This window comes from Neomonachus schauinslandi, chromosome 8 (genome assembly GCF_002201575.2).
Source record: "Neomonachus schauinslandi chromosome 8, ASM220157v2, whole genome shotgun sequence".
In the NCBI taxonomy this organism is placed as follows: Eukaryota; Metazoa; Chordata; class Mammalia; order Carnivora; family Phocidae; genus Neomonachus; species Neomonachus schauinslandi.
The window spans coordinates 79,364,259-79,636,252 of NC_058410.1; the positions used below are offsets into that span (position 1 = coordinate 79,364,259).

At 37.0% G+C, this 271,994-nt stretch overlaps 2 protein-coding genes and 1 pseudogene across 2 annotated transcripts; 1 reads left to right on the forward strand and 2 right to left on the reverse strand.

The window, feature by feature from the left end:
* Positions 1–16,659: 16,659 nt before the first annotated feature.
* Positions 16,660–17,340, reverse strand: LOC110583580 (S-adenosylmethionine decarboxylase proenzyme 1-like). The gene has a single exon (XM_021693600.1). The coding sequence runs from the start codon at positions 17,338–17,340 to the stop codon at positions 16,660–16,662; it is 681 nt and encodes a 226-aa protein (XP_021549275.1).
* Positions 17,341–19,496: 2,156 nt separating this feature from the next.
* On the reverse strand, positions 19,497–214,824 carry MEI4 (meiotic double-stranded break formation protein 4). The gene is made up of 4 exons (XM_021693619.1): positions 214,593–214,824; positions 185,943–186,478; positions 99,122–99,253; positions 19,497–19,757 (listed from the first exon to the last, which is right to left on the reverse strand). The coding sequence occupies exons 1-4, from the start codon at positions 214,822–214,824 to the stop codon at positions 19,497–19,499; spliced, it is 1,161 nt and encodes a 386-aa protein (XP_021549294.1).
* A 15,934-nt stretch (positions 214,825–230,758) lies between these two features.
* On the forward strand, positions 230,759–234,222 carry LOC110583581 (annotated as a pseudogene).
* Positions 234,223–271,994: the final 37,772 nt, after the last annotated feature.

Here is a 271,994-nt window from a genome sequence, read left to right on the forward strand (position 1 = left end):
TTTAGTTATTGCCCCTTTATCAGATATATGATTTGCAAATATTTCCTCCCATTCAGTAGGTTGCCTTTTCATTTTGTTGATAGTTTTGGCTGTGTGAAAGTTTTTTAGTTTGATGTAGTCCCACTTGTTCATTTTTGCTTTTGTTGCTTTTGCTCTAGGTGTCACATTAAAAAAAATCATTGCCAAGACCTATGTCAGGGTACTTACTGCATATTTTTTCTTCTAGGAGTTTTATGGTTTAGGTCTTATGTTCAAGTCTTTAATTCATTTAGAGTTAATTTTTGTGTATGGTATAAAATAGAAATCCAGTTTCATTCTTTTGCATGTGGCTGTCCAGTTTTCCCAACACCATTATTGAAGAGACTGCCCTTTCCTCATTGTTCTTTTATTTTCTTTTTATTTATTTATTTATTTGAGAGAGAGAGAATGAGAGATAGAGAGCACAAGAGGGAAGAGGGTCAGAGGGAGAAGCAGACTCCCTGCTGAGCAGGGAGCCCAATGTGGGACTCGATCCCAGGACTCCAGGATCATGACCTGAGCCGACGGCAGTCGCTTAACCAACTGAGCCACCCAGGCGCCCCCCTCATTGTTCTTTTCTATTGATATATATCTATTTTTATGCCAATACTATGCTCTTTTAATTGCTAAAGTTTTGTGATGTAGTTTGAAATCAGGGAGCATGATACCTCCAGCTTTGTTCTTCTTTCTCAAGATTACTTTGGCTAGTCTGTCTTTTACGATTCCATGCAAGTTTTAGGATCGTTTGTTCTAGTTCTGTGAAAAATGCCTTTGGAATTTTGATAGAGATTGTAGTGAATCTATAGATTGCTTGGTGTAATACAGACATTTTAATAATATTAATTCTGACCCATGAAAATGGGATATCTTTTATTTGTGTCTTCTTCCATTTCTTTTATCAAAGTTTTGAATTTTTCAATATACAGGTCTCTTACTTCCTTGGTTTAATTTGTTTAGGTATTTTATTCTTTATAATGTAATTGTAAATGAGATTGTTTTCTTAATTTCTCTTTCTGATAATCATTATTAGTATATAAGAGCACAACATGTTTTTGTGTATTGATTTTGTTACTTGCAATTTAATTTTTTATTTTAACAGTTTTTTATTTGCTCTTTAGGACTTACTATATATAATATTATGCCATCTGCAAATGGTTACAGTTTTACTTCTTCCTTTCAAATTTGGATACCTTTTTATTTATCTTTCTTGCCTAATAGCTCTGGCTAGATCCTCTAATACTATTGAATAAGAGTGACGTAGTAGAAGGAAGGAAATAACAAAAATCATAGCTAAAATAAATGAAATAAAGATTAAAAAGACAATTGAAAAGAATCAATGAAACTAAGAGCTGATTCTTTGAAAAGATAAAGAAAATTCTCATACATTTATCTAGATTCACCAAAAAAGTCTCAAATACAATCATAAATGAAAGGGGATATTACAATTATACCAAATAAATACAAAGGATCATAAGAGACTACTATGAATAGTTATGCACTAACAAATTGGACAACCTAGAAGAAATGGATAAATTCCTAGAAACATACAATCTAACAAGACTGAATTATGATGAAAGAGAAAATCTGAATAGATCAATTACTATAAAAAGATTGAATTACTAATCTAAAACCTCCCAACAATCAAGACTTCAGGACCAGATGTCTGCACTGCTGAATTCTATGAAACATTCAAAGAATAATTAATACCAATTCCTTTCAAACTCTTCCCCCCCCAAAAAAAACAACAAAAAAACCCAAACAAAACAAAAAACTAGAAGATGAGGGAACTCTTCCAAACTCATTTTACAAGGCTACTACTACCATGATACCAAAACCAGTAAAATATGCACAAAGAAAGAAAATTACAGCTCAGTATCCCTAATGAACATAGATGCAAAAATCCTCAAAATATTAGCAAATCAGATTCAACAATACATTAAAAAACATAAATTATGATCAAGTGGGATTTATTTCAGAGACACAAATAATTTCTAGTTTCATATTATTGTTGGAAAGATGCTTGATATGATTTCAGTCCTTTCAAATTTATTAAGACATGTGTTGTGGCCTAACATATGATCTATCTTGGGAGTATTCCATGTGCACTTGAGAAAAATGTGTATTGTTGCTTTAAGATGGAATGTTCTATAAATATCTGTTAAGTCCATTTTGTGTAATGTGTTGTTTAAGGCCAATGTTTCCTTATTGATTTTCTGTCTAGATGATCTATCCATTGATGTAAGTGGGGCATTAAAGTCTTCTATTATTTTATTGCTGTCATTTTCCCCCTTTAGGTCTATTAATATTTGCTTTACATATATAGGTGATCCCATGTTGGGTACATAAATATATACAATTGTTATATCTTTTTGTTGGGTTGACACCTTTATCACTATGTAATGCCCTTCTTTTTCTTTTAGTACAGTTTTTATTTTGAAGTCTTTTTTTAATCTAATATAAGTATAGGTACTATAGCTTTCTTTTGGTTTCCATTTGCATGGAATATCTTTTTCCATCCCTTCATTTTCAGTCTGTGTGTGTACTAACATCTAAAGTGAGTGTCTTGTAGGTCTTATAAAGATGAGTCTTGCGTTTTTATTCATTCAGCCACTCTATGTCTTTTACAAAGAGTATGAATTTTGAAGTGAGACAGATCAGATACTAAATTCTAGCTCTACCACCGTTTATGACTCTGGTCTCTTTGAGCTTCAGTTTTATTATCTGAGAATTCGATGAAATATCTATGTCATTGAATTGCTATGAAGATAAAATGAGAACATTTGTAGGATACCTAGTATAATATTGTAGCAAGCACTCAATACATGCTAGTTTCTCTTCCTCCTTAAAGGTAGACAGTTCAAAAAGCAAATAGAATTGGTTGTCTTCATGGGTAACATGTTGGGACATCAAATTGTACCCATATCACCACCAGTCATAAAAAAAAGTTCCAAAAATTTGGGAGTGTCACATTTTCTTTTCCCTACTTCCAAAAAGTGAATTGTTTATAGAACATTTTAATCTCCTTTAAAATTCTCTTTCTGATGTCCTGGAGGAAGGAGAGTGTAATTCAATAGAAAACTATGAGTATTTCTACAACTTTGAGGTAAAGTGGCAGAGACTAATGAATGGAGAATCTTTTACATTGTGAATCTATAACAAAGATGGCAGTAGATAATCTCTAAAGTAGTTTTTCATGCTACAATTTCATGAACTATGAATATATACATATATATCTATATATCTATAAAGAGAGAATATATTACAGAGCCCTCATTAATTTTGTAATAAATATAAAGTCAGATCATACCAAGCAGAAGCTATTTTCACTGATTACTTTAATGTGATAATGGCTATTTCAGTTAATCCGTTGACTGTCAATTTAAATAGAGAGTATTCATCACCCAGAATTGTCATCTTTAAATGCTAATAGTATCATTTATTCACTCATTGAATGATGAATTAGTGATATCCAACCTATTTTGCAATCAGAGATACATCCTTGAAGAAGAGATGGGTGCTACTGTAATTGTGCTTTCCATCCCTCTATTTCAAAATGTCAGGCTCTATAGAACTTTATTTAAATCTTTTATTGAAGTATAATTAACATACAGTATTATATGAGTTTCAGTTGTACAATATAATGATTCAGTAATTCTATACATTACTCAGTACTCATCACAATAAGTGTACTCTTAATCTCATTTATCTATTTTACCCATCCCCTCACCCAACCTCCTCTGGCAACCACCAGCTTGTTCTCTGTACTTAATACCGTTTTTTTGTTTGTCTTTTTTTCTTTCTTTCTTTCTTTGTTTTGTTTCTGAAATTCTACATATGAGTAAAATCATATGGTACTTGTTTTTCTCTGTCTGACTTAAATCACTTAGCATTACACCCTCTAGCCCTGTCCATGTTGCTGCAAAGGACAAAATCTCATTCTTTTTTTTTTCTTTTTTAATTTCATTTATTTACTTGGGAGACATAGACAGTGAGAGAGAGCATGAGTGGGGCGGAGACAGAGAAACAGGCTCCCCACTGAGTAGGGAACCCCACGTGGGGCTCCATCCCAGAACCCTGGGATCATGACCTGAGCTGAAGGTAGACACTTAACCAACTGAGCCACCCAGGCATCCCCTCATTCCTTTTCAAAGCTGAGTAATATACCATTGTGTGTTTGTGTATGTGTGTGTATACACATACCACTTCTTTATTCATCTGTGGATGGACACCGGGTTGTGTCCATCTTGTAAATAATGCTGCTATTGTAAATAATGCTGCAATAAACATAGGGGTGTGTATATCTTTTCAAATTAGTTTTTCTTTTCTTTGGGTAAATAACTGAGTAGTGGAATTACTGCATCATACGGTAACTCTATTTTTAATTTTTCAGGAACATTCATACTGTTTTCCACAGTGGCTACACCAGCTTGCATTCCCCCAACAGTGCGTGAGGGTTCCTTTTTCTCTACATCCTTGCCAACACTTGTTAACTCCTGTCTTTTTGATGAAAGCTGTTCTGACAGGTGTGAGGTGATAACATAATGTATAATTTGCACTTCCCTGATAATTTGTAATGTTGAGCATCTTTTCTGTTGACCCTGTATGTGTATGTGTATGTGTATTCAGGTCTCCTGCCCATTTTTATTCAGATTATTGAGGTGTTGAGTTGTATAAACTCTTTATATTTTTTTTGAATATAAACCCCCTTATAGGATATATCATTTGCAAATATCTTCTTCCATTCAGTAGGTTCCATATCATTTTATTGATGGTTTCCTTCACTGTGCAAAACTTTTTGTTTTGATGTAGTCCCAATAGTTTAATTTTGCTTTGTTTCGCTTACCTGAGGAGACCTCTAAAAAAGAGTGTTTCTATAGCCAATGTCAAAGAAATCACCATCTATGTTTTCTTCTAGGGGTTTTATGGTTTCGGGTCTCACATTTAAGTCTTTTATATATTTTGGGTTTTTGTGTATAGTGTAAGAAAGTGGTTTGATTTCTTTTTTTGCATGTACTTGTCCAGTTTCCCAGCACCATTTGTTGAAGAGACTCTTTTTCTCATTGGATATTCTTGCCTACTTTGTCATAGATTAATTGATCATAGTAGCATGGGTTTATTTCTGGGCTCTCTATTCTGTTCCACTGATCTTTGTGTCTTTTTTTTGTGCCAGTACCATACTGTTTTGACTGCAGTAGATTTATAGTATATTTGGAATCTGGAATTGTGATACTTTCACCTTTATTCTCCTTTCTCAAGATTGCTTCGGTTATTTGGGACCTTTTGTGGTTCTGTATAATTTTAGTATTATTTGTTCTAGTTCTGTGAAAAATGTTGTTGGGGGGCACCTGGGTGGCTCAGTCGGTTTGGTGGCTGCCTTTGGCTCGGGTCATGATCCCAGGGTCCTGGGATCGAGTCCCGCATTGGGCTCCCTGCTCAGCGGAGAGCCTGCTTCTCCCTCTCCCTCTGCCTGCCTCTCTGCCTACTTGTACTCTCTATCTCTATGTCAAATAAATAAATAAAATCTTTTAAAAAAATGTTGTTTGTATTTTGATTGGGATTGCATTCAATGTGTAGATTGCTTTGGGTGTGGACATTTTATCAGTATTTCTTCTTCTAATCTACCAGCATAGAATATCTTTCCATTTGTGTCATCTTTAATTTCTTTTATCAGTGTTTTATAGTTTTTCAAATACAAATTTTTCACCACCTTTGTTGTGTTTATTCCCAGGTATTTTTATTCTTTTTGGCACTTTTGTAAATGGGAGTATTTTCTTAATTTCTCTTTCTGCTACTTTGTTATTAGTGTATAGAACTGCAACCAATGTCTGTATGCTAATTTTGTATCCTGTGACTTTACTGAATCCTTTATCAGTTATTATAGTTTTGGTAGGGTCTTTATGATTTTCTATATATAGTATCATGTCATCTACAAATAGTGAAAACTTTACTTCTTCCCTACTAATTTGGATGTCTTTTATTCTTTTTACTTGTCTGATTGCTGTGGCTAGGACTTCCAGTACAATGTTGAATAAAAGCAGTGAGCATAGACATCCTTGGCTTGTTCTTGATCTTAGAGGGAAAGTTCTCAGTTTTTCATCATTGAGAATAATGGTAGCTGCAGGTTTTTCATAGATAGCCTTTATTATGTTAAGGTGTGTTCCCTCTAAACCTATTTTGTTGAGGGTTTTTATTATGAATGTACGTTGTACTTTATCAGATGCTTTTTCTGCATCTTTTGAGATGATCATATGGTTTTTATCTTTTCGCTTGTTAATGTGATGTATCACATTGATTGATTTACAAATATTGAACAACTTGTGCATCCCTGGAATAAATCCCACTTGATCATAGTGAATGATTTTTTATATGTATTATTAGATTCAATTTGTTAATATTTTTGTTAGAATTTTTGCATCTTTGTTCATCAGAGATAGGACTGTAGTTTGTTGTTGTTGTTGTTGTTTTAGTGTTCTTATCTGGTTTTGCTGTCAGAGTAATGCTGATGTCACAGAATGATTTTGGAAGCTTTTCTTCCTCTTCTATTTTTTGAAATAGTTTGAGAAGGTAGGTATTACCTGTTCTTTAAGTGTTTGATAGAATTTACCAGTGAAGCCATCTGGTCCTGGATTTTTTTTGTTAGGAGGTTTTTTTAATTGCTGATGTAATTTCATTGCTGGTAATTGGTCTGTTCAAATTTTCCATTTCTCTGGATTCACTTTTGGAAGATTGTATGTTTCTAGAAGTTTACTTATTTCTTCTAGCTTGTCCAATGTGTTGACATATCGATTTTCATAGTATTCTCTTATAATCCTTTGTAGTATGTGGTGTCAGTTGTTTTTTCTTCTTTCATCTCCAATTTTATATATTTGAGTCCTCTCACTTTTTTTCCTTGGTGAGTCTCCTTAAAGGTCTGTCAATTTTTTCAATCTTCCTTCACTTCTGAATGATAACCTTGCCAGGTAGAGTATTCCTGGTTAGAAGTTGTTTTCTTTCAGTATTTTGAATATATTGATCTACTCCTGTTTGACCTGCAATTTTTCTACTAAAAAAATCTGCTTTTAGTCTTAAGGGGGTTCCTTTATATATAAAAACTTTTTTATTGCTGCTTTTAGGATTCTCTCCTTGTCTTTCACTTTTGACATTTCAATGATAGCATATCTTGTTGTCGCTCTTTTTTGGAACTCTGTGGACTTCCAGGATCTGGATGTTTGTTTCCTTCCCCAAGTTATGGAAGTTTTCAGCCTTTAGCCGTTATTTCTTCAAATATGATTTCTGCCCCTTTTTTCTCTCCCCTCTTCTACTGGGACCCCTATTATGCAAATGTTAGAGTCTGTTTGATGTTGTTCAATAAGCACCTTAAGCTGTTTACTTTTTTTCATTCTTCTTAAATTTTTGCTGCTCTGATTGGATGAGTTCCACTGCCCTGTCTTCAAGTTGACTGATCCTTGTTTTGCTTTATCTGTTCTGCTACTGAACCCCTCTACTGTGTTTTTCAGTTCAGTTAAGGTATTCTTCAGCTTTGTAACTTTGATTTGGTACTTATCTTTTTACTTTTATCTAAGTTCTTACTGTGTTCATCCATTCTTCTCCCCAGTTGGGTGAGCATCTTTATGACCACTCCTTTGAACTTTTTATCAGGTAAATTATTTACTCTGTTTCACTGAGATTTTTGTTCTGAGGTTTTGTCTTGTTCTTCCAGTTGGAACGTATTCCTGTTCATTTTGCTTGACTCCCTGTGTTGGTTTCTATACAGTAGATGAAACAACCACCTTTTCCAGTCTTGAAGAAGTGACCACATATAGGAGATGAAACTTTTCATTCAACCCTGCCTCAGTTCTTTGTTGTGTCTCAAACCTGTGTGCTTGTCCAAGCAACCTGTTATGTTTTTTATAGCTCCCAGTAGTTTAGGATGTGCCAATACCTGTCAGTGTCCCCAAGGGGAGGATTTCAGCACTTAGAGTCAGGCTGACTAATTTGGCTAAACCTTTAGACATCTCCTTTTAAAAATATGCAAATATATACATCCCCATGGGACCACAACTATACACCCTGCTGTCGACCTGAGTCAGGTGATCTGAAGGTGTCTCCTCGGTGGCAGTCACAGAAATCAACTCCAAATGAGTGTATGAGCTCTTTTCTGTGTGATACTGGCAAGCTGGAGCAAGGAGGAGGGAGAGCATCAAGATGAGTGTCCACAGCCTACATTCCTGAGAGTAGCTCCACAGGTCACTAAAGGTGTTCCAAATCTGAAGCCTGCTTTTCAGGCCAAAGCTCTAGGACAAGCAGAGAGGTTTTTATAGAAAGACTGAGGAGTTTTCTCAACAAACTTTCCATTTATGCCATATTACTGAAGGGTATATTTATTTATCACCAATTATCTCCCACTTGAGATTCTGATGGAACTTAATTTTACCTTCTTGCATGCCCACATAAATCCCTTGCTCACTAATCTAGGATAATAAAGAGTTAGAGTGACTCTGGCTACTTCATAGGTCAGCTAGGGGCCCTGAACTGTGGTCAAACTATCTGAGCTGCCTATTACTTAATATGAATAATTAAATGAGACTTAATAAGCTTAGTATAAAGCAGGCTTCACCCAACGTGCTTTATACAAAATTTGAAATTATTCCTTAAATACCTTTTATATCTAGTTAAACAGACATGATAGTATACACTTAGATTTATTTATTGGTCTTTTCAATTTGTAAAAGGTGAAGAATTTTTTTTTTAAAGATTTTATTTATTTGACAGAGAGGGAACAAAAGCAGGGGGAGTGGGAGAGGGAGAAGCAGGCTTCCCATTGAGCAGGGAGCCCAGTGCGGGGCTCAATCCCAGGACCCTGGGATCATGACCTGAGCCGAAGGCAGACGCTTAATGACTGAGCCACCCAGTCTTCCTAAAAGGTGAAGAATTAAGTCCAGTGTCTTATACCAAAAAACAGCTTTATATATATAGATAATTTGCATTTTAGTTCTATTGTGTTTTTGTATGTTTGTTTGATTGCTTTTGTTCTGCAGATGCACAGTCATGATTCTGGGGTTATGATACACTGTCCTTGTTGGCCCATTCATAGCCTGCTTGATTTCTTTCCTTCCTAATTCCTTCCCTTATTTCATTAGTTATCTTTTTTTTAATAATAGAATAACCATTCACAAATCTAAAACAAAACCTAAGAATTATTTTACAATAGCCTGTATTTAACCATTTGGTTTACTTTGTCTAATGCCTTTCTTTGCCTTCTGCTAACTTGAATTTAGCATTGTTCTGAATCCTATTTAATTATTTACTAAATTTCCTTTTTATATAGTTTACTGTATCTATATGCATTCATAAAAGTATGTATTTTTAGTTTTAATTCTAAAAAAAAAGACTTCATGTTATATGTAATCATTGGCATTGATTGATGAATCTGTTGACTTTGCTTTCATGCGTATCAGTGCATATTAATGTATTTCTCTTGTTTTAACTACTGGATAATATTCCATTGAATGAAGGTAACACTATTTACCCACTTTCTAATTTAGGAGCATTTGGGGTTTTGCTATTTATTACAAGCAGTGATAATATGAACATTCTTGAATTAATAGATGTTCCCTCTTGCCCAAATACAATGGTTTCTTTTGGGTATATACTTAGAAGTACAATTAGTACATTATAGGATACTTATACTTATTTATATTTATTATGAATATTTGTCAGGTTTTAGTTTTATGATTTAAAACTACTAAAATAAAAGAAATAGATGGTTTCTTCTTCAAGGGTGTTTTGAAAATAATATGATCTATATTTAGATTGGAAAAAGTTCAGGTGTAGATGAATGTAGAAAAGTTACTTATAAATGGGGCTTCTTGTACTTTGAGAAGCTCATTGTCATGATACTCTTTGTGTCTTTGTAGTCACTAAGAAGTAAATCATCTTAATTGTAAATCAATTACATTGATACAGTTATAAACCAACATTTGGCAGGTAAATGATGCTATAAGGAGATAAACAAAGATCAATTTTATCTAGAAATATTCAAAACGTTTACTCCATCATAAAGAAAAACTTTCAGAGAAGACCTCTATATTCTTAACTATACTGCTTCTTTCTTTATTAACATTTATTTTAGCATTTTAGATTTTCAATATTTTCTAAAATGTTTTATGTTAAATGATTTTATATTATTTCTACCCATTTAATCACTTTCACAATTCCTAGGATGCCAGTAATTTTATTTTCAAAAATGAAGTTCTTGAAATTCAAATTATGTTGAATATTCTGGCAGCAGGGTTCAAATCATCAAATCTAGTTCTTGTTACGTAATTGCCTATCCAGAAGTGTACCCTGCTTGTAAACATGGCCTCGACAATATATACTTTTTGACATTCCAATGGATTTTCCATATTACCTCTAAGTAGGAACTAGACTTGATGATAGTCCTTCAGACTATTAATAAATTCTGCCATCATTCTGCCATAAATGATCACATTTACTACTATGCTTTCCTTGCCCCATTTTGAGGAGAAAATATAGATAAAATATTTTTGCATATAATCCCTTTGAGTGCACATTAACATTTGTTATGAATTTTCCTTTGTACTATCGGCAGAAGTTTCCATGAGCCAAAAAGGGCTTATCTGTTCTTTGAATGATTAAAGGGTTGAAGCAGCCACAGTGAAGAGTGATTGGAGAAAGTGAAGCAAAAGTAAACTAAGCCCTACTTCTTACTCCTGATTTTCATATACTGATGCTCTTCCCCATTTTGGTAACCCCCTTTTCATTCTCTTGAGCTGGTAAGGGCCCTGATAAACTTTCACATGTGTAAAATAATGTAGCAATCAGTATTAGTCTGCGTTGTCTTACTGGTTCTTTTTTCTTACCACCAGAATTACCTCATAGGAAATAATAAATGAAATCTCACCACTTTTTTCATTCATCTATTCAGTAGTCAATCAAAATTACATGAGCCCAATATGTAAGTCCTACTATATCCTATCCTACTTTTTATTTTTACTATGTCTGAGCAATACATATAACTTCCATTAAGACATTCTTTTCTCTAAACAGCATTTTCTTTTAGAAAAAGAAATACATGATACTTTTGTCACTGATAGCTGTACAATCCTTGATGCAGAAGTGTTCTTTAGGAACCTAGTTAAAAACTGTAATAACTGATGTTTGTCAAGGGTGGAAAGGTTTGAAGTTTCTATTGACAGTCTATACAACAGAAATGAGTTGGAATACAAAATTTTACTTATAAAGTGGAATGTGGAATATATTTTGCACAAAAATTATGTACATGGAGATAAGATTTTTCATCAGGACAAAAAGTCATGTTAATCCAAAATGAATCCAATGTACCATGCACTGTTATTTGACATACACCTACTTGCAATTGGTAACTTTCTTTTTTCCCTAAGGAATTCAGCTCATTCTCTACCTAAGCAATAGCATTTGAAAATAAGATAGCTACATAAGCGAATACACCCACCTACATAATTAGATTGCAGATCTGTATTAGGTCATTGATTCTGTGAAATAAAGGAAAGGACTTTCCTGGACTGAAAGTGATATTGGGTGCTTCAGACTTTTATTCACTCACCTACTTGAGTGTAGATCATTCACAGTTTGGGACACTGATGGCCATTGAAGAATATTCTCTGAGGCTTCTAACTCCAACGTGTGGGAGAGAATGAGGAAATCAGTAGCTTTCATCAATTAATGCAGCAATGTAGTCAGTAATTACTGATCACTTACTACTTGCCAGAAATATAGTATTTAACTGTGCTACACATCAGAGTCTGTTTTGAAAGACTCTTCCAAAGTGTTCAAAGTGTAGTGGCCAAATATCAAGCCCACCTACATTAATTTAGATTGAAAAAAAAAGTAGTTCTAGCTCAGCCAGTCAACTATGTGTGACTTGGGCTTATTGCTTAATTTTTCTGGTATCTGTTTTGTCATCTATAAAATGAGGGCAATAACTAGATAGTATCAAGATTCTTTTAAGTTCAACAATTTTTGGACATTTTTAAATACACAAACTAGAAAGTATGAATGATGGCTCAGTGAAGTCAATAGTGCATTTCTGTAATAAGCTCTTTTATTGCAAGATTGCAAGATTCATGGGTAAAAGTCAGTGCAACTGATGTCTGTCCAGAGGAGGAGAGTGGACTGCCAATGAAATCATCAGCATTTGGAATCACAAGGTCCAAGAGACATGCAGAATTAGAGTTCAGTCCAGGCAGGTTAGATTGGAAGATGATGGGTACAGGGTAGCTTATGTTTCAAGGAGTAGTGTTCTTTAGTGCAAGGTGACTAACAAAGTTATAGTTCACAAGAACTCTTGTGATTGATGCAGATATCAGCTAGTAGTTGGAATGTCATTAGACGCTAGGGGAACTGTAAGAGAAAAATACTGGAAGAATGGTCCAGGCTTGTTATGGAGGGCACTAAGAGGAACAAACAAGGGTAACAGGACCACAAGTCAATGGGCATATTAGTTAGGCGTCAGCAGTTCTAAGCTACAGAAATCATCTCTGATTAACATAAATAGAAAAGCAATGTCATTTAAGAAAATCTGTTAACTGACAGATTGAACTGAAAAGCTGAAAAATCAGGTTTAGAAAAAGGCAGAAAGCAGGTAGTTTTGGGAGGCTAGCAGCAAAAATTGCTCAACAATCTCATTAGTGTTGCTGCCATAGTGAATAAGCTACAGCTGATTTCAGTGATTCTGCACAGGATTCAGACTTGAGAGAGGGAATTTCCAATTGGCTTAACTGGTGTGATGCGAATACCTTTCAGCTAGGAAAGAAGGCATCTTGATTTTTTTAGTATTAAAAAAGACTGTGCACAATGGGGCAAGGACATAGGACACAAAAGGAAATTAAGAGGTTATTTCCAAATGGAGAACTATTATTCACTGTCCTGGTAGCATTCAGGATGAGAATCCAGATTCAATGGGGAACCAGAATGACAATCAAGAGCAAGGGCAAAAAGTCTGGCAGGTGAACGGTGTACAAAGCATTTGTTTGCCTTGGGTGCAGTGATATGAAATCCATTCCTGAGCTCTCTGGTTGGTAGGAAAGAGTCCTCTTAAATATACCACTATGTCTTACTGAATCAAGACCTCTGAAGGACTGATTGGTTTATAGCAGGTCAGCAAATTAAATTTTCTAATAAAGCATGTTGCACAGTTTCTAGCATGTAGAAATTATGGTTAACATTTATTGATTATCAATCAGCTCCGTTTTTTGTTTGTTTTGTTTTATAATTGGAGTAAACATATTCTCTCAGTCTAGTCTCTGGTGTGTTCTTTCTTAGATGTTATCGAGTTGTGAGATAAGGTGCTTGATCAGCTGTGGTGAACTCTACTTCTTGGTCATGGGCCACTGTGGAAGGGAATGAGCCACACATTTTAAAGGCCCGTGGTTACTCCTCTCAGAAGAATTTCCTGACTGGAGTTCTCCAAGAGAGGACGGACATGACAGGGCCATTCTGGGGCCTGCTTCATATCCTTGATGCAAGTTAGGGCAAAAAGGCACCAAAGGTGTAGCCAATACTTGTGGAAGGACCCCTTAAAGACCACAAGGTAAAGTAAGGGAGACTTTTCCTCCCCCCAAACTTTAAAAAATTAGTTTCAAAAGATTTGGATCTCTTTTTATAAAATGAATGTTGAATTTCAGTGTATGTGAGAGAGAAATAAGAACAAATACATCCTTTTCCTTGCTGGTTGACTGTCTGGGCATTTCTAATGCTCCTGAAATCATTCATCATTCATGAAAATGTCTTAGTAGTTATGTCGTTAAAGTTAAAGCAGTGATAGCTCTGTTCATTCATTATGTTGGGGTGCTGTCCTTAGGCAACTTGGAGCTCACAGTAACATGGTGAAGACACAACATGGTGGAAATAAATTAAACAGAAGAGTTGAGAAGAAACCATCATTTATTAATTATTTATTATCACACCATATTCCAGAAGGATTTAAAGAAGGTAGAATTTCATCTCTAGGTCTGAGAAATAGAACAATATATTTATAACTAAGCTATATTTGCCTTATCTATAAAAACAGATCTCTGGGAAAAAGATGAACATTCTGATATTATTCGGGGGTGCCCACTTAAGAGTAAAGTAACATCATATCTGCATCTCTCTGCATTTTCATCATTCTATACCAGGACTGAACAGAAAGCTATAATTAATTTATAGCTCATAAAGTTGGATTATAATAACTTTTTTAAAAATGCCACCAATAGGGAGTAATTTTAGTGAAGCAACTAAAAAATGAATGTAAAGATGCTAATTATTTAAAGTGTTATTAAGGTTGACAGATACGTTTTAACTTTGTTACTCATTTATTTTTTTAAAAGCTTTATTTTTAAAGAGAGGGGGGAGGGGTGGAGGGAGAGGGAAAGAATCTCAAGCAGACTCTCTGCTGAGAGTGGAGCCCCACATGGGGCTCGATCCCATGACCCTGAGATCATGACTTGAGCTAAAACCAAGAGTGGGACACTTAACCGACTAAGCCACCCAGGTGTCCCAAATTTGTTACTCCTTTTAAATGAATCAGGAATAACTAAATATCCCCAAATCCTACTTTGGAATTTTAAGGCACATTGAGAGAAAGCTAAAAAAAATTCAGTTAAGTAATGTGGGATGATTGAATTTCTACTTTCTCAATGCTTTTATATGTATTAAGCCCTTCTGTTCAATAAAAACCATGATTATAGCAGTGGTTCCCAAACATTAGTGGGTATCAGAATCACTAAAAGAACTTGATAAAACAGATTTCTGGGCTCCACCTGACCCTTTCTGATTCTGAAGTAGATCTGGAATGGGGCCCAAGAATTTGTATTTCTAACGGATTTGAGTTTTGCTGATGATGCTGGCCTGGGGACAGTGTTTGAGAACCACTGCTTTACATTATATATCAGAGACAAACGAAGTTAATGTTATCTGTAAATCTTGATGCCCCTGTGGATTGGCTATGGAACATTTAGTACTACTGACTGAGAAACAGCAAAAGTTCCCTAACCTGTAAGCAGCTACAACAAAAATTAGATTAAAATATAAAAGAAAATTATAAATTCAGAGTATATATCCATGAATTATGAAACTATTTCAATGTCTTGAATAGTTAAAGGACTTTCATATTAAAGGAAAAACAAAAAAGAGGCTGAGGTCATTTCCTATGTGTCAATCAGACCCCATAATATTTAGGCAGTTTTTAAAAGAACAGCCTGTTCATTAACCAGATGAATTTAGTGCTGTCCAATTCTATAAATAATTTAAGAAGAATGAATTGGCTTTCAATAATAAAAATCCTTTCTTTTTTTTCAAAATTAGGTAAATGTTATCACTCTAATTATCCCCTTCAGCAAATACAAGCTATTGATGTTGTTGGGTCATTATAGTGACCACAAAAACAAAGTTCTGCTTTATACATTTGATAAAAGCTAAAACTTACTATGTTTATTTTTCATATATGCAAATAACTGGTTTGTGCACAGTTGGTGCTTAATATTTGATGAATAAACAAAACCAAGTTATCATAAGCCAGAGCCCTCAATATTTTTAAAAAATCTACAAATTCACATAAAAATCTGGAAACATAGTGCCTTTTTTTCCATGCCACCCTCGGATAACTGCCCTTATCTATAGGACGTGCACAAGTACGATGGAAAAGTACAAGTTTGTAAAAGAATTGCATTAAGTACCACCAATATCTATTTATAGATCCAAGGATAAAACAGATTTGTTTTCTCTTCCCACCGGGCTGAGCACTGCAGCCTGATAGTTCACGTACCCCCTCTTTAAAGAGAGCTTTGTACTTTTTAGAACTTAATTGTTCAAAGAGGATCTGTCATTTACCTAAAGAGTCTTTACTACTGTAAAATGCTACAGTGTAGAAAAGAACAAATATGCTGTTGTTCTGAGATGGTGGTAGATAGGACAGCTACTCTGCAGGGGCTGAAGAATCCAAAATAAGCTAATAGCTGCTATGGTATAAGATTTGTAGTCGAGGGCATATAAAGCTTTGGTGATAATTCCCAAGAAGTGGTAATTATGAAACTTTCACGAAGTGCTAGCAATGTTTTAATGAAGACGGAGTGTAGCAGATTAATGACGAGTGTGGACTTCGAAGATAGAATTCCTGGGGGTGAAACCTAAGTCTTCCACTTCTTGGTGGTGTGATACTGGGCGAGCTGTTGAACATTCCTTTGCCTGAGTTCCTCATCTCTAAAATGGACGTAATAATGTTACTTACCACATAGGGTTGTTGGGAGAATTAAATGAGTAAATACATGTAAAGGCTTAGCCTGGCGTCTATTATACCTACTATATGAATGTTAGCACTTACTATCATTTTTATCATTTATCATTTCTTCCATTTTTAGTATTGCCTCGTGGTCCTCTTTATTTCCCATCCTATTCTAAAATCAATTTCAGCACTGCCTAATTTCTACTGTCTCCATTAGTCTTACACCCTGAATTTTAATTGCGAAGTTAGACATTAATCAAATCTTAATTGCTACATTTTTAAATCATCTTAATTCTAGTTTAAATCATTCATTCATTCACTATCTTATACCACTTTTTTGAAACAGAGATATAAATGTCTCATTTTATCTCCTTATTCACCAGCAGTTTTAGACCTCAATACTAAATGTACTGCACAATTAACACTGTTAGAGACTGAAACACTGAAACAAATTTTCCTGGCTTGAAGACTTCCACAACTTTCCTGATCAGGTCATCATAGGAGGTCTGACTTAAGTTCGTTTCAAAGCTAACATAAGAAAATTCTGGTTCTGGAGTGATGTGAATAGTCCAGTAAGTTCCATCCGATTTCATTCCATTCATCCAATACCCACAAGGATTGAAAAGTGTGGCATCAATGACAGAACCTGGTATCAGGTCACGAATTCCACTCTCACGAGTGACATCCTTTGCAGTAACACCATCTTTCATGTAGAACTGGTCCGTAACTGCTGGGTCAAGCTCACTCATCAGAACTTCCAGGGTTTGATCTGGCTGACTGATTACCCGAGTCTCTGGGAAATCCAAAGTATACAAGTACCAACAGTCAGAATTCATACGTCCCATACAATATGCTGCTCCATTTGGGAAAATTGCATTAAGAAACTCTATTTCTTCCTGGAAATTTCGGTGTGGGTACCCTTGGTGAGAAGGCTTCATGAAATTCTTACGAGAATAAAAGAAGCTTTGAATCGAATCAAACCCACTGTAATCCCTAGCAAGTTTCAACAGGGGAACCAGTGCTTTCAGCAAGAGGGTGGTACCACATGTCTTCAAAATGAAACGTCTCTTGGAGACAAACATGAAGGGTTAAGCATCCTATAATTGATTAAATTTAAGTGTTTACAAAAAATAATATCAGGGGCGCCTGGGTGGCTCAGTTGGTTGAGCGACTGCCTTCGGCTCAGGTCATGATCCTGGAGTCCCTGGATCGAGTCCCGCATCGGGCTCCCTGCTCGGCAGGGAGTCTGCTTCTCCCTCTGACCCTCCTCCCTCTAATGCTCTCTGTATCTCATTCTCTCTGTCTCAAATAAATAAATAAAAATCTTTAAAAAAAAAAATAATAATATCAAATGAAAATATGTATCTCCATTTTGTACATTAATGATGATCCCACCATCTTGTCTGTTCCTCTAAAATAAATACATTTTCTAGGCTAATTTTCAGACCATGAAGCTTTAAAGACTATTAGAATTAAGAAATCTGTTCTAGTTACAAAAGTCTTCTTAGGATCATTATGTTGGCTGGCTGCAATGGGAAAGGGGCCACTGCTGTGTCTTATGTATTTACCAACCTTGTCTAATCATTAAGAGTGAGGATGGGGAGATGTCATGGGTAGTGGATTTTGTGTGGTGTCATCAACTATACAAATCCCGGGAATCAAATACTAGAAAAATTCTTCCTAATTCAGGAACTGGAATACCCTTCTTGTGTTCAACTGGTGTGTATGGTAAAGTAAATTATTTGCCCCAATTCTCCATCCTCTCCTGTATCCATGCCCTTTGCCATGGAACTTTGCAGGTTCTCCCGCTCTGGGTAGAGGGTATTTCCCTGCCTCTTTTCTCTGTGCTTGACCATTTGATGTACTTCGGCTAATGCACGTGGACAGACAATTACAGTGTAATGCTTCTCAGCCTAGCCCTTTTCCTCTTGCCAATCTGCCATTGCCACAGAAGAGCTTGAGTAGCTGCTCTGAGCAGCTGCTTCCCTCTGAACCTGGGCCCCAGAATAAGCACAAGTGGAAGAGACCAAAGCCAATTTGTAATAAAGAGCCTAGCTCAGTGGGATCTGCAACCTGAGCAGAGCTTTCCAACAGAATCCAGTTCAAATGAGCCAATCCCGCAAGTGACTGACCCACAGGCATTCGAGAAATATTTATTGTTGTATGCCACTGAGATTTTGTAGTAGTTTGTTACATAACAATAGGTGACTGATACATACATTGAGTTTTATAAAAAAGGCTTTCTTTTCTACAAAGCAGAAATAATTCCAAAAATAATTGTGGCAGATGATGATATGATTTTATATACATTTTTTTAAAATACCAATGGCATTTAGGAATGGTAATTAACTTATGAAACAATATCACACATAAATAATAAAGTAAATTTGTATTTGTTGTGTCCTAAATTGCACTATAGGAAAGTACATAATGTGTACTCATTAAGCTACTTGGTTATGAATTTAATAATTGAAATAAAGTCAATGAAACTGTGTAACTGGAAAATTCAACTAATACGTTTAATAAGTATAAATATATTTTCAATAAGTATATTTCTGGGCAGATGTTAGATTTGCAAAAATATCCTTAATGATATAATTATACATGACTTAACTACATTTTAACAATAACTGGAATATTATACATAATAAACAGAATCAAAACAAACACTTGAAAAACAAACATTTTAAACAATGAATTATTACTTTCAAAGGACTTAACAAATAATTTGATTTTATGAAATTGAGGGCCATTTGGTTTATAAATGTTAAAGAATCATCCTCTAAGATGATATACAATGATGTAAATGAAACTATGTAAGAACAAAGTTTTAAAAATCTCATTTATAACCACTTAAAGACTGTTTTGATAAAACAACAAAACTTTTAAGATCTCTTCTGTTGCCTTTTACTATCTATTACATGTAAATCTTTTAAAATGTAAGTACTGTTTATGAGATAGACAATTAATGGTCCGTTATAGAGAATAATAGAGCTAGACTATACTGAGTAACATATTGTAAAATACAGTTACACGGAAATAAGAAGGACATTCTCAAGTGAAACTGGCTGATTTTAGTATAGAAATATGACTCATAATCTTTTATATACAATTTAAAACTACTGAATTAATGATTATATTGAGATCTATTTAAAATGCTCATTTAAAAAATATTCTTGAAAATCTTTTAAGCAGAAGATCTTCATACTTCAGTATGCTTCTGACATTTAGTAAATCGCTAAGGACGTGAGTTACTTTCAACAGTTTCTACTGAGTTCAAGAGAATGCCCAGTCTCCATAAATAAAAAGTGAATAAAGGAAACGCATCAGAGAGTTGGAAAATAGTTTCATCATGCTTTTGAAGAAATTTCTTGATTTCTTGATCATCATGCCCTACGCTTGAAGTGTTGCCTTCTTTGGTTTCCTTTTGAAGAAGCTGCTCCAGAACCCAGAACAGGGAGAAAATATTTTCATACTGTGTCACATAACCGGCTTGAACCTACAAATAAAAAACAAACTTCTTTAAAACACATATTGGTTGTAGCTCAGCTTAGAAAAAGCCAAATAAAGATATTAAATTTTCAGACAAAAAGTAAATTCTTGATATATTTAACACTTTCTATCTTCCTGTTCCTTTAATTGGGTTGGAGGGAGAACAAAGGAGAACATTTCCTTTCTTTCAAAAACTTTACAGTTTTGGTGAATGACTTTTTCCTCTTGATGGTTTATAAAGCTCAAAATCCTTTCTCTGTACTACTGCTAAAATTCATTACTCAGATGAATCTGAGAATACTTGACAATGTCTTTTGTGTTGAATTCAGTGTTGTGGTAAAGACTTTCAGTGCATGACACTGCCAATGATAACATAAAGATCTTGGGGGTAGGGTTTTAAGAATGTTTCTTTTTTTTTTTTTAAGATCTTATTAATTTGAGAGAGAGAGCACACACAAGCAGGGGGAGAGGCAGAGGGAGAAGCAGGCTTCCCACCAAGCAGGGAGCCGGATGTGGGACTCGATCCCAGGACCCCAGGATCATGACCTGAGCTGAAGGCAGACGCTTAACGACTGAGCCACCCAGGCGGCCTAAGAATGTGTTATGACTTTAGTATAGAGTAACTCAGTATAACTCAGTCTCAGAACAGTTATGATCTCTAAGAGACCAGACATGATCTCATTCTGAGTCTACACAAATCAAGGAGGAACAGGATAGATTATGTGGAATCACATACATGGTCATGAGGAAAAATACAGATGTGTCTTGAGAAGTTATTGTTTGGCCCTAGATGACTGAAAGTGAGATGAATCAAGTAAGGCCTAAAAAGTGGACAATGGAAAGCATAATCTGAGGGGATACAGGAATCAGTTTAAAAATATAAACTGGGGGCACCTGGGTGGCTCAGATGGTTGGGCGTCTGCCTTCGGCTCAGGTCATGATCTTGGGGTCCTGGGATCGAGCCCTGCATTGGGCTCCCAGCTCGGCAGAGAGTCTGCTTCTCCCTCTCTCTCTGCCTCTCCCTCTGCTTGTGCTCTCTCTGTCTCTCTCTCTCTCAAATGAATAAATAAAATCTTTAAAAAAAAATAAAGATATAAACTGGCTTTATCATTTGCTTATTAAGACATGTGTTGGAAACAGTCCCCAAATCTATCCACTCTAATAATACATAAATAAAAAGAAACATTCTTTTAGAGCGCAGAGGAATGTACTCCATAACAAGGTGGTCTTATAAACAGTTAAATATATACTTTCTTCTTACTGAGATATAATTGACATAACATATTAGCTTCAGGTATCACATAATGATTGGATATTTATATACATTACAAAATGATCACCATAGTAAGTCCAGTTAACATCTATCACTATATAGTTACCAAATTCTTTTTTTTTTGTGACGAGGACTTTCAAGATTCACTCTCCTAGCTACTTCCAAATATTCAATACAGTGTTTAGTTAATATAGTTATTAACTATAATCTCCATGCTGTACACTAGATCCCTGTGACTTAAATTCATTTTATAACTAGAAATTTGTACCTTTCCATTCCCTTCACCCATTTCAGCACCCCCTAACCCCCACCTCAGGCAACTAGCAGTCTGCTCTCTATATTCATGAGCTTGGTTTTGTTTTTGTTTTTTTAATTTTATTTTATTATGTTATGTTAATCACCATACATGACATCATTAGTTTTTGATGTAGTGTTCCATGATTCATTGTTTGTGTATAACACCCAGTGCTCCATTCAATATCCCATATATAACTGCATTATATGGTATTTATTTATTTTTTTCTGTCTGGCTTGTATCATTTACCATATTGCCCTCAAGGTCCATACATGTTACAAATGGCAAGATTTAATTCTTCTTTTATGGCTAAATAATAATCCATTGTATGTATGTGTATGTGCACACACACATATATAAATATGTATGCATTTATGTATATACATACACACACACACACACACAAACACACACACCATACCTTCTTTATCCATTCATCCATCAGTGAACATTTAGCTTCCTTCCATGTCTTGGCAAGTATAAATAATGCTGCAATGAACATGGATAATACATATATACTTTTGAATTAGTGTTTTCTTTTTCTTTGCATAAATACCCCAAAGTGGAATTTCTGGATCATATGGTAATTCTATTTTTAATTTTTTGATGAATCTCCATAGTATTTTCCATAATGGCTACACCAATTGACATCCCCACTGACAGTGGGAACACAAGGGTTCCCTCTTTTCCACATTCTGACCAACATTTATTCTCTCTTTTCGATAATAGCATTCTGACAGGTGTGAGGAGATACCTCATTGTGGATTTGATTTGCATTTCCTTGATGATTAGTTATGTTGAGCATCTTTCTATGTACCTGTTAGCCATGTCTTCCTTGGAAAAAATGTCTATTCAGATCCTCTGCCCATTTTGTAATTGGACTGTGTTTTTGCTGTTGAGTTGTAGAAGTTCTTTATATATTTTGGATATTAAGCTTTTATTTAGTATTTGATTTGCAAGTATTTTCTCCCATTCAGTGGGCTGCCTTTTATTTTGTTGATGGTTTCCTTTGTTGTGCAGAGGTTTTTTAGTTTGATGTAGTGCCAATTGTTTCTTTTTACTTTTTTTTTTTCCCTTTGCTTTAGGTGTCAAATCCAAAAACTAATTTCCAAGACCAATGTCAAGGAGCTTGCTACCTATGTTTTCTTCTAGGAGTTTTATGGTTTCAGATATTAAATTTAAGTCTTTAATCCATTTTTATTTTTTTGTATGATATTAAATAGTGGTTCAGTTTCATTCTTTTGCATGTGGCTGTTGAGTTTTCCCAGCACCATTTATTGGAGAGGCTACTTTCCCATTGTACATTCTTGGCTTTTTTGCCATAAATTAATTGACCATATATGTGTGGGTTGATTTCTGGGCTCTGTGTTCTGCTCCATTGATCCATGTGTATGTTTTTATGCCTATTCCATACTGTTTTGATTACTAGAGCTTTGTAATATAGTTTGAAATCAGGAAGCATGATGCCTCCAGCTTTGTACTTCTTTCTCAAGATTGCTTTGGCTATTCAGGTTCTTTTGTGTTTTCATACAAATTTTAGGATTGCTTGTTCTGTTTGAGACTTTCCTGAGAAACAAACTGAGGGTTCTAGAGGGGAGGGGGGTGGAGGGATGGGTTAGCCTGGTGATGGGTATTAAAGAGGGCATGTACTGAATGGAGCACTGGGTGTTATATGCAAACAATGCATCATGGAACACTACATCAAAAACTAATGATGTAATGTATGGTGATTAACATAACATAATAAAAAAAAAGTGCTTGTAATAAGAACTACTTCTCTAACTGCCTGTATATCACACTCCTACAAACTGGACTCTACATTCTTAAGTGAATATTCCTAATATCTATGTGCCAATTCTCTTGATCTAGAATGGCCTCTCTCATCAATATCTCATTACTAGCACCCTGAGCACCCTTCAGCACCTATCATAGATGCCACCTATCCACTGAGCCTTTCCCAAGCCCCTCAATTTTATAGATTTGTACTATTTCCCTTATATTCTGGTTGGTTATATTTATTTCATCACCCACTTAGATTCTAAACATGTTGAGAGAAGCAAATGTGTTCCTGTCACTACAGTTTCTACAATTCCTAAAACAATGTCTGTCTTGCTCATAGTAGATCTCAATATACATTTGTTGTTTTGAATTGAACAGGAATTAGAGCAATGTAAAAGGAACTACTATAGATACATACTGGTTACTATCTGAAGGAGAATCACAGAGCCATTTTTCAATATTAAAAATACTTTTCAAATACTTATTCCAAACTAAAAAAATTCACAGTATGTGTTTAACCTGATCTTATCAGCAATACTTAAATATTTGTCAACCTGCTCACTAATGACCATAGATAGTACAAATCCTGTATGAGTTAACAGATAATTCTTTCTTGGAACTATGTTATAAACATAGCTGCTTAACCTATTTAGACATTAACATAAATTAGGTAGCGCTGAAATACAAATTCTGTAGCAAAAGGGTACATTTATTTAATTCACTTTGAAGCTTTAACTACAACAGGGTATGATATTTTATCATGATAATCTAGGCAGGAGTGTTGCAATGATTTTAGGGTTCACCTCTACTGATAATATTAGCTATATATTTCAGCATTTATCTTACTGGGCTCTTAAAATACATTAGGATTTTGTGAACTCAATGACTATTCTTTTTTGAAATTATTTAGATTTATTTTTAGTTAACCCTGGTTTTCATGTATAACAATTCTATGAATAAAAAGTTGTCAAATGGTGCTTATCACAAATAAGGGAGTTTCTCCCTTCTGATAAAGGCCATAGCATCCCAGGAAATTTCAGGGCAAGAGTGTGAAGCAGACAGTGTGTCTTGGTACCTTTCCATTGGCTTTGAGATTCTTACTTTGGGCATGTTTAGCTCTACTTCCAGGTGGGCTGGGGTCCTTGCCCTAGTGCCCCATCTCTATGTTGTTTTGGACTTTGCCTTTACACTTACTAGAATTTATCTGTCTTGGGTTCCACCTCGATCCTAAATGCCTGTACCAAATCATTTGACACATTCTTTTACTCTAAGATATTAGCAGTTACAGAACAGTAATTTGAAACTAACTCCTCTCTTTAGGGACAGTATACGCTTAGCTAACATGCCTTCACAGCCTTCCTTTCAACACAACTGAAACGGCATGTCTGTGGGGGTGGTCTTTCCTGTAGTTCCCAGATTTCATCACACTGGCAGCTGCCTGCTCTGCTTAATCATATGCTCAGACACTTTCTGAATTAGTGTGTAAACTGAATAAAACAAAAATAAATGCCTCAAAGTGACAGTCCACCGGATTTGGTGTTATTTTTACACTCTCAGCATCGAACTAGACTGAATCGCATCAGTGTTTGAAAATACCCAACACGGGGCGCCTGGGTGGCTCAGTCGGTTAAGCGTCTGCCTTCGGCTCAGGTCATGATCCCGGGGTCCTGGGATCGAGCCCTGAGTCAGGCTCCCTGCTCTTCGGGGTGTCTGCTTCTCCCTCTCCCTTGACCCTCAACTCTCCTGCTTGTGCTCCCTCTCCCTATCTCTCTTGCTCGTGCTCTCTTTCTCTCAAATAAATAAATAAAATCTTAAAAAAAAATAAAATTGGAACCTTGAGACTTCAACTAGGCAGGAAGGGGGCTCTGAAGGTTTCTTTGCCTTGAGAAGGTGCTGCCTTCTGCTGTCTCTGACATAGGAAGGACAGAGATGCCTAAAGGGGCAATAACAAAGTCACGTTTCTTGACAGCAGATGATGTAACAAAGTGTACCATACATTTGAGTGTGGCTCGCAGTGTGGATGCTTATATTTAATACTGAAAAATATAAAGATGTAATAGTTCATTAAATTCAGTGGTTTGATAATTTACGTGTGCTGGCCAAAGGCATGCAGTGGTGAACTCTTGACACTTTCAGAAATAAGCATGCTGTTACGGAAGGGGTAAAAACACAACATGACATTTTTCTTATTGCTACAAGCGCAAGAGGTGGAGAAAATTGGATCATTACAGGGCAGAAAATCAAGTCAGAGAGTATAGGCAAATAATCTAAATGTTAAATTAAATGTTCACTGAATATAAATATAACATTGGCTCAGTATCCTCCATGCCAGAATTTATTAGATAGAAGCAATAAGTAAGATACAACTAAAATTAGTAGTCTCTAAAAGAATGAATTAAACATAATACTTTAAAGGAAAAGGTCAGTTGTCACTATGATAATTAAGTGGGAAACTTATCCCTGAGTTTTAATAACTTAGCCTTTTTTATCTACTAGAAAGCAAAGAAGGCAGTAGATTTCAGTGGAGGGGTTGAGGAGGGTGAAGTTAACCCTCTATCAGCAGTTCACTAGCTTGCCGCTTCTGAAGCACAGGAGAAAGCACTGAAAGAGCTGATAAGTAAGCAGGGGCTTAGCTCTGGGGCCAGCAGAATCTTGAGCATGACCATGGTAGCAACAGTGCTTGAGAACAGAGTAGGAGAACTGTATGCACGTTATATAAATGTATGTTTATTTATTTACTTTTTTAAAAAATATTTTAAAACTAATGATGTATGGTGACTAACATAACATAATAATATAAAATTTAAAAACATTTATTTGAGAGGGAGAATAAGAGAGAGAGAGAGAGAAAGTGAGCACGAGTGGGGGGCGGGGCAGAGGGAGAGGGAAAGGGAGAAGCTGAGCGCCAAGCCCAACGCGATCCCAGAATGCTGAGATTGTGGCTGGATCCCAGGGCCATGAGATTGTGACCTGAGCCGAAGTCAGATGCTTAACTGACTGAGCCACCCAGGTGCCCCATATATGTATATTTAAAATCAATGCATTTATGATTGCAATAGAAGCACACATTCATTTAAAACTATGTCTTGCAAAAATGGTGTTCTATCCTTTTTTGTTCCCCACAACCTGGGTGCCAAACCATACTGAAGCTGTATAAAGCAAAAGGCTGATCAGAGCAGAATATAGTTAATTAGGAAAGATTTCCTAGAGATGAATTGTGAGCCAGGGCTCAAAGGGTGTGAGGGGTACAGATTGGTGAGTCATCTTTTGATCAGATTGCCAGGTAAAGAAGAATAAAAAGGATCCAATGGGTATTAATCCTTTTTGCTTTATACAGATAATGGTATGATTATCTGCCTAAAATACTGAATCCTGGACTGGTTCTAAGGGCTTATGTCTAATTTTGAGGGTAACTTAGATGAAAAGTTCTAAACTACTGAAAGTACTAACATTGCAATCTTGGTATTTTGCCATGTTTTCTATGGGAAATAGTTTGAGTATGCAAGATTTAAAGCTGCTCATGAAAGGAATATACATAACAAAAAATTTAAATCTGTCATTATGAGCCTTGTTTAAAAATAATGATTTTTTCATTAACCAATTTTACCTACTTTTCTCAAATCTGTTTCTTAGGGCTGAGATTATATAATAAAGTAATAGCAAAATGAACAGACTGAAAAAGAAAATGGCCTACAGAGGGCAAGGAGTTTGGACAAGAATCACAGAAAGGAGAAGGATGATTTGTATTTGTTTGACAAAAATATCTAGGCTGAGACTCCAAATAAGAACAGATGTGGCAGAGGCCCTGTTGGTTGAGATCTTTGAGAAAATAGAATCTTACTAAGCAAGACTTTTTTTTTTCCCTCAAAGGCCATCAATTGAACACATATACATTGCTTATTAAACCCCACCTCTGCCATTTACTAGCTATGTGAGTTGGGCAAGTTATTTAACCTCACTAAACCTACCTTTCCTCATCCAAAATTTGGAAATAACAAGGGTAACTCCTCCTTGGGGTTGCTGAGAGAGTAGATTAAATTACATGTTCAAAACCAGGATACACACACATATTTACATATTTAAAACATGCACATTTTCAAATAAGTATTATCTATTATCTGTTATTATCACCATCACTATTGTTATATTTTCTTTAAGATTTATTTATTTTAGAAAGAGGGAGAGCATGAGCAGGAGGGTCAGAGGGAGACAGAGAGAGAGAATCTCAAGCAGACTCCATGCTGAGTGTGGAGCCTGATGCAGGGCTGACTCTCATGACTCTGAGATCATGACCTGGCTGAAACCAAGAGTCGGTTGCTTGACTGTGCCCCATTATCATTATGTGTTTACCTAAAGTGAAAAAGATATAGTCCCATCCATAAGGCACTTTTCACCTGGAGGAAGGCTACTGCTATTACTCAAGTACTGTATTGTGGTCAATTTTTAGAAGCATTTCAAACTTACTGCAAATTGTTCATCTAGAGCTGTGTAAAGAACCTAAGGATGTATCTTCCATCTACTTTCCTCTACCAAGGAAGTCCTTCATAGACAAAAGTAGCAGAGCATTCTTTTTTGCATAGAAGGATGATGCTAAAGAAACAAAATGTGAGATATTTACTTTAAAGCCTTTCTGATATTAGAAGGCCCTGAAGATGGTATCAGTATGGGTTAAATGCAGTCTTATGTGATATGAACAACTGTAAAAATGTCCATCAGCCCCATCCCTACCTCTAACTCCCTAACAAGACATGATAAATAGCCAGCTTGACTATCTTTTTTTTTTAAGTGTTATATTCTCCAATTATCTGACTAGTGTGAAAGAGATCAACTTGTTCAGGTTTATCCTAGAGGCAAGTTGGTAAAAATGAGTTTCTGATTCCTAGTAATTTTGCCCTTCTCATGACTAACCCAATAATGTCACAGATTAAATCCCAAGTACTTGAAAATTTTATACTTACACTTTTCTCTGGGGAAATATCCTGTGCTTTGACTCCTATTTATCATTTTCTTGGTCATCAGAATAAGCAGAATGGTGGATATGATAAGATAGATTCACCTAGACTCTTATTCTCAGATTTCCTCACATACATGATAGAGAATTTCTAATACGGGGACATGGCATTTTTCTGTTCTAACAGATTTCCTGAGTCAACTTTAAACAGCTTTACACTGAATCCTCACTCCTGTCTTAGGATCTGTACCCTTCATTATGTGGTCATCAATCCCACTCACAGGACAATTTTCACCATTTTATACCATTATATGAAACTTAATCTAAGGCTAGAAATTCCTTTCAAGTACATTTGAGAAGCAAATAGATCATTCACTAGTTTGGACTTTCATCACATAGTTCTTGGCAAAGCAGTACAAACCAGATAATCTGGTTATTAATATAAGAGTCTATTAAGTGAAAGAACAGGGTTCAGAGACTGGAATAAAAGCAGCTAAATTCCTTAAGGACTAATTCAGCTGGGAGTACTTAGCACTTTAAAATTTTGTTTCTGCTTGCTTTGCACTCATCTCTCTTCTGTCAGTCCTGCATGCGTTGGGTGCTCTCGTGTGTCACACCCGATGATAAGTGCTGCAGATACAGAGCCGGATAGGACAAGATTCCTACCTCTATAAGAATTCCTAGTATGCTTCTAGGGAGGCAAGGAAGTAAATAAATAATGGCAATGCAGAGTGCATGCTGTAAGGGTGAGAGAAGAACTCTCAAGAGAACTGAGTCATGTGGTGTGAGAAGATGCTAAATGTCAGGAAATGAGTTTAGTCGTGAATGGGGATATTGCAGGCTCACTTCCTCCTGGGGGGTATGGCAGGATTCTTTTGGAGAGATGACTTGGAAGCTATTATCAGCATAGATAAAACACTTGTTTGGCTACTACCACAGGGGCCTCTGTCTCTGGCTGGTGAATACGCACTGAAGCAAGGGAGAGGCAGAGAGCTTATAGGGGTGTGGGGAAAGATGTCACCAATCTCTACAGAATCCCTACACCTCTGCCTTCTCTAAGGCAGTGGAACCAGACTGGACTGTCTGGTGTGTGCAGTCAAGGGCCAAATCAATTCTGTATGTTAACACAGTCTTAAAGAATGTGTTTGGTTCCTTGAGCTCTATTGCCACTTAAATGTTTTATACTTACCTTCCTGAAGGAAGGCCCAGATCATGATGCACAAAAGTAGTATTCTTGGGAGAGAAAATGCACTGTTTCACCAAGTTAAGCCATTTCCATCATGTCATTAAGACAGAGCTTGAGAAAAAGTGGTGAAATACTTGATACATACTGAAAAACAGATCCAGATGGCCATTACTGATGGAAAACAAATGTTCAAATAGCCAGTGGGGGTAAAATCAACATGAAACATTCTTCTTTAGGACTCTAAATAAAGATTATCCAAGGCAGCATCAGATCCTGCCCAACTAGGCAGAAGGCAGGAACCAGATTTGTTGGAGTAGCATCAGTGACTGCCCAGCCAGGCAAAAGCCAGAGGCTAAAATAATTTCCTAGAGGCTGCATATCTAGGCTTTGATAAATTTGCCAAAGTAGTCGTGTGTGTGTGTGTGTGTGTGTGTGTGTGTGTGTGTGTGAAGGTTTATATATTTAAGAGCACTGGATCCAAAGCCCAAGATCAAGGACAAGAGGATGGGCTCATAGTGACCAGACCCTTTGCAATAATTTTGTTTGGAAACTGAAAGCCAAATCTGATTGGCCTCAGATAATCTACTAATTATCTCCCAAAGGCCAGCGGAACAGGGTTTGGAAACACAATGGAGTAAAAACTCTGTGTTCTTATGAACATTTTGTATTATTGTTGTAGTAGAGACTGGGCCGAGAGCAAGGTACGTGATACATTCTTGTCCTTCTTTTAAAAATCAACCAACCACTATCTCTCCTTTTTTAAAAATAAGGCTTTTTGAGATATAATTGGCCTACAGTAAAATGGTGTTTAGTTTTATGAATTTGATAAATTACTTTTAAGAACAGAGAAATGTCATAATAGAAATAATCTCTGAATAAACAGCAGTCATGCTACAACTATGTGATATTGTTTAATGACATTTTAAATGTTACCTTTTATCTAGATGATTTTCTAATTAAAATGTATATACAACATTTAGTTGTTTTCACAACTATATGAAATACTATTTCAAACAACTATAATTTTGTTATCTGAAGGTACTCTAGAGAAATTTTTGAAAAGACAAGATCCATATGTAATACAGAAAGCTTAGGAGAAGGAAGTAGACTTCAAACTATGAGATAGCTTTTCTGGCTTAACTATTTTCATTATCTTCACAGTGAGATGCTGCTGGGGAACTTTATTTGTCACAAAAATGCTAAGTGACCCTAGAGAAAGCTTTCTTAGGTGGTGGTGACAGTCACTACCTGACGACAAATAGAAAAAAAAGGAGGAGGGGGAGTATAGAACCAGAGAACTGAGGCTTCCATTAGCTCTCTTGTTCAAATAACATGTCCTCAGTAGCTACTGCCAACCATGATGTTGAGGTGGAAATTACACAAAATGACAGAAGTATGGCTTCATATCCTTTAGGCATCATAATTTAAGGTGGAGTTAAATATGTAAACAATCACAATATAATGTGATATATATCATAAGAGTCATGTCCATAGTGTTATAGTGGCATTGCTGCTAAGTGGGTTACAGTCAAAAAAATATGAAGAATGCACTCAGCAAATAATCTCAATGGAGAATTCTAAATGCTACTGTTTTAGAAAATTAAACTAGCAATGGCTTACAAGGGAAATGAAGTACATGATGGGAAATTCACATGGTAACTGAAATGCAGTGAAAACAAAACAAGTAGGAGAACAATTTAGTATGCATATAATACACAGGTGTCAAAAGTGTTTGTCTTTTTCAGATACATATTACAAAATTAAAATCAAGTATTCTTGGGAGATACTTGCATTTATAAGACATATCAAGTAGTTTACTTAATCAACAGTGTTTGGACTTGGATATATGCTTTATAAGCAATTATTTTCAGAAAAAAATAATGTGCCCAATAAGTTGACTATCACTGGTTAATTTCGAAGACATGTTTAAAAAACATTGACAACATTTTAAATGTAATTAGATTTGTTTCTTAATCTGAGTCTGAAATTCCAATAAATTTTACCTTTTTTGGAAACTATGCTGCTAACTTTAGAAGACTGATCTATTCTTTATTCAAATTCAATCCTAAATATAATATCTGGATCTGACACAATGACATTAAAGTTTTAAGTAAGACGGTATATTTACTAATACAACAAAAACCCTCCAAATACTTGAAGAACGTGGCTTCAGTAAGAAGAAAAATGAATCCTTTATTCAAAAGCTTTTTAGTACTCTAATTCATAATGTTTCATTTGTAAGGGAATACAGTAGTTCCTTGTAAAATGTTCCACTTTTTGGGAATAAAGCCGCACTTATCTGGATGTCCAGTTTCCAAATGTCAAACATCCTAGAATTTGCAGCCCCTGAGCCAGTGAAACAGCCACCAGGAAACAATTCCTGGTAGACTGTGCATGTGACTCTAGAGAGAGGGTCACTGGGTCCTCACATTTCCTCAACTCATTATCATGGGCTAATTCTGAAGGTAATAAGAGCAGGGCAGGAAATACTGCCACAGGAAATTGAAAGAAGCAAGAATTGATAGCAAAGGAGAAATTACTTTTTTTTTTTTTAATTTTACTTATTTGACACAGAGAGAGACAGCGAGAGAGGGAACACAAGCAGGGGGAGTGGGAGAGGGAGAGGCAGGCTTCCCGCGGAGCAGGGAGCCCGATGCGGGGCACGATCCCAGGACCCTGAGATCATGACCTGAGCCGAAGGCAGACGCTTAACGACTGAGCCAACCAGGCGCCCAGCAAAGGAGAAATTAGAAAAAAAAACTGTAAAATTCAGACCTGATAATTTCTGGATCTCTTAGAATGGGAAAAGAGCTCAATATGCTTAAATTGAATGTGTTGCCAAGGATATAACAGTACAATTCAAAAACAGATGATGATTCTGGAAAATGATTAAGTGATGCTTGATTTGCTCTATTTAGTAAATAGTCAAAATATACCATAGAGTTCCATTAAAATGTTAAAATAAAATTTAAGAAGAATCTTGTGTGGAAAATTCTCTTATGCAGAAATTTTTCTAATGATCTTAGATGATATGACATACCATCAAATAACATTACCTCTTTGAGCCTAACTAATATGTTTCCAGGGATTATCCACAGAAAATTACTACAAAAGAGTTACTCTTAGCAAGTATACTAGAAAGTTTACTGCTATTATCCTTTCAAAGATACAGTTTTTAGAAAATTTGTTTAGAGAAAAAGAGTACCCAAACTATATATACAACTATTTTAGGAAAATGTATGTGTATACACATATCCACATGCATAAATATATTTATGTGTGTATACAATTGCATATAATTAATATGGACATACTCATTTTAATGATCCATGAGAGTGTATATCTTGGCAACAGTAACATTTTATATACATAGTTTTGAAGCAATTATGGGAAAACCTGCATAGGCTCTCATTAAAAAAAAGAACTTTGGCTTAAAGGTATATTATTTTTCATAAAAATATAGTACAACAATTTAGAAAGCATGTATTGTATAGAGAAGAATTTGGTCTTTGTACCTCATTCCTGGGAGACAACCTGTAAATCCTTGGAATTTCCTTAATGATAGAGGAGTGCCTTTGTTATTCATAGTGGGCCCATGGCTCACACTTGAGATTATGCTAACGAGAAGAGTAAAGACAGGGGCTATCACCTGAAACACCAACCATGTATTTAGAGAATTGGGCATTAAACCAGCCTGACCTCGAGGGAAGGGCGGGGATGGAGACTGAGTTCAGTCATGTGTCCACGGAGTGAATCACTTCTACATAATGATTCTCCAGTAAAAACTCTGGAAAATGATGGTAGGTGGATCTTCCGATAAACCAAAAGGGTGCTGTACCTGGATTCCATGAAAAGAGAGCACATAAAGCTCTGTGTTTAGGGTTCTTCTAGACCTTGTCCTATGGGTCTCTACATTTGACTGACCTGATTTGTATCCTTTCTAATAAGGACAGAAATTTCCTGAGTTCTGTGAGTTATTCTAGTAATTTATCAAACCTAAAGGAGGTAGGAGGAATTCCCCCTCATTTGTTCCAAGTTGGTCAGAAGTGTAGATAGCCTGGAGGCCCATGAACTTGGGGCTGGCATCTGAAGTGAGGACAGTCTTGATGGGGACTATACTGTTAACACATGGGGTTTGTAGTAATTCCAGGCAATAAGCATCGGAATTAAATGAATTGGAATATACTAGTGTGTCTTGAAGTTAAGGCAAATTATGTGAAGGTATGCAGATGATCTAAGGAAGTCACAAAAATATAAAAATAAATTTCGTAAGATTTTCCCCTCATATTTCATACTTTTATAGATTGAAGTATAATTAACATATTATATTTGTTTCTGGTGTACAACATGATACAATTTATACATGTGTGAAAAATCATAGTAAGTCTAATTAACATCCATCACCATACACAATTACAAAAAATCTTTTTCTTGTGATGAGAGCTTCTAGGATTTGCTGTCTTAGCAACTTTCAAATATGCAATATAGTGTTATTAACTACAGCCAATATGCTGTACATTACATCGCCATGACTTACTTATTTTATAACTGGAAGTTTGTACCTTTGGACCCCCTTTTCCCATTTTCCCAACTCACCACCTCATGCCTCTGTCAAGCACTTATTTGTCCTCTGTATCTACGAGCTTATTTTTTTGTTTTGTTTTTTAAATTCCACATATAAGTGAGATCATATAGTATTTGTCTTTCTTTGTCTGAAATACTTCACTTGTCATAATGCCCTTAAGGGGCATTTGTTATTACAAATGGTAAGATTTATTTTAGGGCCGAATTGTATTCCGTTTTATATATAGAGATCACATCTTTTTTTTATCCATTTATCCACTGATGGACACTTAGGTTGTTTCCATATCTTGGCTATTGTAAATAATTCTGCAATGAACCTGAAGCTGCATATATCTTCTCAAATTAATGTTTTCATTTTCTCTAGATAAATACCCAGAAGTGGAATTGCTGGGTCAGATGGTAATTCTACAGTTTACATTTCCTGCAAGACTGCACTAGGATTCCCTTTTCTCCACATTCTTTCTAACACTTGTTATATTTGTCTTTTTGATAATAGCCATTCTGAAGGTATGAAGAGATACCTCGTTGAGATTTTGTTTTGCATTTCCCTGATGATTAGTGATATTGAGCATCTTTTCATGTACCTATAGGCCATGTGTCTATTTTCTTTGGAAAAACATCTATTCAGATCCTCTGCCCATTTTTAATTGGACTATTTGGGGGATTTTGCTATTGAGTTGTATGAGTTCTTTATATATTTTTTTATACATTAACCCTTTATCAGGTATATGTTTGCAAATATTTTATCCCATTCACTAGGTGGCCTTTTCATTTTGTTGATGGTTTCCTTTGCTGTGCAGAGGCTTTTTAGTTTCATGTAGTCCCACTTGTTTATTTTTGCTTTTGTTGCTTTTGTTTTAGGTGTCAGATTCAAAAAATCATTGCTAAGACCTGTGTCAGGGAGCTTAATGCAAATTTTTTCTTCTGGGATTTCAATGGTTCAGGTCTGATGTTCAAGTTTTTATTCCGTATTTTTTGTGTTATTGTTTAAAAATAGTGGTCCAGTTTCATTCTTCTGCCTGTAGTTGTCCAGTTTTCCCAAAGTGCTTACTGAACAGACTGTCCTTTCCCCAATGTATATTCTTGACCCCTCTTTCATAAGCAAAATAAGTCAATCAGAGAAAGACAAATACCATATGATTTCACTCAGATTTGGAATTTAATAAATAAAACAAATGAACAAAGGGGAAGAAAGAGAGAGAGAGAGAGTCAAACCAAGAAACAGATTCTTAACTGTAGAGAACAAACTGATGGTTACTAGAGGGATGTGGGGGTGGGGAAATGGGTGAATAGGGGATGGGAATTAAAGAGTACACTTATGGTGAGCACTGTGTAATGTATTGAATTGCTGAATCATTATATTATTAAAAAACGAAAAGAAAAGAAAAAGAAAAAAAATGAGTCTGGAAGAGTTCCCTCCTCTTCTATTTCTTGGAATAGTTTGAGAAGGATTGGTATTAATTATTCCTTGAAAATTTTGTAGAACTTACCAGTGAAGCTGTCTAGTCCTGAACTTTTGTTTGTTGGGAGGTTTTGATTACTGATTCAATCCTCTTACTAGTAATTAGTCTTTTCAGATTTTTCTGTTTCTTCGTGATTCAGTCTTAGAAGATTGTATGTTTCTAGAAATTTATCCATTTCTTCTAGATTGTCCAGTTTGTTGCTGTGTGTAATTGTTCACAATAGTCTCTTACTATCCCCTGTATTTCTGTAGTATCAGGTGTGTAACTCCTCTTTCATTTCCAGTATTATTTATTTGAACCCTCTCTCTTTTTTCTTGGTGAGTCTAGATAAAGGTTTGTCAATTTGTTTATCTTTTCAAAGAACCAGCTCTTAGTTTCACTGATCTTTCCTATTGTTTTATTTTGTCTCTATTTCATTTCTTTTCCTTCTGATCTTTATTATTTCCTTCATATTACTAACTTTGGGCTTCATTCTTCTTTTTCTAGCTCTTTTAGTTATAAAGTTAGATTGTTATTTTAGAGTTTTCTTATTTTATGAGGTAGACCTATATTAGTATGACTATCTCTCTGAGAACTACTTCTGCTGCATTTCATGGATTTTGAATTGTATTTCCATTTTCATTTATCTTACAGTATTTTTAGATTTCTCCTTTGATTTCTTCATTGACCCAGTGGTTGTTCAGTAGCATCTTGTTTAATCTCCAATTATTTATGATATTTCCTGTTTTCTTCTCATAATTGGTTTCTAGTTTCATACCACTGAAGTCAGAAAAGATCCTTGCTATGATTTCAGTCTTCTTAAATCTGAGACTTGTTTTGTGACCAAACATGTGACCTATTCCAAATAATGTTCCATGTGTACACAAGAAGAATGTGTATTCCACTTATTTTGGATGGAATGTTCTATATACATCTTTAAGTCCACCTGGTCTAATGTGTTGTTTAAAGCCAAAGTTTCCTTACTGATTTTCTTCTGGATGACTTATCCATGAATGTAAATTGGGTATTAATATTCTTACTTTAGTTGCATCACTGTCAATTCTTTTAGGTCTATTTATATTTGCTTTATATATTTAGGTATTCCTATTTTGGGTGCAGAAATGTTTACAAATGTTATAACCTCTTGTTGGATTGGCCTCTTTATATTTATAAAATACCCTTCTTTGTTTTTTATTACAGTCTTTGCTTTCAAGTTTACTTTTTTCTGATATCAGTTTAGCTATATCAGCTTTCCTTTGGTTTCCGTTTGCATAAAATACCTTTTTCCATCCTTTAGTTTCAGTCTATGTGTGTCCTTAGATCTGAAGTGAGTCTCTTATAGAAAATTACATAAATGAATCATGTTTTTTAATCCATTCACCCACTTTGTGTCTTTTGATTGGAAAATTTAGTCCATTTAACATTCAAAGTAATCATTGATAAATATGTATTTATTGCCATTTTGTTAATTGTTTTTTTGTGTGTTTTGTAGTTCTTCTCTGTTCCTTTCTTGTTCTCTTGTTCTCTTCCTTGTGGTTTGATGACTTTCTTTAGAATTATGTTTATATTTATCTCATTTTTTGTGTGTATCTACTTTTTTGCTTTGTTTTTACCATGAGGTTCACATATGATAGCCTATATGTACATATAAGTCTATTTTTAGTTGGTAGCAACTTAAATTTGAACACATTTTAAAAACTGTTTTGACTATCCCCTTTCATTTTTTTATGTCATATTTTACATCTTTATTTTGTGTATCCTCTGACCAATAATTAGTCACTTCTACTATTTTTGTTTTTTAACCTGCATATTAGCTTTATATGTGTTTAACCCACTATCTTTACTTTATAGTCACCTTTACCAGTGAGATCTTTACTTTCATATTTTTTTTTGTTATTAGTGCCTTTTCTTTTCAGCTTGAAGTCTTTTTAACTTTTATTTATTTATTTTTTGGTAAGACTGGTTTAGTGGTAAATGAGCTCTTAGCTTTTGTTTGTCTGGAAATCTCTTTAATCTCTCCTTCAATTCTGACTGATAACCTTGCCAGGTAGAGCCTTCTTGGTTGGAAGTTTTTTCCTTTCACACTTTGAAGATATCATGCCACTCCCTTCTCGTCTGCACAACGTCTGCTGAAAAATCAGCAGATGATCTTATGGGGCTTCCCTTGTATATAACAAGTTGTTTTCTCTTGCTGCTTTTATGATTCTCCTTTTATCTTTAACTTTTGACATTTAATTATAATGTGTCTTGGTGTGGATCTCATTAGGTTCATTTTATTTGGAACTCTATGCTCCTGGACATGGATATCTGTTTCCTTCCTCAGGTAAGGAAGTTTTCAGCCACTATTTCTTCAAGTAAGTTTTCTGCCCCTTTCCCTTTCTCTTCTCCTTCTGGACCACTACAACGTGAGTGTTATTCCACTTGATGTTGTCCCATAGGTATCTTAAGATATTTTCATTTTTTTAAATTCTTTTATTCTTCTTACTTCTCTGTTCGGGTGAATTCCATTGCTTTGTCTTCCAGGTCACTGGAAACTTCTGTTTCAGTCTGCTGTTGAACACATTCTATTGGGTTTTTCAGTTTATTTATTTTTAAAGATTTTATTTATTTATTTGAGAGAGACAGAGATAGTGACAGAGAGCACGAGTAGGGAGGAGAGGGAGAAGCAGGCTCCCCAGTGAGCAGGGAGCCCAATGCAGGACTCAATCTCAGGACCCCAGGATCATGACCCGAGCCGAAGGCAGACGCTTAACTGACTGAGCCACCCAGGCACCCACAGTTCAGTTATTTATTCTTTAAGTATGTGACTCCTGTTTAGTACTTTCTTATATTTTCCGTCTCTTTGTTGAAGATGTCACTCTTTCCCATGTTCAGTGAGCATCTTTATGACCATTACTTGGAACTCTTCAACAGGTCACTTGTCTCCAAGGTCTTACTTACTTACTAAGGTCTTTTTCTGATTTTTTGTCTTGTACTTTGGTTTGGAACATATTCTTGTTTTCTCATTTTGCTTGACTCTCTGTATTTGTTTTTATGTGTTAGGTAAATAGCTACCTCTCCTAGTCTTGGAGAAGTGGTCTTGTATGAGAAATAAACCTTACTGTTGAGCCTTACCCTAGCTCTTTGTTGATTCTCAAACCTTTGTGACTGAATAGCCTGATTTACTCTTGATAGCTCTTAGTTGTTTAGGGTGTGCCAATGCCTGTCATTGTTCCCAAACATGTGATCTCATTTAGCACCTAGTTTCAGGCTGATTGGAAGCCATATTCTCAGGCAGCAGCTTTTTAAACTATGCAAATATACATAGTCCTGTGGAACAGCAATCATAAACCCTGCTGGCCTCCATATGAGATCTGGAGGCATCACCTGGATGACAGTTGCAGGAATAAGGGCTTCAGTTGAGTGTATAAGTTCCTTTCTGGAGGACAGTGGCAGTGTATAAGCTTTCTGGAGGACTGTGGAGTGTAAAAGCTCCTTTCACAGTGAACTGTGGCAAAGACAATGGGGGTGTACAAAGATGACATCTCTCTACCCACATTCCCTGAGAGTGCCTCTGTAGCCTCTAAATATGGGGCAAGCTAAAGCCAATCTCTCAGGTTGAAACTCCAGGACAAGTAAATGGGTCTTTTTCAAAGACAGACTGGGGATGTTTCTGTTGCTGTCTGTGCAGTGCCCTGGGTGTGATATCTTGCCCAGAATTGTCTTTACAATTGTTAGTCTCATGGGGCCCAGGAACACAAGCCCCTCTGGCCACCAGAGCCAGGTAATTGAGGGGAATCTCATGTATGGACTGTGCTTTCCTACCAGCTTTAGCAATGCTGCAGGAGAGTGTTGAGGGCAGGGCATGTCTGCAGCTTTTGTGATGCAGGGGAAGTGCACTGGGGTAGACACTAGGGGTTTTAGCAAGGCTAGGAAAGAGTTCTGGGAGTGGGGTACACCCACAGCTTTAGTGAAGCCAAGAAAACACAGGGGACTGACATGCCTGTAGCTTTAGCAACATAGGGAAAGAATGTTGGGGCAGGGCCACACCCTTGGCTTTAGCAAAGCTGTGTCCATGCATAGCTGCCAGCACTAGCATGGTAGAGGGAGAGAACAAAAATGGTGCTCACCAGCACCTCTTTCCCCAAAGAAAGTCCCACTTGGTCCTTGCCCCCCTGGCAGATGCTTTAAAATCAGCAAATGAATCTCCTTCACATATATTCCAGTCACCTCTCAAATTGCTGCCTTTGTGCTGGGTCCTAGGAAATTGAGTCTAGGCATAAGCCCCTCGAAATGGGTATCTGAGATCCCCCCCTGAGGCCCCTGGATATAAGCTCAGGTTATTTCCAAAGGCAGACATTTTTTTGGTCCTCCTTTTTCCGGTTGCAGGTCCCAAGGGTTGTGGTGTTCAATGTAGGGATACCCTTCACTCCTCAGGGAGAAGCTCTGGACCCATGAGATCCCTTCCTATTGTGGTTTGCATGTCCATGGTGTGGTTTTTGGTGAGACTGTGCTTCTGCCTCTCCCACTCATCTGTGTGGCCCTTTATCCCTTGTTGTGGAAAGAGCTATTCAGCTAGTTTTCAGTTCTTTTTCTGTGGGAATTATTCCATATGTAGCTGTAGATCTGGTTTGTCAATGGGAGGAGGTTCTTCCTGAGACACCATCTTGGACTACCTTCATAATGCAGTTTTCAGAAAAGTCACACCATGGATTATCTTTTCCAAGAAATCTTTTTGTTCTTACTTAAATCATTAAATTTGTGTGTGTGTGTGTGTGTGTGTGTGTGTGTGTGTGTCTCAAGAAGAATGCAAGATTTTTGAGAGGAGAGAGAATCATTCTCACAACTTCGAGTGCCTTTTCCAGTGCTCTATACTCGGAGTTTTCCAAAAAAGATGGCTGACTACTTGGTTCCTGGAGCACAGCATTTTTTACCCTCTCTAAAATAAAACCATTAGGAAAACAGACTTAATCAATGCTTCTTTCAGTCACAACACCTGATATTTTAAAAACACTCAGTTTTCAAATAGGCAGAGTTGACATTTCTGGTTAATCAATATTTAAGATAGTTATTCAAGTTTGAACTATGAGCCATCTATTTGGGTATGAATGTGAACTAAAAAGGTTGGAAACTCTAAGTGGGTGAGGAAGAAATCTTCCCTTGTCAGTCACCATCAATTGGATGACACGGAAAATGGCATACTTTCTCTTCCTTCTGAATACTGGCATTTCAACTGTCAAAATATTATCTTCTGAAATATTTGACCATGGAAATCTGAGCAAAGCCATCTATTAATGGGCTCATATCAATACAACTTGGAAGGACCATAAGAAACCTAGAAGGAGATATATACTGCCAAACCTTGAACAGTGCTGGGGTTAGGGATGCTGATCCCCTGCACAGTCTAAAATCCAAGTATAACTTTTGACTCCCCCCACATTTAACTACTAATAGTCTACTATTTATGGGAAGCCTTACTGATAAATAAACATTTGATTAACACATATTTTATATGTTGTATACATTAAACACTGCATATAAGTGGACCCATCCAGTCAAACCTGTGTTGTTCAAGGGTCAACTATATATAATATATACACAAGCTCTTGTTTGTGGCTAGTAACATTAAGAATTAGGTGTGATTATATTTTATGCTAACATTTGAAATTTTCAGTCTGCATTTTCCTTTTTCTTTTCCTTCTTTCTCTACCTCTCCATTTTACACTTTTTCTATTTCTCTAATTTGAGAAGCATTCCGATACATTTTGTCACTTGAGTTGTTATAGTATTTTGTCTTATATTTTTCTAAGTCATGATAATTGACATTTTGATAGCTTTAATTGATCAATAAACAGATTGTCTTATAGCAACACTGAGGATTTCCTATTATATTAGACATTATATCAAGAGAGGGGACATTTAAGAAAAGGTAGAGGACACTAATATTTATTGAATACCAATTGTGGTTCAAACACTATCCTAGGTACTTGACATAGGAATTCTTACTTAAATGACAATGGATTAGGTGGTAGTACTATCACTATTTTATAAAGAAACCGTCAAGATGACCCGGATCATGATGGAGCTGTGATTTCCTCCAGGTCTCTATGGCCCTGAAGCCTGTGTTCTGTTATCCTAAATTCCGTATCTTGTGGTTTGAGAGAAGTCAGTTATGTATTGATTTATATCATAACATTCCAGAAAAAGGATGTGAAATTGATAAATCAGCTAATCTTTCTAGATTGCAGTTTGTCAAAAACGAGGATCTCAATTCTATTATCCCTTTAATAGTCTGGTTTGATAAATTCCATATGGACTAGAACTCCCCCAATGCACAGATTGTTATATGCATCTCTCTTGCTGTATGATGTGCATTTTATTGCAAAATATGTATTTCAATGCAATTCTCAATTCTCTACACATTCATAAAATCTGTTAAATTCTGTTGCCACAAAACTTTATTAAGACGTTGATGTAGCATAAAACAATATGAAGCAGTATTAATTCAGTGTTTGTTATTAAAGAAAATTCCTTCCCAAAATTCAGAATTTCTAATCTTCTGAAGCACCACAAATCACTGACAATGGCTGAAACTACTCTTCATTTAGTTGACAGACCTTTTCAAGGTTTGTTTTAGAATTTCAGGGAATTATAATGTGCCTTGAAGAGTTCTACGTCTTTTACAGTTGTGTCAAATACGGCTGAAAGCTAAAGCCATTGTTAAACTATACTTTGATCACAACTCCTTCACCCTTAATCCCATAGTCATTTCATTTATTCACAGAGTCATTTATTCATATAACATTTCCTAGGTGCTTCCTATATGTTCCCTGAACCATCGACCCTCTATGTAGTAGTGAACCAAAAAGATATAGAAAATGCCTTGTTGGAGTTTACAGTCTAGTAAATATGAAAGAAAATAAACAACTAAACACACACATGCACACACACAGAGGTGAATATTATGAAGAAAATAAATGCAATAAAATCAGGAAATGGGGAGACACCCTTGACTGTCATCAGGGGAATAGAGAGCCTATGGAGGAGCCAACTTTGTGAAGGGAAGTGGGCAGAGTACTCTAGGCAGAGAGAATAACATGAATTGGCCTGGATGACTGAGTCTTATGTGTACATGTGTAAGCAAACTGAAAATAAGCAAGACATCTACCTCCCTGCCTTCTTCAGGGCTCACAAAAGACAATTTTGCTTTCCAACATAAACATTTCTACTGAAAGTAACTTTTAATAGTATGTTGGGGGATCTGTATTGAAATCTACCAAATTAAATTAAATTCAAAATGAACATATTCTATAGGATTATTATAATTTCTCAAGTACCTTTTTTTAAAAGGTCTTATGGCTCTTTTATTTTTTTTAAAGTAGGATGAAAGAACACCAGAACACTTGCTCTATGATCCTGAAGAAGTCTTTGCTCTCCCTTGAGTCTGTCTCTTTATTTGTAAAAGAAAGACTGGCAGAGGGGTAAGTAAATCCTGTAAACCATCTCCAGCTATAAAATTCTGTGATGATCAGAAAACAAGGTAAGGCTCTATTTGAATGTTAAGGAATCCAACTCATGGTACTAAGTATACAATATAAAAATACACATAGGAGATGTGTTATTACTATAGAAGTTCTCTTTAAACATAATTTATAAATATTTGTCAAAAAATGCTAAATTAACTGATGAAACCTCAAACCAAACCTAAAGTTCAAAAGTTAATCTAAAACAATGCAGTCATTATTTTAAAAGGAAGAACTAGTTTCAATAATTTATTATCAGAATGCAATATGATAAGCAGATATTCATTACAAATTCAAGATATAAGCTTCTTTTAGAAACTATACTTCTTTGCTGTAAAAAAAAACTTTTAATAATGCAACCACTTGATTGCATTATTATGGCTTCACTCAGTGTAATTACAGTTCTGCTAGCTCTGTAACATTCATGTTTGTAAATAGTTTGAATGGCATGTAATTATGTTTTCTCCTAATACTCTTCCTGAACCTCTCTGTTAAATGCCTAAAAAGTTACTCCAGAATTAAAGAAAGTCAAAGCTATATCCATTTAACTTTATAGTTTGGACATACCGCTCTATGAAGTAAAGTGACATTTAGCAGTATTGTGTAACTATTCAAAACTTAATTGATGGTTCTTTTGTTCACTCTCCTTGGCATTCAAAATGTGGATTTCAAATGCATCGCTAATATGTTTATGTTTGAAGCAGACCAGTTTACCCATATCCTTTCTGTCTCTCAACACCCCACCTGTTCTTATCCCTGTGATTAGGTACATAATGTAGCACTTCCTCCACTTCTTGTCCAGTGAATGATGGGATTGCCCTGGGAAGCCTCCCCATAACTCCAGAGGCTTGAAAAGATGGAGTGTCCAGGAGTGCTGGAGAATTGGTGGGCAGTCCATTCATCCCTATGCCTCCCAATTCAGTAGATACTGCCTATGTATCTACTCCCACCCTTCTAATCAGTCATTTATGCATTTACCAAATATTTATTCCAAACACTCTGCAGCCTCAAGACCTCTGTGTTTGCTGCCTCTTTTCCCTGATATCTTCTTCACCAACTATTCAGAGTCTATTTCCTTACTTTGTCCAGGCTAGTATTCAAATGTCACCTCTGCAGAGAGGTCCACCCCGACCACCCTACCTAATGACATAGCTCTGTAATGTTCCGTCTCCTCACTGCAACTTATTTTTCTTCATAGCACTTATTATTTGACAGCATTTATATGTATCTGTTTTTTTTCTCTGGCTCCCTCCACTGGAATGTAAAGTCTAGGAAGTACTTTGTTTTGCTCACTGCAGTATTTCCACCATGTAAACCAGTCTCTGACACAGGGTTGCCATTCAGTATATGAATGCCGAATGAGTGGATAACTTTTCTGAGGACCTCTTCTGCATAAGGCACTGGGATGGGCCAAGCAGGAGATGCATCCAAGAGCAAGACACATTCCAAGAGTAAGGAAGCAGACCCCACACAAGGGCAGGGGCTGCATGAAGCACGGGTGCTGTTCTTCCAATTGCCAATCCCTTCTTTTCCACTGCAGTGGCCATGCTGTACTTCATTTGGACATTGCTGGTTGGAATCTTGGGGATGATCACAGGATCAGGTACATATAGCTACTCCGTAGCTAGACTAGATTATTAATCCAGTCTTAGATTCATTCTCTGGAGACTTTTGCTCAATAGCTTTGTCTGCTTTTGACTTAATGATAGAGAACAACAACTCTACAGGTGCGTTCTTATCTTCCTTTCTCATTATCCTCAACATGTACAGAGGTTAGGAATATGAGGTTGGAATCAGACAGACCTGGGTTTTAATTCTCATTTGACACTTGTAACTGTTTACTCTTGGAGAAGTTATTTGTTTTCATTAAGGCTCCGCTGTAATACCTGTAAAGTGCGGATGATAAGATAAATGAGATGGTGCTTAAGAATCATTTAGTCTAATGCCTGATACAGAGTGAAAACTCATTAAGTGTTCATGGAAAAAGCCTTACAACTGATATGCACTTTCTGGAAATTAGGGATTTCTTCCATTTCTGCATATGTACGTTCACCACACACCTCAACTGGAAAGAGAAGCTTCACCTACAAAGCACAGTTGTTAGCATACCATAGGCTCAGTCTTCCTTAAAGTAAACATCTTGGGATGCCAATCTGGCAACACAAATCATGTACAGAGCTCATTAATTCTCCCAAACTTCATTTCTAGGTGAATAGTGAGTGACGACTATCCTCATTAATTAGCATGATAAAGAGGGCTTGTGGAAGGCTTGGAGAGTTCCAGCTGGTAGATGGTGAGGCAAGCTACAGGACAGGGTATTGAAGGATTCAAACCAAAGAAAACTGTAGAGAAGGTGAATATCACAAAATTTTATGGCTGTTTTAATAATTATAAAATGTCAACCTTATAAAATATAGTATTTATTGAATTGTCTATCAAATATTTATAAAAGCTGATCCAACATACTAGGTATGACTTGATATATTAAGTAAACATTAAAAGAAATATGTAGACACCACGATCTAAGTAGAATGCAATAGAAATAGTAATTAATAATAAAAATATAAATAACCAAAATACAATAGTTAAGATTAACTGAAAACCACAAACACCACTTTATATGTTTTACTTGTATTTGTTAATTTAATGCTGCCAACCACCCCTTGAAGTACTTATTATTATTGTCTGCGTATTACAGATGAAGAGCACAAGTGGAGCCCAGTTAGTTAGAAGTGATACCAGCACTGAAAATCAGGAAGTCTTATGTCAAAACTTTTAGCTTAACCACTATCCTGAACATTGCCTCCTAAACTCTTGGAAATGAAAATTTTTTTTTCTCAGAAAGAAACTTTAAATTAAAATATAAGTTTTTTTTTAATAACAAAAGAAATGTAATTCAAGCAAGAAGAAAAAATAAAGTCAGAAGTAGAAATTAATGAATTAAAACCAATATACTTACTAAAGATTTAACATAACTTCTTTTTGAAGTGTGCACAATAATAACAAGCAGCTGTATAGTTTAATTTTAAAATAATGGTCATTATTTTAATAAATATTCTAGTAAGAATAGTAACAATGCAAGAGCTAACTGTCATGCAAATTTACTATGTGTTAGACTCTTGACTCAACAGTTCATATGTACATCACCAATTAATCTTCAAAATAAACTTTTATGATAAGTAATCAAGTACCTATTTCACAGATGAAGAAATGGAATCTTAGAGAATTTAATTAACTTGCTTATGTTCACCCACTTACTAAGTGCCTCCATCAGGTTTTGAATTCATGTCTGCCTGACTCCAGAACCCAAATTTGTGTGATTATACATGCAGATGCTCAGAGAAAATGAGTATCTAAAACCAAAAATGAAAAAGCACATGTAACAAAGTAAATGAAGAGTATTAAAATTTGCAAGAGACCATTAAAATTTTTTTGGCACAAAAGTTAAAATTTCTATTAAATGACTGATTTTCACAGGAAGATGTAATTGACACAAATTGACATAACAAGTAGTTCAAAAACTCAACAGCCATGGAAAAAGTTGCTGTTGAAAAACAAAATGAAAACAAAGCCTTTAATGAAAGAACCAGGCCTAGACAGTTTTATAGGCAAATTTTATGGAGCTTTAAGAGGCAGATAATTCTGTTACCATGTAAACCTTTGCAACCAATCAAAAGGGCACTATGGAATGAGACAGACAAATGGAGATAGCATTATGGAAGAGCAAGGCCATTCCCATAAAGTAACAATTACTATATATAAAGATGCCTTCAGATAAGTTCTATAGGGGTAATGGGGTGGAGAGGAATTCTATTTCAGATGCTACTGCCATGACAGCCCTCTCTAAGAAGGTGATACTGTTATTGGAGTAATAATATGAAAGACAAGAAGCAGCTGGACATGATAAGATATGAAGAAAGAGCATGCAAGGCACAGGGAATAACAAGGAAAAATGCTGAGGCATGAATGCAAACAACATGAACAAGAAATAGAACAGAAAAAATATTCACAGTGAAATGCAAAGAACATGTACAAGAAAATAGAAGGGACAGAAAAAAAAATATTTGCAGTGAAAAGGGAGACAGTAAGATCATTCTGGAGAGGAAATTTCAGGAATCCATGTGACGCATGCTGTCATGTGTTACAATGGCAAAAAAGAAGATGGTGAGATGTGGAAAGTTTTGAACTATATTTTGGATACTCATATTCAATACAGATGTATATAATATGTATACTGTATATATGTGTCTATATGTACATCTATTTTACTCTTAATATGGTCAAGGAGGCATCATTAAATGCAAAATAAAAATTCTCATTCTATAAGAGATTTGATATAATGCTATGAAATGTAATAAAAGGTACTGTTGGAAACTCAGAGTCTGGGATGAGAGATACAGTTTATTATTAATGAAAAGATGATTCTTTATGAAGAAAAATCATTTTATAGCATTTCAGTCCATCTTGATGATCCCCATTAGCACTTATCTGAGTGTGAACAGAAGGCTTTTTGTTTTTGTTTTTTTAAAAAACACACCCAGTGTGGAGCCCAATGTGGGGCTTGAACTCACAACCCTGAGACCAAGACCTGAGCTGAGATCAAGACTTGGACGCTTTGAGGCACCTGGGTGGCTCAGTCATTAAGCGTCTGCCTTCAGCTCAGGTCATGATCCCAGGGTCCTGGGATCGAGCCCCACCTCAGGCTCCCTGCTCCGCAGGAAGCCTGCTTCTCCCTCTCCCACACCCCCTGCTTGTGTTCCCTCTCTCGCTGTGTCTCTCTCTGTCAAATAAATAAATAAAATATTTAATTAAAAAAAAAGAGTTGGATGCTTAAATGACAGAGCCACCCAGGCACCCCTTTGAAAGGTTTTTTAATAAAGTACACTGACCAAAATGCTTGCTGAATCTTTCTAAACATTATGGCTCCATATTTCACTGGAATCATAAACCAGCTAAGTAATAGATTTAGGTACACACAGCAGCTGCTATCAACTCTCCCCTTCTGACTTCATTCAAATTTCATTTCACAGATTTTTCACAATCACTTTTAGAGAGGCATGTGTTATAGTAGAGAGAGCAGTGGAATGAAAAGGATCAGAAAATCCAGAAACACGTTATCTCTGCTGCTAACTAATAAGGAATGCAGAGTCTTAGTTTCTCTGCAAAGTGAAAATCACATTGCCTGTTCTGTGATTGCATTATGTGAGAAGCAAATTAGTGGTTGCATTTTTGTGAGAAGCAAATTAGTTAAGTGATGTGAAAGGAATTCTGGAAATTTTAAGATGTAAGATTTGGTTATTCTGTAGTAAGTTATTCTTGGAAGTACATGAGTTTAATAATGCACTGATTTCAAATGGAATAGAAGTCAGTAGAGTCAATTCATGTTTATAGGATCTGTACTGGCTTCTGAGCAAGTGCAGGTTTTTGATGTGATGATCAGCCTGGATCACAAGTAAACTACTAGCATACAGTGATGGGCCCAAGGGCTTCATCTCTAAAATGTGGGTGGGGGATCTCTAAGTCTTGTATTTCAAATGGATTTTTGAGTACATGAGATCAGTAACTCAGCTGGAATCAAGAGACTGCTTTCTCCATGATTCATTCTTTTATGTGGGTAGCCTTGATAAAAATTCTTTGGTCACCAAAGTCCACTAAAATTCTACTTATTTCCCATTAGAGTTGTTTAAGAATTCAGAATACCAGATTAAAAGGGATTACAAAACACTTAAAATTCATCCTTCTTAAACTGTATCCAATTATATAAATCATAGGCTTTCCCTTCCAGTAGGCAAGAAGAAAGACACTGTTAGAAACCCAAAAATAACTTGTGATGGAAATAAAGAGAAAGAATTAAAAAGAAACATTCCATAGACCAAATCTTACCGTCAAGCCAAAGATGTTACTTGTTTCTTAGATCTAAATTAGACTTTTTAAAAGATTCTTACATTGAGTAAACATTTCTTCCTAAATACAGACCTTTAAGGCCTTTCTCAAATTTCTTTAAAAAGGTAATTGATGTTTCTGAACACTATAGGCAGTCAATAAATGTTCATGGAAATCTGATCTAGAAAGATCATTAAGTATAATAATTAAATGAATAAGAAAAAATTCCCAATTACTACATGCATATATAAATTTATTGCTTTAAAATAGGTTTATGGGGCACCTGGGTGGCTCAGTCGGTTAAGTGGTTAATGTCTGACTTTTGATTTTGGCTCAGGTCATGATCTCAGGATGGTGAGAACAAGCCCCGTGCAGGGCTCCATGCTGAGTGTGGAGCCTGCTTAAGATTCTCTCTCTCTCTCTCCCTCTGCCCCTCTTCCCCCAACCCCTGTTTCTGTGTATGCTAGTGCACATGCTCTCAAAAACTAAGGTAAGAAAAATAAGTAAAAAATTAAAAAATAAAAAATATATCAGTTTAAACTGCTATACCAAATAAGTTAAATTGACTGTTAATATATGATCATCTTTGGCATTATAGTTATTCTTCAGATATTATTAAATGCTGACTAATTTTATATGTTCTGGAGAATTATATATGCTTCTGACCATTAGTAAATATATTCATTTGTGGGAAGGTTTTGAGTGTTATCTAACACCAGGAGCATTTATCAGGTGACATATTTATTTTTATTATGCCTTGATGGTAAAGGCATAATAAAATTTAAATTCCAGTTTAACTGCATTATGGGCAAGCATGGCTTTTACATGATATGTTGTTCCAAAACAACATATCAAAGGAAACCAAAGTCATATTATTTCTTATCCAATGACACTTCTTTACAGTTGATAAGATAAAGATTCCTAAACAAATTGCTTTCTGTTAGATAACTGAAGTAACTTTATAATTTTAGGTAAAAACATTCATGCAGTGTATATATTGCAATTAAAATATACTTAAAAGTGATTCCTCTTCTAACTGTAGTCATTATTTACACACATAAAAATATGGCATTATTGCATTGCTAAAAAATACATATACAAAGGCAGATGTTTCTCATGTAATTTACTTAGTAGTAACTGTGATGCTGACTATGTCTGATCGATCAGCAGCAGTCTGATTAGAATGTCACTTGGCACAGAGTGTTTCTTCAATAAATATGGCTAAATACATGGTTACATTGGATGGAATTTTGCATTTCATAAATGAAAAAATGTATTCACCAATTGTTGGATTTTGAAATTATTTTAAAAAGTAACCTCTTTTGACAACATTATTTTATGGAGAGTATAAGACTGATTCTACAAACTGTTAAAAAGGAACTTGAGGGGGCGCCTGGGTGGTTCAGTTGTTAAGTGTCTGCCTTCGGCTCAGGTCATGATCCCGGGGTCCTGGGATCGAGCCCCGCATCGGCTCCCTGCTCCGCGGGAAGCCCGCTTCTCCCTCTCCCACTCCGCCTGCTTGTGTTCCCTCTCACGCTGTCTCTCTGTGCCAAATAAATAAAATCTTTAAAGAAAAAAAAAGTAACTTGGGGCAATTTAGATATAAACTTTGCAGCTGGCATGAGCCTTCTGTGTAATGTGGTCACAGTGGCCCCAATGACCAAAAGTGACAAGACCAGATGGATCAGGTGGATAGATACAAACAGGCAACCCATGTGGAAATCTAATTCCATCACAACTCATATACCTGTGGCTTTGCTTTAGTAAGGAAAAAATAGGTGATAAACTATGGCATGGAATCTTTGAAATTGCTAATCTTAGGGAGTCATCAGGAATACCTTCAAAGTATTGACTGCGTAACTGGAGAATTTGTATCAAAGCAACAATCATTCCTATATGATGAAATCAATGTCCCACTCCTTTGAACTCTTTCTACAATCAATTAATCAGTGACAACTTCCTACTCCTTCCAACTATTTGCTGAATAGCAACCAAAAATAAACTATATCCATACTTAAAAAATATTCTCCTCTGTAGGTCTTCTAAAAAGTTGGTAATTACCAAAAGGAGAAATTTTGTCCAGAAAATATGACTCAATGAAATAAAACCTCCTAGAGTATTTAAAATATATAGATGTTTCAACTTGTCACAACATAATCTGAAATTTCTGCTCATAAACCCTCTCTGAAAGAACTGCTTGAGGATATACTCCAGTAAATAAAAAAGAGATTCTAAAAAGAAAAATATGTAGACATAAAATTGGAATACATACATACACAGACACACAACCAATAAAACCAAAACTGAGTACAATGTGATTAGTCCAAACAATTATTAATATATAATGCAAAAAGTACTAAATATATGAAAATAAAATCTCAGGGGGACACAAATAGATGGTAATATTCATGTGCTCAGGGTAAAATCAGGTGGGAAGGATGAGAGTGCTTAGGTCCTTTTCCTGCTTGGGGTAAATACTGATTAACTCTAGGCACTAACTCAAAAATTATACATTTAAATATATGTATAAATAAGATGTGTAACAGGGTGCCTGGGTGGCTCAGTTGGTTCAGTGGTTGACTCTTGGTTTCTGCTCAGGTCATGACCTCTAGGTCCTGGGACTGAGCCCCTTGTTGGGCTCTGGGCTCAGCAGGGAGTCTGCTTCAGTGTTCTCTCCCTCTCTCTCTCTGTCTCTCCCTCTGCCCCTGCTCCCATTCACTCATGCTCTCTCTCTCTCTCTCTGAAAGAAACAATTAAATCTTTAAAAAATTTAAGATGTGTAACCTCAAATTAATAGAAGGGAAAATACCCTCTATCAGTAATAAAAAACAAGAAAAAGAAAAGAAAACTAAACAATAAATTATGCTTAAACAGAAAAAATAAAAAGATGGCAGGAATAAGGACCTAAAGGTACAATAAAAGACAACACATCACTGATTACCTTATTTAACTTGACCTCCAAATGGGTCCCCTTTGTTTTCTTCAAAAAGCTTATCAAAGTATGTAATTAATCTATTCTTTCTTGTTCAGGGTGTCTCTGCCACCCTGCTCCTGGTAGAATGTATTACAGGGAAGGGATTATTACCTTTTAATTCAGTAATATATTCTTAGTGACTTGCACAGTGCTATATGCTATTTACATCAGACAAATATGAAATAACAAAGAAAAGTACAAAATGGCTGAAACAGATAAAGTAGACAAATGCTAATGAAAAATCAAACAGGCATGGACATATAATAGACAAAAATAGAAATCAAGGTGAAAAGTACTGAATAAGATAAAAAAGTTTATATCATGTTGAGAAAAGTCATAATCTACTGCAAAGTTATATTGGCCATTTATCAACATGGCTGTAAAAAATGAACAAATTTTAAAAAACTGTCAAAAATGGAAGAAGCAGCATATGTGTCTATAATCATATTAGAATAATTTAACATTTCTGAAATTATGATAGATGAAAACAAAAATACAAGCCTATTAATAATATAACTAGATAATTATCACATACAGAACTTGTTACCCAAAGAGAATATATTCTTTTGAAACATTCATGAAGCAGTTAAAAAAAAAGTCATATATTATGTTACAAAGAAAATTTCAAAACACACAAGAAATCTAAGTTATAAAGGCCATGCTTGCCCATAATGCAGTTAAACTGGAATTTAAAAACAAAAGGATAGTAACAATAAATTCAAACCACTTGGAAACAATTACATAGCATGTTCCTGGAAGAAACGAATCAATATTGTAAGATGTAAATTTTGATGACATTAAGCAAAAGAATCATTGTAATCCTAGGGAAAATCTTGAGAATACTTTAATAATCTCACCAGGTTGGTTGTAAACCTGCACTAGGAAGAGAAAAAATTAAACTTATCAATACATGGGTAAATGAAATATTAAAAAAAACCCAGAACTTGATTCACATAACTTCAGAGTACTAGAAATCCTTATGCTGCCCATCAGATGCATGACAAATCAGCTGTACTCAAAAAGGCAGCACAGCACTTAGAATTCAGTTTGAGACACCTGTTATTTTCTCTGTAAAAGCAACAATAGTTATCTAATCTATTGTAAAATATTAATTTTTTAGATATTCTAAAAACATCAAAACTGTTTTAGTAGTTTCTTTGAATTCTTCATACCCTGAATAAGTAACACATCTATTCATTTACTGAATTTTCACTATTTGCCATATATTTTCTCCTTTATTTCTAATAATCTTTATTTGAATCGTACTGTAGGGTTTCCAATGTTCTTTTTCATATCTGACTTTAATAGATACATTAATATCATCACCTACTTCATACAGAGCCTCAACGTTTGGTTTGCCCAAATCTCTCTGACTGTGAGTGACAGTGCCAGGCCTTAACCATGCTCCTGCACTCTACATTCTGTAGCCATGAAGGGGTCAACACTAGGGGGCCTTGATTCACAGCTGGAGATCAAAGGGCATTCCTCAAACAATGCAACATGCTTATGGGCTCATGACACTAAATGGATTCTCATTAGTCTGTTTCCCTTCTGCATTTCTCCATTTATCAAGAAGGTAACAATGCTAATTTCATGAAGCCTGTCCTTCCAATAAATTTAGGTAATCTATCATGTGTACAATGGCATATATACATGAGATTTTATGGGAACATAGCACAGGAATACCCCCTAGAGTGTGGGGAGGGTCAGGAAAGCACCTGAGTTGAATTTGAAGGATGGGAAGGAGTCAGCAAAGCCAAGGAAAGCTGAGGTTAAGGAATGGCACTCAAGGCAGGCGGTACGGGGATCAACCAAGGCCAGGATCTAAGAAAGAGAATACCGCTTTTCAGTGCACACTGTGAGAGGCCAGGCTGGAAAGGTAGAGATGGGGCCTGTTTATAGATTGTCCTGTCTACCATGAGAGGGAACTTGTGTTTTACCCCATAACTAATGAGGTGCCAGGGAATGGATGTAAGTGGAAGAGAAACATTTTTGATAGAGTCCTGTGGGAGGTGGGTAAAGTCATTAGAAGAATGAAAACCTACTGGGAGAAAAATAGACAGCAAATTCTACTCATAAGAATGCACAGTACATATTTTGAATTTTAATTTTTTGTTAAAGAACTTTGTTAAAGTCTTAGTTAATCGAACTGTCTCAATTACATTACCTGATTCTACTGAGATGAAGAAACCAACCCAGTTGTGTTTCCTTAATAGTGTAATTTGTTTCCAAAGGGGAAGTGGGAGACTCCTTTCATTAACAGAAAGGGTTTCCTCCATTTAATCTTTACTCTGTAAATCCAACCACTGTAGCAAAGCATAAGTCTTTTTAATTTACCTGTTTTGTTCCCCTTCCAAGAATAAAGTATACCAGATAAGAAACTAGAGTTTGGAGTCACATAGACCTGAGCTTTACTAACCATGTGACCTGGAGTCGTTTATCTACCCCTTCTGAACCTCTATTCCTGAGCTGTAGTATAAAAAAAAATATATCTCTTTCAGAGAGTTTTGTAATGTTCAAATGCAATAATTTTCTTAAGTATCTAGCACAAAACCCACACATAGGAAGGGCTCAAAAAATAGATGCTGTTATTATTATTATTTTCTTATTATACTCTTATTATTGAGGTAGCACAGGTTGATACTTAAAATCCATGGGGCTTTGAAACCGTAAGGTTTGGATTCCAGCTCAGATACCAGTTCCTAATCTCAGAAGTTATTTATCATCTCACCTATAAAATGACAAAAAGTGATACCTACACCAGAGGGTTGTTTTGAGGATTAAATGGTACAACATAAGTCAAGTCAGCTCAGGGCTGGCACACAGCAAGCAGTCAGGGCGTATTTATATTACCATGGCCATCACCACTATCACCTTCCCCTGTCATGATTAGTAACCCTCTTCTGTGCTTGGTCATGAGTATAACAAGCCAGACAAATATGTCAGTCTAAATAAAGCTCTTCACATAAGCTACTGGAAATTGGCTATTACTAGTGCAAACATATGTTGGCCAAAATTATTTCTTTTCTTTCTTTCTTATCTTTGTTTCCAACAATTTTTCTTCTTTATAGAAAAAATTACTTTTTTTCTTATTGAAAAAGACACACAGCATGATCCATGAAAGAAAGAATTGGTAAGGTAGACTTCATTAAAATTAAAAACTCCTGCAGAAGACAATGTCAAGAAAAGAAGAAGACAAGCTACAGAGTAGGAGAAAATATTTGCAAAAGACACAGCTGATAAAGGACTGCTTATGTTCACACAAAAACCTGTATACAGATGTTTATAGCAGCTTTATTTATAATTGCCCAAACTCAGAAGCAACCAAGACTTCCTTCAGGAGGTTAATGGATAAATAAACTATGGAACATCCAAACCACGGAATATTATTCAGTGCTAAAAAGAAATGAGATATCAAGCCATGAAAAGATATGGAAGAAACTTAAGTGAAAGAAGCCAATCTAAAAAGGCTGCATATTGTATGATTCCAACTCTTACAACATTCTGGAAGAGGCAAAACTATAGAGAGAGGAAAAAGATCAGTGGTTGCCAGGGATTAATGGAGGGGAGAGGGATGAAGAAGCAAAGCACAGATTTTTAGGGCATGAAACTATACTGTATGATACTACAATGGTGGACAAATGTCATTACACATTTGTTGTCTAAACTCATAGAATGTACAATAACAAGAGTGAATCCTAATGTGAACTACAGACTCTGGGTACTAATGATGTGTCAGTGCAGTTTATCAGTTGTAATAAATTTACTACTCTGATGGGGGATGTTGATAAATGGGGTAGGCTACACTAAGTGGCAACAAGGGTGTATATGGGAAATCTCTGTACCTTCCTCTCAATTTTGCAGTGAACTTACAACTGCCCTAAAACATAGTCTATTTAAAAAAAAAAAAAAGACATAGTATAATGGAAATTTAGAGAATTTAGATTAACAACCACAAAAAATCATCCATAGTCCACCACTCTACAATTACTGCTGACATTAACTTTGCATTACACATTAATATTGGTCATTTTTATATTAATTTCTGTTTATTTTTTAAAGAAGAATATTTCCAGACCAAAGTCTTATACTGAAAACACTAGCCAACTCTTTAACCTGAAAAGTTGAAGCAAAAAATTTTTGAGTGATACCATCTCTTCTTTAAAGGGTAAATTTAATAGCATGTCTTTAATAGAGCAAATTCTCAAATAAAAACCTTAACCAGAATTCAAATGATTTCGAATCCTCAATTAACTTAATCTTCCCACCCCTGATATTATGCTTTTGGGAAAAATGTGAAAATAAGAATTGGAAAAAAGTAGGATTTTTTTTTAAATTTTATTTATTTATTTATTTATTTTAAAGATTTTATTTATTTATTTGAGAGAAAGAGAGAGAGACAGAGAAACATCATGAGAGGGGAGAGGGTCAGAGGGAGAAGCAGGCTCCCCGCTAAGCAGAGAGCCCGATGCGGGACTCGATCCCAGGAGTCCGGGATCATGACCTGAGCCGAAGGCAGTTGCTTAACCAACTGAGCCACCCAGGTGCCCCAGGATTTATTTTTTAAAAAGGAGTTTATGGTCACACAGAATCACTTAATGCAGTCTTTTTAGTTCGGCTGAAGTCCAGTGAGAACTGACATTCACAAGGATCGCACTCTCCAAGATTATCTAGAAAATATTTAATTATGTTAAACTAACTCTTAAAGAGAAAATCCAATTAACAATCAACCAGGATAGCCTGTTACTTGGATATTCCAACCAAATGTTGCATAGTCTTTGAAGAATGGAAGTCATCAAAAACAGATCTTCTCTAACATAGTTATCTTTTAGATTATACTCTCTAAGCCTCTCATTATTTCATTCTGTCATCTTCTAACAGAACCTAATTTATGTTCTGATACAGAAAATTTATACGACACATACTAGGATTCAGGTCATGTTTTGGACTTAACTCTTCTGAAAGACACTGAACGTTAGTATTTTCCCAGAGAGTAAGAATTCTCCTGACCTTGACCTGTCATAGAGTTTCAGTATAGTTTTCAAAGCCTCCTGATGTACACTGTTTCATATGCTTTTCATAGCCCTCTAAGTTATGTAGTGTAGATATGTTATCTTTGACTTACAACAAAGAATCGAATCAGATGGCTTTTTTCCTAAGGCCACAAAACTCTGAAACTGCAGAGCTAGCTCAGCACTCTTATTTTTTGCTATTGTTAAAATAAGCAACCTCAGGCTAGTCACAGAACCTCCCTGGAGTTATTCTATCTTTCACTAGTAAAAATGCAGGGATCAGTCAAGATGATCTTTCCCTTCCCTTGCAGCTCTAAAATTCTATGAGCTATAACCCTCTAGAGCACAATGCTCTAGGTCCCTAATACTTAGGTATTAGGAAACCTTGCTTTGTTAGGTTTTCCTAACCTTTCTTATTGGCTTTACTGAACCCTATTTTCCATGAGCAGTTCTCAAAGTGTGGTTCACAAACATAGACCTCTTCAGAGGGGCTACGAAGTCAAAACTATCAAAATAAAGTTTTAAAATTATTCATCTATTCACTATGTTTGTGAAAAAGACAAATAATTTGTACTGGTTGTACAAAAGCAATAATGGATCAGTCATGGGCACCTTAGCACCAAATCAAAGCAGTGGTACCAAACTATGTAAGTAGGCATTGTTTTCTTCATTACCTAGCATGAGTGTACAAACAAAAGTTAAAAAAACCAAACAAAATAACAACAAAATGCCAGTTTCAAAAATGTCCTTGATGGAGCAGCAAAAAAATATTAATTTTATTAAATAGCAATTCCTGAGTGCACATTTTCTTAATAGTCTGTGACAAAATTGGAACTATGTATAAAGCACTCTGCTGCATGCTTAAGTATGATGGTTTTCATAAGAAAAATGACTTGGGTGACTGAATTCCGAGCCAAGTTAATTTCTTTTTACATGGAACACCGTTTCTACTTGGAAGAATAGCTAACAGAAAACTATGAAGTGAAACTGTCATTTCAAAGAAAACAAATTACAGTATTTGTTACCGATGATAAATTGAAGCTTTCAAGTAAAAATTGGAAGTCTGAAAAATTTGTATCCAGCACAGTGGGCTGGAAAGTTTCCTAATATTTAAAGACTTTTCTGATGATATCAGTGGTGATATTGAGAGATGTAATAGTCTTTTTAAATATTGTGCAATAGAATGTGTCAACATTTAGTATATTTACGTAACTCAATGAACCAACCAAGTGACTAATGCATGGGTAAAAGGTCCATTCTAAGTGCAAGCTACACCAATGGATTTTAAGATAGCAGAGTATGAAAAGTTCATTATTATGGTTTCAAATAAACTTACACCCAGAATAATTTCTCATCCACTTTGCTCATGTTCTTCCCTACTTCTACAATTCTCTCCCATCTGTTTTGTGTCTATATTGTTCTCATTCTTTAAGGTCTATCAAATCTTGGATATAGGAGGTACAAAGAAATATGTATTCATTTGTGTTAGAAGCCAAATCTTTCAAACTTAACTCAAGAAAAAACAAGTATTTGTTGCTCATTTCCTATAAGGTATTGAGGATTCAGAGGTGCATGGAATATACTTTCTCCCTGGAGAACACAAATGCCTCCTGCACACTCTCCACCTGGCAAGGCCCCCCGACAGCCCAATGCCTTGTGTCTTCTCACTTCACACTGTGGGCAGCATTTACTTGATACCTAATCAATTCTATGCTGTCAGTATATACTGCACTGCTCAGGAAGACTGAAAAGCCCTTTGAACACCTGCTAGATAGGTTCTAGCATAATGAAGAATTCACTTGCTTCGCTGTCCATAGTTTAAACATGAATATTTTAAAATTACTTAGTTGTCTTTTTATAATTTTTTTTGTGTTTATTTGTATTCCATCTTGATTCAAATAGGAATCAAAACATACAAAAATTGTCAGGACAATGTATATGCTTTACACATTATACTTATGAATGAATTAGTTGGCTCCTACTGAATGAGTAGGGCTTGCTCCTCTTTTCTAGATCAACATTAAAAAGATAGCAACTTGAATAATTCATAAGCATCTTCAAAATGCACTAATGACACGTATTAGAAATACAAATAGCAAAGAACTTTTTGATTCCTTGACCACAGTGAGTGGGTCTTTTTCTGCTTTGTGAATTGCAGACATCTGATGTAGATCATTGCATACAGGATGCACTAAAAAAATACCTGCTGATTCGGGTTAAAATTCTAAGACACATATACTGTAAGCCAAATCTAAACTTGTTGCTACCTGGAGCTATTCATATTAGTTTATTTTCAAAAAAAGAGAAAGCACTGTGCCAGCTTTTTCTGAATAAAAATATATCTTAAAAGCTTTCTTTCTGCAGTATAGCATGAATATTTTAAATAATGAAGTTGTCCTTAGGATGATTATAGCACCACCTGAAGAACGATATAAGATTAAAGTAAGATTTAATTTATGTATTTCTATTTTCAAAGCCTTTAAAAAAAAATAAACACTTGCCACATCCCATGAACCTCTGAGGTTTTGATACAGGGCAGCTGAGGTTCAGCTTCCTAACAGAGGAATTCCTAACAGAGGAATATTTCCACAGAGCAACCAAGCTCAGAAGGCATTTTTATTTCTACAGAAAGGAAACAAAACAGTTAAGACTCAAGTTAAAATTTCTAAAAATGAAGTTCATTACATATTTGAATCCCTAATCTAGCCCACTTACGTATAGAACTTAGATGTTCAATTCTTTTTAAAAAATATCCTAGGCCCATTTGCAAATAAGCAAGTTAAGTAATATTTGAATTGGATTGTATGTTTAGGCCATTAAAGGATTAACCAGATACTATTTAATAATCATAATAAAAGCTCACTGTTTTACAGGCTATCAGCATTTTCTCCTTTCCCAAATCCCTGCTTTCAACTTCTGTAGGTGCTTTTCAGTATACTAGACCTTTAAAGGCTAAATGAAATAGAATATATAATATAGTTATCTCCTCAGATGCTTAACCATTTTGTTCATGTTTAAGATGAAAATGGAAAAGTTGCTATGACATTTTAGTAAATTCTCTCACTGCTTTCACATTTTAACATTAGATGTGCTCATCGGTGAAGGGTTTAAAATCAATCTGCCACATGGGATGAATGTTTATGGAAACACCGCCTCAAATGTTACTGTAATATTTTGTAAAAGAGCAATTCCACAAAAAAGTCAGATTCTTAGGCATAAACACACACTGAGAGTCAGAGGTTTTCCTGTACTGCTACAGAGAGTCACACGAAGATCTCACTTCGGCCTGCCAACCACCACCGAATCCCTAGTCTACTCTACATTATGCACTATCGATCTGTAATCACCAAGACTGTACAAGAGACGTCTTTCTTCATAAATTTCTTTGGAGTCCTCATTTTTTCCTATTTGCATTCTTTGAACATCTGAGCACTTCCAAGAAAATATTTATAAAAAGCCATAAACCATGGGTTATGGTTAAAATTATAATTTCCAAGGAAAGCATCAGCAAAAACATCGAGTATGATCTTTTTCTCCCGAGTGAATAAGAATGTAGTTCTCATTTCGCCAATCCATCCTTCTGACATACCCAGGCCTCATGCTGTGCCGTCAGTACCCTCAGCTGACCTGAAATGTTCTCCTTCAGTCCCTTCCTCACTTCAGTGCCTTAAATCCTTTCTCTCCTATGAGGCTGTCAGGGGACTGCCCAGCCACCATATTTTTCTTTTCTTAAATCTTTTCAGACTTGCTTTCTATATTAAAATATTAATATCATCTCTCTATATAATCTAAATATATTAAATAAGATGCAGACCTGTTCCTTTAACAATTACTTTATTTATGTGCTCATTCAAAATACTTATTCATGACCTACTTTGGTTTGGATGCTGCAGCAAGCATTTCTCTTCACAATTACACTGTAAGTGTCCCACATGCCTTACCCCCCAGGACATTCAGTACCAAGACTTGCCTCATGGTAAGAGCTAAATAAATATTAGATTAATAATAATGACAAGAATATAGTTTTGAGAGAAGCTACGGTTCATATTCAAAATAATTTGCTTAATAAATGAGAGAAGTAGTATTTTAATTAGTATTGCAAATCATGATTACAGGTGAGACTGTCTCTGTGGCCTCACAAAAACCTGGCTCTGCACTTAACTGTGGCAACTCTAGAGTTTCCTTGACAGAGGAGCTTAGACAGTGGCAATCTAGTTGGGAAGGGCATTGGACAACATGGCAGAAGATCTGAGTGTGCTGTATCACAACCACCAAGCTCAGCTTCCCAGGAATTATGGCAGAGTTGAGCCCATTGCCCACAGCAGGAACCTTAATAGTAAACCTTCATACCAGTGTTTCCTCTCTTCCTCTCATCCAAAGAATTTTCATTCTTTCACTCATCTGTCAATATTATATATACCCAGTACTCTTGGAGGTAGTGATCACATCTCTCAGGCCCCTTTCCTTCTGCTTTACATGCTGCTATCATCTTAACTGATTCCTATGCCCATTGGATGAATCATCCAGGGCCCCTGACAAACAATGTCTTTGCCTAGTCAACTTGCAGTGAACTTGACACCTACTACATAACCAACAATTAGAAGTGCCTCAATTCTAAAACCTTAAATTCCAAACTTCCACAGGTGGAATACAGCTTTCCTTCTTTCTGTTTTTCTTTTATTCACTGGACTTGTCATTTGACACCTCTAGGCCATACAGAACACCTCTATCTCTATACCTTTTAGTAGCTTCCATTTTCCTCCTGTTATTGCAATATAATTGACATAAAACTTTGTATTAGTTTAAGGCATTTAGCATAATGATTTGATATACATACGTATCATGAAATTACCACAATAAGTTTAGTTAACATCCATCACCTCACATAGTTACAAAGCTTTTTTTTTTATAAGAACTTTTAAAGTCTACTCTCTCAGCAATTTTCAAATATACAATACAGTATTGTTAACTATAGTCACCACGCTGTAAATTATATCCCCAGAATATATCTTATTTATCTTATAACTGAAAGTTTGTACCTTTTGACAACGTCACTCATTTCCCCCATCCCCCACCCCCATCTCTGGCAATCTGTTCAGTTTTCTCAGATTTCACATATGACTTGTTTCACATAGAATAAACACCTTCAAGGCCCAACCACGTTGTTGGAAATGGCAAGATTTCATTCTTTTTTATGGCCGAATAATATTCCATTATGTGTGTTGATGTGAATGTATTTATGTGTGTGTGTATGTATGTGTGTATCACATTTTCTTTATTCATCCATTGATGGGCACTTAGGTTGTTTCCATGTCTTGGCTGTTGTGAATAATGTTGCAATAAACATGAGAGTGTAGGGGCGCCTGGGTGGCTCAGTCATTAAGCGTCTGCCTTCGGCTCAGGTCATGATCTCAGGGTCCTGGGATCAGGCCCCGCATCGGGCTCCCTGCTCCACAGGAAGCCGGCTTCTCCCTCTCCCACTCCCCCTGCTTGTGTTCCCTCTCTCGCTGTGTCTCTCTCTGTCAAATATATAAATAAAATCTTTTAAAAAAAAATGCTTAAAAAAAAAAAACAACATGAGAGTGTAGATAATTCTTTGAGATCCTGATTTCATTTCCTTTAGACATATACCCAGAAGTGGTATTGCTGAATCATATGGAAGTTCTATTTTTTATTTTTTGAGGAACCTCCATACTGTTTTCCATAGTAGCTACACCAATTTGATTCCCACTAACAGTGCTCAAGAATTCTTTTTTCTCTAAGTCCTTACCAACACTTGTTATCTCTAGTCTTTTTTATGATAAGACATTCTAACAGGTCTGAGGTGATCTCTCTTTGTGGTGTTGATTTACATTTCCCTGATGATTAGTGATGTTGAGCACTTTTTCATGTACCCATTGTTTATCTATAGATCTTCTTTGGAAAAATGTCTATTCAGTTCCTCAACCCATTTTTTAGTTCGATTGTTTGTATTTTTGCTATTAAGTTGTATGAGTTTCTTATATGTTTTGGATATGAACCCCTTATCAGATATGATTTGCAAATATTTCTCCCATTTCATAGTTTGCCATTTCATTTTGTTGATGGTTTCCTTTGCTGTGCAGAAGCTTTTGAATTTGACATAGTTGCACTTATTTATTTTTGCTTTTGTTGTTAAATTGTTGCTTTCCATTCCTCCAGTAAGTACTTTTTAATGTACTCAATATGTGCCATGCATATCCTACCTTCTCTGAAAAATATTGAGAGCCACACTTTAGTCTTCTTCCTGAAATCATTCTTTTGAGGCACTCAAAGGATTTCTGCATAAAGTAGACATGGTGAGGAGATGTAAATTCTAATGTTCTTTCCTTTTCAATTCTGAGCGAACTACAGCTTACAAAACAAGTGATTTGGGTTTCAGAGTCAGTGACAACTGCTGATTGTGGGTTGCTTCCTTTCCATTTAAAGTGAAAAATTCTCATTTAGTCAACACATTTTTTTCCAGTAAGTGAGTTCTAGAAGTAAAACTATGGATAAGACATTTGCACTAACCTCAGTCCAAAGAGAAAACATGAAAACAATACACTATAATTACTGCCAATAAAATTGTGAATATCTACCAAAGTTAGGAGGAGGAAGGAGATTTGTGCTCCTGCCATGATGATTAGGTGACAGAAGGAATTAGGTCTTAATTGTGTCAGAAAATTGTTCAGAACAAATATAATTTTACTTGCCACAGTGAGCAAAGGAAAAACAATCAGGAAAAGATATTTTACTGAAATACATTTGGAATTTCCTGTCACTACAGTAACTCTGATGATTTCTTTCAGTACTAGTAGACCTCATCATGACAGCCGTTAAAACTGCAGCAACACATTCTCATGCTTACTGAAAAAAAGTAAAAATTAATCATACTTAATCGACATTTTGTTTTTACCACAGCCAAATACAGAGGAAATAACTGGCTTTATTTTCTGTACTTACTCAAAACTTCTCGTGAATTAATTATAATCTAAGGCACAGGACTGTGACAGCAACTGCACCTGGTTCCTCCACCACTGTTTGCTCCTATTTTATAATGATTCTGTGCACCATTTCAGAACTCAGAGAGAGAATGCCACTGATTCTTTTATTGAAGCACATTTTTCATTAACTTACTAAAATAAATAAATAAGGAAATGTTCCCTAATTCTTTTCAACTTCTAGTAAGAGCACAGAAGGCTTAAAGGTGATAGGAATTCTTGTAAAAAAATGATTTCCCTAAGAGTCCGCCAGTTTTTCACTAAAGAAACTCTATGCCAGAAGCTGACAGTTGGATAGAGAAACATAATTCATAGCCCTCCAAAAATTCTCCTGGACTTGCCAAACAACAGGATGGGGGATCAAGGGGCACTGATACTATGTATACAGCAAGATGCAGCAAGAGCTTTGGAAATTGTCAATGTTCAGCCCTCTGGTCTTACTGTTATCTCATAAGCTCACCAAAACACTATGGTCAGGGGCACAGGATTCCATGTCGGAGTAAGAGAAAAGCACTGAACACAGGTGTCACAATCTCTCTAGCAGAAGAATGGAATGGGGGGTTTCCTGTTACCTGAGTGCACAAGGACCAGGACCAAAGACAGGGACAAATGACGTGGGCATTTGTGAGGAAATCTCAGTCAGATCCAATAATAAGTTTCTCAGAAGATAAAGACAAAGGAAAAAGGCAATTAAACAAAAACATAGATAACATGAGAAATGATGCAAGAAAATGAGTAGTATCCTAAGTACGAGGAAGAAGAGACTGAATATGACTTACCTAGAAACCAGAATAAATGGAGGGAAGATGGTTTGGCAAGTTCTGCCCCATGTCCATTATGAAAAGGTGAGAGCCAATAAAAGATAAAAAGACATGCATACTGAATGATAAAAAGCACATAGTGAAATAAGAGCGGAATGTGGTCAAATGAAGAAAAATCATAAGATAACTAAAATTCCAAAGGAAAGCTGAAGTCCACACTGAAGATAAACTCAAGAAGCAGCGTTACAAAACACTGAATGAATGAAGGGAGAGCTTGAGAAGTTTGCCTGATATATAATGGGTAAGGACAAAGGGATGATGAAAATGATGAGAAAATATTGTAAGTCCAGTGAATATGAGCTATAAACCACAATGACTGGTCTTTTTGGAAGATATAATTTTAAAAAATGTTTCCTCAGGAAAAAAATGCTGTTTTAAAGGCTCCCAGCATTCAACAAAAATTATGAAAATCTATTCAGTTTTATTTTTAAACTTGAAAAGATTATTCTTAAAGCCATTCAGATGCATGAACAAGAATAACACCTAATAAAAGGCAGTTACTACAACTAGGTATTAAAATATATAATAAAGCTAAAGTAACTAAATTGGTGTGGCAACAGTGTGAGAGCTGAGGGAGGTTAATGAACAAACAATATACATGTGAAAACTAAATAATAAAGGAAGCATCACAAACCCAAGGAAAAGAGTGAGAGATACTCAACAAACAACTGGGAAGTTGAATTTTTTCCCACTTAGAGACTCACCTCACTCCATGCACCAATATACTTCCCAAATATATTAAATAAATGTAGAAAATTAAGATATAAAATGATAATGATTTCCAGCAATATGATGAACTGGGTGATCAAATTAACCTTCATGCTACAGAATACCTAAAACTATTAAGTAAACACACATTCCCCCTCACAGATTCATGAAGACACAAAGACATACAATTAACAAGAGGAGAAGAAAGGCTGAACTGTCTGGAAAAGAAGGTTCATCTTTGAGAGTCAGAAATAAGAAAGACTGAATACAAAGAGATGATCTGTCTGACCATGCTGAAGTTGTCCCATCAGGAGAATTTGCTAGTCCTTGCTGAGCAAGATTTTGGGTTTCACCTGGCTACCTCTACACAGGGTAGAAGATGAAGGCTGAGGCTGGACAAGGTGGGATTTTGGAACAGAGGCACCCATGTAAGCTGAAGCCCTCAAAAGTCACCGTGAATAGGTAAACTGCGAGAAAAATCCCACAAACTCAAAGAGTGAAGTGTGAATTCCCACCTGCTTCACCTGGTTCCCAGTGGATAGGAAAAAAGGGCAAGGGCTTTCTAAGCATTTGGAGTCATAAACCTACCCTTACACAGGTTGGAGATGCAACTCACACCTATTTTAAATTGTATGATGGTCTTATTTCTTGTGTGCTAAGTAGTCACAGGTAATAAAGCCATTTATATGTAATGCTTTTTTCTGAAAAGCTAGGGAAAGTGTTTGGAGATCTTGGACTTCCTTTCCTTTTCAATATCCATATAAATATTTAAATTATACTAAATTCATAGTATAATTAGTATTCAATTATACTAAATTCATTTTAATATATAAATATATTAAAATAGAAAACCATTGCCTTTAACTTCTCTCCTAAAATGTGGCAAGGACTGGGGGATGCCTTCAGGCATGGTCACTGATATAAATATAATAATAAATATACTCCGATATATTCACTGCATAATTTAAATTTTGGAATCAAAACATTTACCAAGTTACTGATTTGTGTATTTATTTAGCGTTTTGTATTCACCCCATCATTCTTGAACATAAAGATTTTAATTTGCAATACAAACTTCCGAATTAATAAGCAGAAATGCAGAGAGCTGAGAAAGTTTAAACAATTCATGGGGAACTGACTACTCTAGAGATCTTCAAGATGAAGAAAATTAACCCCAACGCATTCACTCATTGCTAGAAGGCTTCTGTTATGTTTTTAAGGCTTTGGAAGATGTTTCACTGTTACCTTTCAATGTAGCAGAGAACCTTTGTTTGCAGGTGTAAAATTAATCAGGAATTCCAAATCTAAATTTTAGGATATGATTTGTGATTACAAACTCTACTCTTAAAGAGTTATTAATATCATGATTCAAAAAGCTATGGATAATGACTGTGTCAAGAGAGAGACAAACACAGAATCATGAGCCACTCATTCAAGCATTACTAATGTCGCTATGCTTTGTGTGGGCATCTGCTCTATATAGCCCTTGAGATATTCTCCAAACTAATATGGTAAAATGGCCCAAAAAGCGGGTTGATCATGATGCAGTATGTTTAAAGAGTACCCATAAACCACATGTTGGGTTGGCTGCCACCCTAAGTCTTTGATTCAACTGCCTGGGATAAAAAAATATACCTACCACCAAACAGCAACTGCATTTGATTTTAGAATTAGGCTCAGAGTAGTGGATTTTCCAAAGCTGCTAAACTAGTAAATAATGGAGCTAGCATGGAACCCAAGGTTCCCAACTGGCACTCCATTCTCTTTCCACCCATGTTGCCAATTCTATTATATCTCTGTCTTCACCCATGATCAAATCACAAATAAATTAATAATTAACTTTAAAATTTCAGCTTATCATTTTTAAGAAATCATAATATAATTCATTTTCGTATTTTAAGTTGTACTGTTACAGCCTCTTCAGATATGGCTTCTGAAATTAGGGAACAGAGGCCATTTAATATTCACAAGTATACAGTACATGGCCTTGAGTGCTAAATCATCCTGGTCTTTATCTCTGACTGATTACGCCCTCTAGCATGAACTAGCTATTCGAATGGTTAGTTTGAACCACTTGTTCTTTAATAGGTTTTAAAAAGAAACTTCTGCCTACATCTTTATAGATTTCTCCTTTTTTTTCCCCAACAGGCCTGTAGCTTTGAACTGAAACAGAAAGAAGGGTAATTAAAATTACCAAACATTTAATGAGGATATTATGGTAATTGAGAAGATTTTGCAAAGTAAGGCATCTTTAATTGATCTAAAGACACTTTACTTTCAGACAAAAATAAAACAAAACTTCCTGTGTTAACTTCTCAGCAAAATCATCTAAGTGGAAGTCATACTCCACAAAAATACTGTGATGGTGTTTCACTTTTTTTTTTTTAAGTTTTTATTTAAATTACAGTTAGTTACCTTACAATGTAATATTAATTTCAGGTGTGCAATATAGTGATTCAAAACTTCTGTACAACACCAGTGCTCATCACAAGTGCCCTTCTTAATCCCCATCACCTATTTCACCCATCCCCCCACCCACCTCCCCTCTAGTAACCATCAGTTTGTTCTCTACAGTTAAGAGTCTGTTTCTTGGTCTGCCTCTGTCTCTTTTTCTTTCCCCCTTTGCTCATTTGCTTTGTTTCTTATATTCCACATAGGAGTGAAATCATATGGTATTTGTCTTTCTCTGAGTGACTTATTTCACTTAGCATAATACTCTCTAGCTCCATGCATGTTGTTGCAAATGGCAAGATTTCGTTCTTTTTGATGGCTGAGTAATATTCCATCCATCTATCTTTCTATCTCACATCTTCTTTATCCATTCATCAGTCAATGGACACTTGGGCTCTCTCCATAATTTGGGATTGCAGATAATGCTGCTAGAAACATCAGGGGCATGTGTTCCTTTGCATTTGTATTTTTCTATTCTTCAGGTAAATAATAAAGCGATTGCTGGGTTACTTTCAATAGTCACTATTTAAATGCCATTCAACCTTAAAGCATTAATCTAAAGTAAGCATAGTGTCTAAAACATCAAGAGGTTTCTAAAAGGCTAAGTAATTTTTTTTAATTTTTTTTTTATTTTTTAAAGATTTTATTTATTTATTTGGCAGAGAGAGACACAGCGAGAGAGGGAACACAAGCAGGGGGAGTGGGAGAGGGAGAAGCAGGCCTCCTGTGGAGCAGGGAGCCCGATGTGGGGCTCGATCCCAGGACCCCGGGATCACGACCCAAGCTGAAGGCAGTCGCTTAACCGACTGAGCCACCCAGGCACCCCGGCTAAGTAATTTTTTTAATCAACATCCCACCACCCCACAAACTCGTGATAGTCAATTCTGTGAAAATCGGCCTCAAAACAAAACAACAACAACAAAAAAATGATGCCTAATGTCTCTCGAAGATAATCAGAATTTATATCCCCACCCCCATCCTCTCCTCTTTTTCCTCACTTCTTGCCAGAAAGGCTTGGGTTTCTCTCAGAGTTTTAAGCCTTCCTGCCATTTGTGCACAGTTAAATGACTATGACCACTATTGAAGGGAATGGAGAGAAAACAAAAGCAAAAATGAACATCTCAAGGATTCCTGCCATACTTTCCAGCTCATAAAGGCCCTGTTCCCTGTCTGCTTGCCAGAAAGACCTGTTTCTGTCCAAGCTCTTGTGACTCTCAAGCACTGGATACTTCCTTGAGTGAGGATGCTCTTGGATCATGTCTGGGAGATAAGAGAGAAAAAAAAGGGAAACAGATTCCGTACTTTTTTTTCTTCCTTAACAATTGTCCTCCTTAACAATTCACATTTTAGAGTCCTCAGGTAGTTGTTTATTTTATATTTCTTTTCAAAATTTTAAGTTTGAATCAGTAGGAGAGAGACTGTGATGACATACCCCGTGTCATCCAGCCACATTTTGGAAGGTAGCTGTGCTCACACTATACCACCAATGCAAAGTAAGTCACATTTTGGATTTTGAACTTTAAGAATTTAAAGTATTACTCACTCTGCAAAAGCAAAATTATAAAGCATGAAAAATGTATTTTCTGGCTTCGTGGGAAAAATCTTTCAGCCCTCTTCAGATGCTCAGTGCCACAGTCAACACAAGGGAATTCAGACATTACCACCAGACCAATTTGGCACCTCTTCGATTGTTTCTTAAATATTTGTTCAATGTTTGTGTTGAGGGGAACAAGTAAAACAACAATCTTTGTGGTTACCCATGTCTGTCTTCCACAGAAGACGGTTTAGAGACCATGAGCTGTCAAACAAAACACCTGAAAAACTGCTCTTGAAGATGGTTCTAGCATCATTCATTTTTATAAGTGCATATTAATGTCAGAGCAGTTTTGTATTTTAAGCTTTATATCTTGTTAAATAGTAACAATAACAGCAGGCAACAGCATTGGGCACTTAGGATGTTGTTTGCTAAAGGCAAATATGGATCATTAATGAGACCCACAAAAACTGTATGCGATAGATACTATTGCTGTCACTATTTTAAGAGAAAAAAAATTCAGGTTTAAAAGCATTATTATATGTAAACAATGAAGCATGGATCACTACATCAAAAACTAATGATGTATGGTGACTAACATAACATAATAAAATAAAAATAAAATAAAAGCATTATTATTTTTATTTTATTTAATCCTTAAATATTTATTTCTAAAAAATAAGGACCTTCTAAAAACATTACCACAATAATACTATCACATCTAAAAAATTTAACAATTCCCTAATATCATCATATACAGTGTTCAACTTTCTCCAACTGTCTTATAATTTATTATATTTTCTAGTTTGTTCAAGTCAGTATACAAGTAAGATTCATATGTAGCAGGTATTGGCAAACCCTTTTTGTACAGAGCCAGATAGTAAATATTTGATGTTTTACTGGCCATATGGTCTCTGCTGCAACTACTCAATTCTGCTGTTTTGGTGCAAAAGCAGCCATAGACTAGACATAAATGAATAAACATGGCTGTGTTCCAATAAAACTTTATTTACAAAAGCAGGTAGCAGTCCATATTTGGCCCACGGACCACAGCTCATCAATCTCTGATAACAGCAACAGGTTAATATGTCTCTTTACTCTCTTAAAATATAGGCTCCCTCTTCCTCTTTTTCTCCCCAACCTTCTCATTATAATGCAGTCTATCTGTTGAAGATAATGAGTTACTTTTCCTGTGCAGTCTGAATTTACCAACTACATCTTCATGGTTAATTTAACATGTTCCTCTCTTCTGTATTGCCTGTAAGTTTGTAATTCATTCTAGAGCCTTCAGGTTTGATTTGTTTACAAAAGAGACTACTTCAGAGATCACATGCCATTTTAACCAGGCATTTGATTCCCTAAAGCTCATGCTCTTAGACACAATGATTTAGCTTACCCTTGGAGAACTTCTTTTAAAAAGATCTAGCTTATGTGTGGCAAATGCCCTAGCTAACTTTCAACTCTGTTGCCAGTTGAGCTCACAGACAAGTTTTTCTTCATAAGCAGCAGCTTCAAAAAGGCATTCAGCAATGTAGAAATATTTAGGCCAAGAGTGTATTTTGGAGAATTTTACGCCTTGCTCCATCCTTACCTACTATTTAATTATTTGCACTAAAAACACTGGTAAAGGAGAAACAGCACTAATCTAAAATAGAGCTCATTATCAGGAATTTCTCCTAAGTTCTTGTAAAATGATCCAAAATAAGAAAAGAAAATCCAGTGCTGAGAACCCCTAACCTCTATATTGTCCACTTGAGCACAGTTTGATGCAAACTATTCTCCCTAATGGATTGACTGCTGACTGAGCCAGGCTTTCTAGTTGTTAGATATGATCAAAATATGCATAATTTCAGAAAATGTGCTTCCTCTATCAACGGAAATAGGTCAGCTGTTTGTTGCTCAGAGCTATGATTACTTTTCTCTTTATCTTGTTAAAAAATGCTTATTTAGTTGTTACATTTTGCCCTGATATAGAAAATTAGTTTACTTTGGAGAAAGTATATATAAACTCATTCCAGATTCAGAACATTTAATTTGCATGTTCCATTTTTATAAATGAATTGCTTAGCTTTTATTTTATTTAACAAGTCAGTTAAACAGATATTTGAATAGTAAAAATGCTCCCTGATGTAGGCAGCAAAGTTTTTGAGTTTTCTTCTGCTATAATATGCTTTCCTTCCAATTAAAAGAAAAATCTATTTCATGTAGAAATTTCATCTACTTTGTAAGCATTAGGTTTCTGAAGTATTTAATATGAGTATGCATAGGATACTCTAAATTCAGATTTCACCCCATTCTTATCAATATTCCAAAAGCATTATTCATTTTTAATAGCTTGGCTACTATACCCAACAATATGCTGATTAGAAGTATGAACTGTATTTAAAGAGAGACATATTTCTGTAAAAAAGCCATTAAAAACTAAGGTTTCATTTTAAATCAAAATAGTTCTGATATCCAGGGAGACTTTCTATTTTAGAATGTTTTATATTTTTAATTCTGAAATATTTTTCATCATAAAAATATTTCACAGGTGAAAACAGCATGACTCTTGAGTCCACTATATATTTTCAATGCTTGTTAATGGTTTCTCACATTTGTCTTTTGGGTGTTGAGTTTTGTAAGTTCTTTATAGATTTTGGATACCAACCCTTTATGTGATATGTCCTTTGCAAATATCTTCCCCCATTCCATAGGCTGCCTATTCCATAGTTTTGTTGATTGTTTCCTTCGCTGTCCAGAAGCTTTTTATCTTGATAAGGTCCCAAGAGTTCATTTTTGCTTTTGTTTCCCTTGCCTCCAGAGACAGGTCTAGTAAGAAGTTGCTGCGTCTGAAGTCAAAAAGGTTGCTGCCTGTGTTCTCCTCTAGGATTTTGATGGTTTCCTGTCTGACATCTAGGTCGTTCATCCATTTTGAATTTATTTTTGTGTATGGTGTAGGAAATTGGTCCAGTTTCATTCTTCTGCTTGTCACTGTCCCGTTTTCCCAACACCATTTGTTGAAGAGACTGTCTTTTTTCCATTGGATATTCTTTCCTGCTTTGTCAAAGATTAATCGACCATAGAGTTGTGGGTCCATTACTGGGTTCTCTATTCTTTTTTTTTTTTTTTTTTAAAGATTTTATTTATTTATTTGACAGAGAGAGAGATAACGAGAGCAGGAACACAAGCAGGGGGAGTGGGAGAGGGAGAAGCAGGCTTCCTGCCCAGCAGGGAGCCCGATGCGGGACTCGATCCCAGGACCCTGGGATCATGACCTGAGCCGAAGGCAGACGCTTAACGACTAAGCCACCCAGGCGCCCACTGGGTTCTCTATTCTGTTCCATTTATCTATGTGTCTGTTTTTGTGCCAGTACCATACTGTCTTGATGATTACAGCTTTGTAATACAGCTTGAAGTCTGGAACTGTGATGCCTCCAGCTTTGGTTTTCTTTTTCAACATTACTTTGGCTATTTGGGGTCTTTTCTTGTTCCATACAAACTTTAGAATTGTTTGTTCTAGCTCTGTGAAAAATGCTGGTGTTATTTTGATTGGGGATTGCACTGAATGTGTAGATTGCTTTGGGTAGTATAGACATTTTAACAATATTTGTTCTTCCAGTCCATGAGCATGGAATGTTTTTCCACTTCTTTGTGTCTTCTTCAATTTCTTTCATAAGTGTTCTATAGTTTTCAGTGTACAGATCTTTTACCTCTTTGGTTAGGTTTATTCCTACGTATCTTGTGGTTTTAGGTGCAATTGTAAATGGGATTGATTCCTTAATTTCTCATTTTTTGCTGTTTCATTATTGGTGTATAGAAATGCAACAGATTTCTGTACACTGATTTTACATACTGAAACTTTGCTGAATTTGTGTATCAGTTCTAACAAATTTTTGGTGGAGTCTTTCAGGTTTTCTACATAGAGTATCATGTTGTCTGCAAATAGTGAATGTTTGACTTCTTCCTTGCTGATTTGGATGCCTACCTTTTAATTACTCATTTTGTTGTTGTCTGATTGCTGAGGCTAGGACTTCCAGTACTATGTTGAACAACAGTGGTGACAGTGGACATCCCTGTTGTGTTCCTGACCTTAGGGGAAAAGCTCTCAATTTTTCCCCATTGAGGATGATATTACCTGTGAGTCTTTTGTATATGGCCTTTATGATGTTGAGATATGTTTCTTCAGTCCCTACTTTCTTGAGGGTTTTTATCAAGAAAGGTTGCTATATTTTGTCAAATAATTTTTCTGCATCTATTGAGAAGATCATATGGTTCTTATCCTTTCTTTTATTAATGTGGTGACCCAAAAAACAATCCAGTTAAGAAATGGGCAGAAGACATGAATAGACACTTTTCTAAAGAAGACATCCAGATGGCTATCAGACACATGAAAATTTGCTCAACATCACCCATCAGCAGGGAAATACAAATCAAAACAACCATAAGATACCACCTCACACCTATCAGAATGGCTAAAATTAACAACTCAAGGAACAACAGCTGTTATTGGCGTGGATGGGGAAAAAGGAGAACACTTTTACAATGTTGGTGGGAATACAAATTGGTACAGCCACTCTGGAGAACAGTATGGAGGTTCCTCAAAAAGTTAAAAATAGAACTAACCTATGACCCAGCAATTGCACTACTGGGTTTTTATCCAAATGATACAAAAATGCTGATTCGATGGGGGCACATGCACCCCAATGTTTATAGCAGTACTATCAACAGCAGCCAAATTATGGAAAAAACCCAAATGTCCATCAACTGATGAATGGATGAAGGAGATGTGTGTGTGTACACACACACACACACACAGGAATACTACTCAGTGATCAAAAAGAATGAAATCTTGCCATTTGCAACAACGTGGATGGGACTAGAGTGTATTATGCTAAGCAAAATAAGTCAACCAGAGAAAGACAAGTATCTAGTGATTTCAGTCATATGTAGAATTTAAGAAACAAAACAGATGAACATATGGGAAGGGAAGGAAAAATAAAATAAGATAAAAAGAGAGAGGAAGGCAAACCATAAGAGACTCTTAAATATACAGAACAAACAGGATTGCTGGAGGGGAGGTTAATGGGGGGATGGGCTAAACAGATGATGGGTATTAAAGAGGGTACTTGTTGGGATGAACACTGAATGTTGTATGTGGGTGATGAATCAATCACTGGATTCTGCTCCTGAAACCAGTGCTGCACTGTATGTTAACTAACTTGAATTAAAAAAATAATTTCTCACATTTACTTCAGATTCTGTATTTTTAAAAGACTCTTTAAAAAGTATGGATATACTGGGGTGCCTTGGTGGCTCAGATGGTTAAGCGTCTGCCTTTGGCTCAGGTCATGATCCCAGGGTTCTGGGATCGAGCCCCGCATCGGGCTCCCTGCTTGGTGGGGAGCCTGCTTCTGCCTCTCCCTCTACTGTTGCCCCTGCTTGCGCTCTCTCGCTCTAGAATAAACAAATAAATAAATAAAATCTTTAAGAAAAAGTATGGATATACTGAAGGAGTGTCTTATGTGGGTTGTGTGTGTGCAAAATTTTTTGAATATAATTTTCAAAACGGTATATTTGGGTAGCTCTATTCCTTCAATACTTTGTTCTTCCTTATAACTTGACATTACAGTTTTCAAAATTTATCACTGTTAATACATGAAGACCTGATTTATTCATTTTAACTGCTACAGAATATTCATTTTTGATATACCACATCCAGCCATCTTTTACAAATGGGCACTGTTATTTCCGATTTTTAGTTATTACAAAAATGTTAAAATGAGCACAGATCTCCTTTGTCCAGTAGCCCTGCTCTATCTTAGAAAACACACATCTTCAGCTTTACTCAGTGACAAATTCCATTTATCCACATAGTCACTAACACCTGATATTGTTGTTGTTTTTTGTTTATGTCAATATATTCAGTGTGAAACATCCTATTGCTTTTTAAATTTTCATTTCCCTGTCATTGCTGAAGTTGAACATCATTCATATCAATTTTCCTTTCATGTTTCCTCTTCTTTTAATCTGACTTTTCATGTTGTTAGCCCAATTTTCTATTGGATTGTTTATCTCCTTTTCTTATTGATGTGTAGTTCATTATGTAATCTTAGTATTCATCTTTTATTTATTATAAATTATATAGATTTATTGGGGGAGTATTATAAACCTGTTTACCATGTCAACAACTGAAATATACCTTTATAAAGAAATTTTCTTTCTTAGCTGACTCGGTTTCATAAACAATTCTCCTAGCACACTGAAGCCTCAGGAACTTGACAGTGAGTTAGGAGGAAAAAATAAAGCTGCTGGTACTTGCTGGGAATATGCCACAGGGAAAGAAAAGGAGGCTGATGACTAGGTCTATCTCCTCAAGTGGGCCTCCTGGCATTTGCTATTAAGAGGAAATTTTATGCTATTTAATGTCCTTAGTAGAAAATTCCTAATTAATTAATTAGGAATTAATTAATTAATCCTAATTTAGTATAATTACTTATACTAAAAAGACTCAGAATCTAGAAGACATGGCTCCTTGAAGATCATCATATTACCTGTAAAATTCTCTGGGTTATGAAATGGAGATGTTTACCAACTTAAAGCTCCCACTGTGTGAAAAACCCTGTAGAATCTCACTGGGGGACCTCATCCATCATTCAAATACAGAGAGACGTGTCTCAAACAAGGACCCTGTGAACCACACAGGATGTCCCACATCCCTTTCTACATCATCTGTGCCCTTTGATTGTCTATCTCTTTAAAATTATTTGTAAAGCTTGTGTTGAATAAATATATCTCCCTGACTCATAGAATTCAATTTGACAATTCAGTCATGAGTTTGCTCACAAGTGTCAGCAAGTATTTTGCCAGGGTTAAGACTGACCCCCCTGAACCTTTACACTGTCTACTTTCTGTCTTGCTTTGGCATTCTCTCTCTGCCTATCTGATTTTACTTGACACTCCACAGAAACTCTTTTGATTGATTTCAGCTTCTTTATAAAATGCTATCCTTGCTACCTTCCTACTTACCCTCATATCAAGGTGAGTGGTTGGTTAATAGGGCCCAGATTGGAGCTAGACTGGAGTTAGGATTCTTTAACATTAATATAAAGTATAAACTAAGCATTTATGCCTCTTTTTCTTTTTTAAAAAGTTTTTAAAACAGATTTACTTATTTATTTTAGAGAGAGATTGAGAGAGAGAGCAAGAGAGAGTGCAGGGCCTTGGGGCAGAGGGAGAGGAGTGAGAGAATCTCAAGCAGACTCCCTGCTGAGCATGGAGGCCATTTTGGGGCTCAATCTCTCGACCCTGAGATCATGACCTGAGCTGAACTCAAGAGTCATATGCTTAACCAACTGAGCCACTCGGGTGCTTCCCCCTTTTTAGTTTTTATTTAAATTCCAGTTAGTTAACATACAGTGTACACAGTGTAATACTAGTTTCAGGTGTAGAATTTAGTGATGCAACACTTACATATAACACCCGGTGCTCATCACAATAAATGTACTCTTTATCCCCATCACCTATTAACCCATTTCCGCCCCGCCCCCACCTCCCCTCTGGTAATCATCAGTTTGTTCTGTAGGGTTGAGAATCTGTTTCTTGGTTTTCTTCTCTCCTTTTTTTCCCCTATATTCATTTGTTTTGCTTCTTAAATTCCACATATGAGTGAAATCATATGGTATTTGTCTTTCTCTGACTTACTTCACTTAGCATAATACCCTCTAGCTCCATCCATATCATTGCACATGGCAAGATTTCATTCTTTTTTATGGCTGAGTAATATTTCATTATACACACACACACACCACATCTTCCTCATCCATTCATCAGTTGATGGACATTTGGGCTCCTTCTACAAAAAAGTATACACATAGGTCAATGGCACAGAGTGGAAAACCCAGAAATGAACCCACAACTATATGGTCAATTAATCTTGCTTTGACAAAGCAGGAAAAAAAATCTAATGGAAAAAAGACAGTCTCTTAACAAGTGGTGTTGGGAAAACTGGATAGCAACACATAAAAGAGTGAAACTGAACCACTTTTTCACACCATACACAAAAATAAGTTCAAAATGGATGAAAGACCTAAATGTGAGACAGGAAACCATCCAAATCCCAGAGGAGAACACAGGCAGTAACCTCTTTGATATCGGCTGTAGCAACTTCCTACTAGATATGTCTCCTGAGGCAAGGGAAACAAAGCAAAAATAAACTATTGGGACTTCATTGAAATAAAAAGCCTCTGCACAACAAAGAAAACAATCAACAAAACTAAAATCCTATGGAATTATATATGTGCAAATGACATATCCGATAAAGGATTAGTATCCAAAATATATAAAGAACTTGTGAAACTCAACACCCAAAAACCAAATAATCCAGTTAAAAAATGGGCAGAAGACATGAATAGACATTTTGCCAAAGATGTACATCAGATGGCCACCAGACACATGAAAGGTTGCTCAACATCACTCATCTTCAGGGAAACACAAATCAAAACTATAATGAGATATCACCTCACAAGAATTAACACCACAAGAAACAAAAGGTGTTGGTGAGGATGTGGAGAAAGGGAAGCCCTTGTACGCTGTCAGAAGGAACATAAACTGGTGCGGCCACTCTGGAAAACAGTATGGAGGTTCCTCAAAAAGCTAAAAATAGAACTACCCTATGACCCAGCAATTGTGCTACTAGGTATTTACCCAAATACAAAAATGCTAATTCAAAGGGATACATGCATCCCGATGTTTATAGCAGCATTATCATGCCTCTTTTTCCATGACACCTTTCCACATAAACAGAACACTACTTTTGTTAAAGTTTAAAAATAAAATATATTGATAAGCTAGATTTCAGTAGCATAAAATTTTATTTTATTTTATTTATTTATTTTTTAAGATTTTATTTATTTATTTGAGACAGAATGAGAGAGAGAGAGAGAGCTCATGAGAGGGGGAAGGGTCAGAGGGAGAAGCAGACTCCCTGCCGAGCAGGGAGCCCGATGCGGGACTCGATCCCGGGACTCCAGGATCATGACCTGAGCCGAAGGCAGTTGCTTAACCGACTGAGCCACCCAGGCGCCCCAGTAGCATAAAATTTTAGTTAGTTCCTGATCAGAAGGCTGATTCTATGAAAATCACATACCATCTAGTTATCCAGAGAAATATGTAAATTTATTAACAAAATTCTTATAAACAAAACAGAAAACTTGTCCATTGCCTTTGATAAACATATTCATCCCACGGATGCTTTGTAACTATTTGTTTACTGACAGGCTTTTCCTAAATGACAGCTGCTTGAAGAGGAAGAAAGCCATTGAAAGGAGCTACTCACAAAGCTTTCCAACACAAGGTCCCAATGGCATAATGATTGAGAAATTAAAATCAATATCTTGATTTTGTTCTCAGTTTTGCACAGCCAAACAATGCAGGCCCTTATTAAATCAATATGTCAGCAGTTTATGGAATCCCACAGAAGCCACTTTTTCAAAGTCATTTTCAAAATAAATAGAAGACCAAAGTGATTATGTCACAGATGGTAAATATACAATAATCATGATGAGAAAATTCTGTCACTCCAAATAAATAAAAACTCTTAATTTTAATCAGTTGATAAAGAAAAGATTCCAAATAGGTGTACACAAAATACATGCTTGTCAAGATACTATGAAAGTGTTATCCTTAGCATCATATAAACAATTTTTTCAAGACCCAAGAGAACTGCATTTAAGTAAGTACAGCTATAGAAAAGATGGCAAGATCAGGATACAAACCCACCTTCTCAAAAATCTGGTTCACAGATTACGGAAGCAGATATTAAAATTGATACAAATATATTACCTACAGTAATTTTACTTATATAAAAAATAAGTGGGAAAATATACATATGAGTTGTAGATGACAAGTTAAAATATAAAACAATGTCAGTGAAATGCAGAGAACTACGGTGATCAGACAGTAACAGGAAATATTGCATAGTTGATCTTCCAGACTCTGGAGTCAGACTTCCTGAGTTCAGTAATTGGTACTGTGCTGACTGTGCCTGCAGGCTGGTTACTCTAATCTTCTAATCCCACTTACCCTCTTTTGTAAAATGGAAACAATACTACTTCATCATGTAGTTGGGAGAATTAAATGACATAACCAGAAAATTAAAATTAGTAGCTATCTATTTTAAACAGAAAATATATGTAGAAGCCTTAGAGAAGTATAAAATGTTCAGAATCATGTTGACCACATAATAAGGCTCTGTAAATATCTATCATAATAGTTATTATATTTCCCACCAATTTTTAAAAGATAGGATCTCTCCTGCATCTGGTATACTAGTACATTAGAAATTGAATCAGAGTCATATATATTATATTATTTTATCATACTATATGTTCATTTTGACTTCGTGATTATTTAGATTTAGATTATTTAGAAAGCTTTCCAACTAAAATTGTTTTTCATACAGTTCTTGGTGACATCTTAGCATTCATTATGATAGGAATAAAGAAACAGTCTTCAAAGTGAACTAAAAAACTGAGTATAAAATTGAGAAAAATTATATTATTATATTTACTTTGGGTTCAGATAAAAAAGTTAGATTTCAAAAAATATATTTTAAATGAGGTATAGTTCACACACAGTGGAATGCCCAGATCTTCAGTGCACATTTTGATGAACAGTGAGTGACAACTGCACACACCCATATACCCACACCCCAGTCCTGCATGCCCCTTTCCAGTCAATCCCAGGACCACTCCCTAAGTCAACCACTGCTGCAATATCTTTCACCATACATTAGTTCTGCCTAATTTTAGAACTTCATAGAAATTTAATCATACCATATATGTTCTTTTGTGTCTAGCTTATTTTACTTAGCCTAGTATTTTTTTAGGTCCATCTATGCTGTTGTGTGTATCACTGATTCAACACTGAATTCAGTATTCCACTGAACATGTTTAAGATAACTTGTTCATTGATTCTGTCATGGAAATATGAGTTATTTCCAGATACTCAAAATTAAAATGCTATGTACACTCCTGAACAATTGTTTATGTCAGCATAGCTATTGAATTGTTCAGCCATATGGTAAGTATATAATTAACTTTCTGAGAAACTGCCATTCTGCTTTACATTCCCAGTAGCAATTTATGAGTTCCCACACCCTACCAAAATTTAGTATTGTTAGTCTTTTCAATTTTAGCCATTCTGGCCACTGTTCAACATATTTCTCTGATGACTGATGATATTGTGCACTATTCATGTATTTATTGGCCATTAGTATATCTTCTTTTTTGTGTTCAAATTTTTTGCTTGTTTTTATATTGAATTGTTGGTCTGTTCTTTTTCAGTTGGATTACCTTTGCTATGTCTAAAATCAATTAGCCGTATGTGGGTGGGTCTATTTCAAGATTTGGTAGCTTTTTGGTAAAGTCTCTAAGATTTTCTACATTCCTGATCATGTTGGCCCTAAATATAGTTTTACTTCTTCCTTTCTTTTTCTTTCTTTTTTTTTTTAAAGATTTTATTTATTTATTTGACAGAGAGAGACAGAGAGAGAGAGAGAGACAGCTAGAGAGGGAACACAAGCCGGGGGAGCAGGAGAGGGAGAAGCAGGCTCCTGGCTGAGCAGGGAGCCTGATGCGGGGATCCATCCCAGGACCTTGGGATCATGACCTGAGCCAAACGCAGACGCTTAACAACTGAGCCACCCAGGAGCCCCTTTACTTCTTCCTTTCTAAAAGTACAGTAGCTTGAAATGGCTGGGATCTCTAGTACAATGCTAAACAGAAGAGATGAGAGATAACATCCATCCCTAATTTATAGTCTTGGGGAAAAACATTCAGTCTTTCACCACTGGTTATATCTAGAGGTTTTTCATAGAAAGAACTTTTATCAGGTTGAGAAACTTTGCTTCTATTCCTATGTTGATATATATATTTTTTAATTCATGAAAGGGTGGTAAATTTTGCCAAGTGCATTTTCTGCATGTACTGAGATCATATGAATTTCTTGATAAGTCTGTTAATATTGTGATTTATATCCATTGTCTTATGAATGTGAAAATAACACTGCATTCCTGTGATAAATCCCACTTGATCATTATGTATTATTCTTTTTATATGTTGCTGGATTCTATTTACTAATATGCAGTAAGGATTTTACTTCTACGTTCATCAGAAATATTGGTCTGAATTTGTTTTTGTTTTACTTGTGATGTGTTTGGTTTTGATATTGAGATAATGCTGATCTCATAAAACGAGTTATGAAATATTCCCTACTGTCTCTTCTAAAAAGTTTAAGAGTGCTGTTATTTCTTCAAATGTATGTATGGCAGAATTCATTTGGAACTGGAGCGATCTTTGTGGAGAGGTTTATAATTTTAAATATAATTTATTTAATCAGAATAGGGTAATTTATGTTTTCTACTACCAGTTTTGGTAATTTTAATCTTTCAAGGAATGTGTATGTTTAATCTAAATTGTTGATTATGGGCAAAGATACTTTCATATTTATACTTACCTATTCTGTTTTTAACAGTTTTATCACATATATTACTCTTATTTTTGTACTGAAATTCCCAATTTTCCCCTTAGTACTCAGGTTTTCTTTTAACATATTTATAATAGCTGTTGGAACTTGTATGCTAATTCCATTATTTCTGTCATTTCTGGTTATATTTCTATTAATTGATTTTTTCTAATGGTTATGGATCATACATCTTTGCTTCTTCTCATGTTTCAATTTCTGAAAGGATGCTAGACATTAATGATACCATGTTGCTGACTTTCTGTATTATACTGTTCCAGTGGGCAGTAAATCTAGCTCTGAATCAGCAAGATCCTTTCAAGGCCTGTTTCTAAATTTTGTTAGAATCATTCTACCATAGCTTTTATCCTAGGACTATAAGTTACCATACAGCTAAGTGTAACCTTTTAGGGTCTCTACTCTATGCCTGGTGCATTAAATAAGGTCTTGCCATTATGGCTGGATGGAATTTGAATAGTCCCAAGCACTCATGTGTCGTTCAACGCACAGCTTCTTTGTAGTAGTTCCTTTCTGAGAAGATTTTCTTTGCTTGGCCTTGTGAAGGGTCCTCCTACACATGCACAGCTTAGTATTCAATAAATAAAGAAAGGCTCTGTGTAAATTTCTTGGGCTCTTCTTCACAATTTCCTTCCCTCCCTGACCCTGATCCAGAAACACTGCCTATATCAGCACTCCTGAACTTCACTTTCTGCCCCTTCAGTTTAGTGAGACTATTGTGATTTGGCTGGGTTCCACCTATGCCACAGTCCAGAAAGGTCCTCTAGACCAAAAGTCAAGGGATCATGGGGCTCATATCATTTGTTCCCCTCATCTCAGGAATCACCTATTTTTTTAAAGATTGTATTTATTTATTTGAGAGAGAGAGCACGAGTGGGGAGGAGGGGCAGAAGCAGACACCCTGCTGAGCAGGGAGCCTGATGCAGGGGCTGGATCCTAGGACCTGGAGATCATGACCTGAGCCTAACGCAGATGCTTAACTGACGTAGCTACCCAGGCGCTCCCACACTACCTATTTTCTGAAGTTCACTATTTATCTAGATTTTTAGCTTATACTGGAGAGGCTAATTATGTTAACAGTAAACTTACATGACTTTTTAAATTATTTTTTAGAAGTTCTAAGAAATAGTTGTTTTAAATAATTAGTTTGATATCCATGTTTTTCAAAAAAATATCTATGCTTTTTCAGGAAAATCATCTTAATATGTAAGTTTGGGATACAAATCGCTAATATGAGTTGAATGCAGTTAATGCAATAAGGTCAACTTCTGAAATGTATCTCCATGAATCAGTTTCAGAAAATGATTCATATTATCAGTGGTTAATGCATACAGCAATATCCTATATGTTCAACAAAGACTAAATAAATCAAGACCGTGGATATCATAAGATACTATTGAGTCACTAAAAATCCCATTTCCTTAGGAATGCAAAAATCATGAAAAGTGCTAATGATATACTGTGTTTCACAAGAAAGCAGAATACAAAACTATATGCTGTATGATACAAATGTTTTGGGGAGCAAAAACCTCTAAGTTAAAAAGAAAACTGGAAAGACATAAAATATGGAGTATGATATTAATATTAGTATTTTTATAGATATCTTGCATAATCCATATTATATGTAATAAATATATATTACTGTATATCTGACAAAAATTTTAAACCATTTAAGCCTGACATTTATAATAGTCATCTAACAAACTTACTGAAATAAAGCTTGTCTTCTTTTCTTTGTTTGTACATCCTTTCCTATTCCACCTTACTTTTCTCTGAGTCCCTGTTTTCTTTCTGATTTCATGATTGCCATATATTAGTGATTATTTTCCAAATTTTTAGATATGTCCCTTTCCTTTCTTACAAATTTTATTTTCATATTTCCCTATGCCTACATTTAGATTACTTCAATGTTTCCTCAAATTCAATATATCTAAACTAAACTAAACAAGCATTCCTTCCTACTTACCTAACTCTCCTTAATGACATCATTTTTCTTATCTCTTAGTTTTACAGTATTAATTTTTCCACTGATTCTCCTCTCTCCTCACATTAAATCTCTCCTGGAGTCCTTTGGATAACACCCCTTATATATTAGTGGTTATCTCTATTGCTGCTTGTGGAAGGTTTATTGCACTGACAGTCCCAAATAAATAGCCTCCCTCTATTCACGCTCTTTGCCCTGTGTTCCCTCCTACTCTGATTCCATCTCTTACCAGCATATGACTGAATCTCTGAGCCTTAGATGTAATGGACACTTTGGACTGACTATATCAATAGCCATTCTATCACCTTTTCAGAGTAACAAAGCTGAAAAAGCATAAAACTACATTATCTTGTTTTGTTGAATTATAATTGACATACAATAGTATATTAGTTTCAGATAAACAAGATAGTGATTTGATATTTTTATACATTAGGAATGATCACCACGACAGGTCTAGTGACCATCTATCACCATACAAAATTATATAATATTATTGGCTATATTTCCTATGATGTACATTACATTCCCATGACTTATTTATTTTACAACTGGAAGTTTGTACCTCTTAATCTCCTTCACCTATTTTGCTTGTTCTCTCACCCCACTTCATTCTGGTAACCACTCGTTTGTTCTTTGCATCTATGAGTTTGTTTCTGTTTTGTTTGTTAATTTGCTTTGTTTTTCTAGAGTCCATTTTTAAGTTAAATCATACTTAATGTCTTTCTCTGTCTCATTTATTTCACTTAGCTTGATACCCTCTAGGACCCTCCCTGTTATAAATGGCAAGATTTCATTCTTTTCTTTATGCTGAGTAATATTCCATTGTGTGTGTATATGTGTGTATACCATATCTTCTTTATCAATTCATTTATCAGTAGACACCTAGGCTGCTTTCATATTTGGGGTATTGTAAATAATGCTGCAATGAACATAGGGGTACATATATCTCTTCAAATGAGTGTTTTCATTTTCTTCAAATAAATACCCAGAAGTGACATTGCTGGATCATATAGTAGTTCTATTTTTAATTTTCTGAGGAAGCTTTGTACTGTGATCCATAGTGGTTGGACCAATTTATATTCTCACCATCAGTACAAGAGGGTTTCCTCTTCACATCCTCAGCAACACCTGTTATTTCTTATCTTTTTGATACCAGCCATTCTGATAGGTGTGAGGTGTTATCTCACGGCGGTTCTGATTGGCATTTTCCCAATGATTAGTAATGCTGAGTATCTTTCCATGTGCCCATTGGCCATCTGTATGTCTTCTTTGGAGAAATGTCTATTCAGATCCTCTGCCCATTTTTTAATTGAGTGTTTTGTTGTTGCTGTTGTTGTTGAGTTGTATGACTTCTTTATGTATTTTGGATATTAAGTCCTTAGCCAATATGTCATTTGTAAGTATCTTCTCCCCTCAGTAGGTTGCTTTTTCATTTTGTTGATGGTTTCCTTCACTGTGCACAAGCTTTGTAGTTTGATGTGGTCTCACTGTTTTGTTTTGTTTTTTTTCTTTTGTTGACCTTGCATGAGGAGATATATCCAAAAGAAAATTACTCAGACTGATATCAAAGCATTTCTGCCTATATTTTCTTCTAGAAGTCTTACTGTTTCAGGTCTTTGTTTATGTCTTTAAAGCATTTTGAGCTTATTTTTTGTGTATGGTGTAAGAAAGTGGTCTAGTTTCATTATTTTGCATGTAGCTGTCCATTTTTCTCAGCACCACTTATTAAAAAGACTATCTTTTCCCCATTGTATATTCTTGTTTCCTTTGTGGTAGATTAACTGATCTAAACTGGGTTTATTTCTGGGCTCTTTATCTTATTCCATTGATTTACGTGTCACTTTTTAGACAAGTGCTGTAACTAGTTTGATTATTATAGCTTTGTTGGTACAGTTTGAAATTTGGGAGTGTGATACTTTTCTCAAGTACTTTCTCAAGACTGCTTTGGTTATTTGGGGTCTTTTGTGGTTCCATACAAATTTTATGATGATTTATTCTAGTTCTGTGAAAATTTTCATTGGAATTCTGACAGGGATTCCACTGAATCTATAAATTGCTTTGAGTAGTATGGATATGTTAACAATATTAGTTCTTTTAATCTATGAACACAATATATCTTTCCATTTATTTGTGTCATGTTCAATTTCTTTCATCAGTGTCTTGCAGTTTTCAGAATACAGGTCTTTTGGTTAAATTTACACCTAGATATTTTAATCATTTTGATGCAATTTTAAGTGGGTTTTTTTGATTAATTTCTCTGATAGTTCATTATTATAATTATTATTATATAGAAACACAACAGATTTTTGTTTATTGATTTTGTATCCTACAATTTTACGGAATTCATTTATTACGTCTAATAGTTTTTTGGTGGAGTCTTTAGGGTTTTCTCTGCACAGTATGTCATCTGCAAATAGTGACAGTTTTACTTCTTCATCTCTAGTCTGGATGTCTTTTATTTCTATTCTTGCCTAATTGCTATAGCTACAACTTTATACTATGTTGAATAAAAGTGGAGAATAGGCATCCTTGTCTTGTTCCTGATCTTAAAAAAATAGCTCTCAGCTTTTGACCATGGAGTATGCTAACTGTGGGTTTGTCAAATATGGCCTCTATTATGTTGCAATGCATTCCTTCTGTACCCACTTCATTGAAAGTTTTTAATCAGAAATGATGATGAATTTTGCCTTTTGTGCATTGAGATGACAGAATTTTTATACATTGTTTTGCTAATGTGGTGTATCACATTGATTGATTTGTGAATGTTAAACCAATCTTGTATCCCTGGAATGAATTCCAGTTGGCATGAAGTATGACACTTTTAATGTATTGTTGAGTTTGGTTTGCTAACATTTTGTTGAGGATTTTGCATCTATGCTCATTAGTGATACGGCCTATAATTTTCATTTCTGTAATGTCTTTGTGGTTTTGGTATCAGGGTAATGCTGGCCGCATAAAATGAGTTTAGAAGTGTTTCATCTTCCTCAATTTTTATAATAATGTGAGAATATCTATAAACTCTTCTTTTTAAGACTTTATTTTTGTGAGAGAGAGAAAGAGAGATAGCATGAGTGGGGGGGGGGGCTCAGAGGGAGAAGCAGACTCCCCATACCACAGGGAGCCCAATGTAGGACTTGACCCCAGGGCCCCGGGATCATGACCTGAGCCAAAGGCAGACGCTTAACCAAATGAGCCACCCAGGTGCTCAGCTATTCTTTAAATCTTTGGTAGAATTCACCTGAGAGACATCTCTTCTTGGACTTCTGTTCATTGGGATTTTTTTTCCTGAATCAGTTTCATTACTAGTAATTGGTCTGTTCAGATAGTCTATTTCTTCATGATTTACTTTTGGAAGATTATATGTTTCTAGGAATTTAGTAATTTCTTCCAGTTTGTATAAATTGTTGGTGTATAATTGTTCATAGTATTATCTTATGACCATTTGTATTTCTGTGGTATTGGTTATAATTTCTTTTATTTGATTTTGTTTAGTTGACCTCTCTCTCTCTTTTTTCTTGATGAACCTGAGTTAAGGTTTGTCAGTTTTATCTTTTAAAAAACCCAGCTCTTAGTTTCATTGATCTTTTCTCGTATGGTTTTGTTATTTTTTGGTCTCTATTTCACTTATTTCAACTTTTATCTTTATTATTTCCCTCCTTCTACTATGGGCATTTTGTTCTTTTCCTAGTTCCTTTAACTATAAAGTTAGATTTTTATTTGAGACGTTTTTTGTTTCTTGAGGTGGGCCTGTATCCTTAGGCCTGTATGCCTCCTAAAACTGCTTTTCCTGTATCCCAGATATTGTAGAATATTGTGTTACCATTTTTTGTCTCTATGTATTTTTTAAATTTTCTCTTAAATTCTTCATACACACATTGTTTAGTAGCATGTTGTTTAGCCTCCACATGTGTGTTTTTTTCCACTTTTTTTCTTATAATTGATTTCTAGTTTCATAATGCAGTAAAAAAAGATGTTTGATACGATTTCAGTCTTCTTAGATTTATTAAGACTTGTTTTGTGGCCTAACATGTGACCTGTCCTAGAGAATGTTCCATGAACACTTGAAAAGAATGTGTTTTGGATAGAATGTTCTGTATACGTCTGTTAAGTCCAACCGTCCTAATCTATGATTTAAAGCTACTGTTTCCTTATTGATTTTCTGTCTGGATGATCTATCCATCGAAGTAAGTGGGGTCTTAAACTCCCCTATTATTTTCTTACTAAGAATTTCTCCCTTTACATTTCTTAATACTTAGTTTATATATTTAGTGCTCCTATATTGAGAGCATGGATATTCACAATTATTATATTCCCTTTTTGGATTGACCCTTCCATCATTATGCAATGACCTTGTTTGTCATTTGTTAAAATCTTTGTTTTAAACTCTATTTTATCTAAGTATTGCTGTCCCACATTTTTTTTCCTTTGCATATTATTGCTTACATGCATTTTATTTGAATTTTTCAGAGTTGCTATTGTGCTGGGTTATATCTCCAAACAAAAAAATGGATCAAAGGTCCAAAAATTTTGGTTGAAGCATAAAAATTAAGATAAAAAAAGTAAATTGTTGCAACTTAAAATGTCATCAAAGTCAATACTGAATGAGACTCCAGTGCACATTTATTTATTTTTAAATTTATACAGATGGAGTTTATTATGTCTAGTTTTCTTTTTTTTTATTATGTTATGTTAGTCACCATACAGTACATCATTACTTTTTGATGTAGTATTCCATGATTCACTGTTTGCATAAAACACCCAGTGGTCTATGCAATACATGCCCTCCTTAATACCCACCACTGGGCTAACCTATCCCCCCACCTCCTCCCATCTAAAAGCCTCAGTTTGTTTCTTGGAGTCCGTAGTCTCTTATGCTTTGTCTCCCCCTCCAACTGCCGCTTGTCTTCATTTTTTCCTTCCTTCTCCTAATGTCCTCCATGCTCCTCTTTATGTTCCACAAATAAGTGAAACCATATGATAATTGACTTTCTCTGCTTGACTTATTGCACTTAGCATAATCTCCTCCAGTCCCATCCATGTTGATGTAAAAGTTGGGTATTCATCCTTTCTGATGGCTGAGTAATATTCCATTGTATATATGGACCACATCTTCTTTATCCATTCATCTGTTGAAGGGCATCTTGGCTCTTTCCACAGTTTGGCTATTGTGAACACTGCTGCTGTGAACATTGGGGTACATATGGCACTTCTTTTCACTACATCTGTATCTTTGGGGTAAGTACCCAGTAGTGCAATTGCTGGGTCGTAGGGTAGCTCTATTTTTAAATTTTTGAGGAACCTCCACACTGTTTTCCAAACTGGCTGTCCCAACTTGCATTCCCACCAACAGCGTAAGAGGGTTCCCCTTTCTCCACAACCTCTCCAACATTTGTTGTTTCTTGCCTTGTCAATTTTTGCCATTTTAACTGGTATAAGGTGGTATCTCAGTGTGGTTTTCATTTGAATTTCCCTGATGGCTAATGATGATGAACACTTTTTCATGTGTCTGTTAGCCATTTTTATGTCTTCTTTGGAGAAGTGTCTGCTCATGTCTTCTGTCCATTTTTTGACTTGATTATTTTTTTGGGTGTTGAGTTTGAGAAGTTCTTTATAGATCTTGGAAATCAGCCCTTTGTCTGTAGTGTCATTTGCAAATATCTTCTCATTCTGTGGGTTGCCTCTTTGTTTTGTTGACTGTTTCCTTTGCTGTGCAGAAGCTTTTTATCTTGACGAAGTCCCAAAAGTTCATTTTACTTTTGTTTCACTAGCCTTTGGAGATGTATCTTGAAAGAAGTTGCTGTGGCCGATGTCAAAGAGGTTACTGCCTATGTTCTCCTCTAGGATTTGGATGGATTCCTGTCTCACATTGAGGTCTTTCATCCATTCTGAGTTTATCTTTGTGTGTGGTGTAAGAGAATGGTCGAGTTTCATTCTTCTGTATATAGCTGTCCAATTTTCCCAGCACCATTTATTGAAGAGACTGTCTTTTTTCCATTGCATATTTTTTCCTGCTTTGTCGAAGATTATTTGGCTGTAGAGTTGAGGGTCCATTTCTGGGCTCTCTATTCTGTTCCATTGGTTTATGTGTTTGGTTTTTTTTGCCAGTACCAGGCTGTCTTGGTGATCACAGCTTTGTAATATAGCTTGAAATCGGGCAACATGATGCCCACAACTTTTTTTTTTCTTTTTCAACATTTCCTTGGCGATTCAGGGTCTTTTCTGATTCCATACAAATTTTAGGATTGTTTGTTCCAGCACTTTGAAAAATGCCATTGTATTTTGATCAGGATGCTGTTAAAGGTATAGATTGCTCTGGGCAGCATAGACATTTTAACAATGTTTATTCTTCCAATCCATGAGCATGGAATGTTTTTCCATCTTTTTGTGTCTTCTTCAATTTCTTTCATGAGGGTTCTGTAGTTCCTAGAGTATAGATCCTTTACCTCTTTGGTTAGGTTTATTCCGAGGTATTTTATGGTTTTTGGTGCTATTGTAAATGGAACTGATTCTCTAATTTCTCTTTCTACAGTTACATTGTTAGTGTATAAGAAAACAACTGATTTTTGTGCATTGATATAGTATCCTGCCACATTACTGAATTGCTGTATGAGTTCTAGTAATTTGGGGGTGGAGTCTTTTGGGTTTTACACATAAAGTATCATGTCCTCTGTGAAGAGAAAGAATGTGACTTCTTCTTTGCTAATTTGAATAACTTTTATTTCTTTCAGTTCTCTGATTGCTGTTGCTAGGACTTTTAGTACTATGTTGAACAATAGTGGTGAGAGTGGGCATCCTTGTTATGTTCCTGATCTTAAGGGAAAGGTTCTCAGCTTTTCCCCATTGAGAATGATATTCGCTCTGGGTTTTTCATAGATGGATTTTATAAAATTGAGGAATGTTCCCTCTATCCCTATACTCTGAAGAGTTTTAATCAGGAAAGGATGCTGTATTTTGTCAAATACTTTTCCTGCATCAACTGAGAGGACCATATGGTTCTTCTCTCTCCTCTTATTAATGTGTTCTGTCACACTGATTGATTTGCAAATGTTGAACCACCCTTGCATCCCAGGGATAAATCCCACTTGGTCATGGTGGATGATCCTTTTAATGTACTGTTGGATCCTATTAGCTAAAATTTTGTTGAGAATTTTGGCATCCATATTTATCAGGGATAGTGGTCTGAAATTCTCCTTTTTGATGGGGTCTTTGCCTGGTTTGGGGATCAAGGTAATGCTGGCCTCATAGAATGAGTCTGGGAGCTTTCCTTCTGGTCTATTTTTTGAAACAGCTTCAGGAGAATAGGTATTATTTCTTCTTTGAATGTTTGGTAGAATTCCCCAGGGAATCCATCAGGCCCTGCACTCTTGTTTTTTGGTAGGTTTTTGATCACTGCTTCAATCTCATTATTGGTTATTGGTCTATTCAGGTTGTTAATTTCTTCCTGTTTCAGTCTTAGTAGTTTATAGGTTTCCAGGAAGGCATCCATTTCTTCCAGGTTGCTCAATTTATTGGCATATAGTTTTGATAATAAATCTAATAATTGTTTCTAGTTCCTTGGTGTTAGTCATGATCTCTCCCCTTTCATTCATAATTTTATTAATTTGGGTCCTTTCTCTTTTCTTTTGGATAAGTCTGGCCAGTGGTTTATCGATCTTACTAATTCTTTCAAAGAACCAGCTTCTAGTTTCGTTGATCTGATCTACTGTGTTTCTGGTTTCTAATTCATTGATCTCTGCTCTAATCTTAACTATTTCTCTTCTAATGCGTGGCTTATGCATTGTTTGTTGTTTTTTCTCTAGTTCTTTGTGGTGTAAAGTTAGTTGGTGAATTAGGGATTTTTCTATTTTTTTGAGTGAGGCTTTGATGGCTATGTATTTCCCCCTTAGGACTGCCTTTGTGGTATCCCATATGTTTTGGACTGATGTGTTTTCATTCTCACTGGTTTCCATGAATTGTTTAGGTTCTTCTTTGATTTCCTGGTTGACCTAAACATTCTTGAGCAGACTGGTCTTTAGCTTCCAAGTGTTTGAATTTCTTCCAAATTTATTCTTGTGATTGAGTTCCAGTTTTAAAGCATTATAGTCTGAGAATATGCAGAGAATAATCTCAATCTTTTGGTATCGGTTGAGACCTGATTTGTGACCCAGTATGTGGTCTATTCTGGAGAAAGTTCCATGTGTGCTCGAGAAGAATGAGTATTCTGTTGTTTTAGGGTGGAATGTTCTGTATATATTTATGAGGTTCATCTGGTCCAGTGTGTCATTCAAAGCTCTGGTTTCTTTGTTGATTTTCTGGTGAGATGATCTGTCTATTGCTGAGAGTAGAGTATTGAGGTCTCCTACAATTAGCGTATTGTTATCAACATGACTCCTTATTTTGGTTAACAGTTGGCTTATGTAGATGGCTGCTCCCATGTTGAGGGTGTAGATATTTACAATTGTTAAATCTTCTTGTTGGATAGACCCTTTAAGAATGATATAATGTCCTTCTATGTCTTTAACTACAGTCTTTAGCTTAAAATTTAATTTGTCTGATACGAGAATTGCTACCCCAGCTTTCTTTTGAGGTCCGTTGGCATGAAAGATGGATCCCCATCCCTTCACTTTCAGTCTGGATGTATCTTTAGGTTCAAAATGAGTCTCTTGTATACAGCATATGGATGGGACCTGTCTTTTTATCCAATCTGCAACCCTGTGCTGTTTTATGGGAGTGTTTAGGCTGTTCACGTTGAGAGTGATTATTGAAAGTTGATTTTATTATCATCATGTTGCCTGTGCAGTCCTTGTTTCTATAGATTGTCTCTGTAAATTTCTGTTCTATATCACTCTTGGGGTCTTTCACATTTTATAGAACCCCCCTTAATATTTCTTGCAGGACCCGCTTAGGGGTCACATATTCTTTCAGTTTATGCCAGTCCTGGAAGCTCTGCATCTCTCCATCCATTCTAAACGACAGCCTTGCTGTATAAAGTATTCTCAGCTGCATGTTCTTCTCATTTAGTACCCTGAATATGTCTTGCCAGCGCTTTGTGGCTTGCGAGTTCTCTGTGGATAACTCTGACATTATTCTGATGTTCCTCCCTCTGTACATAAGGAATCTCTTCCCCCTAACTGCCCTTAAGATGGTTTTCTTGGTTCTAAGACTTGCGAGTTTTACTATTACATGCTGGGGCATTTGTCTGTTCTGCTTGATATTGGAAGGGGTCCTCTCTGCCTCTAGGACATGAATGCTTGTTTCATTCCCCAGAAGTTCTCAGCTACAATTTGCTCAAATATTTCTTCTAGTCCTCTCTCTCTCTCTCTCTCTCCACCCTCTTAGGGATCCCAATAATTCTGACATTGGACCGTTTCATGGTGGCACTTATTTCTCTAATTCTGTTTTCATGGATTTTAAGCTGTTTCTTTTAGGCTTCCTCCTGTTCCTTCTTTTCTATCAGTTTGTCTTCTAGATCACTAATTTGTTCTTCTGCCTCATTTACCCTAGCTGTTAAAGTATCTAGATTAGATTGGATCTCATTGACAGCATTTTTAAATTCTGCCAGATCAGCTCTCATTTCTGCCCTTAGAGACTCTATGTTGCCATTAATTGTTTTCTCCATTCTAGCTATTGTCTTCATAACTGTTACCGTGAAGTCTATTTCTGACATCTTGCTTATATCTATATCCATTTGTTAATCTGTGTCAGAAGTCACAGTCTCTTGATTCTTTCCTCTTTTTGGGGTTCCTCCTCTTAGTCATTCTGTTGAGGGGTGGTTTAGAGAATGTACAGAGTCCATATTATTGACCACAACCCAAGCAAAATGCATCTGTTTTATAAGGACCTTAGGGTTGTTGGCCTCTTGTTCTTCCCGCCTGCATTCTGGGGGAGGGGCCTGCCGCACTGTTACTCAGGCAACACTGTTTTGGCAGAGTTTCCCTGCCCCCTGTGGGGGGGGATGGGCTCAGTGAAAACAGTTTTTTGGGGGCTTTTTCTCTCTGGCGGCTTTCCATGTCTCTTCCAAGAGTCAGAGCCGAAGCGACCGTTTCCAAACCTCTGCCTCAGAACAGAGATCTCAGTCTGTTCTTCAGTGAGCTCTCTAGGCCACACTGTCTCCATTTCTGTCTGTGCTGCTAAAACCACAGCGTCCTGGGTTGTGCACCCCTCAGCAGCGCTCCCACCCCGCACTTCCAGGTCTAGGCACGCTTCTGCCCTTTGTGCTTCTAAAACCGCCAGCTACCCCCAGTTCACGCAGGCGCCCCTGCAGCTTCAGGTTTCAGTCTGGGGGCTGCCCTAAAGTGCTTTCCCCGTTGCTACCAGTCTTCAAGTCTGTGCCCGGTCCCCAGCATGGGGGGCTTTTGCGCTGTGTTATTTCACCTTCCCAGCTCAAGCGCTTATGGCAGCTCCCTCACCCTTCCGTTTATCTTCTGATATCTGCCTGCGGAATCACAGCTCCCCGCTTCATACCTGGAAACCAACCGCCCAAGATATTCTGTTTGTAGAGATCCAGATATATCTTCTTACATTTCAGGCTGATTTAGTGGGTTTTCAGAGTGGTCTGGTAGATAACCAGCTCAATTCTGGGGACTGGTTGAAATAAGGTCCCCAACTCCTCTGCCATCATTTTTTTCCTGCCCCAGATTTTTTTTAATGTCCATTTGCATGGAATATCTTTTCTGTTCCTACACTTTTAGTCTATATGTGTCTTTGTCTCTGAGGTTAGTCTTTTTTAGGAAGCATATAGATGGATCTTTTTTTTTTTTTCTTTATCCGTTCAGTCATCTTATGTCGTTTTATTGGAGCATGTAGTTCATTTACATTTAACCTAATTATTAATAGGTATATACTTATTGCCATTCTCTTAATTGTTTTCTAGGTGTTTTTGTAGTTCTGTTTCTTCTCTTGTTCTCTTTCCTTGTGATTTGATGGTTATTTTTTAGTGTTATGTTGGGATTCCTTTCTCTTTATTTTTTGTGTATCTATTACAGGTTTTTGGTTTGTGGTTACCATAAGGTTCATATAGAACATCCTAAGTATTCTGCAGTGTATTTTAAGTTTATGGTAACTTAACTTTGAACACACTTTGTAAAAGCACTACATTTTTTACTCCCTCCCCATATTTTATACATTTGACATGATATTTTACATCTTTTTATTTTGTGTATCCCTTACCTAATTATTATAGATATACCTAACTTAACTATCTTTTAACATTCATACTAGCTTTATAAGTGTTTGGTTTACTACCTTTACCATATGTTTGCTTTTAGCAGTGAATATTTTTATTTCATAATTTTCTTCCTTCTTCTTATGGCCTCTTTTCCACTTAAAGAAGTCCCTTTAACATTTATTATAAGGTTGGTTTACTGAAAATGAACTCCTTTAACTTTTGTTTGAGAAACTATTTGTTTCCTTCAATTCTGAATGATAGCCTTGCTGGGTGAAGTATTCTTGATTGTAGTGTATTTCCTTTCAGCACTTTGAATATATCACGCCACTGTCGTCTGTAAAATTTCTCCTGAAAAATCAGCTGACAGTCTTATGGTATTTCCTTGTATGTAACTAGTTGCTTTTCTCTTGCTACATTTAATGTTTTATCTTTAATTTTTGACATTTTAATTATTTATGTCTTAGTGTAGACCTCTTTGACTTCATCTTTATTGGGGCTCTCTGCTTCCTCGATCTGGTTATCTGTTTCCTTCCACAGATTTGGGAAGTTTTCAGCTATTATTTCTTCAAATAATTTTCTTGGCCCCTTCTTTCTCTTTTCTTCTGAAATCCCTATAATGTGAGTGTTATACATTTGATGATGTTCCAGAAGTCCCTTAACCTATCCTCATATTTAAAATTCTCTTTGGATGGCTTCCACTACCCTTTCAGATTGTTCATCCATTCTTTTGCATCATCTAATCTGCTGTTGATTCTCTCTAGTGCATTTTTCATTTCAGTTATTGCATTTTTTCAGCTCTGATTGGTTCCTTTTTATACTATCTCTTTTTTGAAGCTCTCACTGTGTTTATCCCTTCTTCTCCTGAGTTCAGTGAGTACCCTTATGACCATTACTTTGAACTCTTTATCATGTAGATTGCTTATCTCCATTTTACTTAGTTCTTTTGCTGAGGTTTTATCTTGTTCTTTCATTTGGAACATATTCTTCTGTTTCCTCATTTTGCCTGACTCTCTACACTTGTTTCTGTGTTTTAGGTAGGTCAGCTACATTTCATGGTTTTGAAGGTAATGGGCTGATGTTGAAGGCATTTTGTGGGGTACAGGAATGCAATACCTCCTTCTCATCAGACCCAGGCACTCCAGGGTTGTCCCTTGTGTAAACTGTGTGCGGCCCCCAGTTGTTGGCTGAGAGTACTAGCTGCAGCTGCTGTGGGTATGCTGGTGGGTGGGTTTAATCCCCGGTGTGGTTGGCTGGGAGGCCTGGTGGCAACTGTTGTTGATGTGCTGCTGGGTAGGGCTCTTCCCTCTGTATCTGGGGCAGAAGTTGCTTTGGAGGAGTCCTGGACCTAGCCAGACTGCCCACCATGTATGGCAGGGTGGGAGCCACTTTGGAAGGGCACCTGGCAAGGTAGGTGGGTTTGCACAGGGCAGCCACAGAACACCTGAGTGGATCACCCAGTGCTGTCAAGGTAGATGAAGAGTGTTCAGAACTAGCATGAGCTAACTAGGCTGAAGGAGGATAAGAAAAATGGTGCCTGTCAGCACTTTTGTTCCCAGAGAAAGTTCCTATAGATCCCTGCCCTTCCAGCACTTGCCCTAAAAGTAGTCAGTAAATCTCCTTCACGTATGGCCCAGGTGTTTTCAAACTGCTGCCTCTATGCTGGATCCCAGAGTGAGTGAGATTGTGCTCAGGCCATGAAGAACAATGTCAGTTTCCTATAGCTCTCTTGCTCTCCTGAAGCTAAGCCCTACTGATTTTCAAAGATCTTGGAGTTAAGCCCTACTTTCAAAGCCAGATATTATGGGGCCTTACCTTCTTGGTGCATATCCTTGAAGGGAGGAGGTGGTCAATGTGGGCTTGAACCTCTCACCTTCAGGGAAGACCTCCACACCCGTGATATCTCTTTCATTTGTGGGTTGCCATGCTGGAGGTTTTAGGTCCCAACCAAAATACCCCTTTTGATGTGGCTTTTTCTTTATATCTTTAGCTGTGTTAAAGTTGTTTTGATAGTCTTCATGTTCTTCTCAGAGAGAGATGCTCTATATGTAGTTGTAGTCTTGGTGTGTCCATGGGAGGAGGTAAACTCAGGATCTTCCTATCCTGCCATCTTGATCCCGTTCCTCTGCATTTGTTAAACTACATTTCCTATACTCTCTTGCTGCTAGGGTTATGAATAGAAAGTTGGTTTAGAAACAAATGCACTCACACAAACTTTGTAGTTCAAACTGAATCACATAGTGAGACAGGTACAGCACAGGGCACACCTTTGTCTGTTGTACATTGTGGCAGGACTGTTTTCTGGAACTGGTGATTCAGCAGAAAGCTTCCTATTCATGATGATAAAGGCAGCAAATCCTCTGGTAGCCAAATTCTGCTGTATGATTATGGGAGTCGTTCATGAAAGTACAGCCTGAGCCCTCTCAACAATCCATAGCTACTTATGCATCCTTTCTGCTTAAAATGGCTGGAGTGAATGTTGTTGTCTACTATAAGAATGCCAAGTAGTAGTTTCCATATCTTTGTCTTTAAACAACTATATTAATATCTCGATTGGGAAAATTCATGTAAAGCATATTAATGCATTATTACCTGCCAAAAAGTAGTTACTGTTGTGTTCTTCTTATTCTTATTCTCAAGTGATTTTACAATCAAAATACCTCTGTTTGAATTATGGCTTTAAAATATGTTCTTTCTGCAATTTTGGTCAAGTTGCTTAACCACTCTAAGGTTTGATTTCTTTATCTATATACTGGGTAAAAAGTACAACTACTTCATGGAGATTTGTGAAGATTAAATGAGAACATGTAAATAAAAATTTCTTGTCTGTACTTTGCTATTTTCCACACAAATAATCTGATTTGATCAAAGTCATTTCCCACATTGCATTCTGTTTTTAAATTCCATGACCTTACCTTGCTTTTTAGAATGCTGGGCACACATTTTATTTATTTTTTTTTAAGATTTATTTCTTTATTTTAGAAAGAGAGAATGCACACAAGTGGGGGCAGGGCAGAGGGAGAGAATCTTCAAGCAGACCCCCCCGCTGAGCACAGAGTCCCATGTAGGGCTCCATCTCATGACCCATGAGATCATGACCTGAGCTGACACCAGGAGTCGCATGCTTAACCGACTGAGCTACCCAGGTGCCCCTGGGCACACATTTTAAAAATTACACTCAATGCCTCTATATTCTGTTATCTTCTGTTTTTCAAATACATTTTTCAAGTTGTTTCTTATCCATGAAGTCCTTTCAGGGACCTGCAACCTACCTTGATCACTTCTTGATGTTGGAGCTCCTACAAACACCAAGTATTTTAGCACTTCACTGTTTCCCAAATGAATTTTTAGCTCCTTAACATCAGTAACAATTACTTTAAAAAAATCTCACAGAGCACTTAAGAGAGTTTACCATTTAGTAGTCCCTTGAAAAATTGCTGCCTAGATGATTTTTCATGTCATTCAGTGAATTCAATTAGATTATACATATTTTTGGAATATATTGTCAAATGTAGGCAACTTAGATATAAGTAATAGTTAAAAAGTATTTAAAATTATATACATAGTATTTTTTCTACTTAAATTTGTTCTTCTTTACCAAAACATATCTTCCTATCTCTGATTTCCTTTAATTGTGCTTAATTCTACCACAGAGACAGTAATAATATTACAACGGTTGACAAAGTGAACACATAATATACCAGGGTCAACATTAAAATAGGTTAATGACTTCAGTTTCTTAGACACGTTTATCAGCACTGATGTAAGAATCTGCACAGAGGAGAGGGCCTAGAGCATGAGTTTTCAACCTTGGCTGCACATTGGGATACCTGAAGAGCTTTAAAAGAATACCAATACCTGCATCTTAAACCCGGAGACCTCCATTTAATTGAACTAGCATATGGCTTCACAGCGGGATATTTAGAAGTTAACCAGATGATTCTCATGAGCAATTAGAAATGAAAACCACTGGTGAGAGGTTTTTTTTACATTTAGCATTGTCTCCCATTCACTTTTCTCTCACCATTTTGCTTTAGGAACACGCTGCCCAATTAGATTTAAGGCCATTCATCTAAGCATTCCTTGTCACCATTGGCACCTTTGGCATACACATATACATGTAAGCATGATAAGATGGTATTATTTTGGAAACTATTTTCTAAAAGTATCTTTATAATTTTAGTAGACAGTAACAGTATTCACATACTCTAGGGGATAAAAAGGTAATAACTAAAATATCAACCTGGCAAGAAGTGGAGAGAGGACAAAAAGAAAAGTCTGTAGCTGTATTAACTATAAATAAGAGTTACAGTTTCAGGCTATATGTACCTGATCGATGGTACCCAGAACATCACTGAAGCTGTTTACTTCTGATAAAAGCAGAGATATTATAGATTTTCTCAACAAGCTGCAACTTCCCAGGGTTACCAGACTCTGAGAAACATAATGCTGCACCTGAAACTAAAGATAAAAATGAATAGGTTTCCATTTTCTATCAAGTCAGGTCAAAATATATTTAGTGGGCAATTTCTAAGACTTTATTACTAAATCCATACTGTTAGAGGAGTACAAAAGGTGTCAGCATAATTCTGGATCATTCTTAAGCAAAATTATGAAATAGACAAATTATAACTATATAAGTTTTTAAAATTTTGTACAGGAGTTAATATTTTGAAATGTATGACAAAGTGCTGAAATGGAAGTTTTAGTTGAAGTATCAAAATAAATATATTTAGATTATAGACCATACATAGACTGAATAAAGAAGATAAGACTCTTAAGCCCTTACCCACTAGATATAAGTATAGGTATAGATATAGATAAATATAAAAGGTGAAAGAATGTAGTTTGAAGATGTCTTTTGGGATAGATATTGGTGCACTATGAATCCCACTTCCACATTGGAGACAGGTGGGAAGGACTTCTTTGTTCTCTATAAGTCAAAAGAGAGGCACTTTAGAGAGAGGAGAAAAAAATGTAGGACCCTAAATTTTCATCTAGAGGCAGGAAAAAGTACTCACCACTAAATAAATGTAAACGGACAATGGGAGACAATAAACTATATCCCATATAATTATTAGGAAAAAGGCCATTTCATTATTAATCACATTAAGGTGTGTATAACTCAAAGCTGGAACTTCATTAAACATGTCCCTTAATATATTTTGAAGAAAGGAGGCTTCAGAAGTATCCTGAAACAAAGAAATAGCACCTACCTTGTCATGTTCTATAGATTAAAATCGTATTGCGGAGACATTGCTTTTGTATATAAAATGTCTAAATGACAATGCTAAATAATGCCACATGAAAGTAGGAAATGTCACCTGTGTCCTTTAAGATAAAGACTTGACATAGGTATTTCTCAAATTGATATTTTAGTAATATACTTTAAAAGTTAATCAATGACAATAAAATAGTTAACAGATTATAGAGTTCAAAAGAAATTTCTATTATAAATCTGGATATGCATAACTAGTTCTTAATAATAGTTTTCTAAGTCAACTTGTCAACTCAGTTCTAAAACCACATCAATTTATTACCATAGGAAATCATAGTTATTTATCATTGTTGTTTCTCAATCATGTAACTGGCTAAGACTCACACTCTCTGTAATTCTAATACTCACACCCTCTGTATTTCTCCAGTGCCATTTTTTTTGCAGATTGTTTACATTTTTGTTTGTACCTTATCTAAGCTCTAAAAAAATTCCATTGGGTATTTCACTGATGTTCTTGTTGTTTCCCTCCTTTCTTAATATGTAAGTCTTTATGAGATAAAGAAAAAAATTCAAAGTGAAACAAAAGGTACTTTAGAGAGTGAGAATAAAATTATGAGGGTGGTCACAGGGTTAGGTTTGTAGACTCTGGAATCTAACACTGTCTGAGTCAAATCTTAGCTCCACTGCTTATTAACTTGTACTAGCAAGTTACTTAACTTTTTAGGTCTGAGCTTCCACATCTGCAAAATAATGATTGTGATGGCACCCACTTCAGTTGCTGTGCATATGAAGTTAGATAGTAAAAATGGTTACCATAGTGCCAGGCACCCAGTAAATGCTCAGTAAGTGTTACATGTTAACATAACGTAGGTTGATAATAGAAAAGCTTAAAGTTTACAGAAGTTTAATTCATTGAACCCTGAAAAGTTAAATACTAGAAATAAAATCTTTTTCTAGAGTTAATACAATCCTATTAGAAAACAGTGCTCAGAAGAAAAGTTCATCATAAAGACCTTTTCCATAACCTAGATAGGAATTGTTACAGTCTCCCCAATATGACTGAAGCTCATAAGAGAACAAAGACTAAGTATATAACTGTTAAGGTAATTTAAATTTTGTGAACATTTTTATAAAAATGGCTTCTATTCTTCCTTACATTTTAATTGACACTTGCCCTTTTGTAAATACAGTGGAACTTTTGAAAGAGGCTGGCTTGGAAGCCAGGGCTTACATAGGAGAGTCTACCGTAGTAAAAACATGGTTGAAAACAACACACATGCCATCTTTTTCTACTCTAGCACATCTTCCTGTATTGCAGGGACTGGAACCTAGGAACAATTTTCCCGAGATTCCTGTGCAGTTTGGATTTTGGATATTATTTGAGTTCTGCTAATCAGACCTGAGACCTTGATTTAGAAGTGCATTATGGAAGAAGAGAAGCAGGGCACACGACATGCATTCTGTTGGTGCAAACTGTGGCAGAGTTCCTTTATCCTGTAGCTGGTTTAGAGGCTCCCTACTTTTGCAAGTTCTTAATCCTGACAGAAGCAGTAGGATGCTACCTTGATGGCCCAGTGGTTTAGGAAGTCATTCCTATAAACTCAGCCTCCTCAAATACTTATATTATACACTCACCCAAACCAAATGTGTTTTGGTCTACATCTACATATTCCCCTGGAGGATTCACAGAGCCCAGTGCTGACATTTCAGTCTTGAAATATGCAGAGGTGGAAATTCTTACCACATGCCCAACACATTTGCCTATTTGACCTGTGTAGAAGACAGAAAGCTCTTGGAGAATGGCAGTGAATAAGCACAAACTTCATCAGGGGTGTTTCTAATTCACAATGATACTATTCCAGTTGTAGTTTCTTTCCTGGCTTCTGATATTTGTTAGGTCTTAATCTGGGAATTTTTTTTTTTATCCCAATAAGGATAAAAAGCAGTTTGCATTCACCTAGGAGTCATCATTATACTTTTTCTGTCCTATTTAAGACCATGTCAATTTGCTGGTTCTGTGTCATTATTTAGTTCATAGGACTCGGATCATCAAAACATTCCACAGGACATCATGCTGGTGTACTGTATCAATATCACACTTATATGGCAATGGTTTTAAAGGTCCTGGTAAAGTACATACATTAGAAGAAAGTAAACCCCAGGATTCAGGTACCTGATACACTTGGGACATTTCTGGGTCTGACGTATGTTGGAATACCCCTTCCAAAGTGAAACACAAGTTGCTTTAGTATGTATTTCCTATCACTAATAAAAATATATAATACTTGGTGGGCATTTGTGGATATCTGAGGCAACATATATTCATTTCAGTTTACCCCTTGGATGCACATGTTGAGTAAATCATGTCTATAAACTTTGAGAAGAGCCCAGAGTAGTATAAAGAGTTCTAGCAGGTCTAAGTTGAGGAAGAAGCAATTCTGCCACGTGGACCTTATGACCAATAATATCCAATGTTCTTGGAGCTAATCAGTAACTGTACGAAGCCTGTGGTTGAGCCTAATAAGAAAATCACAAAGGAGAACCCTTGGTTTGGGGAGAAAGTCAAACCCTTGTTTTGACATATACATATATATATGTATACATATACATGTGTATAAATATATATACACATATAAATATATAGTTATATATACATATAAATATTTATATTATATAGTTAGTATTTCTATAGGTATATATAGATATAATGTATATTTAATAAATATATTTATTTGTGTATATATAACTATATAAATATATTTTATATAACATGTATAATATATATTAAATATACAAATATATAATATAGTCATATATATACACACATATATATATACACACACACATATAAACACATAAACACACACACATATATAAAAAACACTATTTGGCCCTATTAGAGATTAAATGACTGTCTCATCATGGGACACCAAGTGATTATATGCCCAAAGCTGCTCATTTGAACAGTATTACCTAAAGTCAGGTATACACAGCAATACTCCGTCATCAAGTAGCTGTAATATATATACATTTGTGATCAAGCAGGAAATAAAAGAAGAAGCACTGCTTGAGCAGTTAGTTCCAACTAGAATACCACTCTTTTTAAGGTTGAATTATAGGAAAATTATGTTCTAAGCCAATAACCAATATATGATGCTCTTTCTCTGATAGCCAGAATGTTTGAATTCAGAAACCAAGGTATGAAAGAGACTGGGAACTCTCAATATTACATCTAATGATTCACTGCTAAAGTATTCTTCACACCCTGTGACACTGGATTCTGGTTTAGATGTCTAAATAAACAAGTAAAAATGGTTCCTACCAAAGGACCCAACAATTATTTCATGAACCGGAAATTGAGATTTCTATATGGACTTCTTTCACCACTCTGCCAGTGCTAAAAGGGGGTTCCTGTGTTGACTGGAGCAATTGATCTCTGATTGAGGAAAACAGGAATTTAAACCACAATGGCAGCAGAGAAGACTGTGTTTGGAAGCCAGGGGTTGCCTGATATTACTGTCCAACTAGTAATAACTAAATAGAATACTATAGCAAACTCATGAGATAAGACCACCCAAAGGCCAGATCCTTTAGGGATGAAACCGTGGGTTAATACAACTAATTGACCAAGGGAGAATGTAACTGGCAGTGGAGGAAGAAAGTCAATACAAATTGGACTTATAACCACTTATAACTGAATGCCATGAAGGGTTATTTTTTCTGTGTGTGTGTGTATATGTGTGTGTATGGGTAGGTTATTTTGGCAGTGGATCACTTTATAATTTAGTCTATGAATTACAACATATCAAACTAGAATTGTGATGGAATTAGCATAGGCATGATTATCACATCATCATATAAAGTAGTATCACAACACATGAAATGATTGAGACTTTGAATCCTTCCTTTTGAGAAGAGCTCTATAGATTTTTGTTTCTACAGAGCATTGGTATATTATGTCTTCAAAGTATACTGTTTTTGCTATTGATATTTTGGGAAGGTTTGAAAAAGGGAAAAATAATGTTGAATAATGAGAGGGGTAGTCTATAGCAGATAGATTGGAGTATCCTTTCAAGTATTCTTCAAGCAAGAAGCTGTACTAAAAAGGCTAAAACTATGTTTCTAAAACTTTCTTTCAGAGAAGGTTCTGGATATAATTTAAATTTTCCTAATCAGTCAATCTTATGTAAGACATAGAATTATTTGGGGTGAAGGGCAGATTGCAGGGCATCCTTTGTGAATAATGATACAGTTTGTAGCAGATGCAGCAGGATTCTTGAACAGTTACGGTGGAAGAGTCTACCTGATTCAGGAGATGCCTGATGATGACAGAAATGCTATAGTTCTGGGCTGACAGCTTTGGAAAGTTCCATTTCTGTGCTTCCTCAATTATGGCAGAAGCAGCAGCAACCATGATTCTGTAGTATGGGTTGTAAAAAAAGAGATTTTAAAACAGATATTAGAACTATGCCTAATTCTCGTACTGACTGAAAAGATACAAATTATCAGTAGAGAGAGAGAAACTATTGAAAAGAACCAAAAAGGGATTCAAGAGTATATGAAATAAAAAATTCAAGGCAGATGAGCTTAGGAGCAGAATGAAGATAAATACTTGAGTATGTAACTTAACAGAATTTATGCAATCCAAGGAATGAACAGAATCTCAGGGACATATGTGACAATATTAAAAAAATGTCTATCATAAGCATAGTAGGAATCCAGAAGAAGAAATGGGACAGAATAGGCAGAAAATATTTGAAGAAATAATAGCTGAAACCTTCCTGAATTTGGTGAAAGACATAAACGTACACATTCCAGAATCTCACTGAACTCCAAAAAGTAAGTATGAAAAAAAATGCCTAGGCATATCAGAGCCAAACTCCTGAAAATATAAGATAAAGAGAAAAACTTAAGAGTAGCCAGAGAAAAATGACACCTTACATTTAGGAAACGTAATTCAAATAACTGTGGATTTCTCATCAGAAATTATGATAGGTAGAAGAGACTGGATTAGTATCTTTACAGTGCTGAAAAAGATATGTCACTCAGCAATTTATATCTAGTAAAAATCATTCAAGAAGAAAGCTAAAATATTTTCAGATAAAAAGTAAAATTAACAAAATGTAACCAGTCAAGCCATAGTATAAGAAATGTTGAAATAATTTTTTTTCATGCTTAATGTAAATGATACTAGTGGGAAATTTGAATATTAGGAAGAAATGAAGGGCATCAAAAATAGTAACTATCTGGATAAATTATATTTTCCCTTTAATTTCTTTAAAACACATATGACAGCTTAAAGTAAAAAATACATATAATATTGTCTTGTACATGGATGTGATACATATGACAATGAGAGTATAAGAAATAGAGGCATAAGCCAGTTATCAGTTTATTACCTCTCAGCTGTCAGTTCACCTGTCAAAATATGATCTGCTATAACACACAGCATTCTTTTAAACATCTCTCCTTTACATGAGCAACATGTTAGGTTTCTCTGTAGAGGCTGCGGAAGGGGCATTGTAGGAGAAAGAGGTTTTCCTCTGTTTCTGGATGTTGCAGAGTGGGTGAATGGTATGGGCATGAGGACATCTGGTGGAGTTCAGCCCCCACCTGCCCATCCAGAACTTTAGGTCTCTTGAAGACCTTTCAAGCTTAGCCTGGCCTGGCAATAACCCTCCCCTGATCCTCTCTACATAGAAACTGGCAACCTGAAGTCTTCCTGCCTACATTAGCAACTGGACTCCTACAGGGATCAAGGTGGCTCACCTGCAGCCCAAAATGTTCCCACCAAGATGCCACTTTCCTTAAGGCTTTCCTGTGACCTGGAGGGTCAATCTCTCTGCAGCCCTCACTCCCTCTGGACACTCACTCCACATAAACCCTGCTACATAAAAATACAATGTACTGACATTTGTGGGATGTAGCTGAAGAAGGACTTGGAGGCAAATTTATAGCTCTTAATACTTATGAAGGATAAGAAGAAAAGTCTAAAATCAAAGTAATTGATCATTTACCATGTCTTCATTCATCTGGAAAGCAAAGGTTAAGCTTCCCTTTGAAAGTCTCAGAGATTGCATGCTCTCCCCTGATCAACCAGCAATGACTTTTGCAACTTGATCATTTTTAAATAATATCTTTATTGATTATATATCTCTTGCTCCCACATGCTCTATTTATCTAGCTATCTATAGAGAGAGAGATACATATTATATAGTTAACAGAGTTGTATAATCAACACAATACTACCATCTAATTCTGGAACCCCAAAAAGAAATTCCATTAGTGATAGCTCTCCATTGCCCATTCCCTCAGTCCCTAGAAACCACTAATCTACATTCACTCTCTATGGATTTGCCTATATGGATATTTCATACAATAGAATGATATTACACTATATGTGGTGTTTGTGTCTGACTTCTTTCATTTAGAATAATTATTTCTTCAAAGTTCATATATTTTGTAACATGTATCAGAGCTCCATTCCTTCTAAAGTCTAAATAATAAATTGTATGGATATACAACTTTTGTTTATCCACTCACTAATTGATGGACATTTGAGTTGTTTCCACTTATTGGCTATTAGGAATAATGCTGCTATGTACAAGTTTTTAGGTAGATATAGATTTCTCATTCCTTGGATATATATCTTAGGAGTGGCATTACTCAATAACATTATAACGCTGTGTTTAACTTTTTGAGGAACTGACAGTTTTTTAAAGTGACTGTACCATTTGATATTCCCACTAGCAATGTACAGTGATTGCAATTTTCCCATATTTTCATTTCATCCTCATCAACACTTGCTATTTCTGTCTTTTTATTTTAGCCATCCTACTGTAGGGTGTGAAGTGGATTCTCATTGTGGTTTTGATTTGTACTTCCCTAATTACTAATGATTTTGAATATCTTTTCATGAGTTCATTGGCTATTTGGATATCTTCTTTGCAGAAATATCTATTCAAATTCTTTAGTTATTTTTAGCAGGCTTATTTATTTTCTTATTGTTGAGTGATAAGAGTTTTTTAATATAGTCTAGATACAGGTCCCATATCAGATATATAATTTGCAAATATCTTCTTCCATTCTGTGGAATGTCTGTCTGTCTATTTTTTTTCCTCTTGGTGTCATACCTAAGAAACAAATGACTAACTCCACACATATTTACTCATCTGTTTCCTTCTCAGAGTTTACAGTTTTATCTCTTTAGGTCTATGATCCATTTTGAGTTAAGTTTGATAGATGGTCCATTTGCATGTGGATGTCTGGCTGTTCACCATTTGTTGAAAAAAGGAATTTATTCCATTGAATTGTCTTGGCATCCTTTTTGAAATCAACTGACTATAAATGTAAAGGTTTACTGTTGGAGTCTCAGTTCTTTTTGAAATCAACTGACTATAAATGTAAAGGTTTACTGTTGGAGTCTCAGTTCTTTTTTTTTTTTTTTTTTAAAGATTTTTTTTATTTATTTGACAGAGAGAGACACAGCGAGAGAGGGAACACAAGCAGGGGGAGTGGGAGAGGGAGAAGCAGGCTCCCCGCAGAGCAGGGAGCCCGATGCGGGACTCGATCCCAGGACCCTGGGATCATGACCTGAGCCGAAGGCAGTCGCTTAACCAACTGAGCCACCCAGGCGCCCCTGGAGTCTCAGTTCTATTGTATTAATATATATGCTTATCCTTAGACCAGAATCACAGTGTCTTGATTGCTATAGATTTGTAGTAAGTTTTGAAATCCTCCAACTTTTTTCTCCTTTTTCAAGATTGTTTTGGTTAGTCTGTATTCCTTTCATTTCCATGTGAACTTTAGCATCAGCTTGTTAATTTCTGCAAAAAAAGGGAGGTTGGGATTTTGATAGGGATTATGTTGAATCTCTAGATCAATTTGAGAAATATTATCATCTTAATGATATTAAATCTTAGACTCCATAAACATGGAATATTTTTTCTCTTTATTTTCAACAATGTTTTGTAGTTTTCTGCAAAGACATCTTATACTACTTTTGATAATTATTCCAAAGACTTGTTATTTTGCATGCTATTATAAATTGAATTATCTTAATTTTATTTTAAGATCACTTTTTAACATTCCTGAGTACATATTCTCTTAAACATGTGTAAAACTCTGGATTGGAAAAATTGGAATTATCTACACCTTCCTCCTACAGTAAATAAGATAAATCAATAAACCTAAGAGTCATGGATGAGAAGTAAAAACAGATTATATATGGCAGCCCCTTCAATTCCCTTTTTGCTTAAAAAAATTTACCACTAGCCATTAAAGACTGGAAATGAAATTTGTAACAGAAATATCATTATCAAAATGGTATTGCTGTATAGTATTTTCTTGAACATTTGGGATACATTTGGATTCTGTTATCATCTATATGTTCTCTAAGAATTCTATCTCATAACCTATCAGGAGGCTTCCAAAAGTTGATGCACTTTGCCTATCTATCTCTCTGCTGCTAGTATTACTACTATTACTACTACTTACTACTACTATCCTTACAACTATTACTACTACTATCCCTATCTCTGACAGGTGAGATAATCTAGTTATTAAAAGCTCAAACTCTGAAGTCAGACTGCCTCTGTAAAGTACTGCCTATGTGACCACGGGTAAGTTACTATACTTCTCTGTAGCTTAGTTTTCTCACCTATAAAGGAGGATGAGAATAGCTACTATTTCACAGGCCTCAGCCTGTTTCAAAAGATAAATGAATTAACACATGGAAATACTTGTAATGGTGCTTGGTAAAATGAACATTAGCTATTTTTAACTTTAAGAAAGGAAGATAACCATACAGAATTAGAAAGATGTCTCTCTCCTTTTTTTTACTCATCACATCTGCAGCTTTACAGAGAGCTTATACCTCCCTACCCCACTGCTTCTCTCAAGGAGGAGAGACACAGGTATGACTGAGCTCTGGACTAACTAATGTGCCAGAGGAAAAACAGTGTAGGTAAAGACATGTGGAATCTGCTCCTTTGGCTTTAGTTGCCAGAGAATTTAATCGCTTTGTGACTACAATGATAAGAGATTCTCAGTGGGTGCCTATCTCCTAAGAATACTGCTCAGTTTAAAAAAGAAAAAAAAAATGAAAATTAGGAAAAACAAGGCATTGACCAAGAATGCTTAGATCAAGCTTTGTGGTTGGCCAAAAATATGTACATTTGTCTGACATATGTACAGCCCAATTCTTTAAGGCAAAGTTCCAAGTAGGCCTTTATTATAGTAGGATTTTGCTCTAAAACTATGTATAAACCCATGGGCAAGATTCTGGAAATCTCAAAGGTGCCACTAAGTGGAAATCTACAAACTAGAGCTTGGAAGTTTCCAAAGGGAAGCCCTAGGCTTTATAAACACTGGGAGGAACTCCTATGAAGTATGTTTTGAAAGACAGTGTAATAGCAAACAAGTTCAGCCTACATAAGAACAGCAAGAAGTAACAGGCACCCAGACAAGTGAGTACAACAACAAAAAAAAGGAGTATCTTGAGAAGAGGTTATGTTTGAAGAACCATGATCTATCTGTAGACAGCAGGACCTCAGTTTTGAGTAGATGGTAAGAAATTGGGAAGGCTGACAAATGCAGAAAAACAAGCAGAAATAAATAAGACAGGAACTCCGTTTCCATGTCTGCAAGATAGGGAACAAGGCACAAAAAATGTTAATTGGGACTAGAATGTGAGGTCAGAAGTTCCAGAAGCACCACTAATCTACTAGTTTGAAATGAAATTATCCATGGCTCCCTGAATCATTGTTATGAAACAAGTGACAGCCCAGAGCCTGAGGAAGAGTTAAGCATACAGGTATGAGTCAGCTGATTGCTGGGAGAAGAGGTGTAAGTAAGGGCAAAGTTAAACTATGTAATGACACTGAACTATATCAGGATGTATTTATCATGGAGCTTCAAAATAAAGCAAGACTTAAAAAAAAATCAAAAGGCAAACAAATATTTGCTTAGGTTTACAGCAAAAAGGACATTTTTCATTATTATTTCTCATAATGAAAAAATGGTATAGAGTTAACACATGACAAAAGAAAAACTTACTACCATTTTTCCCATTCAAAGAAATGATCTTTGGTCTGGAGATAATAAAAATAATACATATAAAAGATAAAGCAGAACTAAAGTTTCAAATATAATGAGTATGTGAGAATCTAGCTATTTGAACTGAACTCAAAATTTGAAGAATTTTATCCTAAAGTATAGAAAGTACTTGTAGATGTAATTAATTATATAGTCAGTGTAATTACTGAGAAGTCATACAAAAGGCACTTAAAGGAATAGAAGTGGGAAGTGCTATGTGAATTTTTAAAAATATGAAAGTAGATGTCTCAATCCACAGAATAATATATGTGGATTCTGAGACCATTTGAGAACTAAGAAGAGCATTCAGAGTCCATTAGGAAAGTGCATCAATTAAGAAATAATGTCAGGCCACACTAACTTTAATTCCTGTCCTCTTATGGTAGGGTTGCTATGTTTTATCAAAAGAAGTCCCAGACATAGAACACATTGATTTCAACAAGGCCTCTGAGCAAGCCCTTAGGATTTCTTTTCTTTTTTTTTTTTTTTTTTAAGATTTTTATTTATTTATTGAGAGAGAGAGAATGATAGAGAGCATGAGAGGGAGGAGGGTCAGAGGGAGAAGCAGACTCCCTGCTGAGCAGGGAGCCCGATGCGGGACTCGATCCTGGGACTCCAGGATCATGACCTGAGCCGAAGGCAGTTGCTTAACCAACTGAGCCACCCAGGCACCCAAGCCCTTAGGATTTCTTTTAAATACAGTAGGGACCACGTAAGTTTCAGGATGGGTGAATAAACTGCATCTAAAGAGTATGGATTGTAATTGCATGGACTCTTCTTTTTTTTTAATTTTTATTTATTTTTTTAATTTAATTTTATTATGTTATGTTAGTCACCATACAATATATCATTAGTTTTTGATGTAGTGATCCACGATTCATTGTTTTTGTATAGCACCCAGTGCTCCATGCCGTACATGCCCTCCTTAATACCCATCACCGGGTTAACCCATCTCCCCACCCCCTCCCCTCTAAAACCCTCAGTTTGTTTCTCGGAGTCCATAGTCTCTCATGGTTCATCTCCCCCTCCGATTTCCACCCCCTTCATTTTTCCCTTCCTTCTCCTAATGTCCTCCATGCTATTTCTTATGTTCCACAAATAAGTGAAACCATATGATAATTGACTTTCTCTGCTTGACTTATTTCACTTAGCATAATCTCCTCCAGTCCCATCCATGTTGATGTAAAAGTTGGGTATTCATCCTTTCTAATGGCTGAGTAATATTCCATTGTATATATGGACCACATGCATAGGCTCTTCTAATAGCATGCCACAGTACTTGGCCCTATGGTTAGTTTTTAATGAATAATTTAAAAAAAGTCTTTCAAATCAAAATTTAAACTCTGAAATACTGGTAGAGACCACTAGTGCTGTGGTAGCAAAATAAAATTCAAATGAAGTCTCTGAGCTATAATAATTAGTTTCAAATAAGCAAAATGTAATAGTGGTATAGGAAAAGCTATGTCTATTTAAGTTCCTATAACCTGTTAAAAAGCAGAATTATAATTATATATAGATATTTTAACTTTTTTATCTGCTAAGCACTTATTGGGATTGGCGTTAAAGACACTGTCCAGAAGTATCCAAAAGCCCCAAAAGGGACTAGTAGCATCTTGATAAAAGTCCTCATATTTCCTGGAAGATGATCACATGGGCTTGGGTGCGGCACAGGCAGTGATTTCCATTAGATGGTCATTTTCAAAAATTACTTGTTCAATGTGACTCAGAATCTGGAAAGCTTTGGAGCCCTACCCAACAAGCTTTGAAACAGCCATCTGCCTTACATACAAAGGGTATTGTGCTTATTTATGACCAATTTCTCAAAGGCAACAAATTAATAGAAAAAAAGGGGCGCCTGGGTGGCTCAGTTGGTTAAGCGACTGCCTTCGGCTCAGGTCATGATCCTGGAGTCCCGGGATCGAGTCCCGCATCGGGCTCCCTGCTCGGCAGGGAGTCTGCTTCTCCCTCTGACCCTCCCCCCTCTCATGTACTCTCTCTCATTCTCGCTGTCTCAAATAAATAAATAAAATCTTTAAAAAAAAATTAATAGAAAAAAATTTCATTTTCTTAACATTAGGGATTGTGTGACATTTGAGTGAAAGTCAAAAGTAAATAATAAAAACATGGCATTTTATGTGCTCAAAAGGATGTGAGGGGCTGTAGAAACCATATGCCTTGGGCGCCTGGGTGGCTCAGATGGTTAAGTGTCTGCCTTCGGCTCAGGTCATGATCCCAGGGTCCTGGGATCGAGTCCCACATCGGGCTCCCGGCTCAGTGGGGAGCCTGCTTCTCCCTCTGACCCTCTCCCCTCTCATGCTGTTTCTCTCTCGCTCGCTCTCTAAAAAATAAAATCTTTAAAAAAAAAAAACAAAAACATATGCCTTCTCATTTAATCAAAACTGTTTGTACTGTTGAGTCACTGACATTTGTTTAAAGATGTACATGCTTCTCTAATATTAGATAAATCAAATCACACTTCACAACAGGATAACAGAAAAGTGGTGAGTGCTCACAAGTTCACAAATGAATTCTGTGAAATAAATGTTAAGAAAACAATTTCAGGGGTGCCTGGGTGGCTCAGCCAGTTCAGCATCTGCCTTCAGCTCAGGTTATGATCTCAGGGTCCTGGAATGGAGCCCCACAATCAGGCTCCCTGCTTAGCAGGGAGCCTGCTTCTCCCTCTGCCTCTGCCTGTCCCCCCGCTTTTGTGCTCTCTCTCTCTCTCTCTGAAATAAATAAATAAAATCTTTAAAAAAAAAACAATTTCAGATCAAAGGTATATAATCATCACTGAACAAGTGACAGAGATTGGTTATGTGGAAGGACTGCCTATGGATATGCATTAGAAGACTGAACCATTCCTTCTATTTCTATTCTATCTGTTCATATAACTACTAATGAATGAAACCCAAGTAAAACCAACTAAAAACTACTGGAATAATCAGATTTATGCTAGTTTCTTCTGCCTAAAGATTTAGACAAAAGAGTTGGGACACTCCATCTGGTATCCCAACAACACTGATAATGACATCTCCCATTTTTAAAACTGAAGTAAGTGACACTCAGAAATGTTAAGTTCACATGGTGAGGGCCAGAGTCTAGGGTTAGATTCAGTTTTGTTTTTTTTTTAACTTGAATGCCTATTATCTCTGCTGCCAGTGAGCAAAACTTACGGGAAAATGGGGCATCAGAGTAGCAGGAAACAGTATCAGTATAAATACACTATGATTTTTAAGCTTTTATTTTGCATTGTGTACAATGCTCATTGTTTATATACTGTATCATTTAATCCATAAAATCATCTTATGAGGAGGTGTAATCTCAAATAATAGGGACCCAGGTTTAGAGAAAGTAAGTAACTTGTTCAAAGTTAGATCAAATATATATAAGAATCAGAATCCCCTTGTGCTGTTATCATTGCATACCCAAAGCCACCGTATCCCAATCGCTCATGAAGGCATAAAAATTTTGAAAGTCCCCAGGAACATTTATGGAAAATTTCCAACCACTTGCCAGATTCTGATAACAATGTTTATCAATTATCACAGTGAATTAAGGAAACACAATTGCTAGACTGTGCGTCATCAATTTCTGTTAACAGACCAGCACTGGAAGCAAGCTTAACAGTAGGGGAAAAGAGACTCTGATATACAGAGACAGATAGTTTCAGCCCTAAACCTGGGTAGACGATGCACTAATTAGTGTGCCCTACTTATTAAAGCATCTAAAATTATATTTCACCCCCTTTATTTTCCTATTTTTCTATAATTAATATGCATTAATTGTTTAAGAAAACCAAAGTACTTAGGACAAGGGAAAAACATTTTAGGGGATGTTACTTGTGGGAAGTTGGGGAAATAGGTATGAAAACATTTTTCCCATAAATGTTATAATTGTACCAAAAAACTTTTGAAATAGCCAAAATATTCAGCAATGTCAGCCATAGCTATTAATATAAATCTGGCTTATCAGAATGTGAATGATCACAGTAGGCAAGCAAGTAGCAGGCAGTAATGTCCAGAAAATTGACCTCTGGAACTAACCAAGGCTTTAAACAAAGTGGCATGAGTGAGGGGCCCTGCCACTCCCCTAGCTCTCCAGGATCAGAGCAGCGCCAATCTGTGCTGTAGACAGAACCTGCTGTACAAAGATCTTAAAACTTCAGTAAGAGTGAAGGTTAACGACCCAGACTCAATTGAAAGTAAATCATAAAAAACAATTTTCAAAAGCTCTCACTCATATGAAGAAGTATACACTATAAAAGTAAGTATGTTACATAGTTTAGAGTAAAAGTTATTGCTGTAATTAATTACATAAAATGATGTTTTAAAAATAACTAGATGTAGGGGCGCCTGGGTGGCTTAGTCGGTTAAGCGGCTGCCTTCGGCTCGGGTCATGATCCTCGGGTCTTGGGATCGAGCGCCGGGGTCTGGCTCCCTGCTCGGCGGAGAGCCTGCTTCTCCCTCTCCCTCTGCCTGCCACTCTGCCTGCTTGTGTTCTCTCTCTATCTCTCTGTCAAATAAATAAATAAAATCTTAAAAAAAAAACAACTAGATGTATTAATTTTCTTATGAGGTAGGCAATTATTCATGAAAAACCATGATTCTAAATAGGATGCAACAAAATTAAAGCTGTAAGAGCCAAACGTAAATGGTTATACATTCATTCATTCTTTATAGCAAATATTGACTGTGTAGTCCATGTGCCAGTGACTGAGCTAGTCCCCATTATCACTTAGATTCAATGAAGAATAAAATAAGATTACTTTTCCTTCAGTAGTTACTTCTGCTTATGGTTGGCAAGATACTTTAAAAAGCTATCAAAATGCAATCCAGCTTGATTCTGATGTGAAAGAATACTTTCCAAAAAGTTAAAAACGTGATTCTCATACAAATTTAGAGTGAATGCATGTCAATGGTGTATTTACATTATTAATGATGGTAAAGAACATTTGGGAATTGAGTATTGGATTTAAAGAAAAAATACTGCAATAATACTGTTAGGTTAGATACAAACTGATTAATATCCTACAAGATAAACCCCTAACATAACATGAGTGTGTGTGTGTACAGAATTTTTGTGTATAGAAATCATTTACGTATATACCAGATAGGAATTACGGCTTAATATGGAACTTCACAAAATCAGGGCTATGACAAAATACATCCCAGACATTTAAATAATCCTTGGGTTAGCCTGTTAGATAATGCCCTAGAGTGTCAGGATAAGCAACTAACATTTTGCCTTATTTATAGGATCTTGATAATGTATCTTAATACTAGATAAAGTAACATATATTAATGCATTGAATTCTTCAAAAAGAAAAGGATATCCTCAGAGGCCAAAAGAAAGAGGGGAGTAAAAATAAGATAAAACCAGACAATTAACTTTCAGAAATGGATCTGCCAAGGTCACCTTGTCGGCAAATAATATTAGCTGCACAGAACTCTCAGCTAAGGCCTGGACTCTTCCAAAGTGGGAAATAGTCTGATATTCCTTAGGTTAATCTTACAGAGCTAAAGTACTAATGAAAGACGGGCTGATAAACATCTATGTGCCAGCAAAAGAAACCTCCAAATTAGTATTAATACCAATAGTAAGACGAGCAATAATCACCTCTAAGACCTAGCAAAGCCAGCCAGGTCTCCGCTGGGTCTGCAGTTCAAATTTACACTACGAAGTACTCCAGGACGCCGCACTGAGAAAGTAAGCTAATTTTGTATCTGCAACTGGAAGATGCAAATACAAAACCACTTTTTTTCAGCTTTTTTGAGATATAATTGGCATATGACATTAAGATGAACAATGTGATGATTTGATAACTTGTATGTTGTAAAATGATTACCACAACACAACAAGGTTAGTTAACACATCATTGCTTCATATAATTTCTTTTTTTGTGGTGAGAACATTTAAGATCTACTCTCTTAGTATCTTTTAAGTATATAATACAGCATGATTAACTGTAATCACTAAGCTGTTTATTAGAACCCCAGAATTTATTCATCTTATAAGTGAAAGTTTGTACCCTTTGACCAGTATCTCCCCATTTCCTACACCCCACAGCCCTTGGTAAAACACCATTCTACTATGAGTTCAGCTTTTTTAGACTCCACAAAGAAATAATATCAACAGTATTTGTCTTTCTCTGACTTATTTCACTTTATATAACACTCTTAAAGTCCAAACTTTCTCTCTCCTTCTTTCTCATGTTTGAATAATATTCCACTCTATGTATACACACCACATCGTCTTTATCCATCCACCTACAGATAGACACTTAGGATTGTTTCCATATCTTGGCTACTGTGAGTATACAGCAATGAACATGGGAGTGCAGCTACCTCTACAAGATTCTGATTTCCTTTGAATATATACCTAGAAGTGGAATTGCTGAATCTTACTATAGTTCCATTTTTTAATTTTCTGAGGAACCTCCACACATTTCCCATTGTGGCTGCACCAATTTACATTCCCAGTGCATAAGAGTTTCTTTTTCTCCACATCTTCACCAACACTTGTTATCTCTTGTCTTTTTGATGACATCATCAGTAGATGGATACTTGGGCTGTTTCCATAATTTGGCTATGTAGAAAATGCTGCTATAAACACTGGGGTGTATGTATCCCTTTGAAATAGTATTTTTATATTAACTGGGGAAATATCTAGTACAATTGCTAGGTTGTAGGGTAGTTTTAATTTTACCTTTTTGAGGAACCTCCATACTGTCTTCCACAGTGGCTGTATCAGTTTGCATTCACACCAACAGTGCACAAGGGTTCCCCTTTCTCCACATCCTCACCAGCACCTATTGTTTCTTGTGTTGTTGTTTTTAGCCATTCTGACAGGTGTGAGGCAATATCTCATTATAGTTTTCATTTGTATTTCCCTGATGATCATTGATGTTGAGCATCTTTTCATGTGTCTGGTGGCCATCTGTATGTCTTCTTTGGAAAAATGTCTATTCATGTCTTCTGCCCATTTTTTAACTGGATTATTTGTTTTTTGGATGTTGAGTTTTATAAGTTCTTTATATATTTTTGGATACTAACCCTTTATCAGATATGTCATTTACAAATATCTTCTCCCATTCTGGAGGTTGCCTTTTAGTTTTGTGGATTGTTTCCTTTGTTCTGCAGAAGCTTTTTATTTTGATGGAGTCCTAACAGTTTATTTTTGCTGGTATTTCTCTTGCCTTGGGAGACATACCTAGAAAGAAGTTGCTACGGTCGATGTCAAAGAGGTTACTACCTGTATTTGCCTCTAGGATTTTGAGGGTTTCCTGTCTCACTTTCAGCTCTTTAATCCACTTTGAATTTATTTTTGTGTATAGTGTAAAAAAGTGGTCCAGTTTCATTCCTTTGCATATGCTGTCAAGTTTTCCCAACACCATCTGTTGAAGAGACTGTCTTTTTCCCATTGGATATTCTTTCCTACTTTGTTGAAGATTAATTGATCATACAGTTGCGGGTTCGTTTCTGGGTTTTCTATTCTGTTCCATTGATCTATAAATCTATTTTTGCGCCAGTACCATCTGGTTTTGATTACTACAGCTTTGTAATATAACTTGAAGTCCGGAATTATGATGCCTCCAGCTTTGCTTTGCTTTTTCAAAGCTGCTCTGGCTATTGGGGGTCTTTCATGGTTCCATACAAATTTTGGGATTGTTTGTTCTAGCTCTGTGAAAAATACTGATGGTATTTTGATAGGGACTGCATTAAATGTGTAGACTGCTTTGGGGAGATAGACATTTTAACAATATTTGTTCTTCTAATCCATGAGCACGGAATCTTCTTCCATCTCTTTGTGTCATCTTCAATTTCTTTTATCAGTATTTTATAGTTTTTGGAGTACAGGTCTTTTACCTCTTTGGTTAGGTTTAATCCTTGGTATCTTATTGTTTTTGGTGCACTTGTAAATAGGACTGATTCCTTAATTTCTCTTTCTGCTGCTTCATTATTGGTAAATAGAAATGCAACAGATTTCTGTAGGCTGATTTTGTATCCTGTAACTTTACTGCATTTGTTTATCAGTTCTAGCAGGTTTTTTTTTTTTGGTGGAGTAGTTAAGGTTTTCTATACAGAGTATCATGTCACCTGCAAATAGTGAAAGTTTGACTTCTTCCTTGCTGATTTGGATGCCTGTTTCTTTATGTTGTCTGATTGCTATGGCTAGGACTTCCAGTACTATGTTAACAGTGGTGAGAGTGGACATCCCTATCTTGTTCCTAACCATAGAGGAAAGGCTCTGAGTTTTTCCCCACTGAGGATGATAATACCTGTGGGGTTTTGTATATGGCCTTTATGATGTTGAGGTACGTTCTCTCTAAACCTACTTTGTTGAGGGTTTTTATCATGAATGGATGTTGTACTTTGTCAAATGATTTTTCTGCATCTATTGAAATGATCATATGTTTTTATCCTTTCTTTTATTAATGTGGTTTAACACATTTGTGAACATTTTTTAATGATTATTTATTTGAGAGTGAGAGAGAGTACGCGAGCAGGGGGGAGGGGCAGAGGGAGAAGGAGAAGCAGACCCCCCCCTCACTGAGCAGGGAGCCCACAGTGGAATTTCATCCCAGGACCCTGGCATGCTTAACAGACTGAGCCATCCAGGTGCCCAATTTGTGAATCCTAAACCACCCTTGCAACTCAGGAATAAATACCACTTGACCATGGTGAAAGATTTTTTTTTAATGTATTGTTTGGTTTGGTTTGCTAGTATCTTATTGAAAATGTTTGCATCCATGTTCATCAGGGATATTGGCCTGTAGTTCTCTTTTTTGTGGAGTCTTTATCTGGTTTTGGTATCACGGTAATGCTCGCCTCATAGAGTGAATCTGGAAGTTTTCTTTCCTCTTCTATTTTTTGGAGTAGTTTCAGAATAGGTATCAAGTCTTCTGTAAATGTTTGGTAGAATTTGCCTCTGAAGCTATCTGGCCCTGTGCTTTGTTTGTTAGGAGTTGTTTTTTTTGGTGGGGGGGAGTTTTTTGATTACTGATTCAGTTTCTTTGCTAGTTATTGGTCTGTTCAAGTTTTCTATTTTTTCCTGTTTCAGTTTTGGTAGTTTATATGTTTGTACGAATTTAACCATTTCGTCAAGGTTGTCAAATTTGTTGGCATATAGTTTTTCATAATATTATCTTATAATTTTTTGTATTTCTATGGTGCTCATTGTTATTTCTCCTCTCTCATTTGTAATTTTATTTATTTTGGTCCTTTTTCTTTTTGAAACTCTGGCTAGAGGTTTATCAATTTTATTAATTTTTACAAAGAACCAGCTCCTGGTTTCATTGATCTATTCTAATGTTTTATTTAGTTTCTATATCATTTATTTCTCTTCTAATCTTGATTATTTCCTTCCTTTTGCTGTCTTTAGCTTCATTTGTTGTTCTTTTTCTAGCTCCTTTAGTTGTAGGGTTGGGTTATTTGAGATTTTTCTTGCTTCTTGAAGTAGGCCTGTATTGCTAAGTAATTCCCTCTTAGGATTGCTTTTGCGGTATCCCAAGCATTTTGGACTATTGTGTTTTCATTTTCTTTTCTCTCCATGTAATTTTTTATTTTTTCTTTGATTTCTCAGTGACCTATTCATTGTTTAATAGCATGTTGTTTAACTTCCATGTATTTGTGCTCTTTCCAGGTTTTTTTCTTGTGGTTGATTTCTAGTTTCATGGCATGTGATCAGAAAAGGTACATGGTATGACTTCAATCTTTTTGAATTTGTTGAAACTTGTTTTGTTGCCTAAAATGTGATCTATTCTGGAGGATGTTCATGTGTGCTCGAAAAGAACGTGTATTCTGCTGTTTTAGGATGGAATGTTCTGAATATATCTGTTAAATCCATTTGGCCCAGTGTGTCATTCAAAACCAGTGTTTTCTTGTTGATTTGTTGTTTGGATGACCTATCCACTGGGGTGTTAAAGTCCTCTACTATTATTGTATTTTATTACTATTGATTACTATCTTTTTTTTTTTTCTTTTTAGCTGATTATGTATTTGAGTACTCCCATGTTGGGTGCATAAATATTTACAATTGTTATAACTTCTTGTTGGTTTGTTCTATTTATGATTATATAATGTCCTTCCTTGTCTCTTCTTACAGTCTTTGTTTTAAAGTCTATTTTGTCTGATATAAGTATTACTATCCTAGCTTTCTTTTCACATCCGTTCGCATGATAAATGTTTCTACATGCCTTCACTTTCAGTCTGCACATGTCTTTGGGTCTGAAATGAGTCTCTTGTGGGCAGCATAGAAATGGGTCTTTTTTTCTTTTTATCCATTTCATCACCCTGTATCTTTTGATTGGAGCATTTAGTCCATTTATATTCAAAGTAATTATTGACAGGTATGTACTTATTGCCATTTTGTTACTTTTGTTATGGTTGTTTTTATAGTTCTTCTCTGTTCCTTTCTTACCTTGCTCTCTTCTCTCATAGTTAGTTGGCTTTCTTTAGTGATTTACAATCTTGGATTCCTTTGTCTTTTTTATCTATTATGGTTTTTTATTTGTGGTTACCATTAGGTTTGTATATAACATCTCTGCATATAGCAGTCTATATTAAGTTGATGGTTGCTTTCTTGGGTATTCAGAATGATATGACAGTTATCTGGTTGTGTTTAAGGGACGAGACAAGCCTAGGATCCTCCTACTAGGCCACTATCTTAGCTCCTTAAAAAATAAGTTGATGGGGGCGCCTGGGTGGCTCAGTTGGTTAAGCAACTGCCTTCGGCTCGGGTCAAGATCCTGAAGTCCTGGGATCGAGTCCCGCATCGGGCTCCCTGCTCGGCGAGGAGCCTGCTTCTCCCTCTGACCCTCCCCCCTCTCATGTACTCTCTCTCATTCTCACTCTCTCAAATAAATAAATAAATCTTAAAAAAAAAATAAGTTGATGGTTGCTTAAGTTTAAACCTATTCTTTACTCTTCTCCTCCCCATGTTTTAGGTATATGGTATCATACTTTACATCCTTTTATTTTGTGAATCCCTTGGCTGATTTTTATAGATATACTTATTTTTACTGCTTTTGTGCTTCCTACCTTTCTTACTCTTATTTATGGTTTTTCCTTTCCACTCAAAGCATGCCCTTTAATATTTCTTATAGGGCTGGTTCATGAATTCCTTTAACTTTTGTTTGGGAAACTCTCTCTCTCCTATTCTGAATGATAGCTTTGCTGGGTAAAGTATTCTTGGCTACAGATTTTGGAACATTGTGTTTCCATCTTCATTTGTCTCAATTTTTTTTTTTAAATTTCCTCTGATTTCTTTGACCTACTGGTTGTTTAATAATTTGTTTAGTCTCCTTATATCTGTGTTTTTTCCAGTTTTCTTCCTATAATTGGTTTCTAGTTTCATACCATTGTGGCCACAAATGATGCTTAATATTATCTCCTTAAATTTTTTTTTTAAAGATTTTATTTATTTATTTGACACAGAAAGACAGCTAGAAAGGGAACACAAGTAGGGGGAGTGGGAGAGGGAGAAACAGGCTCCCTGCTGAGCAGGGAGCCCGATGCGGGGCTCAATCCCAGGACCCTGGGATCATGACCTGAGCCGAAGGCAGACGCTTAACGACTGAGCCACCCAGGTGCCCCTTATCTCCTTAAATTTACTGATACTTGTTTTGTGGCCTGATTTGTGGTCTGTCATATAGAATATTCCATGTGCCCTTGAGAAGAATTCTGCATAGTATGCTGTTTTTGCATAGAATGTACTGTATAAGGGCACCCGGGTGCCTCAGTCATTTGAGTGTCTGCCTTTGGCTCTGGTCATGATCCCAGGGTCCTGGGATAGAGCACCACACTGGGCTCCCTGCTCAGTGGGGTGTCTGCTTCTCCCTTTCCCTCTGCCCCTACCCACCCCCGCACTCATGCTTGCTTTCTCTCTCTCAAGTAAAAATAAATAAAATCTTTAAAAAAAAAATGTACTGTATACATCTATTAAGTCCAGCTGGTCTCATGGGTCATTTAAGGCCAATGTTTTCTTGTTGATTTTCTTCCCTAATGATCTATCCATTGATATAAGTCCTCTGCTATTATTGTGTTGCTATCAATTTCTCCCTTTATGTCTGTTAATATTTGCTTTATATATTTAGAACTCCTGTGTTTGGTACATGAATATTTACCAGCATTATATTCTCTTGTTGCATTGACCTTATCATTATATGATGCCCTTATCTTCTGTTACGTCTGTTTTAAAGTCTATTTTGTGTGATACAAGTACTGCTGCCCCAGCTTTCTTCCCGTTTCCATTCGCATGGAAAATATTTGTTCACAAACTTCACTTTCAGTCTGTATGTATCTTTAGATCTGAAGTGAGTCTCTTGTAGGCAGCATATAGATAACTCGTATTTTTATCTGTTCAGTCACCCTATGTCTTTTTATTGGAGAATTTAGCCCATTATATTCCAAGTAATTATTAATAGGTATGTAATTATCCCCATTTGTTCATTATATTCTGGTTGTTTTTATAGTTCTCTGTTCTTTCTTTTGCTCTCTTCCATTGTGATTTCATGCCTCTCCTTAGTGGTATATTTGGATTCCTTTAGTTTTACTTTTTTGTGTATCTACTATAGGTTTATGGTCTGTGATTACCATGAGTTTCATATATGAAAACCTTTATGTGTGTGTGTACATGTGTATATCAGTTTACGTTCATGGTTTCCTTATTTTTGAACACATTAAAAAAACCACTACATTTTTATTCCCCCTCTTCATGTTTTATATTTTTGATATAATATTCAACATCTTTTTACACTGTATATCCCTTAACTAATTATTGTAGTTAAAGTTGATTTTATTACTTTTGTCTTTTAATCTTCATACTAGTTTTATAAGTGCTTGAATCTCCTATATTTATCAGTGAGATTTTTTTTCATTTATGTATTTTTTATTTCTAGTTAAGGCCTTTTCTGCTCAAAGTCTACTTAATATTTCTTATAATGCCAGGTTAGTGGTGACAAATTCCTTTACCTTTTGCTTATCTGGAAAACTCCTTATCTTTTCTTCAATTCTGAATGATAACCTTACTGGGTAGAGTACTGTAAGTTTTCTCCTTTCAGCACTCTAAATATATATACAATGCCACTCCCTTCATGCCCACACAGTTTCTGTTAAGAAATCAGCCGATAGCCTTACAGGGGTTCCCTTGTACATAACTAGTTGTTTCTCTCTTGTTCCTTGTAAGATTTTCTCTTTAACTTTTGACATTTAATTATAAAGTGTCTCAGTATTAATCTCTTTGGGTTCATCTTCTTTGAAACTCCCTGTACTTCCCAGACCTGCATGTGTTGCCTTCCCCAGGCAAGGGAAATTTTTACCACGACTTATTTCTTCAAATAAGTTTTCTGCACTTTTCTCTTTTTCTCCTTCTCCCTCTCTCCCCGGCAGGAATGCCTGGGTTGCCACAGCCATGGCTGGGACTACAGAGATGGGAGGTGCTTGGTTGCACCTATCATAGCAACGGTAGTGCTGGGCAAGGATCTCCCCTCTCCTGTCTTCCTAGGGCTGTGGCAGTGGGCATGGCTTTCTCCCAGCTCAGCTGGAAAGAGCTCTGCGGCTGCCACTAGGAACCAAAGTGGTGGGTACGGCTCTCCCTGACCCACCCACCCAAACAAGAGGCTGGCTGAGGTGCTGTGGTGGCTGGTGCAGCTATGGCAGCTGTGAGACTTTTAATGGACTGTGCCTACCAGCATTAATAGGTAAAAAGTTAGAATACTAAGATGGTCCTTGCCAGTCTCCATTCCCAGAGGGTGTCTCAGCAGTTTCTTGCCCCTCTGGCAGATACCTCAGGACTAGTAAGTGGATCTCTTCACTTATATTTTAGGTGGTTTTCCAAGCGGTGTTATATCACTGTGCCTCAGGGTGAAGGAGACTGTGCATAAGCCCTTTAAGAGCAGTATTTCAATTCCTACATAGTTAGGTAGTTTTCCTGAATGTAATCACTGTTAGTTTTCAAAGGCTGGCTTTTGGAGGGCTTGTCTCTCCTTCGCAGGATCTAAAAGTTGGACTGCCTGCCTTGGAGCTTCAACCTCTTGCTCCTCAGGAAGAAGTTCCATGTTTTTGAGACCCTCCCAATCTCGGATCGCTATGCCTGGGGAGGGAACATTTCATTTTTTGGCAAGACCTTGTCTTTATCTCTCATTGTGGATGCTCTGTTCATCCAGATTTCAAGGCTTTAATGAAGAAATTATTCCATATTTAGTTGTATATCTGTTGTTTCTGTGGGAGGAGGTGAGCTCAAGATCTTCCTATGCTGCTGTCTTAAACCCCTTCTGTTGCTTGTGCTTTTGGTGTAATATCCAAAAACTCACTGCCAAAACCAATGTCAAAGAGCCTCTTCTGGGAGTTTTATAATATCAGATCTTATGTTTAATTGTTTCATCCACTTCAAGTTAATTTTCGTGAGTGTTTAAGATAGGAGTCTAATTTTTCTGTATGTGGTTATCCGGTTTTCCCAGCATTATTTGTTAAAGACTATCTTTTCTCCATTGAGTGTTCTTGGTTCCTTTGTCAAATGCATAATGTGGGGGGTTATTTCTGAGTTCGTATTCTGTTCCACTGATATACATATTTTTATGCCAGAAATAGTGTTTTAATTGCTGTAACTTTTTAGTATTTGAAGTTTGAAATCAGGAAGTGTGATGACTCCAGTTTTGTTCCTCTTTATCAGGATTGCTTTGGCTATTTGGAGCCTTTTGTGGATCCATACAAATTTTAAGATTATTTTTTCTATTTCTGTGAAAAAATGCCATTCCAATTTTATAGGGATTGCATTGAATCTGTAGGTGGCTTTTAACAATCTTTCAAATCCACCCATATAGGCAGAACAAGCTTTAGAAAGGACAAAGCTAGAGGTATTACAATTCAGATTTCAAGCAATACTGCAAAGATAATCAAAAAAGTATAGTACTAGCACAAAAACAGACACATTGTTCAAGAGAACAGGATGAAAAGCACAGAAATAAAGTCATGTTTATCCAGTCAATCTACAACAAAACAGGCAAGAATACACAATGGGGGAAATGACAGTCTCTTCAATAAATGGCATTGAGAAAACGGGACAGCTACATGCAAAAGAATAAGACTGGACCACTTTCTTAATCATACACAAAAATACACTCAAAATATATTAAAGACCTACATGTGAGAAGCAAAACCATAAAAGTCCTCAAAGAAAACTTAGGCAGTAATCTCTTGGACATTGGCCTTTGCAACATGTTTCTTAACTATGTCTCCTCAGTCAAGGGAAACAGAAACAAAGATAAACTATTGGGACTACACCAAGGTAAAAAGCATTTGCCCAGCAAAGGAAACAGTCAACAATACAAAAACACAACCTCCTGAATGGGAAAAGATATTTGCAAATGATGTATCTGATAAGGGGTTAATATCCAAAATATTAAAGAACTTATATAATCCAACACCAACCCCCCCCCCACAAATAATCTGATTAAAAATGGGCAGAGGACCTGAATAGACATTTTTCCAAAGAAGACATACAGGTTGTCAATAGATACATGAAAAGATGCTCAACATTACTAATCACTGGGGAAATGTGACTCAAAATCACAGCGAGACATCACCTTACACCTGTCAGAATAGCTAATATCAAAAAGAAAAAATAACAAGTGTTGGTAAGGATGTGGAGAAAAGGGAATCCTTGTGCACTGTTGGTGGGAATGCAAATGGTGCAGCCACAATGGAAAACAGTATGGAGGTTCCTCAAAATATTGCAAATGTAAATATGATATGATCCAGTAATTCCACTACTGGGTATTTATCCAGAGAAAATGAGAACACTAATTTGAAAAGATGTATGTAACCCTATGTTTCTTGCAGAATTATTTCTTTTTTTAAAAGATTTTATTTATTTATTTGTCAGATAGAGAGTGCACAAGTAGGGGGAGCGACAGGCAGAGGGAGAGGGAGAAGCTGGCTTCCTGCTGAGACTTGATCCCAGGACCCTGGGATCATGACCTGAGCCAAAGGCAGATACTCAACCCACTGAGCCACCCAGGTGTCCCATGTAGAATTATTTATAATTGCCAAGATTTGGAAGCAAACTAAGTGTCCACAGGTAGATGAATGAAGAAGACAATGAAATATTACTCAGGTATAAAAAAGAATGAGATCTTTCCATTTGACATAACATGGATGGACCTAGAGGATGTTATCCTAAGTGAAATGAGTCACACAGAGAAAAACATCACATGATTCCACTTATATGTGGAATCTAAAAAAACAAAATAAACAAACAGAAATAGACCCATAAATACAGAGAACAAACTGGTGGTTGTCGGGGGAGTGGGAAAGGGCAGAATGAGTAGAATAAAAAAAAAATCTTCCCATCACTGAACATGGGATATTTTCCCATTTATCTTCAATTTTTGTCATCAAGGTTTTGTACTTTTCAGTGTGTAGACCTTTCACTTCCTTGGTTAAATTTATTCCTAATTTATTGTTTTTGGTGCTATTGTGAAAGGGACTGTTTTATTTATTTCTTTTTAGAAACACATCTGATTTCTGTATATTGATAATATATCCTATAACTTTTGAGAATTCATTGATTAGTACTAACTGTTTTGGTGTAGCCTTTAGGATTTTCTAAATATAAGATCATTTCATATCCAAAAAGAGAATATTTACTTCTTCCTTTCCCATTTGGATGCCTTTTATTTCTGTTTTTTACCTACCTGCTCTGCCTAGGGCTTCTAGTACTTTTGAATAGCAAAGATTAGAGTTGGCACCCTTATCCTATTCCTGATTTTTAGAAAAGCTTTCAAACTTTTACTGTTAAGTGTGATGTCAGCTGTGGGCCTGTCATATATGGATTTTATTATATTTGAGGTATGTTCCTTCTATACCCAATTTGTTGAAAGTTTTTAAGATGAAATGGTGTATTTGTCAAATGATTTTTCTGCATCTGTTGAGATTATCACATTTACTGATTTGTGTATGGTTAACCATTCTAGCATCCTAGGGTTAACGGTGGCCTTGTATAATGAGTTTGAAAATGTTCCTTCCTCTTTGAAACATATTGGTATTAATTCTTTTTTGTTATTTAAATTTTACTTAGTTAACTAAATTTTACTTAGTTAACTTAGTGCAATATTGGTTTCTGGAGTAGAATTCAGTGATTCATCACTTACATACAACACCCAGTGCTCCTCACAACAAGTGCCCTCCTTAATACCCATCACCCATCTAGCCCATCCCCCACCCACCTCCCTCCAGCAACCCTGTTTGTTCTCTATCATTGAGTCTCTTATGATTTGTTTCCTAATTCTTCTGTAAATATTTGGTAAAATTCACCAGGAAAACCCTGGCAAAATCATCCCTGATGAAAACATCCCCAATTTTTCAGAATATCCACACATAAAATTCAGAGAAACATGGGGTAATACTGAACTTGAAAATAAGCCACCATCTGTTAAACAGTATAATAAATAACAAGCTTGGATCTCCAAATACTTCAGGTATTAATTAGGCTTATCAAATAGCTATGAATGAAATGACAGGGGATTTGAAAAAAATAAAAGCAACTGGAACTAAGAAATAAAAAAATTAAAATTAAAAGTTCAGTGAATGAGAGAATATCAGATTAGTGACAGGTAATGGGAAAAGTAGTAAGGTGGAAATGGATATAAAGAAATCATCCATAATGTAGGAAAGAGAAAGGAGGTTAAGAGACATAGAAAATAGAATGAGAAGGTATTATATGTGTTTACATAGAGTTATATGTGTTTACATAGAGTTTTGTTTTTTAAAGAGACACATCTGGAGAAGAAACAATATAGGAAAACATAAAGGAAAAAAGTATTCCGGGCTTAAGGAACAATAAGAACTCACAGATAAGGGAAGCATAATGTATACTAACAGAAAAGAAAAATTAGACTGGCAACATAATTCCTCAATAGCAGTAATAAGAGCCATAGTCTTTGGTATATTATCTTCAAAATATTTAGAGAAAATATGTATTAATCTATAATTGTATACCTAGCAGAACTATTCTTCAAGAACAAAGAGAAAAGACATTTTTGGAATGAATAAAATATGAGTTAATTCAATACTTGTTAAGCCATACTGAAGGGGCCTCTAAAGGTTAGAGCAAAAGGAAAATGGTCCCAGTAATTTTTTATTCTTTGGCATTGGTCTATTTTGAGGTTTTTTAGACATACTTTTATATTTCATTTTAATCTGTATCAAAAAAAATCTTATCCTGATACTGGCATTTCTTGGATATATTAGTAAAACTAGAGTGCACAGTGAAAAAAGAAAAAACATAGGGAAAAATAAATAAGGTTTATTGTCTCTCAAAGTGCGTAATAAAAAAGCTAACTGAAAAGTAATCGAGGGGCATCTGGATGGCGAAGTCAGTTAAACATCCAATTGGTTTCAGCTCAGGTTGTGATCTCAGGGTTGTGAGATCAAGCCCTGCATGGAGTCTGCTTAAGACTCTCTCTCCTTCTGCCCCTCCCTCTCGTGCTCTATCTCTCCCTCTAAAATAAATAAATAAATCTTTAAAAAATATAACCAATGCATGGAAGAAATAAATGAAGGAAAGAAAATAAGAAAAGCAGGTACACATAAAAGTTAGATGTGAAAATCAGAGGTTCTTAAAGAAGAAAATACAACAAATAAAGCAAAATTAATCTTCCTAGAACGAACAAAAGATCATATATAGGAAACAGAAGGACTTCTTCCAGTTTTAAACAAAATTGATACACTGAAACCAATGTGAAAATATATCTAGGAAATACTAAATCCCCTGTTTAGGCTCTTATTATTTCCTAAATCATTAACTGTTAGACCTCTTTCACAGAAGAAAGCTACCAGCCAAATTTCAGTTCTACATGATTACTTACAAGTATTTCCACATCACAGGTTACTGTACTCACTGGGGGAAGAAAAGGGCAAAGTGAAGAAAACTTTGGATGGAAAGAATTTGGGGTGTTCACTGGTTAATCATAATATTCACATCACATTGAATTAAAAGTAGATTAAAGGATTAAGTCTTTTTTTTTTTTTAATACTAGGAATAGTACCAGAAAATAATACTAGTATTCATTAGAGTTCTGGGCAGATCATAATTTTTCAAGTTTTGAGAAGTAAAATGAATGACAAAAAATATGAAAAGTTTAAGCTATAGTACCAAAACATTAAGTAAATTGAAAGTAAAAAACAAAAACAAATAAAAAACATGGTGTGGAAAAAACCTACTAATCTGACAAAACAAACAAACAATGGTGCTAATCAAAAAACACTTAAACTAGTTAAAACATTATTAAGCACCAAATAGATTAATAGCAAAAAAATTAATGGGTAATTCATAGACAAGTAAATAGAAAGAGTAAATAAATACATGAAAAAAATGTTCTACACCTCAAAATAAGCAAATTAAAAAGTTTTAAAAAGGTATCGGCTTATACTCATTCAACTGGAACCTAATGTTTAAATAATGTGAAAGACTAAATACTGTATATTTACATAGAAATTTTATTTTTTAAACAGCTAAGTATCCAACAATGTGGGAATAGGTAAAATTAGGTTGCATCCACTAAAATATCACAAACACCACAATTATGTAATAACATAAAACGCATTATAACAGAGTAGAAAGCATAAAAAAATAAAGGTATAAAAAAACCAAGTGACGATTTTACAGATAAGTAGAAAAATATGTGTATATTTACAAAGACTAGGAAGGATATTTTAAGTTTCTGGAGAAGAAGGCTTGTGAAAATTAATTCAATTTAATTTTAGAGTTGTATTGATGTTGATATTTGTTTAAAAAGCTTAAGAAAACATGAATTTAAGAAATCAATTAGATTGATATAAATGTAACTCATATACTGTTATACTTTAATGGGACACATGATTTTTTACCCTATGAGAAGATTTGCAAAGTAAAGATCCTATTTTGAACGATCCTCTAATGCTTTTCAGATACGATCTAAAGGAAAATTAGATAAACTTTTCCAGAGACACAAATCTTAAACATTAGTTTCAAATGAAAAGGCAGTAAAAATTAAAGTACCAAAATATAATGAAGATCCTGAAACAGAGGATATGGAGCAATATAAATCGTCCAGACTTAAGAGGGCAGATGGCAGCAATCATATTTAAGGAAAAAAAAAAAAAAGTCCCAATTTGATAACACTTTGAAAAAGCCCTGTTCTGTTGGCATCAGTGACTTTGTTGACAGATTCTAACAAATAGGTTCTTACACACTGGCTCAGGCTAAGATATCTGCAGTCCATGAGCAATGCAGTTCAAGTCAGTATCAATACAGCATGGACAGTGAACGGAACAGACACTGCGTGCGTGAGAGCGCAGCACCGCAGAACGCTTCTCTTAACAACACGGTAAGCCACGGCGGGTATGAGCTGTCTCTCAACATGTTCACTGATACCTGCACCCTAAGAGCTAGTCTGTCTGCATCATTCTGGCCTATAAAAAAGAGGGGGAGAGAGAGAGAGAAATAATTTTTGAAGAAGAATCAAACATTTTTAAGAGTAAAAAGAGCTAAGATCAGAGAAACAAGATTTTAGAGTCTATAAAGGCTAATTATTGCTTTCTCTGTGGTGTGTGGCAAACTTCCTTCAGATTTATGGGGGATGAAAAGAGCACAGGCAAAGTCTGGAGACAACCTGACTTGCCATCAGTGACAAGCAGAACTTTGGTCAACAGAGGTATAAACAGAAAGACAACCCTGAGGAGGATTCAGTATCAGGCAGCTCGGGTCACCCTGGATATAAGAAGTAAAATCCAGGGTTCCTAAACTCAAGGATGGTCCTTGCCATTCAGGGGATTTTACCATTTCTATGCTCACAGAGAAGCCGCATCTTTTTCAAAAGGACAAAGGGTACAGCAGAGGACAGGTTCTGCCAAATTTCTGCTTTCTGGGAACTTCTCTGAACCTAACCTGTAAAAGTGGGAGAAATGTTGTCTCTATTGCCTTTTTTTTTCTTTTCAGTACCTCTCTTATACCAAGGATAATATATGTACAATTAAAGACAGAATTAAGCTATAGATAAAATGCTGGTAAGCAAGAATATTTAAGAAAGTGGGGGAAAAAAAGAAAACACATATACACACAGACATCAGTAATGAATACAGGATGAATTACAGCCTCACTCACTCTGAGCAAGACACTAAAGAATATATTTGTTATTTTATTTATAAAATGTTCAAAAACAGACAAAGCTAAACTACGATCTTTAGAAATACATAGGTGATACAACTATTTCAAAAAAAGGAAGTTATTAGCATAAAAGTCAGAAAAGTGTTTAGAGAGAGGGTTACACAGGTGTTCATTTCTAACCATTTGTTAAAATATGAATATGTGTGTGTAACAAAGCACTTTTCTCTGTATATTTTGTAATAAAGTGGTCTAAAAGTTAATAATGCAGTCATCCTACTCTTGCAAACACATAAGAAAATGATAGAAATTGAGCTTAAGAATGTATGGGTCATTATAAAAAGAGTAATCAGTAAGAAATTTGGTAGAAGATTCAGGCCTTCACCGCATTTCAACAGTGGGTTTTCTGGCGACATGATACTGAATGCTGTTCTAATGAGGAGAATAAAAACGGGGATCCTGTCTAGGAGTAGAATCCTAAGAAACCATATGGAAAAAAACATGTATATATTTGAAGTACAGGGGCATGTCCTTTTGGATTCTCGAACACATTTCCTCTACCTGTAAAGGTAGAGTGTTATTTCACCTGGATACTCCATTGCCCCCTCCCCATCCCACAGAGAAAGGCGGCAACTGGGAACTTGTTTACAGCTGGACTGTAGTCTCGCTGTTTCCCAGAGCCCACCTATCTTTTCATCAGCACTCCCTGTATATGGTCCCTTGTACTTTTACAGATGAGAAAACACAAGAAAAAAAAAATGATGGTGATTATAGAAAGAGGAAGTAGTGGTGGCTTCTCGAGAGTATCAATAATTTCTTTTATGCATTGAAGATGCAGCAAAGTCAGAGTCTGGGGTCAGGGGCTCCTGCAGTGTGTGCAGGTACCCAGCAAAGAACGGCCTGAGAGGCTGTGTCAGGAGAGTGGCATGGAAATGCCTCAACGTGATTTCCTCCGACTCCTGAGGCTTGATTTGATTTTGTTTCTCCTCTGGGTCTTCGCTTTTCTTTGGTCTGTGGGCTGATTTCTATGGAGCTGAGGCAGATTTATTGTCCACCAGAGGCCAAAACTAATTTCCGAACGTGCCCTCACTATATACAGCACTGGCTCGGAGCCCTTTAGGGCGTCTCCTTAATACCTTTTATGTCACTTCTGTTGAACACTTGAAGTATGGAGCTAATATTTTATGACCAAGACATTTTAAAAGGGTTACTGATTCTTTTCTTATTGACGTTTTTAGACTAGACAGTTCTCCTTTTCTTATTTATAAAAGTTTGCTTTGTCTTGCCCTTGATATCCACTTATTCTAGAGTAACAACTGATCACTTACTCCTTTTCATTCTTAAAATCTCTGTAATGATCTTGCTGTCTTCATCTAGGTAGTGTGAGTTTTATTTTCTCCTCCTGACCCATATGTAGCAATGTGTGTTGTTATTCTCCTGTGGATAGGCACTTAACTATAAATACAATGTAACTTCCTAAACAATGAAAGCAGCTGAATTAAGCTGAAACACCACCTTGCCTACATGTTTTATTAGAATTAAGCATTTAAACTATTACTGGAAATTTTTGAGCTTAACATTTTTCATTTCAAAATTGTCCCATACTTAATCCAATCTGATTCTGTTATTTAAAATACTAAGTCAAAGCTTCAGATTGACCAAGAGCCAAAGGTGAAGTATTAATGTACGTATTCTAACTTGACTTCAAGTAAACTTTTGAACAGTTTACTCCTTAAATGATGCTTTGAGTTGTAAGCATATTGTAATTGTGAATACCACTGTTTGGAATATTCTGTCATTTAATGTTCAATTCCAACTTGCCCTGATGAAATTCTTGCCTTCACCTGAATGCCACATCACATTTATCTTTTAGAGACTACAATTCATACCTAGTTCTTTTTCATATAAAATCAAGGATACAACATAGCTAGAGACTACAGAGAGTAAAAAAATATTAACTTTGTTCTTCAGGCACCATTATACTTCTGGGCATTATTATATGAATATAAAAGAATATAATGACTATTATGTCTTTAAAATATTTTAGTCCCTTAGGACTTAAAACTCTTTTGAAACAGATGGATGAAAAATTCTGTGGCAGAAACTGCTCACCTTATCAGCAAACCCCTTTTCTTTTCCTCTGAACAGAGTTAGACCACATTTGCCAGTTTCCTTTGCAGTGGGGATGTTATGCACACCACTTCCAGTTCTGGCCCATTAAACATGCCACACCATCTCTCTCTGGCTACATGCAGAGAATCTGGCACAGAACTCCAAGAGCTGAGGGGATGTCAAGCTACAACAACAAAGAAGGCCAAGTTCCTAAAGAATCATCTGTAAAGTTGCTCAAAAACACCTGCCTAGAACGTAAATGCAAAGAAAAATCTTGCATTGCACTAAACCACTGAGATTTGGGGACTATCACACCAATCAAACTATCCTAATATGAATCTTATCATATTTTCTCCACTCTGTTAGGAAGAACTGTAACCAGACTCCTATGGGGTTTTTAAAATTGTTTTAAGTTACTGAAAGATTGCATTCAAATTATGATTACATGACTATGAATTGATGGACTTCCACAATAACTCAGTGTTTTGCAGCCTTCCACTTGAAATACAGACCATAACACAAGTAAAGACCAGGAATCCTGCAGGTGCTCAAATATCTAATTGCTGACAAGAATCTGCACAAAATTAGAAGGTTGAGGTGTCCTAAACGACCTTATCTTTTAAAACCGATGAGTGTTTTCACTAGTACTAACTTTTGCCATAACACCAGTAACTGAACAAAGGTAACCAAAACAAGACACTAAGCCATCAAATGCTTTTAGTCTGATATACATCTGCCAGAACAATGTATAATATTTGTACTCAACTACATTACACAAAATTAAATGATCAGCAAGACTAACTATACCAGGTTTTTTGGTATCAAATCTGTTTTTTAAAAAAGAATATAAAGGGACATAGTAACATACTTTACTATCCTAAATAAGAGTTAAACCAAGTAAGGGGATAAGGCAGACAATAAAAAAAGTTTCTGCTAGTGACCGCTGTTGAATTCTCTTCATTCTTTCTTATGCATCCATAGTTGAAATGGTTCTAAGTATGAGCCTCTCCCAATTCCCAAGGAATTAACCTATGGTAAACATTATACTATAATCCAGTCCACCAACTTGCCTTAACAGCCATTGCACAGAATTGTGGTGGTTTAAAAAGTTGGCCCCAAATTCTCTGAAATTCCTCCCACTGAGAGGCCAACTGCTGTGTCCCTTACTCTCAAAACTGGGTAGGCTGTGTCTAGCCAATCAGTTGAGGTAGTAATGCTATGTGAATCCTAAGGATAGATTATAAAATGCCATGTAGCTTCTGCTTTGCTCACTGGAATACTCATTTTATTTTTATCTAAATAATTCAATTAGCCAAGGTAGAGTACATCATTAGTTTTTGATATAATGTTCGGTGATTCATTAGTTGAATATAACACCCAGTGCTCTTGAAACCTTTGGCTACTGTGTAAGCAGTCCAACTGCCATTAGGCCACAATGCTGTGGGAAGCCAAAACTAGACCACATACAGAATCCATCTAGAAGGACTCAAGACAACATGAGAGACCCCAAGATTACGTGAAGAGCTAGTAACCACCTGTTTCAGCTCCACGTCATGTCTGATTGCAATTTCATGGAAGACCCCAAGCTAAGACCTTCCCAAATTATTTACCCACAGAAATGGTGTGAGATAATAATAACTATTTTAAGCCACAAAGTTATGGGGTGATCTCTTAAGTAGCAATCATAACAGAAATAATATCTAGTCATTAAAGAGAAAATCTCTACTGAATGCCAGTTATCAGTCACTAAGAAATCTCTTTAAATTTGATACTATCTTTTTAGCACATGGTAACTTTAAGTATCTCAATCTAATACATTTTATATAAAATGAACTAATTTTAAACATAATCACTTAATGATAACTAAACGGGGCTTAATTTCACCATGAAAAAATAGCTAAAAACAACAGAAGCCTAGGGTTCTAGTTCAAGATGGTGACATAGGAAGATCCTAAAAGTATCTCCTCCCACGGACACACCGAATCTACAGCTATCTATCGAACAACTTCCCCTAAAAACAACTAAAAATAGGCAAAGTGACCCCTTCACCTCGGGTAAATAAGAGGAAAACCACATTGAAGCAGTAGGAAAGGTGGAGACACAGTCTTACCATAAACCCCACACCTGGTGCTGCAAACCACAATAAGAAGAGAACTCAAAACCTGGAGCTTCTCCCTGAAGAACAAAGGGTTCCTACCCTACATCAGATACCCCAACTTTTAAGACTGTCACCTGAGAAACAAGTCCCCAAAACATCCAGCTTTGAAGACCAGTGGGGCTCCTGCTCACAAGACCCACAAGGCTATGGGGAACTAAGAAATGTTTCCTAAAGGGCCTGTACAGAGACTCATCTGCCCCAGGGATCAGTGCAGAAGCAAGCCTTTGAAGAGTGGCTAATTTTAAAGCATTATTCTAAGGAACAGAGGCTTGCTGTGATATTCTGTGTGGATGGAGGCTAGGGGGTGCCATCTTCCTGCTCCCCCTCTGCTTTGCTAAGGCCAGTGAATGCCTTTCTCCCCCCCTTTCCTTTTTTTACCCCCTTTTTTAGTGTCCTTTTTGCAAACCCCCTCTGCCACACACCAGAGCACCAGCATCTCCCAGGGGGAGCTTCTACACACATGTGGTGCCTGGGTATTTACATCTGGTGAACTGGTCTTTATGGCTGCCTCCCAGAGGATGCCCCTTTACTGCCTGGCTCTGGAGACTGAGGAGCTTATGTTTCTGGGTACTCGGGACTCTAATAACTGGAAATTCAGTTCTTGGCAGACTGCTTCTCACTGGGCACTACACAGATAACAGACTGAAACACACCCCTAACCTTTCATAAAGAGGCCTGGTTGCTTGTTCAGGACCTTTGGCCTGAGAGCAGACTTCTGGTTGGTTCACTTGTAGGGGCCTACTGACATGCTCTCAGAGAATGGAGGCCAATGGACGCAATCTTTATGCTGTCTCTCTGCCTCACTGTGGCTTGCTAGTATCTTCCAGAAACGATCTTAGGCCCATTTCTAGTGCCCTGATTTTAGTAGCTGCCGCCTGCGGAAACCTCTACACCGTCTGGCTCTGGTGGACACTGGGGCTTAGGCTCATGGGTCCCACAAGACGGTAACCAACAGAGAGAGAGTTTGTAAGTGATTACCACACCCTGAGCACAGCAAAAGGCACAGACCCAGGAGATCCATCTTTTTGTGAAAGAGGCCTATTAGGTTATCTTCACAGTTGCAGCGTGAGGGGTGGGCTTCTAATTAAACACATGTCTAAGGGCTCACTGGAAACCTTTCCTGAGAACTTATCCTCACACTCTCTCTGCTATGCGCCAGACTGACAGCACCTCTTAGAGGGGAGTTCTTACACATGTCTGGACCCCAGTTTTTATGCCTGCCTTGTTCTGGTGGCTCTGGCTGGAGGGGGGCGCGGTGCTGGCATTCCTGGATCTCAGAGGACTACAACAACCAGAAAGACCGTTCTTAGCAGGCTACCAACCCCAGGGTGCTGACAACAGACTGAAACACCATCAGGCTTTCTGTAAGAGAGACCTACTTGCTAGTCCTGAAGCTTTGGCGTTAGGGGAAGGCTGCAGGTTTGGCCAACATCAAGAGGCTAGGGAGGTGTTCTCAGAAATGTAGGCCAAGGAATGCCATCTTTGGATTCTCCCTGTGCTTTGCTACAGCTCACTACTACCTTTCAGAAAGAAGCATGTATGCTCATCTTGAGCCCAAGTTTTTGTGACTGCCATCCAAAGGACACGTCCAGAAAGTCTGGCTCTGGGGGCCAGTGGGGCTTATGCTTGAGTTCCCACAGGACTACATATATTTGCATTCTTTAAAAGCTGCTACCTGAGGGTCTGGCTTTCACTCAGACTGAATCTAGGTGCTAATTGAGTTCCTTCCCTTTGGGACACTTGGTCTTGGCACACCCGCAACTACTGGGAACTATTAAAAATGAAATAGGCTTCTTGGATAATCACAACGTTTGAGAGACAACCAAAAGCTAGGGCAGGGTTGAACAATAAGGTCTGTCTCCTACATAAGGCCAACCCTTTATAAACCAATCAGTGTGATACATCACATTAACAGAATAAAGGATAAAAATCTTGTGATCATCTCAACAGATGAGGAAAAAGTATTTGATGAAATTCAGCATCCATTTATGATAAAAAATTCTACAAGTAGATATAAGAGTACATACCTTAACATAATAAAGGCCATATATGACAAACTCACTGTATTGTCATATTCACTGGTGAAAAGCTGAAAGCTTTTTCACTTAGATCAGGAATAAGACCCTTCCTATTCAACACAGTATTGGCAGTCCTAGCAAGAAATTAGATAAGAAAAAGAAAAGGCATCCAAACTGGAAAGGGAAGAGGTAAAAATGTCACTGCTTGCAGATGACATGATACTATATGTAGAAAACTTTGAAATCTCCACCAAAACTTAATTAATTATAACTTAAATTAATAAATGAAATTGGTAAGGTTGCAAGATACAAAGTTAATATATAGAAGTCTTTTGTGTTTCTATATACTGACAATGAACTGTTAGAAGGAGAAAGTAAGAAAACAATTTCATTTACGTTTGAATCAAAAAGAATAAAATATCTAGGAATAAATATAACCAAGGAGGTGAAAGACTCATACACTGAAAGCTGTAAGACATTGATTAAAGAAAGTGAAGAAGAAGAAACTAAATGGGAATATGCTCTGTGTTCATGGGCTAGAAGAATTAACATTGATAAAACATCCATACTACCCACAGCAGTCTACAAATTCAGTGCAATCCCTATCAAAATTCCAATGGCATTTTTCACAGAAATAGAACAAACAATCCTAATATTTGAATGGAACCACAAAAGACCCCAAATGACTAACGCAATCTTGAGAAAGAAAAACAAAGCTGGAGGCATCATACTCTCTGATTTTGAACTGATATAAAACTATAGTAATCAAAAGAATATGGTACTGATATAAAAAACAAATAAATCAATGGAGCAAGAAAAAGAGCTCAGAAATAAATCCATGGATATATAATCAACTAATTTATGACAAAAGAGCCAGGAATATACAATGGGGAAAGGATAGTCTCTTCTGTAAATGGTGTTTGGAAAACTGGGCAGCTCCTTGGAAAAGAGTAAAACTGGACCATCATCTTATACCATATATGAAAATTAACTCAAAATGGATTAAAAACTTGAATGTAAGACCAAAACTATTAAAGATAGCTGGTAAACTCCTTGACATCAGTCTTGGTGAGGATTTTTTTGGATTTGACACCAAACACAAAGGCAACAAAAGCAGATATCAACATGTGGGACTACATCAAACTATAAAAGCTTCTGCACAGCAAAGGGAACCATCAACAAACTAAAAGGCAACCTACTTAATAGGTGAAGATATTTGCAAGTCCTATATTGCATAAAGAGTTAATATCCAAAATTTATAAAGACTCCTACATCTTCATAGAAATAAAACAATCCGATTAATAGGCAGAGGATCTGAATAGACATTTTTCCAAAAAAGACAGACAGAAGGCCAACACGTACTTGAAAAAATGTTCAACATCACTAATGATCATGGAACTACAAATCAAAACCATAATCAAATATTGCCTCTTGTTAAAATGGTTATGATAAAAAAAAAGACAAGAAATAACAAGTGTTAACAAGGATATGGAGAAAAGGGAACCCTTTTGCGCTGTCCATGTAAATGTAAATTGGTGCAGTCACTAGGGAAAACAGTACGGGGATTTTTCAAAAAATTAAAAATAGAACTGCCATTGATCCAGCAATTCTACTTCTGGGTATTTATCTGAAGAAAATGGAAACACTAACTCAAAAAGATATATGCACCACCATCCATGTTCATTGCAGCATTATTTACAGCAGCAAAGATACTGGAAAAACCCAAGGGTCCATTAATGGATGAACAGATAAAGAAAATGTGTTATATAAACATATAATGGAATAATATTCAGCCATAAAAAAGGAAACCTTGCCATTTGCAACAACATGGATGTACCTTGAGGACATTATGCTAAGAGAAATAGACAGGAAGACAAATATTGTATGATCTCATATGTGGAATGTTAAAAAACAAAAACAAGCTCATAGATACAGAGAAAAGATTGGTAGTTTCTAGAGATGGGGGTGGGGAGTGGACAGAGGGGTACAGGGAGTCTATAGGTACAAATTTCCAGCTAAATAAGTCATGGGTATGTAATGTACAACATGGCAGCTGTAGTTAATAACACAATACGTACTGCATATTGCATATTGGAAAGAGTAAATCTTAAAAGTCCCCATCACAAGAAAAAAACATTTTGGAACTATGTTTGGTGACAGATATTAACTAGACTTATTATGGTGATCACCTCACAATATATGCAAATACAGAATTACGTTGTATGTCAATTATACCTCAGTTGAAACAAATCCTCTTCCAAATGCTCAATGACTTATTTCCCCTTGACTCCACATGCAGGGATTATGTAAGGATCAAGATGATGATGTTTTATATATATTAAATTATTAAATATATGACAGTTACTCAAATACACTACTATAATATTAAAAGAAATGTTCAAAACTTATTTTAAAAATGAAGCTAAAATTTCAAAAGTTTTAAAAAAGGACTAGTCTTCTAATCTATACAGATTAACTTGATTGAACAGATGAACAACTGAAGATGATCATCAGTGTTTATGAACTATAGCTGAAGATACTCTCCTTTTTTAAGTGATGGACCTAGAATATTGGCTCTAATTTGCCTAAATTTTGTTTAACTTCTGGTTCATCACGGTGATTAGCAATATAACCCTCAGAATGAAGAGAGCTTGTGCACCCCACTATGCAGCCCATCTTGTGGGAGCAAAGGGTAGTGGGCATAAAGTGAGAGAAGTTAAATGAGAGGGAAGTGTGTCAAAGAGTAAAAAAAGTAACACCATTGGAAGCAATTAGGCCAAAGCAACAGTCATTGGGGCTTAAGAGGAGGAAAAAGTGAACTCCTACTATTTTGTACAGTAGTTATAGGACACAGTCCTCACAATATACATATAAATATCTTATATATGTTATCTATTGATCTATCTAACAGCAGGATTACACTTTGAGAAAGCAGAAATAAACCCAGCTGCCAATCAGACATAACAGTGTTTCCAATGGAGCATAAACAATTTTCTAACAGGATGTAGCAACGTCACAGCATAGTTGTAAATGACTTACAATTCCTCCTTTTGCATAATGTCTGCTCTCTGACCCATGAATCTTGGGCTGTGCTTTGTTCCTCCCTAAACAAAGAGTTGTTCCTCCCCAAAGATTCCTGAGGTGTTCATTTGTTGAACTGCCCTGGGCTTTTTGACAGTTGTCAAATGTGAAGCTGGTTCCCACTTCCTAATCTCTCCATAAAGCCAAACCCAAACCCTATATAAAAATTCCTCCCAACTCCCCTTTATTTGCAATGTACCCAAAGGTTCCTCTGGGGTAAGCTGTAGCAAGCTGAATACCCCTAACTTTGATTGGAGGTGTAATGTGGTGGTCTTCGGCTAATGGGTTTCTATAATTTAAAAATTGAAAATCTCATGGAAAATTCCCATATTGAAAAATCTTAAAGACAGGAGATTCTCTAGTCTCACTTTTGCATCCATTCAACAAATATCATTATTAAAATTTATCATTCTGATGCACATTAAAATAAAATACACAAGTAAGTCCAATGGTGTTTTAACAAACAGACATAAAGAGAAACAGGCCTCTGCCGAAACTATGAGCAGAAAAGTTGAATGCCAACTGTGGTGAGAAAGAGACAGCAAAAAGAGAAAAGCGTTTGTAGAACTCAAAATCAACCACTCTCTTTTAGGGTCTCTTTTGCGGTGCTCTGAGGATATTGACCAGAGATCTGCTCAGTCTTGGCATCCTGATGTTTACACCTTGCTTCCCAACCCACCCACCACCTCCAGGGAGTCAAATTTTGTGTCACCACTAGATGCCCTACCAAGAACAGGTTTCTGCCTTTTCTGACTATAGGAGGAATCAAGGATAGCAGCTTGATAACAATTCCCTACAGAAAAATCTATTCAGACAGTTTAGTATATTCATTTATTTTCTCCTTCACAAGTCCTACCTGCTTAATCTTTTTCTTACCAGAATTAATACATTAGTAATCCCTGAGCAGTATGAACTATATACTCAAATATTTAGTATTTTGCATAAACTTGTGATAACTAAGGAATATGGAATATGTTTCTTTGTGGATTCCCCAAAGAATAGTTATTGATAGGAGTTCATGATGCCAAAGAATAATTATTGATATGAATTTACAACAGTTTTTATACATTTCAATGTAGAGCTTTTCAAGAATCATTCATGAATATTAACCCCCAATCAAAAAGCAACTACTCAGGAAAAAAATAATAAAATGAAAGAGAATCTACAAGCAATATGTTTTAGCTGTAATTTCATAGAAAAGGATTGTTCATTACCATTATGTAAGTACCTATTCTGAAGAATATATTTCTCAGGATCCTAAAATACATGCTTTCATATACTGTTGAGAGTTTTTTAATTGCCAGAAAGATCTTAGAAATCAAGTACACACATCATATAGTTATTGTGAATGTCCAAAATTAGCAAAAAAAATTTGTTGCATATATTTATGTGCATACCAGAATATTCCTATTATCTATCAAAATGTTAAAATGTACTAAGATTTACTTCTAAGGTGACTTATTTCAAATGTTCTTTTATGAACTATTTCAAAATTACCTCATCATCTATAGAAGCTATAAACCTTATCATAAAGAGTTTAATGAACACATAATAACATCAAAACATACTTTTTAGAGTTTATTATGCTAGACAGCATTCTAAGTATTCTCTCTAGATTAACTCTGAATTCTCACAACCTTACAAAGCTATTCAACCTCTTTTACAAGATTGGGGAACTGCAGTTCAGAACGGTGAAGTGACTTTTCCAAGGTCACACAGCAGATAAATGGGGAAGCCAGGACTCAAGTCCAGACCATTCAAAATCTGATACAAGTTTGTGTTCTTAACTACATGCCAAACTACCAAATACACATTCACGCTTAAACAAATTTGTTTTCCAACACTGGAGATGCATCTATAAACAATGGAATGATGTCTCTGATATGTATTTACACAGTTTTAATCAACAGTTAAAAGAAAATTACAGTACAACAGAGCTTTAATTACTCTAGAATATCCAATCATGCAATCAATTTCAATATAAGCAGTTCTGATTTTAAGTAGATTTTTTCCTTTCTCTTTCTGTTCCTAGCAAGCGATCTAATCAAGAAGATATACTGAAATGCATTAATCTGAAGACCGATCATGGATTCTTACAATATAAAAAGAAACCATTTATAACATCCAAAATAAAAAATACAAAAAAGGATAGATACTGCTGTTTATATAACAGAAAAAAAACTGTATTTCACTTGTGCACACTTCTATATTTTGTGATCTATTTATCTATTAAACTTTGATTAAGAATTCAGGGTTTCTATGACATGTATTTTCCTTTTAACACCAGTAAGATTCTATTTATAGAACTAACTACTAAAAAAAGTCCCCAAAGCCTCAGTTTTATTTTTTACATTATTAAAATAATAGCCTAGGGGCTTAATATAAGCTTTACACGAACACTGCTATTACAACAAATGCTTGTGAAATGTATTGACTAACTTGCCTTTACCTTTTATTCTCTGACACCAGGCAGATGTCTTCTTTACCACTTGTCAAATCTCACGAGCAGTTTTACTTCCATGATCAAAATCAAAGATTCCTTTTCTGGACAGCAGCTGGCCTAGAGATCAGTGTCTAATCACGGTGAACTGGGACAAATTGCTCCTACTCCCTTTTTTCCAGAACATTTACCATTCTGAGGCCCAAGCAGGCTTTCCAGAGTCCCTAACAGATGGCCTAGAGGAAGATTTGAAGATCCATTCAAGTGTTAACTACAGATTTTTGCTGCTTGGCACTACAAAATGCTAGACCATCTGCCAGGCACACCTCTACACTCATTAAAACTATCTTGTCATGTCTCTTCTCTGCCTGGAAGATTGAGTGGGCATTAATGAGATTCCACATCTGATGGTGGCCAACATCTACAACATACACCAGACTTGCTCAGCCTGTACTGACTTAGCTCTGTTTAACTTACATTCATTTATTCATGCCCATCAATATAGGTCTTATATTTAGCAGGTCAGGTCTTACAGTGTTTGTCAATTCCACATGTTATCAGGGGATTTTTTTTTTTTTTTAGCACAAACTATAAAGGAAACTGAAACTCACTGTGTTGTACAACTAGATCTGCCAGACTTAGCAAATTAAAATACAGGAAATACAGTTGATTTGAATTTCAGATAAACAATGAATAAGTTTTTAGTATAAGCATGTCTGAGATATTTCATCTGGCAACTCTATGTTGCATCATGCAACATTATGATTATTTGAATTTGATAACAGACATTTAAGCCCTCCCTACTATCAACCAATTAGTAGGTCAGCTTATTTGATGGAAAGACAAGGGAAAGATGTATCAAAAGATGTGGTTCTTAGCTTCATTTCACCTCCTACCAGACTCTGAGTTTATCCCCTAGCCTCTTTGAACTCCAGGATCCTTATTTATAAAATGGATACCCTTCAAAAGCTAGCTCCTTCAGACATATCCTCAGCTTCAGAGAGCCACCTCACTAAAAGTCATAGCCCTCCTTAGGGTGACCCACATTCCCATGGGAATATAATAAGCTGCCTTTTGGTCCAACTCAGGACAGTTCTTAAGGACCATTCTAGCTCCAGAGCTCCCGGGCGGGGGGTGGGGGGTGGGGGGGAGGGCGGTCAGCCAACATTAGTGTTGGGCCTACATTGCAGCTCCACTTCTCCTGCTAATCCTACTTCCAACCCTCTCTTCCACAGATGTTGATCCCAAGGATCTTCTAGATAAACATCCTGCGTATTACACTTCTTGCAAGAAACTGCTTCCCAGGACCTGTGACATCCTCACAACAGTATATAATAGAGATGAAACTCCCTTTGAAACAACGAAATCTCAAGGTTTTCATCCTTTGCCAGTCCTGTTTTCCTATTACAAACATTAAGATGCTAGACTGATCCAGAGCCAGTTCTGGTCTTCTTTTTTTACACTCCCTTAGTTGATCACAGTCATGTCAGTATTTCGGGAAGCTAAGGGTTTCCACACCAATTGCTGATCCATAGTACACTCCCAGCTGATTTTCACACCTGGATAGCTAACAGTTCATTTGAATGGAATCCCCATTTGGTGCCATCATCTGGGAGCTGGGACGCCCTTGCTACCCTTCAGTCAATTCTTCAATCAATAGCCACTAATCTTTTAAAAACATAAACTGAACCACATTATTCTTCTGTTTCAGTGGCTTTCCATTATATTTTTAGACAAAAATTCAAACCAATTTCCATGATCTAAAAGTCCACCAAATACTTTTCATATTAGTGAGTGGTCATTTTTCATATTCAATCGTAATTACCCAAACTGGGACCCTTTTGAAAGTTAAACAGAGTGCTATCAACAATTACTCCAGGACAACAGGCGATAATCAGAACTAACTCAAGCAACTGGACACATATGTTCATACTGTGTAGAAGAAGACTTACACATAGTCTAATGTTCTAATGTTCACAGCCTTAGTGTTGACAGGTCCCAAAATGATGTAATAGTTAAAAAGCTAGCACCTACATTCTGTGAAACCCATAAAGATATCTCATGGAGCCATGGTATTTGACTGACTTGGTGTTTCACAGCCTTTAGTGCTCATCAGCATTACCTCTGGGACATTTTCAAATGCATGACAAGACTTTTCCAGAGCCACAAAATCAGAATGTCTGGGGAAAGGCCCAGGAATGTATATTTTGGAAAACCTTCCAAAAACCCTCAAACCCCCCCGAGGGGAGAACCATTGTGCTACTCTATGATGAGTACTGTTGCAGCCACTTTGTAAGTTAAATGGGCAAACAACTAACACTGACTGTGTACTCTATCTTACCTGCAGCAGAAGTATCAACAGGCTTAGCATTATTGATTTCCCTTCTGTTAGTGCTTAGTTTTGATTTAGAATACTCTACCAATAATAGTATTCTTTTGGGAGTGAGGACAGAAAAACATGATTGGCAAATGTTGCTTATCGTTGAGACTAGGGAGTCACTCCATGGTTGTTCATCCCTACTTTTGCATATATTTAAAAATTTTGACAGCCAAAGGCTTAAAAAATTACAGCCATTGGTGAAACAAATAAATGACTGGTTTACTAAAATGATCAAGACAAGTCCAGCTAATTCTATTTTTCAAATAACTTTAGTATAGACCCTCTCTTTACTATTCCTCTTGCCACTCTCATTTCAGGATTTTATTATTTCCCACCTGAAATCTGAATTTAATTCTGACTCACTATGATAGGCCCTAATGAATGATAATCCTTCATTCACTCATTCATTCTTCAAAATATCTTTATGAAGTACATCTATTTGCAGAGAACTAGGATAAGAAACCGGCATCTTCTCTGTGCTGCCAAAGCCAGTATTGTAAGTCATAAATCTGATCAGACCATTCCCCAAGGAAAACAAGACAAAATTATTATCTATCACAGAAGTGGGCAAACTTTTTCTGTAAAGGGTCAGATAATATATAATAGGCTTTGTAAGCCATAAGGTCTCTGTTGCAACTACCCAATTCTGCCACTATAGTGCAAAAGCAGCCATAGATAATACATAAACAAATGTGTCTCCATGTGTTCCAATAAAACCATATTTTCAAAAACAGGTGACAGGCTGGATATAACCTATTAGCACAGTTTTCCAACCACTGAGCTTAACAATCAAATTCCTTAAAACCGTAATCCAGGGTTCTTAACAACTAAATTCCTTTAAAATAGTAATCCAAAGCACTTAATTAACATGACCCCAAACCACCATTATAGCAGTATTTTCTACTGAAGCCCCATGCTCTGGGAGCTCCTCCATATTTTTTTGCATTGCCACAGACTTGGTAAAGCTTTGGTTGAGGACATATTAATACTTCAATGCCCAGAACAAATACAACTCTGTAGGTAAAGCCTTCCCTATATGCTATGCTTACCCTGAATCTTGGCAGTGTTAACAACACCCCACAGATATATGTATAAAACAGTATGAAGGTACTTAATCACATATTACAGATTCTCTAAGTTCTAGATCCCCACCATTACTGCCCCTGCTGATTTGTAATCAAATGATCTGTTGAGAGCATAGTATCATGAATACTGCCATTTCTGCCTCTCAGAGTAGATATTATACTTCTAGGGAAAAAACCAACTGAACAGTACTAATAAAATTGAAGCTTATTTCTTTAAGTCCAAAGCAATAAATATGCAGAAACAGGACTTCATAGAAATTAACAGTATGAGTCATATGCATGTTATGTACATGCTTTGTTCTAAAGTTATTCCTTAGTCTTTTTTTTTTTTGTCCCCCAAGATGCTACTGAGGTTTCTGACCATATTTTCTACTCACACATACAACTTGACACAGGCCAGATAAAAGGGACAGTTAGAGGTCAAATTATTCATCCCTCTTCTCTTAGGAAGAAGCATTCTTAACACACCAAGAAAAGGAGAAATGATTCTATTTTTAGGGACATCAAAAGAAAGCGATTTTACAAACTCCCCTGGTAATCTGTTCTAATGCTTAACAAATTTTGCTGTCAGAAAATAATTTTCATAAGTCCCTTATGCTATAGAATAAAATGATTTTTTCTTGTCCTGTTCTCAGGAGAGATGGAAAACAGCATACATTACCTGTGTAAGAGACTTGAATATGTTTAAAAACTTCATGAACTTATCCCTAACCTATCTGCCCTCATCCTTTTAGAATTTTCATTTCTTGAAGCAGTAATTCTGGTTTCAAAACCTGCAAGATATTTGAAACTTAATTTTTTTTTTCAATATTTATTTTTCTGGTCTAACTTCCTAGTGCTAAATAACTGCTTATATGGACTTTCTTTCCCTATTTTTTATAAAAATAAGAATTATTCATCAGAATGTAAAGATCTAATTATTAAGTAGAATTATATAATTAGAATTCAAAATTCAACTATCTTTTGTTTAGCCCTTGAGCAATAATGTACCTCCAACAAAGTTTTTGAACCTGATCACACATAGAAGATTCTTCAAATATCCATTTTTATATAATAATATCTAATCAAAAATAAATAAACATAGTATTATCTAAAGTAGGAGGTTTGAAATCTCATGAAATTGTAATGATTCACCTTGAATAAGAAGAACATAGAGCAGGGAGTGATGATAGTATGCAGAACACCATCTCATTCATATTCAAAGCACTATAGTTCAGTTTAATCAGAAGGCTGAGGGGATGACATGGAGATAAGGCATTCTTATTTGTTTCTAGGTCTTCCCATTCTTCACTTATTCTTTACCTTTCCAACTTAAGAAAATTTCTCTTTAATAGAACAATCTTATCTTTCTCATCCAAGATAAAAACATCTTCTCTTGTTTTATTGTACTTCATTGTATCAAAACAAAAGTTACAAATAACACAATGCTAAATAGGATTTCAAACTGTTTTACAGTTAAAGTGTCATATGCTGAAAGTACAGATAAAACCTGCTGACCAAAAATCAATGACCCATAAAATATATCTGATTGATATATTGTACTAAAATTAAGACATCTTTAAGCATACATGTGAATAAAATTCTATCAAATAAAATTAACAGATGACTCTTACCCTAGAAGACTAGCAAATTACCATGAACAGATCAATGCCTCTCAAAACTGCACATATTTTAGAATCACCTGGGAAGCTTTTAAAACTACACTGATACCTGAATCTCATCCATATATTTTGATTTGTCTGTGGTGGGTCCTGGACATCGATATGTTCAAAAGTTGGCCAAATAATTGTAACACACAGCAAGTGATGTGAACCACTAATGAAGCTAGATAACAGAAAATTATATAAAAAATGCAGGGGTGCCTGGGTGGCTCAGTCGGTTAAGCGTCTGCCTTCGGCTCAGGTCATGATCCCAGGGTCCCGGGATCGAGCCCCGCATCGGGCTCCCTGCTCTGCGGGAAGCCTGCTTCTCCCTCTCCCACTCCCCCGGCTTGTGTTCCCTCTCTTGCTGTCTCTCTGTCAAATAAATAAATAAAATCTTTAAAAAAAAATGCAAAAAAAGGGGGTTAGGTTCCAGATGGTCGCATAGCAAGATCCTAAACTTACCTCCTCCCATGGACACAACAAATCTACAACTACATATGGAATGAGTCCCTCTAAAGGACCTGAAAATTGAAATGAACAAAGCCTCCACAACAAAGAATTAAAGAACAGCTTTGAGACAGGAAAGAGAGGCAGAGACATAGACCCATTGCCGGGGAGTGGGGGGAATCCCAGCCGCAGTGAGTCACAGTTGGGAAGAATATCAAAGGCATGAAACTCTTCCTTGAGGAGCAAGGGATCATGCTTTGAGATACCCAAAACTTTAGATCCTCCACAGGTGAGACAAACCCCAAAAACAGCCAGGTTTGAAAATCAATGGGGATTACATTCAGGAAAACTGTAAAACTGATTGGAAAATCACTCTTAAAGGGCTCATGTGCAGATTTCCTCAACTCAGAAACCAACACACACACACACACACACACACACACACACACACACACACAAAATTGAAAAGCTCATACACCATAGGTAAAGGAGACCCATATACTAACCTTAAAGCATCTGCCAGAGAGGCAGGAAACAGCAGAAACCCTCCCCAGGGATACAGACACTGACAGGAGCCATTTTCGTGATCTTAGTCTACCTTACAAATACTGGGCTGGTAGGGCCATTTTAAAATTCTCCCTCTAACCTGCTAGTGCCAGTAGGCAAGCCCCACGGGGAGCCCCACCTACCAAATCACAAGAGCAGATGGGTCCGAGGCCCCAGCTAGCGAAGGGACCAGCCCTGATCTGTAACATGTCCCAGGAGTTGTGGCTACACATGGGAGACAGGGCAGGACCTAGCCCCACCCACCACCCAGCCCCATTCACCAACGCACTACAGCAGTGACCCTGCCACAACAGGGGGGCACACACAATCCACATAAAGTATACTCCCTGAGCACCTGGCTCTGGTGACCAGGGGAGATTCACTTCTGGGCACCACAGGACATCTATATAAGGCCACTCCTTCAAGACTGAGAGAGGCAGCTGGCTTAACTAATATGTAGAAACAAACATGAAGAGTTAGGCAAAATGAGTAGACAGAAATATGCTCCAAATGATAGACAAGGCAAAACCTCAGAAAAAGAACTAAACAAACCAAAGGTAAGGAATTCAAAGTAATGGTCCTAAAGATGCTCACTGAACTCAGGAGAAGAATGGATGAACACAGTGAGAACTTCAACAAAGAGGTAACAGATAAAGACAGTACCAAACAGAAGTCATAAATGAACTGAAAAATAAACTAGAGGGGTTCAACAGCAGACTGGACGAAGTAGAAGACTGGATCAGCAAGTTAGAAGACAAAGCAATGTAACGCAGAGCAGCAAAATGCATATAGAATTAAGAAAAGTGAAGATACCTTAAAAGACCTTTGAGACAACATCAAGTGGAACAACATTCGCATGATAGGGGCCTCACAAAAAGAAGAAAGAGGGACACCTGGGTGGCTCAGTCAGTTAAGCATCTGCCTTCGGCTCAGGTCATGATCTCAGGGTCCTGGGATCGAGCCCCACAGGGCTCCCTGCTCCTCGGGGAGCCTGCTTCTCCCTCTCTCTCTGCCCCTCCCCCTACTCATGCTCGCCCTCTCTCTCTCTCTCTCTCAAATAAATAAAATCTTTTTTAAAAAGAAGAGAGAGGGACGCCTGGGTGGCTCAGTTGTTAAACGTCTGCCTTCGGCTCCGGTCATGGTCCCAGGGTCCTGGGATCGAGCCCTGCATCGGGCTTCCTGCTCGGCGGGAAGACTGCTTCTCCCTCTCCCTCTCCCCCTGCTTGTGTTCCTGCTCTTGCTGTGTCTCTCTCTGTCAAATAAATAAAATAAAATCTTATAAAAAAAAAAGAAGAGAGAAATAAAGGATCAGAACAATTATTTAAAGAAATAATAGATGAAACCTTCCCTAATCTAGGGAAGGAATCAGACATCCAGGTCCAGGAAGACCAGAGTTCCAAATAAGATGAACTCAAAGAAATCCACACCAAGAAACATTCTAATTAAAATGGTAGAAGTTAAGAATAAAGAGAGAACCTGAAGGTAGCAAGAGAATTAGGACTTATTATGAATGAGGGAAACCCCAGAAGGCCATCAGCAGATTTCTCAGCAGAAACTTTGCAGACCAGAAGTGAGTAACAGGATATATTCCAAGTGCTGAAAGGAAAAAAAAAAAAAAACCTTACTATCCAGCAAGGTTATCATTCAGAATTGAAGGAGAGATAAAGAACTTTCCAGATAAACAAAAGCTTAAGGAGGTCATCACTACTAAATAGACCCTAGAAGATATGTTAAAGAGACTTCTTTAAGGGGCACCTGGGTGGCTCAGTCAGTTGAGTGTCTGCCTTTGGCTCAGGTCATGATCCCAGTGTCCTGGGATGGAGCCCCACATCAAGCTCCCTGCTCAGTGGGGTGCCTGCTTCTCCCCTTCCTGCTCCCCCTACTTATGCTCTCTCTCTGTGTCAAATAAATATATAAAATCTTTAAGAAAGAAAAGAGAGACTTCTTTAAGCCAAAAAGAAATGACCGCTAATTAATAATAATAAAACATATGAAAGTAAAAACTGATAAATAAAAGCACTATTTGCAGATAATATGATACTATATATAGAACCCTTAGGAATCCACCAAAAAACTGTTGGAAGTGATAAGTGAATTCAGTAAATTAGCAGGATACAAAAACAATACAAAAAAAAAATCTGTTGCATTCCTGTACAATAACAAACCATCAGTGATGAAAAAGAAAGCAGGAAAACAGTCCCATTTATGACATAAAAAAAAATTAAATACCTAGGAATAAATTAAACCAAGGAGGTGAAAAACTTGTACACTTAAAGCTATAAGACACTGATTAAAGAAACTGAAGAAACAAATAAATGGAAAGATAGTCTGTGCTCATGGACTGGAAGAATTATATTGTTAAAGTGTCTATACTACCCAAAGCAATCTATAGATTTAATGAAATCCCTATCAAAATACCAATGGCATAATTCACAGAACTAGAAGAAATAATTCTAAAATTTGGAAGACTTATCTAAAACCACAAATGATTCTGATCCTGAATAGCAAAAGTAATCTTGAGAAAGAACAGAGCTGGAGGTTTTCATGCTCCCTGCTTTCTCACTATACTGCAAAGCTATAGTAATCAAAACCAAGTATGGTATTGGTACAAAAACAGACACACAGATCAGTGTAGCAGAACTGAGAGCTCAGAAACCCAAACATATATGAACAATTTATGACACAGGAGTCAAGAATATACAATGGAGACAGTCTCTTCAATAAATGGTGTTGGGAAAACTGGACAGCCATATATATACAAAAGAATGAAATCAGACCACTATCTTACAGTATGCACAGAAATTGACTCAAAATGCATTAAAGACTTGAATGTAAGACCTGAAACCATAAAATCCTTTGAAAAAATATAGGTGGTAGGCTCCTTAACATCAGTTTTAGTAACATCTTTGTAGTTCTGACTCCAAAGGCAAGGAAAACAAAAGCAAAAAGAAACAAATGGGGCTACATCAAAGTAAAAGGCTCCTGCACAGCAATGAAAACCATCATCAAAATGAAAAGGCAACCCACTGAATGGGAGAAGATACCTGCTTCTTCCCTGCTTCTTCCCTGCTTCTATACTGTATATAGAACACTTAGGAATCCACCAAAAAACTGTTGGAAGTGATAAGTGAATTCAGTAAAGTAGCTGATATTCCTGATAAGGGCTTAATATCTAAAATATATAAAGAACTAATACAACTGAAAACAATAACAAAAATCCATTAGAAAATGGACAGTAGATCTGAATAGACATTTCTTCAAAGAAGATCAACAGGTTGCCAAGAGGGACGTGAAAAGATAGTATCAATAATTTCTTAAGGAAATGAAAATCAGAACTACAATGAGATATCAACTAACATCTATTAGAATGGCTTTTATCAAAAAGACAAGAAATAACTGTGGGAAAAGATGTAGAGAAAAGGGAAAAACTGTACATTCTTTGTGGGAATATAAACTGGTAGAAAACAGTCTGGAGATTCCTTAAAAAATTAAGAATATAATTATCATATTACCTAACTATTCTACTTTTCGGTATTTACCTGAATAATATAAAAACCACTAATTTAAAAGGCTATATGCACCCCTCTATGTTCATCACAACATTAATTACAATAGCCAAGATATGGAAACAACCTATATGTCCACAATAGATTAATGGATAAAAAAGATGTTTTTTATTATACACACACACACACACACAGGAATATAATTCAGCCATAAAAAGCAATGAAATCTTGCCATTTGTGACATTATGAATGGACTTTGAGGAGCAAAATAAGTCAGATGGAGAAAGACAAATACTGTATGATTTCTTTCATACATGTAAGCTAAAAAAACAAACTGAACAAAACAAAACAAACAAACGAAAAAACTAGGGAACAGACAGGCAAGTGGCTATCAGAGGGGAACTGGGTTGGAAGATGGGAAAGACAGGTGAAGGGGGTCAACTGTTTGGTGATGGATGGTAACTAGACTTGTGGTGATGATCACTTTGTAGTACATATGAGATGCCAAATTATAAAGCTATAACCTGAAAATTATTTAATAAAAAAAATCTTGCTTTCTAAAAAAAATGAAGGAAGGAAGAAAGAGAAAAAAAAGGAGAAAGAAATGGTTTGGCAGGAAAGGAATAAATGTGTGGATAGGGCAAATGTGCTGAAAGAACAGGCCCATGAGAAAGTCATCAATGGTGTTTCTCTGCCTCTCTTTGGAACCACTTATTTTAATTTTTTCTACTTTTCTATTCACTCAATTTTCATCTCAAAATTCTGGATTCTGTCATTTTCCCACAACTCAGTATTTTGTTCAATCCTTGGATTGTATAACTCTGAAGCTCTAGTATTCACCGTCGGCAGACTCAGGTTCTTTTTCAACTCTCAATCCCTAGGAGAGCAAATCTGTCTCTTTGCCTGAATTAAGCACCTTTCTCTGGTAAACTTATTAGTTGTAACCAAGAAGAAAGTGGGGTACAAAATGGCCACCTAAACCCATCCTCTGGCAAGATGTGTGGATAGGGGAAGATTTTCTTAAGTGATGTTAGAAAGATTAACTGGAATCTGAGGATTGTTTCCAATTCTGAAATACTGGTTTATCCAGAGTGGGCTTGTCTACTCCACCAAATTTTGCTACTTATGTCTGACTCTAAAACTCATGGGGTATACAATATATATAAGCACTCGGACTGTGCAAGCTCAAAAGGCAATATTCCTAATTGGTCCATCTCTGGTTAAGTATTCCCAAGTGTTAACTGTCTCTAGCTCAATTCTTCGGCTTTCATTTCTTCTGCTTATGTTCTCAGTTATTACAACTCCTACTAACTGCATAAAATCGAGTCCAGTAGGGCTGGCATGAAACCAGAACAGCTGTAATTTTGGTATACTAGTTGCACACGTAGTCACAGTGACAGCTCAGGTACAGAACATTTCCATCACTGCAGAAAGTTCTATCAAACAGTGCTGGAATCCTGTTCTACTAACCAGGCAGCAGTATTCTAGGTTTTCCACCATGTGCTTAGGTATCCACACTTATTTCCTTCATTTTTAGGTTTGGTTACCGTACCAGAACATTGTACAAAACAAAATGAGTGAAATGCCTGGTCCAGATATAACTAACTCCTGGCATTTTATGAGGACATCCTGAGAGCTATGCCCAAACAATTGTCCAGTCCATCAGGACCATTCCTGATAGAACATATAACTAACCTGATGATCTCATATCATCACTTAAACAGCTAGGAAATAAGCACTCGTGTTATTTAATGAGTATTTTCAATACTCATATTCTTCTCAGAGTATCACAGGCCAGGCCACTGCTATATTTCTGCAACTAGAACCTAAATGGCAAATTGTTCAAGTCTGCACTAAATATCAGAATTTCTTTTTACATTTGTCAAATGAGTAATATATGACAGAGTCTAATGTCTCCCTTTCAAGTAGAATTGTTGCTAAATTCACAGCCATAATTCCTTGAAAATATGGCATGAAATTTTTACCACCTACATAGTTCTTATATCCAAAATATATAAGTAGTAAATTCCAAATAATGTTCAACAATTTGATTCCAGTATTAATACACCAACTTGATTTCATTAAAAAGTAAACAGGATTACTCTGAATAAAAATTAGTGTCAAAATTTAAAGATACCTAGTGAATAATCTTAAATTATGGAAAAAGATAACACTTAAGCTATACACCTTCAAGTGGTAAAAAGAAACAAAGTTGGGAGATAAGTGAATTTGATTATTCTGTTAAAGAAATTTCTTCCAAAATACCTAAGAAATATTTTCAACCAGATTTTTTTTCAATCCGACTCATGTCTCCTTATTTTAAATTTGGAACATCCCATTAACTATGACAAAAATAAAAAGAGGATATTATTAAAATAACAAATATTTGTAACAAACTGATACAAAACAAAAATTAAAAGGCATGCATATGGTGAAATAACCATAGTAATGGAGTAAATCAGTAAGACTAGGCTCCATTGATTTGAACCTTTAAATAATGACTACCAAAGATGATTTTATAAAATTCATCACCATCTTAGTAACAAAATGATCATTTCTATTCCAAATAATTCTGTTAAAGATATAGAGCATTCAATCCACATCTCCCTCCCCCACCAGCAGCCCCACTGGTCTGCTTTCAGTCACTACAGTTTTGCCTTTTTCTGGAAATTTCATATAAGTGGAATCATGCAATATGTAATCTTTTTTGTCTGGTATCTTTCACTTAGCATGATGTCTTTAAAACTCAGCTATGTTGTGAGATGCCTGGGAGACTCAGTCATTAAGCATCTGCCTTGGGCTCAGGTCATGATCCCAGGGTCCTGGGTTTGAGCTCTGCATCGGCTCCCTGCTCAGCGGGGAGTCTGCTTCTCCCTCTCCCACTCCCCCGTCTTGTGCTCTATCTCTCTCTCTCTGAAATAAAATAAATAAAATCTTAAAAAAAGCTTTTTTTAAAAAAAAAACCTCAGCTATGTTGTAACATATACAGGTAGCTTATACCTTTTTATTGTTTAATAGTATTTCATTGTGTGGATATACCATACTTTGTTTATTCACACACAGGCAAATGTTCATTTGGGCTGTTTCTAATTTGGGGCTATTATAAATGATGCTCTTATAAAAATTCTTCAAAGCAAGTACTTTTAAGGTCTAATGTATAACCTATGTACATGAATGTTTCACGTGTACTTAAAAAAGAATGTGCATTCTGCTGCTGTTTCTGAAGTTTTCTAAGTCAGATGAAGTTGGCTGATGGTATTTTATATGCTTACTGATTTTCTAATTACTTAATCTATCATTTATTGCAGGAGTATTAAATTGTCTATTACTCCTATCGATTTTTCAGTTGTGTGATTCTGTTGTTAGGTGCATATACATTTATAAATATCATATCTTCCAAATAAATAAATAAATACCTTCCTGATATATTATCACTTTTACCATTATGAAATGTCCCTCTTTCTTTCTAGTATTATTCTTAAAGTCCATTTTGTCTGATATTAATGTACACACTTCAACTCTTTTATGCTTACTATTAACATTGTGTCTTTTTTTAATGTTACTTTCAACACATTTTTGTCTTTGAATTTAAAGTGCCTCACTTCTAGATAGCATATAGTTGTATGTTACTTTTTTTTTTTAAAGATTTTATTTATTTATTTGAGAGAGAGAATGAGATAGAGAGCATGAGAGGGGGGAGGGTCAGAGAGAGAGGCAGACTCCCTGCTGAGCAGGGAGCCCGACGTGGGACTTGATCCCGGGACTCCAGGATCATGACCTGAGCCGAAGGCAGTCGCTTAACCAACTGAGCCATCCAGGCACCCTGTTATGTTTTTGTCCAGTCTGACCATCTCTGTATTTTAATTAGAATGTTTAGTCCTTAAATGTAATGCATTTTAACTATTAACTAACAGTTATTTTACTGATTAGATAAATAATATGCAACATATAAAAATAACTACCTAATTATTTATATGTTGGGATTAAGGCTTGCCATCTTTCTTTTTGGTTTATATTTGTCTCATATTTTTGTTCTACTATTCCTTTTTCATGGCCTTATTTGTGTCAAATGTGTGGGTTTTTTTTTTTTTTTAAGATTTTATTTGACAGTGAGAGAGAGAGAGAGAGCACAAGTAGGGGGAGCAGCATGGAGAGGGAGAAACAGGCTCCCTGCTGAGCAGCAAGCCAGATGTTGGGCTTGATCCCAGGACCACGGGACCATGACCTGAGCCAAAGGCAGGCCCTTAATAACTAAGCCACACAGGCGCCCCAAATGTGTATTTTTTTATCTGTGATTTTTTAGTGATATTATTTGAGTAAGTTCTTAGCATTATGGTGGGTATTACAATATACATCTTTAATTTCTCATTATTTCCAAGTTACTACTGACTTATGTCCAGTAAAATACAGTAAGCTTACTCCAGTTTAGCCTATTTACCCTTCTTCTACTATTATAATATGTATATTTATATTATAAACCCACAATATAGTATTTTGTACATGTCTGTAATTTTTACTTCACTGAGTAATTTTTTAAAGAAATAGAAGAAAAAATAAAAATATATTTCCTTTCATACTTGACAGTTCCAGTACTCTTCATTCTTCCTTGAATCCAAGTTACCATCTGCAGCCATCTCCTTTCAGCCTGAAGGATTTCCTTTAGTATTTCTTGAAGTGCAAGTCAGCTAACACCAAATTCTCTCCATTTTGCTTTAGCTGGAAATGTCTTTATTTTGCCCTCATTTTTAAAAGATAAATCTGCAGCATATAGAATTTTTGGTTGTCAGTTTTTTTCTTTCAACACTTTGACTGTGTCACTCCAGTGCCTTTCTTGCCTCAGTTGTTTTGATGAAAAGCTAGATGTTCATCTTATCATAGTGTCTTTCTTCTCTTGCTGCTTTAAATATCTTTCTCTTTGATTTTGATCTCAGTAGTTTTACTATCTTGTCTCTAGGTGTGTCTCTGCTTGAATTTATCCTATTTAAAGTTCACTTATCTTCCTCAATGTGTAAGTTAATGTTTTGGGTTTTTTAAATTTAGATATTTTATGCAGAGGATAGAAAAGCTCCATTACCAGAAGTAGGAAGCGCCCCCCAACACTATGACTGAAATCTTTTATAAATTAACTAATTTAGTTCACAGAACATAAATTTTCACCATATATGTACACACACACACACACAAATTATATACACACCATAAATATATGTATTTATAGATCAATTTGGAGAGAATTGACATCCTTACCCTATTGTTTTTTTCCTTTTCATGAACATGGTATAGCTGTCCATTTACTCACTGTTAATGTTCTTAATTTTTTTCCAGAGATCTTACATATCTCTTCTAGGTTTATCCCTGTATGTTTCTTATTGCTACTGTAAGTGAACTTTTTTCCTATACAATTTCCTAATTGGTCATTACTGGTATAAAAGCTTTGAATTTGAATAATGACTTTTCATGTAAAAAACTTGTTAAATTCTGTTACTTTTTAAATTGTAGATTTGGATTTAACTATATAATCATATTAACCACAAATATGGACAGTTTTACCTATTTCTTGCTAATCCTTATTACTTATATTCCTTGTATTATATTACATTACTAAGTGCTCATCATGATAAGGGTACGCTTCTTTTTTTTAAGATTTTATTTATCTATTTGACAGAGAGACAGTGAGAGAGGGAACACAAGCAGGGAGAATGGGAGAGGGAGAAGCAGGCTTTCCGCTGAGCGAGGAGCCCAATGCGGGCCTCGATCCCAGGACCCTGGGATCATGACCTGAGCCAAGGCAGACGCTTAATGACTGAGCCACCCAGGTGCCCCAATAAGAGTACTCTTAATCCCCTTCTCCTATTCCACCCATCTCCCCACCCATCTCCCCTCTGGTAACCATCAGTTCTCTATGGTTAACAGTCTGTTTTTTGTCTCTTTTTTAATTTGTTCATTTGTTTTGTTTCTTAAATTCCACATATGAGTGAAATCTTATGGTATTGTCTTTCTCTGACTTATTTCACTTAGCATTATATCCTCTAGGTCCATCCATGTTGTGTGTGTGTGTATCACATCTTCTTTATCCATTTATCTATCAATGGACACTTGGGCTACTTCCAAAATTTCTCTGTTATTTGGCTAAATAATGCTGCAATAAACATAGAGATGCATATATCTTTTGAAGTAGCATTTTCATATTCTTTGGGTAAACGCCCAGTAGTGGGATTGATCATATGGTAACTCTATTTTTCATTTTTTTGAGGAACCTCCATACTGTTTTTCGGAGTGGTTGCCCCAGTTTGCATTCCCCCTAACAGTGCACAATGGTTCCTTTTTCTCCACATCCTCGCCAACACTTTTTGTTTCCTATGTTGTTGATTTTATCATTCTGACAGATGTGAGGTGATATTTCATTGTAGTTTTGATTTGCATTTCTCTGATAATGAATGATGCTGAGCATCTTTTCATGTGTCTCTTAGCCATCTGTGTGTCTTCTTCGGAGAAACTCCTACTCTAAAATAGGAATGTTTGAAAGTGATTATCCAACATCTCTACTTGTAGCAATGCTGGAGTGCTTATTAACATAGCTGGTCCCTACTTAGATTCCTCATAATTTATTCAACATACATTATTCTGCATATTCTATAACCAAGTTTAGTATGCTTACAATTTTCTCTTAATGAGACTTTGTTAATAATTAAGTAACCATGCATGAGTTGCATTGTATAGTGAGAACTGAGGATCTCTGGACAAACCAACAAAGCTGATGACTACTTACATACATACAACTGTGGTAGGGAGAATGACAGCTCCTTGCTCAGTTCCCCATTTCTATCTAGCTGCTTCTTTCTCCACTTTTTCCTAATCCATTTCCTCCAAGCTGTATTTGCTAGGTTCTTCTTAACCTGGGGACAAAGGCTTTCCTTATAAAGAAAAGTAAAGTAAATTGAAAGTTCTACTCACCTCTCCCATTCCCAAAATATAATGCTAGCAATTTCTCCCACATACTCATATAAATAAACCAGCAAATGTCCAGTGGCACATGCATATACAATCCCCTACCTAATGTCTTGTTTTTGTTCATTCTAGCGAACTCCTTTACAGAATCATGCAGCAGAGTCATATAAGAATGAAGGAATAGTGAAATGTGAGAAATTTCTAGTCTTTGTCCATTTTCCTTCTCAGTGGCCTCCTACTCTTCTACTATGCCTTCTCTCATTCCCTAGTGTTTACTGCAAATATGTAAAATATGATACCTCTGGATACCAACTTAGGCCTATTATCTCCAAGCTATGATCTGTAGTTGGGATTTTAATGAAGAATATGGCCTTTATATTTCACTTCTTACTTCAGAGAGAGCTGAGTTTAATAATAAAATAATAGCATTTGCATACTTCAAAAATTTACAGTGCCTCCATAAACATTATTTTGTCCTCCCTAATCCATTTTCAAATGGCAAAATGCAACTGCACAGAGATTATGTGACTTGCTAGTAAGTGAAACACTCTCACTTCTCACTCCAAATCCCTAGTGATTTCTTGTATTTTATATTATCTTAAGTCAAATGTTTATCTGAGGAGCTTTAGTGCCATTGTGTTATTCATAAAAGTACCTGGGATGTGAGGAAGAAACACAGACGACTTCTAATAAGCCTTAATCCCCGAGTAAGCAATGTGCCTTGCAGCTGATTTCTTGGAAACTCTGGACAAGCAGCTCATTAGAAAGAAGGAGAAATAGAGTTAATAAGGGTTGCCTAGGATGGCAACTGAACAGAACCCAGATGATTATATTTTCTTATTTATCATGGTGTATAAAAGGAGAAATTATGCAAGTAAATACGACAGTCTGAGAAACCAACCTAGGGCAAGTCAATTTAATTTGACATTTACATTTAACAATGATCAGCATCCAGTCATTTGCTGTTACTTACCAGACGGCAAATTTTAAAAGAGCTTCTTAATAACCCCTGTGATTGAACTGTTGTTCTGCCAGCTTTAATTGACACTCTTGTACCTAAGAATGTACAGTATTCTTCAGTATTAATTCCCCCGGTATTTAATTAATTCCTGGAGAATAAAACTTCATGTTCATAGATTAGAAATGCATCGAGGAGATACACTAATCTATTTTTAAATAGCATTTGTCCATAAACAGAAAATCTCTCCTGGTTGCTGAGTCAGGCTATGTCAACCCAAGTTGCCAAACAACCAGCATGAGCATGAGATAGCTACTCAGCTCACAGCTTTTCCTCAGTAACAGCTTAAACCAGACATAAACATCACACTGAAAGATCAGTGCTCACTCCAGCACTTGAAAACTCAGGACCCACATAAATCATCTAAAAAACAGATATTTTGTTGTTTCAGTTACTAAGTGGTGTGTGTGTGTGTGTGTGTGTGTGTGTGTGTCGCTTTTTAAATATATTGCCCCTGCACCTCAGCGGTTCTCCACTATATTAAGCACTGGAATCACCTGTGAAACTTTTAAAACCATCAGATGAAACCAAAGATTCTATTTCAATAGGTCTGGCAGAGGATTCAGGCACCAGTATTTGGAACAAAACAAAACAAAACAAAAACACAGGCTAAGGACTACTGCTAATTTCATGTCAGTTAGTAGACTTTATTTGAAGAGAAATTCTACACCGAAGTTCTCTATAACTCTGTCCAACTTGATTTTTCTTAATTCAAATTTTTAAGATCAGTTTGCTATAAAAAGGAAGTTTCAGTACTGTTTTCTAGGGAATTTAGCTCCTGGAAGAGGACTGAAACCAAGTAAACATTAGTAAACATGTATTTGCAACTAACTACATACAGATCTTGGTTTAAATGTAGCACGTGTCAGTATTCTGGTTTTATTATTTGAATTTACTCAGAAGCAATAAAAAGATTAGACTGGCAACATTTACTTCCTAGTATTTTGCTCAATCTGATGAATCTCAAGAAAAGGTGCTTATCATAAAATGATAGAAATATTCATCAAAATGGCTAAAATAAAAGAAACCTTTTACTTTGGACAAAAATTGATCTCATATTTCAGAATAACTCACTTCCACAGGACAAGGTAAAACTCCCAGTGAAGGAAATTAAGAGACCTTTCTAAGCCTATTCTTGTTTCAATTACTTACAGGGCCAAAAATGGAATATATATTATTGTCATATTTCCTATATTCCTTAGCATCTGAAGCTATTATAGTCATGTAGAGAGATTGGCTTCATCAGATTCTTCATGTTTTTTATTAAGATTTGTGGAAAGAAAATGAACACATCTGAAAAATAAAACAAGCTACTTATAATGAAGGAAGGTATGTTTTTAAAAATTATTTTGCCATGTGTCCCTTTTAAGCCCTTAGGTACACACCTGTCACAGACTAAGCATATATTACTATACATGTGCTCACCTGCACCCCAATTCATACAACTGAATTCCTCCCCTTATAGATAAACCTAAATTCATTATTTTGTGACTGCTAGTAAATCAGGAAAAGAAAAAGCCCCCATTTTTGAGACAGTGATCATGGGAATCTGTAGAAAAGCTCAATTTTTCTGTTTCCCAGACAAATGCATACCAGAAGGCTAAATAAAGCTGCAATTGCCTACATCACAAGTGGTGGGGGGACAGATTTACAGAGAAATTTAATGACCCCTTCTGAATTTCAGGTAAATCCCCTAAGGAGTATTAACTGAACTTAAATGGTAGCTTACTATAGCACTAGATGTGCTATACTTATTAAGCCACAGACTGCTATACATACGAAGTTTCTAGGCCTTTGATTAAAAATAGTAAGCAATTTTACATATCTTTACAAAATTATTTATTCAAAACTCACATCCAATTTGTTACTTTTCTGGGAAAAGCATATATGAGCAATGATCGCATACCCATTTGACCATAGCTACATACAACAACCACTTTGTTTATAGATGATAATAAAGAGGTTAAACAGTGAAATTAGAGAAGTTCCCCAATCTTTCTTTATTCAAATCTCAGCAGCATGTTTCCCTTGCCCCTTGAAGGCATGACTTCTCTCCTCTAGACCTCTTCCCTTATCAAAACAAAACAAGGAGCTGGTTTTTAGGTAGAAGCGTTCAAGATGGTGGCGTAGGAGGATCCCGAGTTCACCTCCTCCTGTGGACACGAAAAATATACATGTACATATAGAATAATTTCCTCAGGAAAAGTCCTGAAAATCGGAGGAACAGAGTTTCCACAACAAAGGATAAAAGGTTGTCATTGAGACAGGTAGGAGTTTCAGAGACAAGGTCTCACCAAAAAAGAAAAACCCTGCCCTAGGGGTGCCCATTCATAATTGGGAGGGTTCTCAAAAATTGAAACTTCCCCCTGAGGACCAAGGGCCTGGAACTCCATAGCAGACATTCCAACCCTTAGATCCTGCATAGGAAAGACAAAGCCCCAAAATGTCGGGCTTTGAAAACTAACAGGGGTTACGTTCAGGAAAACCACAGAGCTTTAGTGAATGGAAAACTTTTCACTAAAAGGGTTTGCACAAGGTTTCGTTCACCCTGGGAACAAGTGATAAACCACCAGCTGGAAAAGCACCTAGAACACAGGTAAAGAAGACCCACTAACTAATCCTGGGCCATCTGGGGAGAGGCAGGGACCTGCTGAAGACACTCTCTGGGAACGAAAACACTGTTGGATGCCAGTTTTGCAAAAACATTCTACTGTGCTAGTGCAGAAGCTGGCAGGCAACATCTTGAAACTCTATTCTAACCTGCTAATGTTGGCAGGCATGCCCCTACTGAGAGGCCCGCCCAGTGTCACAACCCTAGCCAGCCAGGCAGTGAGGAGAGCCCTGACCACTGTCACAGCTGCTGGGGTAACCGTGGCACCCCATGCAGCTGGGCAGCAGAGAAAACCCTGTCCACCTCCACAATCACAGCAGCCCCGGCATCCCAGAGAATCAAGCTGGGGAAAGAGCCCTACCCACCACCATGCCAGAGCTCACACCTTAAGCACATGGCTGCGGTGACCAAGGGGTATTGTGCTTCTGGGGTCCAGAGGATATCTCCTACACATGGCTACATCTTTAAGACAGGGAGAGGCAGTCGATTTGCCTAATACACAGAAAAAAACACAGTCAGGCAAAATGAGGACACAGAGGAATATATTCCAAAGGAGCAAAACAAAGCCTCAGAAAAAGACCTTAAAGAAATGGAAATAAGCAATCTAACTGATAAAGAGTTCAGAGTAATAGTCATGAAGATGCTTATAAAACTTGGGAGAAGGATAAATGAAGACAGGGAAAATTTCAACAAAGAGATAGAAAATACAAGAAATTATCAATCAGAGCTGAAGAATACAATAATGAAATGAAAAATACACCAGAGTGAATCAACAGCAGATTAGAGGATGCAGAAGAATGGATCGGCAACCTGGAAGACGAGGTGGTAGAAATAAACCAATCACAAAAGCAAAAAGAAAACATAATTTTAAATAATGAGGATAGTTTAAAGGACCTCTGGACATATCAAGTGTACCAATATTCACATTATAGGGGTCTCAGAAGAGAGAGAGAAAGGGGCACAAAATTTATTTGAACAAATGATGGCTGAAAACTTCCCTAACCTCGAAAAGGAAACATACATTCATGTCCAGGAAGGCTAGAGAATCCCAAATAAGATGAACCCCGAAAGATCCACACCAAGACATATTATAATTGTTAAAAGTTAAAGATAAAAAGAGAATCTTAAGTGAGCAAGAGGGAGAAAAACAACTAGTTATGTACAAGGGGACCCTTGTAGGCTATCAGCTGATTTTTCAGCAGAAACATTGCAGGCCAAAAGTGAGTGGCATGATATATTCAAAATACTAAATGAAAAAACTTACAGCCAAGAATACTCTACCTATCAAGGTTATAATTCAGTATTTAAGGAGAGATAGAGTTTCTCAGGCAAGCAAAAGCTAAAGGAGTTCATCACCCATAAACTGGCCTTACAGTAAATGTTAAAAGAACTTTTTTAAGTGTAAAACAAAAGGCCATAAGTAAAAATAAGAAAATATATCACAGAAAAAAATCTTACTGGTAAAGGCAATTACATAATAAACGTAATGGGTCAATCACTTATAAAACTAATATGAAGGTTAAAAGACAAAAGTAGTAAAATCAACTATAACTACAATAATTGGTTAAGGGATACACAAAATAAGAAGATGTGAAATATGATATCAAAAACATAAAACTAAAGGGGATGTGTGGAGAAAATACTTTTAGAATGCATTTAAGCTTAAGCGGCCATCAGCTTAATATAGACTGCTATACATATATATATATATATATATATATAGACTGTTATATATGAAGTTCATAGTAACCACAGACAAAAACCTATAATAGATACACAAAAATAAAGCAAAAGGAATCCAAACATAACATCAAAGAAAGGCATCAAACCACAAGGGAAGAGAGCAAGAGAAGAAGGAAAGGAGTAGAGAACAAAACATCCAGAAAACAACAAAATGGCAAAGGACATACCTATCAATAATTATTTTGTGTACATTTACTAAATTCTCTAATCAAAATATAGGAAGGCTGGGGCGCCTGGGTGGCTCAGTCATTGAGCATCTGCCTTTGGCTTGGGTAGTGATCCTCCTGGGATCGAGCCCTGCGTCGGGCTCCCTGCTCTGTGGGAGACCTGCTTCTCCCTCTCCCTCTCCCACTCCCCCTGCTTGTGTTCCCTCTCTCGCTGTGTCTCTCTCTGTCAAATAAATAAAAATCTTTAAAAAAAAACACACACAAAATATAGGAAGGCTGAATGAATTAAAAGACAAGACCCATCTATACGCTGCCTATAAGAGACTCACTTCAGATCTAAAGATACATACAGACTGAAAGTAAAGAGAGGAAAACAGATATTCCATGCCTAAAGAAAGAAGCCAAAAGAAAGCTGAGGTAGCAATACTTATATAATAACAAAATGGACTTTACAATAAAAACTGTAACAAAAGACAAAGCAGGCTATATTACATAATGACAGAAGGGTCAAGTTAACAAGATGGCATATAGGTGGCCAACAGGCACATAAAACAGATGCTCAACATCACTAATCATTGGCAAAATGCAAATCAAAACCACAATGCAATATCACCTCAAACTTGTCAGAATGGCTAGTATCAAAAAGACAAGAAGTAACAAATGCTGGCAGGGATATGAGAAAAGGGAACCATCCTGCACAGCTGGTAGGAATATAAATTGATGTAGCCACTATGGTAAACACTATGAGGTTTCCTTAAAAAATTAGACATAGAGCTACCATATAATCCAGCAATACCACTCCTGGATATTTATTCAAGGAAAACAAAAATAATAATGTTTAAAGATATATGCACCAATATGTTTACTGCAGCATTATTTACAATAGCCAAGGTATGGAAGCAACCTAAGTGTCCATCAACAGATGAAAAAAAATGTGGTAAATATATGGAATATTACCCAGCCTTAAAAAAGAATGAAATCTTGCCAATTGCAACATGGTAGACCTAAGGGTATCATGATATGTGAAATAAGTAAGACAGAGAAACACAAATACTATATGTTTAACTTGCACTGATGTAGAATCTAAAAAGCCAAACAAAGAGACAAAACAAAACAGAAACAGACTCATAGACACAGAGAACAAACTAATCGTTGCCAGGAGGGAGAGGGATGGAGGGGATGGATGAAACAGGTAAGGGGATTAAGAGGTACAATCTTCTGGTTTTAAAATTAAATAAGATATGGTGATGTAATGTGCAGCACAGGGAATAAACTCAGTGATATTGTTAAAACTATACATGGAGCACTGGGTGTTATATGCAAACAATGAATCAGGGAACACTATATCAAAAACTAATGATGTTCCACAAATAAGTGAAAGGAATAGCATGGAGGACATTAGGAGAAGGAAGGGAAAAATGAAGGGAAAATCAGAGGGGGAGATAAACCATGAGAGACTATGGACTCTGGGAATCAAATTGAAGGTTTTAGAGGGGAGGGGCATGGGGGGGATGGGTTAGCCCGGTGATGGGTATTAAGGAGGGCATGTATTGCACGGAGCACTGGGTGTTACACGAAAACAATGAATCGTGGAACACTACGTCAAAAACTAATGATGTAATGTATGGTGATTAACATAACATAAAAAAAAAAAAAACTAATGATGTATTGTATGGTGACATAACATAATAAAAAAAATATATATGGTGACAGATGGTGTTGAGACTTATCATGGTGATCATTTTGTAATGTATATAAATAACTATAGGAATGCTGACAACACCGACTCCACATTTGGCCTCCATCTTGTTCATGATCACTCGATGACCCCTCTTGGGGCTATGTGTTCCAGGCCCCTTGGAGATTAATATACATGCCTTAGAAATGCCTGCCATGACCAGAATACAGGGGGAGGCTTGCTTTGGCCTCCCAAGAATCTGTTAGAGATCACATAGTCTTTCCCCCTCCTGATGCACAGGTCTGTTAAGTGCAAGCTCTCAGTTAGGTGCATGCAGACCCCGTGAAGTGCATGTGAGCATTATGATCTCACTACAATGCTCTCCTGCACATCCCCTCGCTCTATCAAGTCTGTACAATAAGGTCTAGATTTTGCGGAGAACAGATGCGCAGCTGGCCAGGTCGCGCTCTGTCCGATCTTCCCTGTCAGTAAGCTACCATGAATTAAAGTACACTGTATGGAGTTGCTGCTTTTTTCAGTCTTAAAGTGCCTTCTTAGTTTGGGGAAAATCCCCACCTTCCAATAATATCAAATTACTATATTGTATACCTGAAACTAATATAATATTGTATGCCAATTATACTTTAATTTTAAAAAGATCAGTATCATTTGGCCAAAATCTCAATCATAGTGGTATAAACTCTCCCACATAGTTTATTCTTTGCATTCTGTAGTATAAGAGTGTTTGCCTCCCATGAAAACACTTTCAGACAAAATGGAGATGAAAACTGATCAAATTGTTTAAGTATGTGCAGTGTATTTTATCATGCAATAAAGCTGCTTTAAAAACCTAAGTAAATGAAAAAAAAAAATAAAACCCGAGTAAATGAAGAAAAAAAATTTTTTTTCTGAGATGGAGACCCTTTCCTTATATCTAAACTCACATGATATCCTAAGCTGATACTAAAGACTCACCTATTTTCGTTGTTTAGGGTGTCCAGACCTAAAGGGCTCAGGGTCTCTCCTCTCTCACCTTTCCCTTGATCCTAACAGTGTAACTTTTACTTCCCAAGGGAATACCAAATCTCAGAATCCAGACTGCATTCATCACGTCCCTCTCTCTCTCTCCCCATTCTGAGTTTTCCCCAGTGGCCCATGCCACTCAGGGCTGACAAGCAAAGGCACACAATCCAAGCATGTGGCTCTAAACCCTCCCGTAACCAGGGCCAAGAGAAGGGGAATATTCTTCTCAGAGGTTTCCATAGTTAGGGTTTCGGGAAGAAAGAGATTCTCTGAGCTTAAAAGACAGATACCCACACCAGCGGAACACAAAGCGTTGGGCTCCTAGGAGCTGACGGTAAGGACACCATAGCTTTGGGAAGGGAGCCTCTTGAGTAGGACTGCCTGGGTCAGAGCCAAGGTCTGCCTAGCTGTGCTCGTTACCTCTTTATGTGTCAATTTCTCCGTCTGTGAAAGAAGGATGATAAAGAATACTTTTTGGGGTTGTTATACGGATTAAGTGAACTGATCCATGCAAAGCACTCAGCAAGAACTCAATAAATGTAAGTCATAATTAGGGGAGCGTCAGAATCAAAATTTGTCTTTCAATACAGTGTTCCTCAAACTTTAATGTGTATCTGAATTATCTGGGAATCTTGTTAAAATGCAAAATCAGACTCTGTAGATCTGGGATAGGGGTCTGAGATTTTGCATTTCTAACAAGCTCCCATATGATGTCAACATGGCTGGTCCCTGGACCACATTTCAAGTAGTAAGGTTTTAATGTATATGGGAGTAAGCATTCATGTGCTGTAGGAGAGAGAGTAGCACACCATATTTGGGAAATCTAACTACATTGATGTGGACAGATCATGGGCATTTGAAAAAAAGCAAAGTAAAGGGAAGGAAATGTCTGTTTAGCTTTATAAAAGCAATCGGGAATTATCATATGATACAATGTCAGTACATACATTTTACTATCAGATTAATTTTACCAGGATTTACCTTTTTTTTAAAGTAAATTTTATGTAAAAATACTAATCTTCATATAAGAGGCTTATTTGAACATGTTTGGTGATTCTGGCATGATGATCTTGACATGCACTTTTAACAGAGGGAACATTAGCTACTCACTCATTAATTCATTTATTGAATCCAATTAGACTATATTAGAATTAGAATTATTTAATTCACTAGACTATAATATACTAGAGACTATGCTAGGCCCCTAACTTAGTTGTTAGCATGAGGGGATTGAAAGGTCGTGATATAGATAAGAGATAAACAGTAAACCAAAATTACAAGGAAGCTAGAGAAGCTGATGAGTGGATTAACACCCATATATGGCCAGCTTGCCAAGCCAGTCTGCATTTATTCTTTTTTTTTTTTTTTAAAGATTTTTTTTATTTATTTATTTGACAGAGAGAGGCACAGCGAGAGAGGGAACACAAGCAGGGGGAGTGGGGGAGGGAGAAGCAGGCTTCCCACCGAGCAGGGAGCCCGATGTGGGGCTCGATCCCAGGACCCTGAGATCATGACCTGAGCCGAAGGCAGACACTTAATGACTGAGCCACCCAGGCACCCCGGTCTGCATTTATTCTTATGATAACCTTTTTCTTAAGTTGATCTAAAGGAGTTTCCATTCCTTGCAACCTCCAAAGAATCCCTATTCTTTTCCAGGCAACATTCCTATTGGGTGACTGCTGCCTAAAATTCTGATTCCCAGACACCCCAAATAATTTCAAATAGCTATCATGTCATCTCAAAACAGTCACAGGTGTTTCTTCATTAGGGTAAAATAGTGTTTGTTTGAAAGTGTTAAGCCTTCACTGTATGAGGGGTGCCTGGGTGGTATAGTCAGTTAAGCGTCCAACTCCTGGTTTCGGCTCAGGTCATGATCTCAGGGTCCTGGTATCAAGCCCGCATCGGGCTCAGCGTGGAGTCTGCTGGGTTTCTCTCTCCCTCTCCCTCTGCCCCCCACCCCCACCTGTGCCCCCTCTCTCTCTCTCTAAAATAAGTAAAACTTAAAAAAAAAAAAAAAAGACTTCCCTGTATGAACATGAACTGTAGACATCTCAATGCCATATTCTTCTGCTGTTTCTAAAAGCTTCTGAACTAAAGTGCAGAACTAAAGAATTAAAGTGTAGAACTAAGGGGGAATGAAAATAGCATTTTTTTTTAAAGATTTTATTTATTTATTTGACAGAGAGAGACACAGCGAGAGAGGGAACACAAGCAGGGGGAGTGGGAGAGGGAGAGGCAGGCTTCCCGCGGAGCACGAGCCCGATGGGGGGGCTCGATGGGGGGGTCGATCCCAGCACCCTGGGATCAGGGCCTGAGCCGAAGGCAGACGCTTAACGACTGAGCCACCCAGGCGCCTCTGAAAATAGCATTTTGACAGAGAACTGAGAGATGGAAATCCAAGAAAGGAGCAAATTATGAAACAAAAAATGGTTGTGGTAAAAAACGAAGTAACATCCTTCCATACTTGCTTGGGAAAGAGCAATCAAAAGGTTCATCTGTCTTAAGTAAGGCCACCCCAAATTATATCCAAACATGTTAACAAAGTATTTTAAAAGAGGATACAATTTAAAATTATTATTTTAGGTTATCTATACCATTGCACAGCATTAACTCAAAAAATCAAGCTGTTCATGGGTAATGAATACTATTGACCACCAGGCACATTAAGATTTCAGAGTATCTTCAGCAAATTTATGACAATAGTACCAAATTATCTTGTACCCTAGTTATATACTGACAACATGAAAAGCTTATTACTTGGGACACTTTTCAGTTCTCCCCTAATTAGACCTCTGAGTAACACACAGCAAGATTGACAGTTCCCTTCTTTCTGAAATACCCTCTTCACTCTCATGACAGTACTTTCTAATTTTTCTCCTACCTCTCAGTCTTCTGATTCTTTTTGTGCTCTGCTCCACCCAATGTGGATGCCCTGTAGGCCCCAGTCCTAGGTCCTCCTCTCTTTCTACCTGGGACTTGTTTTCTCATAGCTTTTAATAAGCCTCTATATATGCTGATAAGGGCTAAATTTATCTGCAGGCAGGTTCTCTCCTTTGAGATTCAGACTGATAAAACCAACTGTCTTGCTTTGCATTTCCATCTTATAGTCATCTTGCAATCATCATAAAACTCCATATACCTGAAAGGTATACCTTTCCCCTACCTTTCCCTCAGTCTGTCCCCCATCCAGTCCTCCCTGAATCTATAAATGGCACTTCTATTCACCTGGTTGGTTGTTAATGACCAGAAACCTAGAGTACTGTTAGATGTCTACTTTTCCCTCATCCCTCACATTGAATCCATACCTAAATCCTATGGATTCTCCCTCTAACATATTTTTTCCAGTTTTTATTTTTATTAAAGTTTTTCATACTGTCAGGTTTACAGCATTTATCCTAAAGTTGGTGGTACCCTACCCACTTCCAATATCATTTCCATTTGAAACTTCTAGTAGATTCTTTGTGTATTTACCTGCATTATTCTAAATAATGTACTTTTAAAAAATATTGATTTTCCACTATGGAAGTTTTTGATTTGGCTTTCTTTGACCTGTACTCATCTGCTCACTTACTTTTGCACGTGCTCTCTCTCTCTCTCTCTCTCTCTCTCTCACACACACACACACACACACACACACTTCCCATCCATAATTTTGGGTAAATCATTACTCAGTGTCTATATTATTATAACTACATAAATACTATGCACAGCCAAGCCATGTAGATTACTATATATTTTTTCCTTTTCTACCCATTTTTCCTGTTAACTAATAATTGTCACTTTATTCACTGGCTTAATTTTTTATGCACTTAATAAAAATTCACCCCCAAACTCTTCATCAGTTGTCTTACTTTGCTCTGAAGATGTCCATACATACTCTCTATTCTATTAATTTCATGTTCCTTAAGCATCTTTCCTGGAATCTTCTAACCTACTCCAATCTAGAATGGTTGCTCTCCAGACTTAGCGCACAGCAGGTATCCTGAAATTCCCTTCAGCATCATCTCTCACGTGTCCTTCTTCTGTTCCCGGGACCTCAGGTCTTCTTTCTTGGTTTGCTAGCTCCTTTGGTTGGAGAATATCATCTAGTAGTGTCCCAAGAGAGGGTACAGGGGTGGTGCATTTTGAGACTTAATATGCCTAAAAGTATCTTCACTTACCTTTACACTTGATTGATAGTTTAATTAGGTACCAAATTCTGAGTTGGAAATAAATATCCTGAAAAATATTTGGGAAGGTTCCATTGTCTTCAATTCTTCCACTGTTTTGCTTTTAAAAAATCTGAAATATTTGTATTCCTGATATTTTGCTTGTGAACTATATTTTTTTCCTCTTCTCTCTGGAAACATATAAGATCTTTTCTTTATCCCAGTATTCTGAAATTTCAGTCATAGCCTTAATATAAGTCTATTTTCATCTAAGTACAGGGCACTTGGTAGGCTTTCAATCTAAAGACACTTTTAGGAAATTCCTTAAATTGTATCTTCAATGATTTCCTCTTATTTTCTCTGGTTCTCTCTTTTGGTAACTCGTATATTATTCAATATGTTAGGTTTCCCAAATTGGCCATCTAGTTTTCTTTCTTTGCTCTCATATTTTCTGTTTTCTCTACTTACTGGAAGATTTTCCTACCCGAGCTTCCAAACCTTCATTTATGTTTTCACCATCATATTCTAAATTTCAAAACAGTATTTTTTATTCTCTGAAAATTTTATTTTAAAGCGCCATTTTCTTTTGTCATGGTTGCAAAACATGCTCTTATCTTCCTGAGAATATTTACATCTGTGTATTCATATATATACATACATATAGAATATGTACTTATATATTTAAATATATAAATTTATAATATATAAATATATATAATATATAATAAATATATTTTATATATAAATACATAAATACATATAAATATATAAATTAAATATATATATTTAAGTCTTGCATCTCTGCTTGCTCTCTGGTTCCACCAAATTGTTTCCAAGATCTAACCCTCATATTAGATGCTTTCCTCAGAAATCAGCTAATCCTGCACTGTAAAACCAAGGACTGAAAGCTATGTGAAAGTTGTTGGTTTGTTGGTAGGACTTAGTGAGTGTTAAGCTGCAGTGTAGGGTGATTTGGATGCTTTGTTTCCTTTAGAGAACCTTTGATATCAGTATGTTCATGTTTTTCCTCTTGGGAAATTCAATTTTCCCAGAAAAGACTTCCTGTCTGCTGAGAGTTAAAGGTTTTGCTTCCAGTGTCTGCAGCCAGTTAGAGGGAGAAAGTTGGGAAAGTATCAACAACTGTACACATATGTTCACTTAGTCCCCACTTTTAAAAAATATAGTACCTTTACCCTCAACTCTGTGTAATTTCTCCAATTAAATAACTTTTTAAAAAATATTTCCAAAAAATAAATACCCAGTCTTTTTCCAGTTGTGGCCTTGCTATTCGAGGTAGGAGAGGGGATCCAGGGTTCTAAGTACTTCTGACCAATCCTCCTTATCCTCCAGTACCTGGCCTTCTTTCCCTCTTCTGGAAGTAACAAGTAGACCTAATTTCTGAGTTTTTGATAATTCTACTATGTAAATTGGGTTGGTTAATAGCTTTCTTAACTGTTCCTTTATGATTCTGTTTTCTTGGATCTGATAAGGCATTTACCAATTGTCCCAGCCCTTTCTAGTTTGTAGTATTTTGTTTCTGTTGTTTGGTCTCTCAGTTTTCCCCATATGTCTATGCCTTTTAAAAACAAGTCCTTTACTATTATTTTAATGATGGTGGAAGCCAAATCAGATGTCTGTCTCAATCTATCAACTTTAATGAGAAATCTTCCAGTATATATTTATATTTTTTCTCCAGTATATATTTCAAATCTGTATATCCATTTCATTTCTACTTCTACCACCCCTAGTTTAAACCACGGTCCACACTCACTGAACTACTACATGGCTTCAATGACTTCTCTAATTCCACCTCTTGTCTCTCTAATCAATTATCCCAATGGTATCCAAAGTGAGGTTCTGAAACCTAAATCAATGACTCCCCACTATATATCAAGTAAAATCCACGCTCCTTACCATGGCCTATCCAAAAGATGTTTTGAGCTACAAGTTGCAGAAACCTCAACTCAAACCACCTTAAGTGCTAACAAAATGCACTGACTCCTCTGATTGAAAATGCAGAGATTGAGTGGGCTGCAGGGTTGCCTTAATCTGGCTCTGGCTCGGATTTATTGTGATTTTCTAGGCTTTATTCTCCTTTATATTTGCCCTTCAGATGGCAGCAAGAGGACTGTAAGAGTTCTAGCTTTATGCCTTCACAAGACCGTAGCCAGAAGAAAAGACAGAGAACTGCCTTTGGGAATCTCCCAGAGAATGAGGAGAAACTTTTCCAGAAGCCCAGAGGAGTCCTCTCCTGGTGCTACATTGATCTGACATGCCTAGGAGCCTACTCCTGGCATGGGAGAGGAGATTAGAATTATCCTTAGGCCCAGGGGTTAGAAGTGTAGATGCATGACCTGTGTGGAGAAAGGGATAGGTATTTTATTTTATTGTTTTCTGAAAGGGATAGATATTTTAATAAAATCAAAGGGTAAGAGTGAAAATGAATGCTGTGTAGGTGTGGTAGGCTAGAAAACGGTCCCCAAAAGATATCCACATCAAGTCCTGGGGAATCTCTGAATGTCACCATCTTACTTAGAAAAAGGGTCTCTGCTGAGGCCATTAAGATAAGGATCTTGATGGGCGCCTGGGTGGCTCAGTCGTTAAGCGTCTGCCTTCGGCTCAGGTCATGATCCCAGGGTCCTGGGATCGAGTCCCACATCGGGCTCCCTGCTCGGCAGGAAGCCTGCTTCTCCCTCTCCCACTCCCCCTGCTTGTGTTCCTGCTCTCGCTATCTCTCTCTCTGTCAAATAAATAAATAAAAATCTAAAAAAAAAAAAAAAAAAGATAAGGATCTTGAAATGAATACATGATGCTGGGTTGTTTACGTAGTCCCTACATGCCCTCATATAAATCTTTAGAAGATGGAGGCAGAGGGAGATTAGACACACAGTGGGAAAGGGAGTGTGAGGAACAGCCACAGCCACAAGCCAAGATGCCAAGAAATGCCAGTAGCCACCCAAAGCTCTAAGAGGCAGGGAACCCCTTCTCCCCTAGCATCTCTGGAGGAGTGGGGCCAAGTCAACACATTTCCTTCAGAGGTGGCCACCAGAACTGTGAAGGCATAAATTTCTGTTGTTTTAAAAGCAATCAAGTTTGTGGTACTCTGTGTCAGCAGCCCTAAGAAATTAATACAGCGGGCAAACTACAGATCCACTGCAGTCTGTATTTTTCTATGCATTATGCAGCTCTCTGTCCTTCACGCTCACAACCTGAGCATACTGCCTCCCTTCAAAAAATTACTCAGAGATATCCTGTTTCAGCAATACGGAATGACCACTGTCTTGAAAGTCTTTACTCTAAACTTCCACTCCTTCTGTTTTAAAGCTACTTCCTCTATGAAACCTGCCAAGTCTCACCAATCTACATTAGGTCTTCTCTTTTATTCTCTCCCATTGTACCCTGTTATTTCGGTTGTTATGTCAGTTTACATTACCTGCCCATTTACTCAATGGCGATCTAGATTATGAATTCCCTTTGACAGGGACTCATCTCATTCATCTACCAGTCTATATTCAGCATCTATGACGGTACCCAGCACATGAAAGGAGTCCCAGGTTTCATTTTAGAGACTTAGCCCTGGAAAAGTCCCATGGAAAAAAACAAGTAAGTGGGTTAATGGTTAATCTTTGTATGTTCAAAATGTTCTGCTTTAAAACCATTACATCTATAAATAAATGAGAGGCAATTTCATGTTCTCAGAATTGTTTGATTTTTCCAGGCCTCACATCTGATAGCTATGATTTAAGTTTTCCCAACTCTTATAACTATTGATAACTATGGCCAGAGAGGGGAGGGGGTTACTCTAAGCAGATTCTGAACTCAATGGAAAAATTGAACTAAAAAATGATAGCTTCAAAATCCCATTTATAAAGCTTCTAGAAAATGTAAAATGTATTTCACAATATTGTTAAAGCAGAGAGGAAAACATTTTTATTTTTATGTAGACACAAGCAAAACCACATAGTTTATATTCAATTAGAAACTAGATTCTATATGCGATTATAAAGTTTTCAACAGATTTGTTATTTATAGCCAATAAAGAAAACAAGGAACAGGTGATCCTATAATGTAATACACAGCGGTACTTTTTTTTCCCTTTTATGCTTTCTGTAAACATAAATCTCTGCACAAAAGAAAATGCAGTAACTTACCCAAGCAAACTATAAATATTCTCATAAAATCATGAGAAATATCGGTAAGGTCTTGATTTCTAATATTTTTTAACCCATAAATGGAAGTTAATTCATTTCTTTTGCATTTGGGACAAAAGTGTATGGAAATTTTTTTAGTTAAGATGGAAATGAAATATAGTAGAATGAGGGAAGAATTTGTGGTCATGCACATAGGTTTGAGACCCAGGTCTTCCATGGCTGGTTAATTAAGTACTTTCAGTGAGTCCTTTAACCTGCCTGCCCTCAATTTTTTTCATCTATAAACTGAAGGTAGCAATAACAACCGGGACACAGAGTTGTTGTCAGAACCAGTAAAAAACTCCACGTGAAAGTGCTTTACAAACTACAAAGTATAATACGAAGGCAGACTGCTGTTAATGATCTCAGGAGGAGATTTTCGCATGTCCAGTATACCTTGAAAGTAATCTGAACCGGGTTCAGCTCTGTCTATTCTTCTTTTCTCTGTATATGCACTGAAAGTCAAACACTGTTCTGAAAATCCAAAGAATGTTTGATTTATACACTGATACAGTGATCAAAATAAGTATTAAGATCTGAGTTTATGATACAACTTGTTTCAGTAAATGCTTATTAAATTAAAGTACAACTGCAGGATTATTAGCCCAGATTTTTCTTTCTCTCTCTTTTTTTTATTTAAGTACAGCTCTGCACAAAAATGAAATGGAGCATGGAGCCTTAACCTTCAATTCCACTTTTATTTCCCCAGGAATATCCTAAAACAAAACACACTGTGAGTAGCCTTAAAAATCTTTGAGGCAAACCGCAAGAAACTGATGAACACCTATGACAAAAACAAAAGCAGTAGAACGTAAGGATCTTTAGAAAAGTCAGCACAGGAGCAAAAGCCTATGTCATTACTAAAATGATGTCCTAACTCACAGCAGAGAAATCGATAATAAATGTTGCTACCTGAACAAAATTAAATTAAAAGTTAATATGTTCTACAGGTCGATATAATTATGGCATGAATGAGCTTTAAAATACAACTAAGAGGTACACACTGGTGAAACAAGACATTTGATTTCATGAACTGTATCTTCAGATTTACCGCTAGGCTTCCTGAAGGCCACATCACTGGTGAGCTGAGCAAAAATGGCAGTCTAAGGACGCGTCCACTACAAAATCCTACAAAATCAATGACAAGATGAGAGATGTAACCTAATCCAGCTCTACAGGAAGGGACTGGGGCAAAGGTAGGTGAATCAATGATGCTCAAATAGTTAACATACGGATATTCTACAATTAACATAGAAAGAAAAAAAGCCCAGGATTCCTACTCAGCTCATCAGTCAGTGGGAAGCTGTTAAGTGTGGATGGATAGTTAGTGACATCACAAGATGGTACCAGCTGCCTGGTACACAGAAGTGCTTCAGGAATGCTATTAAAGTGCCAATAAGACAGAGCTGCTGCTAAGGAAGGTTCTATACACACAAATTTGACCAAAAGTCAGAAGATGGTATTTAAAGATATGGGCGCAAATGAACCGTAACTTCTCGTTTACTTTCATTGTCTTACTTCCGATTCAGAAAATACCTCATTTTGCTTCCAATATGAGCTCGGCATTATACTAGCAATAGTGGAGAAAATAAGATTCGGCCCTTCCTCAAGGAGACAAGTCACAAGAAACATTTATTAGCCACTTATATAACACCCAATATTAGGCCAAGCACTTCATTTGCACTTGCCCATGGAAAATCTCCAACAGCCCTAGGAGATAATCATATTTATTATCTCCATCTTTACATGTGGAACTTGAAGTAAGTTAACTTGTCTCGGGTCACTGTTAGGAAATAGAAGTTGGGGATTCTAACTTAAGCTATTAATCTCTGTGATGAAAACATTCAAGGGCGCCTTGGTGGCTCAGTTGGTTAAGCAACTGCCTTCGGCTCAGGTCATGATTCTGGAGTCCCGGGATCGAGTCCCACCCTATGTCCCCACTCAGCAGGGAGTCTGCTTCTCCCTCTGACCCTCCCCCCCTCTCATGCGCTCTCTCTCTCCCATTCTCTCTCTCAGATAAATAAATAAAATCTTTAAAAAAAAAAAAAAGAAAAGAAGAAAACATTCAAAAAGTTACATATCCAAGCTAGATAAGACAGCATGTGGCAAACTGAAAAGTGAATAATGTAGACAGTAATCACTACAGAAGTTTAGAAGAGGAGCCCGTTTCAGGATCAGTTTGATAAATAATTTAAAAGTAAAGTGAGATTTGAGCCATGTTTTGAAAATTAGGTAGAATTCGGATGAGAAGAAAGGATTAATGTGAGCAGGGTGTGCCAACCAGTCCAAATGATTTCCCAGATGTTGTTACTTTTGAGGATCACAATATCCTTTCAGGATCATATATAAACTATAAGCACCTTCTTAGGAAAAAGAGCACAGGCTTCTATGTACAAAATTATGCCTGCAATTTTACACTGTATACCTTAAGACACTCAAGTATTTAACAAAATGCACAAGAACCTTCATGACCTGGCCCTTCTCCATCAGTTCGGCTCCTTCACTGCTAAGTTCTACTTCATCCCAAACCAAACCTGTGGTAGTTCCACGGCTCTCCGGGCTTCCTCCTGCCTCAGGGCCTCTTCCCAAGGAGCTTGCATACCACTCAGCACACCTCGACAACTTCTTTTTTAGGTGGCCTTACGTCTTACCCATCTTTCCAGACTCACTCAAGGCACCAAAAAGCCTTGAAAATGAAAAATGGTGATCAATTGAGATGGGGAAATCAGAGGCAAAGCAGGTAACAAATATAAACATTGTATATCTTATTGATATAAAACAAGAACTGAGAGCTGTATAAAGGAACAATCAAGAGAATAAGAACTTATAGAAACTAAAAATATGTCAGCAGAAATAAAAAGTTCAATAGTCGGCTTGAAGAAAAAGTTAAGGAAATCTCTCAGAAAAAAATAAATAAAAAGAATAAATGGTACCAGAAAAGAGGGAAAAAAAATTGGGAGAGCAGACCAAGAAATGTTCTAGAAAAAGGGAAGAGAGAAGAGAGAAGACAGAACTATACAAGAAAAACAAAACAAAAAATTCAGAACCAAAGGATGAAATCCCAGACTCCAGAACACACCAATGACTCAAGAAAAGGAATGTTAAAAGACCCACATCGAGGTACACCATCCTGTAGCTATGCAACAATGGGAATTAGAGAGATGCTAAGTGCTTCTGGGGGTACAGGACGGTGGGGACTAAATCACATTCAAGGAATCAAAACCACAATTGCACTGGAATTCTCATTGGCAACATTGGAATCTAGAAGTTAGTAGAAAAATGTCTTGGGGCGCCTGGGTGGCTCAGTCGTTAAGCGTCTGCCTTCAGCTCAGGTCATGATCCCAGGATCCTGGGATTGAGCCCCGCATCGGGCTCCCTGCTCCGCGGGAAGCCTGCTTCTCCCTCTCCCACTCCCCCTGCTTGTGTTCCCTCTCTCTCTGTGTCTCTCTCTGTCAAATAAATAAATAAAATCTTTAAAAAAAGCAAAGTGTCTTAAATAAAATGGAAAAATGATTTCCAACCTGGAAATCTATCGTAATTCATCAATGAAGTTTAAAGTTGGAATAAAATATTTTAAGTAGACAAACATTTTTAAAAAGTTTATAACCCCCAAACCCATTCTAAGCTCATAAAGAATGTGCATCACCAAGTGAAGTTATAAACCAAGAAAAGGAATATATGAAATCCAGGGACTATGAGACAGGACACAAGAAAACAGCAGAGGGAATTCCCAGGTGGTGATTAAAGGAAAAGGAGTCCCTGGAGTAAGGCTGAGCAGCAAACACAGGAAGCATGAGCCCAGATTACAACAGGAAGATGGAGGGCTTCAGGACGGGTTTCTTTATAAAGGATGGAACTGATAAATGGTTTAATTTGTTTGGCCACACTGAAAGGATGTTTACAACCATCACAGTGATTGAAAGAAGAATCAATCATGGGTACACAGAAAACTAAGCAAATAGGAAAAAATAATAGTTCTGAGCAATTATCTTTAGAAAAAAATTGGACAAAAGGTAATAAAATCATTGTGTATTATATGTCTCCATGCTAATAAAATTACCTATAATAGTATAAATATGTAATACTGATTTAACTAAAACTTATGTTTGGAGCGTAGGTAGAAAAGGGCAGCTATATAAGACATACATATTTATCTTCCATGATACAAAGTGAACAGATAAAAAGGAAAATAACGGGAGTGCCTGGCTGGCTCAGTTGGTAGAGAGTCCAACACTTGATCTCAGGGTTGTGAGTCTGAGCCCCACACTGGGTATGGAGCCTACCTAAAATAAAAATTTAAATAAATAAATAAATAAATAAATAAATAAATAAATAAATAAATAGGAAAGAAAAGACTCTGAGAAATAGCAGTGTAAGCCTTTTATTTAAAAACACAGTTGTGAATGGTGACAGAACAGGAATCAAGACCTGGTAGTGCTGGTCTCTGAGGGGTGGTACTAAGGAGCTGGTGTGCAGCAGAGCTAGCTCTTTGTTGTTGTAAGTATGGAATATTATATGACTTTTAAAAATACATTCATAGGTTTCCACCTCTGGGAAGTGGAGTTACTGATCTTCATTCCTCTCATTAAGTACAACTAAAAATCCTGGACGTTATCTATAAATCATACCTAAGAAGACTGACAGGCAGACCAGCTATGGACCTGAAGACAAAGGAAGGACAAAGTGGTAAGTTCCCTAGTTTTCCTTTTGCCTCATATATCCCAGATTTGGAGCTAAAAAAGCCAACAACCTAGAAATGCCAATGGGCATGAACAGAACAAAAATAACAACATAAGCCAAAGGAAAGAAAAGAGGCAGCCTAGCAAGATGGAAAGCTTTCAGAGATAACAGCCAAACACCACAGAAAAAAACTGTGCCCCCCACCCCGTCCCCTACATGAGCAAAGGCCAAGGGGGAGCCCAGATGTCCACACTCACCAGGCTATGAGATGCCCCCAACCCATTGCTAGACACCATGTTGGCCCTAAGGATCTAAAGTGAGTAACGCATGGCATATGGCCACGAATACGGATTCTAGTGAAGGAGAAAAACAAGTCAGTAGCTACTGTACGGTGATATGTGCACTGTGGTGAATTTATATGAGGGATATTTAATCAGCAAAAGGAAAAGACGATTACAGAAGCAGGGTGGGAGGGAAGGCTTCTTTGAGAAGCTAATCCTAGAGCTCAGTTTGTAAGGATAGGTAGAACTAGCCGGATGGAAGAAGGGTGTCCTGGGCTAAGGGCCTGACAGGTACTAGGAAGAGAATAGAACGTACTTGAAACTACAAATAATTCTGTCTGGAGAGAAGAGTGGTTAGGAGGGAATACAGAAAGACGATGTTGAACAGGCTGGACAGGAGCCAGGCAGAGAAGGGCCTTGTGGGCATGCCTGCTTCCCTCCTTCCCTCCCTTCCTCCCTCCCCCTCCCCTGTTCTTTCTTCTTCTTCTCTCTCTCTCTTTCTTTCTTAATTCTAGTGTAGCTGACAGTGTCACATTAGTTTCAGGTGTACAATACAATGATTTAACAATTCCATACATTGCTCAATGCCCATCAAGAGAATGTATGCTTTTTTATAAGTCCATGAGGAGCTCCTAAAGGATCTTTGATATTTTTTTAAGGGTGATTTTTTAAAAAAAAGATAATTTCCCATTTTGTGCTTTGTCATTTTTTAAGGATCACTCTGACAATGGTGAGGAGGATGGGTTAGAGGAGGATCAGATGAGTCAGGAATCTGAAAGGAAGTTACTGCAGGAATCCAGACAGGAAGGGATGAACACATAGACCACAGCAGGGGGGGATTATACAAGCAATGTCTGCATATTCCTAGAATCTGGGTCAGTTTTACCAAATTTGAGGTTTTTGAGGAGAGAAAATGAAGAGAGAAAGCAGCACCACATTCAACTCTAATACTAGGTACTAGTGTTCCTAGTGCTAACTAGCTTGGTGGCCTGGGGCAAATCTCTCTGAGCCTCATTTTTCATATCTAACAAATGGCATGGTTGCCATTTGTTAGAGTTGTTGTATAAATATGTAATGCCATAATGGATGTGAAAACACTATAAAAAATATTAAGCATAGTGTATTATTTCCTATTGCTGCTATATCAAACTACCATACTCTTAGTGGCTTAATGCAACATAAATTTATTCAGTCACAGTTCTAGCCATCAGAAGTCTAAAGTGTGTCTCACTGGGCCAAAATGAAGGTGTTGCCAGGCCTGCATTCCTTATGGAGGATCTCAAGAAGAATCCATTTCCTTGTCTTTTCCAACATGCTCTTCTTGGCTCATGGCCCCTTCCTCCATCTTTAAAGCCAGCATCTTCAAATTTTTCGACACTGACTCTCCTGCCTCCCTCTTTCACTTACAAAACCCTTGTGAGTATCGGGCCCACGGGGATATCCAGGCTAATCTCCTCATCCCAAACTCAGCAACCTTAATTTTCCACCCCATCCCATCATGTAAAATAAAATATTCACAAATTCCAAGGATTAGGATGTGGACATCTTTAGCAGAGACCATTATTCAGCCTACCATACATACAAGATTCTAAGTTAATATCTACTTGGCAGTCAATTTTTTTTTTTCAATTTCACAACTAATATGTCCAAGAGTTGTTTTATGGTTTAAAAAATAAGAAATTGAAGAGAAAGTTTTCTAAGTAACTCACTAGTATATCTTTAAGATTTAGCAACATATGCTAAGTTAAAAGCTCAAGGATAACTATAGATTTTGATAAACTTAATATAATCTTTCCCATCTCTTCAAAACAAATGAAAATTTATGACAAAATCTAAGTAGAATCATAAGCATTCTGATGTTTAACTTCTATGATAGTATCCTGGCCTATGACAAAATAAGTGGAAGAAATGCCTAATTGTAGAAATAAACACATTTTGAAGTCTGGAAATATAGGAAAGGTCAGGCTATCCATCAAACAAAGGGCATTAAATACCTCAAAGGCAAACATTCCTGACCCCAAGGCAAGTACGCAGGTGAAAGAGGAAACATGCCATACTGGGGCCTGAAAGTAGAAGACAAGTAAAGTCAAGACTGCTTCTCAGGACCCCTAGAGCTAGCCTAGTTCAGACCTCTGTAAGCCATCTGGTTTCAAGACACATATCTTCTCTACCCTTCAAATATGTCATTGTGGATTATACCTTCTAGTCCCACGCTAATGGTTATCCTAAGAATATGATATAGACATAACACTAAGATAACAATTCCTAAAACTCTGTTATTGAATAAATGCAGTGTATATTATAGCACAAAACAGTACAAAAATAGGATTTATCCAAATCTGAAAAATCACAAATCATATATATATTTTCCACAAACTTATTTCTCCCCCAAACTTATTAATAATTTCAACCAAGCTACAATTAGGGAATTTTTTAAAACAATTTCCATGGTGTCTCATTTCAACCTCCTATCTCTTGAATATATACAACCCTGACATTACTGACATTCACAATAATAACCTCAAGATTATGAAAGATACCAACTTCTTATTGATCGTTAAAGAAAAACTAAGCTATGGCCAGAGTAATTTTACTACTAAATGTACTAAGAACATGTAAAAGATATATATTTTATTTAAAACCTGGCTATAGATGAACTATAAACACATGAAATCCTTCTGTCAGACTATTAAAGTATTCGTACCACAACTTTTCCTATCACATTGCACAAATATAACTTTAACAAAATCAATAGCAGGGCTCAAGTTTCTAAGCAACACAAGTTAAACAATTCCAATCGTGGAAACAAGGTTTTTCCAAAGAAGCAATTTTTTTTTCTAAACTATGGCATTTTGTACTAATCAATCAAAAATAGTATCAATAAAAAATGCAATAGAAGCTATCTTATATTTCACATCAGAATATATTCTTTCTTGAAACTAAAAGAGACAAAAAAGATTTATAAAGAGCAATCATGAGTCATTTTTTTCTAATAAAGAAGCTTTATGAACATAACTGGAAGATGATGATGATGATAGTAATAATGACAACTAAAGCTGGAATGATTTAATCTAAGAAGCTTTTACTGGCAAGAAAAAAAAAATCCCCAGAGAGAATGTCATTAAAACTTTTTCATGAGTCATCATCCTAATCTGTAAATGCAGTTAGCAATTTTATGATTCTACTTTCTCTACCTGCAACAATGACCTCTCCAAAAAAAGATCAAAGCCATTCATTCACTCATTTACCCACTGCTGACCAACTACTCAACAACAGCTTGCAACACGGCAAATAGTACAGAAAATATACTTCAGATCCACGTGTACTATCTGTACCATCTTCTACATACTCCCTTCCTTCCATACAAGTCCCAAGGCTACTTGTGGGTATTCTAATCCTTAAGTGAAAAACTAGACTGAAAAAAATATATGCATCATCTGTTAACTGATAAAGAATATAAATGCCAGTATCTGAAAGGTTCCAAGTCAACATAAAACCTGTTTAAAGTAGTTTTAAAAGAAAGCAAAAATATGCAAAAGAAAAGATTAATACTAAATATGAGATATTTATTAATGGTGAAGACACAGATTATATACCTCAGATACTACTGTGAAAAATCTGATATTTAACTCCTGATTGACCATATCAGGTAGAAAAAACATTTCAGTTTGCCAGACAGAAAAGTCACCTTTCACAAATGCCAAAAGCTTAATCGTAAAGTTTTCTGTAATACTGATCAAACCACATGTTAACAGAGAAGAACAGATGCATGTGCAACAAATTAGGCTTCAAGTTTTGTTAGAGTTTTAAAAATTCAGGTAAAGCTTCCCTGTACAAAATTCAGATAATGGCACTGAGGACAAACACCAGACAACGATGTATCAAAAGAAACATGATGTAACAACTTTTTTCCTATAGTGAAATACAGTTACTAAGTCAGATAGACTTTTTAGTCTCCTCTGTGATATTTTAAATAGGCAATTAGAAGGATTAAAATGGGAATGCATTTGGAGTTTCCCAAACAAAGGGTCAGATCCTAAGGAAGATAGGAAGTAATACAAAAAAACTATCCATTAATGTCTCAAAAGCCAAACAAAAAAACAATGGCAGGTTACCTCAATGTCACTTGTTAAAAAAGAATCCAAGTCAACCTTACTAAGCCACGTTAAATAAATAAGAAAAAAAAAAAACACAATAAAGCCATATGTTATGTGTTCCTCAGCCAATTTACTCATTTAATCCACAACTGCAGAGGGTCCGTGGGGTATTATGCCACTTACAATGGAAATTCTAAAAGAAGAGAAAAATATTCTTTGACCTCCAGGCATCTGCTAGTCAATGCCAGAAAAAGAACAAATTCAATACTGTACAGGTAATCCATCATGAGGAATTTAACACCCATAGAAGTAATAGATTGGGAAACCATTAAATGCTAGTGGTTTTTTGAAAAATATTGAGATTTTTTTATCAATAAGAAGTAAACGTAGGCAGAGGAAAACAAAAGAAGGTGAGAGTTCAAGAAGAGCAATAAAAAACAGGGAAGATAACAACGCAGAGTAGAGAAGTACAAACTGGAAGCATAGGCATCTGTGTAGAGAAGGATGCTGTAGCAATCAGAGTCCAGAGGAGGGGACATGACAATGAGTTGAGGGCCACAGACGGCTGCAAAAGGAGGGCTTAGCTGGAGACTCTGAGCCAGGAGTCTACGGAACACCAGTCAACATTATCCAATGGGGATGTTCACCAAAACTACTGACATATTATTTCATGAATAGAAGAGATTTAATACTTACCCGATTTATATGGTTGCTCCTTAAAATAACCTGTAGTAGGGTTTTCTCAAATTCTTCCAACTTCTTGGAACACTTTTTAAGAATATGATTAGATAAGTTACAATCACTGATCAGTCTGGCTAACGTATTAACAGCTTCTGCCCAAAAGCTTGAAAAAGGAAATTTGGGTTTACGGTAAAAAGTGATCAGGCCATCCAGCAACTGAAAAACAGAATCAGATACTGTGGAAAAGTCATTTTCAAAGTGGCTTAAGTCTGTTTTCAGACTCCCTGATTCTGTCAAGTTCTTCAGTTCAAGTAGATGTTGCAAGAATTGCATGTGGGAAGACAGAGGATTTTCCTGAGTGGCACAATGTCTTTTCACAATGGGCAGTGGTAGAAAGGGTGTGGAGGTGCAGCTCTCCACAAGATGCTGGGTCATCTCTGAAGGCTCACTTCTCTGCTCATTTGATAAATCACACCCAGAATCTTCCAGCAGACTTAATGTATTTTCAGAACTTCCGGGTTCCTGAGCCTGCAACTGGGAAGATGGGTCTCCTAAAACAGAAAGGAATAGAAGTGTTATCTTTCTGTAGCTAACATTTCTTCATATAAAAACTAGACAGGGGCCCCTGGGAGGCTCAGTCAGTTAAGCGTCTGACTCTTGATTTCAGCTCAGGTCATGATCTCAGGATTGTGACATTAAGCCCTGTGTTGGGAGCCACACTGAGCGTGCAACCTTCTTAGGATTCTCTCTCTCCCTCTCCCTCTGCCCCTCCCACCCTGTTCATGCTCATTCTTTCTCTCTCTCTCAAAAAAATAAATAAATAAAGCAAAACTAGACAGATTTTTCTAACTTAAAATACTAAACGAAGCATGCAAAAACATACTAAACATTTAAAAACCAGTAGAGAAAAAACTGTGAAAGGAATTGCTTAAGCTGACTGAAGAAAGATCTCTGGTAGAAAGCAGAGGTGATTCCCCCATGTATTTCCAGGTCACTATCTCTCGTTCAACTCTGTGCCATGCTTGAAAGATACAGAGAAGAAACCACACGACCTGAAGAAGGCAACCATCTGTGGAGACTCCAATGGGTCACTACAAGGCAGTAAGTTTTATGCAGAGATAGAGATCTGCTCAGGGCACTGTGAAAACAGGAGGACCACTGAACAGTGCACCCTGGATGGATTACTGCATCCTGGAGGAGGCGATGGTAGCACTAATTTATAAAGCATGAAGTAGGAGTTCTGAGTTAAAGGTCCGGAAATGCAGGAAGAGATTCCATACACCAAAGGGTAAGAGCTAAAGTACAGACTTAAAAAGGAAAAGAAAAGCATTGTGGATATAAGGCGCCACAAGCAGTCTGATGTTCCTTTACAGAAAATAGAAAGCAAGATACTAAAAGAAATATGTAGAGGCCAGATCATAAAAGATCTTAGAAGATATATTCAAGGCCTTAAAATTTATAGGTAGAATGAGTGTAATTCAAACTTGAATAATGTAAGACCCCTTTGGAAAAATTATATACACATCCACATGAATACCTGATATACAAAAAATAACTATAAACAACTTATATATGTATGTGTACTTATAGCTATTCAAGCACACCTATATCTGTATAGAGAGATAAACAGATGGATAGGTAGAGCTGGATCTCACAGATCCTTGGAATTATGTCTATGACCACTAGAATCTTCTGATGTGGGCTGAGAGGTACTACAGTTAAAGCTAAACTAGTAATTTTAGGCCATTCTTTGACAGAAATGCCATCATAAACACAAATGAGGTTATCATCTATAAAATGATTATCAGTAAAAGTTACCAAAAAAATTGAGAAATTCTCATTGAATGTTCTAAAGCACATTCATATTTATGAAACCAAGTTTGGGAAATACTGCTGTCAGCAATGAAAGGAGGAGTGAGACACTAAATAGTGTAATACAGGAAAGGGAAATGGTTTTATTTTGCATTTCACAGATCGCTCACTCTATTGGCCGTATGAAGGGCAGATTTGAGGGAGGACACAATGAGGCACTGAAGGATGTCCTAATATCAGATGATGAAAGAAATGAACCAAGCAGTTGCTGTGGAAAAGAAATAAAGGGACTGACCAGGGAAATCCATACAAAACATCAAAATATAACCTAGAAGCCAGCGGACTGACTGGAAATGGGCAATGAAGTCGAGGTAGGAAAAAATGCCTGTTTTTGACTCAGGGGACTAGGTAGATGACAGCGCTACTAACTGAAATGGTAAAAATACAGACAGAAGAACTGGCTTAGGAGAAACAATAAAAGTTCAGGTTTGGTCTTGTAAACTGTGAAGCAACTGGAGGAACTCTAGGCAAAGAGACTCACCTGCAAATTGGCCACATGAGCCTAAGGGTGGGGAAAAGGTCTAGACTGAAAATACGTTTGAGGAGTCATCAGTGTGTAGGTGGTATGTGAAATCATGAAAATGGTTATGATCACCTGGAGAGAGCATGGGAGCAGTGACAAGAACAGAAGATCAAAGAGAGACCCTGAGGAGTATCAATATTTGAGGGCTGAGTAGAGGGGGAAAAATGATTAAGGAGACAGAGAAGGAACAATTAAAGCAGTACAAAAGGAATAAAAATGACTGTGTTATGAAAGTCAAGGAAAAAGTTTCAAGGAGAATTACATACAGTAGAGAAATCCGTAAAATAAAAAGCTGAGAAAAATACGTTGGCATTACTCATTAGAAAATCACCAGTGACCGTATCCACAGAAGCTTTGCTCAGTCAGGGTGGTGGACAGAGGCCAGAGTGCAATGCGAGTGACTGTGCAGAAAGTCAGAGAGGACTGGCTGAGGCTTCTGAGGACTTGGATCAGGAGAGTATAAAATGGGAGAGTAATTGCAGGCAAATGTGGCATGTCAAATTGGGAGAAATTTGAGCAATTATAGACTAAAAAGAAAAAAATAACACAGAAGCAAAAGTTGGGAGAAATGAGAAAAAATTTAAAAAGCCAGGTGTGGCCTGGCCCTGGAGAAGGCAGGGGGACACTGAGTCAAGGACCCCAGTGAATGGGTTGTGCTTAGTGATACAGAAGTAATTTGTTTCCTTTGAGGCCGAAGGAAAAAGAATGAGAATGTATAGGGATGTCAAAAAAAGAAAAAAAATGCCCTTAGCATATAGGAAGTTAAAAGAGATCTCATCTAACAGTCATTTTTTAAAGTTAGAGATGGGGGGATACTGGTTGATCAGGGCATGGGAAGAATGATGAAAGGAACATCTTCTATCCTCCCCATCTTACATCCGGAAATTTGATTTGTTGCTCTTTCGTCCCTCTATACAAATAGAAGGTGACGATGAGGCAAAATGAGAGGATCAGGCTTTAATTTAGAGTTCATTCAATTAAAAAGTATCTGCTATAACAATGACAAATGTGTAACTATGTGCTTGCTAATTACCACAACAGCATCTGTACTCCATGTTAAGGGGATAATGCACTAAGTTCAAAAATGCGGTGGTAAGCCAAACAGTGAACTATTGGCAAAGCATTTAAACCATACGTGGCCATTTCTACACTAAAAGAGGCACACAGCCTGCTCATTTTAAGCCAACAGACAATTTATTTTTCTGATGAGCAAGAATAAACATTTGAAATGACTTCTCACTCTTCACAAAAGTAAAGGGTGGGGGATTACGGTAATTATTTAGGTAGATTATATTTTTCTTTCATGGAATTCAAAATGGTTCTTCACTAAGAAAGTGAACAGAAGTTTAAATATTTCACGAACCTCCTCAACTTTCCATCAAGGTAAGCTGAACTTCATGGGTGATGATTTCAGGGAAGACATAAAATGAATTCTATCAACAACTAAACTGGGAAGCAAAAAGCTGTTTTCTTGTTTCTGCTTTTCACCCCTCACTGGTGTACCTTCTGGCAAGTCATAACCACTCCATCTCATCTCCTCCATGTGCTGATCGGTACATATTTGCAGGGAGTAGTTCTACCCATGCATGTGCTCTGGGCATAGGAATACACAAACTGACCATCATTCTTCCTGGATGCTTCATTTCTGCACCCGCAAAAAGGACTGATGAGGGCATATGTTGGAGACGCCAACATGTGGGAAACCACACAGAGAGGAATGTTCTCTCAGTGCCCTATAGGAGTGCATAAATTCCACCAGCAAAGACTACAGTGAGCTTTTATGCAATATGGCTTGCAGTATTAAAATCACTTTGTCAAAATGAATAGAACAATCTTATATTCACATTTCACTTTACAAAACGGTTTCATCAAATAATTCAATTGTTGTTTCCAACAACCCTTGAACATATGTTATTATTATTCCTAATTTACCGATAAGGAAATGCAGGCTCCACTTGATTAAGAGGTCTAAGAAAAGCCACAGAGGGAGAAGCAAAACCAATTACTCAGTTCCAAGTCCAATCATCTTCTAACCACAGCAAAAAGGCCTATGTGTTCCCATGCCAGCTTCTGTACATACCCCTCTGCCGCTTTAAATGAGTCTTACAGAACTCATTCTACTCAGATTCTACTCATTTGCTTGGATGACTTTTCTCAAAATAAATCTCGAAGCTTGACTAACAAAGCATCGTACCCAAAGGAGAGAAGAGAAAATGAAGCCATGCTACTGCAACTTTCTGTAATTCCTGTTTTTCCAGGAGGGACTAAGGTGAAGCAGAAGTCAAATGATGCCTCTCTCTTAATTTGTTATTGGGCTGAAGGGATTGAGGACTGTAATTTCTCTCCAAGTCATTGGATATGATCTAACCAACACATTTGTCATTAGATGTAAAGAGACAGTAAAGGACATACACACACATCCTGATCAAGCAGAGTCCAGCACATTTTAAGCGCTCAGAAATACTGTTTATTGTTATTAAATGATAATAGATACACCAAGAATCTAAATTATCCTAAAATATGACATCACATATAAAAGTGCATAAAATAAGATACCAGTTAAAACTACAGATCCTGTCCAAAATATTCTATAGTCCCTCTCATACCCTGGATCTCATAGACTTTCAAGTCCATCTTACTGGGCCCTTGTCTCTTCCATCTTCTTTCAGTTGCTAAATTCCATCTTCATCCCACTTACCATTTAAGAGTGGCTCTCAAGCATGCTCAACAAAATAGAGCTGTGCCCGCCTGCTACACATCCTACCCTAGAAATGCCCACCACTGAATCAAATGTATTTTCTGCTGCGCCCCAGATTTTCACATCCGCATCAAATCTTGATGTCTTTTGTCATCCATTTCTACAGTCCCTATATTATTTATAAAATTAGACCCAGAGAACCAACTGTCTAAAAGGCATCTTTTTCTGTACACCTTGAAAATCCCAAGGCTTTCTATTTATAAAGCTGTACAAATCATCTTCATGAACTGCACATAAACATACAATTCTTGTTTGTACTGCTTACCGCCAATTTCAGCCCATAGCAAGACTAGTCTCCAGTCACCAGGCCCGAGCGAGGGATCACCCTTGGCAACTACCTTTCACCTCCCACATACAGTGAAATGCCATGCTATGCTGATTCCATCTTCTGTACCTGTATTAGTCAGGACTCTCCAGAGAAATGGAACCACTAGGATATATATACAAGAGAGAGGGAGAAAAGAGTTTTATCATAAGGCATTGGCTCATGTAATTATGGAGGCTGAGAAATCTCAAGATCTGCAGTCAGCCAGCTGGAGACCTAGGAGAGCAATGGTATTATATAGTTCCAGTGCAACTACAAAGGCCTACAACAGAGAGCTGACAGTCTAAGTTCCAGTCTGTAAGCCAGTAGGCTCGAGACCCAAGAAGAGCCAATGTTTCAGGTCGAGTTCAAAGGCAGGAAAAGACCAATGCCCCAGCTCAAAGACAGTAAGGAAGAAGGAATTCACTCTTACTCAGCCTTTTTGTTCTCTTGAGTTCAACTGATTGGATGAAGTCCATCCACACTAGGGTAGGTGGTCTGCTTTACTCAGTCTACTCAAATGTTAATCTTGTCCCAAACACCATTACAGACACATCTACAATAATGTTTGACCAAATATCTGGGCACCAGGTGACGCAGTCAAGTTGACACATAAAATCAACCATCATTACACATGTGAACCTGTCCTTTCCTAGTTCCCCTACCCCTGCTCTAGTTCACACCATCATCATCTCTTGCACCGATTACTGCAATACCCTTGCCTAACCAATCTACCTGCCTTTGGTTCTGTCCTCTTCTAGGCCATATTCTGAACTGACCTGACAGTCACCCTGCTGAAATACTAGTTTGAGCACAGAGTTATCATCCTTAAAACCTTCCAACAGCTTCCTTTACCAGAGACCTCCAAGATCCTCAGCGTGGCCCACAGAGCCTTCCAATGTGTGGCCCCTGCTTACTTCTCCAGCCTTGCCTCCATGCTCACTCTTGCTTATGTGTAAGTAATATTAAACCCTTACAGTTTACCAAAACACACCATACTAATTCATACAACTAGGCATTTGCACAAGTTGTCACCACTACGTGGGGTGTTCTTATGCTATAACCCAGAGATGGACTGATTCCTCAAACCCTGATTCAAATCCTCTGTGAAACCCTCCCTGCTCTGCCCAGAGCAGAGGAAATCATTCCCCATCTGGGCTCCCCTTACACATAGTTCTATTACTGCACTCATCAACCTGTTCTGAGTGTATGAGTGACTCCCTCTTGGAAGGGAGAGATTCTTGAGGACAGACACAGAGTTTACTCATCTGGGAATTTCTGTTGCCTGATGCCTGCCCTACTATATAGTTGGTGGTGTGAATACTTGTTGAATATACATATTAACAAAAGGTTAAATCAAACTGCATTTCTTCAAATGCACTGAAATGTCATCATGGGCATATATAACTTGTCACTACCAACCCTGATGTCTTAGAAATAATAGTTACTCACATGTACTGATGAGTTGAACAATTTTTAAAAAGTAGTGTTTTCGCCACCTGGTGGTCAAACAGAAATTGCTATTTTCAAGTACCACACGATTCTGAAATGACTGTGTTTCACTTTAAAACAATTGTTTGTCTTCTGCCTCTGGAAGGATATGTTTTGGCATATTGCAAAGCATATTTGAGAAATGCTGACAAAGAAAAGCCTACAGTTTTGTTTAATCCCACTCTAGCTGCTTGCATCCTAATTCTAGTTTTGAATACATCAAGAGAGACAGCAATGTCAAATGCATGAAATTATAAGCTAATGGAATGATTCGTCTTAACAGAATTGTCTTCACTGCATTAGGTTCACAAGACAAAACGTACATTTGTGGGTCAGCTTGGTCCAGGACTACTTGATAGTGCTATCTCTCCCATGCTCAGTGCTCAGACCCTGAGCTTTCTTGCTTGTCCCCAACTCTCTCATCTCTAAGTTTGCCAATTTAAACCTTCCTCGTTGTCTTTGGCTGTCTCTTCCTGTTCCAACTTCCTGGATGCCCCCACCTTTCCTAGAGCCTCAAAGAACTCTGTTAGGCAGATGATTCTCAAAGTTCTCTGTCCCATCCTGCCTCCTCTCCCAAGCTAAAGTCCCTAGCTCTCAGCATTTTAAACCACACAAGTCCAAAAGAAACTGCATCCTTCACTGATACTTGGTCCAATTCCCTGATAACACTGCTATCATTCTCTGTTCCAACATTTGAAACCTAAGGGTCAACTCTGACTTCTTCCTTGATCCCCATATACACTCCATTGACAAATAATGTTGATCTTGCCTCACCTTTCTGTTCCTTAGATTCACTAAGTTTGTTCCCATTTAGCACCATTCCTTCTGCCTGGGATCCTCCCTCCACCCTGAACCTCTCAATTTTCTCAAGGCTGGTTTCTCGTTATCATTCAAGTGTCTGTTAAAATGTCACTTCTTCAGAGAGACCTTAAGTGACCAACCAGTCTAAAGAAGCCACCAGACTGGTCTCTGTCACGTCTCCCTATTTTTATTCTCTAAATCTCACTTGTCACTGCCTGATCATCTTTTGCCAGTATAATCTGTCCCACCCACAAAATATATACTCCACAATAGTCTCGGACTGCTGGTTTACTGCCATATCCCAGAGCCAGGATACTGAGTGAGAGAGCTCAAGAGAAATTTACTCAATCAATAAAAACCTTTTTTATATCATCTTTTTCCTATGCCAAAATAATTACACATAAGATAGGGGCAATGACTGAGCTGTTCCTGTCTCTAGCTCCTCCCTCTTCCAAACAACCCTAAACATGATGCCCAATTACTGTACCCAGATAACCTATGCCTCAGATTACCTAAAGGAACCACTTCCAGAAAGCATACTGTTTGGCACATGCATAACACACCCAATAAATGCTAGTTTTCCTTCTATTTTCCTGCTGGAAAATCTCCAAAGGCTCCTTGCTGCCTACAGAATAAAGCATGTTTTCCACTGGCTGTCACACCTCTTCTTAATAGGCTCCAACCTAGTTTTTCATCTTATTTTCCAGAACACCTCCTCATGCTCTGTATGCCACAATCAAATTAGATCATTTGCCAGCAGATGCCTGTGTCTGTGCTTTACACTGTTCCCTCTTGCCTGAAATACCCTAGTATCCATAGCTTTCTAAATCCTACCCGTCCTTTAAAGTCAGCAGCATCCTCCAAAAAGAATTTTAAAAGTCCTATTCTCTAAAACAAAATCATCAGTCTCTCCTCTAAACATCAGTATTTTCCTCTGGACCATAGTCTCATCGGGTGTAATTAGTGATGTGATCTTGTTCCCAATAGACTGTGTGACCCTATGGGCAGGGCATAGACCCATCTCTCTTCACATTCTCCACATTGTTTGTACCGAACAGCTGCTGAATAAAAAGGGGCTAAATAAATAAATAAACAGAATCTAACTGAAAAGAGTTTTTAGGACAAAATTAGAAGCTGATAAGAAAAAACAATTTCTCTTTGGATTCTGTCATCTGGGGGCAAAGATATGCAGGATAGGTAAAAAGCATAGTCCTGATTTCATTTCCTAACAAACAGGAAATACCATGTTGAGAGACAGTGAACACATATATTACAGCCCTACAGAATAACATCAAACCCATGAGAATACGACCTCTACCAGGCGAACCAATGAATCCACCACTTCATCAGGGTGTGAATGTTATGAATGCCATGCAGAATTGGTAAAAACGATACAATCACGGACGTCAGCAATACACCACATTCATTGGCCTCCCAATGCTGTCAATGCCGAATGACACAGCTCTCTACAACCTAGCCCCAATTAGCTTTCCTGCTGAGATCATACACATCTCTAATCTCTCCCTGCCCAAGTCTCTTTCCAAAAGAATTTGCCCGAATTTGTTTTCCACCGAGCCCCTGATGCCACTGCTTTGACTTCAGCTCTTGATCAGAGTTCCAACAGTTCACATTTGTACTGTTGAGATATTACCTTCAAGCCAGCTTGGTCCCCCAAGCCCACCCTGCTAGACAACTGAGGTTGGCATTCATTTCCACTGATGTGCCCCCTTCACTCTATCAAAAATCAGAAGCACTGAGATCTTTTACCCAGTGCAATTTTTCCCAACCTATATCACCATAAGGGGAACATATTAAAATGAAGTATTTCTAGGTACAATTAATCAGTGTTTCCAGGAGAGGGCTCCAGGAACTTGTATTTTTAAATAAACATCTTGGGAGTCTCAAAAGCACTACTTCGCACTACTCCCAAACTTAAACACTTAGCCTGCTTCATGTGTTTCTTGCTGGGCTACAGGTCTCCTACTTATGAGATCGTACAATGGTGGTTTTCAACCTTACCTGCACACTTAGGTGACTGGAACATTTCAAAATTCCAATGCCAGACTACACTCTATGCTAAGTACTATGCCAGAATCTCAGGGGTAGAACCCAGATATCAGTATTTTTTAAAGATCCCCAGGTGATTCTAGTATGAGAACCACGATCTTGTATTAATTTATATTTGTTCTGCTTTCTTTGGATAGCAGAGAAGTGGAGTGTGACCCATTCATGCCATTTCCATTCCCATCTTCAAATCTCCCAGAAATACCTATTTCCTCTTTATCTGTTCATGTTTTAATTCACGTTGAATCTTTCAGGATTCAGCTGGAATTCTACTCCCTTTTCAGGGTCATCTTTGCCACTTTATTTTCTATTTTGCAAAAGTAGAGCCTTATATATTCTAGCTGTCTCTTCCCACCTTATCTAAGCCAGCATCACGTCCCTGATGGACCACAGCCGTGGACTCCTACCCAGCAGTCTGCTTCTCCTCCCACTTACATTCTCCACACAGCAACCACAGCAGAAAGTTCAAAGCTCCTGCTTCATGCTCACCAAAGGATTCCCACTGTGCTTCCAGTCCTACCTGCTGGAACAAGCCCTGCCCCGTCTGTACCGCTGGCCTCTCTCTGGTCTCATCTCACTCCCTCTGCTCTGTGTCTGCTCACTGAGCATGCAAGCTAGTTCCTGCCTCCGGGGCCACTCAGATGACCCTGCTCAGACACCTCCTTCTCAGTGAGGTCTGTCTGACCACCAAGTCTGTTAGCAACCCTGCCCCAACCACAGGCGTTCCATCGCTTCAACCTGGTTTATTTTTTGCACAGCTTTTAACCCTCTCAGAATTTTTCCTGCTTATCAGTTTGCTTGTTATTGTCTGTCTCCTCCATGGGAATATCGATTCGTTTTCTTGGTTTTTTTTGGTTTTTTTTTTGGTCACCACAACCTCCAGAAATCAGTTTTTGTTGAAGAAATGAATCAACTAATGAATGAATGACTATGAATAAATATAACCCCAAATGAAACTATATACATCATATGTAGTGTCCTTCTATGTGTCCATCTCAGGGGATCTTGCCTCTCTAACCAAATAATAAACTCACAAGATATAGCAAGTAAACTTCTTTTTCAACCTTGGAAGTCAAGCACAGTACTGACCAAATATCATACATTTAAGTACTTACTTTTTGATTATTTGGGCTATTTTAGAAGATCCTCAATATTGTATTGAAAAAGATAAGTTGTTTTTTTAAACTGACTTTCAGCTACCTGTAATTTTCCAGCCCATAAACATCCACACCTAAATTATAATGTTTACTGTATCATACCTGAACAAGCATAACAAGAAGTCTCTCATTTTAATCGCCTTCCAATTTTTTCACACTTCAATTCCATTCTCTAAATTATACCCATCTTATAAAGTACCACACAACTTGTAAACCTATTGCAGGCGTGGCCTCTATGTGGCCACTGAACTGCCTGATACAGATTCAAGCACATTTTTGTCTAATTGATGTGCATTTGTTCAGATCAAGCAGAGAGAGACCTCAACGAGGTAAGTGCTACAGGGATGGTCTAAGCCTCAGCTGCATCTCTGGAAATAAGACCTTCCTCTGACTAGAACATTTTTTAAAGCCTGCCTTGTATAGGCTCATGTTTATGGGTTCTGGTTTCAAGATTTTATTATTATTATTTTTTACATCTGATATATCGAAACCAGCCCATGAAATCTAGGCTTTGTTAAAAAGCTGTCACAGTGGGGCGCCTGGGTGGCTCAGTCGGTTGAGCATCTGACTCTTGGTTTTAGCTCAGGTCAAGATCCGATGGGTCTTGAGATTGAGCCCCATGTTGGGCTCCGTGCTCAGCAGGGAGTCTGCTTGAGGATTCTCTCCCTCTGCCCCTCCCCCCCCACTTGCACATGCACTGGCATGCATGCTCGTACCCTCTCAAATAAATAAATCTTTTTTTTTATACAGCTATCAAATAGTTACTATGCACGACTAGAACCAATGTTTTACTCTAAAACCTTACTGACAACCACAGATACTAAGGAAATTGCTCCTATGAAACGGAGGAAAAGAAAACACAAAATTTAGGCAATCACAGTTATTTTGCTAGTATCATTTAAAATACTATTTTATTTATACCCATGGGGGGGCAATACCAACTTCCAATACCCCCTTCTTATTTATTTCAGAATCATTAACAGTTCAATCTGTTCCCAGGTAAATGCTAAACATGTATCTTCAAATAACTCAGGCTTCCCCAAGTCTTAGGATACACAAAACATTTATGTAATCCCTTTTTATTTATTTTTTATTTTTTATTTTAAAAGATTTTATCTATTTGAGAGAGAGAGAATAAGAGAGAGAGCATGAGAGGGGGGAGGGTCAGCGGGAGAAGCAGATTCCCCGCTGAGCAGGGTGCCCGATGCGGAACTCGATCTCGGGACTCCAGGATCATGACCTGAGCCGAAGGCAGTCTCTTAACCAACTGAGCCACCAGGCACCCTATGTAATCCCTTTTTAATCTTCAGTTTTGGTGACTAAAGATAATGTTTCTCCCAAGTGCTGAATATTATAATACAAGCTATAATACACACATTCAAAGGTGTCTTTCAAAGCCTTGATGTCTATCTTCCCAGGGTGCTAGCAATCCCCATCAAGTCTGTTAACCCATGTGAGGGGACCCTGCTCCAGGACCCTCACTGACCTTGCAGGGGTCAGAAATCACCACTACTTTTCATACAGAGATGTCACTCCAAGAGGAATCTGACAATGGATCTTGCAGGTACCAAAAAGAAATTATAAAATGTTGGTTCATGAAATACATATTCCCTTTCCCTCCCAAATTGCAAAATACTTTTTGACCTCATAATCAGGCATTTCTGCTAAATGAATTTTATAAAAGCATTACAAGAAAAGCATTATGAAGGCTCAGAGGTGAAAAGATTATTTCATTGTAGAATCACATAAATGACCCTTTTCTTTAAAAACTCAGAAGACCTGAAAATATTGATAATACCCTTAGACTGACAGTCCAGAATAGAGAAAGATTATAATTGGCCAATTTTCAGTCTAGGAATTAGGTGTCTTTCATTTCACCATGGAATACAACATTTGATGGATGACATGATAGTTCGTTATATGCCTTACGTATATGAACTAATTACAGGCTTGTTATGAAGACAGAGAATAATTCACATGCGACATTCTGGAGACATAAGCATTTCCACAACTAACCTCCTTCTTTTTAAGTATAGTCTATCTGCCAGTAAAGCCGCAAATGACAACTTTGTAAGAACATATGGATGTGGCCAGAAGTCGTATACTTAATTCCATAGAGTGTGTTCTCTAGCATAAGGAGACAAAGTAAAAATATTCTTAATTCTGAAAAAGAGGCATAGCCAGAGACAGCTCAGTAATCAATTATTATACTGTCAATTACGATTAAAATATAGTCTTGTGAGTAGTAAAAAGGAGAGCTCAAAGTCAATTTTTTGCAGACACCTTATTGCTAACCAAGCAGAACTCATTTCCACTGATTTTTACTATTGTGATAATCCTGAAACTAAATTCCATTCTCAGGGGTTTTCTCTGGTTTTCCTAACTTGTGGAGGCCTAGCTACAAAGCAGTACAGCATAGCTTTAGTATTATGGTTCATTCATCCATCACTCATTGTAAAAATCAGTGGCCTAGGAAATTAAATAAACTTGACCAAAAGAACAACATAATCTCAACATTAAAAATGAAATTAAGACATATTTTTCAGGGAGAAAATAAACCAAACTTAATATATTCTGCCTCATCAGAATAGACGATTTCACAGAACATATACTATATTCAGTGCCACAATGTAAAGGCATTGAAATAAGGGCTGGGAGGACCGAAATGGTAAATAAGAACATATGGATATGGCCTAAAGTCATATACCTAGTTGGCAGACCTCCTACCGTCAAAGAACTAAGAAAAAGGCAAGCCAACAACTAATTCTACTACACGGCAAAAGGCATTAGTGTGAAGCAAAGGTACCAGGTACAGGTGATTTGGGAGAGAAACACAAAGGAGTTAGTTCAAACTGGGGAAAAGCCAGAAAGATTTCATACAGTACAAGTGTCATGGGATCACAGTGCTTTCATTAGGGAGGCCTGTCATACCAGGAACGTTCATGAACAAGGGCACAGAAGCGGGGGCCTGAGAAACAGCTCGGGGAAAGTGCGCCCAGAGCAGAGGGAAAGCAGAGGTATAGGAGAGTAAGGGACAGGGCTGACAAAAGATTCTGGCTTCACCATAGGAAAGAATTTGAATGTAACCTGTACCTAGACCACGGAAAACTATCCACAGCTTATAACATGATTTATTAACTGTATCTTAAGAAAAACTGCAGAGGCAAAAAAAAAAAAAACCAAGGGTGACAGATAAACTGACCCACAGAAAGCTCTTGAAACAGTCAAGGAGTGATGATGTTTTTCTCAAGAGAGAGAAATCGTAGGGTCCACTGTGGAAGAACACTGAAAATTACATGATGGAGAAATCAAAACAGGGCAGAAATCAAATCAGAACTTTTTGTAACAATACAGAGACAGAATGAAAATCAAGTTCTCTTAACATATCTCTCAAAATAATTAAACAGGATAACAGCTGAATTCCTACAAACTTTTCTAAGCAGTTTACTCCCAGAAGAAATCAGACTGCCAGGCCTAAGGATCTTCCACTTCTTTTTTTTTTTTTTTTTTTAAGATTTTATTTATTTATTTGACGGAGAGAGACACAGCGAGAGAGGGAACACAAGCAGGGGGAGCGGAAGAGGGAGAAGCAGGCTTCCCGCCTAGCAGGGAGCCCGATGCGGGACTCGATCCCAGGACTCCGGGATCATGACCTGAGCCGAAGGCAGACACTTAACGACTGAGCCACCCAGGCGCCCCTTAAGGATCTTCCACTTCTGCTACTGGACTGGAACTGAGCACAATTTTACTACTGGGAAGAAAAAACTCACACACACCCTTAAACCTCTGTTCTTTTCTTTCCCACAGGTATAATCTGTTAAACCAGATAGATCCAGGTCTTTGCAAGACAGAATTAAACAATAAAATCCTCATGTCCAAAAAAAAATTCGGTTCTTCTGCTGCTAAGCAATCAATGGCAATTCCCATCAGACTATCAAGGCCAAGGAGGAAGAAAACTGGTATTTATTTTTTGTTCATGTGTCAGGGAGCTCAGTGCCAAGCATTCCCCATTAACCTCGATTCCTTGTCATTATCATTCTCATCATCATCTTCATTTTACATCTACCTAAAAGAACTTATCTAATGTTGGTAGAGCTGAGATTCAACCCAGATTCATCTAACTCCAATCCTCTTGCTCTTCCCAATGAGCAATCTACCTCCAGAATTTGTCTTCAGCAAGCCTTCCCATCATCAATAACACTTCCTCTCCCTTTGTTGGATCTTTCTTTCCTCATTTATGAATGGGCATTCTTAAATTAATCATTGAGCATCTCCTGTATGCTTGACCTTGATGAGGATCATTCATTAGTGCATTAAATTGTTTTATATTAAACAGGGTGCTCTAGGCATTGCCCTTTCCTTATTTAAAGGTGTGTCAGAATGGATGTTACAATCGCATCATTTCTATTTACTTCCAAGATGCCTTCTGGTAAACCAGTCATTCCATGATATTCATGCCATAAAAACTGAGTGTCTGCTACTTTCCAATAAATGCAAAAAATTTTAAGTAGTTGGAGAAAAAAGTATTTACTACAGAACTATCTATAAGATATTTTCTTAATCATTTAAATAATTTTAATAGCTGAGGATTCTCGGTAAAGTTGTTAACAGTATTAAAATCAGAATCATAAATTATGACCATGTTGCCACAAGGTTTATAGAGTAACAACTAAGGGGTGTGTGTGTTTGTGTGTGTGTGTGTGTGTGTGTATAACTAAGTGCCCTATTAATTAAATACTTACTTATAAATCATGCAGTAGAAAACATCTCTGCATCAACGGACATAGGCTTTCTCAGAAATGCCTCAAAGTACTGCCAATAAGATTTCATAGCCAACTTATATGGGAAGTCACCTACTACACGTGAGTTGACAGAAGGAATAATACTTGCCCCTTTCTCTAGAGGCTTTTTGACTCATCATGGGCTGCTCAGTATTACTACTAACTCAAGGACCCTGAAGACTACAGAAATTATGGCAATCATATAAGGAGATCCATTTTAAAAGCCTGTAACTGTTCAATAAGCTACCTACTATAATAAATAATACTGAGGGAAGAGCAGAAATATAACTATCCCCTAATTTTTAAAAACATATATGCCTTATGATATTGCTTTTACAGGATAAAGGGAGCTATCTACTACTATTTACCCTTATAGAAGAAAAAAGGTAGATTGGAATAAACGCCAGTTTTCATTTTATAGTTGCCCACTATCCACACAAAAGAGCTTAAGATCCCCCACCAAGGGCCCAACTCCAAACCCATCCATGCCACTAGACATGCAAACGTGTACAAAGACAACTGAATGGCCCTTCCCTCAACTGCCCACAGACCTGCCATCCCCTCTCCCCAGTGTCCTCCATGCTCTTAAATCTCACATTAAAGGACGTTAGTCAGATGTTTCCCCCCTAAGAGCCAAAACCAATGTCTTCTACTCTTTCTAACAAAGAACTGCAGCATACTACAGAGAAAACCCTAATAAAATAAGGGAATTAAAACTAGGTGGGATTAACAATGAAAACTGGTAATAAAGCATTTGAGTTAAAGACAGAATATAAATGTCTGCCTTAAACCAGTGGTTCTCAATCCTGGCCATACTGTAGAATAAACTAGAGACTGTCGAAGAATACTGATGCTTCAGTCCAACCCCTAGAGATTCTGATATAACTAGCCTGGGGGGCAACCCAGGCATCAGGATTTTTTTTTTTTTAAAGATTTTATTTATTTATTTGACACAGAGAGAGAAAGCACAAGTAGGCAGAGAAGCAGGCAGAGAGAGAGGGAGAAGCAAGTTCTCCGCCGAGCAGGGAGCCGGACGTGGGGCTCGATCCCAGGACCCAGGGATCATGACCCGAGCTGAAGGCAGCCGCTTAACCGACTGAGCCACCCAGGCGCCCCGAGGCATCAGGATTTTTAAGAGCCCCCCAGGTGATTCTAATGCATGGGCAGGGCTCAGGGCCACGGCCTGGAACTCTAGCCTTATGCCTACCAACACTAAGGAGACAAAGCCTTTCAGAAAGACATTTTAAAAACAAAAATAAAATTTTAAATTTAAAGTTGCAAATCTGATTAATGGTACTCTTCTATGTCACACAGACCTATAGGTACCAAAGGCCTAGATTCGTATGGCATTTGCTGTTAAAAAGATAAGTGAGCGGCTAAGTTTGTTATCACTGTGTTAACCATCACAGACGCCTGTGCACAGACAAGGGACTTCTTTAAAGAAAAATTTCAGAGGAACTGGAAAAGTACAGCTCACTGAGACATGCAGTTCTCCGGGTCCAGCTCCTGCAGTATCGCTCGCCCCACCAGACATCAGAGAGCTGCATGCACAGCCACACAAAGCAGCCCACCAGCATGGACTTGGCCTACTTTGGACTGACTCCTGCTTGGAAATTATAGATATGATGAGATGCCTTGCGGTTCACAGGATAAAAAATAATCAGATGAGGGTAAACACTTCATAAAATACACAGGTGGAAATAACTTTGGAGTCATTAAAGGCACAATTATTAGCAAAATTAGGTATTAAAATATGAGAAATACCCTCTAATTTGTATGACCTGGGTTGAAGAATAAGGTCATTTTTTTCCAAAATATTATTTTACAGAAAGAATGGACAAATGACACTAAATTCCAGGGGGAAAGGAAACTGTTATTAGAGTAACAACGGGAGGGAGGAAACATGCCTAAATTCTGCATATTCTGCTTTATTGATGAATTAGAAAAACTTCAAATACAATAAAAAGTATGTAGAAAGACCAGAAGCATTGTTCAAATTTTTATCAGTTTCTTCTTCACCACGTGGTTATTTGTCAAACTGATATAAAATGTTGACATTTTGCATGTCTTACATTGCATTTTACATAGAAAAGCCTGCCTTAGCTCATGAAAATTATTTCTGCTACAAATATTTATAAGCCTCATCAGAAGTGATAATTCCAATACCAAGCCCAGAAACATCTTTGAAAAACTACTGTGTGAAAGATCTTGCTGAATCAAGCACCAAGGGAGGGCACAAAAGCAACAGAGTCTTTGTTCTTCATGTGACTTATTAATTAAAAGAGTAATGAGGAATTTTTATAGCTAGGCTTGCGCAAGCATTAAGAACCAGCTTTCCCTGGACACAATCCTTCCCTTGCTTATTTCAAAGCATAAAACTTGGCAGACATGGCCTGAATGTATGAAAGACACATAGACAATGTTTCTCTCTGACTCCGAGAGAAACGGGAGAGAAAGAAAACAAGAAAAGTTATCCCACGCTTCCTATAGAATAATGGATGATGTGAAACAACGGACTCACTGAAGGCTGAGAGCAGCACACAACCTGTATCTCCCTCACAGCACACACACCCTACAGCTGAGCACTCTCTGATGCGTTTCCTCACATTCACTCTAAGACAAGCTTACAAGCAATTTCAATTTTAAAATTCACATAAATGATGTTTCCGAAACAGGAGACTCGACTGGAAAGACCACCATCTCCCTGCAGTATAAGGAAAGAGTAATGCTGCCCCTCGTCAGAAGCGTTACTACAAAAATCACCCAAGAGCCAAGGGGGTCCCGTGTGCACGTGCACGGCACCTCCCCTACACATACTCACTCCCCAGCACTGCACCTTGCTGCTGGTTTTCTGCTGCTTTCACTGAGACATTTGCTTCATCTTCACATTCAATTTCAGAGTTCATTCAAATTCATTTTGTACTGAAGTTATAGCTATTTAGTCCTCCGTAGGGCCCAGAATATAATGCAAGTATACGTGTTCCACGAGCATGATACAAAAACTTTATTTATGAATAAATGTGTTTTTATGCCTGCAACATGCTAGCATTCATTCATAGCAATATATTTCTTTTTAGCTATGTTACGTTATGTACTTTTTAAGGATTGGCAAAATGGTATAGTTTAATCAGAATTTAAGGTTTTCTACTGATTTATAGGATACAGTATCTTGCATTTCTGATCCCCAACTTTCCCCCTACAAGAAGTCTTTAAAATTACTTGAAATACATATTCAAAAGGATGCTTCCCCTGCAAAAAGGGGAGGGGCTGTCTTATACAACCACACATCTTATATACTGGGAAATATATATTCAGACTCCTCAATGACAGAACATATCAGCACTTATTAGGAAGGGATGTGGGAAGTAAGGATGGAGGGAGGGAGAGAGGGGAAGGGTGATAAGGAAGAGAGAAGTTCTCCTAGAACAAAAATCGACAGTACACACTCCTCGGATTCCTATTATGTTTATATACACACTTCGTTGGAACAGTATGAAACACAGTTGTTAGGGTGATGTTAATGTTACTGTTGTTGGTTCATTTTCTCTAATTTCAACTATCTTCCTCAGCTCTGTCAGGCTCTAAATGAACACTTTCTCAATTCTTTGGTGACCAGGGTTAAATATTATCGATTGGGATTACGGTATCTTTCAGAGGCTGGCCTATAAATCCTTCTTTTTTTAAAATTTTTATTGTTATGTTAATCACCATACATTACATCATTAGTTGTTTTTTTTTTTTCCTAAAAGATTTTTATTTATTTATTTATTTAACAGAGATAGAGAGAGAGAGCACAAGTAGGCAGAGCGGCAGACAGAGAGAGAGGGAGAAGCAGGCTCTCCGCCGAGCAGGGAGCCCGATGCGGGGCTCAATCCCAGGACCCTGGGATCATGACCTGAGCTGAAGGCAGCCGCTTAACCGACTGAGCCACTCAGGCGCCCACATCATTAGTTTTTGATGTAGTCTTCCAGGATTCATTGTTTGTGTATAACACCCAGTACTCCATGCAATACGTGCCCTCTTTAAAACCCATCACCAGGCTAACCCATCCTCCCACCCCCCTCCCCTCTAGAACCCTCAGTTTGTTTCTCAGAGTCCATAGTCTCTCATGGTTCGTCTCCCCCTCCGATTTCCCCCCCTTCATTCTTCCCCTCCTGCAAATCCCTCTTGATTTGTCACTCAGATGGTTTGGACAAGGGATGAATAGGTCTCTACCGACCCATTTTTCTGGAGAAGTCTTACTGTGTTCCCTGAATATATATTTCACTTTTATTTGTTTAAACCAGTGGTTCTCAAACTTCAGTTTTCATCAGAATCACCTGGAGGGTTTGTTAAACCACAGGCTGCTGGGCTCTACCCCCAGAGTTTCTGATTATGTAAGTAACAGGTGGGCTCTGAGAATCTGCATTTTTAACAAGGTCTTACCTGATGCTGATGCAACTGGTCTGGGGACCACACTTTGAGAACCACTGGTTTAAAAAAGCTCCCTAAAGTACTGGAAAGGCACTGTTCTCGGATTTTACAAGAACTCCACTCCATTTACTACCCATTTAACCTTTGGCACGTTACTTAACTCTGCTCTCCTCATTTCTTTTTCTACAACCAAGGCAGGAGGTGGGGATGACTCAGACAAGAGTTGCAGCAGCAGGCAAAGAAATGCAATAATGAAAATCCAAAAGCAGGTTGAAACAACAACAAAACAACAGGACAGATTTAAGAAGGGACACTGGAGGAGGAGAAAGGAACAAAAATGAACTTCAAAGGACAGCTGCCAGGAATGAACTCAGCAAAAACACGAATAAAGGGGCACCTACTCCTACCTTCAAGAGCCTCAGAAGAAGAAATGTCGGCCCCTGCTTGAGGTCCAGGGCCAGGCCCACCACTCATGCTCTGTATCTCTTCTGGGTTTCAGGCCCCAAGCCCCTGTGATTTCTTTATTATCCTCTTCTGTTCAAATCTTTCACTTTCCTCTCTCTGCTAATTCCTTCCTCCCTGAGTACCAGTGTGCTGCCATCTTTTCTATCTTCACAACAACAAAACGCAACTTTCTCTCCACCTCGCCCCCTCTCCAACTACCAACCTATCTCTTCTCCTTCCCTTCACAAACTCCACCCCCAAAATAGTCCACAGTCCTTTGCTCCTCAGACCAGCACTATCAACATCACCTGGGAGCTTACCAGCACTGCAGGATCTCAAACCTACTCCCATTTACCCTATTTACCTGTTTTCCTTCTTGCTTTCATAATGGAGTTGATATTACTCCATTAATTTTCCCTGTCTAAACTACAGTCTACAGCTATCTAACTGGATTTTACTCGCTCCACATTGAATTTATTCTAAAAAAATTTTCAAGATGTCTAGGACCCAAATATTAATTCAGACTCTTCAATGGTACCTTTAGATTTCTAAATGAATCTAAAAAATCAAATACAGACACACAGCAGGGCGTTTAAAAATGCAGATAAAACCTGCAAAAATATAAATATAATCCTAAGTATAAGGACCAGATTGAAGTTTACTATAGGTTAAACTATTCAAAAAAAAAAAATTACACTGAGAAAAGATCCTGAAATTCAAAGAAAGATACTTTGAATAGTTTTAGCTTTTGTTCCACAGGTGAGAATCCAAAAATGGTCACTCTTCATTTCTTCATTTATTCTATTCTGATCAAATTACTGTATGAATAGATGGCTCCCTCAAAGGTAGGAGCCCTGATACTCATCCTACCTTAGTGAGTGTCTCCTTCCCTAGGATGCTTTGGTCTTGCCCTCCTGATCCTCCTCCCCGCACTGTAGAAGTTTGGTAGATCCCCAGAAATGACAGATCAGCCCGGCCACCTTGTTCCAGGTATTAACATTCACATAAAACATGTCGAAACTCATTCATTTAACAAATATCCCCAAGCACCCCACCACCCCATGCCAGGCACTGTGCTAACCCCAGAAATAGAGCAGTGATGAGAAAAAGTACACTCCTTCAAGCATGGAGTTTAGGTCCTACAGGGAAGACAGGCTGATTAAACAATTATAACTTGGCTCACAAATGCTGTGAAAAGTACAGAACAGTATGCTTCCCCCAGCAGGAGAATCTAATCTAGTCTAAGGAGGCAGTCAGCAAAGGCAGAAAGGGTATTAAAACTATATCAGGAAGAAAAAAAAAAAGAATAGTGCCCAACCAGACAAAAAGGATTGAGAGAATATATCCTGCAGAGAGAAACAACAGCTGTAAAAAGCCTTGAGCTGAAAGAGAACAAGGTGGATTCGAGTAAGTGAAAGACATTTCATGTGTTGCAGTGCAGAATGTGGAGGACATAGTGAGGACAGGATAGGCTATAGAGAAGGAGGCAAGCGCCAAACTGTGGAGAAGCCTGTAGCTTATTTTAAGGGCTGTGGATTTATCCTACAGTCAATGAGAGGACTTGAGTCTGGGCTGCAGCCTAGATTTGAAAGTGGCAAGGCTGCAACCGTAAACACAGAGGCTAACTGAGATAAATCAGGCAGGGCCAAGGAAGTGGCGCTGCAAGGGAGAGAAATGGAAAGAATCCAGAGATACACAGAAAGTAGAGGCACCCTAATTAGGGGATTCCCTGGACATTCACGATACTTTCCAGGAACCCAGCTCAGGCGAAAAAGACGGTTGCATCACACAGCAGGACGCAGAGCCCCGCACCAGGAGGAGGTGTGGCAGGGCTGACGACGTCCATCTGGAACACGGAGCATGGCACATCGCGGGACACCCGGCTGCCCTCACCTGAGCCCAGCCTCTCGCGTCTTCCAGGCCCAGGACCGAGCTGGTGCGTGTTCGGCCCTTCCCACCATTCCTACCAGAGCCAGCTCTTCTTAGAACTGACATGTTTGCATTTCTAAACAGTTGCCTTGTCACTAGCAAAGCCATTTAAGATTCGGAGCTTTTTTTTAGCCTTAACTTTAATTTCTTTGTATGTTGATGGTCTCTAACATCAAAATATTCAGTTTTTACATAATGAGTAAAGCATGTCTAATGTGTAATTATCAATGTGCTTTAAATTATTTTGGAGTCTTTCATTAGATTCCATATTAAATTAGCGGCACATTTCCTGATGTTTACATACATTACGCATGTATGTTTTAAATCAACTGCAATTTTAAGGAAATTTGTATTATAAAAGCTTCTATCAAAACTAAAAAGGGAAATGCTTATGCATTCATTTTCCATGCTCTTTCAGCCCCTGTGCAACAGTGAAGGCCCCCCCTCCACCCCCCAACCTATAAATGCTGAGCTTCAAAGCTGTGACTGTAGGTCAGTTATTTGTGATGTGTCCTCCGTATGTGGTTTGGGACAGGCTGGGACAGAGGCTGAGTGGGCCTGGGCTGGAAAAGTAGCAGTTGGGAGACAAAGACAGGCTCCGTGCTGGGTCTGGCGAGGTGCACACGGGCAACCAGGCTAGCCGGACCCTTTCTGACCCCCAGTCAACACTGATCTAGCTAAAAGCCTTTTCCTGAATCCAAGCTCACACAACAGGAGAAGTAGGGTCTGGGGCAGGCACAGGAGCGCTGAGGATTTGATCCTCAGAGTATAAAACGGTAAAGGAGACAACAGGCAAGGAGGTGGGTAAACTGAAACACTGTCAGCTAGAGGCGAGGGAAGCTCCTAAAGCCATCTGGTCGGTCAGCTGTTTCCAGGACCTAAACCACAGAAGGGCTGAGTCCAGCTCCGAAAGTCACTGTGCTGCTGCTGTGCACGGCGCCGCCACCCAGCCCCAGCACTCGGCACAGTCGCTCTGAATTCAGCGAACATTTACTAAGTAAGCATGGAAATCAGTGAACTGTTCTGGTTTAATTTTCTCTTTCTTTCCCCTCTAGCCAGTTGCTCATCCAGTAGCCTAGCTATCATTCACGAAGACACCAAATACATAAATTGTAGGGGGAAAAGCATACACCTGACACTTCATCTATCTACTTCCCTTCTGGGAATGCCAAATTACTGTATAATTATACCTGCCCAGATTCCCCTTGCCTGCCCCACTTTCTCACACACACATACTCAAATTTTAATCCGGAGTCTGCTCACTGAAGTTCTGTGCCATTATTCCCACTAACAAAGCCCTATTCCTGTCACCGTGTCCCCTTCAACCCCTAGTCAACATTTAAGAACAGCCACTGACACCTTCCTGGCCAGTCTCTAGGCTCTGGGTCTTCCTCACCTACCTACTCAGACACAGATGAAATTCTTGCCAACATTATGAGGCCATCCTTAACGGGAAGCTGTTCTAGATTAAAGAACATAGTTTTTCTCACTCATTTTCTCCCATATAGATCAAGAAGACTCCTGGCAGAAGAAAAAGTAGGGCCGTTCTAAATTATTCATGACCCCCGCCCCTTCCCCACTCTATAAATTAGGATGTGCTCAGATACATGGAAGAGAACACATGGACAACAATGGCTTAAACCCTTGCTTATCTTTTTAAACATTCCTAAGAAAGTCATCCTAGTGTTGCTTTGACTGCTCAGCAATGTCGAGAAGGACCCAGGTCCTTTTCCTCCAACTATTTCACTATCCTTAGCATGCTGGCCATTAATTTTTCAATATTGCCTCACAGTTGCAAATTGGCTACCACAGATCCAGGCATCATCGTATCTTCAGTTGGCAGTGCTGCATGCAGGAAACAAGTGGTTGACGTAAAAAAAAAAAAAAAAGGAAAGAAAGAAAAATTTAAGTGCTCTCTTTCATGAGCCTCAATCTCTTTATACAGAGGGGCAAATCTTTATCAAAGGCTCGGAAGATTGCTTTTTACCTTTCACTGGCCCCTGCCCAACCGTATAACAATATTGGCAAAACAAATCTAAGCCTTTCATGGATTAACCCACTGGGGATAAGCACATCTCTGCCAAAACAAAATTAGAGTGCCTTAGAAAGGAAGTAGGAAGCTACGTACTGAGTAGACAACTAACCATGCCTACCAGCCATCACCCAAACTGACTTTGAGAAATGTGTCACTGGATTATCTGGGTTTCTTTGACCCTTCCTCCCTTCCTTCCTCCCACTACTGAGGAGCATTTAAGTAAAATTACAATGTGGCATAATTCTAAGGGCGAGTTCTATTTATCCCTTCTGTGTACAGTCTGGTCCTTTAATAAATGTAATAAAGAAGTAGTGCTCTCTCTCTAAGAAGCTGTAGAAAAATAAATCAGAATAAAGAAACAGCTGAGTTACTGAAATGCTGTATAAACTACATCATGCTTTTTTATTTGTTTACTTCGCCATTTCAGCTCTGCTTTATTGAATTCTGGGTTGCTCAGTTGCTTCAATGGATAGTTGATGCTGTAAATTAAGTTACCCAGCCTCTCAATCTGTCAAGAAGCAGTCCATTCAACATTTATTGAGGGCCAGTTGTCTCTAGCCACTTGAGAAGAGTTGCATATGTAAAGCAACCCTGAAAATTCCAGAAGAAAATATTTAATCATATAAACATATCTATAATATAGTTTTGATTCTCAGGTATGGAGTTTTCTTAGAGTAAGTCAGTCTTTCAAACTATACATATTTAAATAATGCTGTGTTCCTTCTTTATTTCCCTATCAATCTAATATCCCCCCTTTGTTAGGTTTTGTTCCTTCCCCTTTAATAGTGGCTCTATTTATCGGAATCTATCTGTTTATTCCTCATTTTTCAAGTTTAAGCTAACAGATGGAGAGACAAGTTTCTTATAAACATCTGTGCAGAAACGCTTTACCTATAGCTCCTCCTGTGCAGAAACGCTTTACCTATAGCTCCTGCTGCAAGTAAAACTGACTTTAATTGTAGGGTATTTGAAAATTTCTCTCACAGGTGCTGCAAGTGCAAGTTTTCAGTGTGAGAACAAGTTCTCTCCTAGGCTCTCACTGTCAGGCACATTCGTGTTCCAAACAAATCATCCACACCACTAGAGCAGTGGTATAAACAGACCCTTGACAGTAAACAACAGTTTTGATATCACAGACGTTTATAAGAGTCTGCTCTTTCCAGCCTGCTCATCCTCTTTGACTTTAAGGACCATCCTTCCACCTTCCTTCTACGTAATCCCTGTATATTCAGGGATCAGGGATTAGCCTACACTCAGACAAACCTGGACTCAATTTTTTATCATATAAATTTATTTCAGTGTTCACTATCCATATTCAAAGCATTGCAATAAATTCAATAAACTGGGATTGGAAACCTTATTATCCCAAATGCCTCTATGTCCCTTAATCACACTCTGAAATCATTCACAAATATCTGAAGTGTCTAAAAATCATGCATATATGTCTGACCTCCTTTTAGTTCTCACTATCATAGATAGATTTCAATTCATCATTCTTCATATGGGTTTTGGTAAATATGTTTAAAACCGGTCTCCTTGCTTCCAATCACTGCTATGGCCAGAAACATCCTCTCTGCCCCACTTCCATGTGACAAATATTTATTGAGCACCTGCTGCATGTCAGAGTTTGGGGTGGACATTGAGTAGAGAGTGCTGAGCAAATCAAAACCCACTACTCAGTGAACTTAAACTCTAGCTCAAGAGATAAGGTAGCAATTACATAAACAAACAATCCACAGGGGATGTTTAGGTAAAGAAAAACTAGTGGGGAGTGCTATGTATATAGAGCAGTCAGTGAGAAGGTATCATTTAAAATAAGACCTCTAGAAAGGGAAGAAACCAGTCACAAAGAGATTCAAAGAGAAGAACATAACAAAGGTCCAAGGCTGGAAGGAAGCCCATAGTGGCTAGGGCCCTGTATACAATGGGGAGGTTGTATGAGACAAGGTGGGAGAGGTAAACAGAGGTGAAATCACTCACAGCATCACAGGCCCTGATCACAAGACTGAATCAAATGTGAAGCAAAACTGGGAGCTGGGGAAGGGTTTTAGGCAAAGGATTTTACATTCTTTAAAAACCACCAGAATTGTTTCCCAATCCCAATATGTGGGTCAATCCTCTGCATCAAAAAAATTATATGGCTCCTGATGAATGGAGTGACCACATTTCCAGCATGCTCAGGAGTTGGTTTCCACCTGTTGTCCTAGTATAATCATTAACAGTTCCCTACTTTCACTCTCACAAGGGCCCTAGGGAGACAAAAAATTGTATGGTCAACTTAGTGATAGGAAATAAACTAAAACAGTCCTTAGGTTGTCATTCAAGGCCCTTCTGAACCTGGTCCCAATTCACTTCTCTTCCTTTCTCCCTCATGGTGTTCTGGTCACTTCTGAAATGCAATGCTGACAGTATCCTAAATGGCACATGTGTTCTTTACTGCTCTGCCTTTGGTCATGTTCCTGCCTCTTGCTGCACGCTCCGTGACCATGCCTAGTAGACAGAACCTTCAGGGCCAGACCTGAGAAGTCTTCAGAACCAGGCAGAATGAATGGCTTCTTCCTCTGTGCTCTGTCAGTATCTTTATTAAAGCATTTATCACACTGGGTTAACTATTTATAGGTCAATCTTCCCTGCTAGAATGGTAGGTACTTAATGGCAAGGACAGCACCTCCTCTTATGTGTTTTTTGGGTCCCCACCACCCACTGCATACCTGGTACATAGCTGGTACATGATATATGACTGCTAGATGAATTATTTAATATAAATGCAACATAACATACATAGTAAAATAATAAGGTTAAGTAATGAGATTTTAAATTTTATCCAGTAAGTTAAAACATTATTGCCTTCAAATCTAGATATTTTCATTCTCCAACTTCATCCCAATATCTACTGTAGCCTCATTCATCAGGAAGTAACAATAAATGTTTAATGAATGACTACAAGTAAAAAAAAAAAAATCTTTATAGGGCAAGAAGTCTAGTTTTAGGAAACTAAACAATTTCTAAATAATTGTGAAGATGAAATAAGCCAGAATTGGTATAACCACTGTGGAAAATGGTATGGAGGTTCCTCAAAAAATTAAAAATAGAAATATCATATGATTTAATAATTCCACTATTGTATATTTACCCAGAGAAAACTAAAACCCTATCAAGAAAAGATATATGCACCCCTATGTTATTGCAGCATTATTTACAATAGTCAAGACATGGAAGCAACCTAAGTGTCCATCAATAGACAAATGGATAAGGAAAATGTTATACATACATGTAGACACACATACACGAACACACACACACACACACCCCCACACCCCCACACCCCCACACAAAATGGAATATTACACAGCCAAAAGAAAGGATGAGATCGCGCCATTTGAGGCAACATGGAAGGACCTAGACAGTATTACACTAAACGAAATAAGTCAGACTGAGAAAAATAAATACCATATGATTCCACTCATAAACCGAATCTAAAAAAAAAAAAGAATAAACAAACAAAAAGCAGAATCAGACCCATAAATACAGACAACAAACTGATGGTTGCCAGAGGGGAGGGAGCTGGGAGACTGGGCAAAATGGGTGAGGGAGAGGAGGAGATAACAGCCCTCCAGTGATGGAACAAGTAAGTCCTGGGAATAAAAGGCACAGCATAAGGAATAAAGTCAATGATACTGTAATAGCGATGTAACAGGAGAGATGGTAGCCACACTTTTGGTGAATACGGCATAATGTAGAGAGTTGTCAAATCACTAAACTGTATACCTGAAAATAATGTAACGTTGTGTGTCAGCTATACTCAATTTTTTTTAAAAATTAAATTAAATTAGAAGTAAACAATAAAGGGGCACCTGGGTGATTCAGTCACTTGGGCAACCGATTCTTAGTTTCAGCTCAGCTCATGATCTCAGGGTCATGAAATCGAGCCACTGGGCTCAGCACTCTGCACTGAGTCTGCTTGAGATTCTCTCCCTCTGCCTTTGCTCCTCCCCTCTCCACTTGCTCGTTCTCTCTCTCTAAAATGGATAAATAAGTCTTTTTTTAAAAAAGTAAATAATAAAGACCCAGAATGACGTTTTCATACACTCACCACTCTTAAACACTCCCGCATGCATCCTGCTCAGAAGAAGTTTGTGGCGTAATTGCAGAACTTCAGCTTCCAAGGCTTGGACTTTTGATCTCCATGTTGACTCCTGCTCAGACACCACCTTCGCAAGGTGCTCTGTGTATTCTCTGCTGCTTGTGTCTGCTGGTGTTGAGCGGATAATTGCCAAGGCCAGAGCCAGCTTTGATGTTCTCAAATACCATATTTGATCATCCATCCTGGCTTTTGTCCCTATCATTTAGTAAGAAAAAAAATTGCAGAAATTTCTTTTAACTTTTGTAGTGCATTTCATTTGCTCAAAATTGATTTTGCAGAGTAACGCTAATTAATAAGTTTGTAAAGGAATTGACACCAAGTAACAGAAAAAAATTTTTCAGGAACTGAAGAGAGTATGAAAAAATATGCAAAAGAAAAATGCATACACATGCATATTAAGTGTATTAAGATTCAAAACAGTCGGTTCAGACAATTTGACAAATTCCTGGGGTGGAAAAAACACACATTAATTCATTTAGTGTTTTCTAACCAGAGGCACACATCAGAGTCTCTAAGGGAGCTTTAAATATACATACATATACATATATCTAGAGGTCCCATCTCCCCAAAATTCAGATCCAGCAAATCTGGGAAGGGCACTGAGGCTTTTACATTTTGAAAGGAGTTAACTCTGTAATCAGAACCACTAGATTAAATCATTTAAATGTAAACCCTTCTCCTCCAACCCATTCTGCTAAGTCTTACAGTCCCTGCTTCCCAGTCCTGCATTACTATTCCTGCCTTTAACCATGCCCCTTCAATCTATATAAGAACAATCCTTAAAATATTTGCATCATTTAAGTTGTGGCCGTGCTCTGATTCTGCACCTCCGAAGATTTCCAATTGCCACTTCCAAACCAGCACTGTATCGCAGTCTGACTCTAGGAATTTATTTGTGAGGACATGACAGACCATTGCATTCACTGGATGAATACGATGACCCTTACTGAAGTATAAACACCCAGTGGGCCTCCACAAGGGGGAGCTTTGCACATAAAATGTGCTACATAAAGATTCGTAATGATTAGTACAATGGTCCAGAGAATTTAGGACCTTTGGTTGCCACATCTATAACAAATTCAAATTCTTTACTCCACATTTCAAATTTTATTTTGTTCAGTTTCTCAAGCCTATCCTTCCACTGTGGTTAAATCATACTCATACAAACAGATGCACTCAGCCTAAGCTCATTTCCATTCACATCGCTGCTCCTGAATTTTCCCCAGTTGTGACATCCTGACTCTCATAGCTGCCAAAGCCCTGGTGGTGCATCCTTCAAAGAACAATTCATATACCACCATATGCAATCTTTTCAGACTACCACCTATAAACTGTTTACCTATCTGATATTCTATAGTTTAGCACTGAAAATACACAAGTTAAGAGGAAGCGTAATATTGCTTTATTATAATCAGAGATCAACACAAAAATGTATGTACGATATGTTCATAACAGAATAATTTATAATTGAAAACTAGGACCAACAACCAAATAGTTAAGTAAATAATGATATGACCATTCAAATGAATATCATCTATTAAAATAGGGGTTTTCAGAGATATTTTTTATGACCATGAGAAAGTACTAATGACATGCTGAGTGGAAAAACAGTGAGGACATAAAATTATATGTATAGTAGGAGCCCAATTATATAAAAAATGGGAAATGCAAAAAATGTAAATAGGATTTATCTCTACTATATAATTATCGGTGATTTTTATTTTCTTACAGATACTTCTCTAAATTTTCCTAATCTTTGGCAATGAACATATATCAAATTATAATTAGAAAAAAATTATTAAGAATAGATTTCCAAAAGCAAAGTATAGCTGCCATATTTTTAGCCTTTCGCAGCTGTATAATATACCCAGGACTAGCTGTTGCTATTAAGATAGACAAACTAATTAGAATTATAGCTGCACTTATTTTAGCCTTCACAACAACCATGTCACTTGGCTGGTTCATCCCTCATCTGCTGTGTCAGCGATGGGGACCACACTCCCTGCCTCCCAGTGCTTCGGGAGAGCACCTGTGTACAGAGAGCACACAGCATGGATGACCTTCCTAAAGAAGTAAGCCTACCATCAGATATAACAGTACTGACTGAAGATAACAATAATAACAATAATGAAAATAATAACCTATTTAAAGTGTTTTGGCTAGAACATGAGCTGACATTCAATTATGAATGGTGGCAACCTAGGCTAAAAACTAAAAAGAAAAAAAACCTCTTTATTAGTACAAGAGAATAAAATTCTCTGGATAACAGAAACACAGAAATCTCCCTGTCTTCTTGCAAAGATAATTAATTGATTTAAGTGAGCTGATTAATTAAATGTTCTGATTTTTAGTCATCATATGTGATTTGCTAATAGTCTTAAAATCACGCTGAATGTCAGTCAACAAAAAAAGAACAAATTATAAAGTCCTTCTGGATTATAACTATCCCAGGGTCACTCGTCTGAACACTAATTAGAATTGTACCACAAGTGAACAGAAGTGATTGCTAATAGATATGTTGGTACAGCCTTCTACCATATAAATTACTCTCAAAACACACACAGAACTACAACCTACAACCAAACAGAAGCAGGCATTTTAAACCCCTTCCTCATATTTTAGAGTGCGTGTGTTTATAAACATGTGCCATTTTTATCTAAGGATAACATTCTTATCCTCAAAGTACCATTTGCAAGGTAAAGATAATTCTATTTCCCCTGAAATTTCGTGGAAAAAAAATATGAGCTTCCTAAACTTATTCTCTACTTAAATGAGGAAAGATTGGTAGTAACTTTCAGAAAGCCTTTTTAAAATTCAATTTATGCTCAAATAATTATCATAAATAATTAAAATGAACATTAAATGTTCCCCAAGAAGGTAGTGTCTTTGAATTCTTAACAGCAGAAAACACAAAATCTTAGCAGTCTTTTTAGAATACAGCATTAGCCCAAATGAGCTTTCTTTTTCTTTACACTTGAGAACAGACCTTACCGTAGCAAAGTCCCCACAGGGCTACCGAGAAATCTAGTCACATTCCTTATGACCCCTGGATTCTCCTTCAAGCAGTGCATGCAGAAATGGCTAATCTGCAAAGAGTATTTCAGCAATTTTTATCTGCCCTATTTCTCCTACCCTCGTTTTCACCTACTGAACTTTAATTTGTATCAACTAATCAATTCTCTAAACTGTCAAAACTGTTTTGAATTATAATCCTGAATTCTAAATTCTGTTCATCTCCAAGATCACTGATGAAAATTCCATGAACTAAAGAGCCCCAGATTGTTCCTATATAAGAAGTGAAAGTTTAAATTAGGTAGCCATTCAGGAGGATATTTCCCTAATGTGTACCAAACACCAAAATACTTATCCCCCTTTGGACCAGCAATACAAGTTCTAAGACCTTAAAAACATGATCAGAGCTACATACAAAGCGTTATGCCCACAAATGATCTTATAGGATTATAAAACAAAACAAAACCTGTCACCGGCTTGAATATCTAACAGATGCATTCAATTGTGACATAATATACAATTGAATTGAAAATGTTTTTAAAATATTTAAAACTATGGGAGAGTATTTCCCACATGATGTTAACTGCAGGGTAAACATAAAACAGTAAATTCAGTAAAACTGCAAAATGGAGGGGGGGGAATCCATAGACAGAGACTGATATAATGATAGATTTCGAGAGAGAAGGGGGGAGGAAAGAGGAAAAGAAAAGAAAGAGGGAAGGAGGAGCGAGGGAGACAAACCAGGGTTATTCACCAAAATACAAACAAAACACTGAGTATGAGCTGAAGAAGTCTGATTTCATTTTCTTGTTTATGCTTTTCTATAGTTTCCAAGTTTTCCACAATAAACATTATGAAATGTGCTATATACAACAGAAAAATTCTTAATACTATTCCTACAAAAATACTCTCTATTCTTTATTTTTCAAATTACAAATCATAGGGAAAATAAAGATGAGTTTTGAATGAAGCCTCAAGTCTACACCCATCATGTCATGGTTGTGATGAGAAGCTCTAGCCTGTCCCGCTCACCTCCTCAATTCTAAGAGATCTTCAACTGTAAAACACACCATCAGTTCAACTACAGCTTGGGAGAAGAGGAGAGGTAAGAATGAAATAATAGCACATTCAACATACTCAGAACTTTGAAACTGTCAGACTGCCTACAGAATTGAGGAAACACAGTCAATGGAATGAGAATTCTGTCCCCTAAATTCTCTGTCTCCATCCTTGATCAGCTTTCCCCAAATTCCACTAAGCTGTGGACTTCAGGCCTTTTTGTGTCCACGTATAGATACATGCTCCTTCATTCAGATGAATTTGGTGTTCCTTCCACTAATCCAAAGGACACAGTGGATTTTGGAGGTAGGGCAGAAAAACTTTAAAAACTTTCCAATATGAGGGCGCCTGGGTGGCTCAGTCGGTTAAGTGTCTGCCTTCGGCTCAGGTCGAGTTTTGGGATCAAGCCCTGCATCGGGCTCCCTGCTCAGTGGGGAGTCTGCTTCTCCCTCTGCCCCTCACCCCACTCATGCTCTCTCTCTCTTTTTCTCTCTCTCTCTCATGTTCTCTAATAAATAAAATCTTTAAAAAAATTATTAAAAAAAAATTTCCAATATGAGCAACCAGGGAGCTACTACTCACTGTATTCCCAATGCCATCAACATGGATTGGCAACTAAATATTTGAATGAGTGCATGAGTGAATGAATGAATGAATATATCAATATAGGTCAAAGCAATAACAGAAGGCTGCTTGGCCAGCTCTTAACCCCGGCGCTCATCAGTAAGTCTTTGTCAATTACATATCAGGGAGCATGGCACTAGAGGAAGAATGGATTAGGAGGGGAATTTAATTAGTTGACCTGAAGGTCACATCGGTCTCTCTTGACTCTGTGACGCATCCTTTGTTGACTACTTCCAGTTCTAAACTTATGCCTTCCTACAGTATACCCATAAACTTTCACCAAAATAATTCTTGACTAAAGAAAATACAAGAAAGATAAAATCTAGTTCATACACAGGTTTATAGGAGAGGGTAAGCTATAAGGGAAAAAGCCAGATTTTATCTCATGTGAACCCTACAATAAATACTTGTCTTGCCCGTAAAGCAAGAAACTGAAGAACATTCCCTAAATCACTGAGATGAATATGATAGGACAAAGTGAGTACAGGAGGAAGTCCCTATGTACTATGATGATGGAATATGCAGCTATCAAATATCAGTCTGGGGCACTGCCAGAACAGTAAGATACTACTAGACTTTTTGGAGAATTAGTTTCAGTGAAGTTTGGACTAGGTCTGACATCTGATTTTTGGATTAGGTCCAGCTGAAAGATTCTCTAATTATTGTTACAGTTTCAGCACACACTGTACTGTGAAGTGCTCAGCAGATTACCATCATGTGAAATTTTACATAAAAGAATCCGTAGTTACTCAAGATTTCAAATCTTTCTACTTAATTATTAAGGGGGCCTTTAAAAGCCTTCCCAGCAAAGAGAATCTGTTCATGACAAGAGGCTAGTAAAGATAAAAGGATGCTTGCGTTTTTTTCTTTTCATTTTCATCAAAACAGGACAACTATCTATCATTTTCCTCATGTTGAAAAAGTTAATCATAGGTTTTAACTGTCTACAGAGTCTCTTAACAACTGTTTTCTTTTTATGCAAATCCCCACCCTCCCTTTTGACTCCTCAATGCTTCTTTTTTGTCATAGGGAAGGCTTTCCCTGGATTCTGGCAAGGAATGCTGCAGAATTTCATGTGAGAAAAATGCATCACATTTTATTTTTTTTTTAAAGATTTTATTTATTTGACCGAGAGAGACACAGCAAGAGAGGGAACACAAGCAGAGGGAGTGGGAGAGGGAGAAGCAGGCTTCCCGTGGAGCAGGGAGCCCAATGTGGGGCCTGATCCCAGGACCCCGGGATCATGACCTGAGCCGAAGGCAGACGCTTAACGACTGAGCTACCCAGGCGCCCCTGCATCACATTTTGTAAGTCAGCAAAAAGTACACGGATTCAGAAATGCAAAGTCATGTATATACAGCACAATCCTCAACCATCTTCCTCCACTGCGTAAATCCCTAGAAGGGAAAAGAACCTGATACCTCCTATTACACACATTTAAAAATATAATTCAGAAGAATTATAGGTGTTCTCCTAGTTACACTGGTATTTAACACACTGATACGGACATAATCCTTAACACAAAAACAAACACCTTGTTGTCACAGGGTATATGAGGAAGTCTGATGATCTACAGAACTGAAATCCATAAACTCCACACATTTGGAATTTTTATGAGGCTACATTCTGGAAATGGAAAAAGTTATGTGTCATAAAATGAGGAAGATTATAGGATGAAACCAGAAGCCAAAGAAACAACCAGAAGAGGCCACTGCGAGAGGTTTGGCCAGTCGCGGGGAGAGGAGCAGCAGGTTTCTGCAAGGAGCATCGCAGACTAAGGAGGGGAGGTGGCAAGGCAGAGTCCCCTGGAAAACGTAAAAGGCCCTATCCAAAGAAGTCCCATTTTGTAAATGACACATTAGGAAATAAGATTGGCTTTCTGGCTACTGTCACATAAGGCCTTCTTATACTTCCCTTCTGTGTGCACTTAAGATTTATCAACTCAAGAAAGCAGGAGCAGCCCCACAAAACATTTTCTTTAAGGCTGAAAAGGTACCCTAATTCTCATCTATCTCCCTCATTTAAATCTCACCAAGGGGACCACTGCAAATTTCAGAGAGCAACTGATGATGCTTCATGTCTTCTCAAAGGGCTTCATTTATAAAGAAGTCTAATATATTTTTTACATTCACTTAGATTTACATTTAACAAAATAGAATTCTACTTTTTACTAACCTAAAAGAGCCTATTAAAAGAGAGGGACTGCTTCACACGTACTGAGCACTTTGATTCTCAACATCTTCCAGCACATGATGTCCTCTAAATTTTTGTCCCTTTAAACTCAGCCCCTCGAACCCTCTTACACTGTTGGTGGGAATGCAAGCTGGTGCAGCCACTCTGGAAAACAGTATGGAGGTTCCTCAAAAAGTTGAAAATAGAGCTACCCTATGACCCAGCAATTGCACTACTGGGTATTTACCCCAAAGATACAAATGTAGGGATCCGAAGGAGTACGTGCACCCCGATGTTTATAGCAGCAATGTCCACAATAGCCAAACTGTGAAAAGAGCCAAGATGTCCATTGACAGATGAATGGATAAAGAAGAAGTGGTATATATATACAATGGAATATTATGCAACCAGCAAAAGGAATGAAATCTTGCCATTTGAAATGACGTGGATGGAACTGGAGGGTATTATGCTGAGTGAAATAAGTCAATCAGAGAAAGACATGTATCATATGACTTCACTGATATGAGGAATTCTTAATCTCAGGAAACAAACTGAGGGTTGCTGGAGTGGTGGGGGGTGGGAGGGATGGGGTGGCTGGGTGATAGACATTGGGGAGGGTATGTGCTATGGTGAGCGCTGTGAATTGTGCAAGGCTGTTGAATCGCAGATCTGTACCTCTGAAACAAATAATGCAATATGTGTTAAGAAAAAAAAAAGAAGATAGCAGGAGGGGAAGGATAAAGGGGGGGGAAATCAGAGGGAGAGACAAAGCATGACAGACAATGGACTCTGAAAAACAAACTGAGGGTTCTAGAGGGGAGGGGGGTAGGAGGATGGGTTAGCTTGGTGATGGGTATTAAAGAGGGCTTGTTCTGCATGGAGCACTGGGTGTTATGCACAAACAATGAATCATGGAACACTACATCAAAAACTAATGATGTAATGTATGGTGATTAACATAACAATAAAAATTTTTTTTAATTAAAAGATCAAAAAAATATATTTCTGGCTCATTAATAAAAAATAAAAAAAAAAAGAACTCAGCCCCTCAACTTGCTCCAGACAACAAACACACAGAGGCAATATAGCATTTGTTGTAGGTAAGCCATCACTCAGAACTGATCCTCAAGCTTTCATCCACAGTTGTCTGCTCCCACCTGCTCCTGCCCAGATTCCCAGCCTAGTTCTATGGCACTGTATCCTCCAAAATCAGACAGACACACCACAGAATGTGCATCCTGTATCAATACAATGGTCTTCTCCACCAAAAACCTGTCAATTCACTGGATCCATGTTACCTATCTCCTGTCCCACTGAGTACCACTATAACAACACCTGAACAACTAAGGCATATCAGAAGAAGCTGCTGGCCATTCTAGAAGATCAGCACAGTACCCTCCATGGCAACAAAAAACAGCACAAGGTACATGTTCCTGGTACCAGGGGATGGCATCTGGAACAGGAATTGGTCCCTAGCTTTCCTTCCACTATTGTAACCAATACCCAACCTCCACCAATATAACAGGAACCATTCAAGGTCAAAAGTGTCAGCAATCCTGTGGCCTAACAACTACTGTCTACTTTTTCCATGCAACTACATCAAACTTTCCAAATTCCCTGTTTCTTGTACCCATCAAAACTTGCTGTCCTCCTCAAAATTTAGATCTGACCAATCTGAGATTACCAACCCAAACTCATGATAGCCAAGAAACAGCCTCATAACAACGCCATGGCCAAGCCTGAACATTAGTGCCCATGGAAAGTATAAGCAGAACAGCACTGCATTAGGTGTCCATTTTTTTTTCTTTTAGGGAATGCTTTTTGTATTAAAAATTTCTAGAATCTTTTTTAACATACTATCTTCCAACCCTGAAAGAGGTCTTTTATTGGCAATAATATCAATCTATTTTATCTTATAAATGGGTTACTCAAATACAGCCTTAGCTGTATCAGTGTTCAGTTTTACTCTGGGGTTATCAATTAATTTGTTTAAAGCCATAGTAATTTCTCAAAGTAACTCATGCCATAGAAGAAATTCAGATCTTGAACTCATCATATTTCTATGTCTAAATCTATTTGTCCTTTCAATTACTAGAGACAATTTTATGAGTTGGGTTTTATCCCCTTACAAATTTTACTGAAATAGAGAAAATTAAGGAAATTCATTAATTTACACATATATTTGGCAATTTATCTCAAAAGAAAACTTCTACCTAGATGCTCTAGCTAAGTTATTTCATTCAAGTCTGAAGGACTAAATTATAAATATGTATGTAGGTTAGGGTAATTAACTATTCTCAAACAAAGATATATTGAAAGTAACTGAAAATGCAAACAGTAAACATAAGAAATCTGGAATGGCTCTATTAATATCAAACAAAAGAGACTTCATGACAAGAAAATATTATGAGAGATATAGAGGAACATTTCATATGATTTTAAAAAGGTCAGTCAGGAAGATTAACAATCCTAAATGGGCATGCACATAATAGCAATAATAGAATTTCCAAATATGGAAAGAAAAACTGAAAAAGCGTTAAGGGAGACAAATCCACAATCATATGTGAAGATTTTAACACACGTCTTTCAGTAATTAATAGAATACCTAAACCATGAATAACAATGATGACAATATAAAAGATTTGAAAAATAATACCAGCCATCTTGAACCTACTGACATTTATAGAACTTTACACCTTATAAATGCAGATGCATGCATATTCTGTTGAAGTTCACATGGGACATTCAACAAGGCAGATCATATGCTGAGACAAAACAATTCCCATTACATTTCAGAAGATTGAAATCTTATACAATATGTTCTCTAACCACAAGAAAAACAATTAGAAATGTCTAGTAAATCTCTCAAATATTTGGAAAACAAACTGTGCATTTCTTTTTTTTTTCTTAAAGATTTTATTTATTTATTTATTTGACAGAGAGAGCGAGCGAGAGAGGGAACACAAGCAGGGGGAATGGGAAAGGGAGAAGCAGACTTCAGCTGAGCAGAGAGCCCAATGCAGGGGGCTCGATGCGGGGCTTGATCCCAGGACCCTAGCATCATGACCAGAGCCAAAGGCAGACGCTTAATGACTGAGCCACTCAGGCGCCCCCAAACCACACATTTCTAAATAATATAGGGTACAAAGAAAAAATTACAAATATAATTAAAGTGTTATTTCAAACTGAATGATAATGAAAATGCAACTTGTTAAACTTTAAGAGAGGAAGCTAAACAACTTGTAAAAAAATAATAGCCTCAAATATCTTTTTTATAAAAGAAGAAAGGCTTAAATTCAATGACCCACATTTCCATCATAAAAAATTAGAAAAAGAATAGCAAAAAACAGAGGAAGTAAAAGGAAGGATATCATAAATATATAATCAGAATGCAAGTAAATAGGAAATAAACAATCAAGAAAATTAACAAGGCAAAGTTAATTTTTAAAAAAGATTAATAGAATTAATAAATGTCTAGAAGGACTTATCGAGAAAAAAGAGAAATAACACCAATCATACCAAGATCATGAATAACAGAAGGAATTCACTATATATCCTCTAGCCTTTAAAAAACTAATGCAAAATTACCAAAAATAATAAAACACCTAGCAATAAACTTAACCAAAGAGATGAAAGACCTGTACTCCAAAAACTATAAACTGCTGATGAAAGAAAATGAAAATGATACAAACAGAAAGATATTCTATGCTCATGGATTAGAAGAATATTGTGAAAATGTCTATGTTACCCAAAGCAATCTACAGATTTAATGCAATCTCTATCAGAATACCAACAGCACTTTTCACAAAAGTAGAACAAACAATCCTGAAATTTGTACGGAACCACAAGGGACCCAAAGTAGCCAAAACAACCTTGAAAAAGAAAAGTAAAACTAGAGACATCACAATTCTGGACTTTAAGTTATATTACAAAGCTATAGTATCAAAACAGTATGGTAGGGGTGCCTGGGTGGTTCAGTCATTAAGCCTCTGCCTTCGGCCCAAGTCATAATCACAGGTCCTGGGATCGAGCCCTGCATCAGGCTCCCTGCTCTGTGGGAAGCCTGCTTCTCCCTCTCCCACTCCCCCTGCTTGTGTTCCCTCTCTCACTGTGTCTCTTTCTGCCAAATAAATAAAATCTTAAAAAAAAACAACAACAGTATGGTACTGGCACAAAAACAGACACACAGATCACTGGAAAAGGACAGAAAGCCCAGAAATAAACCCACATTTATGTGGTCAATTAATCTTCAACAAAGGAGGCAAGCATATGCATGGGAAAAAGACAGTCTCTTCAACAAATGGTGCTGGAAAACCAGGCAGCTACATATAAAAGAATGAAGCTGAACCACTTTCTTACAACATACACAAAAACAAATTCAAAATGGATGAAGCACCTAATTGTGAGATCAGATACCATAAAAATCCTAGAACACAGCATAGGCAGTAATTACTCTGACATCAGCCATAACAACATCTTTCTAGATAAGTCTTCTGAGCCAAGGGCAAAAGCAAAAATTAACTACTGGGCCTCCATAAAAATAAAAAGATTCTGCACACCAAAGGAAACATAAAACTAAAAGACAACCTACTGAATAGCAGAAGATATTTGCAAATGACATATCTGCTAAAGAGTTTGTATAAATATATAAAGAATTTATACAACTCAACACCAAAAAAAAAAAATCCAATTCAAAAATGGGCAAAAGATGTGAAAAGACAATTCTCCAAAGAAAACATACAGATGGACAACAGACACATGTAAAATGCTCCACATCACGAATCATCAGAGAAACGCAAGTCAAAATCATAATGAGATATCACCTCACACTTGTCAGAATGGCTAAAATCAAAAACGCAAGAAACAAGTGTTGGCAAGGATGTGGAGAAAAACGAACCTTCGTGCATTGTTGGTTGGGATGCAAACTGGTGCAGCCATTGTAGAAAGCAGTATGGAAGTTCTTCAAAAAATTAAAAATAAAACCACCCTATGATCCACTAATCGCACCACTGAGTATTTACCCAAAGAATATGAAAACAGTAATTTGAAAGGATATATGCAACCCATGTTTATTGCAGCATTATTTACAGTAGACAAGTTATGGAAGCAGCCCAAGGGTCCATCAACAGATGGATGGATAAAGAAGTGGGGTGTGTGTGTGTGTGTGTGTGTGTATACACACATATCCAGGCGCCTCAGTCAGTCAGGTGTCTGCCTTTGGTTCAGGTCATGATCCCAGGGTCTGGGATCGAGCACCTGGGTGGCTCAGTTGGTTGAGCATCTGACTCTTGGATTTGGCTCAGGTCATGATCTCAGGGTCTTGAGATAGAGCCCCTCATCAGGCTCCATGCTCAGTGGGGAGTCTGCTTGAGATTCTCTCTCCCTCTGCCCCTCCCCCTCTTGTGCATGCATTCTCTCTCTCTCTCTCTCTAATAAATAAGTAAAAATAAAATCTGAAAAAGAAATGAAATCTTTACATTTGCAGCAACATGGATGGATGTAGAGTATAATGCTAAGCGAAATAAGCCAGTCAAAGAAAGACAAACACCATATAATCTCACTCATGTGGAACTTAAGAAACAAAACAAATGAACAAAAGAAAAAGAAAGAGGGAAAGAGAGACAAATCAAAAAACAGATTCTTAACACCCTGAGAAGAAACAGATAGTTCCCGGAATGGAGGTGGGAGGGGGAATAGTTGAAATAGGTGAAGGGGATTATCATGAGCACTGAGTAGTATATGGAATTGTTGAATCACTATATTGTACACCTGAAAGGAATATAACACTGTATGTTAAGTAAACACTGGAATTAAAATTTAAAAAAACCTCATGCTATATTATGAACAATCTATGCTAATAAATTTGAGAACTTACAGTGAAATGAATACATTCCTTGAAAAAATATACTGACCAACACTGACAAAAGAAGACAAAGAATTCTGAGTAGCCCTCTATGTATTAAAGAAATGCACATTTATTAAAAACCTCACAACACTCAAGCAAAAATTTGATTCCCACATGGTTTCACTACCAAATTCTAGTAAACAATGAAGAAACTGTACCAAGTTTATATGAAATCTTTCAAAAAATAAAGGAGAGAGGATAGAACGAACCTCACAAACTCTTCTTGCGAGAAACAGAGAAAAAGGAAATACCACAACTTGTTTTATAATTTGATATGTATATTGATATAACCCTAACACCAAAATTTACAAAAATATTACAAAGGGGAAAAAACATACTCCAAACCAATATGTGTAATAAACACAAACTCAAAAATCCTTTACACAATGCTAGCAAACCAAACCCAGCAATATATTTAAAAACACCATCACAGAAGAGAGTTTTTTGAAGAATGCAAGATTGATTTAACTTTCAAAAGTTGATCACTGTAATTCAACATACTAACACAATAAACTATTTAAAAAGCAACAGTGGTCATCTTAATAGTTTCATAAGAAACATATGAAAAATTCAAACTGATTCATCATTTAAAAAAAAAAACTCTCCATAAACAAAAACAAAACAAAACAAAAAAATAAAAGGGTTTTTACTCATTGTGATAAAGATCTATAAAAATCCACAGGAAACATTACCCTTAATGATGAAACACTGTGCGTTACCTCTAAGACTGAAAACACAACAAAGATATCCACTATTCTCATTTCTATTAAATACTTTACTAGAGGGCGCCTGGGTGGCTCAGTTGGTCAAGCGACTGCCTTCGGCTCAGGTCATGATCCTGGAGTCCCGGGATCGAGTCCCGCATCCGGCTCCCTGCTCGACAGGGAATCTGCTTCTCCCTCTGACCCTCCCCACTCTCATGTGCTCTCTCTCATTCTCTCTCTCTCTCAAATAAATAAATAAAATCTTTAAAAAAAAAAACTTTACTAGAGACAACAGACAGTGCAATACAGAAAGAAATAAAAATATATAGAGATTGGAAAGAAAGAAGTAAAATTCTACTTGCTAATATACAGCATGAATGTCTACAGAAAACCCTGGAATCTTAAAACAACTACTAGAATTGAGTGACTTTAGCTAGGTCTCAGGACACAAGGTCAATATGCAAAAATCCATTACGTGTTTACACAAAATCAATTTAAGTTAGAATTTTAAAAATAATAATAATTAGGAATAAATTTTACAGTAGATCTGAAAGACTTCTACCTTGAAATCTATAAAATGCTGTCCAATAAAATTAAAGCTCTAAATAAATTGAGACATATACTGTGTTCACGGACTGGAAGAGATAATATTACTAAGATCTTAATTCTCCTCAAATTGACCTCTATACACAGTCCTAATCAAAATTCCAATCAACTTTCCTGTAGAACTTGACAAATTATTTCTAAGTTTTATACTAGAATAGCTTGAAAAAGAATGAAGCTGAGAAAATGAAACTGCTTAATTGCAACACTTAATATACAGAGCAATCAGGACCAGGTCGTATTAAAATAAAGACAGACAAACAGATCGATGGAATAAAATAAGTTTAGCACTAGAGCCACACTTACAGTCAATTCATTTTCAATAACGGCACCTCGACAATTAGGAAAGTAAAGTATTTTTCATGTATAATGCCAGAACAATTAGTTAAATACAAGGAAAAAATGAACATCGCCATCTCTTCAGATCTTAGACACACACACACACACACACACACACACAGATTTAGTTGAATCACAGCCTTACGTGTAAAAACTAAAACTAAAAAAGAAAACAGGCTGAATTAGGGCATGGGAAAGATGATTTACACAAGTCATAAAAAGTACTAATCAGTATAGAAACACTGACAGACTTCATCAAAATTAAGTCTGCTAGTCATCAAAACACATCATTAAGAAAACGAAAAGCAAAACCACAAACTGGGAAGAAATATTCATTATATATATATCTTACAAAGAACTTGGATATGACTATATGAAGAACTTCCACAGATCATTAAGAAAAAAGACAAACAACCCAACTAAAAAATAGTCAAAAGACATAAATATGTCATAAAAGAAACTATAAAAATAGTCAATAACCATAAGGTAAGGTATTCAACACTATTACTATTCTTATCCAATAAGAAAAACAGATATCAAAATCACAGAAAGACACCACTTTACATCCACAAGAAGAGCTAAAAAAAGGTAAGAAGTGTGTAAAGCAACAGGGACTTTCATATATAGCTGGTGGAAATGCAAAATGGCATAACCATTTCTGGAAAAGGTTTCACCTTTCACTCTAAGGTTTCTTAGAAAGTTGAACATACATCTCCCTATAGCCCAGGAAATCCACTCTTACCCAAGATATAAAAATATATGTCACAAAGACTTATATAAGAATGTTCATAGCAGCTTTATTCATAATAGCTAAAAACTGGAAATACGCCATGTGTTCATCAATAACAGGATGAATAAACAAATTTTGGTATATCCATACAATGAAATACTATTCAACAATAAAAAGGAATGAACTACTGATACATTAAACACTGTAGACAAATCTCATTATACTGAGTGAATAATGACTTATGCAACAGTGTACATACTCTAAGTTTCCATTTAAATGAAGTTCTATAACAAACTAATCAGTGGCAGACAAAATAAGAATAATGTTTCATTATGGGGAGAAGAGGAAGGGCAAAGGGATTAGCAGGAAAGAAGACTGAAGGGATTTCCCAGGGTTCTGATAAATTCTAGATCTTGATATGAGGCTGGGTGGGATACACAGGTGTGTTAACTTGTCAGAACCCTCAGTGATACATGTAAATACTTCCCATTCCATTGTATGTAAATTTTACCTTGATAAAACAAGGGATTTCTAGCAGGGATGGAGTTTAAAAGGACCAGACTTATTTTATTATTTTATTTTATTTTTAAAGGTTTTATTTATTTGTCTAAGAGGTAAAGAGAGAGAGAGAGTGCACAAGCAGGGGGAGCAGCAGAGGGAAAGGGAAAAGCAGGCTCCTTGCCAGAGGAGAGAGCCAGACTTGGGACTCAATCCCAGGACCCTGGGATCATGACCTGAGCCAAAGGCAGATGCTTAACCAACTGAGCCACGCAGGTGTCCCTAAAAGGACCAGATTTTAAACTCCACCTTAAAACAGTTAAAAAACAAAACAAAACGTATACACCAACAGTTTTTAAACATTGGACAGAAAGTCGTGCAGGGCAGTAATTCCATACAGAAGGCATACAAACGAGGTGAGCCCCACACGGCACCAGCTTATCGCCTGAAGGCAGTATGCAGGCCACAAATGCAAGGAGGTGGAACCCAGACAGAGCCTGAATATCTCCGTGAACTGAGAAGACTGAGGTGGGACTTCAGAGAGGTCAGACATACAAGAATTGGTCAGGGTACAGTATTAGATAGCTATACAGCCAAATCTTGGCTACTGATCTGTGCAGGTATGAAAGCAAACTATCCGAAGTCCCGTGGCTCCAAGTTTTTCCACCACCTAACAGTGAACGACAGGAACAAATTCTTGAAAAGAAGAACACGACAAAAGGTTAGGAAAAAAGAAAACCTAACCACTTGCACTCCACTTTGACCACATGTAGCTGTTGCTACATTGCCAAGAATGGAAGGCTAACAAAAAGCAACAGGTAGAAAGGCAATCCACGGAAATGTGGCTCTTCACGAATGCAGAGAACAGAAAGCAGTCCAAAAAAAAAATAACAGAATTGGTGTTTCCTCCTCCTCCACCCTATTTCAGTGGGTCTCACACTTGAGCCTGCCTTGGAATCACTTGGAGAGCTCATTAAACACAGATTCCCGGACTCCACCACTAGAGTTTCTGAATTAGCAGGTCTGGCATTAGCCCCATAATTTGCACTTCTTACATGTTCCCAGATAATATTGATGCTGCCGGTCTGAGCACTGCACTTGAAGACTCCACTGCCAAACCCTATTCCTAGAAATAACAGCACTTTCAAAAGACTGTAATTACTTTCTCTAAGCAATGGTCTATTCCCAAACTGCCAAGACTGTCAGCCCTAAAAGAAGAATAAACAAACAATGGAAATCACTCATATTTTAGGCAGTTTCATTGTTCAACATACCATAATCTTGTGAAGTATTTCTTTCTACCTTCCACTCCTCCATACCGTATCATATTATTTTTCTATTTTAACATATTAGGAAACTGAAATTCAAAGATATTTTTATACACACATCCTTAATCCTACAGCCCAGGTCTGATATCAGGGCACATACTCTTTCCCAGGTATCATGCAGCCACCCACCGAAATCCCCATGTGCCTCAGCTGTTGATACCTACCCACACTGAGGCTGCACCCTATATTCTGCTAAGTGAAAAAGTCTAAATTCCACTTTGAATCTGAACAATACATACTTGACTAGACTACTGACAAAAGAAGGAGAGATTCTGTCATATCCCATGAAGCACAACTTCATAAAAACCTACTTTAACCAGTTTCAGTCCTCCCATCCCAAGAACTGATAATACCCAACATTTAATAAGTGTTTCCTATTCGTCTCTTAGCCACCTTCAAATATACAATACAGTAATTTTAACTATAGTCACCATGCTGTATATTATATCCTGAGAATCAATTAACTTACGATAAACCTAGTATTTCTCATAGAATTTTCTTGGGTGAGCAGATTGAAGGGATGCAAAGGTCTTGACCATAAGCCCAAACAACTGTCATTCTACAGACCACTAACCTTATATTTTTACCCACAAAGACTAAACATGTGGTCAGACTTTTAATAACCATTCTGTTTGGTGTATGGCAACTCAGTGACAGCAATTCAGTTCCACAAACATATTGAGTGTATATAAGACTAGAGGCCAAAACTATGTTAGAATCTGATCAAAGATGAATTAGATGTATTCCTTGCTTTATTTAAAGTTCATAATAATGGAAGGGGGATAAGGGGCAGAGGACAGTTAAAAATTAAGCATATTTCAATCTGATAAGAGATTTAATAAAAATCAGAGTTTAGGGGCTCCTGGGTGGCTCATCCAACTCTTGATTTCAGCTCAGATCACGATCTTAGGGTCGTGAGATCGAGCCCCACATCAGGCTCCATGGTCAGCACAGAGTCTGCTTGTCCCTCTCCCTCTGCTCCTCCCCCACTTGCTCATCATGTGCACATTCCTTCCTGTACAGAAAGCTCATGGTAACCATGAGTAATTCTGATGGGCTTTTGCTACTGTAATGGAGGAAGAAGCAGAGGCTTCGGATACAATTTCAGTAGAGTGATCCTGAGGTGTTCACTCTTATGGCTGTCTTTATGTCCTTTTCAAGCTTCTCTACTTACTCATCATCATCTTTTTGATAAGTTTGATCTTAGTAGCACAGTGATTTAATGGCCTGAGTTACACAGTCATGGTCTAGCCAGGCCAAATAGAGCTTATCAACCCTGCAACTTAGAAGCCAAACTGTCATGACAACCTGGGTTGTCAATATCCAGAATTCCAGAAATCTTGTCTTTCCTGAAACCACTCACAAGTATAAGGACTTACAAGGAGAGATCCTCATAAAAACCATTGTTTTATCTCTTGATGTCTCTTAATTTACCTGGATCTCAATGATTTGTCTTCATTTTTATCATCACCAGTCATAAATTGTAGCTCACTTTACTATGAAATGGTTGTAACTTTTGTAATGATTTACTATTAATAAAAATTACCACTGATTTCAGAAGAGGATAATAAAAACCCCAGTGAACCACTCAATAAGATTCCTGACTGATATTTGCATGCTTTGTAGTAAAGCAGTGATGTAGTTGGATGTTGGCTTGGAGTATTCCAGGTATTCTCTTTCTTGGAGACCCATTGAATGTGAGTTTAAGAGCTTTTGGATGTGGAGCCCAGAGGTTTGGATGACCCCATGGGTGTCATCCTTTATACTCTGATTTTATGATTTTTTAAAAAAGATTTTTTTAATTAATTCAGACGACCATGCCATCTGCCTCTGGGACATCAGTGCTGCTCCAAAGGAAGGAAAAGTGGTGGATGCGAAGACCATCTTTACAGGACATACAGCAGTAGTAGAAGATGTTTCCTGGCATCTGCTCCATGAGTCTCTGTTTGGGTCAGTTGCTGATGATAAGAAACTTACGATCTGGGATACTCATTCAAACTATACTTCCAAACAAAGCCACTCAGTTGATGCTCACACTGCTGAAGTGAACTGCCTTTCAATCCTTACAGTGAGTTCATTTTGGCCACAGGCTCAACCAACAAGACTGTTGCCTTGTGGAATCTGAGAAATCAAAAACTTAAGTTGCATTCCTTTGAATCACATAAGGATGAAATATTCCAGGTTCAGATGTCACCTCACAATGAAACTATTTTGGCTTCCAGTGGTACTGATCGCAGACTGAATGTCTGGGATTTAAGTAAAATTGGAGAGGAACAATCCCTGGAAGATGCAGAAGATGGGCCACCAGAATTGTTGTTTATTCATGGTGGTCACACTGCCAAGATATCTGATTTCTCCTGGAATCCCAATGAACCTTGGGTGATTTGTTCTGTATCAGAAGACAAAATCATGCAAGTGTGGCAAATGGCAGAGAACATTTATAATAATGAAGATCCTGAAGGAAGTGTGCATCCAGAAGGACAAGGGTTCTAGATATGTCTGCACTTCTTGTGATTTTAGACTCCCCCCCTTTTTTTTTCTCAACCCTGAGATTTATTTAACACTGGTTTTGAGACACAGACTTTGTTTGGCTATCCCTCTATGATAGGTACCATCAACAATGTTATTAGCCCAAACAGAGGGTATTTTCTAAATATTAACTGGGGGATTTGATTCAGTAAAGCCATAGACTTATATTTAAATTTTCTTCAGGAATTTTCTAGTAACAAAGGTCTAAAGTAGCCACAGAAAGGGGAATATTATGTGTGGTTATTTTTCTTCTTAGGCTATATCCCCAAGTTTTTCAGACTCCTTTAAGTAAAGGCTAAAGTAAGGAAGGAGTAGAGCCAAGTGAGGTAGGTGTCTGAGCCATGAAGTATAAATACCACAAGATGTCATTTTTATTCAGGAAATGGGGGAGATTCAAGTCATATAAATTCCTATTCTAAAATTTTCACACCTGACTTTCCAGGATGCACATTTTCCTATGTAGACCAATCTCCTCTCAGTTTCTTCAGTTAAGTCAAACTATGTGTTCCTCTTTCCCCATATATTTTTGCTTGTTAGTGTATTTCTTGAACTTTTTTCGTATTTCTTTCCTTTCTGTGAAAGGTTTTTTAAAAAAACTTAGGACCACCAAGTTGTAAAGATGAATGTTTTTTTTTTTTTTTTAAGATTTTTTATTTTATTTATTTATTTGACAGAGAGAGAATGAGAGAGAGAGCACATGAGAGGGGGGAGGGTCAGAGGGAGAAGCAGACTCCCCGCCGAGCAGGGAGCCCGAAGCGGGACTTGATCCCGGGATTCTAGGATCATGACCTAAGCCGAAGGCAGACGCTTAACAAACTGAGCCACCCAGGCGCCCCAAGATGAATGTTTTTACCTGACAGTTACACCACAGGTGACTGTCCAGTTGAGTTGAGAAGAGTGAATTGATAGCTTGTATTTGTTTTTAGAATTAAATTAATTCTGGATAAGAGTTGCTTTTTTTTTTTTTTTTTTTTTTTTAGGAGTTAGTCCTTGACCACTAGTTTGGTACCATCTCTATTTTGGGTGACCTGTTTCACCAGCAGGCCTGTTACTCTCCATGACCAACTGTGTAAGTGCTTATAATGGAATAAATTGCTTTTCTACATGTAAAAAAAAAAAAATTTAAGTCTGTTCATCAAAAGAATAGCAAAAAAGTAAAAAGATAAGCTACAGCCTAGGAAAAGAAATTTCAACACATACAGTCAATAAAGATGAATAATCGTAACACCTAAAAATTGTCCATGAATCAGTAAAGAAAAAATGAGCAAAAGAGATAAACGAGCAAGTCACAGAAAAGTTAAGGAAATGGTCTGCAAACATATGAAGGATGTCACATATATTCACAAGAGACATGTTCAAAATTCTTCACAACTTTATTAAATGAAAAATTACAAATAACCTAAATATCTGTTGCTAGAAGAATAGCTAAGTAAGTTGTGGTATATTTGTGCTATCGAATACTACTGAGCAGTAAAAAATGAATGAACTAGAGCTATACACATCAAAATAGATGTATTTCATAAGTAAAAGAAAAAAGCAAACATTAAAAATGCATATAATTTGATATAATTAATATAAACAATACTCTATATTGCTTAGAAATATAACTATGTAGAAAAAGTACAAAGAAATGCATTGGGAGACACATTTCACATTTAGCATTATAATTCTGTAGGGGAAGGAGCGGGTAAAATCAGAAAGAGGAAGTGTTTCTTCTGTCTTGCAAAAATCTAGTTTTTTAAGCTGGAAGTTGAGTACACAGATATTTGCTGTATTATTCTTTATTCCTTTTGTGTATCTTAAGATGTTATAGCATATATGTATTTTAGATTTTATTTTCTGTTGGGATGACTGAATGATCTTGGAGTGATTTTAAAACAAGGGCCCAAAGATGAGATTTGCAGGCACCTGGGTGGCTCAGTCGTTAAGCATCTGCCTTTGGCTCAGGTCATGATCTCAGAGTCCTGGAATCAAGCCCCGCGTTGGGCTCCCTGCTCAGGGAGGAGCCTGCTTCTCCCTCTCCCTCTGCCTGCCACTCTGCCTACTTGTGCTCTCTCTCTGTGTCAAATAAATAAATAAAATCTTTAAAAAAAAAAAAAAGATGAGATTTGAATAAAGAATTCATTAGTTAATACAGTCAGGCCAACACAACTGCTAAAGGAAGTATTTACTGTGGGTGTGACCCTGAAATGTGGAAAGCTGTCTTCGTACAGCCTTGTTCTCTCTCTTGCAGAACACTTCCAGTTCTTCCTAAATACCTCTCTGAACTCTATTTCTCCCACGTCTTTACAGAAGACAGCATGAATGAGCTGATATTAAGACATCACTAATTCTAAGACAACATCAGCTTATTATCTCCTTGCACATTTTAGGAGGGATAAGTAATAAATGATACCCATTTTCGGAAGTGAACTGTGACATCAAAAGTACAGCTGACCGCTGAACACCAGGGGTTTGAGCTGCACGGGTCCACTCAGACACGGATTTTTTATAGCACAGGACTGTAAGTGTATTTTCTCTTCCTTACGATTTTCTTAATAACATTTTCTTTTCTCTAGCTTACTTTAAGAATACAGCATGTAATATATATAACATACAAAACACATGTTAATCGACTATGTTACCAGTAAGGCTTCCAGTCAACAGTAGGCTATTAGTTAAGTTTTGGGGGAGTCAAAAGTTATACTCAAACTTTCAACTGTGTGGCAAGATCAGTGCCCCCAGCTCCCATGTTGTTCAAGGGTCAACCATATACATGTATTAGAACTATTTGTTTATAGGGTCCCAGAAGCCCTTTAAGATAAACAAGGCTAGAAATCTATGAGAGTGCGTTCATAAAATTCTGATAGAACTAAAGGATACAACGTATTGTGGCAAAAAGCTTATATCTCACTTAAGGCATAGGCTGAAGTCTACTTCTTCCAGAGAGCCTTCCCTAAAAACCATTTCAGCCCACAGTGATTTTCCCTTTTCTCAACAACTGGAGTACATGTCACCGGAACCACTGATGCTGGTTCTTAATCAGTAACTAGCTGCTTTTGTCTTTCCTTTCTGGTAGGATTACGTTCCTTGGGGCTCAGGGGCTATGTCGCCTTGCCTTTTTTTACTTCTCCAACAAACCCCGCCCCCCCCCCCCAAGAGGGTCTGAATAAGGAGGTAGATCCTAGTTGGATTGGGTAGCAGAAGAACTAAGACTTCAGAATGGAGGGACTGCAAGCTGAATTCAGCTCTGTCCTTTGCCAGCTGAATGACAAAGTAATTTCTGCATCTCACTTTACCCATAAAGTGAAAAATATGTTATAGTAACATTTTCACAAGACTGTTTTAACGACTAGAGTAAAACACGGTTGTAAAGCATGTAAGACAGTTCCTGGCACACGGTAAGCACGAGCACTCAAGGATTGGTATTTTTATCACTACTAGTATCAGCACTACTATTACAGCTATGCTATCCCATACCATTTATTTGGAAGGACGAAATGAGTCTTGAAACCACAGAATTCCTAATTTTGTGCTTGCCTACCCAATTTTATTAGTTTAACCATTCCATTGACCAATGTCCTCCTTGACACCCCATAGTAAGCTTGAATCCAAATGCAGTTCTGGTATAACTAGAAAAACAATTAGTCAATTCTGTGCCCAAAATGTTCATTTCCCTAAACAAGGGTAATTGTTTACTTAACAAAAGCTTTTATCATTGTTGCTGTTATTAATTAAAAGTTCACATTGGCCTAATATCTGTGATGCCTCTAGGGAAATTATTTTGTTTAATTCCCATATATTTTGTAAAATCATAAAGACATTTTCATACATTTACCACAAACACAGATTCTTCTAAAACATATCTCCCTTCCCATATAAAACATGGGATATAAATAAAAAATTCATTCATTTGGTCATTATTCTCCCATGCCAAGTATACTTGCAATGTTTTGGTATTTAGCAGTGATAGATTTATAGCATTCTGTGAAAGCTCCTTTGTGATTAAAATACACTTTAGAGCAAACTGAAAATAAGTTTAAATAAGAAGCTATGGGATTTTTCAGGCTTTCTTACCAAACATGATTCTGCAAATTTAAATTCAGAAGAGTTTGACAAAGCACTAACTGCTGACAGCATTATTTGATCTGAGTGGATGTGCAAATGTTCAACAACAAGAAAGCATGTCAATAATTCACAGATCTAGAGTCAATTCTCTAGGGTAAGGAAAGAGTATCTTTTTTTTCCCCTATATCCCAAGACACTATTCTTCTGTGAGGAAATTTTTCCCTCTTCAGCCTGCCAGTAGACACATCACCTGTTACAATCAGACATTTGGCTGACTTCAGTTGTTTCAGTCCATTAAGACCAGGCAACCAGTGAGCTACATGTGCAAGTCACTAAACCACAGAAGATGGCAATCAGTCTGGAAATTCGGCACTCCCTGCAACCCCAGTAATCTTAACCCCACAACCTACTTCAAACAGATGACTGAGCTTTTCCTAACCCAACCCTGAGAACTCTGTCTGGGCAGGTAACATGTTTCCTAGACTCTGTTCAAGCTGGGAGTCAAGCTGAGATCTCAGCACCCCTCTGGCCCTACTTACTCTCCTATTTGTAGGGCCTAAGTACATCTGCATTTCTGCCTACTTTGTCCTGTCAATTCCCCCTCATCCACTAACTCAAAAAACCCATATTAACACAGAAACAGCCAACTATCTAGGTAGGACTGATTCCTTTGAGACAAAGGTCTTCTGGTTGTAAGATACACTATCAATCAGAAATCAGGATGGTGAATAGCTAGTGAGCAAAGAAACAGGAAATTCAGTGAGTTGTTGTTACTTTAAAATAAAAATGTATATGCATTTACCCACCAAACTGTGACTCTGAGTCATTAGAAACAGAAGACAGTGATAAACTACATTTTTTTTTCATTTTCAGTAACATTTCTTAATTTGAAAATTCTAATATTTCACTCCAGGAGTCCAGCTCAGATAATTGTTCTGTCAGAAATTACCCTTGTAGCACATGGAAATTAACTGACACATTAATTTATGAAATTGAAACAATAAAAGAACAATTCATAAATGTACCAGCTATACTTTTCTTCTGTTAAAAAAAACTGGGAAGCATCTCATTGTGCTTTTTGAGGGTCACACCACATCAGAGACATAAACATGATCATAATTCATGCATTTATTCAATAAGTATTTTTTGGTGACCTGCTATGTCCAGAGAATATAGCAGTGACAGAAATAGATGAGTTCTTGAGCTCACATTGCTTACATTCTAGTGGGAAGAGTCACAACATAAGTAAGTAAAATACATGTATGTCAAATTGTGATAAACACAGCTGAGAGAACTAATGCAGGTAAGATGGAGAGAGAAGGTAAACGGTTGGTTACAATTTTAAATACAGCGGTCAAGAAGGGCCTCAATTAGCAGCTGACTTTTGAGCAAAGCTGCCAAGGGAGGTGAGGGAGCAAGTCATGCTGACATGGAAGAACACAGAAGAGCAGGCCAAAGAGAGAGCAGCTGACAGGCGTGAGGCAAGGGCTGTGGACAGAGCACCTTCCCAGCACCATCCTCCTTGACTCCCATATTAATGCTGTACAGTAGGGTGATTATTATTCCTGTGTTACAAATGAGGGTCTGCAGCTCAGCTCTGTTGCCGCTTGCCCAGTGTCACCCAGTTAGCAGTAGTGCTGATACCTTAACCTAGGTGTTACATCTCAGTCCAGGAGTCTTTCCAGTGTACCGATTGCCACATGGCTGTGTCCAATTCTGTGTACCGCAACTTGCCAGCAACAACCGATTAAACAGGATTGTCAGAAAGTGTGATTGTGAGGGCAAGGGCTCTGGAGACTGCCCACCGAACTGTTGAAGAAGAAGACTCCAGGCACATAGCATCTGAAAGACTGCTAGACCAAAGAGGGAAGGGAGGAGTTCAATAATCCTCCAGAAGGCAGAACGAGGACTAATATATGGAGATTACAGGGAGACAAGTTTCCAATAAATAGATGAGTAAGATCTCCAGTGCAGGAGCTGTCCAACAAAGGAATGGGTTGTCCTGTGAAGTTACGGAACTCCAATTACTGGAGTTACTCAAGCAGAGGCTGAATGGCCATCTTTCTGAGATGACGACAGATTTCAAAACTGATGTGAAAGCTACGTGGACTGACTGGCCCTACCCAATTCTGAGTCCGTGTACACAAGCAGCAGGCAGTGCAGTGTACAGGGAAAAGTTCCAGCTGTGAAATCAGATAGCTTCGCTAAAATCCAGTCTCCACCACTTAGAAGCTTTGTGCACTTAACCTCTGGCAAGCCTCAATTTGCTTATCTAAAAGGAGGCAAGGGGTGCCTGAGTGGCTCAATCAGTTAAGTGTCTGCCTTCAGCTCAGGTCATGATCCCAGGGTCCCAGGATGGAGCCCCACATCAGGCTCCTTGCTCAGCGGGGAGCCTGCTTCTCCCTCTCCCTCTGCCCCTCCCCCTGCTCGTGCTTGCTCGCTCTCTCTCTTTCTCTCTCAGGCAAACAGGCTCAGGGAGTAACTTGCTCAAAATTACATAGTAAGAAATGAAGATAAAATTTGACTCTAAAACCTTTCATCTTTCTATACTGTCTGCCATGCAGACACATTAAATTAGCATATTTTGACACAGATAATCTATTTTAATAAATTTCAAGTATAATAAAATTTATTTCATACCAAAACTGTGTTGAACATGTGTCATAGACTCCCAAGAGCTTGGTATCAGAAGAAATTATCCATTCTGTCACCCAATAAGAGAATCAGGAGTCCAACCCAGTCTCCATGGACATTACAGTATTAAAAACTGGAATACCTAATCATCAGTTCTTAGAAATTCCTTCCAGATACTCTATAACTTCGCTTATGAATCCCAGTCCACCTTTGAAAGCAAAACAGTATAAAGCCCACTTTCCTGAATCACCCTCCAAGGTTCTGAAGCAAGCAAAAGGCTATAAAGTCTCCTATACCCATCATAACATCATAATATTGAGCCTCTTTTTATTCTGACAGCTTCCTTTGATTATTCTCTGTCTGGTCAAAGTCCCTTTTCAGTGACACCCAGCACTTAACCTCCAATTTGGTGATGAACATAATCAGTCACAACAGCTGATTTTTCTTAGCGCACCCAAAATAGTATAAGTTGTTGAACGGTCCGTCTCCATGACAGTTCAAATGGACATAATGAAGACACAATTAAAAATCTATTCCTTTTCAAAACTGCTTTTAAGCTAGATCTCTAGTCATACAACTGATTTGTTGAGAACCAAAAACAGTTACCCTCTAGCTTTACTTTTCTCCACTGCCACTGGGCAATCTAGCCACAGAGGACTCTTGTGGCTTCCCAAACAAAGCACATGCTGCCATGATGGCAGGCCTTTGTCTATCATGTCCACTCTCTGACAGAAACACCCTTCCCCCATCCCCTGCCTGCAGACTCTCCACTCACCCTTCAAGGCCCAGTCTAACTGCCCCTGTCCGAAATCCTCTAGGCTTCCTGCTCCTTCCTTCTCCACCCTGGCTCTGTTAACTGCGCTCTCATCTACATTTCCACAGCATTCTGGAAATGTTCTCACCACAAGGTTGTATCAACAGTCATGTGGGGGTCTCTCTCCCCTACCTGACAGCAAGTGAGCTCACCGGCGGCATGGACTGTGCCTTCATCTTTTATTATTGCTAGCATCGGGCTCAGTGCGAACGATTAAGCCATACTGTACACGAACGACTACAATAAAGAGTTGGAAGTGAAAGACTTCACAGAAAGGGGAAATGAATGCCAGCTAAGGGGTCGCAGGAAGCTTCATGAAGAAGTTAGTACCTAAGGGAAGATAGGAGAAGTTAAGGAGATTTAGCAAGGTGGAAATGAGGGCCTGCTTGGTTATACAGGCAAAGGGAAGAGCATCAGCAGGGATAAGGAAAGCCATGGGCCTGGCTAGAGTACGGAGCCTCAAAGGAAAACATAAATATCTCTTGGACACCCCTGCATACTGGACACCATGCATTCACTTTACATCCAGTACCTCATTAAATACCCCATTTTATTATCTCATTTAATAATTCTGCGATGTACAATTTAGTATCACTGTGCAAAGCTAGGGACATTAAAGTTCAGAGAGGGCAGCCTGTCAACACTCGCAAGCACACAACACACAGGCAGGCATAACAACTCCAAAAGCACTGTTAGATAAGGGATTTTTTTCCTCCAGAGACCGCCCAGGGAGACAGGAAAGAGTAATATGCCCATCAGTCAACCCTAAAAATCCCCATCAAAACTCATTTCAAAGGGGAAAAAAAAAAAACTCATTTCAAATATATCTTGACCAGGCAAGAATAGCACAGAGGCTAGGAGAGCAGGTTCAGGAGCCAAGCTTCCTAGCTCTGCCCCTTACTAGATGAGTGACTTTAGACAGGTTGTTCAACCTCTCTGTGCCTCAGTTTGCTCATCTGTAAAATGGGAATCAAGATAGTACTTAATATATAAAGTTACTGAGGAGGAGAGATTAGCTAAGGCACATGACCCCTATGAACTCTATCAGGTACACAGTAAACACTCAATGCAATGCTTGGTCTACTTGAGACTAGTATGTGGCCATGATTCAATCCCAGACCCACTGTTTGCCAAGTCTATAATTTCACGTAAAAGCTCAGAGAAGAGACACATGTGGGCTAACATGAACAGGGGGAGGAAGGACCTCTGGAGCAAGCCTGGGAGATGTGAAGGATGCATAGAATTCAGAGAAGCAAAGGGAGCAAAGCACTTCAGATGGAGTGAACAGTACGAGCAGACAGCAGATAATGACAAACGAATTTGTGGGAGAAGACATAGAACTCCTCAACTAAAAGAATAGGTATTTTAGGGGTGCCTGGGTGGCTCAGATGGTTAAGCGTCTGCCTTCGGCTCAGGTCATGATCCCAAGGTCCTGGGATGGAGCCCCACATCGGGCTCCCTGCTCAGTGGGGAGCCTGCTTCTCCCTCTCCCTCTCCCCTTGCTCATGCTCTCTCTCTCTCTGTCAAATAAATAAATAAAATCTTAAAAAAAAAAAAAAGAAGAAGGTATTTTAGGGAATAAAGGGAAATAATATAAGATAGGGAAGTTGAGATCTTGAGAGTCAGTCAGAAGTGCCAACTGGACAGATGGAAATAGCTGTGGTCTTCTGAGTGGATAAGTGAAATGATCCAGTGGGGTCTTAGGAAGAAGACTGTCCTGGGTAGGAAGGAGCTCAGGACTACTTGCACCACACATTAAGGAAGGGCCAGAAGGAGAACGAGGCCAGGACACTGAAAGTGAGCACACAGAAGACGAGAGGCTCTGAAAGATGTTTGTGGAATGGTACAGCTTGCTGCCAGACTGGAGAGGGAGAGAGAGTGAGGGAAGACTCCAATACGATTCCAATATTAGGCCGGTGAAGAATGGAGCCTAGTCAGAAACACATACTAAAATCGCTTGGAAAGTACAAAATGTACAAAATAATGCTGATGACACATTTACTCAGACCACATGACCTCTTCTCTGAAGTTGTTTAATTCTAGACTGAATCTCAGCTTTTTATTAATGAGTGATGGAAATGAGGTAAGCACATTAATAATTAAAGAAGCCAGCTTCCAGCTATGTACTTTGAATCAGTGCCTTTGTCAGTGATTTTACACAGGAGTCATATTTTTGGAATATACTGGGAAACTGGTAATTATTATTTACCATCAGCAATCTAGTATGAAATGTACCGCAGGGTCTTTGAGCTGAAACGAATGGTTCCTTCAATTCCAATCCACAGTTATGCTATAGTTACTTGCATGCATGCAGCATTTAAAATATACAATTTTGGCTTTAGGAAATTGATTTTGATGAAGAGAGCTTATTGGAAATATATGTAATTTTTAAAATCTACTCATTATATATCCAAAATAATGCTTAATAATTATCAAATAAATGGATGATGGACAGTGGATGATTTTTTTAATTAAAAGACAAAACAATCTTTATAAAAATGGATTATTTAGGAGTCATATTTATAAGAGAAATAATTTTTTAGGAAGCAGCAACTTCTTGAGAACTATGTGTTTTGTTCCCTGTTATAAAATGGCAGATTGGTCATGATCAATTTATATTCTGCCAACAAACATTCACCACCACTTATTGGTTGTGCCAGGCATTCGAGATAAGTATGCCCCTTCCCTCAGGAGCTTTTCCTCTACTGGAGGAGGCAGACAAGTAAGAAAATAAATAAAATACAAGCTAATGCATGAATAATAGAACTTTAGACAAAGTACACAAACAGATCAGAAGAGAAAGTAGCTTTCTCCTACCATTGTTCCAAAAGATAAAAAGAAATGGATCATAAACAATCAGCTATTGTAAAACCCATTTGAAGAATCTGAAAAGAATCACAAGTCTGTTCTGTTTTTTAATCTTGTAAGAAACAGTCATGAAAACAGAAGGCAGGCATGGGAAAAGGAGTAATCAGTAAGCAGCCTCTGAAATATATTTCCAAACAATTATATTAAAGATTAAGAAAGTCACCTCTCTCTAACAATCAACATTACTTTCTAATGGGTTGTTTTCATTTTTCTATTCATCCAGATTAAACCAAAGCACACATTAAATATAAGAGGATTTATTTTCCTGAGTTCTGCCAATGGTGAAACCAATCTAATCAAAAATGAAATGAGGAATGAGCTCACTGAATAAATCAGAAGGAAGAATTAAAGAAGCTGATGGATATTTTAGAGGCTTGTTAAAAAATAAATTGGACTTTCATTATAAAAATTGACTTACATGTAGGATATACTTAAGAACCTACTTCATAGGGGCACCTGGGTGGCTCAGTCGTTAAGCGTCTGCCTTCAGCTCAGGTCATGATCCCGGGGTCCTGGGATCGAGCTCCACATCAGGCTCCCTACTCTGCAGGAAGCCTACTTCTCACTCTCCCACTCCCCCTGCTTGTGTTCCCTCTCTCGCTGTCTCTCTCTCTCTGTCAAATAAAATCTTTAAAAAAGAAAAAAAAAAAAAAGAACCTACTTCATAACATTTCCTTAAAGTTAGTTTGATTATTAACCAAAAAATATTGCATTTCAATATATTTTCTTACATTTCCCAAATGCAAGAGATATAGTAATGGGCATAAGTGAGAGTGAATGTCCAGAAAAAAAAAGGAACAAATGCTAAAGAATCTGTGAGTCTGCTGATATATGCTTTTCAGATTTGAAACCTAAATAAAAAGTTCAGCAAAATACTTTAAATCATGCCCCCTAAAGTAATTAAAGGATGATCAGTGTACTTTTGACATTTGAAGAAAAGCAAAAGAAAACTGGATAGTAGACAGCCCTCTAAAGAGCTACAATTTGTAAATTACTTTACTCCCTTGATAGACAGCCTTTAAATATAGATAAACTCAGTAACGGGAAAAAACAAGCCATTGTCAAAGACAGCTGTGCTTACAACATGTAACACTGAAATCAGCAGAGGTGGGAAGTATGGAGTGGAGTCAGATCACGTTCCCTCTTACAGCTGCAAAGCAAGGAAAGAGGACCTATTGATCCTTCTCCTATTCCTGGAGGTAGCAAGCCTTCCAGGGAAAGTTATCATGCTCATGCTTAACTGAGCATGATCAGACAACACATGGAAAAAGAGATTCTGTTCTAGGCACCCTGCTTGTAAACAGAGATGGTAAAGGAACTCAAAAATCTGCTGTCTGAAGAACAGAGGAATGAAATGTAAATTGGACATATTCCATGAAACCCCAAGGAACAAGACAAGGACAGCGGATGGAATTTATGTAAACATAGTCTATCAGTCCAATGTGTCTAATGATATGTGACAGAACATTAGGAGTAATGAATTCCCTGTTGTGGAAGGTGTTCAGGTACAATGAGCTCTGATAAGGATGGGGCAGAATGTACCCAAACTCAGAACAGAAAAGTTAAATGCATCACCTTCCAGGACCACTTTTACCCTGAGATCCTCTGACTATAAGAAATAGAAGCCAGCCCCGCATCGGGCTCCCTGCTCCGCGGGAAGCCTGCTTCTCCCTCTCCCACTCCCCCTGCTTGTGTTGCCTCTCTCGCTGTCTCTCTATCTGTCAGATAAATAAATAAAATCTTTAAAAAAAAAAAAAAAGAAATAGAAGCCACAGTCACTGACTTTGGGGGACTTAAAAGTCATTCAGTGACATACAATAGGTGCCTTTGAAAAAGTGGTGGGAATACCACATCCACCAGGGTCCAAGCAGAAAGCTAAAGGTACCACAATTTAGGCAATATGAGGAGAGTTTAATAAAGAGACTGTTTCTAAGAGTGTGGGCAATTTAAGGGGATAACACAATGTCCTGGGGCCAGCGACAACAGAAAGAGGCAAGGCCATCCTTCAATTTCCCTAGACCTTAAAAGGATGAGAGGAGGAAGCAGTTACCAGAACTGGGAGAGAGAGCACGGCAGGGAAAGGATTACCTGACAGGAGCTGTGACTTTTCATCCTACAGGATCACTGTTAGGACTGTGAGGGAGGGAGCAGGGGCTGGTATGAGCCTGCAGGACGGAGGACTGGAGAAATCTGGAGGACCAAAGGAGAGTATCTAGCATAAATGCTAGCAAGGCACACAAAACAGGGCAAACAAGGAAAGCCCCAGCCTGGGTAAGAGGTTGGAATATATTCTCTTTCTCAGGTCCCTTCCAAAGGGTGTAGTATGCATTTTTATTGGCAGAGACTCATAGACCTGTTGTTCTTTACTATCATTGTGTATCACTGGCTCTTTTTCATTCTTCAAGCATCCCCTTGGATTTGTTCTCTGAACTAAGCACTCAACTGCAACATATATGCTGTACCCAAAATTGTAGTACCACAGAATACATGTTATAGAGCCTGAAAATCTGAATACGGAACCATCTACCCAAACTTAGGCAATTTTCTTTCAGATAGCCTTGCTACTCATTCTTTTATTCAACAGGTAAGTTTAATTATCTCCTACCTGTCAGGCACTGTGCTAGACACAGGGACACAACAGTCAACAAGACAAGTCCATCACTGCCTTCACGGGGTGTTGAGCTGACTATCAATCACTCTAATCTATAACACCCCTCGTCAGTAAAAGAATCTCACAAGTGCTATAGATCAGAGGTTGACAAACGATGGCCCACGGGCCATATCTGGGGGCGGGGGGGAGGCTTGCTTGTATAAACCACATTTTATTGAAACAGCCGCGGCCATTCTCCTATGTATTGTCTACTGCTGCTCGAGTGCTACAGCTTCAGAGCTGTGTCATTGCCACAGAAACAGCATGGCCTTGAAAAGTCTGAAACATTTACTATCTGGCCCTGTACAGAAAAAGTTTGCCAACAGCCACTCTAAATAAAACGTAATGCTTTAAGGACGCAGATGTAAGGACACATATTGTCGCTCATAAAACATCTCTGAATACTGCACAAACCAAATCATGAGGGGGTTGGCTTCCTGCAGGGCTATATTTCTACTAAGTTTTGTTTTTGTTGTTTATTTTTCTTCTTTCATTGTGAAGAAAGGTATCATGTGGCTCATGTCTTCGATCGACACATTGCCTTACATTATATATAGGCTTTTGATTGATCAATTTTTCCACATCACAGAAGGACCATTTTTACAAAAGATCCTTTTCTCTGAAGAACACCGAACAAATTTTGACAGGGGTGACTTGAGGCTCTCTTTTAAACTGAACAATAAAATTGACTGTAAAAGCACTTAGCTAAATTCAAATGCTGTATAAATGCAATATCATAGCAGCAAGAGTACCTTCACTTCCCTACAGACAGAAACATGAGTGGATGCTTTTTCCCCAATCACTTGTCCCAGAGAACATTAAAATTTTAAATGAAAGAAAACAAAACCTAGCTTTCATTGGCTGTTACCAAAAATTCCTAATAAGAAGTGACAGGATCTGTGCTGGTTGTGGTTCCTCCAAAGGATGTTAAGGGGTTAAGTCAGTGGTGGCTGTGGCTGACCATCGAATTGCCATTCCCAAAGCCCTTTTCTTTCCCTAACAGTAATCAATGTAGCAGAAATAAAATTAAATGGACCCTTAGTTCATATTTAGTCACTACGATGCGGCAAAAACTGGATTGAGAAAGATCCTTGCGAAGTCTTGGTTCCTGAAAGTTCTGCCACCCCACCAAACCACTGATAAAATACACATCTAGTGCTTGAGAGAGGGGAGACTGAGTCCAACAGTGAACAGAGAACCAAGAATGAGATGGTAACAGAGAGGCAGCATGGGGAAGGGAAGGTTGACTCAGCAACAAGAGAGATCTCTTAATACCAGCTTAGCCAGTCTATCCTTGAAAATGCTTTCCTTAGACCATGTCAACTCCCTCTAATACATATGTTTTTAACATCCCATACTCTCTCTTCACATCAGTTACCACAACTGCAACTGGATAATTCCTTCTTTAATTAGTTGTTTGATGTCTGTGTCCCTCAGTGACAAACAAGCTCCACTGAGCTCATTATCTGTCTGCTCAGAGCAGGAATCCCTACAGCTAACACATGAGGAGTACTGAAAAAATATCAGGTGACTGACCTAAAGAATGAATGGATAGGTAAGCAAGCTGGATCCTACATACTCTGCAAGCATATAAGAAAGTTCTAGCCAAATTTTCCTGTACTTATATACCATACACAATATTCTAAGAATACGCACTAATTGCATACCAACACTTATCTTCTCTACCAACCATCTCTCTGCTCTTACAATCTCTTCTTCTGTACTGACTTTTATCTCTCAACATACAACCATGCTCAGGTTGCTCCTAGCTTTAAAAAAGAAAAAAAAAAAAAAACCCTCTCTAATCACCCCCCCTCAACCTAGCTGTTCTTACCAAGGTCACAAATGACATCATAATTGCCAAACCTTATGTCTATTTGCAAATCCTCATTCTATTTCTCTGCAGCATCAGACCACTAATATGACCCTAATGGCCACTCCTCTATTCTTAAAACACTTTGCTCTCTGACTTCAGGGCACTACTCCCCCAATTATCCTTCTATACAATTCCCTGTCAATTCTATAACTGAATCTAAAGATGTGTCTAATTTTTCCTCAAACCATTAATACCTCTTGTCTTTATTACCTCATCAACCTTCTGACTGATCTTTTCACTCCTTCCAATCCATTCTTCACAGTGCAGTCATACACTTCCCTCAATAAAGCTCCAAAATGACCAGGCCTAATTTAACTAGCTCTATTAAAGTGTGATTCTTGACCTTCAACTTCAAGTATTTTTTCAAGTAGTTTAATGTATATGTGACATACACATGTCCTGTAAAAGAACTAAAATATTCTCTTTGATCTTCACAATATCCACTGGGCTCCTAACATCTTCATATATGCTAAAACATTTAAGATAGCATTTTCTAAGCTTTAACAAAGCCTCCAAAATACTGGTTTGGGAAAGCTGGTTCCAAATACTGGTATTCCCTCCATCATTCATGAAAAAAACGTCATCCAGATTATACATGTTCCAAATTATACATGCTCTTTATCGCACTTGATCTAAAACCCTTCTAAAGCAGTAAGTCTTCCAAAATAAAAACAAGTAGAATAGTGGATAGCAAATCACAAATCTTTGCCAAGCAACTGAATCTCATTGCAGCCACATGATACACTGTAAATTCTCTGGATTTTAAATAGGAAAAAGGCAATACAAACAAGCCCAAGAAAGTGATCAGTGTGTGTAATTAATTTGACAAAAACATTACTATTGAAAAATATATCATGAGGAGTCCATGTTATTATGTTTTTCGACATTATAAACATTTTATGAATATTAAACAACAGTACATTTCTTTATAATCTATGGATCCTGATGGAATTCAAGTGCAAAAACATGTTTCCGCAATTCCAGACTACGAAGCTACTTGAAGCCTTTCATAATTCAGTCCAAGCTACTTCTCCCATCTTATTTCCTGCCACTTCAAACACTCTAGACACACTAAAACATTGTTTTCTCCATGCATGCCTGGCTTCTTGCCTTTACTCTTACTACCCCTTCATCTGTAATGAATTCCCAACTTCTTACCCTATTTTCCAAATATCTGGTACTTATCCCACCTCCACGAAGCTTCTCTGTCCCACAGCATTTGGTCTGATCCTTCTAATGCAATTTTACTCTTCCCTCTGAATGTTTCTTGGGCACTTATATATCCATCCCTAGCACAAGCCTGTGAGGTCCTTGAGTGAGGAAGTCATGTGTGTCCCATCTTTGACACCTACAGCACTTTATACAGTCCCTCCAATACAGCAGGTGATCATTTAAAGATCTACTCAATGAATGGATTTGCCAACCCCACCAATGGTTTCAAAACACAGGTCCCGCCTTCTCCTTGAAGCCTCAGGCACCATTTTGGTAGTCAAGCTAAGTTTAAACATGCTCAGAGGCGTGGAACACACCACAGACACCCACAAATTTCTATGCCAGTGCTCGGGTGACCCCGGAAGCTCCAGTGCAGGCGCGATCCGCGTAATTAGGTGAAGGGAAACCCCAACAGTGTGCGGAACTAGACACGGAGGTGCGAGTGGCATGAACGTAGATCCAACCCCCGGGCTACGGGAAAGGAACGGCCAGGCGACCTGGGCAGAAGGCGCGGCCCGCGAGGCTGCATAAGGGGAGGCGTGCGGGGCGCTTCCCCACCTACCTTCGGGGCTCCTGCAGAGGAGGGAGGGCGCCCTCCGTGGGGAGCCAGTGCAGGCGGGGAGGGAAGCTCTGGGGCTGAGGCCGGCGAAGCCTGAGCGCCTGCCCACGCGGCCAGGCGCCCGACCGGGAGCCTGAAAAGCTGCCCAGCTCGCCCTGCGTTCTACCCTCGGGGGAAGTGGGCGGGGGGCGGGGCCAGAGACCGCAAGCCCCAGAAGGCCCCGCGGCCCGCTCGGCCCGTCGCACTGTTGGCCACCCGAGCCGAAGAGCGGGCTCCGGAGCCCGGGTAGCGAGTGGGTGCGCACTCACCCCGAGCTGGGTCGGCCCGGCGTCGCCCAGTTCTTTTAGGAGGGCTCCGAGAAGGAAAAGGAAACGCCCCGTCGCTTTCCAAAGAAGGCGCCCCCTCGGGTTTGCCAGTCGGAAAGTGAAATCGAGGCCTTATGAAGAAGAAATCTTCGAAGTGACTCGTGGAAAGAGATGCACTGATTCCATTGGGGGAGGGGAGAACTGAGGAGAAGATGAGTTCTAAAACAATTGTTCTTTTTCCAAAGGTGAAATTAAATTTCCATGTCTTACAAGAAATTATTATAGAGTGGATTTGCTCACTTTTTACCTTTCACGTTGTATTTTTAATCTATATTCTTAAGTCATTTATGCCTTGCCTCGTTCTAAAATTCTGTCGTATTTTGGAATCCCAACTGGATTCCAAGCATCTTGAGGACATATTCTTTGTAGTCCTATTTAGTATTATACGCAGTGTGTGGTTGCTATTGGGTAGAAGTTTCAACAGACATTTATAGAATCAATCATCAATCATTTCTACGTGGAGGTCTGTTCAGTTTATTTTACTAAATGGATGAACCTTCTTCATTAAGATATCCATTTGCATGCAATCAGTTTTTGTACATTTCTTTAGAGCATCACTGCTCTAACCATCTGCCCGTTAGAAAGAGTCAATGATTTTAAGTCTACTGTAATTTGTTTAATATATCAGTCTTCATTAATCCTGCAGAGGCAAATTTCAGGTAAGCCCAGACTGAATTATCTTGAACTTCAAATTAATGAACACTAGATTAATGGTTTACTGTATTTGCAGTTCTTATTTGAGAAATGTAAAATCCAATCATAGTTCATCTATCACAGAGATAATCAGGAGTCAAATAGGGCAAATGTTACAAAGTTGCCTTGTGTACTGCATGTGTGAAATGCGCTTCAATTCCACTCATTCATTCATTATGCAAATTGGATTGACCTCCTATCTTGTGCCAGGAACTGAGTGAGGCATGATTATTGCCCTTTACAAGTGTAGTCTGGTAATTAAAACAAATGGGTAAACAAACTATCAAAATATAGTGCAGTCACTGAAATCCTATTGGAAAACTGCAGTCAGTTTTAACAAAAAGTGTATCCTTTCTCATTAAGCTGTACATAGATATTTACTAACCTGAGTATATTTACAATTTTCTTTGAGCTTCTGAAGATGGAATGGTTATGGATTTTATAAAAGTGTATAATGGAAAATAACTTTCATGAAAATGGTACAAGTTTTCATACTCGTTTTTGTGTTACTCATCCCTGGTGGGAATATATAATAAGTAACCAGTACATCTTTGTTGAATAAAGAAATTAATGGGTTCCCAGTATCTTAAAACATTTAATTTGTGCCTTTTGAAACTACTTTTCTAAAAATGTGATTCAGCTATGTGTGCCATGGCCCAAACAACTTTTCTAGAAGAGTTTAGAAAGAAGGGTAAGGTGAAAATGTGCAAAGATGCAGCTAAGCTCTCTTATCTCTTCATTTTGTTTGCTGCATGTAATTGCAGAATATTTGAAGGGGGCTTGAATAAAGAGTCAGGACAGACTATCTTAAAAAAATCATGTTTCTCTCATGTAACAGTTTTTTTTTCAATAAAGCAAATTCATTAAATGCCAATCCATATATAGCAGAGGAAATATTATGGTAACTATGTAGAAATGTTTAGGATCCATATAAAAACATAAAATAAAATGGTTTACCTCTGTGCAAAATATAAAACCTTAGATGGAGAATACTAAATTATTATTAGCTAGTTTAACGTCAACCTAAAATATCTAAAATGGATAAAGTGAATGCAAAAAATGTAATCAAGAGGGGTGCCTGGTTGGCATAGTCAGCTGAGCCACAAACTCTTGGTTTCAGTTCAGGTAGTGATCTCGGGGTCCTGAGATCCAGTCCCGCATCAGGCTCCGCACTCAGTGCAGAATCTGCTCAAGTTTCTCTCTCCCTCCCCCTCTGCCACTCTCCCCCATGCTCGAGCTCTCTCTCTCTCTCTCTAAAATAAATGAATGTATGGTGATTAACATAACATAATAATTAAAAAAATAAAAAAATAAAAAATAAATAAAAATAAAAAAACAAGAAAGTTCTAAAAAGTTTAAAAAAATAAATTAAATAAATGAATAAATCCTTAAAAAATGTAATCAGGAAACTATTAATTTTAAACAGCTACTCTAATCATAAGGAGCAAAATATCTGAAAATTTCAAATAAGAATGTAAAGTATATTTTTAAAAAACCTATTGTTAGAAAAGTAATTTGCATTATTTTATAATATAAAATTATGGAAACGGTAGTAAGTCTTTCTATCAAGAAACAGAAACTTCAGTAATCCCTAGGCCAGCACCCATTTACACAGAAGAAAATTACTAGCTCTGTGTTCAATTCAGTAGTTCAAGAAACATTTATCATGTTAAGTACCAAGTATAAAAAAGTCCTTGTCCTCAATGATCTTGCTGTCTAGTAAGGGAGCCAAATTTTACCATTAAGATAATACAACTAGCAAACTGAACATCCCCACTATACCAGGTAATCATGGGCTACCTCATTGAATTAATCTTCACAAAAGCCTTATGGGCCTTAATCCTTATTTTACAATGAGGAAACTAAAATTTAAATTGGTTATTCATCCAAGGACATTCAGCTTGTACATGGGGTAGCTAGGACTCCTACAATACCCTGTCTTACTCCAAAGTGAGTAAACTTAATCCTTCCACTCTAGCTCAACCAGGAAGCCAGCTAGGTCCCTCTTTAGCTGCTGCCTTTAATTCTAGTCCTTATTTGGAGCGTTCCATCCACTAATGTCTTAACATTCTCAGTGGTGTCTGGGACAGCTAATTGTACAAGTCTTTTGTGTCTTTTAACCATTCATCAGACTTTCTGGAGCCAGGTCTCTTGGTTAGAGTTCTACCTGATAACTTTAACACCTGCTTTAATTTCATATCTGTACTTGTCACCACTCACTATTCTATGGCCCATATTTTTCTCAAATTGATCGAATACCCTAACATAATTTTCAGCAGATTATGATCTCATGGTCATTAGAATTAACATTATACTACAGAATCCTGCCTATCATTATCATCAATAATTCAAGTACTATTAACATAAAATTAGTAATCTATACCATTATTTATATAATTATTAGCATAGTCCAGATAACATCTTACAGTGTTTCCCAGCTTTTATCAAAATGGTTGGTACATGCTTTAAGAAGAGCATAATCCATAAAAGTTTCCAAATGTTTAAAACCATTAAATTACATCAAATTCATGAAAAAAAATAAGAACCATATGTTTTTAAAGTACTTAATTATGTATTTTAAAGTCTAGAATTATAGAAAAGTGGAAAGATTAAGAATATGGCTGAGAAAAAGAAGCTTTTACAACTATGCATTACATCTCTTTAACATACCTAAAATCACATACTATAAAAATAATTACTCCCCAAATTAAAATATGTTACTTTACTTAAATACTTGTATTCAGGAAGAATTTAAAAAGTATTTTACAGGAAATTTATATTTTGAATTTACAGGGAATGTTAGGCCTTTGCCTCCCAAAAATCTATGTGTAAAGAGAATAATTCTTTTTCATATGAATATTTATTCTAATTTATGTGATTGTAAACTCAGTTTTTAGCATTTTTTGTTTTCTCAGAGCAGTACATTAGTGAATTTTGGTGTTTTTTTTTTTTTTATTGAAAGGGTTCACAGTTTTACCATCTGAATTGATTAAAGGTATAAAAAAGAAATTAGACTAATCTACCAGAATTATAAACACCACAGAAAGTATTTTAGGTTTATTAGGGAAAAAAATGATGCTTTATGAAAATATGAGGTGAAAAAGAAGCTTGGGATCCTGGAAATCATTTAGGCATGTTACCAAGTTGGAAAAGGGGCTTTTCTTAAAAGCCTTCTGTGGAAATCAAAGAAAGCTTGCAGAAGCGCAGACTGCTCTGTGACTGCTGGATTTACTGTGACTTACTGAAAGACTAGATGATACACACTAGCAAAGAAAGTTAAGGCAAAATAGGTGCTATGAAAAATATGCACATTTAAAGCATTAATTTTAAATGAATAAAATATAAGAATTAGGCAGAAGTATTCAAAATTGATGCTGGGAAGTCCAACCATTAAAAATGCAAAGGTGATTTAATAATGGGAAAAATTTTAAATGACAATATTTTGGTCTTATTTAATAATACAAATATTAATCTGTGTAAAACGGTTCAGATAAAATATTAAAGAAAGGAACATTAAGATTATTTGAAAAAAAGAAAAAGTTATGTTCTGGGGGAAAAAAAGGCAGAGTAGTGGCAAATCTTCTAGAGGAAGAGTGTGAAACTGACTACATAAATACTACAGTAAGACATATAAACTGCCTAAGGAGTCAAGAAGGTAGGTATTAAAAATACTGAGAAAAAGCCCATATCTTATATTGTTTTATCTAGCAATACATCTGTTTTATCCTCAGTGGAAAAAAATTTTTTTTTTTTTTTTTTTTTTTTTTTCTTTTTACACTGATAGAAGACATACAGTGTAGTGATTATGAGCATGGGCGCTCTGAACTGAGATTGCCTGGTTTGGTTCACTAGTTTGCCTCTTAGTAGCAAGTGACCCAAGGTAAATTTGCTTGGCTTTTAAGATCCCAATTTCTTAATCTATAAAATGGAGATGATGATAATTGTACTCATATTAAATGATATAATTCTTACACCTCAGTCCCTAGCACACTAGCACACACTGTTTTAAATAAATATTAGCTATTATTATCACTTCAATTGCTACCGTCCTTACATAGTGATTTTTTTAGCAGTTCCAAATATAAAAATAGATGACTGTAATTCATATTGCAGTGTTTTCTCTGCTATTAGCAAATGAGTATACAGATAACTGCTATCCTTAAGAAAATCCTCAATTCTTCTTATCCTCAGTAACAAGAATTCATAAGTAAATTTGGATCTCCCAAAGGAATACAATTTTTCCGGTAAACTTTTCCCAACCACTTGCCTATGCATTGTGCCTCCTGAGTCACATAGAAAACCATTGCCTTTGAGCACATCTCTTCCAAATAAGGTTTATTATAGAACGGTGCAGTAAAAATTGAAAAAAAAATCACAACCATTCCAAATGACCTTCTTTCTTGTGTCCTCAAAATATAAATTTTAAAGAGCTCTGTTAAGATTATCTAAAATCCAGTTTTAATTCAGAAAGAAGTTTGGATAACGAGCAGTATCAAGTTTTTTATTTGACATATAGCCCAAGAGAAGAGGAAGAAAAGAATCTGAAAAGTTATTATGTGTTGAAGACAAATTATACATATTATTTTCTGCTTCATTGTTAAGTATTTATCTGGGTACAAACTTCAACCAAGGCTGTTTAAGCTGTAAATCTGAAATATGAATACAATCACAAGTAACAACAGTAGCTATTGTTTACTGATGCCTTACTCTTTGCTAAGGATCTCACATACCTCTTCTCAATAACTCTATGAAAGAGGTATTCTTATTTTATTTGACCTCCATTAACAAATCACAGAAGTTAAGTAACATACCCAAAGTCACCTAGGCATTTTAAGTAGCAAAACCAAGGGTCCAACCCATTTCTGACACCCCTTTACTTCTGAGTTCTGGCTTCGGGTTTATTTTTTCCAGCAGAAGCAAATGCCCCTCCACCTCCCTCACCCCCAACAAACACACAGGCACACACACACACACATTCACACCCTGAGATTAGGTGACTTTTGAAACTAACAGTACCCTAAAACTGTATCCCTATATATTCTAGTAGTTGGACCATATTCATTTATATACCCTCTTCTAAATGATCTTATGTAAAGACTTACTCATTTGATTCTAGTGGTACGGCTTTATTACAGTGGAAGGAATTTGCATCACAAATGGCAACAGATGTTTTCTTCATTTACATTATTCAAAGCAATAAACATATGTTGTTCTGGTTGTTAACTTGGAGCCAGAAACATGAAGTTTCTATTTTCACTGTTGAGGAGTCTGTGATATCCTGGAAAAGACATTGGATTTAGAGTCAGAGCACCTGGGATTCAATCTATTTTCTGCCATTTATTGCACTATGACCCAGGGAAAATCATTTTACATCTCTGTAAAATAAAGGATTCGGGCAAGATGACCTCAGAAATTTCACTCTGCCCTGAAATTCTAATTGTGCCTCAGACCATATTAGTAATTTTCAATCTGCTTCAAATTTCTGAAGTTGTCTATCCTTGTGCATAGCCTCTACATTTCCCACTATTTTTCTAGGAAAAAGGTTTCTACAATCCCTGTTTTAAAAAAAAATAAGTCACATATGACCTTATTACAAGAAAAATTGATAAATATATAATGTAAAATGTGAATAGAATTTAAGAATTAATGAATTACTGATCTTGAAGTATTCTGGTATATTGCTTCTAAGAATCAGGCTGCCTCTTTCCATAGTTTGGCTATTGTGGACATTGCTGCTATAAACATTGGGGTGCATGTACCCCTTCAGATCACTACATTTGTATCCTTGGGGTAAATACCCAGTAGTGCAATTGCTGGGTCATACGGTAACTCTATTTTCAACTTTTTGAGGAACCTCCATACTGTTTTCCAGAGTGGCTGCACCAGCTTGCATTGATGTCCATCAACAGATGAATGGATAAAGAAGATGTGGGGTATATATATATAATGGAATATTATGCAGCCATCAAAAGGAACGAAATCTTGCCATTTGCAACGACATGGATGGAACTAGAGGGTATTATGCTAAGTGAAAAAAGTCAATCAGAGAAAGACATGTATCATATGATCTCACTGATATGAGGAATTCTTAATCTCAGGAAACTGAGGGTTGCTAGAGTGGTGGGGGGTGGGAGGGATGGGGTGGCTGGGTGATAGACATTGGGGAGGGTATGTGCTATGGTGAGCGCTGTGAATTGTGTAAGACTGATGAATCACAGACCTGTACCTCTGAAAAAAATAATACATTATATGTTAAAAAAAAGAAGAAGAAGAAGATAGTAGGAAGGGAAAAATGAAGGGGGGGAAATCAGAGGGGGAGACGAATCATGAGAGACTGTGGACTCTGAGAAACAAACTGAGGGTTCTAAAGGGATGGGGGTGGGGGGATGGGTTAGCCTGGTGTTGGGTATTAAGGAGGGCACGTATTGAATGGAGCACTGGCTGTTATATGCAAACAATGAATCATGGAACACTGCATCAAAAACTAATGATGTAATGTATGGTGATTAACATAATGTAATAAAATAAAATTTAAAAAAATTCAGGCTGCCTTAGTTGTTCCTTGAATATATAACATAAAACTGTTGTGCCATGGGGCCTCAGAGAGACTGAAAACCCTGTATTCAGTTCTTGGTGACCCATACCGGAAAACTGAACACCTATGAGGTGCCATGCAAAACATTGGGCAAACAATGAAGAAATTGCCATTGGGGAACTCACAGTCTCTTGGGGAACACAGTTAACAAGCACCAAAGGGTAGCATGTGTTTAGTGGGGCCAACACTAGGTGCGATGGGCAGCATGGGAATGGACACCAAGCTCAGCTGGGGGGAGGGAGTTATGAGTGGCTTTTTAGAAGCAACAATGTCAAAAGTGAATTCTGATAAGACACGTAAAGTTATGCCAAGGGAAGATAAACAGGGAAGAAAGTGGGAGAAAGTACCCAGTCCCAGATCCTCATGGGGTCTGGTGTACCTGGTTTTGTATCAAAGTGTATCTACCAGTAATTTTAAATTGCTATCTCTTTGAAACAGACCAAAAAAGTTCCAACACTTCCCAATTCATATCCCTGATATATGTTATTAAAATAAACTGAGTTATGCTGGTAGATTAATAACATCTGAATGTTCATTTTCTTACCTACTAGTTAGTTCCCTGCTAGAAAATTGTCTCCAATTATTTATTGTGAACAGACCTTTGGGGACTTGTATGCTCATCAGAAATTATAGTATTCTTATTTATTCTAATTCTTACCTGTCCTTTCAAGATGTTCTCCTTAGGCTGAAAATCAGTAGCTTTTGTTCATGAATAATAATTCATTTTAAGGGTTAAAACTGAAGATCTGATACTGTATCTTGAGATAACTAAAGCTCTTTGTCCTCAATGATTTCACTATTTGATTATCTTTTAGAAATGCTACCCTATTGAACATTGCTTTTTATACTATCTAATGCCTCATCCAGATAAACAAATTTTAACATCCCAGCTGGAGGTGTTTGCCTTCATGGTAAACTCATCAGAAGCTTATTGTCTTCATCCTTTTCCTGCTCTTGCTTTTATTATTTTTTTATTTTTTAAAGATCTTATTTATTCATTTGAGACACAGAGATACAGAGAGAGAGAGAGCATGAGCAGGGGGAGAGGCAGTGGGAGAGGAAGAAGCAGGCTCCCCGCTGAGCCAGGAGCCCGATGTGGGGCTCAATCCCAGGACCCTGAGATCATGACCTGAGCCGAAAGCAGATGCTTAACTGACTGAGCCACCGAGGCATCCCCTGCTCTTGCTTTTAAATCCATCCTCAAGCAAATCCTCTCCTTTTGTTTGTTCTTCGGTTTGATAGGGCCTATTAATGGAACAGATGCAGCGACAATGTGAAAACGTATTTGAAAAAGCTAAAACTTCATTTACAAATTGTTCCTGTCCTAACCCTTCATAGAGTTACTAAGTCTCCGTGCATTATTAAAAGACATCCACGATGATCTTTTCCAGTTTTGAGTGGCATGGTGTATTGGCCTTGGCTGTGAGCCCTGTGCACAGCTTTACTTCAGCATCTCTATAGATGAGAGGAATAAGAAACAGGAAAATGTTCACTGAAATATTTATGCATGTGTTTTAGACTTAAGGAGTAAGAATATTCTGGAAACTACTTTTAAAATCAAATCTGTGCAAGTATTAATATTTTAATGTGTTGCTCCAAATAAGTGTTCTTTTTTTTAAAAACATCTAATTTCATTTGAAATATTTTGATGAAGTAAATGTAGTGAGTGAGTCCTGATAAAAAGTAAAAAAGTCACTCGGGTTTTTTATAAACAACAATAAGAAATAGCAGTGGAGATTGAAGAGGCTGGTAAGCTGTGATATTCAGAACTAGTTTATTCTTTTGTTGATTATATTAACTCTTGTCCAGATGTCTTTAGAATATGAGTAATAAGACAGGCATGCTTTGTAAGAACGGTAAGGAAAGTATAGAAAACCCTGTTTGAACTCCAAGCATGTTTTAAGGTCGAGGCACATATATCTTCCACCCAATTAATTACTCACTGCCCGCCCCCACCAAGTGAGTTAAGAGTTTCAGAGGTACTGAAGTCTTCAGCATTGTAGTAAACCTGCAAATTCTGGTCAGACAACTTCAACACAAATGCCTATTTTGCCACTCACTGGCTGTGCTGTCTTGGAAAACTTAACCTCTCCAAGTCTTTTCATATCTATAAAATGAAGTGCTAATAGGGTTATTGTGAAAGTTATGAGAATAATTCACTTGAAGCATATAGCAAAGTGTCTGGTACACAGAAAATGTCCAACATGTTAACTACCATTAACAGTAAATAAGACATATTAATATCCCTACTACACTCAAGACTCCTACGGAGTGATTGTGGTGCTTGTCCATCAGCACCATCAGTAGTATGTGAATATGTCAGGGTGAATGTATGTGTATTAGTGGGGAAAGTAGGTAGTATCATCCGAATTTTAGACTATCTATGATTCTGTATTCAACTTTTTTTTTCTGGGCAATACATTGGATTGTGATTTTTGTTTACCATGTCCACAAGCTTAACTTACTTTAGAATTTTGGATTTGAAATACTATTTCTAAATTTAGGACAGAACAACAGAAGAGAAAATTAGGTACAAGCATTTTGTACTTCGAAAATTATTGCCAGAAGCATATTATAACAATGAATGGAAAAATTGCTATATTAAAAATTCATAATACATTAAGGTTTTATATTGGCTAAGTAGCTAATTAATTTACTGAATCAATCTAAAAGTACAGATTGTTAAATATGAAATATGATTAAATAGTCATGTTTTAACATCAAATTTGATAAGCTATAATTCTTTCATTTGCTTTGAGCTGTAAATTAAGACAAAATATAAATAGTCAAAGAAAAATGTTTCCATTATATTGTAGAGAACACAAAATAAGTATGCTTTAGGATTGTGCCTTGTACATTGTAGGTGGTTAGTAAATATTTGCTAAACTAAACTGAAATACACAGAACAAGGTTCAGAATAACTAGAGATGATTGAAGAATAGTTAAGAATAAAGATGGTGTCTTATTTAAGGGTGAGAGGCTGTTTGGGGAAGTTTTAAAACCGGACCCATATTAACCCCTGTCTTGTCAAGAGCAATGAACTTCTAAATAAAGTTCTAATTTTGCAAAGAATGTCAGGTGCACTGAGCATGCATTATTTTAGCTTTTAAACAATTATCTGTGTTACTTTCAGTTTAAAGATTTTACTTATTTATTTGAGAGAGAGAGAGTACATGAGTGGAGGTAGGGTCAGAGGGAGAAGCAGACTCCCCACTGAGCTGGGACCCCGATGTAGGACTCGATCCTGGGACTCCAGGATCGTGACCTGAGCCAAAGGCAGTTGCTTAACCAACTGAGCCACCCAGGCACCCCTATCTGTGTTACTTTCAATCATGTAATTTAACCTCACCAGGTTTCCATATTGCTTCTTCTGTAAAAGGAAAATGGCAATCATGTTCCGAGCTGTTACAAACCCCCTGTATTGGGAACACCTGACAGAACTTGTCAAACAAGCACATCCCAGGACCCATCTTGGGCCTCCTGAATCAAAATCTCAGAGGCTGGACCTGGGAACCTACATTTTAAGAAGTGCTCCCGCCTCATGTGGTTCTTATACAGACTAACTTCCAAGAACTACTAGTCCTTAGAGTCCCTATTAGACTGACTGAGGAAAGGAGCTCCTGGTAACATCAATGAGGGGAGCCAAGGCATCCTTTCCTTTTGGAACAGAATTCAGAGACATAATGTTTGCTAAAAATTAAAAGATAAAATAATAAAAAATACCTATATAAAAGGAAGTAAAAATAAATAACATTATGTAGTAAACTGTTATTTATTGCCTCCAGTATCAAATCAAAAGTAAGAAAAATAACATTTTCTCATGTAATTAGTATATCACAAATTTGGAAATTTATGGTTCTTTCCTAGGATTTAGGTCTCTCATTACCATTATATCCATGATTCTGCTACAATAATTTTCTGTTATGTCTATATTGTTTGTTTTCAAATCCATACAGAGCCCATGCTCTGTTATCAGGCATTGTTATAAGCAGGTTACAAATTCTAATAAATTAATAATAAATCTAATAAATTTAATAAGCAGCAGATAGGCTGCTTTTTTATATGAGTTTCCACTCCCAACACATGTTCATACTGGCTTATCAAAAGAAAGCTTACAAAAAAAAGAAAAAGAAAGAAAGCTTAATAGAAAATGCACTTTTTTCACACAATATTCTCTCTTCAAAATAGGAATGTAAGCAAAAGAATGCATTTCTGTTTGAATCAATTCTATTTGGCTATTTGGCAGCCTTGTTACAGTAAAAGTGAAAAGACTCACACAAAGTTATTCATCACATTTAGAAAAGAAAACCCAGGATACAAGGGAAAAATCATTCAGAAAGTATTAATCTTAGAAGACATTTTCTAGAAGAAATAAACAGAATTGCTGAGATAATTTAATGTTCCTGAATTTTTAATAATTAATGGTTTGGATAATGGTTTTATTATCCAATGATTTTGAATTTTTTTTCTTTTCAGAGTAGAATATACTATTACCACTGGCTCAGCTCCAGGAAAGATAAAGGAGAATCAAATCTGCTCAATGTAGCAAAGGCCTTGAATATAGTTACCAAAAATGTTGCATACTTTGTAGGGAGTCTGGCTACTTTTGAGCAGGAGCAGAAAAGAGAAACTTGAAAGTGAAAAGAAAGACATTAAAATTTTGAATTAGGTCATATGATTTTTCACTGGCAAGTGTTTCCTGTCTCCTTATAATAGAAATATATTTGATTTGTTAGAACATTAGTGCATATGTCTATTATCTTTTTACCAAAGACACGCTTGGGTGTAAGCAGCTCATAGTGTTCTAATAGACATGACCCTAAATTGGAGTCTGAAAACAAGGCTTGCTTGCTTGCTTGTTTTTGTTTTTTTGCCAGTTCTATTGCCCCACAGTCATTTGGCTCTTTTGATCCTCACTTTATAATCCTTTTTATTCACTGATTCAACAAAGAGCTATAAGCTTAACATATCTATGTTAGATATAGTAAGTGAAGGAAAAAAAGATGTTCATTTCTTTAAAGAGTTCATTCCTCAATACCTCAAACCTTCCAGACTTTGCTTTAGATACATCAGGTCAAACCAGTCAGGTTCCAGGTGCATAATACCAAATTCTAGACCGTGTTGCTTTTATTCCTAGCACTAATCTGATGTATAACTCTGCTCTATATTTTCATATCCCATGTCCATGCATTGAATCCCATTGTTTTTTCCAAATAGTACCCTTATTTAGTGAGGGGAAAATGTCTCTCAAAAGCAGTCAGTACCCCTTACTTACAATCTCAGAACTACCAGCAAAATGGCAAACTATACAACCCAATGAATATTTCTTTGGAGTTTTGACATGTAATTAATATATTTACCAAGTTTTTAGCCATCTATAGCACATAATCATAAACACTTATTAATCTGTTACCAGTCTATTTCTTAAGCTTATTTTCCATCAATAAAAAAACTGCTGTTTCAAAATTAATGATAGTAGGAATTAAAATCGTTATAGGAACTTAGGCTTTTAACCAAATTTTGGAAGTAATTATGCTAAATAATGAAGGATGGGTATAGATTACTTGCCCTCAGCAGATTATAACTAATTCTCCCTTTTGGACCCCCTAATAGCCTGAATGTGTCTGAACCACATAGAGGACCTATCTGATTTTACCAGAAACCAAAAATGCTGGAGAGGTGAGTATGCAAGCAAGTCCTCGGACTCAAAGTAAGGGTCAGAGCTCTGGAAGGTAAATGACCAAAGACATGACTAGGAGGTGCAGCAGAGAGGAGCCAGGGGAAGCTATAAAAAATAGAGCAACTCAGAAATAACCTGGAACAGTGTTCATAATCATCCAGATCTTGTCCTGAATGGACATTAGGTAGGGGTATGGGTTATCCTAAAAGTAAAGCACTAGGGTGAATATATTTGGTCCACAGCTTTAGGATAAGAAAATAAATACTAGCCCTGTTAATAATATCAGTAATAAAGGGTATGGTCTTAACAAAAAATTATACAATCTTTTATTTCTTGTCACAAAATGCAAAAAAAAAAATTCTATCGATTTTTAAATGGTGCAATAATAACCTAGCTTTCTAGGCATTATTCAGGATAATCCACCTTATTTAACCATGCCACCAATATTCAAACTAATATGCTTTGAGGTGAAAAGACTCTAAAAAGCTACCTAGTTCAAGAGGTGTAAACCGTCAAGCCAACAGGCAATGATACAATCATGACCCTTCCTTGTGTATATTCCAAGAAAGGTATGTAGCTTAATAAATATTTAATATATTTTCTAAAGGTCTATTGATTTTAAGCCCTGTGGATTTTCAAAATTTTATTTTGCTAATAAAGACATTGCAAAAACAAATGTATTAAAGAGAGAATAACCTTGTCATTCGCTAGCATAAAGACCAGTATCTAATTATTTTAAGATTAAGGAACGTTTATTCTTTGAAGTTAATGTCCATTCCCCCGTCTTACTGATAAACCTATAAATACAGAGCTTCATGCACTAAAATTATAACAATAATTTTCTGTTATATTGTGCCCCAATCTTCATCTATTACTTTTCTGTCCATTACTAACTCCTAGCAATAAAGATTTCTCATTTATAAGAACAAGGAAAAACCAGTCCCCACACCATTCCTCCCTAGTCCCACCAAGAGCTCTTAAGAACCATAGACTATGTTAGGCTAGAATACTTTACTAAAATAATATATTCTTGTTACTGTATTTCTGATTTTATTTTTTGAAGCACTTCAATATGCCTCCTGAGACTCATTGGGCTAGCTCCAAGAGTTGGGTTGCATTGGCTTCCAGCCGTCCCCGGACCTGGGTAATCCAGGTATCTGTGGGGCTCACTTTTGACTTCGACTCTCTCTGCCCTTTGCCCCTGTAGCCTGTGGCACTTCTGTTCCTCATGAATTCTCTAATCACCAAATTTGCTTAGTTAAATGTGTTCATTTGAGAAAAACAGCAACCTCAACTCAAACTGTCTTTAAAAATAAGAACAAATCACGTAACAGGAGGTTCATAACTAGAGTAGATTTCAGAATTGTTTGATGTAGCAGCTGAGCAATGTCTTGAGGGAACCAGATTCTTTCTATCTCTCCATTCACCTCTCCCTAGTGTCAGCTTCAGCCAGAGCATCTGGTTATCAACCAGCTGTCAGAAACAATTATGGCTACATAGTTTCTTGTTCAAGACTGGCTAGGAAAAAGTTTACTTCTTTTCATGTAAGGTTAAGGAAGAACTTTCCCAAATGCCTTCAGAAACCTCTTCGGGCATCTGTGATTAGCTCTATGCATAGATTCTCTCATTTAATTTTCACAACAATCTTATTAAATAGGTATTATTCTTTTTCTTTCTTTTTTTAAATTTTAAATCCAGTATAGTTAAAATATAGGGCTATATTAGTTTCAAGTGTACAATATAGTGATTCAACAATTCTATACCTTACTCAGTGCTCATCCCAATAAGTGTACTCTTAATCTCTTTCTCCTATTTCACCCAATGCCCACCAACCTCCTCTCTGGTAACCATCAGTTTGTTCTCTCTTAGTTAAGAGTCTGTTTTTAGGTTTGTCTCCTTTTTTTCTTTGTTTTGTTTCTTAAATTCCACATATGAGTGAAATCATATGGTATGTCCTCTCCGACTAACTTATATCACTTAGCATTATACCCTCTGGGTCCATCCATGTTGTTGCAAATGGCAAGATTTCATTCTTTTTTATGGCTAATATTCCATTGTATACATATACCACTTCTTTTTTATCCATTCATCTATTGATGGACACTTGGGCTGCTTCCATAATTTGGCTATTGTAAATAATGCTGCAATAAACATAGGGGTGCATCTATGTTTTGAATTAGTGTTCATATTCTTTAGGTAAAGACCCAGTAGTGGAATTACTGGATCATATGGTAATTCTATTTTTAATTATTTGAGGAACCTCCATACTATCTTCCACAGTGGCTACACAGGTTTGCATTCCCACCATCAGTGCATGAGGGTTCCTTTTCATCCACATCCTTGTCAACACTTGTTTCTTGTGTTGTTGATTTTAGCCATTCTAATAGGTATGAGGTGGTTTTGATTTGCATTTCCATGATAATGAGTGATGTTAAGCATCTTTACATTTGTCTGTTGGCCATCTATATGTCTTCTTTGGAATGTCAGTTCACACACATCTTCTGCCCATTTTTAAGCAGATTATTTGTTTTTTGGGTGTTGTGTTGTGTAAGTTCTTTACATATTTTGTATACTCACCCTTTAACAGATGTGTCATTTGCAAATATCTTCTTCCATTCAGTAAGTTCTCTTTTAGTTTTGTTGATTATTTTCTTTGCTGTGCAGAAGCTTTTTATTTTGATGCAGTCCCAATAGTTTATTTTTGCTTTTGTTTCCCTTGCTTTAGGAGACATATCTAGAAAATGTTGCTATGGCTGATGTCAGAGAAATTACTGCCTATGCTCTCTTCTAGGATTTTTATGGTATCTGGTCTCACATTAGGTTCTTAATCCATTGAGTTTCTTTTGTGTTTGATGTAAGAAAGTGGTCCAATTTTATTCTTTTGCATGTTGCTGTCCAGTTTTCCCAGCACCATTTGTTGAAAAGACTGTCTTTTTCCCACTGTATATTCTTGTCTCCTTAACTGAAGATTAATTGACCATATAACCATGGGTTTATTTTTGGGCTCTCTGTTCTGTTCTGTTGCTCTATGTGTCTATTTTTGTGCCAGTACCATACTGTTTTGATTATTACAGCTTTGTAGTGTAACTTGAAATCTGGGATTGTGATGCCTCCAGCTTTGTTCTTTTTCAAGATGGCTTTGGCTATTCAGGGTCTTTCATGATTTCATACAAATTTAGGATTATTTTTTCTAGATCTGGGAAAAATGCTGTTGATATTTGGATAGAGATTGCATTGAATCTGTAGATTGCTTTGGGTAATATGGACATTTTAACATTTGTTCATCCAATTCATGAACATGGAATGTCTTTACATTTGTTTGTGTCATCTTCAATTTCTTTCATCATGTTTTATAGTTTTCAGAGTACAGGTGATTCACCTCCTTGGCTAAGTTTATTCCTAGGTATTCTATTTTTTCATGTAATTGTAAATGGGATTATTTTCTTAATTTATCTTTCTACTACTTCATTATTAGTGTATAGAAATGCAACAAATTTCTGATTGATTTTGTATCCTGTAACTTTTGTGAATTCATTTATCAGTTCTAGAAGTTTTTGGTCGAGTCTTCAGGGTTTTCTACATACAGTATCATGTCATCTGCAAATAGTGAAAGTTTTACTTCTTCTTACCAATGTGGATATCTTTTATTTCTTTTTCTTGTTTTATGGCTGTGGCTAGGACTTCCAGTACAACGTTGAATACAAGTAATGAGAGTGGACATCCTTATATTGTTCCTGATCTTAGGGGACAGGTTCTCAGTTTTTTACCATTGAGCAAGATGTTAACTGTGGGGTTTTCATATATGGCCTTTATTATGTTGAGGTATGTTCCCTCTACACTGGCTTTGTTGAGGGTTTTTACCATGAATGGATGTTGTACTTTGTCAAATGCTTTTTGTGCATCTCTTGAAATGATCATATGGTTTTTCTCCTTTCTCTTGTTGATGTGATGTATTATGTTGATTGACTTGTGAATATTGAACCACCCTTGCATCCCAGGAATGAGTCCCACCTGATCATGGTGAATGATTTTTTAACCTATTATTGGATTTGGTTTGGTAATATTTCACTGAGGATGGTACTATCCTTATTGCCATTGTGCAGCTAAGTACTTGCTCAAGACCACCCAGCCAGTAATGAAACAAGGACAGTCTCATCAACAAAGTCATAGTAAGTGAAGATGGATTCTTGCATACAGATAGATTGAAACTAAAGAAATATACTTTCTCTGACAATTAATGTCAAAAAATTAGGCACAACTGTAGTACTGGTACCATTGCTTAGCTACATTGTGGATGAAATAAGAATTTGGGGGGTCCACTTTAGGATAGGATTACAACGATTCTTTCTAAATATCATTTCTGTGGAGGGGCACCTGGGTGACTCAGTGTCTGCCTTTGGCTCAGGTCATGATCCTGGGATCCTGGGATTGAACCCTGCATCAGGCTTCTTCTTAAGCAGGGAGCCTGCTTCTGCCACTCCCCCTGCTTGTGCTCTTGCACTCTCTCTCTCTCTGTCAAATAAATAAATAAATTCTTTAAAAAAAATCATTTCTATTATTTGAACATTCTTGTGTTCAAAAAGACTAACTGAATAAAAAAGCAAATTTTAGAATATGCAACTGTCAAAGATTAAGAGAGCCTTCATAGGTGGGTGTTAGGATAAAGATAGCAGAGAATAAAGTGTGGTGTCAGAGTTTTAAAACCAAACATTAAGCTAAAAAAATTCCAATTTTCTTAAAAGCAACTAAAATACTTGGACTTCAATAAATTTTCTGGATGAATGGATAAAGAAGATGTGGTGTATATATACAATGGAATATTATGCAGCCATCAAAAAAATGAAATCTTGCCATTTGCAATGATGTGGATGGAACTAGAGGGTATTATGTTAAGAGAAATAAGTCAATCAGAGAAAGATAAGTATCATATGATCTCACTGATATGAGGATTTTGAGAAACAAGACAGAGGATCATAGGGGAAGGAAGGGAAAAAGGAAATAAGATGAAACCAAAGAGGGAGACAGAGACAAACCATAAGAGTCTCTTAACCTCAAGAAGCAAACTGAGGTTTGCTGGAGGGGACTGGGATCAAAGGGCTGAGGTGGCTGGGTGATGGACATTGGGGAGGGTATGTACTATGTATGGTAAGTGCTGTGAATTGTGTAAGACTGATGAATCACAGACCTGTACCCCTAAAAAATACCTTATATGTCAATAAAAAATTTAAAAATAAATAAATAAATAAACTAATTAATTAATTAATTATCTGGACTGTTGCTGTCCACATTTTGATGAATTATTGATTATTTGGTGACAAAAATTAGTAGGGAAAATTTATCAGGTTTCTTTAATTTAGAATGTACTTCCGGAGTGTTGAAAAAAATTGGGGGGCCTGAGATGAAGCTGCCCAGGGTGCCATGTCAGCCACTTAGATAACTTTGGTACTTCTGTAAATGCTTCACCTGATCAGAAATGTAGCATATTCAGTCAGCTAACTCCAAACCCCAAGCCAACTCTGGGCTCTATACTTATTTCCTTGTTCCTTCTCACCCCAAACAAGATTGACTCTGTGGCTCTAGTCAATCAGATATTTTCTATTTGCTTCTTCCTTGTTCATTATTCTTCATTTCATAAAAGCTAATTTTTTTTAAAGATTTTATTTATTTGACCGAGAGAGGGAACACAGCAGGGGGAGTGGGAGAGGAAGAAGCAGCCTTCCCACCGAGCAGGGAGCCCAAAGTGGGGTTCGATCTCAGGACCCTGGAACCATGACCTGAGCCGAAGGCAGACACAACGACTGAGCCACCCAGTCGCCCCCTTATTAAAGCTTCTTACCTTGGCCCCATCTGGCAGTTTTCTGAAGAAAGACTGTCCTACCTCATAAAGTGTTAAATAAAGTTTATTTGTACCACCCAAATTGTCTTCATTTTTTTAACAGCAGGAATAAGTAGGTATGAAAAAAGTAACGAGATACATATTGAGTGAAAAACAAAACCAACACAGAAATTGATTAGAAAAAACAAATGGTAAGAGTACAATTAAAAACAATTTAAGAATGAAAAAAATACAATAGCTACACAATCTGAAAGACTGAAAGAATGAATTAAATGATTAATGGAAAAAAATTACTTTTACATAGATACTTTATCCATTCTGAGGTTTGGTAGGATATATATCATGAAGGAGAAATTTGCAAGAACCAAAATGGTAACATTAAAATATATGTGAGGTTTTCCCAGCAATAGCTTTATGGAGAAAGGGATAAATTTCAGAAGTTTCTTGAAGGGGAAAGTAAATTTAGCCAAGTGAGATGAAAGAAAAATGATCAAAGGTTTCCACTGATTTGCTTGCTTGAAGGCAGTAACAATAATGGGTGGGAAAGATGAGAAGAGGAACTGAGTAGAATCTTTTTTTTTTTTTCATTTATAAACAGTCAGATACACAACATGCGACTTTGTTCATATGATAGCTGAAAGAAGTCAGACTCATAAGGGTAAAATTAATGTGGGCCATGTACAGTTGTGATTAAAGTAAATCAAATGAGAAAATTACAAGCTTTGGTTTAAAAGATTTTGTTTAAAACTTTTAGTTTAGAAGATTAGCTGTCGTGAAGTAAACATCCAGATTACAGAATGGAAAACATAGTAGAGATGACAAAAACAACAGAAATTAAAGGGAAAAAAGACAAAGGTAGTGGGGAAAAGCTTTAAAACTGTGTCACTCTTGAAATCAGAATATTCTAAATCAGAATAGTTTGGGATTACTATTCACCAAACTTATTACTAAAGACCTTTTCCTAATAGCACAACGCCCCCTAAAGAATGTAGCAGATTAAAAAGTTTCTATCAATAGAATAGTTGCCAGTAAGACACAATAACTTTGGGAGAACTTCTCTTTGAAAAAAGAGACATTATAGCTGCCTGTTTGCCAATATAACAGACTCTTTAGGTTTATGTCAACCAAATCACCGAAGTTATTGGAGTTTTCTGTAAAATATATTTCTCAATTTATGGATTCCCATTTATGTTAAATCTTGTCATCTTAAATAAAATCTCCAAAAATCAGATAAACATTCTATCATTTTAGACTGGAAGCAAACTACTAAATTGTTTAAAAAATATGCTTACAGGGGACTGGAAAGTTTATTCTGTGGTGTTTTATGAATTTAGCTTTTTTTGGTTAACTTTATTATGATGGGGGAAAAAAACCACTCTGACAACCCCTCTGGCAGTGATTATGGATTTGATATGCTATATTTGTTGAATATTCCAATATTCCTCACAAGTTTTTTTTTTAAAGATTTTATTTATTTTTTAGAGAGCGAGCGAGAGAGAAACAGCATGAGAGGGGAGAGGGTCAGAGGGAGAAGCAGGCTCCCCGCTGAGCCGGGAGCCCGATGTGGGACTCGATCCCAGGACCCTGGGATCATGACCTGAGCCGAAGGCAGACGCTTAACCATCTGAGCCACCCAGGCGCCCTCCTCACGGGTTATTAACAACAGCCCAGAATGTAATATCCCTGTAGCATTGCTTCAGTGATTTTTTCACATACAGATTTTATGAACTTTGAAGTAAAACTAATATATTATTGGCATTTTCTCTCTTTTAATGTAAAAAGATGGGGGGAAAAGATCAGAAAACACAATTTAGAAGTAGTGTTACAGTTGATAATATTTGCAAGAACTGGCAATTCTAAAATTCAATTATGATCATTAGTTACTTGATTATAATGGTAATAATGATAACTTTAAAAATGTGTCCATTCTTTCACGTGTTTTCCTTTTGCCCCCCACAAATTATTATCTTACTTGTTTTACATGTGGGAAACTAAAGTGTCAAGTGATTTGTCTAGGGT

Bases quoted from the DNA above. Each gene is read 5' to 3' on its own strand.
- LOC110583580 (XM_021693600.1), bottom strand. From the start codon at position 17,340: ATGTTTGTCTCCAAGAGACGTTTCATTTTGAAGACATGTGGTACCACC.
- MEI4 (XM_021693619.1), bottom strand. From the start codon at position 214,824: ATGGATGATCAAATATGGTATTTGAGAACATCAAAGCTGGCTCTGGCC. The intron at 186,479-214,592 runs GTGAGTGTATGA...TTTCTGTTTTAG, and splicing joins TGCGGGAGTGTTTAAGAGTG to GAGACCCATCTTCCCAGTTG. The intron at 99,254-185,942 runs GTAAGTATTAAA...TTTTATCTTTAG, and splicing joins GGAGCAACCATATAAATCGG to TTTCAGGTGCAGCATTATGT.